Genomic DNA, 288,358 nt, shown 5'->3' with positions numbered 1-288,358 from the left:
TACAGAAGGTCCTGAAGTCAGGCCCCCTCGCACAGCGTGAGCGTGTCAGCAGAGCAGGTGCCAGGGAGCTGAGCTGCGTGCGAGGTGTTCCAGCACGTGGGGATGCCCTGCCATCTGCTCTTTCAAAGAAGTAGCCAAGGAATAGTGTCTCTTCCTATAAGTGTAGGCACTTGGGCAGCATCCGAGAAGGCGGAGGGCTGCATCACTTTTACCTTGTCGGCAGACATTTGATGACAACTTCCAGTGGCTGGAAGCTGGTGAATTCGGCATCAAAGAAACGAGTGGTTTCCTTTTTGTGAGAACAGGTTGAAGTACTTGAGCAGAGGATGTGTGGAGTATATGAACAGAAAGAATTAAAGAGATGTCACGACCCAAGCATGCACGGGATCGTTCTGAACGATGGCGGTGGTCGCTTCTGGCCTTAGCATCTACAGGCCTGTCAGCCTGACCTCGGTGCCGGGGAAGATTATGGAGAGGTTCATCTTGAGCGAACTCCACAGGCAAGTACAGGTCAACCAGGGGATCAGGCCCAGCCAGCATGGGTTCACAAAAGGCAGGTCCTGCTTGACCAACCTGATCTCCTTCTATGACCTGGTGACCCGCCTGGTAGATGATGGAAAGGCTGTGGATGTCATCTACCTCGACTTTAGCAAAGCTTTTGACACCGTCTCGCATAATATCCTCCTCGGGAAGCTGGCAGCTCACGGCTTAGACAGGCATACTCTTCGCTGGGTAAAGAACTGGTTGGGTGGCCGAGCCCAGAGAGTAGTGATAAATGGTGTTAAGTCCAGTTGGCGGCCGGTCACGAGCGGTGTTCCCCAGGGCTCTGTTTTAGGGCCAGTCTTGTTCAATATCTTTATCAATGATCTGGATGAGGGGATTGAGTGCACCCTCAGTAAGTTTGCAGACGACACCAAATTGGGTGGGAGTGTCGATCTGCTCGAGGGTAGGATGGCCCTGCAGAGGGACCTGGACAGACTGGATCGATGGGCCGTGGCCAACTGTATGAGGTTCAACAAGGCCACAAGTGCCGGGTCCTGCACTTCGGTCACAACAACCCCATGCAACGCTACAGGCTTGGGGAAGAGTGGCTGGAAAGCTGCCTGGCCGAAAAGGACCTGGGGGTGTTAGTAGATAGCCGGCTGAACATGAGCCAGCAGTGTGCCCAGGTGGCCAAGAAGGCCAACAGCATCCTGGCTTGTATCAGGAATGGTGTGGCCAGCAGGAGCAGGGAGGTGATTGTCCCCCTGTACTCGGCGCTGGTGAGGCCGCACCTGGAATACTGTGTCCCGTTTTGGGCCCCTCACTACAAGAAAGACATTGAGGTGCTGGAGCGTGTTCAGAGGCGGGCAACGAAGCTGGTGAAGGGTCTGGAGAACAAGTCTTACGAGGAGCGGCTGAGGGAACTGGGGTTGTTTAGCCTGGAAAAGAGGAGGCTGAGGGGAGACCTTATCGCTCTCTACAACTACCTGAAAGGAGGTTGTAGTGAGGTGGGTGTTGGTCTCTTCTCCCAAGTAGCTAGCGATAGGACAAGAGGAAATGGGCTTAAGCTGCGCCAGGGGAGGTTTAGACTGGAAATTAGGAAAAATTTCTTTACGGAAAGGGTGGTCAGGCATTGGAACAGGCTGCCCAGAGAGGTGGTGGAGTCCCCATCCCTGGAGGCGTTTAAAAAACGGGTAGATGTGGCACTTCGGGATATGGTTTAGTCTGGTCTACCCTTGATTAGTCTAGAGTGGGCTTGGTAGTGTAGGTTAATGGTTGGACTGGATGATCTTAAAGGTCTTTTCCAACCTAGATGATTCTATGATTCTATGATCTGCTCAGCTCGGGTCCCCTCGTGCTGCCCTCCCGTACTGACCTGTGGGTGCCACGGAGAGCGGCTCTGCTTTCACGCTGGCTGCTCAAAATACTTACACCTCTGTGTTAGCCATTACAATCTAACCTTATTATCAGGATTCAATCCCAATATAACCTAAAGGACTCATGAAAGATTTTTTTTTTTCCCTGCCAAACTGACATTCAGCTAGAGCTAGTCAACGTGGAGTGATCGGGGATTGCCTTCCCTTTGCAGAATCTGAAATGATCTTGTTGATAATATATTGCAGAGAAAAATTTCCTTCAAATCAGACCAGCCTTTGGTTTTTTCTCCTTCAGCAGCATGGGGCGTGATCTTCGGGACATGTCCCACTTCGCCGCCGTTTGTAAAGTTTTGTTTTCTCTTGCTTTTTGCCTGTAGCACAAAGCTATGTCTCCTGAGGAATGAATTGCTTTAGTCTAACTAAAGGATTTGTCCTTAATCTACGTGAAAAATACTGATCTGTGCTACGAACAGTATCGCTTCAGATTTTAATTTTTGTGAAGATGGCGGGGGGTTGGATAGTTTGGGGTAAGTATTCTCCCTTACCTTCTGGGAGAGCTGTGAGTGTAAATGCTTTAGATGGAAAAGAACGATGCTGCAGTCACATCCGTATTTTGATGGTGTGAGGAACCTAACGCATAAGGAGTTACGTGAATAAAAGGTTAAATGTACTATTGGATGTAGTGGTAGTCGTCAACATAATGTAGGCCCTTGCTTCTCTGAAAATGGTCTTTCCTAGGCGTCAAAGAAGATGGGGTATTTTAGAATATATCACATTAAACATGTACAAAGTGGCATATTCTAGTATGTGAGCCTCTGGATTTGCTCCCCAAAATTACTTCTATGTGTCATGGATTTACAAAATCAGTAGAACTTTTTGACTTGAAATTCAGAAGAGTAGCTGGCTGGCATCCCCTTATGGGACTTGCTATGTCTGAGAAAAGTTTCTTATTAAACTTAAATAACCCCGAGACAGGATGCCAACCAGCTACTCTTCTAATTATAGAACCAATTGAAATGTTCTATTGATTTTGGGTTTTGGTGTTTATATAAATGTACAGAGGGACTTTTCTCGGGTTGGTGATTATAAGGCATCACTGTTTTTTAACATCTGTCACTGCTTTTCAACATTAACCCTATTTTCCTTTGTTACTATTTTGGGGAGACAGAAGTGATTATTTTCCTATTGAAATGAGAACTGTAAAGAATGGGGAAAATGTTCTACATGAAGAATAAGATTGCCAAGCAAGAGACATGTATGGTAGGTCAAGTCTCTTCCCTGCCGTTGAAATGAATATTCCCATTTATTTGCTCTTTTTAACTCTTGATGGAAGGTTCATGCGCAAAACCGCTCTCATTCTCTGAACATAAAGGAATCACTGGCTTAGTAGGCATCAGCAATTGTAGGAGGTAAAACTTAGTTGTTAACATGATAGACTTCTATACAGTTGGTGTAAACATACTTGCTACCGTGAGGGTTACAATAGAGGAAAAAATTGGTAGTGGAATAGATTTTCCTTTTCAAATTACCTCTGTTTATGAATGTTTATTGTTAGCAAGTGCTAGCAAATTGGAAAAACTTGGGAATCGGCTCGATTTCTACTTAATTAACTTGGTTGTTTAGTACAGGGAGCTGAAAGGAGTAAGCCTGTAATTTGAGTAGAAGTGGAAAAAGGAAATGTAAGAATAATTTATTTACAACTGTATCAGACACGTTATGCTGGTTGAGTTTTGGTGCGAGAAGATCAGGAATGGTGATAGTACCAGCGCTGGCTTGTCGAGGGTGATGATGGGATCACGTACCGCTTCTCCGCATCCGGGGGCACGTGCTCCGAGCGCGAGGCTCTTTCGTGAAAGGTGTGCAGTGACGTAGACCTCGACATTGCTACTACCTCCTTCCTGCTTGTCTTTGAACTTGATGCCCTCACTGTGTAGTAGCTGTACTCTGACCTCACCTGCTGGGGGGGGCCCTGCAGGCGCTGCCGTATCCCGTTTGCGAATCGCGCTGGCGTTACCTCTGAGATAAATACCACGATTGAAAGTTCGGCTCTGCTGAGCTCCGCTTACCGAGCACGTCGCTTGCTTAGACACACAGCTTGGGTTTTTCTTGTGGTGTTTTTTTTTCTTATAATTTGAATTTGCCGGTAACTCACAGTGTTTTAGTTAACCAGACTCTTACCTGGGTTAGTGTTTTAATTGCCATACATTTTTCTAGGTGTTTATATTAATAAAAGTTAGAGGATTTGTAAAAAATAATAATAAAATATGCAGAAAGCTGAGTCTTATTTTATTAAAGATATGATTGTGAAGAAAAACTGAATTAATTATATGAGATTCCCCATACATATTTAGCTCTCCACATCTTTGGAAAATATTCTTATTTTCCAATGGGCAACTCCAAAACTTGCTGGAGGGTGGAGTGGGGACTATGAAAGAAATAATGCTTTTTATTGAATTTTTAATTTCCCAAATTTGCAATGAAATGTTTTACCTCATCTGCACGGCATCTCCCACAGCTGTGAATGGGGGATGATACAAGACAGGATCAGCCTAGGTGCCAACACTGAGTAAATACTGAAAGATTATTCCTTCATTTGTATGCTGTTGTCTTCACAGATTTTTACTAGAAGACTGCTTTTGCTTTCTGTTAACAGCTAAGCACAGAAGAATAGTTTTCCCAAAGTAATGTTAAAAACAGCAGTGATGGTAAAATGCAGAAGTCGGAAGAGACAGGGACAAGGAGAAGAGCCAAGACTGAATTCAGTCAGGTATTTTTTTTAAAAAAAAAAAAAAAAGCCTAATTTTAAAGATTTCTGTTGTCCTAGAAACTGCTTTGGACTTTTTGCCCTTCCCCCAAAATTTTGACAGACTCATTTTTGGCCGAGTCACTTCTCAGAAGATGCAGAGACTGCATGCTGTATTTCAGTGATTTTCATCCTTCAAATAATCTGTTAAAGCAAGAGGTTGAAAAACACTATTTAAGAATGGGGCCAACGTTACAGCTGTTTTGTTGTAAGTAAAAAAAAAAAAGATCATGCAGCATTATGCCATTGGTAGTCATAGTAATACGCTCAGCTGCTACAGTGATAAGCGTGATATTATGGATAGGCAGTTAAATGTTTCACAGAAGAGCCCATTCTGTGCGGACGGAGTATTGTATATGAGGGGAGTCCACGTTTTTAACTGGTTCTGCTGGGCTGAGAAGGATGTTTTATTTATTGGTCCATTGATCGTCGTTTCTTCGCTGTCTCAAGGGAGCGCACAATCTCAATAAGAACAACTGACAGTAGTTTGCAGTTAACTGCTGAATTATGGTTCCTTCAGGATTGGGAGCACTATAATAAATGTGTCGCCAGATAAATATCTTAAATGTTTTCCATTCCAAAAAGGAAACAGAGAATACAATTATAAAATTGTATAACTCTTGGTTCTAAGCTTATAGGTAAGTGATGGAATATGTAGTTAAAGCAAGAACATGTTGTCTCAAATTTTTAAGGAATATGAGGTCCTATCGCTTCCATCAGCGATTATACTTCTGTGAAAGTTAAGCCTCTTAAAATCGCTAATTTAACAATATTGCCAGTGATGCAAACTATGTGTTCGTGTCTCCAAGTTGATATTAATTATTATTTCATATCAGTATTGCAGTAGCTTCTGGAGGCCTCCAGCATGGCTTGGTGACCCTGTGCGGTAGAAGTTGCACAAACCATTTGAGATACAGTAGTAATTACAATGCCTAAGTGATCTTTTGTACTTTCACACCTTCATCATCTCAGGGTAAGGTATGCAGTGAAACTTTCCTCTCTCCACTCTCGCTGGATCATTTTGAAAGGATCTTGCAGATTTCTTCTGAAAAAGCTACTGAGTTTTACCCTAGGAGAGGTTGGAAGTGGTGGAGGTTTTAGCAAGAAGCTCATTACATGACAAGGAGTTGAATGTGAGTTTCTGACAAGGGTTTCAAAAACTTAAAATGTTCTAAATTTAAAAAGCAATGAAGAAAATACAAAATATAAAATAAAGCTAGCTGCATTTTTATTGAATATACATAAAAGTAAGAATTGGGAAAGTGGTATGTGTAACATTTACTTGTTTTCAACTCTTAAAATGTTTTAGATATTAATGGCTAATGAGCAAGTTCTGCACTGTTAGTTCCCTAAGTCCTTTATACACCTGTCTTATTGGTTATTTTTATTCTACGAACTCCAGCAATGTACTGTTGAGACTATTGAAATACTAGAATACACACTGGAGAGTTCCTTCCAGAGAAACGTGTTGTAAAATATTATTTCCATTGTAGTTTCCTAACTGGTATATTTAACTGCAGTTTTTTAGGAAGATACATATATAGGTAACGTTCTTTAATTTGGTAGAAGTACTTTTAGTATCTATGAAGTCTACTATAGTTTGCTTTGGGTTTGAATTGTCTGGATTATAAGGAAGCTGAGCATTATTCACAGTGTGTGAAGTCATTACTGTTCCTACATATTTTTATGCAGACGCAATTCTTCTTCCGCTGCAGAAACGTTATATAGTTTTTGACTCTTTACTTTTGTTTAGTTGGAAATCAATAGCTCGTCCCCCAACTTCTCCTTCTGAGGACGGCCACTGAAGCTTGCTGTCCAAGTCTTCATATTGTTCAAATCTTAGGAGTGTTTAAAAACCAGGACTCAAAACAAGATAGACCTCTGGCTATATCCTTCCGTCCAAACAGCGTATGTGTACATTTGTGTTCCTGTCTTTTCATGGTAGGACAGTGCTGTGATGTGAATGATCAGTATCTTCCACTCTAATTTCTTTATTTTAAGTGAGCAGGGAGAGTGAATCTTCTTGAACACAAATGGATTTCATAATACCCGTTATTATATTGCATCTGCTTAAGAATACCTGTCAAGCAATACTTCAAAAAAAAAGGAACACAGATAAAATCCACACAGGAAAATAAGCCTGATTTTGAAAGAAAACAAAATAAAAATGCTCAGAAATAAAATACTATAGCCCACAAAGCAATAATTTCAAAAATGTGTATCCTATTTAATTTCCATTTATTTACTCCCAAAACATTTATTTGACCCTCTAAGAGAACAATAGATCTACTTTTTCAGCATTCTGGATATTTCGTCTTCTCGCTGCTTTACAGAGGCGGTTCCTTTTTCTCAGCAACTGGCAAAAGAGCTTTTGGCAGACACCGGCATCTGCAGGAGCTGGAAGCCGGCATTCATCTTAGGCTTTTATGGCTTTTAGTCTAACTCCTTCATCTTTTTTTCATTCTACTTTTACTCTTAAGAGCTTCTGATTATTAAGGACTGTTGTTTACTGAGCTAACATGCACGATGCCTTGGGTTTCCAGGATTCAAAATACCATGTTTTCTGAAACTTGGAATCAAACTCGTGATTTCATTTTAGCTTTCAACTCCCATTCGCGTTTCTCATCAAAAACCTCCCAAGCGTCACCTTGGAGCCTGGATACAGTAATGACGAACCGTTTCATGGTAGAGTTTTGGGTGAGCTAACGCGCTGTCGAAACTCTTTGGTGCTGCAGTGCATCTTCTTTTCTTCTGGCTGTCATCCTTCTCCAGGCCTGAAGGAAATGCACGTGGTCAGAACGGCTGTCCTGCTTTCCCTACAGCACTGCTGGCCGAGACGCCTTGTTTGCACAGGGATCTTTTTTCAGCTGACATCCACCATCTGGTTTCCGCTGTCATCCTGCCCTTTTTGAAAATTCTAGTAAATACAACGTATGGGTCTAGATAGCGCTTTGAATAAAAGACAGACCTCAGAGGACATCCACGGTTAGTTCCAGATCGCCGCGCCTATGCTTTGGTGCTACTGCCTGATTTGAAAGGACAAGCCTCTTACTAGGACTTTTCTTCTCTTTTACTCGCAGCATAGCTTATACCGTTGCTTTGGTGAGGCACATCACATTTTTCCGTGCTGTTTCAGAGAACGCTCCGCATCTTCACGCTGCCGATGCTGGGCATCACTTCTCGTTGCACCTGGTCTCCTCATGAGTCAAGAAGACAGGACTGCTCAAGTTCGTCCTGGATCTTGGAGATTTCATTTTGAAACTGGGGAAGGACAGTTCAGAGGGCTCTCTGAGGGCTCTCGTGGTCCTTCTAGACGAAGGTGGAATTCTGCATCTTGTTGATGCAGCGCTATCTATCCCAACAATGGAAATTATATGTGTTTTATAAAGGGGAAAAAAATAATTCAGATTTTGTCTTTTGGATTGGGGCCAAGCATTCAGAACATGTCTAGCAGCACTGTATTTTAATAAGAATGGGTGCGCATGCGTTTCTTCATCTGGAATATTGACTTGTTGGAGATGGTATTTTGGAAGAGATCCAGAAATCATATTCTGGCAATTGAGTCTGTTGCTGGAGATAGATTTGTCCCAGAATGCGGTTGTAAATATTGTATTAGCTACTACCCAATTCAGGACTTTTCTACCCCAATTCCTACTGTGTCTTTCTGTGAGGCAGGTTTAACAGAAGCCGGGGGAGAATATTTACCTGTTGGGTTTTTTTTCCTGTTGAAGTCTGGCTGCTCATCGCCTCTTCGACTCCCAAACTTCTCAAGTCTGGTTTGAAATAAGGACACATTTTCTTCCTCCTAGTCGGAATCCATCAAGATTTGTTTTCCCCAGTAGCAATTAATTAATTGTCTAGTTAATCTGGAGAAAGGGAAGTGTTGAATGCGCTCTAGACCTCTCGGGTTAGATCTCCAGAAGCAGTGCTTGACAGGGGATAGAAGTGAGAGCAGTGCTTGACAAAAACCTAGCAACAGTTTTACAAGCTTGAGATTTACTTCACGCCAGATACTCTTCCATGTGGTCATTTACCTGAGTGGAATGGAAAATAGGATCATAAATGAATTAGAGATTAGGTGCGCTTGAAAATACCAAAATAGGTTTTGTATTCACGAGAGCTCTATATATAGAATAGTTGCCTCATGGCTGAATTAAAAATCTATCCATGTGCTGCTTAACACATTGAATGTGATTTCTGCTAGCGAGGGAAGCCTTTCTTAGCTACCGAGGAAAAAGCTTGTATATCTGTCTTTCCCCTACTGCAGGAGTAAAGAGTTTCCGAAAAAATATTGCCTGAAATGAACTCACACTTAGAAAGTCCAGTATATCAGACTGTTCCTGCAGGTCCGGCTAAGCTGATGGTAGCCTGCTTTTCTCGGCATGACAGTAAGATTTAGCGGGGAAGGGCATTTGCAAGTGGGAGGAATAGCCATCGGGAGATGTTCGGGTATCACCTGCTCCATCTTAAACCAGATTACAACTAGAGAGACTAACGTTAAGTGGGTCTTGAAGTGCAGTGACAGAGTTTTGCTTCAGTGAGCAATTTTTCAACCCACATGTATTTAAGAGGCCCTATGTATTTTTAAGTACAGTAGGCATCCATCTTGTGTCGTTTGAGTGGTACAGCTGATTCTTCTGTTAAAACCATACAGGAATGACTTTGTAACGGTATTTCTTAAATCTGTCGTTTGGTCTTTGGGACTTTTCCTAAAATTTAAATCCTTTGAGTGTCAATTCTGGATACTGACTTAAACAAAACAAAACAAAATCGAAAATTTCCTTTTTTTGTGAGCAAACAGGCACCTGATAGTTAATAACGTGTATCGCTGTGGGCTCTGTAACGTACTGATCCATTACAAGCCTGGCATGAGAGCTTGAAACTATTATAAGTGGGTGTGTTTTCTTTTCTCTGGTGAAACAAAAAGAATTTGCTTTTAGCCACAAAGATTGTAAAGACTTTTTTCTAAAAATGCAGTTTAAAATATTTCAGAGATTAGTAAAAAAAGGAAGATGCGCAGTTATATTTTAGTTTAGGTTCTCTGGGATTTGTGTAATTGAATTTGAGTAGCCAGAGTTTACGCTTGTGTGTTAAAAATAAATAGTAAACATGTGCGTTGAATTTAATTTTATGTTGTGCCGCTCATTTTTACGAACTGTGTTTTACTCTTGGCTTATTTATAAAAATAGCAAAATACTAAAAGGGAAAAAAAGTGCACACGCATGAAAAATCTTTTTAACGTGTCATCTTGAGTAGGTCAAGTTCGCCTTGATCTGCAAGCACGTGCTTGAGAGAATCTTTCTTGGTTCTGTTGTGTTCCATTTTGGAGGTATCGCCAGCGGTGGCTTCTCTCCAGAGTTAGGTAACCGGCAGTAGGACAGATACGCTGGCAGAAAACAAACTTACTTGCCGTAGCTGTGGTTTTCATTCATCTCTACCAACAGGTTTGCTGTTACTAGCTTCACCTTAGTTTTTGAATAATTTCTGAGCAACTTGTCTGATTAGCAGCTTTTCGTTGACTTTTATTGGGAAGGTGTCTATAATTTGGAAGTCTTTATTTCTGAGCTGGGTAGCCCAGGAGGGGATGGGTGCCAGTCTCTTGGGCATACATGAGGCATTTGCCAGGCCTGGGGGTGTCAAAATACAGAGCATTTGCTATTCCCACCTAATCTGAAATGTTAAACACAAAACCGTAAGTGGAGATCCGACGGGACGTACGTTTTCAGTGCATGGTTGGGGTTTTGTTCCTCAAGTGCTAATGTGGGTTTTTGTTCCAAACTGCTGCCTAGAGAAACGGACGTGTCGTGAAACTGCTTTTATTGGTTTGTTGACGTATTTCTCATCACGGCAGAATAGGATATCCTCTGCTTTATGATTACAGTTTGTTCTTACTTTATCTTTTGTTAATTTATTATTTAATTTCTGTACTGAGATGTGATAATGGTACCTGGGAGAGAGGGTGTGATCTTTCTTCTCATGAATTCAATGCAGTGCCTCGTGTACTGTGTTAATTTTGTACCTTTTTGAGTTGTCATAACGTTACAGCACTTGAAAAATGGTATTTTATGTTACAAATGATGTAAAGATTTGATCCTGTTCTTACCAGTCAGCAGCACAGTTGCAGATCCCTTTTCAAATAGTATTTGTTTAGGAAAATGATAATTGATACCTTCTGATAATCGATACCTTCTGATCTCTGTCACGTGAGCTATATTTGCAGGGCAGTTGAGAATGGAAAACGATTTTATTGCATCAAGACCATAGTTAAATACATTTATAATTACACAGTTTTATATACATGCAGTATATAATTTTAATACATATTTTTCATGTTTGTTCTCCAACGAATCGCAATGAATAAAGCAAAAGGATGTAGTTCAAGGCAATTCCACTTGCTTTAATTCTCCTAGTCTCCTCTCATATGTTTTTTGGTATGACCACTGTCGATTCAAGACTCTGCCTTAAGTGAAAGGCAATGAATGATGTGTTTTATACTTCAGGTTTGGTAAAGGGGTATAAAGATAGCCAAATAAACTTTATTATTCTCTTACTCTTTCCCTGTAACCCCCTCACAGTAAATCTACCCAGTCGGTCTTTCTTTTCCTGCCAAGTGAAAGATACAACTAGACCACACCAATTTACTTCTTTTTTTTTTTTCTTTTAATAAATTGTTGGGGTTTTTTGTCTGTTAACCTACCTTGACCGTAATGTATTTTGCTCATTAGATTTTATCACAGGCATCATCATGACATGTAATCGTCATCATTGTGGTTGTTCTTCAGGAGTCCAAAATAATGCTTTGAATAATAATTCTCCAAAACCCCATTAGTGGAGTAGAGCTGGAAATAGAAGAGCATAAGGTTCACATCTATATTTAGATCATGTACTCAGACTCTTTCACACAACATCATTCACGTCCCCCATTGATCCTTCGTCCTAGTAGTTAATTTCATACTGGTCCATGACTAACTACATTAGGTTATGGTTGCTTTTAGGTTTATGCTAATCAAAATATGTAATGAATGAAATCCTTTTCTATCCCCACTCAAAGAAATTTAAGGGAAATAACACGTGTCTAGTTAAATAATTTCTGATGAGATGTGGCACAGCACGTAGTGTCTGAAGTAGCTGATGGCAGTCATTCATATTTAAAAAGTACTCATGTCTGGATGCTCAAAACATTTTCTTTCCTGTGCGTGGGTATCAAACGTTACTCTTTTGGATTAACCTCGTTACTTTATAACGTCGATGATTGTCTCCCAACAGGCAGTATTCTATTAATATTTTTGTTCTTTTGCATTGCAGGGGGTTCAGGACCGTCATCATCAATAGCCATAGCTGGCACCAGCCAACCTGCCATCACAAAGACAACATCTGTGCTTCAAGATGGTGTTATAGTCACTACTGCAGCTGGAAACCCACTTCAGAGCCAGCTGCCCATTGGGAGCGATTTCCCTTTTGCTGGCCACGAACACTCGCTTCATTTTCCGCAGAACAGCTCTTCAAACAACAATCTTCCACATTCTTTGAATCAAAACCTCCTCAATTCTCTACCTATCTCTTTGCCAGTGAATCAGCAACATCTCCTAAACCAGAATCTATTAAATATACTACAGCCTTCAGCAGGAGAAGGCAAGTCTGAGGTCAACCTCAACCCTTTAGGTTTTCTCAACCCGAATGTAAATGCTGCTTTAGCTTTTCTCTCCAATGACATGGACGGGCAGGTATTACAACCTGTTCATTTTCAGCTTCTAGCAACCCTCCTTCAGAACCAAGCCCAAGCAGCTGCCATGCTTCCCCTACCATCTTTCAATCTGACCATCTCAGATTTGTTGCAACAGCAAAATAACCCTTTACCCTCAGTTACACAGATGACAGCCCCACCTGACCATTTGCCAAGCAATCAGTCAGAAAGCAGCAGGGTGGAGACCCTTTTAACCAACCCCCTGGGCAACCCTATACCAAGCTTTTCAGGCACTGACACTACTTCTAACCCCCTGCTCCTCCCAGCTGTCTCTGGGGCCTCAGCATTAATGGCCTTGAATCCCCAGCTGGTGGGAGGTGTCCTGAACTCTGCATCGGGCAACACCGCTAATCATCCAGAGGTTTCCATAGCCACCTCCTCCCAAGCAACCACTACCACAACCACTACATCATCAGCAGTGGCAGCACTGTCTGTCTCAACCCTGGGTGGTGGGACAGCAGTGGTGTCAATGGCAGAAACATTGCTGAACATATCTAATAATGCTGGGAATACATCTGGTCCAGCTAAACTCAACAATAACTCTGTGGTGCCACAGCTACTTAACCCTCTACTGGGGACAGGTCTGCTTGGTAAGTTCAATTTCTTCACAGATATAAAAGGAAAAAAAAAAAAAAAGGAAGAGGGTTGGGGAGGGGGAATTTTGGATTCTAGTTTCTATTTTTTAAAGACTCCACTTTATCATACTTTCTTTTTGTAAGGCTTTTGTATGTTACAGCTTGTTTATTTCTATTGAGAAAACCATAACTGTTATTGTAAGAAATTTAAAATACATTCTCATTTAATTCAGTAACATTTAATACTGGTTTTGGAAATTATTTTATATTCCATTCGTAATTCTGATGCCACCTATGCCCACTATATACACCTTAAAATTCTGTAAGCAATTGGACTTGTTTCATTTTTCAAGTAGTAAAAGCACAGGTGCATCTCTGGGATGCAGTGTTTCATTTCAAGTGCATGTGGCATCACAGGGTTAGTACGAGTAGCTGTGCGGTAGATGAAAAATGGCCAAGTGCATTTTTCCAAATGAATCAAAAGTGCCAAAACCGTAAGCACACTCCCCGTAAAGTAACCCATAAAGCACTCGAAGGAAGTCCTTGCACAAGTTCAAAGAGGAAGGTTGCCCTTCAAGCCCTTTCTTGTGTATTTATATTTTCTCATTTCTCTGTTTTTATTACTTTAGCTAGTAGTTTAGAAATCCAGGATATCTCTCTTGACAAACACCTACATCCCAAAACAAGTCATTAAAAAGACCATAAATACGAGTTTTTTCTCCTCCGTCTTTTGATGATTTTTACCAAGAATATGTAACGTAGTTAGTACTCCTCTGTTGTTTAGACTATGTAATCTAATAAGTAGACTAGGAGGAGGAATTAAATAGTGCCAAAGAGCTGATAAGTATTTTAACTTAATACCTCATACTTACCTACTAAATGGCTATCGTGAACTCAACCCTCCTTTACATTTTCCATGTAAAACACAACTAACCAATGATTCTGCAAATGGCAATTTCAAGAAAAACGCGAGCTTTTAATTAAAAAACAACAAAAAAAGCTAGGAAATTGATACATTTTTAAGCTTTACTACTTCATAAAGTCAGGTTTAACAGAGTATTTTTCTAGAACTATAATTTGTATGTAAAGTGATATATTCATGTAATACAAAACGTTAATACAGTTGTTTCTCTAGCATGTAGAAAAAAATTGTTTAGAGTGTTGGCTGACATGTCTGTGAGCCAAAAGCCTTTGCTCATTTGCAGTTAGCTCACATTATTTTGTCCTAGTTAATGAAAAACTAGGTTTTGGGGGGTTTTTAAATTATTTTCTCGTTCTCTCTCTTCCCACCCCCCTTCTCCTCCTCCTCCCCCTCAGCACCCCAGTACTGTTTGAAGCAGTCACTCTTTGGAAACTAAGAGTAAGATTCCAAGACACCAAATATCACAGAAGCTCGTTCTACCATACTTGGCTGTGTACCGTTCCAAAGGCATGACAGGCATGTCAGAAACCTTTAGAACGAGTCCAGATAGATGTGACATGCAAAAGAAGCAATACTGAAGAAATCAAGGAATAAAGAGTAGGAGACACATGCCTTGAGGACCATTCCATAGAAGTTTGAAGGGGAAAAGTGTTGTTTTACAGAGGCATTTGCATAGCAGTCAGTTAAAATTTGAGTCGAGGAAATTCCTCCTGACCGTTGAAAACTATACTGACTTATGTTTCCCTGTGTTTGAATTACAGGTGACATGTCATCTATAAACACTACTTTGAATAACCATCAGCTGAGTCATCTCCAGTCGCTATTAAACAACAATCAGATGTTTCCTTCAAATCAGCAGCAACAGCACCTTCTCCAGGGGTATCAGAACATGCAGGGCTTTCAAGGCCAGCCCCCAATTCCAGGCCCAGCTAACAACCCAAACCCCATGGCATGTCTGTTCCAAAATTTCCAGGTAGAAAGCAAAATGAAATCAATATTCAAACAAATGTGCAACTCTCAGTAGGTAAAATTATATCCTCCATAGTTTGATTCTTTTGCTGAGTGACTAAGACAATATAATATATACAATTGCTTGCCTCTTTCAGGAGTTTGGATTTTGCAAATCAGTAACATTTGTTACTGAAATTTTATACCTTCTTCCTTAGAAACTGGGTGTAGTTTCTTTGGAAAGAGTTACACTGCATGCATTGAAAAAAACATGCTATGTATGTTCTGACTATTACCAGACATTTTTAGCAAAACTATTTTCCATTCCGCAGAAGGGATCAAAAATTCCCATTTAGACCACTCTTAACAGTTCAGTGGTGAGAAATAAATATTGATACCACTTTACAGTAATTAGAAATATAAATGATTATAGGTGACCATGTGTACCAGTCCTCTTATATTCCCACTGAAACTGAATGGAAGAGCTAGCTGTGGTGTGGATTGTATAGACTGAAGAAAACAGGCGTTAGAATGAATATACAGTGACAACCTGTGCAAAAATGATACCTCCCTCCTATGCACCTAAAGAGACAGTTCTTCATAATGCAAGTTGAACTGTCAAACTAACATGTTGACAGGAAGCGTGGCAACCAAAATAGGTAATAAAGCCAGAGTTAAAATACGTATTTATTATTATTCAGTATTACTGTGGTTGCTGCAGAACTCAAGATGTCAAGACGGAAGCATGCAGATAGTGCCAGAAAGTGTTTTTACCCTTTAAGGAGGAAAAAGAAGACGTGTCATTTTCCTAGTGGAGATGTTTCACTGCTATTGCAAAATCACAGTCCTTTGACTGCCTCTTACCTCCCTTTGGTTTTGTACGAATCTTGGTAGCTTTATCTCAGTATTTTTTACTTCAGATTCTCAGTTATGTAAATAGTAATGGTAAGTATTTAAAGGAGCTTTTGGAAATATTTACCCTTGTTTTTTACAGTTTTTTTGTTATAGCGCTATTATTGACATCATCTTCAGTGCCTGTGTATGTGACAAGAAATATAAAAAGCACAGTTACTTTAATCTGAAGGTTACAGTTTACTGTGGCAGTGCCTGACATTACAGCTGCAATGCAAAGGGATGCGAGCATGGTTTACAAGGGACTGAAGTAAAAAGAGATCCCACGAGAGAAGCACATAACCGAAAGGAAAAAACAGAAATGTTGGCCAATTCCAAAAGGGCAGTGGTGGCCTACATTCCAGAAATGAATGAGGAGCTTACAAGTTGCCCAGAAGAACAGTTGGTAGGGAGGAATAAAGCAAAATTAGGGTCTGGGAAGGAACAAAAGAGAGCAGTTGAGAACAGAAATATTGAACTTGGTGGAGTTGTTTAGGACTTGAGAGAAAAAAGGAGGGTGCTGTACTTCAATCAGAAGAGGAAATCCCTGAAAAGACTCTGAAAGAGATGATAATGTGATCTCAGCAGTGCATGGTAGGTTGTATCATTTCATGCAAGGCATCTCTTTTGATCCATGAGGCAAAGTCTAAGAGTCAGTGGTTTTGTCTTCCTCTGAATTACACTTCTTTTGTTTTCTGTCTGGCTTGTTCAGCTTTAAACTTCATAACTGATGAATAACCAAACTAAAATTTACTGTAACGAACAGTCACCCTGGCCACCATCCTGATTTTTTTATTAAGATGAAACTAAGTTTGTCTGTTGAAATGGAACTTTAGGCAGAATAGCAATTTCCATCTTTTTCTCTACTTTTTCCAGGTGAGAATGCAGGAAGATGCTGCTGTCCTAAACAAAAGAATGATCACTCAAATGGGAATGGCACCAGTTCCTGAGAGCTCCAACACTATGCTTCCTCCTTTCCAAGAAACATCTTGTGATTTGCAGCAAAGAACTGAACCATCTCTTGGACAACAGGCAAAGGATAACCTCAATGTCGCTGCTCAGGGTGATACATCAGTGGACGCTATCTACAAAGCAGTTGTAGATGCTGCAAGCAAAGGAATGCAAGTAGTAATCACCACTGCCGTTAGCAGTACAACACAAATGAGTCCCATTCCAGCTTTGAGTGCCATGAGTGCCTTCACAGCCTCAATTGGTGACCCATTAAATCTTTCTAGTGCTGTCAGTGCAGTAATCCATGGAAGAAACGTTGCCGTTTCTGATCATGAAGGTAGGATAAGGAACACTAGAGGAACACGAATCCTGAAGAATTCAGAGCATGGTAAAAATTCAAGTGAAGGGGATGGGTGTGAGTATTACAAATCAACAAGTTGTAACACACCCAAAAAACAGTGGGAAGGGGAGCAAAGTCCTGTGAGTGAGATAAATAGATGGAAATGTGATGAGTTTCTAGACCACTCTACCCATATCCATAGTAGTCCTTGTCACGAAAGGCCCAATAACATCTCCACACTGCCATTATTACAAGGCGAGCAGCATCAGATACTGTTATCACAGCGAAACTGTCAAAGTGATAAAATGTTGGAGGAGAATTTCAGGTATAACAATTACAAAAGAACTATGATGAGTTTTAAGGAAAGACTGGAGAACACTGTGGAACGATGTGCACACATAAACGGAAACAGGCCTCAGCAGAACAGAGGATTTGGGGAGTTGCTGAACACTTCTAAACAAGACCTGATTCTGGAAGAGCAATCTCCAAGTTCCTCAAATAGCTTGGAAAGTTCGTTAGTTAAAGACTATATCCATTACAATGGAGATTTTAATGCCAAAAGCATTAATGGGTGTGTGCCTAGCCCTTCGGATGCTAAAAGCATCAGTAGTGAAGATGACCTAAGGAATCCAGACTCCCCTTCTTCCAATGAGCTGATACATTACAGGCCGAGGACGTTTAATGTTGGCGACTTGGTCTGGGGCCAAATCAAAGGACTGACTTCATGGCCTGGAAAACTAGTAAGAGAAGAAGAAGTTCACAATTCATGTCAACAAAACGCTGAGGAGGGGAAGGTATATTTATATATATATGCACATATCTATCTATCTATATACACGTGTACCTATGCCCATACAAATGTTTATCAGAACTATCGCGGTCCATTCTTTATTTTTCCTTTGTCTCTTATTTTAGTAGTACAAATTGCTTTTTTTCATAACTAGCTGGCAGAACTGAATTGTTCCCATAGTTATCTAATGAGAAACTTCTACCAATGACGTGAAACAGATGATATTTTGGCCTGATTATACTTTACTAATTTGTCCACAAAAGACTTGCTACACAAAAATCGTTGTTAACAAAAAATTGCTTGATGTACATTGTGTATTTAGCTGAACTTCTGGCTGTGTCCAAAGAAACTGATATAGAGATATCTAGAAGTGTTGCAAACTGCAAAAAGGAAAACTGATCTAATCAGATTGAGGAGTCTGTAATAAGTAAAAGCTTGCTGACCGACACATACGCTCTTTAGGAGGAAATGCATGCGCATTTTCACCTTGAAAGGAGGTTTTGGCCATCTTTTAACAGTGAGGAAAGCATTCCAATTTGCTTTTTTATACTAAAATTGTTGGGGTTTTTTTTTGTTGACAAATCATATGCTTTGTGAGGAATGTACAGAAAATACAGTTATCAAGGAGTTAGTGGTTATTTTATTATGATAAATATTTCAAATTCTGGTCTCCACTACTTGTATAATGTTATATTTTTGTAGTTCTTATAAAACATTTCACATCTTCCATATATAAATATTTTTAAGTGCCATTTTATAGAATGCAAATTTTAAAAATATGTAAGCAGCGAGGAAAGATTTAATGAAATAACGTTTTACCTCTGACACAAAGAAATCAAACCACTTAAAAATAATGTCTTTTTTCCCCCCCATATACCTGCCTAGTACATTGCGCGACAAAGAACATAAGAATGGTGGTAGTGGGTCAGACCAAAGTACTCCTTTCCCCCAAATTTGGCCAACGGCAGATATGCAGAGGAGAGAGGGTAGAGGAACATGTTAGGGAGTGCTTCTTCACCAACAGCCTCAGGAACTTCTTGAGCTGCAGCTGGTGTATGTGTAGGGTAAGCACTGCTGGTCTTGGTGCATTTCATGAGCGTAGAGTTACCCGAGGCTGATATGCAAATGTAACTTCCCCAAAGAGTCCAGCAGGTCTTTGAGGCATTGGTGCTATAAATAACTGGCATGGTGTTTGGCCAGAACGGTTTCAACCCTAGTTCGAGAGATCTTTAGTCTCTCTGTTGATCTCCTTAGCCACAAAGGTTTCAAAGAGCTCCCGTCTGAGTACGCTGAACGGAAGTCTTTACTTTATAGAGAAACCAACATGCTTCAGTAACAATATTTGAATGCTTAAGAGCTCATTCCTTATAAAGGTTAGATCCCCGAGTTACGAGTCAGTTTATAAAGTATAGGCAAATGAGACGGACCACAAACAATAGAAGATTAAACCAAACTGGAAAAATTAGGAGGTGTGCAATATCACTGTCCCGTATGAATTACGAATACAGTAATTACACTGCACCTATGTTCCAAGTGTGTATTTATGTATTAACTTCACAAAATTGTGTATCCATAGCTATATGACTGTTTTGATATATTTGAAGAGCTTATTTTTTATAACTTTTGTGAAGAGGTGAATTTTTTTTTTCATTTGCATTCCTTAGCAATTTTCTAAGTTTACTCCGCAGTTTGTGGATACCAGAATGTATAGTTGCTTTCGTGCAAATGCACCTTCTTTAACTTTGTGTCTCTTATGTACATTATATAAGCGTTGTGTAATATTCTATTTGGTGGCACAGATTTTATTGTATACTGAAGCACAAACAACAGGGAAGCAAAGTGTGGAAATGCCTACATTGCTGCTCATGCAGTACTGTCAAGGTACCTGTGGAGGTGGCAAGAGAGACTTTCAAGATCTTCATCAGGAATTCCCACTTAATGGATCACCTCTCACATCAGAAGGCCTTTAATAATAAGAATTTAAAATTTAAAAAAAAAAAAAGTATAGCTAATTTTCTTCAACAAGAAGTACAGATTGAATGACCGTTCCAAAGGTCAGGGGTTGAGGTTGAAAGGTGGGATGCAGGGGAATATGAAAGAGGTGAAAATGTGCATGTGCTGTATCATAGTTCTGTTTCTACTTGAAAATAGGCAGGGACTCCCATGCGCAGTGGCAATCTGTACACGTGTTCAAACACTCCTGTAACATGTTGTACAGCTACATTCTTCAGATGTTTAGGCAGCCTGGTCTGAAGAAAGGAAAAAGAAAACAACCCCACACCAAACAAAAAAAAAAAAAAACAACCTTGAAAACCGAAAAGAAATAACCATGAAAATCAAATGGTCTTCAGAAATTCTGCGCTTCAAAAAATCCTGAAAGGTTACAATTCATGGTGGGAGTCGCTAGCAGCAGTTCTGAAAATTGTACTTTCTGCAGAGCTTTCTTAAAACATCTTTTAAAGTATTTGTATAATCAAATGTTAACCTCCAATATTGTAACATTAGTTTTGCTATGCTGTTGGGATTTCGTGGTACTTTGTATATTCCCTATTCTTTATATCATACATAATTTGATTTTTGTTTCCATTTAAAAGACTTTGGGTATTAAATGTAATAATGCTTCTGTTTGAAGAGCAGCTAGAATGGTGTTTCCCTAACAGGAGAAGGGAGGAATATTGCACCTGTGTTTCCTAACGAACACTTGCTTTTTGGCTGTTGGAAAATTACAGAGGAACCCAAGGGAAGCGCAGCAGCAGCAGCAGAAATTTCTGAAAAGGGAAGAAGCAAGCCTGAAGCTACATGCGTCCTAAAACAGAGGATGTGTGTTTCCTTAAGTAATTAATTTGATTATTATCCAAATCAAATCACCTAAACAGGAACAAGGCTTTGAGAGCAACAATGTGAAAGTAGTAGTTGCCTGTTGTTAGCGCATTTTGTAGTGATGCTAACGGGGCGAGTAGTGTTCTCAGTAGGACTTTCCATCAGTTAAACTAGGTTTTTTAAACCGAGCTTTTCTAGTTCTACAGATAATAATAGGTGTGATTTCTCAGTGTCCTGAAAATCCCATTTGTATGTATTATTTAGTGTTGTAATGGCTTATTGTATATGAAGGCATATGACATTACTAACTCAAATATATCTGTTATAGTTGCTTCCAATACCAAGTTACGGTAGCAATTTGATACTACTTCTTCAAAACAGTGCTAGCAGGTTTTTTACTGTTCTACACAGAACAGTTTTACTGTTTTACTGTTCATCACAAAATTCCAATAATGAAGATATTGATTTCTTTTTGTTACGTAAGTCCCTTGTGACCCAAACATGGTATTAGCTCTTCATAAAAATACTTACCGTTGAACTTTCTTATAGATCTGTTGGTAGAGATGTGCAACCCTTTGCAGAGTTTGTTCCTTATTTACACGTACATGTCATGGGTAGGGACAATGTACAACTCGGCATTCCTGACAACTCTGTCACGTATTAAAGTGTCCAACGTAAAGGATCAAGATGATTATGGTATTGCCCTTTAATTCTGTTCAGTTTGAAAAATACAAGTTTCTTCTTTAGCTGTTTTTCAGACATTCTGTCAAATGAAGGCTCGAGCTATGGTGTATTGCAGACAGGTAGCATTGCCTCCGATAATACCGTTTGAACGTAGGAGATGGAACGTACAGGCTTCCGAAGCCGGTTTGCCCGCTCTGTGAGCGTTCTGTGCCTTTTCGTCTCACGCTCACCCTTAGAAAAGCTCCGCAAGTTTTAAATAGAGAGTATTTCTTATGTATGCATTCGTATTTTTCCAAAGTCTGATTAGGAGAGGAATTATTTGAAATATTTGCGGTCTTACATTAAAAGTAAGCACAGTTTTAAGGGAAAAGTGCTACAATCTGTGGCATAATTTAATCTGTTTCATGAAAATAGAAACCTTGCCTCCCCGTGTGCGGATTTCACCAATAATGACTCTCATCTTGTAAGCTCCTGAAACAGCAGTATTCCCCAATTTCATTAGCAGATGTGTAAGTTCAAGACATGTGAAATTTGGTCTAAATGTGTATTGTATTGGGCCTTATTTCTAGAGATTTTGACAGCTTGCTCACTCATTAGCTTCACGTTGTCACGTCTAAAATGCAGTTGCATTGTGAAAATAAATTATTCAGTAATTGAAAGGCTGGGTTTAGAGGGAATTTGCATTTAAATTTATTTTTTGGATTGTATATAGGCATGCTTAATAAATTTGTATGTATAGAATTAATTTTCCTTGTGTCAGAATACAAGCTGTACTTTTTAATGAAACAAATGCTATATAAGGTTCTTGTTCAGTTATGCAAAGATTAAAAAATAAGTCAAGCAAAATGTAGCAATAGTGACAAGGAAAAAGGAATTTATCCATTCATTTTCTTTAAATTGATGCATTTAAATACCTTTTTTTTTGTTTTTACAAGCAGAAGTGACTGAGCCAAATCAAAATAATACACAGAGTTAAGTGGACTAACATTTTGAGAATGCAAATGATAAAATCCTACAGATGATACAATTAATTTTCTTTCACGTTCGTATTGTTTATACTAGTACTAACTGGTACCTACCCAGTGGTGCCAGTGATTATATGCAGGGGTTTATATACACATTGCTTAAAAGATTATAATTCCGGTCGAGTTCAAGAGAACTTAAGTTTCCAGTTAAAGCACTTTAAATACCAGCTCAGCAACCCTGTTGAGCACGTGCTCAAATTCATTCCTGACTCGGCAGATCACGAAAGTATGTGCTTAAGTAAAAAAGACCTTTCTCGGGCCCGATAAATTGGCTGGCTAAAGCGAGCTCTAGTTAAGCCTCGGAGATTCATAATGCGTAAAGCGAGCTTGTCGCCCTGCCCACCCCTTCTCAGGTCTTAAGCCTGTGAACTTAGGCACGTACTGTGGCTCTTCTGAAATAGGAATTCATTTGGCCGTGCCGTTAGCAGCGTTGTTGAACTGGCACATTAAATGCTTTATCCAGAAATTTGAGGTGTTGTGAAAGGCTTTGATGGCATCTGTAAAAATTGTATCGTGTACTAGGCAACTTGGTATTTTAATGCATTCCAGGTGGTCTCAAAGGTGTAAAATACATCTGTAAAATATGAGTGCAGAATATGAGACTTTAACAACGTATTCATGTTAATAACATAAAGACAAACAAGGTTTTCAAAATACTATTTTCCTTCTTAGTTTTGTTCTCTTAAGTGTCGTGGTTTAGGTTTTTTTGTATTTCTCTTGCTAGTGGTGTGGACATCTAGAGAAATTATAATATATGCATATATGTGTGAGGGGGTGTATATAGCCAGACATTGATTTATTCTTTGCTGGGAAGGTTTGTGTCTTATGGATGCAGTGAAAATTAGGCTCCGTAATAATGCATGTCTAGCAGTAAAGTAAAAGCAGTGTTTAATAATTGCAGGTCTGGGTAATGTGGTTTGGTGTTCATACCTTCACTCAGGTGGAGCCAGAGAAGTTGAAGACACTAACAGAAGGTCTAGAAGCTTACAACCGAGCCAGAAAAAGGAACAGAAAGTAAGTAAATGCCCATTTATTTACTTGTGAAATGGAATAATTAAATTCTTTTCCTTCCTAAGACTCTCATTTTGAGGAGCTTAGCAGATCGGCCAAACTGAAGAGTTAATTTTCTGAATTCCTTGTGTTGGTTACGATAATCATTCCAGATCTTTGATATCTGCATTTTTATTGCATCTTCTGATATTTACAGTAGCCTTTGTAAAATGTCAGCCTACTTGTTTGAGCTTTCATGTGTAGGATTTCAAATTTACAGCAAAAAAGTTATTACATCAAAACTATTCTGACCAAACACGCTTTTTAACAAGATCTGCCCTTCTTATCTCTTCCCTCTCCCTCTGGCAGCTGCTGCTGCAGGCAGAGCACAGGTTTATTCAGATAAATTCAGTTTATTTCCCATTGCTGAGAAGCGTTTCAGAATTTGTGAAATCTGGCTATATTTAACCAGACAAGGGGCTCAGTGCAGAGCGTTGTGTCAGACGTGCGAGCTGTTTGGTTTTATCTTGCCTTTTAGCTTTTATTTACAAATATACGAGGTTAGAAAGACTGTGAAGCAGTAAGTATTAGGACACGAAGCATCAGCATAGAGAAAAAGAGAAAAATGGTTGACTTTAGGAGGAAAAAAAAAATCTGGGCAGCTATAAAAGGATAGAAAAGTAGAAATTGTACTATGATTGGATTTGTTCTAGGATGCTGTTGCTTATTTACTGTTGCAGTGAAAATGTATTGCTTTGTGTGAGAATTTAAAGTCAGCTTGCAATACTTTAGCACAATAAACACAGGCTTAAAGGAATTAAATAATTATTTGTCTTCAGCTCCTTTTAAGGTGCAAGCTTTTCTTCTATTTATATGTCACACGGCGCTTAAGAGAAATATTTGTTATGCCAATGAGACAATGTTGGGGGTTGTTTTTTTGCAAGATCATCCTCAAAATATCTTACTGGAGCTTAAGGGTGTGTGGTGAGAACATAGAAGGGCTTTTGGCACCTCCCCAGTTATTTGCTCGTGTCGCTGAAGCGAAGTACGTGACTCAAGGAAGGTGACACCAGCAGCAATTTTAAAGAGGTGTTAAAAGTTGAGATGAACAGTACAATTTAAGAAAAACTCCCATCTTCTGATTTGCATTTGTATATTTAGCAGGCTGCAAGGATTGTCTGCGATTCCACTGAATCCAGTGGCCTTTTTTTGTGGTATGGTTGGTTCTGCCCCATTGCTTGCCCATAAGGAAACAGGAGGTACCAAATCCCCCAGCCAGCCTGGGGCACCTGGTTGCCCCTTTTGTAGGGTTGCTTCACAGCCCTTACAGGTTTTTCTCCATACTTCTACTTGGGCTTATTTCATAGTTCACATCTTTTAGTATTTCTTCATGGACCCTTCCTCTTTTTCCTGTGTACTGCCGTAAATTCATCTGAAAAAGTTATTAATCTCCTTGGGGTCTTCTTTCTAGTATAAGTCTCTGTGTAGTATCTTGTTACACACGGGTCCAGATTTTTGAAAATATTTGAAAATAGCATTAGATACAATTGCTACATGTAGAATACCCCGATTTCTGTTTCCTACCTGTATAAGTACTCAGCACTTAGGCATATCAGGTACCGGCATCAAGTTGGACACTTCAGTAGTAAAGAAGACATGAGTAAAGAAACCTGGAAGAAATTTATATTGAGAGAGCGTGGACTAGCATCGCATAGGTCTGGTGTCTTTAGCAGAGCAGGGTTAGCATCCAGGTCCTCAGAATGACATTCAGATACCTTCACCCCATAAATTATTCTTCATGTCCCTCCAGTTTGTGTCTCAGCCCTAGCATATTGTACAATTTTGGCAACAAATGTCATTTATGGGATGACTGCACAGTAGTCTCCTTCACTGCACAGTCTTGACTCAAACTCCAATAATATATATTAATATTATATATTAAATATAAGATTACTAAAACTGAAGTGAAGATGAAAAATATTTGCAAAGCTAAAAACTGCGTTATAATAGGGAAGTAATAGGATGCAATTCAAGTTGCACCCTAAATCCAGTATTTGTGAATCGTAAATCTTAATCTAGCCTTAAGTATTAGTTTTCAAATGGGAATGTTTTGTGTATTCAGTTTCTTAGGTTTCTAAACAAGACACCAGAAAAAAATGCCGTTGTAGCACATTTGATCAGCGTAGTCCGATGTGTTAGTTCTGTTGCGCAGAGCCTGGCAACTTCACTAGTAGTACGATCTAAAGCATTTTGTGTAGCACTTTACTAGAAAATGGTAAGGAGTTTTGCCTGGGGAGATCTCAGAGGCGTGGTGGGACTCCTAAACTGTTGTATTTATTCTGGGCCTTGCAGGAAAACGCACTCTGGTACAAATCACTGAGCCACCCCAGCCTTTCTCAGTTCCGTCTCATCTCAGCCGTTCCATTCTTTTCCGAGCCATGTCCCTTCTTGCTTCCAGCAGGTCAGGACATAGCAGCTCCCTCACCTATCCGGTTGTAGGCTCTAGAAGATTATCTGCTGGAGGCCCAGTCTTCCCTTGTCAAAGCCTCGTCTGATCCAATCTTTGTTCTTCCCAAGCTTCGTAGTTACCTGTATTCCTCTGTTCACTAGCGTTCTCCTGTCCCACTGCATGCAGAGCATCTTCCGTGGGCCATGCCACGTACCAGTGTCTCCTCCTCCTGTGGTTTCCTGTTCTTCTGTGTGTTTATTTCCAACACCAGGCTTCTCTCCTGTTAGGGATATGCCATTTACCATCCCTGCCATTACCATCTCTACCATCCATACTGTTACTTCAAAATGAAGTTTGAACATGGCTTCTCAGCATTGAACAGTCTCTGACGTTCCTCCTACTGGACATGTGCCGTGTTCGGAGTTGAACAGGACTCCAGTGAGGGAAGAAATAATGCATCTCTTCCACCACCTTTCCAACTGCAGTGTGTCCACTCTGGGAGGGAACTTCAACTCAACACAAGCTCAGGCTTCATTTTGATCGTACAATTTGGCAAAAGTAAGGGCCCTAGTAAGGAGGAGGAGGATTAAAAGAACGCTTCTGACAAAAAGGTTATCCTCCCTTCCCAATTTTCCCTTTCCCAATTTTTTGCAAATTTCTTCACGGAAAGGGTGGTCAAGCATTGGAACAGGCTGCCCAGAGAGGTGGTGGAGTCCCCATCCCTGGAAGTGTTCAAAAAATGGGTAGATGTGGCACTTGGGGACATGGTTTAGTCCAGTCTACCCTTGATTGGCTTAGAGTGGACTTGGTAGTGTAGGTTAATGGTTGGACTGGATGATCTTAAAGGTCTTTTCCAACCTAAACGATTCTATGATTCTATGATTCCTGAGGGAAGGCATTTAAATCCTTCTCCAAAGCTGTTGGCCATGAGAGGTTTTCTAAGGGATGATGTGCTGCTTTTTAATGAGTGATTAATTCTGATATTTACAGGTTGGTTTGGATCACTAGAGACCTGATGCATAAGTTTATCTGATGTCAAATTCTCAGGTTTTTAGCTGCAGTGTTTTGTCTGCAGTAAATGGATATGTTAGTGATGGGTACTTCTGAAACTTTGATTTCCTCAGGGGCAGATCATCATCTTCACAGTAAAATGAATGTAACAACAGCGTCTGAAGACTACAATTCAAATGAGCATTTGTATTTTCAATACTTTCAAGTGGCTGTTTCAACTAATAGCAGTAATTTCATAGATATCGTAATAGCGGGGTGCTGATAGAGCATAATGTTGATTAAATAACTTTACATCACATACAGGTAACTTGACATCTGAAATCTGCTTCTAGATGACATGCAAGTCAGCCGTGTTATCGGTTATTATCTGCGTTATAAATAGAGTCATAAAACCTTTATAGGAAGTTATGTTGCCACTGAATGATATTCTGTTCGTCATTTGTAATATCTAAGGGTGCTTTCACTTGCCCAGGTTGCATAGCTTAAACTTGATTTTGCAAGCAGTCTAGCTCAAGCCATTCAGAAACCCAGGTGGACATGTCAGGTTTTGTATGCGAATATTTATTTCAGTTTATCTTATCATTTCTCCGGTTTATTTAAACTCCATCAGGATACCTAATTTTAAAGTTGCACAAAACTCCTTTACCGCTGTTTTTACTCATTCATTCAAAGCCTTAGTTAAACTTCTGCAACTTCATATGTGGGTGAAGTCCTATTATACTTCACTTTCATACAGTCAGGTCAGTGAAGTTTCTAGCTTTTTGAATTTTTTGTGCAATTCATGCCCTGGTATAGCTCAGATGACCAGTGCAAAATGGTGTTAGGGAATATTGTATTTGAATAATGAATAAGAGACCCTCTGATGTCCTATCTTCCATCTCCCAGCTGTACTGATGGTTATGAAAATCATTTTGCTCAACCAGGGGGATGGAATTACTGTAGAGCATCACTGGTTGGATGGTTCGTCTGTGCTACTTCCTTGGCAATCTTGCCAATGCTTTTAGTTGCTGCAAATCTTTTAAGTCCCAGGGAAGAATGTCCCAGCTGATACGATGATCTTTCTTTATTAAAAGGGAAGATTTTTCTAGGAAGCGTCTCCTTCTGTGAGGGACGGTCCTAGCGACCCGACCATCCTTGCCAGCTTGGGACGAGCTGTTCTCTTACTGTCTCTGCCATTACCTTCCTTCATAATGCTGACAGCTCTCTTCCTCCTCCCTCATTTCTGCATCTCCAAAGCCGGGATGACAGTACTTTCTTACTTCCTGAGGATATTGATGGATGCTCATAACACTGTCTGTCATCTCCAGGATGATTTCTCTCATACCTCGTATTCGGCCATTTCTCTTCATGTTCATTACTCTTCTAAATGTACCTATTCCGTTGAAGTCGTGAACGAACCGGCCTATCTGAATGCAGATATATACCTGCTTTTAAGCACAGACCCTCAACAAGCTGTCGATAAACGATGGTAGCGTGTGCTCAAGTCCTGTTTGCTGCCTTGAAACTCCGAGGTGTGAACACGGAGCCACAGAAGTATGACCTGTCGTGCAGAGCATGGTGTTCAAGTGGGAAACTTCTTTAAAGAAATATAAATAATATAAATATGTAAATATAAATATTATATAAAGAAATCAAAAATGTCACTGTAAAATTAGATGTGTATGGAGCTGCCCAAGGACTTGGGGTAACTTTTGGTTTGCAAGAAGAAAGTCTCCTCCTTACTTCTGCCACAGCCCTCGGTGTGCTGTCATTCCGGGGTAAAACTAGCAACATTTTAGAGGACTAATACGACTTATTTTCCTCTGGCTATTTAAAGGTAGAAGGGATATTTAACTTTGAGCTTTGTGCTTTGGGTAAGAGGAAAACTTTGCAGCTCACGCACTGATTTTTCGAGAAGACGGCAGCGTACGTCTTCAGTCCTTCACAAAAATATTGCTGAAATGTAGCCACATTTACAAAGTAAATGCAGGACGTAACGTGGAGTGGGCAGCAGGCAGAGGCCAGCTGGCACTAGAGGTTTAGTAACACTTGAAGTCTCTGAGAAAGTCCGGAGTAGCTGGAGTACTCCTGCTCCTGATCAAAACCCGTGAGAGTGCAGCCCTAAAAAAAGGTTGCACAAAATGCTATGTTACCGTGAAGTACTTTTGCTTTTTATTCATGGATGTAATTTGTCTTGTGGATATTGTAACTAACCGTACAACTCACTGAAAGTGCCGGCTTTAATTTTTCTTCTGTAATTATAACACAAGCCTTTAATTTGCATAATACTGTGTATAGGTCTGATCTTGCTATTTGTGCTGTAACAACCTGGGAGGCTCTACAGCTAGTAGAATATATCGAGTGAGTTAACGTGTTTATTATTAATTTTTTAAAAGTTTTTTCTTCTGCTACTAAGAATTACTGATGGCATTATTTTTTTTTTTCTTCCTAGAAGTGGAAAGCTAAATAACCATTTAGAAGCTGCTATACACGAGGCCATGAGTGAACTAGACAAAATGTCTGGGAATGTAAGTTCCTTTTCAAGTTAGCAATAATCTTCTCCTTTTTCTATGTGTCTGCATGGGTGTCAATTGAAGACCGGCAGTGTTGGTTTGGGTTGCTTTCTGACACAAATTTTGTTTCTATTTTCTTAAATAATGTGGAATTTTCAGTATTTCTCCTGCATTAAAAAATGTCTGCAAATGTCCGATCATTCTGAAAAATGGGAAAAGACGTAGAATTTTAGTTACGTTGCCAATTATATTATTTTTTACACAAGTAGATTCCTGGGCATACTTTTACTCATCCAGCCTGGTAATATTTGCATCATTCCAGTCCTGCTCGTATTCCACGGGTTTTCTCTGACTAGTGATGCAAGATCAGGCTTGTTTGGTTTTTCAGTTTGAGTAGCAAGATATTGAAACCACATTTAAAAGCATCGTTCTTTTGAATGTAAACTCTTTGAGTAAAGCTTTCCTTACGTGAAATGAGAGATACTGTCATGAAAGGTGAGAGTATTCCTAATATTAAATCTAACAGTGCTCTTTCTAAAATATTTACACTGTTACTATGTAAGCCCGGTATCTTTCTAATACAAAATTTCGTTTATATAATGTACTCATCTTCATATTTAGAACATGTCTGTAATTTCATTGAAACACACTTAGAAATGCAAAAAAAATATATCACAGCACATCTAACCTCTCATATCTTACCATTGGTAGTTATTCAAATGATTAGTTATAAAAACATTTGAATACATTAAAAAGTCTTTTTCCTGCTACTCGACGCTCAGTACAACAGATGCTCGTACACACGAATATTTAGAAGTAGTAAAGCTTCAGGGGGGCTACTGGGGTACGTAAAAGGACAGAACCGCAGACTTAGAGGGGGTTGCAGAACCACCAAGAAATATTAAGTTACTCAGTAGCTTTTAATGGCTGCCATAAGTCATAACAAAACCAAATCTTTTGTTTAACGGTGTGAATTTTACAAAATGAGATGGAGTTTTGATTTTAAACTCCATGTGTTTTCCTGTTGTCTTTGGAAGGAACAGGAAAGCAAGATCTGATTGTAGGTCCGTTACAAATAAATGTGAGATACGTGCTTGGCACACAAATCTCTGCGCGGGTTACGCTACCGCTTGTATGTTCGGACTGGACCGGTCTGCTGGTCCCTTTTTTTTTCATTTATAAATCCAGTAATAGTAAAAACCATGTGCTATATGCATTTTAACTATGATATAAAGTGGCCCAGGGGAAACTGCTGTAACGGGGTTTGCCGATCTTTCGTAATGCAGGCAAGCTGATGTACCAGCCTGCATGTCACTACCTGGTCTTGACTTCTATTTTAATTATCTGGTCACAAAATTTGTGATGGGGGTTTATTTCCGTAAAGATTATGATTCTTAGAAACAATCATAGGGAATCGACGGTTCTCTTCTTAGCGACTTGCATTCTTGTCTGCTGCTACTGTTCAGTTACATTTTACACGAAAAGCATGTGCAAACGAGCTAATCGGCTCAGAGAATTATTTTCACGGGTAAGAGCCAATAAATACGTAGTCAATGTTAGCGGTCTGAAGGAATTCGGGACGGACCCAAGGAGCTAATTTTGCACGTTGCCGAAGGCTTTGCCGCTGTTGCCTGACGGCCGCTGGGAGCTGCAGGCTGCTCCTCCCGGCACCGCAGCTCGCTGCCACCGACAGATGGTGGTGGTATTCCACGCCAGGCGCCGGCGCCTTCCTCCGCGACTTTCCTTCCAATTACGTTGTGTCTTTTCCCGAGCTGTCAGTGATGAAAAACCGTTTCACGCTCAAATTCATCTAGCATTTAGCTCGAAATTGAATATTTCCTTTTAATAATTAGATGAAGACAGAGTTTGCTAAAGATAGCTTGTTCCTTAATAATGCTACCGCAGACCTGAATTTGACTTCTCTTAATTTTCCCTGTTAGCAATATTTTCTCACCACCTGCTTCCTACTTTATTGCTCTTGTCACGCTGATGTATAAAGGTTTGTCTCCGAGAATCTGACATAATTGCAGTTTTGGGTTCAGTTCCCAATTCTGCAGTTTCACAATTACTGTCGCTGGTGCCTTTATCCAAGGTAGCAAAGGGTTGAGATGTGCCAACTGCGGCGTCAACCTTTTTCTCCCCAGCGCCTCAATGTTCTCGAAGTTCCTTTTAATTCGGGCTTCCGTGTAGACATGAAATAGTAAGAACTGTTTCGTAACAGCACCTCAAGCAATCCTGTAGCTGATTTATTGCTGGCTGGTTACTTTGACCGATATTCTTTGCTAACTTCTAAATATACTTATTTTTAGGTCCACCAAATCCCACAGGGAGACAGACAAGTGAAGCCTCCAAAACCCAAGAGGAGGAAGATCTCTAGATAACATTGAATGTCTTTGTTACTGGTCCAGTACTTATCAAAATGAACGTGCACATAAGTCTATATGTAGGTATTGGTATAGGCGTGGTTATATCAATATTTATATGAAGACAGATAGATACCATCACAGGGTGCTATGCGGATTAGTGGTACAATATTTTTGATGATTAGGAGGGATAGCGGTTGCTGGATAAGCCAATCAGAAATCTTGAAAGGTTGCAGTAACAATGTCAGATGATTACTGAAATTTTTTTCTATAATACTAAAATTGTGATTATAAGAAATAGTCCAAATGTTTCTGAGAAATTTTCATTGTGTATATAGATAATACAGAATTTCATGGTGATATCTGAAATGTAAATATTGTACAATATTGTCATGTACAAGCGTACCTAATGCACACTTTATCTTTTATTGTACAAAAAATAGTGTACAAAATTCTTTGGTTTCTATTGAGTACACATACAAGAGACTACCAGTGTAAAGTGATAAATAAAAATACAGCCTAAATGCTTTTATATGATAATGTAAAAGATGCTGTTTTTGTATTTAACAGCAGAGAGAAGGCATGATTATGTAATACCTTAATTATGACATACACTTCACGCCACTGAGTGTTCATTGATACTGTCTGTTTGGAATGAACCTTGCCTGGAAGTACTGTACTCCATTTCAGGTCTCTGTAGGAGAGTGCAACCTTGCAGATTCCTAACGGGATGTGGGATCACAGCTCTAATTAATAATTCAAAGGCTGCAACGATCGGTTGCGTTTTTATTTACTTAACTTTTAAAGTAGAGTGCTGTAGATTTTATTAAAAAGAAAGAAAGTAGATGGACTATTTTAGTCAACCATTTCTGTAGTTAAAGTTTCATAGCCACCTGATGAACTAAACAGTTTCTATCCCCCGTAACGTTGACCCCTCAAAACCCCTAGATTCATTAGCTTAAATTACCTAACGTCATTAACCATCGTGTTTCCTTTTAAGGGGGCAGAGGCCCTGCTTTAATAATGCGATCAGTATTGATTACGGTTTGGTTTCACAGTAGAGTGAAAGGGCACGCTCTGCAGCGTTCGTAAAAGTAATTCCAGTATCCATCTCGCAGTATTAAAACAAAAAATTAAGGGTGGCTTACAAAACTATTAGCAACAGTAATTTTTATCAGTATTATGTAACATATCAGATTTATTTTATTTAAAAAGAATTATTTATACCATTAACAGATTCTTATATATATTAATGTGGCTGAAATGTGCAGGTTAAATCTATTAACCAAATTATTTATGTTATATTAAGTGAGAAATGTGAAGCATATGTAGAAAAAAAATTAATACACTACAGATTTAAAAGTCTAAAGCTATGAGCCATTATAAAATTAACGGACGGAAGTGTAGCACAACATTATTGCCATTTTATTTCATTTTTCTTTTTAACACGGATGGTGGTGATGGTGATGGAAGCAATGACGTCCTCTGTCTTCGAGGCTTCCCGAAATAACTCTCCGTTCACCATTCCCGGTCCCGGGGTGGAGTCCGTAACCCCTACCTCTTCGTCCGGGACCGCCGCTTACCTCAGATTTCCTTCCCCCCCCCGCCCCCAAATTCCCAGATCTCACTCTTTAGCTAAGGACGGGCAGTGATCAGCATCCCGGGAAGCTGGCGGTATCGCCGCTCTCCAGATACCCGGCACTCGGCGCCAGGATCACGAGTCATTGCTCCTCTTCCCGTCCGCCTTGCCCAGGTCCCAAACTCCTCTCTCTGAAGGACCTGACCGAGACCAGCCGTCCCCGAGGACGACGGGACCCGGCGGCGTTCCCAGCCCGGGCTCTGGTGTGCCAGGGCACGCGGCGCTACCTCTGGGCTCGCCCCGGCGCTCGCGTCCGGCAGAACGGCGCCCGTTCCCGGCAGAACGGGGGTGGCAATGGCTGCGCCGGCTGCAGGGGCCTGGAGGCGGGAGCCCTCCCTTCCGCGGGGTAGGTTCATTTGTCTTTTCTGTAACGCCACCGTCCTCCATGCAAGCTCATGTGAAGTGATTGAGTTTATGAATTTTTAAAAAAAAAACAAACAAAAAACACCAACTTTTTTTTTTTTTTTTTTTTGTCTTTGGCGGGGGGCGGGGGGGTGTAGTCCAGCTCACGTTTTTCTGTTCCGAGTTGACGTGTTCGTTGCAAGAGTCAATGTTGTCCATTCGCCACGCCGGCCCGCTTTCCTGCCGTCTGTCCACACCCGCGTGGGTTTTAACTCATGGCTACGTGCGTGCGTGTGTAGGTGTGCGTGCGAGCGCCTGTCTCCATTTAGTTGCTTTCTCCCTTTGCTTTCTGTCCTAGGACCGAGTTTGTATTGCCCGACCCTTCTTTTGGCATTTTAACAAATTAGGTTTGTACTCCCTCACCGATGTATACTTTACATCAGTAGACTTATGTAAAGTATTTTTGTGCACTTGATTACGTCGGTTAATAATGGCATTGATGTGGGTGCTAGGAGTAGTTCGTTTCAGTCCATACCAATTTTTTTTTTTTCTCTTTTAGAGTTTTTATGGTTTCATGTAAGCAGTTAATGTAAATATTGTGAGCATTACAGGTCATGCGGTGTTGTAACATTTTAAAAAAATGTTGCACCTACTTTACAATTAAAAAACTGGTCACTCATACTTGAATTTTGCCCATAGAGCCATTTCTTTCTCTTTGCATTAAAGCATAATATACTTTTTTGATGGAGGCCCAACCCTTCTTTCTACCTTATTATTTTTTGTTTAATAAATCTATATTTTTTCTAATAGAAGACTTAAAAATGAAAATTTAAAAAATACTTTTTGCCTACTTTCTAATTTAAGAGAGAATTCCTATATTTAAAAGGTAAAAAAAAAAAAAAAATTATTACTCCATTGGGGAAAGTGGAACACCACTTTATTTGTCATTAATATGGCACAATCACACGAAACTGAACTGGCTGAGTAAAGCGAGCCCACGACGTCAATCAGTATCTCGGTAGATTAGGGAAGGACGTGATTCTTTGAGGATGTAAAGTGTTACGTAGTCTTGTCTATTTATTTATTTATTTATTATGCTTTCTTTTGCTAAGTGGGTGACAATGTGGTTGAGTCATTCAGATGGCATTCAAATTAAAGGAAATACTCCTCTTTCTATTATGGTGCATTTTGTGACCACCATAAAAAAAAAAAAAGTATTTTCATTTATTTCAATGGATTTTCTTCGTATTTTCACTTCTGACAGAAAACGTTTGGCTGGTATCAGCTGCAAAAATAATATCCATGTAGTTTAAAAAAAAAAAAAATACTCAACGTGTCCCCCTCCCCCCCATCTCTGATGTCCCAGGTCTGTTATCCTCACAGTCTAAGGTTTTAGGGGTTAAAAAGAACTTAAAATTTAAAGGTATTTCCTCAAGCAGCTTTGCAGAAGGTTTCTAAGTAATGTGCTATCCTTTTGGAGTCCCTGAGTTTGATGGTGTAGAGATATTAGAGGGCTCGTGGTGGACTGAATTACCTTAGGACTGCTACCTTTCTTAGCTACAGTTTGTATTTTGCTATGTAGGGTTGTAATGTGAGAATTCCAGAAGAGCAGTAGCATAAAAGTGCTTTTCTATTTTTTAAAAAAACCCATTCTAGTCTTACTAAGAATTAGAGATTTTTTTAATATCAGTTTTGTAATTTTTGATAAAGTTGTCAATATTATGATTAAATCACCGGAAAAAAAAGTTACTGTGATGTTCTCTTCGGGGCAGGGACTATGTCTTGCTATGTGCTTGTAAGATGCCACGATGGGATGCCCAGTCTTAAATGGGGCCACGGGCACCGCTATCGAATTCAATAGCAACCAACAACGTTGAGGTTGATTTAAATGCAGAAAAGCCAAGAGACTTCACAGTTGACGACTGCAAATCCAATTACCTGTCCTTAGTTTGCCTGCTGCGTCCTACGTGAAGGTAATGGCATCGGGTGCGGCGTCTGACGGGTAAGTTGAGGAAGCCAATGGCTGTTGAAGCTTTTGCTCACGCAACCCACGACCATCTCGTCCAAGTCAACGCGGATCCACTCCGTTAACACAGCCCTCGGTCCCCTCCCTCTCTCTGCTGTTTTACCAGTACTAACTGAGCAACTCCACGTTCGTGTTCCAGAATTCCCCCCCAAAATACCATTAACCCAGTGGTTTGAGCGCGTTACCCATTTACAAAATCCCAAACACATGAACAGATCATTTAGTTGAAAATTCACCGCAAGCACTGTTCACGCTGGTGCCAAATCAACTCTTGACAAACGCTTCCGAGATGTCCAAACAAAAAAAAAATCCTACCCAAAAATAAAAAAAATTGTCTACCCTCAGGACAGGAACGCGGGGGCTTCCTGAGGATCCCCGGAGCCCCGGGAGCGCGCAGCCCGCCACGCCAAGCGTTTCCCCCCACTGCTGCCAGCGTCGCCGGCCCTGGTTATCGTGCGCTTGCGCTGTCCGGGACCAGAGGTGACTGCAGCAGCGCGAGCCTGCGCTCACCTATGTCGGCCAATATCGCTCACACGCAGAGGTTACCTCAGAGGCCAAGTGCCGGGTCCTGCACTTGGGTCACAACAACCCCATGCAGCGCTGCAGGCTGGGGGAAGAGTGGCTGGAAAGCTGCCTGGCCGAAAAGGACCTGGGGGTGTTGGTCGACAGCGGCTGAACATGAGCCAGCAGTGTGCCCAGGTGGCCAAGAAGGCCAACAGCATCCTGGCTTGTGTCAGGAACAGTGTGGCCAGCAGGAGCAGGGGGGTGATTGTGCCCCTGTACTCGGCGCTGGTGAGGCCGCACCTGGAATGCTGTGTCCAGTTTTGGGCCCCTCGGCACAAGAAGGACATTGGGGTGCTGGAGCGTGTCCAGGGAAGGGCAGCGGAGCTGGGGCAGGGTGTGGAGCACAGGGCTGGTGGGGAGCGGCTGAGGGAGCTGGGGGTGTTCAGCCTGGAGAAGAGGAGGCTGAGGGGAGACCTTAGTGCTCTCTACAACTGCCTGAAAGGAGGGTGTAGTGAGGGGGATGTTGGTCTCTTCTCCCAAGTAGTTAGCGATAGGACGAGAGGAAATGGGCTCAAGCTGCGCCAGGGGAGGTTTAGGTTGGAAATTAGGAAAAATTTCTTCAATGAAAGGGTGGTCAAGCATTGGACTAGGCTGCCCAGAGAGGTGGGGGAGTCCCCATCCCTGGAAGTGTTCAAAAAACGGGCAGAGGTGGCACTTGGGGACATGGTTTAGCCTAGTCTACCCTTGATTGGTTTAGTGTGGACTTGGTAGTGTAGGTTAATGGTTGGACTGGATGATCTTAAAGGGCCTTTCCAACCTAAACGATTCTATGATTCTATGAGGTGACGTACATTTTGCGTTGCTGTAATAAACGCTGCCCAAGCATACGTACCCCAAAACGTCCCGCCGGCCTCTTGCCGCCCCGCGTTGCGGGCCGCTGTTTGAAGTCGCGTGCAAAATGGAGTAAGCCACTCCGAACTGGAACAGCGATACATTAGAGCTGCTTTGCAGTTGAAAGCTAAGCAGTGGGAAGTCAGGTCTCCGTACATCATTTCTCTCTGCCAGGTTTTACAATTTATTTATTGGCCGTCAAGACTGAAAAGCAAATTTTGTTGTTGTTGCTTTAAAAAAAAAAAAAAAATCTGGGATTCGATTCGAAGTATCCCCCGCGAAAGCAGGTTCTGGAGAGATTTCATCTCTTGCGTTTTTCCCTGCTGCAAGATAAGTGTTTGTAATTGAGTGCCATCCCAACAGAAGATAAGGGGCTAGGATTTAAAATAGGAAAAAAGATTATATACATAGAATAGTTGTGGAAAATCCTATTTTGGAAAAGATCCGGGAAATGGGAAGGGGTTTGAGGTACTTGCCCTGGACGCAGCAGAGCGGAGAAGGCAGAGTGAGCGCATCCCACATATCCCGTGCACAAACCCCAGGAGAGCATTAGCGCAGGTTGCCACGAGCCAGAAGAACCATGCGTGTGCGGCGTCAGCCGGCGTTTTAAAATTCCAGGCTGGAACCGGTACCGGTGAGGGAGCCTGGGTCGGAGCCGCCGCGTGAGCCCGGCTTCGGGCGCTGCCAGCCCGGTTACGGTGCGGGATGGGAGAGCAAAGTCCCTTACGGCCGCGGCCGTGGCCAGGTCCGGCGGTGCAAAACGTTTGCGGGTAAGTCCTCCCGCGGGCGTTTATGATTTCGCTTTGCTAATGACGGTAATTCCTATTGACTGTTATTTAAACCCAGTCATCGTGAGAGGCTGGACGGATAAGGAAAAATAAGCCTTCTCACCCTGCGGAAGTGTCGAGGTACCAAAATCAAAGCTACGGTGCAAAGAAAGAAAAGAATAGTATCCTAAAAACATGGAAGAATAAATGCTTTCAGTTCGGAAAACAAACAACTCCCACCCAGCTGATTCCTGGTTCTGTGATCGTAGGCAGGGGTTGGGGCAGAGTCCGTGCTACGGGGAACCCCCCAGCGCGTGGAACAGCTTTTCAGATGCCCCGGCCAAGGAAACGGGTTTAGAGAAAAGAGGAGTTGTAGCCCTGCTTCAGAAGTTTCCATCTCGTCAAATCGCAATTGTTTTAGGCCTTTTTGAAAGAGAAGCAATTCTTAACTCCTGGTAAAAATACTGCTCGGTTTCAGTCCCAGAAAAATAATTTCTTGCTCCTCTCGCTGACTTTTCTCTAGGAAGAGAAAAGGTCATAAAAATAACAAAAAGTATTGGGGTCTGCCATTATCTGGTCTCAATCAAGGGAGGTGTGCTCTGCTTCTGAGGAAAAAAGTGAAGATTTACCCCTGAAAAATAAGGGAAAACCTATCCTATCCTATCCTATCCTATCCTATCCTATCCTATCCTATCCTATTCTATTTTATTCTATTCTATTCTAGTCTCCTACCCTACCCTATCCTATCCTATCCTACCCTACCCTACCCTACCCTATCCTATCCTATCCTATTCTATTTTATTCTATTCTAGTCTCCTACCCTACCCTACCCTACCCTACCCTACCCTACCCTACCCTACCCTACCCTACCCTATCCTATCCTATCCTATCCTATCCTATCCTATTCTATTCTCCTACCCTATCCTATCCTATCCTATCCTATCCTATCCTATCCTATCCTATCCTATCCTATCCTATTCTATTCTCCTACCCTATCCTATCCTATCCTATCCTATCCTATCCTAATTTCTATTCTATTCTATTCTAATTTCTATTCTATTCTATTCTATTCTATTCTATTCTATTCTATTCTATTCTATTCTATTCTATTCTCCTATCCTACCCTACCCTACCCTACCCTATCCTATCCTATCCTATTGTATCCTATCCTATCCTATCCTATTGTATTCTAGTCTAGTCTAGTCTAGTCTAGTCTCCTACCCTACCCTATCCTATCCTATCCTACCCTATCCTACCCTACCCTATCCTATCCTATTTATTCTGCTCTACTCTTCATTTGTTCAGTTGTGACCAAAAGGAGACTCTGTAGTTCCCCGACTTGGTCTCACACATCTTCAAGAGTTTCATCAACCAAAATAACAAATGAGAACTTGTCATTCTTCCTCCCAGGATCGCTGCAGAAAGACATCCAAAAAGCCAGCCCAGTAGAGCAAAACTATTTTCCTGGCGACAAAGGTGTCACCACAGTATTCAGAAATAGAAATCCCAGTGGTGCGCCAGCTCCGTTGCCCAGTTAATTAACTGTGTGCCAGTGGTCTCAAGCCTGCTCTTCATTTTTCAGCTATTCAAAAATTTATTTTACAAAAAAATGAAGTTAATATAAATGATGACATTTGAGGCTCTTGGCATTTCAGATAAGGTCATGACAGCCTTTCCGTTAATTTGCTTTTTAATTTATGAGGAAAGTTATTGGCCCTTATGACCCAAGTATTGCCAGGAACCGCCAAAATCGGTGACGCAGCAGCAAGGAGCATCACTGACGTCCTCCCCTACTCTGGTTATTAAACATACGATTTTTACATTCCCATCCCACAGTCCTAAGGCTACATTGGCACGCTCTGCAAGAACTTCATTTTGCGTAATAAAGCCTGATCGTATATGTGGTATTTGAAGTGGACGTTGAACTCAAAGCAGTATGAACTACGTAGAATAGAAAAGAGAGTTTTAAATTTAAAATAAAAAAAAAACCAACCCAAAAAGCCCCCCAAACATGTTGAAAGACTTTTTAGATACCCATGCATTGAGTTTGCGGATATTGGTTCGTCAAGTGAAGGCCTCAGAGTACGATGCAGAACTGGGCTCTGTCTCCAGGTGAGGGAAGCAAGCTTGTCCACTGGTGAGGAGAAAGATTAAATTAATGAAAAAAATAAAGTTTTTAGGCCCTTCAGCATGTGCTATAGCAGCAAAATGAATTTGTGTTGTGCTGTGTCGTGGTTCAGCCCCAGGCAGCAGCTCAGCACCACGCAGCCACTCGCTCGCTGCCCCTGCCCCGGTGGGATGGGGGAGAGAATCGGAGGAGTGAGAGTGAGAAACACTCCTGGGCTGAGATAAGAACAGTTTAATCATTGAAATAAAAGAAAGTAAAATAATAATAATAACAATATAATAATAATAGTAATAACAATATCCAAAGCAAGTGATGCCCAATGCAATTGCTCACCACCCGCCGACCGATGCCCAGCCAGTTCCCGAGCAGCGATCGCTGCTCCCCGGCCAACCCCCCCAGTTTCTATACTGCCCATGACGCCGTATGGTATGGAATGGCCCTTGGGGCAGTTGGGGTCAACTCTCCTGGCTGTGCCTCCTCCCAGCTCCTTGTGCCCCTGGCAGAGCAGGGGAAGCTGCAAAGTCCTTGACTGGCAATAGGCAGCACTGAGCAACAACTGAACCATCAGTGTGTTATCAACATTCTTCTCATCCTAAATCCAAACCACAGCACTGTGCCTGCTACTGGGAAGAAAATTAACTCTATCCCAGCCGAAACCAGGACACGCTGTTTGATCCGTTAGTCTGAATGAATCCACCAGGAATCTTCTCCCTGCGAAAACAGCAGGAAAGCGGCTGACGGGCAGAGAGCCCGCGGCCCCACACAAACACCGCTTGCTTCTCTCACAATTGCAGATAAGTGCCAGAAAAAACCTGACACTACCTAAACCTTTGTAATTCATAACTTGGTTATGATGGAATAATTAAAATAGAAAACAAAGTGTTAGAATTAAAATCAGATTTTAGAAATTTTAGGAGATTTATGGAAGTACAGGCATGGTATTTGCCACCCTAAAACCCACGACAGGGCGATAGCTTTTATGGACACTGGGTATTTGGTCCTGCTTTGGCACCACTTTGACAGGTCCCTCTACAGACGCTGAATCCAGGTGGATTTGCAAACACCTCTCCTTTTATCCTCGGGTCGGAGAGCGGTGGGAGATGCAGACGATGGGAAGGCAGAAGGTCTCCATAGCTTGGCGGAAGAGCCCCAAGAGCAACCTCATTTGCATCCGTGCAGAGTCAGGTGCAATGAGTTTGTCTTAAAATGAGACGCATGTAGGCACGGAAACACACGTCCACACTCCACGGGATTCTTGTTAAAATACTTGGGGGCGAATTAGGCTGAAGCCCGGTAACGGTGCGAATTAAATCTGGACAGAGCATTTCTATTACAGGCAAAGAGTTCTTGCCAGGCAATTTTAACATGGGTTTAGAGAAATACATATTCCCATTTTACAAAGTAACAACAAAAATATCTGCATTGATTGGAATTGATCTACTTGACTAACAGCAGAGCTAATATTACTTCGGAATATAAGAAAGGCAGCAAAGCGCAGCAAGCAACAAACTATGAATTATTCAATGCAAATGTCAAGTTTTAGTACTGAACGTGGATGTAAATCTTTTTTTGAAAGGCTAAGCGTTGCCATTAAGCAAGTCCATATGACACTACATCTGTTGGAGTTCTTTTATATTTATATCATTTTATTTTTATGTATGCTGGAGAAAAGTATTGGGAATTTCCACATTAGAATTTTAATAACATCATTTCCCCAGCTTCTGTTGTCTGTTGATTTAATGTTTGATGAAGGGATGATGTTTTTTGGCAGAGGTTAAGCCTGTAACCACCTCATTAACTACCCAAGCTGGAAGTCTTCAAATGAAAATTTGCTTTTGCGGAGATATTGTAGTTTTCCACATATTAAACCCAAGAAGTCAGATAATTTTAACTAGCTGCCATTTTCAGAGCATCACCTCCTGATCCAGTGCTTTTAAGTGATCTCACGCTGGGTATCTTTGAGTCACTCTGTAAGGAATCCTTCCACGTGTGCGGGGAGAAAGCAGTCTGGATCGAAATCTGTTAAATTCCCCCCTCTGCTCAGAAATCACTCACGTCTCCAAATGCTGATTTTGAATTGCGTCGCTCTTGCCCACGTAAGACGTCCAATTTGCCCGCTCTCTTCCGTGTTTCTTTCATTTCGGTGTCGTCCCATTTGTCCCCCGGTAGCTTCATTCAGCCAAAGCCAGTTTAATTTCTTGCGAAGATGGGGAGCGGTGACGTACTCCAGAAGAGCGAGGAGGTACCTGTTACTCTGCAAACGCATGAGAAGCCTGTGCCGGGGGACTCCTATCTACTCCATATCATCAATCTCTGCAAGTATTTCTATAGCTCTCATTAGCCTGCGTGCCTCCAGGATAAGAAGCTGAGAACAATCACCCATTGTCAGTTTATGAAGCAACTTTTTCATCTTCCTTCCCCAAAGACTAAATACTTAATTAAGTAAATTAAAATTAATTATGGAATCTGTACAACAAGATGTTATCACGTCTGTCCCCCAAACCGAGCTCTCTCTCTGCTCTTCCTGCACGTTCGCCCTCCTAATCATAGAATAATAGAATCGCAGAACGGTTTGGGTGGGAAGGGACCTTTCAAGGTCACCCAGCCCAGCCCCTGCAGTGCCAGGGACAGCTTTAACCAGCCCAGGGTGCTCAGAGCCCCGTCCAGCCTGGCCTGGGATGGTGCCAGGGATGGGGCCTCCACCGCCTCTCTGGGCAACCTGGGCCAGTGCCTCACCACCCTCAGTGCAAAAAAATTCTTCCTTATATGCAGTCTGCATCTATCCTAAGACGGGAGGTGCCCAGCGGAGCAGCTCAGGTGCGCGGGTGGCTTTGCTCAGCAGATCCCACCTGGAAGCGGAAGCGTTCCCGCCGCCTGGCCAGGGCCTCAGCCCTGTAAAACCATCTCCGCGCACTTAAGGGCAACTGTGAACCCGTCTGCGTGATGAAAAATAGGCGTTTGTCTTCCAGAGCTGAGGGCGAAAGGCTTTCACTTTTCAAAAGACAATTTCATATTAAGGAACGCCTAAATATACAATGGGCAAAGTCTGTTTCTAACAACCCTCAAAGCATCTCTGCATGTTTTTTAATGATTCCTTGTGCTTCGTTAGCAAGAGGTTTAAACTGAGCCAAATTCCAAAGGACATGAATGTTGCATTTCTATTAATTAGCTTTCGGATGAAGATGTTGCCATTAACTATCTACAGCGATCCTCTTATTAGCTGTCTGATAAGGGTGACTTAAGTATCTAATAAAATAATGGATTAGACAGCAAGAGCGAATGAAGCGTATCACGAGGCCAGTTGAACCTGCAGCAGCGTGAACATAGTTATTTACCGAAGGAAAGGCCAGTGTAATAGGTTTATTGATTTTCATCTTCAAACTTTTAGGAGATGAACATCTTGAAGGTGCCAAGTATGTTTAGAAGAGCAAGCGCAGCCGTTCCACGAGCCGGTCGGCACCCGGAGACGACATCCCAGCCGCGTGCGCAAGTACGAGCTGGGCCAGGCAAGGAGGGTCCGTCCCCACCCTGGGGATGGGGGTGGAGAGCAAACAGCGGGGAGGGAGCGGTGGGGACGGCGGGCGTGCTGAGCCCGGCGAGGAAGGGGCAGCCACCGACGCCGCCGGCAGCGATGCCTCTCCCCAAAATACTGACCCGCGGCGGCAGCAGCGCCCAGCCCAGCAGAGGAGGCTGTCCGGCTGCTGCCCACCGTGTGCTGCCCCGAGCTGCTGCCTGCGCTCCAAGCGTATTTTTTCCGAAAAGGATCGATGAATATTAATTAAAGGAGCTGTAAGCAGAGCCTCGTGATTCAGGCGCTTGGGGGGTGCTTGTGGGGAGAGGTGGCAGGGAGGTGTAAGTACCGACGGCTGCAGCAGGCACACGAGCGTGTGAGGGCGTGGGTTTCACCGCCGGGTCCAGTGGGCTTGGGGCGCACAGCGTGCAGCGCTGACGCTCTGCGGGTACTCGCTATAATGCTGGGCTCGTAGAATCGATAATAAATGGTGTCCCCAAAGCAGCAGGCTCTAGGAGAACAGGCAGCAAAGCCACGTGTCCCACGGTGCGCGCGATCGCACAGGCGGTAACTCCACGTCGCTCCGCGGTAGCAGCGAGTGGTCCAGCAGCCAGGCTGCTTCGCCGCCCGTCTCACTTGCTGAAAAATCATCACCAGGGGAAGAAAAGAGGCTTGTTCTGCTCCTTCCTTCGGCCCCGCGCTGCTCCCGATTACAGGGAGAGTGGGTTTTGTCACGACGTTTCAGACATCAGTATGAATCCCGCCAGCCCAGCTGCTAGGGCATCGTTCAGGTGATCGGAATGGGCAACACTCGGGCTCTCCCCGAAACGTGATCATTAGCGTGTGTTACGGAGCTGTAAGTAATCGTATGGCCTGTAACGATCGAGCCCGCAGAGTTGTCCGTGGGGTTTTTTTAATGATCCTTAAAAGATGGAATGAGATTTCTTCTTGAAAATTTCCATGAGTTAGGGGCCTCCTAAATCAAAGAGGTTTATTTCAGCTTTGTTCTGCAATGAAACCAAAGCCAGGTAAAGATGCCTCCTGATCACAAGTTCGCATTCTCTTCTACTTGTTTGTGGAACCGAAGAATAAGTAAAATGTCTTGAAGTTTACGTTTCTCAGAAAAAGGAAAGTTAGAAAACAAGGTTTCTCTAATGCCTCTGCTGTTAGTGCTGCAGAAAGGTGTCGGGGCCCATTTTTTTTCAGGTAAATAACCATGAATCTAAAGTTTTCTTGTCTGTCACACTCGGGAATAGCTGCTTTTAACAGAAGTTGCACATTATCTTGTTTGCTTGAAATTTGCATGAACTCTTACTTAAAGCCCTGCAGACAATGGCACTTATTCGATTTTTCAGAGAATTTAGAAACATGGGGGGGTGGGGTTGAATATCTGCAGGAGCATTTGAATATTTCTAAGCACAGTCTGGTCTCCAAAGTAAACTCAGCTCTATTTGTCCCCGCTCCCAACCACCATAGCTGGGACTCTTGCCGTAGTTACCTGCTCGTACGTCTGGCTCACGGCTTAATGGATTTGACAATTGGATCGCCATTCCACAAAGGCTGCTGTGTTTGGAAATGTTCTTCTCCCTTCAGTCTCCCTGACCTGCTTTTCCCAAGTGCTGCGCAGCTCCGGCGCCCAGTGCCAGGAGGAGACCTCGCACCTTTTCCGCATCACCAAAGGAAGGTGATTAGGGAGGTGATCGTGCCCCTGTGCTCGGCGCTGGGGAGGCCGCACCTGGAATGCTGTGCCCAGTTTTGGGCCCCTCAGTACAGGAAGGACATTGGGGTGCTGGAGCGTGTCCAGAGAAGGGCAGCGGAGCTGGGGAAGGGTCTGGAGCACAGGGCTGGTGGGGAGCGGCTGAGGGAGCTGGGGGTGTTCAGCCTGGAGAAGAGGAGGCTGAGGGGAGACCTGATCGCTCTCTACAACTCCCTGAAAGGAGGGTGTGGTGAGGTGGGTGTTGGTCTCTTCTCCCACGTAGTTAGCGATAGGACGAGAGGAAATGGGCTTAAGCTGCGCCAGGGGAGGTTTAGGTTGGAAATTAGGAAAAATTTCTTCACGGAAAGGGTAGTCAAGCATTGGACCAGGCTGCCCAGAGAGGTGGGGGAGTCCCCATCCCTGGAAGTGTTCAAAAAACGGGCAGAGGTGGCACTTGGGGACATGGTTTAGTCTGGTCTACCCTTGATTGGTTTAGTGTGGACTTGGTAGTGTAGGTTAATGGTTGGACTGGATGATCTTAAAGGTCTTTTCCAACCTAAACTATTCTATGATTCTATGATTCTATGATCCTATGAAAATCATCTCTTGACCTGCACGCGTGACTTTCTTACTGAGAAATCCATCAAGCAGCACAGCGTGCGTTACTTACTCTCTATTGCTTTGTTTAATGCTAAACCAGAGAACCTAGTTTGAGGCCAAAAACCTATCCTTAAAAACAAACCCCCAGCCCCAAAATAGCGGTGCAAGGGCTCTGCCTGTGGGAAAGCCTAGGCCAGTGCTACTAAGCAGAGCGTGCCATAATCCCTAGCTTAAAAAAAGCTCCACCAGACCGTATTTGACTTTTTCCTCCCATTGCTCTGCTTGGGTCATCATCCCGCAGTAGCAATCACCACCATCTGATTTCCAACCTACGTTTGCTCAAAGTTCGTTTCCATCCATTTGTCCTCATTCCGACACAGCTGTTCTGCTTCTCTCTCTGGATATTGAGTTGCTGGTACCTCTACAGCCAGCCATCGAACCCCTCCTCAGCTTTCGCTCTGTCAGAGCAAGCAAGCCGCACGCCTCTCATCTCTTTCCGTATGACAGTTTCTCCAATCACTTGGTCATTTTGGGAGCCGTTTGTTGCCAGAGCAGGTACTCAGTTATCACTGGTATTTGAGAAGCAGCCTCAGCGGCGCGCTGGAGGATAACACCAGTGCAGAGCTGTTTCTCTCCTACATACCTTTAAAACACCTGAGCCGTACTTGGAGCATTCTCTTGTGTGTGCGCACAACGTGTGCGCACGTTGGAATCAACTAAGGTACATAGCTGATTGTCGCTTGTTGCCAGTTAATGAGATTTTATCTTATCAGCCCAACTTTTTTTCTTTTTTTAGAACTAGATTTGGTATATGGCACTAGATTTCAGACTGAAAAGTATTAATACAAAAAAAATTCACATAAAATGGCTATACAGGAAGGCACGCAATGTAAAGCGTTTGCCATACGGGTTGTGCCATAATGCCCATAATTACAGCAATCACCGGGCTGGCGATTGACTTTGCCTGTGCCATTCGTATTCCCAGTCCTAGCACAGCGGCAGAAACCTGACATCTCCGTGCAGGAACGGGCCCCTCATTGAGCGTGTGAATTTGCCCACAGTAATGACAGAAATGTATTTGTAGGCACGCGTCTTTCAAACAGCAGCTCCGGCTGGGTCTTAACCAAGCTGCACCGTAGGATCCGTTTTGCCCCTGAATAACATGGCACGTGTGCTCCCCTCATTCACGTTTTTCCATCTTTCAAGGGCTTTGACTGTCTTTTTGTTCTGAACAGCATCTTTTGTAGAGCACAGAGCCCTGATCCATAACTAGATCTGCTGCGCACCAAAAGCAATTGGCAATGGTATTTCTCAACCAAAGCCAAATGGACTTGATTTATTTTCTCGGCCATTTGCTTTGTTGTGTGATCTTGTTCAAATAAAAGCACAATCGGAAAACGCGAAGATGCTGATGAGCTGATTTTTGGTATCGCTTATGTTGCTGGAGGTATTGACTCTACCACATCACCGCCTCTTCTCGCTCTGTCATCCCACACTTTGCCAGTAGGAGCTTTTCCGCATGGCTTTCTGTAAAGTAGCAATTTCTCGTTGTGTTTGACTCTTTTCCTAATTGCCCGTTCTGGTTAGTCTGGCACTGAGGAAAACTCGCTCCCTGGTGAGGAGGCTCCCAGCAAAAGGCCAAAGCTAAGCTCATCCCCTTGAAGCAGACATTTGCAAGGAAGAGTGAGATGACCCAGCATCTTCTTCCATTTGTCCTCCTCATTTGCTTGCTAATTCACAGCTAATTCCTCTTTATAGTGGGGACGTCCTAATCATCTTCAGTTACAGGGTTTTATAAACTATAGGAGAAAAGTAGGATGTCCTAAGATGGTAGGACTTACTAAATCCATAGTGGTTTGGTCAATAAAAGAAATAAAAGTACAAAACAATATGGGTTTTTTATCTTCTGGTGTGTAAATGTTGCAATTCTGAATGTAGGGTTAAAAATATTGCCTAAATCCTTCTTTTAATTTCCTGGGGACTTTACATCTGGCAGCAGCTTGCAATACATTGGAGAATATTCTAGAAAAAAATGAAAGTCTGACAAAGCTTCATCTTCTACTAGGATGTGATTTAGCAGAAATATTCTGTAACAGATTGAGTTATGTTTTCTTCTAGCACAGTAATTGCTTTTACGTTTCAAAATATGAACCACTACAAATGATGTTTCTCATGTATCCATAGGTATCTCATATTTATATCCTAATAAGCTTAGAATATTGAAGAAATATGTTGGGTTTCAGGCCTTGCATGACAGCTGTAGCTCTTTCAATCATTATTATTAAAGAATATTTGCACAATTTGCCATCTCTGTCGTTTTACAAACAATTTTTAGCAATTTTGCAAAACAATTTGCCTCCCTTGATCTCTGCGCCCGTCGTAAAGACTCCACGTATTGAGCTCAGCAAATGTCACTTGTTGACTGCGTATTTCTTCTCGGTTCAGCTGTAAATTAGCCTAGGCAGAAGTTTCACAGAAAATTAAAGTCTTTGTTTTAAGAAAGTTAATTGTTGCTGTAGCTCTGATCTCTTCTGCTCTTATTTCAGACCAATATATGTTCACTCGGTTTGTTGGAATCGATGAGTGAGGGTATATATTGGGAAGTGGTGTGGGTTTGAAGTGGGATTTGCTTTGATATTTCTGTGCAAATCCATGTGATAGCTCACTGACTCACATAGCTGAAAATAGGTAGTGATATCAACTGCAGAATTCTTTACAGATTTTTTCTTTTTTTTTTTTTCCTTTTCTTGCTTAGCTAGCTGCTCTTCCCTAAAATCCAGGTCATTATTCAAATCTGCGCTTAGATTAAAACTCCAGATAGCATCACTCTTACTCATTGATGAATCACACTGGAACAAATTTTGGTCCTACTGAAGAAACTATGTGTTGTCTTAGTCATAAGTTTGTTTAGCAAATCACATGTCAGGCTTAAATTAAGCACTTGCTTTAAAGCGGATATTTTTTGAATATATTCTGGAAAGCTTGCATGTAAGATTTATACCGATTTATATAGGTAAGATTTATATTGAAAACTTCTCAAAGCAAAACTAGAGAATGGAAAATTCTGTCCAAGATATAGGCCCGGTCTTTATCCCCAAAATACACCAGTTGAGCTTGTATCATTCGGACGGAAATAAAATGAGTTACAACTATTAAGCGTAAGAATATTGATCTATTCTTTTAGAATGCAGTTTGCTGAAAAACTCGAGCTGCAAGTAAAATGACCTATTCTAGGCTGTTTCACACTAAGGGAATCCAAATCCTTCTCTTTGCTGTTCTTTGCCAGTTACATTAATCTGCACATAAACGCATTACTTAGCGGCACAGCGGGGCTGGGGGCCGTCACGCTGAACCACAGCACAAGAGCGAAGGCACCAGCATGGCGGTGAGGCTGCAAAGCCCGGTGCCGGAGGAAGGAGAGACCAATTCTCAGGCAAGTCTTTCCATACCCAAAAAACGCAAATTACAGGAGCAAAACAGAGAGAGGTAATGTCGTAAAATACAAACGGATGTTGTTAGCAACATACCCAAACGGACTGCTGGACATACCTGAAATTAAAACTTGTTTTGTCAAGTCTGTTTCTAAATTAATTTTAAGTTTTGGCTTTTGGAAGTGTTTGGCAAGTAGCGAAAACCCACCCTGGGTGCGGTGACACCAGCCTGGCTGCCTGCCACCAGCCACACCTGGGGAGAGGAGCGCGCTCGGGATCCCCACAGCCTCTGTCTGCTACTGCTGACAGCAAAGTGACCTTTCCCGAATAATTTTTTTTATATTGCTTGATCCTATCCTTATGCCAATATCAAATTTGCACTGAATCTTTTAAACTATCACCAAATGGCTCTTTCCATTAACAGGGCCGTTCTGCCCAGCCATGAATGAGGATACCAGGAATTTACCTGAAATTATAATTCAAAAACTAAACACAAAATAGGTAACGTAAATAAAATCATTTCCAAAATACTAATCTCGGAACGGAGCACTTGCAAAATTTTATTGAAAGGAAGGGCAGGAACTGAGGTGGTGATGTTGAGATGATAAATCACACTGCAGATGGAAATGGGGTTTGGCTGGATCCATCCATGGCTCCGGCACCTACACGCCTCATGCAGAAACATTAAAGTGGAAATAACTCTGAAAGTGTATCTGCTAACAGACTAAAGGTATGGTTAAAAGGGGGAAAAAAAAAAAAAAAAGTCATAGAATTTAACATATTCAAAGCATACCCTGAATGATGATGTGTCCACGGGAAGAGGACAAAAGCAGAAATGACACTGGCAGATGACAGCTAAACCACAGCATGATCCTTTGGAAAAACTATCACCAAATCTTCTGATGATGTAGCAGGCAACGGCTCCACTCTCATTCTGAGCTGGCGCTGGTTAAACATGACCAAGTCTCTGCTCGCAGTGGAATGAAGACCTGAGGAGCTGTTCATCAGGAAATTAATAACCCCAACGATGTGCCAAGACCTACGGTTCCTTGTTGTGGTTGTCTTGTCATACGGAGGATCTGTTCCCTTTCAGATTGGTAATAGAGCAGAACAAAATGTGTTATTAAAGAGCAGGAAAGAAAAGCAGCGTACATGGAACCATAATTCCCCAATTTAGAATATTTTAATATGGCATAGGTGACATGAGATCATTGTTTTCTTAATGATAATCTTTTGAGTTGGTCATCTAGATATCCGAAGTTAGAGTGAAACTCCTGAGTCTGAAACTCATCATCGCATAAAAACTCCAGAGTAGACAAGTCAACCGGTGCAAATCTCACTGCAGGACCGGGAGAGCCCCATTCTCCCCCGGGGAAAAGGGGGTGTTCAGCGAACCCCCCGAAGGTCAGGAGCCTGGAGAGCTGAGCATGTAATGCTGCTGCTTTTGGCGCTGCTTCAGCCTGGGTTCTTACCGCACATGAACCACAGATCATAGAACCATAGAATCGTTTAGGTTGGAAAAGACCTTTAAGATCATCCAGTCCAACCATTAACCTAACACTGCCAAGTCTACACTAAAACAATTAAGGGCAGAGAGCAATTTCGTGTTTCTTGGCTTGGTGGCTGGATTAGTTTTTAATGAAAGTAAAAACTAAGAATCATTAAGGTTGGAAAGGCCCTCTAAGGTCATCAGCCCAACCATCAACCCAACACCCCCATGCCCACTAAACCATGTCCCCAAGTGCCGCCTCTGCCCGTTTTTTGAACCCCTCCAGGGATGGGGACTCCACCGCTTCTCTGGGCAGCCTGTTCCAATGCTTGACCACCCTTTCCATAAAGAAATTTTTCCTAATATCCAATCTATCCAACCTATCCAATCTACAGATGCCTCTGAAACAGACAGAAAATAAAAAGGAAAAGCTTAAAGCAGTGGTAATGATCATAGCACCCTTAATGGCAATTTCTCTGAGGAGAAGGTACGTTGTTTGCTTCAGCAGTGCTGCACCTATGGCACTCTGTCCTGGTTTTGGCTGGGATAGAGTTAATTTTCTTCCTAGCAGCAGGCACAGTGCTGTGGTTTGGATTTAGTAGGAGAAGAATGCTGATAACACGCTGATGTTTTTAGTTGTTGCTCAGTACTGCTTGTGCCAGTCAAGGACTTTGCAGCTTCCCATGCTCTGCCAGGGGCACAAGGAGCTGGGAGGGGGCACAGCCAGGAGAGTTGACCCCAACTGCCCCAAGGGCCATTCCATACCATCCGGCGTCATGGGCAGTATAGAAACTGGGGGGGTTGGCCGGGGAGCAGCGATCGCTGCTCGGGAACTGGCTGGGCATCGGTCAGCGGGTGGTGAGCAATTGCATTGGGCATCACTTGCTTTGGATATCATCATTATTATTATTATTATTATTATTATTATTATTATTATTATTATTATTATTATTATTATATTGTTACTATTATCATTACTATTTTACTTTATTTCAATGATTAAACTGTTCTTATCTCAGCCCAGGAGTGTTTCTCACTCTCACTCCTCCGATTCTCTCCCCATCCCACCGGGGCAGGGGCAGCGAGCGAGCAGCTGCGTGGTGCTGAGCTGCTGCCTGGGGCTGAGCCACGACACACTCACACGCAACTAGTGTGTAACCAAAGTGTAAGACTGATGTCCTATTTTTGGTCAAACTCAGCTGCACTTTTACTACCCTTTAGAGTAGGTAAGACAGACCTGCGGGTAGGGACAGCGTAGGTTTTCCTCATCAATCATACCGCGGGTATGTGGTTCTCCTGGGTGGGCAGATGGGAGCTCTACAGCCAGCTGCAACTCACACGGAGGACGCCAGTAAAAGTTGAGTTAAACAAAGCACGGGCTGTTGGCACAGCAAGATGCTCCCATGTCTGGGATACTGAGTGGCAAGAATATGTATTTCCATAACGCCGAATTTTCTCAGCCGCACCTGACAGTGTGAAATTGCTGAGTGGTTGAAAGAAAGAGAATTAGCTAAAAATTAGAGGAAGCTTTAGAATCCTTCAGAACAAAACCAATAATTAATCTTTCTTCCTGCTTCAAATTTGTCATATAAAAGAATGATTTTTTTTTTTAAATATTACTTCCTTGTCTGGGTTTTATATATATTTTCTATTTCTATTTCAATAGATATGCTGTTATGCATATCTATTCTAAAGTGATACTGTCTATTAAAAATCTAATGAGGCCTAGGGAAGCCTTTTGTTAAAAATAGGTCACTAGAAAATTCTGTTTAAGCTTAGCTACAATCCATATTATCCATATTTGGGGAATAAAACTAAGATATTACAGAAATATCCCAAAGTTTGATACCAATCTGTATGAAAAGATTTTTCTACTGTATTTTTCACTTTCCCCAAGAAATTCAGGAAACTTAGGGTCTAAATTATTAACAGAATTGATGTTTATATTTGATTTCATATTAATAAATTTTTGCTTTGAGAGCCTCTGAAAAATCAGAGTCATAGAATCATAGAATTGTTTAGGTTGGAAAAGACTTTTAAGATCATCCAGTCCAACCATTAACCTAACACTGCCAAGTCCACACTAAAACAATTAAGGGCAGAGAGCAATTTCGTGTTTCCTGGCTTGGTGGCTGGATTATTTTTTAATGAAAGTAAAAACTAAGAATCATTAAGGTTGGAAAGGACCTCTAAGATCATCATTCCAATCATCAACCCACCACCACCATGCCCACTAAACCAAATGCATCACTACGGTCCTGGACCATCTTTTGCCAATTTGACATTAGTTGTGCCCATGCTAAAAGGAAGAACAAAAAAAAAAGCACCTATGTTGTCACAGACAAAGCCATTTAAAATAGATTTTAAAATCGTAGAAGCTGTTTGACACATCAGGAACCTCAGTTCCCAGTCCCTGGAGATCAGCATGGCTGAGAATTCAACCCTAGTCACTTCTGAAAATAATGTCATTTATTGCTAGGGGATCACAGCTGTGCGATGGTTGGGTTTAATTTTGCAGGGATTGGGGGCTGGAGAAAGACAGAAAGCCTCAACCTTCAATGTAAAGCTGACGTGCATTGTGTCTTCAAAACAAGATGTGTACCACTGGTTTTTTTTCAAGTTTCATGGTTAGGATTTTTTGATAGAAATATTCTTTCTACTCCCATTTGTCAGCAGAAAATACAGGTAGTCTCTGAGAGCCTGAACGGCTAACTTTCCTTCTACGTTGCAACACTTTTTAGGATCACAGACTAATTGGGATTGGAAGCGACTTCTGGAGCGCATTGGCTCTGCCCCCCGCCCAAAGCAGGGCCGCGCTGGAAGTTAGGTGTAGTTGCTCTAAGCTTTGTTCCATGGGGTTTTAAGTATCTCCAGTGGAAAAGATTCCCCAGCTTCTCTGGGACGCTGCATCAGTGTTTAACCAAATTCACCGTGATTTTTTTTTTCCTTATGCTTAATCACTTTCCCTTGTTGCCACCTGTAACTCTTCCCTCCTCCTTTCATGGTGGACCTCCAAGAAGAGCTTGGTTCTGCTCAGCAATCAGATCCCTCCTTCACCTTCCCTCCCCACACGGAGCAAACCCAGCTCTCTCAGATGTTCCTCATACGTTAGGTGGTCCGGCTCCCAACCATCTCGGAAGCCCTCTGGACTTGCTCCTGTACACCAAAATTCTCCAGATGGAGCATCACAGTGCAGAGTACATGGCAAGAATCACTTTAATACTGAGTTTGTACTTAAATACATACACTCAATCTTCCAAATTAACTTCAATTTGTTATTACCAACCTCCACTTTGACTCACGTGATGTCTGCGTGATGATTTTGAACCAGAAATGGGATTTTTCCACGTCTTGTTTTTCTAAAAGAGGCACTGTGGAGGAGTTGGCATGGCTATCGGCAGGTCCATGGAGAAGCTCAGCAGCTATTCCTGGAAGGGCACCAGGTGGCCCAGCATAGCACAAGGATTATGCCTTAAATAGCATTGCAGCTATTTGAGCTCCTGGAAGCTGCATTTCATCCTGCCCCACTGAACCAGTGTCACCAGCAACAGCTCTTTCACCTGGAGCTTAGCTGTGACTTCGCGGACCTTATCGTATTTCAGTGTTCAGCTTTGTGGCTAATAGGAAAAGGGGAGTTACAACAGGCAGTTGGTGTCTAAGGCTTGCAGGTGATGAGTTAATGCCACTGGGCTGACTGGGATGTTCCAGGAAACACATCGCTCCTGCTTCTAAATTAAAATATTTTTCCTGGGATGTAGCTCATGGCTTGGAGTTGAGCCATCTGACCCCTTCAACCATTCAATATTTTCTCTTATAAGATTCATAAATACAAAGTTTCCTGCCACTGTTAACTTCTCCAGGGGAAGAGAGCCACCAGAAAGGCCACCTTAGAGCAAGAAGAAAGGGCTTGTAGAGTTACTGTGAGGCGCTCCGGCAAAGCACAACTTTTCTGACACAACCCAGAACTGTTGGCTCTTGAGATCATGGGGACAATGCAGCGCAGATCAAATAGGTTGACAGACAGATTAATTTCAGTAATTACCACCACACCCTGAGAAAAAATCTTCTCCCCGCACCATGGTGATCCTCAGTATCAACCTGTTGTTTCTGTATTGTTCTTCCCCTTACACAGCGCTCCCTCTCTACTTCTTTTGCTAACATCAATTTAGAATAACCATTTTGTTTCATTTTCCAAATGATTTTTTCCTGATTTTGCCATGTGGTATTATATTTTGCTGGAAAAGGGTTATATTTTGCTGGAAAATGGTAAAACACGACAGGAAAATCTTGATACTGTTCTCATAACCTTAGAAGGCTACACATTGCAATAAGCCTGAAACTTTAAACAAGGAAATTGCTACTGGGCTGAATCCATGCTTTTTTTTTTTTCTGCTTTGACAGTAATATAATTTTTTCTGCTAGAACCACCATATAAAAGTTTTATTGGCTCAGTGTTGCATATAACAAGAAATCTATTACAAAGTGTTTTCTTTTGCTTTACGGGTTGCTGGGGGTCAGTGGTAGACAATACTTTGTGTGCATTTATTATTATTTAAATTTTGAGTACAAGCTGTTCATCAAGTTCCCCGAGTGGGTAACATCTCAGAAGAACGGGTACATGCACTACAAAGAAGTCTGTCTTTATATTTCCTATTGCAGTTACTGTAATAAAACCATAGAATCATAGAACCATAGAATCGTTTGGGTTGGAAAAGACCTTTAAGATCATCCAGTCCAACCATTAACCTACACGACCAAGTCCACCACTAGAGCAATTAAGGGCAAAGAGCAATTTCGTGTTTCCTGGCTTGGTGGCTGGATCATTTTTAATGAAAGTAAAAACTGGGAATCATTAAGTTTGGAAAGGCCCTCTAAGATCATCAGCCCAACCATCAACCCAACACCCCCATGCCCACTAAACCATGTCCCAAAGTGCCACCTCTGCCCATTTTTTGAACCCCTCCAGGGATGGGGACTCCCCCACCTCTCTGGGCAGCCTGTTCCAATGCTTGACCACCCTTTCCGTGAAGAAATTTTTCCTAATTTCCAACCTAAACCTCCCGTAATGCAGCTTGAGGCCATCTCCTCTCATCCTATTGCTTGTTACCCGGGAGAAGAGCCCAACACCCCCCTCACTACCCCCTCCTGCCAGGAGCTGCAGAGCGATCAGGTCTCCCATCAGCCTCCTCTTCTCCAGGCTGAACACCCCCAGCTCCCTCGGCCGCTCCCCACCAGCCCTGTGCTCCAGACCCTAGAATAGAATACTGCCTGATAGTTAAAGCGAGAGGAGAAGGTATCTCTCGCTTCATTATATTTTGCTTTTAAGGAAAACTTAACTCTGTCATTCTTTTTGACCAAAGAACGCGTAGCCCATGTTGCATTATAAGTTCACTGAGAGGAAGAAGCTTGGTAGCCTACAAATGTATTTTGGATAATCCAGACAGGTTGGGATTACATCTCCTTGCAAGATTGGATCTCCTTGGATCATTTTCCTCTAACAGATTAACCTGTGACTTCAGGAAAAGCTCACAAAAATATCTGTGTGTTTAAAACTAAGAAAGAACTGGGCAAAGATACTCATTAACAAACAACCACTGAATGCTTGGGGGGAAATGGGAATGGATTAATTTGGGCTCCTTGAAAACATAACTATTGCACTGGCCCTTTTTTCGGTTGAAGATTTACACTAAAACTCTGATGTAATTTGCTTTTTATATAATGGCAGTATTTTCCACTCCTTTATTTCTCCTTTGTTTCTAAGAATGATTAATTAGTGACACTATTCAAGTACTTGCAGAAATATTACCAAACCCAGTCATTCTTTTGTCTTACAAGATTATTCCTACACCTGGAGTAGCCAGAAGCACTTGGCGTCCTGATTTTTAATTTCATAGCCATTATTCAGGATTTCAGGGTTAGACATTCCCATCACGCATGAGACGTTCCCTGATTTTCCTATGAACAAGCATGGGACGTGCTGCACAAGTCTTACTAGAGCCTTCAGAGCCTCAGTAGCAAGGAGTAAAGCTTGCCAGAAGTTTGTCTTGCATTGGCTCACCGTGCCCCACCGTGGGGTAACCTAGATAGAAAGCGAAACGGTTGCAGCTGGTTTTCTAGTACGGTTTAACAATGCCTGGGCAGGCTCTGCAGAAATTGTCCCACATGGTTCGTTTACCTCTTCCGTTCTCTTCTTGTTTCAAGCTGTTTTCAGCTGCTTCTGCTCCTCTGTGCACCGGCTCTCCGGTAAATCCTGCCTCTTCTCCGATGACCTGTACTTGCTGGATCCAAGCTGGGTGTTTGCAGTGCCCCGAGATGTCTTCAGCCCAGGAGCTGCCCTAGGAGACCCTACCCGGGCAGTTCTGGGCCTCCTTGGTTATTTGATTCACTGGGGAGAAGGCAGTCTTACTGTACCTCTACACAGAGTGAAATTTTTATTTAAAATATTTATGACAAGATTATCTTTTCTCAGGCTTTCCCATTCCTATTAGGCTACATGTCTTCACTGTAGTTCCACAAATATTACCTCGAGCTAGCCATAATTTGCATCTGCAAGCTTCCAAGGCTTACATGTGAAAACTCAAACTTGATGGCATCACCTTCCCCTCACTTTCACCAGTGTCCTGTTACTCTGTCTGCTCTATCCCACGCCCACAATTCAGTTCCCACTTTTAACTCTCTTCTTCCTTTTTTTCTTAGAGAAGTTCAAAGAAATGTTGTGAACAGGTACTGCTCTGTCTGTACTCCAAACCTGAGTCCGGGACACAAGGAGGAGGCTCTACACATCCAGCTTCAAGCTCAGTCTTAGAGGAATATGTGATTAGACTCAGCTGTGTGAAAATATCCTCTCAAGATCAATTCAAAGTGAAACAAAAGGTCTCAGAGGCGTGAATGACATTATTCATAGAGTGAGAGTGCCTGCGGATCTGTAGTATGCACCAAACTTCCCTCTTTTTGATTACTCAGCTTTTTCCCAGCGTCGAGCTGGTGCGTACTCCAAACCGGCCTTATCTCAGCTCTGCACTGCACCCAAAACACGGCGTGCCTGCAGCGTGGCCTTGGTGCATACGGCCCACCCCTTGCCATCACACACCCCGGGCAGCCGACCCAGCCCAGCTCTCGGTGACTGGTGCATGTAGTAACCACGGGCCAGCTGCGGCTCCTCACGCAAGTCCTCCCAGTTCACACCGCCTAAATACACCACACGGAGCTGGCTGCACGGGAAGGGCTGGTTGAATACGCATGAACATCTACAGCTGTGTGCTGGTTTGATGCCAGGTGCCCACCAAAGCCGCTCTATCTCTCCCCTTCTCGACTGGACAGGGGAGAGAAAATATAACGAAAAAGCTCGTGGGTCGGATAAGGACAGGGAGATCACTCAGCAATTACCATCACGGGCAAAACAGACTCGACTTGGGGAAAATCAGTTTAATTTATTGCCAATCAAAACTGAGTAGGGCAATAAGAAATAAAACCAAACCTTAAAACACCTTCCCCCCACCCCTCCCTTCTTCCCGGGCTCAACTTCACTCCCGATTTCTCTCCTTCCTCCCCCCAAGGGGTGCAGGGGGACGGGGAATGGGGGTTGGGGTCAGTTCATCACATGTCATCTCTGCTGCTCCTTCCTCCTCAGGGGAGGGCTCCTCACACTCCTCCCCTGCTCCACGAACTGCCCCAGCGTGGGTCCCTTCCCCGGGGTGCAGCCCCTCAGGAGCCGCCTGCTCCAGCGTGGGTCCCCCATGGGGTGCAGCCCCTCAGGAGCAGCCTGCTCCAGCGTGGGTCCCCCATGGGGTGCAGCCCCTCAGGAGCAGCCTGCTCCAGCGTGGGTCCCCGCGGGGTCCCCAGCCCTGCCACCAACCCTGCTCCAGCCTGGGCTCCTCCCCACGGGGCCACAGCTCCTGCCAGGAGCCTGCTCCAGCGCGGGCTTCCCCCGGGGTCCCAGCCTCCTCCAGGCACATCCCCTGCTCCGGTTGGGCTCCTCCCCAGGTGCAGGGGGGTCTCTGCTCCCCGGGGGCCCCCATGGGTGCAGGGCACAGCTGCCTCGCCATGGGCTGCCCCAGGGGTGCAGGGGAATCTCTGCTCCGTGCCTGGAGCCCCTCCTGCCCTCCTGCACTGACCTGGGGGCCGCAGAGCCCTTCCTCTCACACATTCTCACTCCTCGCTCCACCCACAGTTTGTGTCCCGGTGGGTTTTTTTCCCCCGCTTCTTAAATCTGTTATCCCAGAGGCGCTACCACCATCAGTGATGGGCTTGGCCTTGGCCAGCGGTGGGTCCATCTTGGAGCCGGTTGGCGTTGGCTCCATCGGACATGGGGGAAGCTTCCAGCAGCTTCTCACAGAAGCCACCCCTGCAGTTCCCCCCTTGCCACACAAACCCGGTACAAACTGGTAGCTCACTTGCCTTTTTTAATACAACTAGTTCATCCCCTCTTATCCCTGCCTGCTTCCGCCTCTCCCATCATTTGAGTTCAAATCCCTGAAGTGGGACTTTCCAGGACAGGACCTGGCAGTGGGTACAAGGCATTGAGGTCCACCCCAAATGTAAACACGCTGCTCCTCCTTCCAAAAAGAGTTTGACTGTGAACCAAAAGCACAAGAGTGAAGAAGCTGGATGCGCTAACAGGCAAACTTCTCCCATCTTTTCAGGGAGCAATGCTGAATCATTAGTTACTTCAATAAACATAAATTGCTCAGCTGAGCATAGCTCGCAGCATTGCTCCTGAGGAAGCAGTAGCTGGTATAAATGTGTGACGCTCCTGGAAGCAGGTCTTTGAAAGCGTTTGTGTATTGATCAGGATATGATTGTATAGGTAGCAAGGTATTTCTGAACTGCTCAATGAACTGTGATCAACAGCAATTCGGAAGAGGCAATACTATACCAGATTTGCTATGACTGATATCTGCATAATAAAAGTGTCTCCTTAATACTATTTTCTTAAAAAAAAACAAACCCTTTTGGCAAGGAAGTACAGAAATTTGAAGCTCAAATACATTCTTAAACCTGTATGTTGATTGCCTAACTTACAACAGAAGACAAAAAACTTTTGTTATTATGCATTTATGCGCTGAGAGCGTGCTACAAACAGCATCGCCACTGCACTGTTCATTGCCAATGTAACGCTTTCATTTTCCTTTTGACTTTCCCTGCGACCAAGCTAATCCTTTTGTTTCTTCATGCACAGCAACGGTGTTGAGAGGCTTTTGTTTTAACGAGATTGCTTTCAGTCCCATTCTCCAGAAAAATGGGGGAAGTACAGAACACATGATGATGCTACTCCGATACAAGTGATAACAAACTTCCCTCTGACTGGCATCACTGTCGAATAAAAGTACAAGCTTTCCTCCCAGGGAAAACGCCTCTGGACTACAGGTGACAACAGCGATTTGGGGCAGGGGAATTGCTGCGAGGAGCGAGTCCTGGGTTATTTCTGCACGGCAGCTATCATCGGTGAGAGTGGACGAGCAGGAAATCGTTCTGACAAAGCGGCCTTTTGCAAGCGCCGGTGAAAGGACGTCGTGCACACCCTTTCATTGCCCAAGCCTTGACAGAGAGTGCGAGTGGCTCGCGCTAAGGGGACGCCGACGAGGTCCAGACTGGTGGTAAGCTGCAGGGCGATGCCACGCAGAGGAACGGCGTGGCACAGAAAGAGGTCACCGGAGCAAGAGGAGGAGCAACCGCGGTCTCTACTGCTCTAGAGGTGGGGTGGCTACCTGGTTCTACCCCAGCCGTAGAGAAGCACTGAGGAGATTTTCTTTTTTAAGGGGTTATGGAAGGAGTTAAGAGTTTGAGAAGGAAAAAAAAGATTGAGAGTTGATGGTGTGCACGCTAAAGGACTGGTATACACGCAAATAAAGGAAAACCAACCGTACTAGAGAAGGTAGAGTTTTGCTGGTATAAGCACCTACAGCAGCGGCTTTCTGCCCAGACACCTCGAGAAGCCTCAGACTGTACCCACGCCTGAATTCACAAAATCCAGAGGGTCACCCCAGCAGCCAGGGTCACCTCGGTTCGGCCAGGCACCCCGACATCAGGCTCCCACTCAAGCTATCCCGCCACGATGGAAAAAACAGTGCGCCGCGTGGGCAAAGGTGTCTTTTCCATGGGGAGAGACGCTTCGCCGCCCGCTGCGCCGTGGTTCCTGGTTTCACCGTGTTAAGCCATTAAATACGCCCTTCCCACACCAGCGAGGACTGCCACTCCAGCTCAGACCAAAGCAAATCATGTCAGCCTCAGAACTAGGTGGGCAGGGAAAATGTTGCCATTTTTAAGCAAAACTAAAATCCAGAATTAAGAAAAATTGTTATATCTGGGCCACTAATCCAGGAGACAGCAATTGTCAAGATTTTTTTTTTTTTTTTTAGGTAAGCTTGTGGCTTTTAGGGTATTTTTAAAAAGTTGTGCTTTGTGTATTTCCTGATTTCTTATTTTTACGGTTGCTTGCAAATTTATTTTTAGAAAGCAGACCCACTTCTACCCTTGCGCTAAAATTTAGAATTACGAAGCTCTGAAGAGGAAGGGGAGCATCTCTTACTGCTGGGGCCAAGTTTTTCACAGAGTCCACTTTAGGGAAATTCCTTCACTCTGGCTTCTGAAGCTCTGAATAAAAATTGTAACCGTTTTTAATGCTCCATGGTTCTTATTTTATTGGTACTTTAAGTGGCTGGATGGCATTTATTTTTTTTAACACCAGCTGGGGAGCTCCCAGCTTCTCAAAACACATTGATTTTTTTTTTTTTTTGTAAAAAATTATCTTGAATTTGCCTCCTGAGGTGCGAGACTTTGGGATACATTTGTATACATCTGTAAACTTGGTTTTCATGATTTTCTCTTCTAGATTTTTCTAAATCACAGCTGAATAAATCTCTCTCTTTTTAAGGCCTACTGTTATTTTCCAAAACTTAACGGTATAAATACAATCCTTATTATGTACCAATTTTAACAGTAGTTTTCTAGTTCCAGTCATAACTGTTCTTTTCCTCTTTACTGGTCACTGCATTGTAAAATTACCTTTTTCCTGGTGGTAAAACAAATGAATGCGCAACATTTACACGAGTTGTGTGTCAGCAGTGGAAGCCGCAGCGCTCTCCAGAATGACCAGGAAGGGACTAGCCTGTGCCGCGCCGAGCACCATCTGGTTTTGTTTAGTGCAAAGGGGTTTTTTTGGTTGAGGAGGAAGGAGAGAGAATAGGAAAGAGTATTTGTTTGTCTTAAGAGACATAATAAAAATGGATGCTGAGATTTCCTCATACACAGGAGGGGTTTGGTATTTATGCTATTTGGCATTAACCCTGTCTGCTCACGTGCATATATTGTAGTTAATGACACAGAAGAAGCTATGTTATTATTGAGCTATGTTACTCCGAAGCCCCTGGCCAGTCTGCCAAACCTACACACGAGTAACCAAACCAGCCGCCTTAACATGATCGCACTTCACGCTTTCACTGCGACGTCTGCAAGATCACAGTGTGTGGTGTCGATGATGCTGCGCTGGACCTCCTGTCCAGTCTTGCCTGTCAAATACCGAAAGAACCACCGATTCCCTCCGTGCTGACCATTTTCAACATGAAGTGACGTCAAAGAGGTTCCAAATGCTTTTGGTAGACCTTTTAATGTTTATGTTTTTCAGCAGGTTTCTCTCTCGAGACACGGTGATTTCCGTATTATGAATACATGTATCCTATCTAAGCTATGAATATCCTTATCACTAAATACCCTTTGGTGAAAAAGTATTGCTGATTTAGAACACCACTGTGTTTTCAAATGCATCATTTTTGCTTCGTGTTCTACCCTGACTGTTTTAAAACTCAACCCCAGACTCCCGTGCTTCTGAGCTGCGCTCGTAGAGGCAGCTGATGGTTTTACTCGATGTTCTACACACGCTCAGTGCAAATACCGTGTGAGAGAGATGAATATGGGCAGGTACACACGTCTACATTGATGAAGAACAAATTTCAGCCTACAAAGTGAAACCGAATGCCTTTATAAGCACCTCCCAATGACCTCTCTTAAAAGGAAAGCTTTTGCAACCTCAGTGAGTGGTATCTGTTGGGCAGACGTGCAGGTTTATGGACTATAATTCTAAACCAACTTCATCTGGTGTCATAATTGCCTTGTTGTTAACTTACTGGTTGAATTGTGTCATAGAAGAGCGGAGTCACAGTCAAGAGTAGATTTATCTTTTGGCGAAGAATCCAAGATTTCATACAATAGGAAACAGCTGCACCAGGTTCCTTTAAAGAGCTGATGACCCCTCCCGACGCCCGTGTTAAGCTTCAGACATAAAGCATGCTCTCCCTTCATTTTAAACATATTTCTTGACATGGATATTTTTGGTATAAAACTCTTGAACCAGGAGCTTCCTGCTGCTTCCTAGCTCAAGCATCTTCCATCATTTTACCTTCCTGCGATAATTTTGGGAATCAGCTGTTTTCATAGCTGCCTTTTCATTTCATTTTATATGGTGGCTCTTGCTGTCGGGCTCGAGATTTTAACTTAATTTGCAACTTTCATAATTTGCCTTCAGAGCTTTAAATCTCCCAAGGAGCTATTCCATACTAGATTTCAGGTTTTGGCTGATAGGTTTTGGTGACCTTAGAGAGGAAAACATGCAGGCTGCCAGTCCCCTAAACCCTTTGAATAATTTGAAATAGAAATGGTTTGGAACAGCTGATACATTTAACTCTGAACATTAGCCACTAAGCATGCTTAGTAGCTACTTTGATCAAGCTCTTTTTCCTGACAAAACCCCCTTTGAAATGAATAGGACAGAGGTTCCTTTCACTTCAATAGGAGTTCTCAGACATAGGGAGAAAGGAGGACTTCATAACCTTTAAAAAGACTCCCCTAGTCCATTCATATATGTCCTGGAAAGCTCAGCACTTTCCCTTGTGCTGAAGTTACTAAGCCAGCCTCCTGGCTACTTTTAGGCTCCCTTCTAGTGAAGCTTTGCTTAAACATGAGATCAAAACACTCTGTAATGAGGCGGCCGCTGCTGCTACCGAGGCAGGAATCCTGAATGTACGATGGCTGCATCAGCCACATCGGAAATACTTGTCAGCACAAGATTCGTCAGCATCGCTTTCCTAATCGCACCTCCTAACCCTCGTGCAGTGGGTACCTGGCACCTTGCAGAAGACGAAGGCAATTCTTCTCTACGCTTTGTATCCTCACGATTATTGTTGTGCGTTTACAGCCGAGTCACCAGCACCCCAAAATTCTAGTTATCTTTTAACACCATACAATTAATTAAGGTTTCAAACACCCCACAAGGCTGAACGACACCACACCTTTTCGGAGGCCATTAACCACTTCTGGAATTTCTGTTTCTATACTGACCATGCATTGTTTGGTTTTTTTTTTTTTTACTGCTTCTTGTACATGTGTGAAACCGCACACAAAATAAAGAACTATTACATGCTCATGACATGATACTGCAATAATGTACATCAACATTTCTTGACATAATTGTCCATAAGCGATGCTTCTGCTTGGTGTAAGACTAATGCAGTGAGATGTATATTATTAGCAAAAAAAAAGAAACAAAAAGAAACAGAAAAAAACTGCAAAAAGACCACCAGAAATGACCCAGACGTTAGGCAGCTACAGTGAGAACAAGCATTCCTTGTGTTAAATGTCACTATGGAGAAGCAGAACCAAAAGCAAGGATGTGATAAAGCACCCGAGCCTATGTAACTCTAACATTTCCATTGATATATGTGTTCAAATCAAATTTGGGTATTTCTGGTCTATCCAGTAGGCAACTGTGCATATTCAGTTCCATTACCTTATACAGAAAATATGAAGACAAGTCAGAATTCAACTACGGAACAAATCATTTCATTCGAGACATTGTTTCCTTGATTTGTGCATCAAAAGTAAGTTATTTTATTTATAGGTCAGGTACAGCCTGTAATTTTTTTACAGCTGAAATTCCTCAGCAAACCTGTAATATTTTACAAGATGAAGAGATCAGATTATGTACAGAAAAGATGTATGGTTCTGGCTTAGAGCTAAGCTAATGTAGGTCAAAACTTTAGTTCTACCTGTGTTGGGCTCTGTGCAATGCCTTTTTTGACTACATAAAAACCCTCAGTATCCTACAGGGCATCATTTGAAAAAAAATTGCATTGCTTGTAGAAATAAAATAATGGGATGAGTTTAGGACTAAGAGCCACCTTGAGGGTAAATGTGTTGCATTTTTGTTCTTTTTTTTTTTTTTTTTGGTTTAAGCAGTGAAAAAGAACAGAACATGCACATAAAGGGAAAAGGTTGTTATTATCTGTTGTTCAGTTGTGCTAACTGAAAAAAGTAAAAAAAAATCTTACAGTGGTGTGTAAAATGCCTCTTTCTTGCTACAAGGGAAGCAGAAAGAGGAAAAGTCCTTCCTGTCTTTTAACTGCTTGAGGAAGTACTTCAGGAGGAACTGCCTGTTCCATGCAGCTAACCTAACCTTTTCAAACACACGTTATCTGTACAGCAGGGCCGTAAGAGAATCTGTGTAACGCCATTTGTACGGAAAATGCATGAAACATGAGCTGAAAACAAATTTTATTTACTGAGCCTGGAATTCATGCCCCTCATACGCTGTTTGTCAACAACTGTAGGGGAAGCGCACGCTTGGGTTCAATTTTAAATGCCTGTGCTAAGGTGTGAAGGGGGGGTCCCGGCAGTTGAGGTTGAATTCGGTCCAGCATTTACTTTAGGCACACATTTAAGTAGCTGATAAACAAGACAACCTTCGGGCAGTTGCCTGGTGGGAGAAGGTTCACAGAAGTCATCTCCTCCTTTCACAAAATCAGTCATCAAAATGCAAACCTAACTCCTGAGCTGCTGAGAGTGCCAGTAACTACCCTTGCTACCCGCTTTGTCCAGCCGAAACAGCACGACTATCTTTATTTCAACTTCTAGTTTCTCCTAGTTGTTGGGACTAGCTTCTTCTAGAGAGCTGCGAGGATGCACAAGATGCAGCATCTCCAGCTCAGGAAGAGCCCGTGGCTTAATTTGCCTCATGGTCTCTGTATCGGTGCCATGCAGCACGACCGAGACGTGAAAGCTCACGCAGAAGTGCGTTGCAATTACTCTTTGGAAAACGGCAACCCTCTGCTGCTACCGATCAATTGTGAATCAGTTTGGGGGTATCAAAATGATTTTGGGCGTTGAAAGTTTGGCCACTTCGAAACCGCTGCTGAAGTATACATTCTAAGCTAGAAACTATATGACTTTTAAAAGTTGTGTGTTAATTCTAATCCAAGTCAAGGATTGCCTGTCCTTACGAATAAAAATATTTTAAGGGAATTATAAATAAGGGCAATCTATCACAGTTTTGTTCTCTGTTCCTTTTGTCATAACTTTTGAAGCTTCTATTGTTCATACGACTATTACTGAACATTCACCTGGTGCTTTCACAGGAGTAGCTAATATAGTTTCCAGAACTCTTTCCCAAGCTAACTTGGGTCCATGGCTCATGAATGTAACGTTACCGCTGCTTCTTTTTCCCTCTTCTGTATTATCACACTTGTTTCATCTTCCTTATCGCTGTCTCTCTCTAGCTGACACAATTCTTTATTTTTTGTTTTGTAAATCACGTGCTTATCATGAACAGTAGTTGTATTTGCTATATAAAACCATATAAATAACAAATGCAGCAGGTAACTAAAACTGAACAGCAATTCAGGGGCTCAACCTATTTAGTCAAAGCTTTTTTTTTTTTTTTTTAATCAAAAACCAGAATATTATAGTTGGCACTGTGGTCCAAATGGTAACACGGTCAAGTTTTGTCTGCCTAACAGTTCCAGTTTATTCCAGAGACAGAAGATTGCACTGAGACCTCCTGTAAGAGCTCTAAGGTGGAGGTGAGAAAAAGCAGCTGGCCTGATCTCAGGGTGTCAAAATAGTGACGGGGTATGTGAAGCACTAAAGGTCCTTGATGAAGGGCTTTGCAGACTCAAGTCAATACGTTGAACCGATGTGGGAAGCGCTGGTAGAGGGCTGTGGCTTTGCCCACTTGGAGAATTTGGGATTATTCTTTCCAAGTCGAATGCCTTGTTCCTGTTTGGCATTGCATCCTTTGAAAGCAGGGTGAACCAAACAGGAGTGAGGCACTGCTACAGTGGAAGAGCATCAACGAGCACACACCATGCAGCTACCCCCAGGTAACTCCAGAGCTAGGGACAGGTCTTTAACACGCGCTTCTGGGCGTGAGAAGCACTTTGTTTTGTGGTACGCAGAACTTCAGCCCCTCTTCGAGGCTCCGTCCATGCAGAGAGCAACACAGGACATGACTCTTGAGGGAAAAAGAAAAATTAGGCAGGTTTGAGTTTCTTTCATAGAAACATAGAATGGTTTGGGTGGGCAGGGCCCTTCAGAGCCCACCCAGCCCAGCCCCTGCAGTGCCAGGGACAGCTTTAACCAGCCCAGGGTGCTCAGAGCCCCGTCCAGCCTGGCCTGGGATGGTGCCAGGGATGGGGCCTCCACCGCCTCTCTGGGCAACCTGGGCCAGTGCCTCACCACCCTCACTGTAAAACATTTCTTCCTTATAGCCAGTCTGAATCTATTCTTCTGTAGTTTAAACCCATCACCCCTTGCCCTGTCCCAACAGGCCTTGCTAACAGCTTGCCCCCCCCTTCCTGCAGCCCCTCTCAGCACTGCCAGGCCGCACTCAGGCCTCCCCGCAGCCCCCTCCTCTCCAGGCTGAGCACCCCCAGCCCCCCCAGCCTGGCCCCGCAGCAGAGGGGCTCCGGCCCTCGGGGCATTTCTGTGGCCTCCTCTGGCCCCGCTCCAGCAGCTCCGTGTCCTGTGCTGAGGCCCAGAGCTGGGCGCAGGGCTGCAGGGGGGTCTGCCCAGAGCGGAGCAGAGGGGCAGAATCCCCTCCCTCGCCCCGCTGCCCACGCTGCTGGGGATGCAGCCCAGGATGGGGTTGGCTTTCTGGGCTGCCAGCGCACATTGCCGGCTCATGTCCAGCTTTTCACCCCCAGCACCCCCAAGTCCTCCGCAGGGCTGCTCTCCATCTCTCCATCCCCCAGCCTGCATCGCTGTCGGGGGTTTCCGAAGTGTTGGTTTGTGACAGTAACTGCCGCTAAGTCTCCTGACGGCTGTGTTTATTGCTAAAACGTTTTCACCCCGAAACAGCTGGCGACGAGAGCCACCGGCCCGCGCCGAGGAGAGGAGCCCGGGGCCGGAGAGAAGGAGCCGGCGCTTCCCGCCCCGCCGCCGCCAGACGGGCCTCCCGCCGCCGCCACGGGCTGCCTGCCCCTCGCTGTCACCGGCTCGGGGCCGGCCGGCAGCGGCGGGACGCGGCCCTGGCAGCCAGCGCCCGCCCCGGCGACGCTTTTCTCCAGTCACACGTTCCCTCCCGGTGCTCTCCCCAGCGTAGCGGGGCCGGGCGGGGGGGAGAGAGCGGCGGGGAGACGCCGGGTCCCCCCCTTCCATGGTCCGGTCCGGTCCCGTCCCGCCTCAGCGGCCGCCCCTCACGGCCGCCTCCCGCCGCCCCCCTCCGCCTCCCGCCCTCGGCTGCGCGCGCACCGCGCTCCCCTCGCCTCCTCCCTCCCGGCCACCCCCCCCACCCCCCCCCGAGCTCTCGCGTTGGCTGTCGGGATCGCTGGCCGCTTTGGTTAATGTCCGCCATGTTTGCCATGGCGCAGGGAGCGGATCGAGCGAGCCCGGCGCGGATCTAGGGCTGCGGGGCGTGCGCTGTGAGCTACGGGCGGCCCCGCGGAGAGCTGTTCCGGGGCGGCGGGACCCTCCATGGTGGTGCGGGCCGGGTGCGGGAGCGGCTGGGAGGCGGCGGCGAGGCCGCACTGAAGGCCCCCCCCCCCGCCCGCCCGGCCCCGGGGTGTTATTGTGAGGGGGAGACAATGAGCAAACTCTCCTTCCGAGCCCGGGCGCTAGACGCCGCCAAACCGCTGCCCATCTACCGCGGCAAGGACATGCCCGACCTCAACGACTGCGTCTCTATCAACCGGGCTGTGCCGCAGATGCCCACGGGGATGGAGAAAGAGGAGGAATCGGTAAGGGAGCCGCGCAGGGGGGGCACCATTGTTTATCAGACACCCCCCTCCCCTCACGGGAAATAGGCCATCGGCATTCGCCAAGCGCACTACGCACGCTCCCCACCGCAGCGCTGCACGCTTCTTACGGGGCCCTGCGCAAAGAGCGCAGCGTAAACTGCTGTCCGACGCCGTAAGCGGGCCCTGCTCCGCCATCTTCTTTGCGTCCCGACTCGCGAGTGTTTTGATTAGTGCTTGGGGGGGGGGGGGGGGGGGGGGGGGGGGAAGGCCTTTACGCTAGCGTAAGAAGGAGGAAGGCGCAAGATGCATCTCTGAATGAGCGGGCGGGCGCAGTCGGCGTAGCGTGCCTTGGCTGCCGCCGCTTCCCCCGGTGCTCGGCAGCGGAGCGGGGCGGCCCGCGGCGCCCGCCCGCCGTAGCGGGCCTTGCGCTGGCCCTGCGGACGGGGCAGCGGAGGGAGCGGGACGCTGCCGTCCTACGGATTGTCCAGCTGCCCGCTGGCAGGGTCGGGGGCAGCGGGGCAGTTTGGGTTCGTTCCCCGCTGCAGGTGCTGCGGGGGGAGCGCTCGGGAGTTGTGGCGAGCGCGCGTCCTGCTCGCACTTTGTCGGGAGAGATGCGCCGCGCCGTGCACATCAGGTGTCGGATGCATCGGCTGGACGCGTTGCATTAAGCGTTAGGCTTTTAAGCGTTTAGGTGACTCCTAACTAAACCGGCGAGTGTTAAATAAAAATACACGTGATGCTTGTTCTTCTGGTAATGTCACAGTGCAGGGGAAAAAAAGCTTTTGCCCCCTTAAGTAAAGATAAGTTTCTGTTTTGTTTTGTTTTTTTTTATTTTTTTGACGAGCAGTAGGACAGCACCTCTTCACAAATGTTTGCCCGCAGTTCTGGTGTCGCTTGAATGCGCTGGCTGGTCTTACCGATCCTTAAAAACCAACTCTTGCGCTCCTTAAGAGTTGTATAAGGCTTAGCTATAGGCTGTCGCCTGCTGCGTCTGTACTTGGATGTACAGCCGATAGTAAATGCACCCTCAAGAATTTCTTCAATGAATCTGTGTCTCCGCCTCAGCCAAACCCCTATGCGTGTGGATTGGCTTTTCAGAGGTTACAGCTGTCAAAGGAGGCTCCATGCCTTTCCGATTGGTTTTCTCACTTGACTGTTGATATTAAAAGGAATTCTCTCTTTTACTGTTGCGGGTTGTTTTGTTGTTTTCTTTGTTTTCTGTTTCCCCCATTATTTTCCAAGGTGTAATACACTGTAATCAAAACTTCCAGTACTTCCCAAAGAGTAAATTTCTGCTAGAAGCTGGGAGCGTATTTAAAAGCAACAACAGTGTGGTACTAACGAAGCAATCCTGGAGAGTAATTTGGTTTTGTCAGTCTTTAAGGTCTACTTGCAAGTGCAGTGCTGTGTTTGCATCTAATGTTTATAAAATACGGTTGATTTTTCAAAATGATGGTGTTATTTTGGTAAATCGTGTTTTAAATAAACTTGTTAATGGAAAATTGCTGTAAGAGTTCCAGCAAGCAAGCTGCTTGTGGGCTGCTTAATGATTGTGAAGAAGATTAGGTTTATACTTCAGTAAAACTGCTTTAGTGTTGTACTAAAACGTTGCTTTTCTGTAAGAGTGAGGCTTAGTTTCTCCACACTGAAATGTGGCTATATTTGATATATTATGTAATATTAAAATGAAATGGTCATTGAAGCAATATATAAGCGTAGTGCTAGACACATCAGCCAGACAAGATTATAAACGGCACTGTTAATGGGTTGTTTAGATTATTGCTGTGTAGTGACAGTTTCATTCATGGAGTGGATGAAAAGTCACTGGACTTCTCCTAGTGTTCCACAAATAATTCTTTTAATGTAAATTTTTGTGGTAGTGGTATGTAAAGCCCTTCTAGGAAAGGCTGTTGTAGATGACAGTAGTTAAATAGTTGAGAAATATTTAAACAGCTTTTATTCATAGCAAGCGTTGCTCTGGTCGATTTGATGTATTTTTGAAAGGGACTTTTGCGGGGGGAGAGAGAGATCCACATGTTCCCTTCTGACATCTCGAGTGCTCGAGTGCCTCAGGGCTCTTTTTCAATCCCAACTTTGGCCAGGGGTGCATCTCGTGAAAGGTGTTTCAGCCGTCGGGGTAGCTGATGGTTTATGTTTGCTGTACGAAGCCACAAAGCTGATGTTACTCTGGCCTCGGTACGCTGCTTTCCCTGCTGTGCCACCCTGTGTGAAGCCTTGGTGAAATCAGAAAGGTCCTGTAGTGCCATGGGGTCAAATACCATCTTCCAGGTGTGACTTTTGCTGGAAATAACTACATAGTTACAGATGTGCGAGATTTAAAATGGTTAAGATAGGCTTGTGTGTCTGACCTGTTCTTTACAACCTAGTCTTGCTACGGCAGGCATCTGATTTGCTTTGTTCATGATTAATGTTTTGTATACACAAAACCACAGATTTTGGTCCATTTGTTTTTACTGTGGGTTTTTTTGTTTGTTTGTTTTTTAAGCTACTCTTATTCTTAGGACTATAGAAAGGTTTAAAGCCTAGAGGGGCTTAAGGATTGTCACTCATTTCTGCAACTATTACTAAAGTTATTTGGACTGTGTATTAAAATGTCATACAGTCGCTGTAGTCCCAGACTGGGCAACAGTACACGCTACAAAAAATTATACTGCCCCATTTGTCAGTCTGAGCATCTTTATTTGACTTTTCTTTTGATTTGATCTTGATGAATATTCTGGAACTATTTCTATTTAAGTATCTTAAAGATTTATATCCCCTTGCAGCATTTTACAAATCAGCAGCTCATTTCTCTCACTTGGAGATTCCAGCTGTGAAAGAATTAGGCTTCTGGTCTGTAGCATGTTTGTGTTAGCAAGTGTTTATAATTTGCCCTAAATTAAACCTGAGGAAGAAAATTGTGTGGGTTTGTTTTTTGTTTTGGTTTGGTTTTTTAACTCGTGAGAGAGAGATTACTGTTAAGCAAAAGCAGGAAGATGTCCTTTTGTGAGCTTCAGAAACTGAGCAGGGACATTTCGTATTGTTTTTTTCTGATGAGTAAGAGTTGTATTTCATAATGCTAATGAATTGTTTTGGCCAGAAGGGGGAAAAGTTGCAGAATAGATAAGCCCTGGTTTTGTTTCTTGCCGCATAACTAGGTGCTATTTATTTGAATACGTATTACTGGAGATTGCCGAGTTGCATGTTGTGGGGGAAAAATCATGCTTAATAATGAGACAAATTCAGGCTGAAGGCTTTCAGAAGTAAATTTACTTGAGTTGTTAGGAAGCTAAAAGCATGGCGGTAATTGATGATACCTAGATTGCCCGGTCAAAGCTACCTGAGCATTCATCTCAAAATTCTTGTTTGAACATACATTCGTGTGCAGCTAAGTTTGACATCGCATGACAAGGCTAAGGTTGTAGAGGGAAAAGCGCATGAATAGCGAATTAAGGATATGGTCTAACGTTATTAAAATGCTGACAAGAGTACAAATGAGAAGTGACTTTCACTTTCAGTCCTTGAGTGATCACCTCAGGATGATCTTTCACTGATCATTAAATACAATGTTCAATTTTAAGTATTTTGGCAGGCTGGAAGTAGTTAACTTGGAGAAATTTTTTCTTGCTTTCTGTTCTGTTCCTACTCTCTATCCCTTAGTTCATTCAGTTTCTGTTGTAGTGCTGGAAACCTGAAGTGTTCAGCATCTGGCTTTCAAGGCATCCTGGAGCTAGTGATGCTTCTGAAGCAGCATAGTAGTTCTCCTGTTAAAGCAGGAAGCACTAACTTTGCCCAAGTCATAGTTTTTTGTTTGGCTATTTTTGCTGATACGATGTAACATACTGAATATGTTTGCTGATACAGTGAACTGGAAGAGTTCAATCGGGAGGACTCTAAAAATACATGCATACACGTAGAGATATCATTAATTTTGTTGCAGAAATTGCTTTTTTCTAAAAAAAAAAAAAAGGTTTATTATGACCCAGTCCTACATTGACATTTTCTTGCACATATTCTTATGCCTAAACCTTTTTTTTGTTGTTTTTTTCTGTTTATGAGACCAAATATTAATTGTCACTTAATCTTTCCTTGGAGGGGCCTCATCCTGCATGTGTGAGCATAAGCACATTGGGATGGGATGGGGACTTCAGGGGTGCTCTGCTTTTGCCCCTTCTGTCTCTTGTTGAAATGGCACACATCTTGCAGATTATGCGCTTTTTTTTTCATTGCATTAACCAATAGTGTCATTTTTTAATAAGGAGAGTAATGGAGTTGTTCACACATTACAGCTGATTGTCAGCATAAAGGCAAGTAGTCTTGTTTGATACATAGTCTATGTGCTGGAATAGTGTTGAGTGCCTCCATACTACCGGATTGCTTTCTGCGAAATCGGAGTTTGGAGTTCAGTGCTCAAGTCTCCCCCTTCCACTCCAGACACACTACCACACCTTTATTGGGAGGCATAAGTCTTTTAAAGCTGATTTTGTTTACGGAAATGTTACGGATAGCTGTTTTCAGAGCATGAAGAGATCTTTTTTTTTTTCTTTTAATCCCGATTTAGCAATAATTATTTATACTAAATTATAATTGTTAACCAATAGGTGCCTTAATACAATTAGCTTGAATTTTATGATGACAATGGTATTTTTAGAGAGAGATGGAGTTCTGTTGTTAGTTGTGCTGTCGACATCAGTGACTTCTAGGAAGGTGCTTCAGTAAATGCAGTCAAGTATTACGGACTCGCACAGAAAGTGTGAGGTTGGAAGGGACCCTGGAGGTCACCTTGGCCAACCCCCCTGCTCAGGCAGGGCCACCTGGAACCTGTTGCCCAGGACCATGTCCAGATGGCTTTTGAATATCTCCAAGGTGGGTGGTTTCAAATATGTGAGGACTTACTTAAGCTGTTGATTAGAAGTACCTACCTGGTACTGTCTGATGTGCTTGTGTTTAGGTTTAAAAACATAAATGTACATAAATGACTCCCCATGTTGACAGAACCTATTTACCTTGAGATCTATATGTCAGATGTGCATTCATAACCTGTGGTTGAACCCTCAAAGTTGCTTACAAATGAAGGGCTTTGTCGAACAAAGAAAAAGCCAGGTCACCAGAGGATAACTTTAGTTCAAACCATGCAAATATTCTGTTTAAAAAAAAAAAACAAAAACAAAAAAAACCCAAAACCCCAACCCAAACCTCAAAAAGACTTCATGAAAGTTTAAGAATGAACCTCAAAAGACTGTACTTCCATGCAGAACTAAGTGAAATTAAGACAGTAGGCTTTCCTTAGAAAAGAAATGGGGTTTGTTTGAGTAGAATCAACTGGCTTATGTGCTGGGGAAATGTAATTCCCAGTAGAAGTTCATTTCTCAGTTTGAGTTCAGCACCTTTATTTATTTACTTACTCTGGGTATGTTTGGAGACTGCTGGGACTGCTGAAGCATGTTTGGTAGTAGGTAGCATAATGCTGTGTTGTGATCTTTATTCATGGAATTTTAAACTTCAGTTCTGTTTATGAACCTGCCTTCAGGTCCTGTGTTTTCCCTCTCCCTTTGAGACCCAATGCATCACGCGGTGATGTCCCTCACAAGTGCATATTTCAGCACCATTTCCCAGTCATTATTTCAGTTTTCAGCTGGGATCCTCTATCCTTCTTGTGCTTTCACCTGCAAAGCATTTTTGTGGCTAACAGAAACTTCCTTTCAGTCCACCGCTGGTACTTTTTAACATCCTGTTCGATAATGGTATACCAGACTTAATGCTAAGTAGGTTGGATTGTGTTAGCTTGAGGCTGCGGTGGGGATGAAAATAAGCTGTTGAAGAATGTGGACCCCATCTAAACTTAGAGTAGCTAAGCGTAGTTAAGTGGTGAACTGTTAAATTGAGTAGCCTTTGTTTTCATTTGTTCTGGCTGTATTTATGTGCCCGAAGTTAAACGATACAAAGATTTGCTCTTAAGTCTCAGACTTGCAATCAGTTTATTAGGGCTTATCACATTAACACCTGTCAGCTAACCTGTAACAACTGCTTGTGAGCATAGGCTTAGCCTGTGACAAATGTCAAGTAATTTATCTTGGAGTGTGCTTTTTAAGATACGGCTGAGCCAGGCAAACTGTGGTCTGCAGCTAGCAGGGATGGCCTGTCTGCTTTTTGCAGTACTGAGGCCTGTCTGACTCGATAATGGGAGGTGAAAGCTCACCGTGGAAAAGTTGAGCATCCTGTAGTTTAGGAGAAGTGGTAGGAGCCTGTGGGGATAGAAGACTTGGGAATGGAGCAGCAGGAGACTTCTGGGCTTTTGGTGTCATCCTGAGGTTAGATGGGTTCAGCCATATCTTAAAACCACACTCTTCATTTAGATAAAGTTGCGTTTTTGCTGCAGGCTAGAGTCGTATGCATGGGGTCAGTTAACACCGTCCATGAAACCTGTCCTAACTTGTTTGGGTGCCTGAGTCCATAGACGAGAACAATGGTATCTGCAGGGACAATCGAGAGTCACACCTCAGTTCATTATGCGGGAACTTTCCCTTATAGGTAGGTTTCCTCAGGATGAGGTGTAATTCCGTGATGAAAGCTTAGGAGAACGTTTTGAAATCTGCCTCTCTGCTTTGTCGCTCAGCTCTGGAATGTCCCAAATGTAGGTAGCAATTTTTCCTTTTCCTTCAATTTAAGAAAACCTTAGAAAGAAATACCTCAGGCAGCTTGAATTGTGGGATTTCTGTGTTGGTTAAGATCAGTTGAGATGTCTGGTTTGAATGATTTAGATCAACAGACATTAAATCTGCTTATATTAGTCTTGGGTTTTAATTATTTTTCATAAGAAAGATAATTTTGATTGGTGCTAGACATTCAGAAGGTTAATTGTAATTTATTTTGCCAACAAAGCTAATAAACTGTGTCTTGTTTATACTTATTTGAACAGTTATGTGCCTTAGCATATTTATTGTTCTAACTGTTCAACTTCTAAAAATATAAATAACACATTTAATATTTACATAAACAAAATTACAGTTAAATCTTAGGTGTTGCTAAAGCCATTGGTGGTGAAGATTAATTGTAGAACTGAAATTTTTGTAACAAGTAGAGAAGAACAGAACCAGAACTGAATTACTGTGTATGAAAAGGAGTAAGAAGTAGAGAAAATAAGTTTAGGAAACTAAAAGTAATACCAATAGAGACTGTCATAATGTCACACTTAATGTTGACTACTACTGAGTCAAAAACATTAAGTATTTTGGGATATACTATTCTAAAGTTTTTAATCCATTTTGCAAATTCCTGCTTGTTGATATGTGATAATCACAGTGTAGTGTGACTGAAAGGTGTTGCATTAAAATACTGTCCCTGTCCGTAGCAGAACTGCTCTAAATATAGGGGAGCAGAAGTTTGCAGAAAAAAACGCCCGAGTTCTTATTTTTCCTAATTGACTTTGGTGCAATTCTAATTGGGACTAAAATGTTCACACCAATAAAATGTCTAATCCTTTAAGGCAAAAGGAGAGATTACCACACCTGCTTCTCATTGTGTTTTTTTTTTTAAAAACCCTTATTTCTTCAAAACAAGCCAATGAGGAAATGGCTGGAGTAAGAATATTGGACTTTATTAGATACAAATATGCCTTTGGTCTGTTGGTATTAAAATGCACACTTCAGAGTGGAAAGAGCAGGTGAGCTGGCACCAGAGTTGTATCCTCTCACATAAGTTACTTGGCAAAGAAAAAAGTCATTCCCCACTGGTAAATGTGTGAGGACAGACGGTCTTTGTCTAATAGACTTATTTCTCGTGTCTCTGAAGTTTGGTGTGCTCCACACCTCACCAGTATTCCGTGAGTACTTCAGTAGAATTTTTCTCTGTAAGGTATTTTCTCATGTTTATGTCACCTTAAATTGTGAGAAGTTAGGGCTTACGCAGCTTGCCTTGTGAGCCTGTTCTCCAGTTTGTTAGGTGTCACTTTTCGTCAGTTCTCCATATCAATAAACTACTGTTTCCTCCATTGTATCTCATCACGTTCCCTGTGACACACAAAGTAGTTCATGCACATACTGGTTCTTAGCCAGCATATTTACAAATGTTTCCTACCCCCTTTTCCCTAGTTGCTTTCTGTTGGTTGCATTTTAATTTGTAATTTGGTTTTCTTGGCTTTCTGCCATTTTTATGGCTGCAACTCACACTTTTTATCTGTTTGACCAGTTTGAGTTGCTTCAAAGGAGAAATAGTTTTTGTTATGCATCTTGGTAATGTCTGATTCCCCTGTGCTAAACTTGGATATAAACAAAATACTGGATGTCATGCAATGGTATCCAGTGACTAGATAAGTAAGATAGAGACACACTGTTCTTGAAGTTAAAAAGTAATAATAATAATAATATGTTTCTTGAGTTAAAGGTGTTTGAGTTAAAATGGAATTTTGTAGTTAATAATTTTAATTCCTACAAATTACTGTGTGTGCACCTGTGTGTTAATTTTTTTTTTAAACATTTTTCTAAGTTGTCCTAACTTTAGAACAATCTCTGGTATCTCTTTTTTTTTTTTTTTTTTTTTTTTTTTTTTTTTTTTTTTTTTATAATATGATGGATTTCTGTTTTGTTTGTCAGGTCTTCAGCACTCCAGGTTTCATCACTTTGGTGAGGATGTTTGTTTTAAAAACTCCGTGAAGTACAAATTCCCTGGTATTGGTGTGCGTACCTCAGTTAAATAAAAATCCATAACGAGAACTTTGGATCTTACTCCTGGAAAGAAAATGTGACACGTGAGTCAGAAGGTTAAATGCATAGCGCAGTAAGAGAGGGAGAGGTACTGTAAGCAACTTGTTCTTGAATGTAAAAGTGATACCTGAAACATTCCAGGAAATTGCATTGCTGGTGAAGATTAAATTAGCGGGCTCATTTGGTACCCAAACTCTTGGTAACTTCACTTCAATGCTAAGGCAGTAAGGGCTGCTTTGATCACAGGAACTTATTTTTAGTGCACGCCTTTCATTTGAGCAGCCATACATGCTCACACCTCTTGATCTTTGACTGTTGTAACCAGCCTTTAGGCTTCTGATAGGCACCAACAAAATGAGACCCCACTTAACCTGTGTGACACCAGCGAGAACTGATGCTTTGAAAGACCAGATCTTTAGTATTAAGATAACACAGCTTCTTGGCTAACAAATGTCAAGAGCACGTAGCCTCAGACGTCTTAGCCACACGAGGCTCTTGAGTAGCTTCAAGCGAGGTGCTGGGACCAGAAGCAGCGTGTGTTGTTACGAAGCTGTTGGGTAATGCGGGTTTCTAATTGTGGGATGAAGTGAGGCAGCAGCCACCACCGCACTGCCTTTCCCAGGTCCTTGTGGCCTCCCAGCAGGGAGACAGATCCCGTGGGGAGGTGTTACCAGCTCCTGTTGGAGAATTTCCAGTCTTCCCTCCTAGTGACTCTTCCCGCTCTCCCCTGCGAGGAGCACAGTTTTGTGGCTTGTGGTCCCGTGAAGATTTTGATGCGTGGAGCCAGGAATTAAATTGAGTTCAGATTCTGTGTATACCATCACATTTAATAAAGAGGAAAACTAGTTGTTGTGGAATCTCAGCCTTTTAAAATACATTGTGGGGTTAATTACATGAAAAATAAGAGAGGATATTTATATAGAATCCTAGAATTGTTTAGGTTGGAAAAGACCTTTAAGGTCATCCAGTCCAACCATTAACCTACACTGCCAAGTCCACTCTAAGCCAATCAAGGGTAGACTAGACTAAACCATGTCCCCAAGTGCCACCTCTGCCCGTTTTTTGAACACTTCCAGGGATGGGGACTCCACCATCTCTCTGGGCAGCCTGTCCCAATGCTTGACCACCCTTTCCATAAAGAAATTTTTCCTAATATCCAACCTAACCCTCCCCTGGCGCAGCTTGAGCCCATTTCCTCTCGTCCTACCGCTAACTACATGGGAGAAGAGCCCGACACCCCCCTCACTACACCCTCCTGTCAGGTAGTTGTAGAGAGCGATCAGGTCTCCCCTCAGCCTCCTCTTCTCCAGGCTGAACAATCCCAGGTGTATACCTGTATATGTGTAGGTGTATACCTTTCCATCACCATTTGACTTGAGACAATCAAGTTATGCTAATTGAAGCAAACTGTAAATAAAAAGGAGTTCCTTGGATGCAATTTGTTAACAATCTGTTCTGTGTAAGGTTGTATTTGTTACGTGGTGAATGATACAAATGTATCACAAAGAGCTAAATGAAGACTGCCTTCTATGTCTTTTGACATAGATGTTGCACTACATGTAACAATTTTCTCTTAAGGTCACGCCAAGGCGCCTCTGGGGAGGCAGGGGAAAGGTCCTGCTTTTCAGGAAATGTACATTTCTCATAAAGTACCACATTCAGCCTTTCCAAAAGGAATTTTTAATAATTCAATTTAATTGTTATAACGATAGCTCTGTTTTTAATAACTCATTTATATTCAACTTTTGGCAGACTGGAAACTTGTATAATTAAATGTAGCTTTAAAACATAGTACTCTAGTTGTTTTTTTTTTTTTTTTTGACATTTCATAAACAGTGGCAGTTTTGTGTCAATGATATGTTCATAAATAGTGAACAATCATTTATAGGGATGCTCATGTTCTCATACATTACTGCTGTCCCACTCAATAGGGTAATACTTGGGATGTCTCACCATCGTTTCACGTCCATTATTACACAGCACGATTGAAACTGCATTGCTTGCTTTTCCTGCATTAAACTTATTTAGAGATTTTGATTTTGGTTTGGGTTTTTTTGTTTGGGTTTTTTTGTTTTTGTTTTGTTTTGTTTTTTTGTGCTGCAAGGTTACGTAAAGAAACACAAAAATGATTGTGATATTCTCTGGTCATCTCACTTCCTCTGTACCTCCATTAGTGTCTCATGGGCTAATTTCCACTCTTACTGCCTGTCTTGCCTCTAGTCACTTTATAGCGCGTAAATTGGCTTTAGTCAGACTGCCAGAGAAGAAATTAAGGATTCTTTTGACCTTTTTTTGGTCCAAATTGGATTTTCTTCATTTAGATGCACAGCTCCTATGTAGACATGTCTACCTAGACACCAAGTCCTCCAAGGATGTTTGGCTCAGTGAGGTGTTTTTGGGCAGTCTGTTGTATTGTTTCAGCCTAAGTTGGCATTCTTGAGATAACATTCAGGTGATTTGTCTATAATCAGATGATCTGAATGTGAAGTATTCACCGTAACAGAATGGCTTGTCTTTTGGTTTTGAGATAGCACTAGCGTAGCCTTGTGAAATTACAGTTGTTGAAGAACTGGAAAAGGGAAGAAAGTGACAGAAAAGTGGGGTGGTTTGGTTTTTTTTTTCCTATTGACATACTCACTCACTTCCAAAGTAATGGAATGACTTTAGAATAGATATAATAAAGATCTTGCCCATTCCAGGGACTTCTGTGAATTTTTAGGATGGAGTAGTAAAATTTAATTCACTGTGCTGCTGCCTCCTCTGTTGAGTTGTATGTAACAGCACCCTACCATTAGTATGGGTTTTTTGGCCTGTAGCCATAATTTGGCAGCATGGAAGGCAAGTGTGTGACAGTGGTTCTTGTGATTATTTAAGGAAAAAGAAAAAAGGGCGGGGAGTTTCATATTAGAAAAACATAATATGGCCAAAAGTGAAACTGAGAAGTGGTTCCATGCACCCTTTCCTCTTGTAAGAAGGTAACACCATACCTTCTCCTGTTTCTTGTAGGTTTTCTTGAGCTTCCTTCCACTGAGAGTCAGAAACCCCTTAGGGAAACTGAGAGGAGTTTCAGTCTTATAAAGCAGCTTTGCTTTGGGTGCATTGGTTTGAACTCAATATGTAAATTTTTGTTGTTTGCCCAGCTCTCTGCGTTACATCATAACTAACACAACCTTGTAAGGGGACGCCAGGTAGCAAGAGGAAACAGATCCGATTACTGAATGGACTAATTCTCCACTGGATCAGTAGAAAACAATATATGATGAACTTTGCTGATTCACTAAAATGTTTGCTTTTCAAAATAAATTGGAAATGAATCAGTGAGTTTCTCCTAAGATAGTCGTTGCTGTCTCAAGGGTGAAAATTGCTGTGGGGAACAGACAGGTTTCCTCTGCTCTATATGTGACTCCTTATTCCGGTTAACTGTTTGCCATTCCAGGGCAGAGGGAGAGGAAAGAAAGAACAGCTCTGTAGGTATCTTCCCCCTGCCCCTCTCTTAAGCCTTTCAGCTGCTTAGATCCACTTTCAGTTATGATAACATTAGAGCAAGAAGTCTCAGATAATTGGTCATCATTGTGTTTATACTAAGTTGACATGTCCAGGAATCTCTTTTCTTTTTTAAAAAACCACAAAAAAAAAAAACCAAACCCAAAACCAAACCAAAACCAACTTTGCCAGTAAGCTACTCACGGCTCAAGAAGAGGTTCGTCCTGTTGGTGTTGTGGAGACAAATGAATCCTTCTGGATAGAAAATACCAAGCTCTTCCTGCACTGAGGAGGGTAAATATTCATTGGCCATGTCTTTTTCTGGCAGTTAAGGATTGAAAGGGTTAACCGCAGAAGAAAACAAAAGATGGTGCTTGAGTTGACACTTCTGTCTTAAATCTTTATAAAACCCCAGAAATCTTTAGAAAAAAATGTGAGGGGTGTGCAAAGAGGGAGTGGACAAGGCTGTGGCTTTAGAAGAGGGGAGAGACTTTCGATCAAAGTAGCTTTTGAGCTTCATGACACTTCCCCCCCCAGCCCCCCCCCCCCTAAGTTTTGTCAACAGGTATTACGAGCTGTGGCTGAGATTGCAAGATGAATCTGCACATTTCAGATTAAAATCCTATACCTTTTTCCTGAATCTCGATATTAAATATAAAAATGTCAGTTAATTTGTATTTCCTAATTTGAATATGATGTGAAACAACTGGGATCTCTAGGCTTTAGTAAGTTTTCCTTGGCTTCTTTGCTTTAATTCTGTTCTTGATTGCAGGTAGATTGGAAGGCTGACTTGGGGTTGGCCTAGAAATAGCTTATTTTTGGTGGGTAAAGCTGTTAATAAATTCACTTTTCCATCATACTTACAGTGGAGTGCTATGGAGTTAAAGCCACCTATTGTGTTAAGAGAGTTGATTTTGACAGCTAAGCTGTGGTATGTTATGTTTTGTTTTCCTTAAGTCTCAGTAACATCTGTCAAGATATTTCTTTCATTAAAGTCTACAGTGTTGCAGATATCTAATGTAAATTGTGTGACCTGAAGCTCTGCCATGAAAGGACTGGCAAAGAGGAAATTCTTTTCTTAAATAGTGTCACAGTAAACTGTAATATGTTTCATTACTCTCTACCTCACAGGGTAAATGTAAATATTAGTAAGTGAATAAAAGTGGTGAAATAACCTTTTAAAGAGTTGTAGCATCGCTTGTATGGTATTGTTTTAAGGAATGAAGAAGGGAACAGATACATTTAGTCCTAAAGGTTTGTCTTCTAGGTTGTCTGTATCCAATACGGAATTGCTCAGTGCAGTTTCATAATTAAGACAGATTGGCTTTTCAGTGTGAAGATGGTATTCAACCATAGGCATCTGCAACGGTGCTCATCCAAAAAACTAGCACATTTATTTAAAGTATGATAAATTCTATTGTAGAGAGAGTACTATGGGGGATGGCAAGAGGGAACTTAAAGGATAAGGAAGAAAACAAACTGGTCTGTAGGATTCAAGTGCTCTGTTGTGCAGCAGCAGAATAAAGGGGAGTAAGTACATTGGTAAATATAGTTCTAATGGGTAAAAATAATGTTCAGTATTGATCACTGTTTCCCTTAAAGCGTAACAGAAATAATCTTTAGGAGACTATTACCTGTTGACTTACTAGTATTGTTGAACTTTATTTCCTAGTGAGGAAACTCCCAGAGAGAAAGTTCAGAAAGAACAGGAAACCTGTGGTATTTCAGGGGTGAAAGGACATAGCAGCGAAGGTGCCGTGCTCTGATTCGGACTTTTAGCCTGGTTCTGAACATGAGAAACCAAAGCTAAGTGGTTTTAGGTACCAGTGTCATAGAATTTTTTTGGTTTTCCCCTCCGAGGAAAAATTAAAGCAAGGATTGCAGTGTCTCAGTATGGGTTCAGAGGTGTGATTTCAAGTCTTGTTCTGAACTAAAGCTGATACTTAGCTTCTCTGTCAACCCTGTTGTGAACAGCTGTCAAGTGACTTGGGTTGGAGCTTCGAAGGTGGGGGTGCGAGGCTGCTAGGTGCAGCGTTCTCTTCTGTGCCGCTCGACGCGGAATGAGTGGATTCATGCTGGCAGGACAGGCTGTCTGCTCCAAGGAAAACATACTGGATTATATCAAGCTGGTGACTTGAGTAATTTGCTGTAAACTCTTGTCAGTGTGGTGATTGTACAGTGAAGGTAGCTGCATGGCTGAAGTGCATCTAGAGAGATGAATCTTTCACGTGGAGAACAATTTGGTTTTAACACGTAAATATGCTAAAGCAGCAGTATTACATATACTAAACATTTAGATACTTCCAGTTCTGTTATGCTGTTAGTTGAAGAAATAGGACTATTTAAGCTGTATTTGTTTGAAATTTTTTAGTCATACTAGTGGGAAAGGTTTGGATGTGCTTTTTAAGGAATTAGTGGGTAATAACTCTCTCGCGGGTACTCCTTTTTATTCCCATGGCAGCGTGTTCTGTTTGCTATCATCACTGTCTCCTGTAATGTTCAGTTATTTTGTATGAGATCTTTTTACCTCTCCTACTTCAGAAAGAAGTACAAGTTAAAATACAGTGTATGGCTTTCAAAACTATTAGAAAAGGTGAAAAATAGACAAAAAGGTGTATTGGTGTGCCAGTTACTAAATCTACCTTTAAAAATGCTTTTTCAGGTATAATAAAGCCATTTAATTAGACCAAATTTCATGTAAAAGTCTTCAGAGTTTGTTTAAACAGAACTGTTTCAGGAGTTAAAGTTTTTATTTTCCTTAGCTTCATGTTCAGCAAAAAGATTTTTTTTTTTTTTTCCCTAATTTTAAGTTGCATCGCTTATCTGCCTCTTGAAGCTCTGCTGTTTGGTGAGTGACAGTAATACTGTTAAGACTTTTCTGTTTGAAAGCTGTGTTATGCTTGAAGGCTTTTTATAGAAAAATGAGTACTAACATCTATTGTCGGATTTTTCTTGGGAACTCTGTACACTTACTAGCAGTGTTACAAAAACTGAGAATCTGAATTACTCATCTGCACTGTTTAATGGGCTATGGAGCCAAAAGTTGTTTTGAATTTTGCTTGCTGTGTGTCCTCCTTCGCTGCTTTTTCTGAGAGTTAAACCTTATTTACCCATTCATTTCTTAGGCCACTGTGGACTAGTGTGGCTTCTCTGTGAGTTGCTTAATCCCGTTTTAGAAGAGTGTCTGGGTTTGTTTTATTTTGAGGGTGTGGTGGGGAACTATAAGTTGGTCAGCTTCAGTGGGTTGGCTGCGTACAGGATGCATCCTCAGCAAATGTGTTGACGCTCCTGCATTAGGAGGAGGGGTTGGCTTGCCAACGGTGGGGCATCCCTCTGGGTGCTGAGAAACTTGAGGACTGGCCCAGCTGAAACGTTGTGAAGTTGAGTTAGAAGCGCACAACTTTGGTACCTGGGGCAGAATGACAACGCCGTGCATCGGTACGGGCAGGGAACTGCCTGCCTGAGGGGCAGCACTGATGGGAAGGACGGACCAGGCGCCGGGCCGCCGGTGTGTGCCCTCTGTGTGGCTAAGGCATGCTGTAGACTGGGCTACGTCAGGAGGAGTGTGGCTAGCAGATGGGGAAGTGATGGTGCTCCTCCACTTCTCGGTGATGAGGCTGCTCTTGGAATGCTCTTTCCTGTTACTCTGCTTTCCCCAGATTTCTCAAAGGTGTTGAGAAACTGGAAGATACTCTGTCAGTGGGGTGCCAGAGTGGCTAAGAGCTTAGACCGTAGCTACTCTGAGGAGAGGGTGAGGGAACTGCGCTGGTTACCTCTGGCAAAAGGGGGTTAGTACATCACTGAAACAAGTTACTTAGAGGGGCTGTGGAAACTGGAGGTTTTCAGGACTTGAAAAAGTCATGGCTGACCTATCTGGTGTTGGAGATAATCATCTTCCAAGTGGGAGTTGGACAGATAACCTCCACAAGTCCTTCGTAACAGCATTTCTGTGGTGCTCCTGTGTACCGTGGTGTTAACTGTTAAGAGACAACTCTAGGGACATCAGTTGAAAGCAACACAGTAATGAAACAAATTTTATTTTAGTCGAATTACCTACTCAGCACTGTGAAGCTCTCCAAGACACATTTTAATGGTGGAGTGACAGATTTACTCAGTATGTAGTAACTCAAGCAGATCACACCAGATATTTGATTGCATGCTTGTCTTAATTCTAATAGCATTCACTTGGGAGCCTGATAGTTAGATTTAATGTTGCTTCATCTGCTACAGGAGATTCCCTAAGCTGCTCTTCCAGTCACTGATCTGTTATATTCTAATTTTGCAGAAATTGCATTATTTGCGTTTCTGCAAGATCTTAATATTTAAGAGGCTGTAATTTATTAAATATCACTTACATATTTTTAAAGATCTGCTTTCATTTGCTACCCCTTTTTTTTAAATAATGTTCTGTAGAATTAAAGAGGAAGAAATCCTGTTCTTGAGAGAATTTACGAAGTGTGTAGCACAGAATCTGCGTGCAAGACTGCCAAGCCTGCCAGACTGCATTGCAATCCAGTTATCGAGACGCCGGCTGGCTCTCCTGTTTGTGGTGGTGATGCCTGGCCTCTTGGGAGGCTGGGTAGTTGCTGGTGTTAATCGTGGGGAGGAGTACCCCAGAAAACGAAAGGAGGAGTTAGAGTAGCAAAGTCTTGTCCTTTTTTTTTTTTCCTTCTTTTTTCACCTCTATTCAGAACAAATACTCTTTCCAGCAGTCAGGTGTGTGGGAGTGGCTAGAGGATAACCTGAAGCCCCTGGAATAGGCAAGGTAAGGTTGCATAGGTCTATGACAGAGCTGAGCTTCAATTTCAAGTTGATATTCTGCTGTGTCATCTTTGCTGCCCTCAAATTTTGGAAGCTGGAGACAAGAACTCTATGGTGAGAGAGTTCTTGTATGGGAGAACAGTGTAAGGAGGACGAAACATTCGGGCTCCTGGTTTTGCGAGAGACTAGTAGCTAATCTGCTAGGAGACTGCAGTTTGCTTGGTTTATGTTCGACTTACATGGATGGAGAACTCATGACTTAACTTTCTCGAGTAAATGGCTGTGGTAATTTAAGATCTCGTCCTGGTGAAGACTGCCCCTCTTCCTCTTTACTGGACACACATAAGGCAGCGTGTGCCAACTTAGCCATTTGGAGTCTTAGCACTGGAGATTTTTGTAATGGTTTAAATGAGTAGACTGCACTGGAGGGGCTGAAGCGTACCCATACACTGTACAGCTGCCAGCCTCTGGCTCAAGGAGGGAGATGGCGAGAGGGGTAGTGTTCAAAATGGTCCCGTCAGATGACAGCCTGCCAGGCAGGCTCCTCTTGTCGCTGGTCAGTCCCTGTCGGGTGTTCCGCAGACTGCACGGACAGGGTACGTAGGCATAGCGTGAATGAGAATACGGCAGTTGTACTGGTTGTCTTTGCCAATGTCTAACATGAGTACTCATGAAAAATCTTTAAGAGAAAAGTTACAGGTTAGTGCTAACTTGCAGCAGTAGGTGGGTTTCACTGAGTTAACTAATAAAATTGTGTGAAAAAAATCTTTGTAAGCTAATACATTTATTGTGGTCTTTATTTCACTTGAAATGGTTCTGTAGAAATTGTGACTCCTGTCCTGTAAGAATAAAATGAAGTGATACCTGTTTAGGGAGTCCATGCTTTTCAAGTGTTACTCTGCGAGGACTGCTCTTCCTGTTGCTCTTAACTAGCCGAACTTCTAAAGCAAGCAAGCTGGTGAGAATTGCTGGGTAGACAGGAAAGATGAAATTAGCTACTCTTTTGATTTCAATCTGTTGCTTATAATACTTTAAAGGACTTACTATGCATCTGTTAACTGATCTTGCATAAATTTTCTCAATGATGGGTTTTGCTGGGTTTGGCTTGTACCAGCCCTAATTTTCTGCTAAGGTTATTTTGTGTGGTTTGGATGTTTGACTTTTTCCCAGTCTGGTAGAAGGTGTGTGCTACTGTCTGAACAAAGGGTTCTTTTCATCTGTTTGTAGTCCTGCCTTATGTTCACTGGAGCTCTAAGATTCCTGTCAGTTAGGAACCCCATGGTATACTAAATGATAGAGCCAGGAGAAGGTGTGTTCTCCAACCTGGAAGCAAGCATCCTGCTGTCCTCTAAAATAGAGCAAAGCCTCAGCTTTTTTTATCTGGGTCTCCTGTAGAACAGGACAACAGTAGGAGAAGAGGATGACTGTCTTTGTATGCACTTCTATATACTGATACCTAAATAAACTCTTAAATTTTCCTCTTGCAGGAACATCATTTGCAACGGGCTATCTCAGCACAACAAGTTTTCAGAGAAAAGAAAGAGAGCATGGTTATCCCAGTCCCTGAAGCGGAGAGCAATGTCAACTATTACAATCGTTTGTATAAAGGAGAGTTTAAGCAACCAAAGCAGTTCATTCACATTCAACGTAAGTTAACAAATGTTGATTTTGTCGTTATGCGCCCCCCCCCCCCCTTATTTAAATTGAGTAATCTTCAAACAGTCTTGACAAAGTTGCTACAATATGCAGAAAGTGGGAGGACTCGAAAATCCAAGGAGGATTGATGTATGTAAATTCCAGTATCTCTTCTCAAGTTCCAGAAGAATTTAAGGTTGAAGGTGAACATGAGATTTTTCCTGCTGTATTTGTTTATCGGCTCTGTGTCAATACTGTATCTCCATGTACGGTAGTTGGCAAGCCTTATTCTGTCTGTAGGTCATCCACTACTGTTGATCAAGCCATTCTTCATGATATTTATTACTTTTGTTTTCTCCTCCCCCAAATTCTGAGAAGGAATAACTGAATTAGCCTAGGTGCCTCCTAGTTAGGCTTATACTAATGCAGGGAGTGGAAGAGGGGTTGTCTTGCTCGCTGGATGAGTCTGGAATGCCTGTTAACTCAAAAGTTGTATATAAATGGAGATCAATAAAATAGAAGAGTTTTCCTAATGAAATCGGCCTTCGTTCTGCTGATCGTAATAGAGTTCTTGAAGGTTCAGTTTCAACTGTGCTAGCAGTGGAGTTCAAGCTATTCGCTGTAGCATGGATGTGTTCTGGGCTATGGGTAACAGTTATTTTTCTCTGGGTTTTGCTAAAACTGTAGAGATTTCCCTTTCTGTAGGGAAGTGAGCTTATTTTATAGATAAAAGGAAATATTCTTTTGCATGAGTTGAGCTTCCTGTGTCTTAAAAGATCTAATTAATCTGAACCTGTAGTTCATTATAGTGGTCTCTGGATTAATTTTAAGACTCGTTTGGTTGACATTCTGTTGACAAGTGTTTATAGTTCTCTTGTTCTTTGGCGTACAAACCATGTTTGTCCTTTGCAGCATGTGGCTGTAGGAGGTTGTTTTGTGACTTGGACTTCTCCCAGGATTTATCTTTGTAGCAAAACCTTAGGTTCTATTGTTGCAGTGGCTTATCAGCCCTTAGGGTGAAGCACAAATTCAGCCCTGGGTCTCCGCAGAGAAAACCCTTCTCGTCACAGCTTCATGTTTTTCGTTGTTAGTTGTATTGGACTATGCTAAAGCACCTTGGACAGGAACGTGGTCCTCAGTTGTTAGTTTTGGGGTTTGTGCAGACAGTATTGATTTTATTGAACTTCATCTTGTCAGGCAGAGTGTGTTGATAATCTGTTCCTCACACACTTTTCTTTCAGCTGCCTCAACAAGACGTTGTTGATCTGCGTGTAGATTTGGGCAGAGAAAGCCTTTTATGTTTGTGTGTCATCTGGTTATAAACATGACTTCAGTTGAAGTTAGGCAAAGATACTTAGGCCCAAACCCAGCTGTATATTGAAGATCCTTGCATCATTTCTCACCAACATGGTGAAGTCTCCTATTTTTTCCATGTATTTACAAAATGAGAGATTTTTTGGAAATAACATGCTCAAGATTCTCTATGATATAGTAGAGATCATACTGGTAATGTGAGAAATGAGCTAAAGGAAATTGATTTTCTCTCTTAATAGAAAAAACAAACCTGCCAGCAAGGCAGATTGACTTAACTGAAACGAAGCTGCTGAATGAGGAATGTATTTTATTCTTTTCTTTTCTTGGACATTGCCAGAAACACTGTAAATATTGTTAATAAACATGTCTAAAAGTGTTAAATATATTATGCCAAAATGTTCTTTGTCTTGTTGAGACTCACAGTCTTTCTGGACAGAATTACAGAAGGTATTTGAGCTGAAGATAAACATCAGATACTGCTCCAAGATAATTTTTCCCACATATTCTGGTTGGAGTAGGTGTGATACAAAGCAGCTTTATGCTACATAAACTGCTTGAAAATTCTGTTTTAATGCTAAAAGCACAAAGAGCAGCAATACTTACTTTGGCCAGGGAAGTATGTAAACTGATAGAAGCCAAGAGGCCATGTACTGTAACCCGTACTTACTGGTGGTTATTACTAGAAAATTATGAGTAAATGTAAATAATTTTGCAGTTTGTCTGGTAGCCCAGGTTTTTAATATTTTTAACTTTACTAGTGTAATTCTTTTATTTAGACCAGTGGTTCCAAGCAGAGAAATGTTAATTTCTTTGTGAGTTACGGAATTAATGAATAAACTTGGATTCCAGGCATTACTGGACTTAGGTAGCACCAATGCAGGTGACTTTGAACTGAATATAAACAGAAGCCTTGAACTGTTCTAATTATTCCCGGATGCTTAATAATTTTCCAAGAATGTTTGTAGTTTCAGTAACGTGGAGATGCATTGTAAGTTATTAATATGTAGCAAAGAGAATAAGTTAGTGCACTTGTACCTATGCTAGAATTAAGCTAAGTGGGTGTAAGAAAAATAGTATCCCTAACAGAAGCAATAAGAATGGAACAAAAAATATATTGTTTATATATGTATTGTATCATATATTGTAAATGTAATATGTATGTATTTTACCTATGTGTATGTAAAGGGTAATGCTACCAACCTAATGCCTTATTGTAAGTAACACAGCCAGATTGTTCAAATAATCTTCATTAAGTCGTGTGGCATGAACTCTAGTCACTCTTTAAATTTAAAAAAAAAAAAAAAAAGTGTGTGCATTTCACGTAATTGAGAGTTGCCCATTTTTTATTCATTGTGTGTTCCACATTTTTGGAGGATGCTGTAGCAGGATCTGTGCAGGCTGTGGGCTTGCAGCCTGCATGTGTAAAATGGGTATTTGCATGATACCTCTCCTACTGAGGTATTTCGGTGCAGGTGGGGAGTGCTGGAAGCTCTGTTGCAGTCGGTGCTGCAGACTTGCCACTGAGGAGGTGTTCTGCTGCTTTGTTACTGCTTTGAATATAATTACAGTGGCGTGGTTCTGAATCATTTGCTCTTGGTCAGCGCAGATGTATCTGCTGCCATTGGGATCAACGCTGCCCGCTCCTTTCTTGCTGCCGGCACGTTTCTGGTGGCAGTTGTGTTCACGGGTGAGCTAACTGCGGGAAGTGATCTGATGGAAAGCTCACCTTTCATTTTTTTGGTTAGGTTAACCTCCATATTTTTCAGTTTTCTGTCTTGGCTCATTGCACGATTGCTGGTGTTGGCACAAGCAAGGTGGCAGGAACGTGGCTTGCTGGGGAGGGAAGCTGGTGGAACCGCTTGTTTCAGTGGTAACTCACGCCTATGTCAGCTTAAAATGACTGTGGAACCACAGCCTTAATTTAGTTAGCTAAATGAAATCAGTTAATTTAGTTAAGCTAATCCCAATTTAATGTAATGTAACTTAAAAACAAATTGCATTTCTGTAAGTTAGTATAAACTCAGCTCCTAGGGGAGCTCAAGTAAACAAAAGCAAATCCCTCTGACAGGTACTGCCATCCGGAGTGGTTAAAGTGGCAGAGGATGTAAACGAGGGTGTTGGCTTTGCAAGAGCAATTAGCAAGCCAACAAGGTCTGAGCATTCATAGGAGGTAAACTTTACTGGTAGGATCACCAGGGCCCTGTCCAGCATGCACTGTAGAAACATGCAATGTGGAAAAATGCAGAAGTTTTGGAGTAGGATAACTAGATTCATCAGTCAATCACAGGAATCTCCCAGGAACCACCAGGAGGAAGGGAGGTAGATGATCCATTTTTGACTATGTGAACTAGCAGATTGGTCGTTCTTAAAACGTTAACTAGTAGCAGGTCATCTGAAGTACAGAGCTTTCTGTGGCTGAGTCTAGTTCTTTACTAATTCTTGCAGGCGTGAATGAACAGTTGCATCTGTTGCTACAGCAGGGGCAGAAACAGAGCGTGGTGATGGATAGTTAGATTGCACAGCACATAAACCACCTGTGTCTTGTGATGGCTTTTGAAGCCAGCAAGCTGCCATACTAGAGGCCAGCGCCAGGATGAAAAATGGCTTTTTCTGGAGCCAGTACAGTTCACTCGGTGCTTGGGAAAAGAAGAGAGCTGGTGATTAAGGATGTCACTGGAAGTATGTTTCAGAGAGCAGTGATGGACAGGCTTCAGGGAAGGAGGATGCTTCCATGAGTGTCCCAGAGCTGTGGCGAGCCAGGCTGGGGTTGATTAACTCCTTACGACTACACGCAGCAGTTAAAGGAGGAGTGATCGCTTTGCGTTTTCTGAGACTTGTAGACTTCCTCAGGCTGCTGAGACTTTGTGGCCTTCCTGTCTGCATTGAAACAGGAGGTGGAATGCCAGCGTTGCTTCCATTGCTTCAGTGTCGTTAACCTGAGGCTTCTGTGTAAACCCCCTTTCTCTGAAAGTGAACTGTATTGATAGCTGCAGGTCATGACAAATGGTCTGAGAAGCATTGCCAGCAAAAGAAAAGCATTGCTAGAAGGTATGAAAAGCAGGCTGTGTGACAAGGGCTACTACTGTTCTCACAGTACCAATGTCTTTTTGTATAAGAAAATGAGACTGGATTTATTTGATATAACTCGTTCCTGGCAAATACATGTTGGATACCTTTTAATTTGTCATTTTGATTATTTGTCAAAATATTTTTGTAGAGTTGAAATTCAGGCTGTAGTTTTGGGTTGTTTTGGTTTGGTTTTTTTTTAAGGATTACAGGTTTTTTTCCACTCTCCAGTTTTTCAGCACTTCATTTGTTATTCATGAAGTCTCCAAATGACTGCGAAGAGAGCTGATGTTCTATCAGCAAATAATTTAGTTCTATGTATGAAGCTAGGTGGACTTGACATGTTACTTAGCCAGTGGTTCACAGGGGCAGATGAACCAATCTAACAGCCAGAAGGGGAGGTTCCACTTTTTTTTTTTCCCCTGGGTCTTCTAAGTTGCTTGTCAATGGAATGGTTGGGCTTTTTCTTCTCTTCTTACTTAGTGTCTCCTGCTAGTTGCATCTCACTTGAGCTTGCCTGATTTTTGTTGAGGAAGGTGCATAGTTCAAGAGCTTTCGGTGACTCTTCTCATTGTGGGAACGAGGGCCAGCTTATTGGCCCTGCTTACATCGTACGGGTAAACAGCATCACGTCTTCTGGCGTAGGGATCCTCCTGCTCACTGATACTCTGCTGTAGAAAAATTGACTTGAAACGTTTGCTGGGCATTCCTGAATTACCTAATGACAGGTAATAGGTTGACCTTTCTGGTGCAAGACCAACATATGTTTGAGGACAAAGAAGCAGTGCCTTTTCTGGAGTTTAATGGATTTCTGTACCTTCTCACATAATCCGTGAGAATGTGGTTAAACACCTGTTTTTTGGAGTAGACACACCTGCTTTATTGTTAGGAGAGCTCTTCCAAAATGATGGGGATATCTGGTCTAGAGTATGTTGGCCACCTCCCTTGAGCAGAGTTGTTTGAATGTGATTTCACGGTGTATGTTAGGACTGTAGTAGTTTTGTAGGCTCTGGGGGTGGTCTTGGGGTGGGGCAAACTTTTGCAATTTCTTCTCTGGATAAAATGGCAGTTTATGCTTAAGAGGTCGTCGAACTACAGATTAGTAGTGGAGGGGAAGTGCAATATCGGGCATCGTTCTGCAGGAGCAGAAGTATGAACTGCCAAGGCTGGGAGACCTCTGAAGTGTTTTGAAACTCCAGTAACAGGTGGGGTCAGACATACTTGGTCCACGTTTGAACAGTGGTCAGTGCTGCATGAGAGAAGCTTTGGAGTGGAGTTAAGGAGCGTGAGGGTTCCAGCTCGGGTGGGACAATTCACCCCGTTTCGGTGTATGGCTTGATGTGATGCGCTCTTGCTACCAACACTGCAGTGCTCCCAGGCGGCTCTGCTGGGACCATGCAGGAGAAGTTGGAGCAAAGCTTGCAGGAGCCGAAGGGGATATGTGGCAGATTGGTTTCATCGAGTCCAGCGCTGATACTGGCCAGCTGGTTGATGGATATTTGGCTAGTCGCTGGCCGGTCAGCTCTTTGAACAGGATCATGTGGCACTCACCCCGGCCTCTCTCTTCTCTCAAGTGCGTAGTCTTGCCTGGTGATGTTTTTAATGCAGTTGTACAGAACTATGAAATTAAAAGAAAAAAAAAAATCTGGATCAGGTTTTATCTCAAAACTTTTGATTGCTACAGAGTGCCACTGGAGAAGCAGCATGCAATGTTGTAAGCTGAAATTTAAATAATATACAGTTGTTAATTGTTAGAGGGGGTGCTGTGGGTCACGTGCCCAATGACAGTGTCCGGTGACAAGTGCCATGCAACTTGTGTTGAATTATTATTATTATTAATAATTCCACTTAGTAACGGGCTGTAACTATTAATTTCTTCTTCAAATAAATTTTTATAGTGTGTTTACAGCGTGTGTATGTTAGGCCAGAGAAGCCTTCTGACCAAATGGTGTTGTCAGAGTTAGTACGGCCAAGTGCCATCTCTTTGGAGAGGTAGCAGTTTGCAGCTGAAAATGATAAGGGACTGCTTATTAGCACTTCTCAGCTGTATCTGCCTGAGCTTCCATGCATAGCCAAATAGATTAAATGCTGGCAGTGGTTTAGCTAATTTATTGCATTGGAGTACAGAAAGAAGGTCTTGGGCTAGTCTGAGATATGGAAAGAATATGCTGCTTACCACCTGTTCATTGACTGGTCAGACCATAGGAGAGAAAATACTGTAATTTGCTTTAAAGGTATATTTTTTTTTTTTTTAGCATTTTTGTTTTGCTCCTGGTCTTTTCTTGTCTTGCCAGGTTTTTGTTTTAAGGTCCTCTCAAAGCACACTGGGAAGCCCAGTAGCAGAGGTTTTCTTTAGGTTAGCGCTCAGATTAGTTAAGAGCATAAAGATAAGATAGTGCTATTTGTCTAATAAGAACAGAATATATTTCTACATGCCTTCACTGCTGTTAATTCAAGCAACAAGTTAGTGTATTATTTGGAGTGTTGGAGTTAGTGTTTCACCTCTTCAAGGTTTTATTAGGTACAATTGACGTTATATCTTAAGAATTCTTGCTGTTGTATGCAATTTGCTCATAGTTGTCATAAAATTTAGTTTTTGCTGTGTTATCTGAATGTTAACTTCCTTCTGCTTTCAGAAGGAGCAGAAACTTTGTCTAAGTATGGAAAATGAATACCGCAGCCTGTAATAAAGACATGAGCTTTCCTGTAAAATCGGGAACTTACTATTTGGAGAGTATGGAGGAATGTTCAGGTTCTACATCTAGAGTTGAGTTGGTTTTGGAGAAGAAGTAACAATTCCAACAGGATTGGTCTAGCATTTTTGCAGTTTGTTGCATAGTTATAGGAAGGCAAAAAAGAAAGGAGAAAGTATAGTCTAAGTATTTTAAGACTCTAGGCTTGTTGAACTAATTAAAAATGGGCAACTGAAATTATATTAGAACTTCAGTGTAAGTGCTTTTTCTCCAAGTCTGGGATTTGATCAAAAAGTATCGTAAGAGTCTTATGCTATTCTGGAGGAGCTGTATTATAACAGCATTGAGAAGCATTTTTGCTCTTGGTTTGCAAAGATACATTAAAGTTTCTGTACCTCTGTGGTAATTTTTTAAACTAAAGCTTTTTTCCTGTCACCCTTTCAAGCCACTTAAAATGAAACTTCTTTGATTCCCCTCAGATTGAAAGTCAGAGACAAGCAACTTTGAACTATTGTCTTGCTGCTGTTATATGGGGAAACTTTTTAACATAAAGAAAAAGTGTTATGGCAGAGATGTACTAATCTGAAATTTTATCAGTCATTTTTGATTTCTTGCTGTCAGATGCATGCTTCTGTATTTCCCTAGTAAGTTATTTACCAAGCGTTTCAGGGTTTTTTGTGCATGTATGTTTTTGTTTCAGCCTTTAATCTGGACAATGAACAGCCAGATTATGATATGGACTCTGAGGATGAAACCTTACTGAACAGACTAAATCGGAAGATGGAAATCAAGCCGCTGCAGTTTGAAATAATGGTTGACAGACTCGAAAAAGCCAGTTCTAGTCAGGTATTGTACCGTGTTAAGAAATCACTGAGGTTTTTTAATTTCTGAGTTTTCTGGTGGGTGGGGTGGTTCTCTGTGGGTTTTTTGTTTGTTTTATTTCCTACTAACAGAGTAAGTGTGTTTGTGTGAGTCTGCAGTTATATGGAAATAGCATTGCTGTCTCTTATTATTGATCTGGGTAACGTAGAAAACACATGTGGGTGGGAGCTTTTGAGGGCTGCTTGGGGGGAGTTGTTTTTAAATTTTAATTCCTGACCACAGTGTGTTAGAGAGGACAATTTATGACATCTTGTTTTACCTGTACCAGGATGGAGGAAGCTTGTGGTGATCGGTAGGCATATAGATTCAGCTATAAATTTAACTGAGAATCTGAATTCTTTGTTTCACTTGGTACTAGTGGACATTGACTTCAGCTGACGTTTGAAGGTTAGAAACTTAGAAGCATAGACAGTGAAGCAAAGCATTTATTAAGATTGAGCCCTTGTAGTAGAAACTGCACAGATGCAAGAAAGTTATACTCCAGCTCAGACTTGGAGGCTGGTTTCCTTGTTTTAGAAGCAAGCACGTGCTATGTATTATTTAGTCACTTATTTTATCCGAAGGGTACCAGTATCTGAATAGTTGGTTCCTGAGGTGTTCCAGGAGGCCAGTGTCTGGAGAAGGGTCTTAAAGCCAAAAATGTTACTCAAAAATTACATCTGAAGGATCCATTTCTGAAAGGCAAGTTTGAAATAGGGAGAGTTATTTCTCAGTGGGATAGATGTTTTGCGGGAGTGAAAAATCCATTGCAGGGTCCTTAGTTCTGCCTCAGTTATTTAACCTGATTTAGTTCAATGCTATGTGTTAAGAGGCAAAAATGTTGTATTCTCTACACCTTAAAGCAGCTTGAACAAGGATGAGGTAAAGATTTCTTTCTATACTAAGATGATGGGATGTGAAGAAAAAAAATTGCAGAGTACATTGGATGATACTTTTTGAACATGTGGTACTCGGATCTCTTAGAGCTTTGATGTAGCTACCCCTGTTTTGGCTTTCAGTTAAAGCGGTTCTGGTTATCACTTTTCAAGATGAATTTGCATCCTTCGTATGCTGGTTTCATCTTTCATTGCTTGAGTAATGAAGTTAAGAACTGAAAGATGTTTTCCTAAAATAAAATATTGTAAGAATATGGGTTTTTCTCTGTAGGCAGCTGCCCCTTTCTCTTTCCCTTAAATGTAAATAACACTGAAGCATGACGGAGGTGAAAAGTATTTTGAACCAGAAAGTGGTTATTTCAGGAAGTCCATGACAGAAAAGATCTTGTGTGTACATGAAGCACTGTAATTGATTCTTACAACATAGGCTCCCTCTTGGAGGTAAGGTGTAAGGAGAAATCCCTCTTTGTAGATGAAATTTCTATGGGGCTTCCTGTGTAGTATTTCTGTTTAACTTCAGGGGCTGTGATGTGTGTGTGCATGCGTTCAAGGTTCTTGTCCTGCTTTCGGGTTACAGAAAATTTTCAGCTGATGTTGAGTAGCTCTGCCCTGAGCTCTGTGTTAGGAATGGTAAGATAAAAACAACTCTTGCAGGTTAGTGGAGCCTGAGAAACAAAGAAGTTTGGCTGCCTGGCAGATTCCTTCCCCAGATGGGGTTATAATGCTCTCGAATCCCACTTGGGACTACTATGCAATTCACTTAGAGTTTACATGACTTACCTCTGAAATATAAAAGGATGCTGGTGGGAATGCCTTCCTCGCCAAGGAGAGGGTTCCAGACATTCCTCCTAGGCATTTTGATAACCTGATTTAAGCAAGTAATACAAAGACTCTGCATCCATGTAACTGGTGGTACTTCCAAAAACAACCAAGCAGAGTCAAAATTTAACTCTTCTGACTGTACTCAAGGCAGAGTAGATTTTTTTTGTTCTTTCTCCTTTTTTTTTTTTTTTTAAGAAATATGTTAACGGAATAAAGGGAGCAAAGGACAAACAAGCCTAACGTTATTTTTAAGCAATATACACAACTGAAACATCATCCCATCACTGTGAGTTAGCTACACACACAATCATGAACTTTTACATATAGATAGGGTATACTGGTGAGTGTGTGTGTTTGATTAACCAGTCCATTCTAGGTAGAACAGATGCAAAATTATTGTTTTAATGCTTCAAAAGGTCATAAGCACAGAGGGATTAGTGACCTTTTTATTTTTTCCTTTTCCTTTCTTTCTTCTGAAAACAGTTCAGTGTTTTTCTAATTCTACTGTAGGTTGCAAGGGTTTTGTTCTGTTCTGGCTGGAATTAACACTTAAAAATAGTAGTGGTTACACTTAGGATATCCTTATTTTTCTGAAACGTATTGTTTCTTTTTCTGCTTATCCTAACATAGGGACAAGATTTAACATAGTTTGACACGTTGCAAAACTGCAAATTTAAGTTGTTCAGTTGATATTTTTCAAATTATGGGGAAGATGAAGTGCTGTCCGATTTCTTTTTTAAGTAATACTAGAGATACGATTTTCTTTAATGAATGGGTTTAAGGTGATACAAGCATGTTAAATTAACGTGCTAGTTAGTCAATGATGGTTTTCACATTAGAGTCTGAATTTCATATAAGAAGAAAAAAAAAACAGTTGTCATTTAATTACCTGTGTTTAACTACCTCCTACTGAAATAACTTACCTAAGAAGTGAATGTCTTTGTCTCTGGGCTTTAATAAACAGGGACAGTGATCCTCTCCTATCACAAAGTAAGCATTTTGGGGGAAAAATTAACTAATTTACTTCAGAATATATTCTGTCTACAGTAAAATATCTTCTAGGGAAATCAACATTAAACTGCAAACAATCATACGTTAGGAATGGCTAACCAATAAGAAACTGCTTTTTTTTTAGGGGGGGGGGAAAAATAGTCAAAAGTGATTCCCAAATCTTGATCTGCAGACTGTAGCAAGTTGTTTATATCCTGTGCTTGTAATTGTTTCAAACAGTGTTTTCAGATTCCTTGAAAAATTGATGAAGTTGTAGACTATTGCATGGAAGTGTCTGAGGGATGATGATGCTGGGTCAGAAGAGTTGGGAACTATATATTTAACTTGGGATTTAACCGGTGCCTTAAATACTTCAATCTAGATCAGTGTTTGTTCCTCCCTTTACTCTCTTGTGCTAGAAAAGAATCCAGTTTATTTAGAAAGTGTACAAGAGATGTGAATGTGCCGTGACTTTCTCCCTGCACTGCAACTCCACCTCCATCTCAATTGCACCTTTTGAATTTTCTCTTTTAGCTTGTAACACTTCAGGAAGCTAAATTGCTGCTAAATGAGGATGACTACCTTATTAAGGCTGTATATGACTACTGGGTAAGAAAGCGTAAGAATTGCAGAGGGCCATCTCTCATCCCCCAAATCAAACAAGAAAAGAGGGATGGCTCCACCAACAACGACCCTTACGTTGCCTTCCGGAGGAGAACTGAGAAGATGCAGACAAGAAAGGTAACTTGGCAAACTTCACTGTTTTAAATTCATCATTTTAAATCCCGCAGTGATAGGAATCCATTTTGATTCCTACCCAGCATCTTGCAGGATGTGTCCTGTGGTATCCACAGTTACTTGATCTGATTGTCTCTATTAATAGTTGCAATATTGGATGACCTGGTTGAATCTCAGACCTGCTGTATAGGGTAGTCAGTGTGTAATCCATCAGTTCTCCATAGGCAATTTTCAGTCTGTCTTTTTTTTTTTTTTTCTCTTTTAAGAAAGCTGAAACTCAAAGGGCAACTTATAGATATTGGCACATAAACAAGCAGCTGTGGGACTTGCTAGGTTGCAAACTTCCCCTTCCATGAAAAAGGGGAAAACAATCTTCCATTTGCCATGGAGTAAATAGTTCAGGTTTTGCATTTGTAGCATGAATTGATTTGAACTAGGAAATCTGTAATCACTTGGCACTTTCATCAACTTTGTACACATACGTACGCAACCTTATTGTGTGCAGAATCAAGGTGGAAAAAGTGTTTTAGGAACCAAGTCTTGAGTTCCTTGTTCTGACAAACTTCTACTGGGTTGATATGGAATCTGAGCGGAGAAAACATGGGGGGAAATGGCTGAAAAGTTCTTTTTCAGCTTAATCTTAGTTGGGTTTTGTTTGCTTTTTGTGGCTTTGTCTGCCAACTAGGTTACGCTTTAGGAAAAGTTTCTGCTGAGTGTACTCGTGATTCTCACTTGCAGCAGCATTATGTAATTTTTTTTGCTATTTATGCCTCACAGGTTTTGCTTTTGACTTAAGATTTGTTTAATCTTTCAATAGAATCGAAAGAATGATGAAGCATCTTATGAGAAGATGTTAAAATTAAGAAGAGAGTTTAGCAGAGCCATAACAATTTTGGAGATGATTAAGAGAAGAGAGAAAACAAAACGCGAGCTATTGCATTTAACATTAGAAGTTGTCGAGAAAAGGTAAAATTGCAGATTATCTCTGTAAGAAGTCATTTATAACACCAAGGTTTTAATTTTCATCATTGTTTGAAAATGCCTCCTGTAATTTATTTCTGTATGGGTGCTAGTCTTCTGCACGCGTGCATGGCTGAAGGCTTCTATAGCACCGTAAACTTCAGAAGCTGAAGTAGAAGGGTTTTGTGCAGACTGTTTGCCTGTTTTGTCTTTCAAACATTTCCCAGTGGAACTGCGGTATTACATTTTTAATTGTGGGTTTTTTTTAAGGTACCATTTGGGTGATTATGGAGGTGAAATCCTCAATGAGGTGAAGCTTAATAGACCTGAAAAAGAGATGAGCACAACTCCATCCACTCTTCATAATGGAAATCATCACAAAGTTCAAGAATGTAAAGTTAAGGTAAGCTTTCTTCTGCTGCGAGTCTTCATCATTCTTTTGGATATACCCTGCAGGCGTCTGCATTGGAAAACTGCCTTCGAGTATGGCAGCCTCCTACTCAGGAGACCGGGAGACTGCTAGGCTTGCTTCCAGTTTAATGTTTGCTGTCTTTCCCACCTAAGTTTTAAAACAATTGGCTAGCATTGCTGTTTGTTTCTTTAAACAGCTGCATTGTAGTAGTCTTCATTTTTCTTCTCGGTTCCGTCTCTTCCATTGTAAGGTGGTGTTCACATCAAAGTGTCAAATGGACATCAGGACCTCCAGGAGATGGCAAAGTATAGTGACTTATTTTTCCTTCTCCCTTCAAAGGGAGACTGGAGCAGTGAATTTTTCTGCTAGGGTTGTCCATGAGTACTGACTGGCCCGCAGTGCAAAGATAGTCCTGAAAATACAGGATTTTGCTGAATTACAGCTAGAATGGTAAAGGATTCTAGAAACTATTCCGAACTGTTTAAGTGATCTTTGATTAGTAACATTTCCAGGCACAAGAATGCAACTGTTGCATCTTTTTCCAGCTGTCAACAAGATAGAAGCAACTCATGTTTTAAAAAACACTTACTGGAATTTGTAGTAGTTTGTTATTACTGAGGCCTGTACACTTCTTGGTAATGCTGAGTAGGCATTTTGATATCTGCCACTGCTTGGCCCTCGGTATTAGGCAAGTCGCAAACATAGGGAGGTGGAAGAAAGAGTGGCTAAATTTAGGAGCCTTCAGTTTCTGCACAGGGATGGAAGGCTGCTCGGAGAGAATGAGTGCAGAAGGATGCAAGACTTGAGTTGCTGTGTGTCACGCGCTAGTTACTTTGTCTTTCTAAAACTAGCAAAGTTGTGGAATGCTGTACTTAACACTACTTTGACAAAGGTCTGTCTTTACATTTTTTTTAATCTGTACAGAAACCCAGTAGATCTAGTTTTATTTTTATAATTGACCTTGTTAGTAACATCTGGAGAAGTAGTAATATAAGAATAATCCATAGCTACAAATGCTAAACTTTAATGGTTTTATTTTTCTCTTGTCTCATGAAGAAACATATTCCACTCAGGAAAAAAAATAAGAAAATTACGTCAAAGGAAACTCTGTATCTTCTGTCACCATTCAGATCCCGTACTGAATCGGATCGTAATGTTTTGTATACTTATGATCTTCCTACCAGGACAGTCTTTACATCTGTGCAGGAAAGAATTAAAATACTTTTTTCCAGAGGATCCTAGTTAACCATGACTATGACTGTAGCTGTTGGTTGTGGAGATGTATGGTTCCAGTAGAATTAAATGGAAGATAGTAGTATAGTCATAAGCAGGTTACGCTACAAGCAGCAGTACTGACAAATGTATCCATCATCTTGGGGTAATGCCTTTAAAATGACTACTTAAGAATAAGGTTTGGGGTTTTTTTTGCAGTTAATACAGCCATTAATTGCAAAATTAACTGCTTCTCATCTTAGCATAATTGTATTATTACAAATGGTTGCTCTGCTTGTCTTGTTTCTATTTCTTCATAGCATATTTCCTTTAATTGTTACTTAAGCCATAAGTATCTTTTGTCCTTCTTGGGAGCTATCTTTGCTTTAAAACATAAATACTAGACGGTCATGTTTTTAAAATGAACAAAACCCCCAAACAAACTAAAACCAAACCACAAGTTTCCACTGCAAGCCATTTTAATGTCATCATTATAGTTAAGCTCACTGAACTGAGTACAGTATAGAAAAAGGGTAAGACCTGATATTCCGCTGTTAATGTGACAGGGAAAAAAATGCACCCAACTTTGAATTAAGACGTGTTTTTGAGGAAATAACCTGAAATACTAGTTGTTATAAAATGCTTGGACGTAAGGCGGGAGAGTTGAAGGCCTTGTGAAATTTGTATTTAGCACCCACGACACCTAGCGGTCGCTGAATTTAATACAAATCCATTGCCTTGGTTCTCGCGCAGGAATTTTGTTACGCTTTCTCTCTCCCATCTCCGGTCATGAAGCTGAGCTCCATTACTGGAGTTAGTTTCAGTCAGGCATTTCTTGATAAGTGGTAATTTGGGGTAAATTTAAACACTTCTTCAAAACTGCGCTGGCTTTTACTTGTAATTGAGAATTTTGCAAGCCAAGTAATCTTCCTTTTAAATTAAAAGCTTTGAAGTTTAATAGCATTTGTGTTCAAGTGAACAGTTTAATATTGATGGAGTTGCTTACTACAGAGGGTTTATGTTGGCAAAATCTTAACTAGCAAAACCAAGTAACATAATGTCTCTTCAAAAATATAAACTGAGAAACATGAAACAAATTAGATTGTTTCTTTTGAACGTATCTGAGCAGTTCAGAAAACTGAAAGTGCTTGCTGTAGAAAACTGAGATTTCAGAAAATCTGAACAGCTTTCAGTCTGTTTATTGATAAATATCTGTAAAGACTATCAGAGGTAAAGTTCTGGGTTTTTTAATGTTTTAAATAAATTTTGCATTATGTGTCTGAAATAGTCTGCAGATGCTGCATGTTGGGAAGCCTTGGAAGATAAGCAGTCATGTCTTTAAGGCATGAGAAGAGGAAAGGTTAATTATTTTTTTAAACCTTTTGTTTGTTTTTCACAAACAGCATCCTCATCATTCATCTCTAAAGGAGGAGGTGTCAGATGTTGTACGTCAAAAGAAGAAGTATCTAAAGAAACCTAAACTAGAGTGCGTAGTAACTCCTCAACAGCCCTCTGCTGAGCCCTTGCCTGTTATCAACAAGAGTGATATTAAACAGTACGACTTCCACAGTTCAGATGAAGATGAGTTCCCGCAGGTAATACTCTGTTACAAAATCTCAGTGTACAGAAGGTAGACATTTCAGTTGCCTGTAATTTGGCCAGTCGAGCTTGAAATGGAGAATAACTCTGTTGGACAGTGGAGATTTATATAAGATACTTGCATAAACTATGAGTTTTTCTTCTTCGAAACTATGCTTCAGAGAAGCTTGAATTTAATATATAAATGCGGAAGTTCATATTATATAAATATAAACTTGTCTAAGTCAATAAAATTATATTTTATAAATGCGGCAGTTGGAAGAATGACTTTGCTTTCTGGTCTAGGTACCCTCACCAGTATCAGAAGCAGAAGAAGAAAATGATCCTGATGGACCTTGTGCTTTCAGGAGAAGAGCAGGATGCCAGTATTACGCTGTAAGACTATCTGCTGTTGGGTTTAGTGTGGTGGGTTTTGTTACGTTGTGTGGGTTTTTGTTTGTTTGTTTTGTGTTGTTTTAAATATAGATTGGCATAGTGCTAATGTAGTAGTTCTTCCGTTCCCACTTTCACCACCAAAGCTTTGATGATTTGGTGAATCCAAAGACAATCATTTTCAGCCTTCACAAGAATTACTCTTTGTACTGTTCCTCTGTGATTACCTGAAGGTAATATAATGTTTGCCTGCAGACCAGTTCAGCCGCTGTTAAGAAGGGAGATTTTTTTTTTTTTGTCCCCCTCAGTTTTCTTAGCATGTCCTTTCTTCCCAGCTCTTAGAGCTTGTTAGAGTTAGATACTAGTTGTCCCAGTTCTGAGACCTGCTGAGAGATATTCCTGGGGCATCGAGTAGCATCTGCTACTGAAGCAGAGGGGTTTCATCTGTTGAGGATTTTTTCATACAGTTAAGTCAAAATTTTCTTTTGAAATCAGTGCAAAATGTAGATATATTGAAAAACTTAAGGTTGCAATTGCAAGAATGTGCAGAGGACAGAGGCTGATGATAGATGTCCTGTCATTGTCTCAGACCACTGACAGTGAAATTTTTTTACCAACCATACGCTTATAGATGGGGAGCTTTAGGCTGCAGAGGAGCAAGAAAGGCAACACACCGCTATAATGGGTCTGGTTTTAATTTGCTTGCTTCCCGTGGGAAGAATGAAGTTACACGACAAAATAAAGGCTACACAATTAAAACCACTTAGAGAAGTCATTTAGTCGCTAGGTAGGCTGTTTCAGAAGCCCAGACATCCCACAGAATACTCAAATTATAGCATGGGCATCTCCCACAAGTTGCGCTGAAAGTTCTTTGCACAGGTCAGACGTGCGCTGGCACCTGCTCCTGCGCTTGCCTTGCAGTGTCCTGCTGCGTGCTAGTCGTTTCCAGAGTACCACAGACAACTCGATCTTTCCAGGAATTATGCCATTATTTTTAACTACTCTTCTCCTTTTAGAGATTTGTTAGTGGGTGACTTAAGAAATACTTGTCTCTCTGCCACCCGTTTTTTGTGTGGCCTCTTAACTTACTTATTCTTTTGGGTCGGGTGAGGTTTTTTTACATCTAGTCACCTTCTCTGCCTGACTCCAGAGGGTTAGTTGAAGCTTCTCTCTTGCTTAGAATTTATCCTACTTTTTTTTTCTTTTCCCCTTGGCCTGTGAGTTAACTCCTTTGCCAAAAGAAGTTGAAACGACTGAAAACTTGCATTTTCATTCTTTTCTGTTACTTTTCTGTTGCTGTTTAGAAGCAAGTTATTTGACAGCCTTCATGTTAGCCTTTTAAGTTTGGGTTTTTTTTTTAACTACTGAAGCCATTTGAGCTTTGGTTAACTCTTAACATAAATTGCTTCAATCTACAGCACTACTCTTGCTGTAGGTTTAACCTAATCCCAAAAATTGATTATTTTAATGGATATTTATTAACCTGTCATATAAGACATTGCAGACAGCACACAGCATTTCTGCTTGTAAAGATTATACAGTTTTGAGTTCATAATAATAACAAAGATATTCATGGAGTGATAAAAATGCCCCAAGGTAAGCCGATACAGAAAATACACTGTTGGGATCCAGTACTTGAGTGCTGTGTTGAATGCTGGCCATTCAGATCAGTGTCCGTGACCTTTGTTTCGCAGTATGTGTTTCATGAGTAAAACTAAACTGCAAATTTAGGATCCCCTTTTGAAATGACCTACACACTTAGGTTGCAAGCTAGCTGAGTTGGGAATTGTCACTTTGCTTTGCACAGCTGGTGATTCAGCGGGATCTTTGATAAATGAACAGGCCGCCTTGGCATTTCCTTTGTCACAATAAGTACTAAGTATTCTTCTGTAGCATGATGGGTGTTGGTCTCTTCTCCCAAGTAGCTAGCGATAGGACAAGAGGAAATGGGCTTAAGCTGCGCCAGGGGAGGTTTAGACTGGAAATTAGGAAAAATTTCTTTACGGAAAGGGTGGTCAGGCATTGGAACAGGCTGCCCAGAGAGGTGGTGGAGTCACCATCCCTGGAGGCGTTTAAAAAACGGGTAGATGTGGCACTTCGGGATATGGTTTAGTCTGGTCTACCCTTGATTAGTCTAGAGTGGGCTTGGTAGTGTAGGTTAATGGTTGGACTGGATGATCTTAAAGGTCTTTTCCAACCTAGATGATTCTATGATTCTATGATACTTAGCACTGGAGTTGTGCATATGGTTTTGGGGTATTTATATCCATTATTTTTCATAAACTCATTTTTACAGACAAAAGCTTTTATGATACTGACCCTTACTAGCGGGATTAGACAAATTCGTGAGAAGGATAGATAGGCCCTCAGCTGATTACAAAGCAAAGTCAAGGGTGCAGCCTTGCCTGCAGGAAATCCTTTGGCTTCTAAGAGCCTGAAGCTCAGAGGCTGTAACAAGAAAAGAATTGCTCCCTGAATTTTATAGCTTGTGATGAATCACCAGGAGAGGCATTATCAGACAGGAGGTACTGGGCCAGGTGGACCTGTGTCTGAGTAGGACAGTTTTGTGTGTTTCTGGGCAGAATGAAGTAATTCTGGCTTGTTCTGTATTTTGGGTGTGGCATCTAATTTTATGACTAATCAAGGAAAAGAGGTTTTTCTGCTTCATGAATTCATGTAATTTTTTTTTTTTTTTAAATCTTCTAAGTCCTTTTATGATCCGAGCATATTAATCAACTGATAATTCTATGGGCATTTTCAGCATCTTCTGTACCGTAGCCTGTGCATGATAATCACTTAGTAGTAACCTAATCAAAGTATAGACTCTAAATGAGTGCAAAATTGCCTTTGCTTTTTTCTTTACAGCCTCGTTTGGACCAAACTAATTCTTCATATGAAAACCCAGAATTGGCAGAATTGGACAAACTGAGGTTCAGGCATTGCCTTACAACCCTTACAATTCCAAGAAGGTGTATAGGATTTGCAAGACGACGAATTGGCAGGGGTGGAAGGTACAGTTGCGTTATTTTTACTCTTCATTCCCCTCCAAAGGATAAAAGTATTAGGGAGAGATAGTTAAACTAATGTCTTTTTTTCATCCTCTTTAATCAGGGTTATAATGGACCGAATATCCACAGAACATGATCCTGTCTTGAGACAGATAGACCCGGAAATGCTGAACAGTTTTTCAAGCTCTTCCCAGACTTTAGACTTTTCTTCTAATTTTTCACGGACCAATGCTTCCAATAAACGTTGTGAAAACAGACTGTCCCTTTCTGAAATACTAAGCAATATCAGATCATGTCGACTGCAGTGTTTTCAGCCAAGGCTACTAAATCTACAGGACAGTGATAGCGAAGAATGTACCTCATGGAAACCAGGGCAGACTGTGAATAATAAAAGAGTTTCTGCAGCGTCTGTAGCTTTATTGAACACCAGCAAGAATGGCATATCAGGTAGGCAAGGATTTGAATTCTTCTGGAACTTAAAATATTGAATTCTGGTGGTTTTACTTGTGACTGGACTGATAACTTCTTCAGCAGTGACATGTACCTAAATCGGAGAGACAAGCTAATTATTTTGTATTTCTTAGAATATACAGAAATTTTCCACAAACAGTCCTCTTCCTCCTGCTGTTATTTCAGTTTCAGTGGAATCTTGATAACGTGCTGGACTTAAACAGGCATTATCCAAAGGGGGGATTCTGCTCGCATTTGAGAATTGCCTAGGTGTGATTGAGTCTTAAAAACTTCAATTGGCCTGAAGTTTAAGGAGAGAAGAATGCTCCTTATAAATGCAAAAGAAAAGCAGTTGGTTTCTTGGAGGGGGGGTGTCTTTTTTTGGTGTTGGAGTTTTTCTTTTTAAGGCTTGCCAAAACACCTCAAAACCAGTAGTAAGTTAGTAAGCATGCTGAGCAAGCACGAAAAAGTCTGAAAACGGCGCTTTCTGTTAATGTTTGTCAGAGTAAAAATTTTGACGCTGGAAGCGTCCAGTGATGCACCTTCTTTGTCGATTTTTCAGAAAATCATTAGGCATTGATTAAGTGTGATAGGCCTTTTCCCTTAAATGTCGTGGCTAACTCTCATAGCCAGTGCAGCCATCTCTTACCGTTCAGCTTGATGACCTGATAGCTCCAGACGAGCAAGACAGCCATTCCAATAGAAACAGTTTTACTTTTTTTTTTTAAGTTTCTTGTAGTATTTTCACAAGAATATAAAATATATGCAACAGTTCTGATCTTTGTAGACCCTTTGTTAGCGATTTGGGTATGGAAGCACTAAAGTTGGCATAAAAGCCACCAAAAGAAAAAATTGCTTTAAGCTTACATTAGCAGTCTTTACATCACTTGCTTCATGTACTAGGATTTGTAATTGCTTAAGTTTTAGCATTGTCACTCCTTTATAATTGTAAAAGGATGTATGATTCTTTAAAAAGCTGAACAACTGGAGGTATGCCAAAAGAGATCTGCTACCAAGCATCAACAAGTGTCTGAGTATTTTCCTACTCTGTTGTGCATATCCAGAATTAGGTATTGTAAAACAGCGTAATTAGATAATATAATAGGCTGATTCTGAGTTCCATAATTAACTTTATGTGGATGTGGAATGGTCTGCGTCTTTTAAAAGTCAGTTGCAGGATTGGGTGTTTAATCTTCAATAACATACCTTTAGAATTGAGGTGTAGAAATTAGATTTCTTGAAAACAAAAGCAGTTTTCTCTATGTTATGGCTTTAAATGACTGAGCGTTAGCTTATTAACTAACAGTGTAGTGCTGACATAAGCACAGAATATTTACTTTCATAACTTTCCAGTATGGTCATTGCAACTTTTATATTGTTCTCTCTTTCTCATGAAAAGATTTGCACAAGAATATTTTTCTGCTCTATGAAGAGAACAGACATGATGTGCTATGGTTGTATTTTGTATAATTTTTTTTTTCTGTAAGGAACTTGAAGGGCTGGAGGAGAGTTGCACCTGTAGCAGAAAGGGGCAGTTTTGCATGATGGGATTCTTGATGAGCATCAAGAGATGTCTTTCTGTTTTCTGCATTTGCTTTAAGAAGGAATACTAGTTGTCAGAATTTATTTTTTCTGTAGAATTTTTTGTGATAATATATTAAATATCGATCGATTATTTAAGGATTAGCTAGATGTAAAACTTTGAGGCTTTGAATTCTGCTCTTGAGGAGACTTTCCCCCCCTGAGGGTGGTCTACCTAAAAAAACCTAGGAGAATATTTTGGGATGGAAGCTGATATACCTGATTTTAATAGTATATGAAGAAATGAGTGAAGGAAAAAGGTTGAAGAGATTAGTGAAATCTTCATACCTGGCTTTAGTATAAATGAAGATGGCAGCAGTGGAAGGGAATTCCAGTAGCTAGAGGAAAGATGGCACATAGTAAGTAAACAAAAATGAGAACAGTGTTTAAGCAGTATGTTCAGGGAACGGGGGGGCCTGTGTTTTGGTAGGGAATTGTGTATACACAAGAAAAAGATGTCAGCCCTTCCTGATGCAGGTATTACCACCACCAAGAATAAAAATTCCAAATTGTTGGTGCTACGTGGCAAATTAATGACAGACCTGATACACGCATGTGGACTAGCACTCATGTACTTCAGGATTTGTACTGTTGGGGGAAGAGAACTAAAGGAAAGGGTGGAGAAATATGCCTTTTAATGATGGGAGAGACTATAGAGAAATATCTAAAAAAAATGTATAAACCCAAATCTGATGGATCTAAGCAGCTTTGTAGAGGAATAGTAATTAACTTATGTTATGTAATCTTAGAAAGCACCTGAGGAATACATTTAGATTAGAACAGAGATAACTCAGTAGTTGAAGTACATGATGCAGGGAAATTTATGGTTATGGAAGACCTCTTTCTTTCCAGATTTAAATTACAAAACAGACCCGGTAATTCTGCTGAAGGATCAGATGCAATAGACAACAGAACTTGCAACAAATAACTGAGCCAGCAAGAGGCACTGCTGTTAGTTTGGTGGTTTTTGTTTGGGTTTTTTTTTTCTCCTTAATGCACAGTGAGTAAATTTTAGAAGGGCTGGTTCTGCATTAAATGAGCACATGTGCAATCAGTGCATTCATTAAAGTAATTCTGTTTGGGAGGTGATTGTTGAAATCAGTTGATTTTATAGCACACTTAACCTGTAAGCATAAAGCTACCTCTAGAGGGAACAATGACAGTAGTTAAACTGATTGGTTTTGGTTTTTTCTTTTAGTTTAGAGAAGACTTGGAGTTGCTTGCTTTGGTTTTCGGTGCAGAAGAGTATTTAAAGTTATCTCTGCATTATATTTTTCACTTGAATTAAAGCAACTCTTACTCTGATATTTCCTCAAATGCTAGGCATTGTACAAACAGAAGGAAAGACTTATTTAAAAAATGTGTGACTTAGTCTTTTCTTGAAAGTGCCTAATCAGTGCATGAATAAAGAAATGCTGTTTCAAGCTGAATTATTTTCTTGCTCATAAGAATTGCAAATGGGGAAAAGTGAATTTGAGGAACTCAAAGAGACAATGTGACTGAAACAATGTGATCCTTTTGATCAGTTGTGTAAGCCTTTTGTAGTCTTACACACTACATTTGGAAAAGTAAGCTGGTCTCTTTGCCAGAGACACTACCAGAAGAATTCTCTGTTAATCTAAAATGAGATCAGCTGATGAGCTGGGGATACAACTGACCAGCAGGAGAGGTGATGGAGGAAGGAACCTACCAGGAATTTGTAGATGGTACTACTTACGACAGCTAAGTAATACTTAACCTGCTTGCTGAATTCCTAGAGTGCAACTCAGCTCATTTTTGGGACCGAAGAAAGAAGTAGGCTTTAGGCAAAGTCTTCAGCAATTTGCAGTACAGTCAGCGAGTTGCATTTGGCTTCCAGTCCGCTTCGGCTGCCAGTTCCAGTGACCCGCTCAGATAGTTACCCGTTTAGTTACCACGTCCCTAGGGACAAAAGACAACTGCGGATGGTGGCATTCTCAGTTGAAGAACTTTGCTTATGGAACAAGCTTTTACCTTTTAGAGGTTTGGGGGTTTTTTTGCCAGAATTAAATGCCACGTAGAAGTAATTAGATTAATGAAATACCACTTTTGGGGCAGCCTGAAAGATGATCTTTGATTAAAGCCTTCAAGTCCTAAAAGAAGTGGCATAATAATCCAAACCAAAGCTGTCGAGGAGGGGAGCCTGGAAGACTTAATTTCTCATTGACTTTTTACCCCGTTCTGTTGTAGTATTTTGATACAATCAGGCTATGGTAAAATAGAAAATACTGATATTCAGCAGTGGAAGGTAAAATTCTGGTAAATAGAACCTTTTATAGGAAGTAGAGAACACTTGTGCTTAACTATGGCCTTAAAGGCTACCTTAGGATGTCGTAGGAGGGTTGCTATTTTTTTCTCTAGGACCCTTCGATTGTTTGATTTGGCAGAAGCAAAAAGATATTAAATGTGCTAATGAACATCTGCTGTTTTATAACAAGGCTAACAGCTGAGTTCAGTCTGACCACTGAATAAATATCTGGTGATAGGTAGTGAACTGAGTGGAATTTAAATGTGTAAAGGAAGAGTAAGCGATTTTTACATTACTACGGTGATCTTCCCTGTACCTTGTAATGGAGTGTTTCAGGACTTTGTGGTCTGTGTCAAACTGAGGAGGAAGGGAGATTGAAAACAGAATTGATATGTAGGCTAAATTAGATGATCCTCTGAATTAGAGACTGCTTTTTGTATTACATCTTTACAGTCTATAGAAGAATGCAACTTTGAGTTTAGATGAATACCCCTGTACTGCAGACAAATAATAGCTAATGACGGCTAAGTGCAATTTGGGTATTCCTTTGTGCTGTACAAGCTTGTTCCAAAACATGTTTTTTATAAATTGAAAGACATGTTCTGGAATTTGTTACCTCAGAACTTAAAAGTAGAAATACATATATATGTGACGTTACGTAATGCTGTTCTTGGCTCTGTTGCCTTTAGTAATGCAACACGTTTTGGGAGTGTGTTGTGAGGGAACTTAACAGGTTTAGCTGACTGAACTTTGAGTTTAGTGCTTGTAGTATAGGTAAGAATCTTCAAGAGGAACAAAGAACAGGTAATGTGAAATAAATTTGATTTTAGAATATGTTGGAAATCATAATAAAATCCCTAGAATCTAGTCACTGGATTTTTAAGTGCCCTCCTAACGTGGTTGAAGCCTGTTTTAATAATGTGGCAGTAGAGAAGAAGTTTCAGTACTAATTTTTAAATAGTCACACTCTTAATTTTGGTATTTATTCCGAATGGAATTTCAGGACAACTGCGAGTGTTGCAACTAGTAAATTTGAGTCAGGCCCTGAAAGCTAGATCACTTCATATTTTCACGTTAGCTCAGTGTCTCTTGATAAGATGATATTGCTGCAGAATGCAGGTGTTTGAGATGCATGACAGCATGTCTTTGAAAAATATAGTTCAGAATAAACTGCTGAAATGTAGCTAATGGGAATCTTAAAGAGAATTCTCTTTTTACTTCCTGCTAGGAGAACTTAGTTCTCAGGTTGGCATCAACTGCACAAAACTCATGTTGTAACATGAAATGCTTGACGGTGTTTTGAGTTTATCAAGTGTGTAGTTCTTTGGGGGGAGATTACTGAGAACAGCTTTTCTGACTTCACCATTCCCTTCGCTTGTTGAGAGTATGATACTACTGGGGTTGCATTAACCTAGTTCTCATAAATAAACAAACATATGTCACTCTTAAACTCTTACTCCATTTGTGTAAAAAAAAAAAAAAAATTAATTGGCAGAGAAAATCCTGTTCAGATGAAACTTAAGCATTTCCTTCAGGGGGAAAAAAAGTGTCAGGTGGGAAGGTCAGACTGGATTTGCTAAATAAACAGTGCTTTATGGTATTTGCAAACATTTACTAAGTTTTAGGCCTGGAGATCAGCTTTGTCACTGTTTATTAGTTTCTAGTCCTTTCAAGTGAGAATTGGTGTAGAACTGTATACAGACTATTTAAGTACATGGATTCTGGTTGTGCTGTCGAATGCCAGGCGTGCGCTTCCTTTACAGAGGCCATTCTGGTGTGGGAGAAAAGGACAATAGTAAGGGACTGTAGGAAGGGAAGTTGTACAGGAATAAACTGACTGTTTACTGGGAGAGAAGATGCCCACCTCAGCCCAGCGTACATCTTCCTTAGCTGTGCTTTTTAGGACATGCTTGTTTTCTGAAAACCAGGAAAAGAATTTCTTTAAGCTTTTGCTTAAAGCTACTGGAGAGAAAACCACCAAAGATAGGAACTGCTTAAAAGCAATGAAAGCGATGAATGCTTTTGTTATCAGTGGATTCAATGCTAAAAGAACACAACAAACAAATCTAGTTTGACCTTTCCTTTACGTAAGAATATATGAAGGTCTTTGCAAGCATCTAACACAATGTATGTTGTCTTCAACGACTCGTTATCCAGCAGGGATGCACTCTCGCGTTTCAGATGTATTTGTTTTGTGCAGGCCCGTTTAACACTTGCTTCACTTTCTTTTCTGCAGTAACAGGGGGTATCACGGAAGAACAATTTCAGACACACCAACAGCAGTTAGTTCAAATGCAGAGGCAACAACTTGCTCAGCTTCAGCAGAAACAGCAATCTCAGCATTCCTCACAGCAGACACATCCGAAAGCACAGGTAACGCACCTTAAATGTTGTCATATGCCAATATCTTCCTTTTTGCTTACTGTGTTTTTTCATCTCTCCTAAGCTAAATATAACGCCTCAGTAAATAAGTTAAATTTTAGAATGAATGTAGAATGAGTTTTGGTCAAGATGCTTTTCCAGTTTGCTGTATAGTGCCTGGAAAGCAACTTGTGCTGTAGGTAGTACAAACACACCTTGCTTTCATTTTTCTACTTGGAATGAGATCATATTTTAAGTTTCAACATCAAAACCTGTTGGGTTTTTTTTAACATTATATATCATGGCTGCATTTTAAAAGTTGAGTAAGAGGCTTCATATTCTAATGTGTTAGCTGCATCCACAGAGTCAGTCAGTGTACAGTTAGCCAGTGCTCTGTCAAGGCATACTATTTTCACTGGTCTTATCCTCCTTTGTATAAGTGCTCCAAAAAGACTTCTTTATGAAAACTACTCTATGAGGTGATGTATTCTGTTATGAACAGGTGTTCAGTGAGTACTAAAAATTGGTAGCTTCTGAGAGGAAAAAGGTAATTTTGCAGATGTAACTTATTCCTTCCCCATCCCCAGTGTTACTACTTCAGTCTTCTAAGAGAATCACATTTTTCCTCTGTAATGCCTTGCAAGGGAAGAATATAAGGGTTTTTTTTTTTCCTCTCAAGCTTAGTTTTCTGTTAGTTTCTTACCAAGAAAATACAAAAGCTGTTGCTGTTTGTCCCTTCCCCTCAGTGTTTTCTACTTTGATTAATCAGGGATTCTGGGTTGACAGTTACTTACTGTATTTTTTGTAAGTGTAAAGACACGATACCAGAACATTTAAACAAAAGGAATGAATTTGGGATTTTCAAGACGCTGTGAATGTCTATGGAAAGTAATTTTTTTAGTTAATATAAATTGAAATTGCAGGATGATACATTCAGCCATTTCAGGGTATCTTTCCAGTATTTACCAGTCTTTTAGAGAAACTGGACCAATAGATGTCGTGTACTTCCAGAATGCAATGGGCACTTACGCTGTGGTACAAATTTCTCTGTGAGAATGCATGTACCATAAATACTGAAAATTATTTCAACTTGCAGTTGCAGTGTATTTGCTGCCTGGAGACAGAAGAGAGAAGGAAAGTTAAGGCGTAGTAGTTTTTTCTTAAGAGGAAACTTCTCAAACACATAGAACCATAGAATGGTTTGGGTTGGAAGGGACCTTAAAGATCATCGAGTTCCAACCCCGCTGCCGTGGGCAGGGACACCTTCCACTAGAGCAGGTTGCTCCAGGCCCCATCCAGCCTGGCCATGAACACTTCCAGGGATGGGGTACCCACAGCTGCTCCAGGCAACCTGTTCCTGTGCCTCACCACCCTCACAGTGAAGAATTTTTTCCTAATATCTAACCTAAATCTCTGCCCTCTTTCAGTTTAAAGCCATTGCCCCTTGTCCTGTCACTGCACTCCCTGATCAAGAGTCCCTCCCCGTCTTTCCTGTAGGCCGCCTTTAAGTACTGGCAGGCCGCTACAGGGTCTACCTAGAACCTTCTCTTCCCTAGGCTAAACAAGCACACCATGAAAGCGATCCGTCGCGCAAAGAACTGCGTTTGCCATTGACTGGCTGAATTGGGCAGGACTTACTCAGCGCTCACTTGAATGCCAATTTTCAACTTTTCATCAGACTTGTGATACAGAAATATTTAATGTTATGGTGCATTAGATTACATTTAGAAGATGTATTTATGTATTTATTTGCTGGTAATTGTGCATTATAGCAATCTGAACATGGTATTTCATTTTGTACTTGGATAATTATAAAGAAATTTTTTTTTTCGTTCCCACAGGGCTCCAGCACCTCTGACTGTATGTCAAAAACACTCGATTCAGCCAGTGCCCACTTTGCTGCATCCGCAGTGGTTAGCGCACCTGCTCCTAGTCGCAGTGAGGTAACGAAGGAACAAAACACCAGCCACAACAATATTAATGGTGTTGTCCAGCCTTCAGGTGATGATTTCTTAAAACTCGTGGTCTACTGTGAGCTGAGAATGTCAACTGATCTTATTTCTGATTTCTAAAATACTATTTAATAAACAAACAAAAAATCAAACCTATTCATTGTGGTAGTTTAAATATTGTTCTTTAAAGTACTTTTGTGCAATGGCATGCAGGTTAGTAGGATAATAAAACTAGCAAATGCTCTTTTACATTGGAAGAGGAAGCCTCTTCTGTAGGCTTTTATCTTTTAATAATCTGTTATGATGAAAAACGTCAGTGACAGCATTTTAAAATCCGTGTGAATGTGTCATTAAAAAAAAAAAATCAATTGCTTAAAACATGGTTAAGTACTTTGAGAAGGAAATAGGCAAGTTGCTACATTGTTTGGTCATTATCTCACTTGTGTATTCAGACAAAAAACATGCTAATCAACTACTTCTAGTAATTCTTTTGACATTGCTCTAAGTCTCAGGTTTCATTGCGTCTAGAATTCCTCCCAAATTCAGGCAGAAGTGTAGACGCTGGCATTCACTACCTTTCCCCAGCCCTCCTTCTGAACCTCCATTACCAGAAGGTGCTGATGCCATCATGCCGGTGTGGCAGCCATGTTGCTGAGAGACAAACGCTATTTGGCATTTGACTGCCATAACAAATAAAAGGCTTTTAGAGTAATTTGTTGTTTTAATAGCTGATGATGTGATTAGTTTTATAGACCTTCTGCCAGGCTGGGTTAATGATAACATGAAATGAATAGAGGGGGAAAAAACACAACGGAATAAAATCAATATACTGGAACAGTTCCAGGAAAGAGAAAGACATCTATGTGTGATTCTCTAAGATCATATCTGAGAGGGTAATGTTTGGAGGGGTATAAGGTCAGGCACATGGTTGCGTACCGTGTATCGGTGCACGGTACACAGCTTTACAATTGATGAAAACCGTTGCAAATATTGTGCCTATAAAATTAGGCTTCTGTTACTGTTCTAGAGCTGTGAGTGGCAACAATGTAAAATAACTATTTAGGACAGGAAGATTTGTAAATCAGGAAATGTTAGCGAAAAGCAGATCTTCATTTTTTTTTTTTTTCCAGGAAGAAGAATCTAGGGGACAATGTATCTAGTTCCCCTGTGATCAAAATCAGGACAGTGAATAGCTAGGATACCGAGATGCAATGTGAGAACCTCTGGTTTGAATATACCCTGTGAAACCTGGAGTTTCTCACAACTCGGGAGTGCAAACGGAGCACTGCAGTGTAACCTGAAAGTAGTTTTCTACTTGGCCTAGTCTTAGAGCCCTCGTTTTGCTGCCTTGAGGGAGACTGGGCCCCAGAGCCTCTTTATGTTGCCAGCAGAACGAGGTGGGAGGTGAGGAGGTGATTGAAAGCATCGGAGTTTGGCTTCACAGTCGGTCTCCGAGGTTGCCTAGTTGAGGTGTTCCCCATTCAGTTTACTTCTATGAGGAATATTGCCCCTTTTAATTTAAGGTACCTAAAATGAGGTGTGCAAAGCTGGGCAAGGTAAAAATTCTTTGTCATACCATAACTTCTTTCGCTTTATCATGTTCTTGTGAATGAAAAAACACCATGAAATGTTTCTAATGTTAGCTAGAAATGTTTCCAAAATTTTACATTTTGCGAATCTTTAAAAAAACAGATTGTTGCACAATTCCATTGACACCTATACTTAAAGCATTACCCTTGAGGTTAATCTTTGGCTTTGATTCTAAGGAACGGCGTATTTTTAATCAATGACATTTGTTTTATAACAGGAACCTCTCGAACTTTGTACTCCACCAACATGGCTTTATCATCCAGCCCAGGGATTTCAACTGTACAGCTTGTAAGGACAGTGGGCCACACCACCACAAACCACTTAATTCCAGCGTTGTGCACAAGCAGCCCTCAGACGCTTCCCATGAACAATTCTTGCCTGACGAACGCAGTGCACCTCAACAATGTCAGCGTTGTTTCTCCAGTCAATGTGCATATCAATACACGGACTTCAGCACCATCGCCAACAGCCTTAAAACTTGCCACGGTCGCTGCCAGTATGGACAGAGTGCCAAAGGTAACTCCTAGCAGTGCCATCAGCAGTATAGCAAGGTGAGTGCGTAGCGAGCCGGAGCAGCCTTAAGTTACGCTTGCGCTACGTGAACGTCTCCGTAGGCGTGCCCAGCTCTGCGCTGGAGCGCTCCATAGAACTGTTGCCACCTCTAAGAAACTTGTCAGTGTAACTTTGTCCTCACAAACACATCCAGCCGCTGGCATCTTCAGCGCGGCTGTGGCAGACCACCAGAGCTGATTTTGCAGATTAACCCCCAAATAATTTGCACTGATTTTAGGCACCAGTAGTTTTGGTAAACCTCCACTGTGTTTAAAATGGCTTCATTTTAACCATTTTTGTTTGTCCCTTCTCAGGCAGCACTTCCAGGTAGATTCTGTCAAACTCTCCACATGTTCTCTCCGTAACTTTGTGTACCCGTATTGTAAAGATGCAGGCTGGCACATACCCGTTTTATATGTACATACAGATATAGGTGTTATTTATGTGTTAAAATAAACCCAGATATGTGCCAGCCTGCATCTCACGTGTATAGACAGATATTTGTTCTCATTGACCAGCAACACTATTATTTCAGGATACTTAGAAGATGTTTCACAGGAGTAGCAGGAGCTTGCAGTTGGCTAAGTTTTCTGAAAAGGGCAATATTTGGGCTCTGTTTTAAGTCTCTGCTGGATTGTATGATGTTTAAAAAAAAAACACCCACATTTGTTTATGAATTAGAAAAGTAAAAATTGGATATTAGCAAATGTGGCTTATTGATTATTTTCTGACACTTCTGGAGAGGTTAAAAAGAGCTTTCGGAGATGGAAAATTGCATGTATAATTTATTTGCTGCATAGATTGAGGAAAAAAGTATTTTTAAACTAGCAGTCGTGCCTTAAAGCATACTTTTGTATTGTTAATGCATTTAGTTCTTATTTCTCTCAGGTCAGAGGGGTATCTCAAGTCATGTCAGCAAATGCCGTAAAAAGTACCGCCTTAGCTGAATAGGCCTTAAGCTTCTCTACAGAGAATGATAATAAGTTAGAAAAAAAATTAAGATGTCTTGCACTAGTGTGGAATTGGGGTGGGGGTGGAATGCTGTTAGAACGATGCTTTGCTCACTGACAGAATAATTGGCAGTTGATACCGAGCCATCATGGTGTTTCTTGACTTTGCTCCTTCAGGAGACTTTTTAGTACTCTCATCCGTAATTTAGGCTGGTAATTTACAGTTAAATGCAATAATCTTGTAGAAGGGACTGCACTGTTAGTGGAGTGAAAGCAGTTCTCAACTGCCAGTATTTAGGTTTAAATAATCTGTTTCTAGCGCATGGGTGAAGGTTTCTCCCCGATCAAGGCAAGAGCTGTGTAAAAAAAAAAAACACGTAGCACGTGTAAGAAATGCTGAAAACCGCGTAAGGAAATAGTTGGGTTGTACCTGTAACTATCGAATGTTCCTTCTGTTGCAGAGAGAACCATGAACCAGAACGGCTGGGTTTAAATGGCATAGCAGAGACGACAGTAGCCATGGAAGTGACATAACCTCAAACCAGTGTCTCAGCCTGTGCTAATGGTGTCGTCGTTTATATTCCAACTGAATGCAAAATACAGTGCTCTGTGGATCACAGAGAACTAAAATGGACCTAAATGGACTATCATTATATCGTGTATTAAGTCGATATATAATGTAAATTTTGTAAAATTGGGAAAATCACTACCTTGTAAAATAGTTTATTTGTATCATCAATATTATTTCTGTTACTTGAATAGTAGATATTCATCATCATGCTTTTGCACTTGAATTTGCAACTGAATGGATTAAAAAATAATTCTTTAATGGGATCATGAGCATGAAATGGGATCCTGCATCACTTGTTTTAACTATTTATTTTGCCATGTTTACATTTTGTATCTTGTACAAATAAATCCAACTTTGTGTCTAAAAAAAAAAAGTTAAAGATTCATAGCTAGGAAACAAAATTCTTGTAATTTTTTTCTAAAGGAAATGTAAAGTTTTCACTTGGTTCATTTTGTTTCACAATTTGACTAGATGGACTTTTTGGTAAATACTTTAGTGGCATTTCACTGTCAAATATGAAGTTCAAGGCAAAATAGTATTTTCTATTACTGTGCAGGGGAAAGGGATGGATCGATACATGCAAATTTAATGTAGTAACTCACTTTTCCATATATTTTGAATGTATATTTCTATTTATAATACCAGTTTATAAAAAATAATTACACAGGAAAAAAAAAAAGGACTAGGAAAATTATGCATCTAGCACATATAAAATTGTGCAGATATGAGAAAATTTTCAACTGATTACATTTTATCTGAAGACTGCATATTTTAACCGGCTTTAAAACTGTAACACACCACATAAAGGATATTTTACCAGGTATGTATTGCATTATATATCATTGCAATAATTAATTATTGGATGTCTAGATATCGAGCCATCCCAGGTGGTGGGGGGGAGGGAGGGTTGTGGCAAGATTGTCTTTTCAATTTTGGAGAGTTTTCCTGTGGCTACAAGGCAAGTAACGGGTTGGAAAAAGTCTGACTGTAAGCGTTGGACACCTTCGTAGTGTAGTGTTTTAGTGACTTTTTTTATACGGTTCTTGTAAATTAGATACGTGTAGTGGTGTTTCAGAATGTTTGTTTATGCACTAGTTCAGACAACTTTCCCTGTTACTTGTTCTTGATAAGTGAAAACTGCAGGGAAATAAAAATACATATCAAAACATGGACATGTTGCATATGTGTTTCTTTCACAATGTGCAAGCAACGTAAGGGTCGATTTTGGAGGATATCGGTGGTCTTTTGATGATTTTTGACCACAGCATATGCACTTTTTTCCAAAAGGTTTCAGTTTATGTGATTAGTTCCTGTGCTTACAGTCTACAGTAGGGGAGGGATGCTCCGGTAGTTGGGACCTGGGAATGATCGAGACGAGACGGTTTCTTGTTCTGCTAAAGAAACTTCGGGTATTACTTTGGGCAAACCGTTTTGAGTTTTCTGCTGTTTGGTTCTCCACCTGTAATTTGGATAATGTTTCTGTATTTCTTATAAGTCATAGAATCATTGAGGTTGGAAGGAGCCTCAGGATGTTGAGCCCAGTGTCCCACCCTCCCATGTGTCGTGTTGTTCCCCGTCCCCCCCTGAAAAGTCAAGATATGATTTGCCTATGTGTCATGCAGCCAGTGTATTTTTCCTCTTAGCTTTTTATATAAAGATCTATTTTTAATCCAAGTTGTGTTTAAACATGTTTTGTCTTATGTTCTGTAAGTTAAAAGTTCTGACAGTTAAAAACACTTGCAGAGCTTTAAATACCTGGAGCTTGTCAGAAACTCAGATGTCCAAAGATGTCTAAAATTAACTGGTTTTTTGCTTAACTAGCGCTTTCGTTTTCTGTTCGGTATGAAGTCCACAAGGAGAGATGATAACAGATTATATCTGTTGAGAATAGTCGGAGGAACCTGGGACATTTGGTGTCACCGCCTCGGTCAGGCGAGGTGCGGTGGCAGGATTGGGGGTGTCGGCACGAGGGGGAGGCACCCGCGCAAACGCGTCCTTATCCATCGCTGCTTCCGCATCCTGCCTGCAGCCGAACTGCTGCGTCCTGATAAACTGGTCTTTACGTGTGCGTGGTCTTCTCACATACGGCTAAGGTTTTCTGTAGAACCAGGTTCAGACTACCTATGTAGTCTGAAATATGAATGATTTTTTTTTTTTAAAAACAGAATTGTTGCAAAACAGTCTGAAAGGGGGGAAAAAGAAGTTACTCTCCTTGATATATCAAAATAACGTTGCTTCTCTAACATATCCCCCAAACCCTTTTGAGGTTTAACAAAAACGTGAAGTCATTGCTCCTGCGGATTGGAAGTTGTACTCTTAGGAAGCGCAGCTACCGAGCTCTGCGGTACGGACCCTTCTCGCTGCAAACGTACATCACTTCCGTGGCAAACTGGGCCGAACCCAACTCTCGGATCGCTGTGTGTGTATGCCTCGGTGGAGTCTAATCCTCATCTGATGACTTAGAAACTCCAGCTAAAGGTTTTTTAACTTTTAATAGATTCTGGAAAAATGTGAGGTGGAGAAAAGGATTTCGTAAACTCCAAAGGCTGGATGGGTAAGCGTGCTGTACGCTGAATGAGTTTCATTTAAAGGACTGGCATTGATGCAGCTTTACTGTAAAGTACAACTATAAGAGTCATCTTAGGAATTTCTGGCAATTAATTGTGCGCCTCAAGTGCCAGAGGAGGAGAACAATGAATAACAACTGTAGTCTATAGAAATCTTCATTAAAAAAAAAAAAAGGGAAGGAAGTGTTGTTAGAAAGTCTTCTACTTTCTCCTGACGCTGCTGTACAGCAGGGAATACCAGTGACTGAGGTATTTTTGTGCGCTGTCTTAAAAGTGTGTGTGGAGGATACGACCTTTTTTTTAATTCCCTTATTTGATCATCATGCGTATCTGCAATACGATTTGAATAGTGATTTCTGGTTTATTATGTGTTAGGGAATGTTGTTCAGGTAAGACTTGAATGCAGTTTATCTACAGGAATTTATATTGGACTTAAGTGGAATGTGCGGAGTTTTCCCTTAAATGTCAGATACTAGAAAATTACTCTTTTTCTGATAAGGTTTATCTAATTTATAGATTGACTGGAGATTTGGTATGTGTTTAATTGTGGGCATCTTGTTTCTAATTCTGCTGTAGGGCTTCTCCTCCCCTTTCCAAACATCATCCAAACAATACGCTGCTCTGCACAGAGCCACCCCTTTCCTGTAATCCTCTGGAGTTTTGCTGTGGTTTTCCCCCTGCTCCAAACAAGAGGACAGTTACTGCAGCCCTTTGCTGCTTCCCTTAGGCTCTGACTTGGAGATTCCTTTTCCTTCCCTGATAGTCCATTTTCTTCTACTACCTCCAACTCCTTTGTAGGGAATGACAGAAATGTTTCCTATTTCCTTATAACTGATTCTTTTGAAGCGGAATCCTCAGACAGTGCAGCCTTCCAGGAGGTGACCGATTTATCCCGGAGAGGATAAATGGCCGTTGTGCTCGCAGCCAGTCGGCCTTCCTCTCCGTTTCCAGTACTGTTCAGGAACAACTGCTCAGACCTTGAGAACAGAGTGTCCCGGGAGAAATTCACATCTTCAAACAGGAAAGCTCTGAAGGCTGCAGCAAACTAAACACTCGATACAGGGCTGTCGTCTCCACAGGCTTCCTGGATTTGACTGCAGAGAAACGGTTTCAAATCTCACTTCCCTATTTCTTCTGCTTTTAGGTTTTGCAATATTCCGACTTATTCTTAGAAGACTGGAGAATAACCTTCATAAATTGAAGCATGTCTTCACAGTACTGCTGTTTGGGAAAGAAGAAAACGGGAAAGATACCTCTGTAGCGGGAAGAGGAAATGTTTCCTGTGTAGCAGCAGACACAGGCAATATACATTGGGTTAGCTATTAAGATCCAAGTGTTTACGTTTGACCAAAGGCACATGGTGGGTAATTGTTTTTCTTCTGATCTCACCAGCTAATTACGTGGAAAACATTAGATACGGACGATTGCTGTCTGTGAGCCAAAGCAACCCTGGCTCAGTTTAATCTCCCAGGAAAGCCGTCCAGAACGTTCAACGCGGAGACAGCGGCGTGGTGGCACAGGGGGGGAGCCACTGCTCCCTAAAGCAGGGAATGCTTGGAAGGGCATTTCTCGGGAAAAGAGCAGGCAGGTTTAGGGCAAGGGCAGTGTTACTTGAAGCCAGGGAATGCTGTGCACTGGGAGACAGTGGGGAGCAGACGCGCAGCGAGGGCCGTTGTGCCTCCCAGCACGTCCTACCGTAACCGCGTTATCTGGAGCTTTTCCTTCTGGGGAGCCTGTTGCTGGTCTTGAGCAGAGGTCACGTTACAGATACCCTGCCACAGATACATTGCTCCAGCCTACACAGAAATGGTATAGATACTCTGCTACGGATCCATCGCTCCAGCCTACATAGAAATAAAGGAGCCTTCTAGCTATTTGCAGAGTGCCTAAATGCGTTTAACGGCAGCACTTCTCTTGTCGGCCAGTGATAATGTGTGAAAATAGCATACATATGAAATCGGAATATATTTGGGTAATTTTCTTCACAAAGCTTTACTTAAATGGCCAGAAGGGGAATGTAAAGATGCGCTTCTGAGAGAATATAATACCGATTTCATTTCTGTTTGGTAAGAAAGTCCACTGGCTAACGCTATGAGTTCAAAGCAGGCTGCAGCTCTTACTCTCTTACGTTATTCTGTCCTATTAAGCACCTAGCTCACCAAGTACTTCACTTGTGCGCCTGGTCCTCCTGCTAGCGAATACAGAGCCTTCTAGAAGGAGTGACTTCGGAACACTGGCAGGTGACTCCTGTTAACTGCCCGAAGGTAGCTGCGTCTTCGCTGACTGCGTGAGGGACAGCCTAGGAATGCCAGCCTCCTGCTTGCAGGAACCCAGCAGCCGTGTCCGAAGCGAGGTGATGCGAGGTTCTCGCTTGTTCCTGAATTGGTTTGATTGCGTGCCGTCCTGCTGCGGTGACGGTCAGTACCCGAAATGACGTTCCCTGATGTGAGAATGTCCATTTCTGAAGTGCCTTTCTGTTATACAGGAGGAAAAGGGAGTTTGGAGTAAAGTTCCCTGTTTTCTCAGTGACTTTGCTTGTTTCTGAGTCACTTAGTGTATCTCAAAGTGCAGAGTACTCTTTTCTGTGCCCGCTTCAGATTTTTTAATGGTGTAATCTCAAAAAAATTAATGAAGAGTGCCCATGCCAGTTACATTTTGCTATGAATTTAACCCCATTTAATCACAGGCTGTATTGTCACCCAGTGACTACAGTTAAAAAAAAAAAAAAATAGTTGGAACATGACTAAAATCTGAAAACTAAAAGAGAATAACTGTGGAGCAACTGAACTGCTTCCTGCACATGGGCTATGTCCACGCCTCGGGGGCTTTGTCCACTCCTTTCCCTGAATATGAGCATCACCTTCCCATTCTTGCTCCGTACGTAGTCGTGTTGAAAGCGTCAGTCCCTCGACCAGCTGAGAAAACTCCGTAGTGCACGGCAGCATCCCTCCCCGGTCTTGGGGCGGGTGGATGTGCAGGCATGGTGGCCCAAAATCTCCTGTGCAGAAAATTTGAGAGGTCTTGAGCTGTAGAGGTGTGCCAGAATAGCCTTTTCCCTGTACCCCAGTTATGCTGCTTTCCCCCCCCGCCCCCAAAGTTAACGATTGGTTCTGTGACTAAGAATGGGAAAATCTGTTTAGTCCAATCTGGCTCCAGTCCATTACACACTGATTTAACTCTAATACAAATGTGATTACACAGGGAGGATAATGTAGAAAGATCAATTAGAGAGTAAGGGGCAAATGAAGGAGGCAGGCAATTAATTAAGGCTATACTATAGCAGATAAAGAGAAAATTTGTAACAGAACACATAGATCAACCTAAATCCTTTTGCCTGATGGGCGTACACAACCACTGCTTTGGAGTTCTGAGAGAGAAAATGAAAAGACTCTGACCGCAGCACCATACGTATCGTAGCAGATTCCGGCAAGATCTTATCTATTCGGGAATGTCTGTAAAAATAAACTTGTAGCGTGCCTGTCAGCTGTGGAACTTGCCTAAGGACAGCAGAAGGAAGTTAATGGGGCAGAAGATGATCAACTGACCAAGGCTAGGCACGAGGAATAGTCACGCTTTCAAAACCTCGGCGGCAGCGGGCAGACAGATCGTTGACGGAGACGCGAGGCCCTGCTCCAGCGAGCTGCGACGCAGCCCCGTATGCCCCGGCTTCACCCGCACCGAGGGGCTGGTGGCAGCGAGCTGCGAGCGACGGCAGCCTGGTGCTCGCTTTCCCACCGCGGCTCTTCGTGCTTCGCCGACTCTTCCCGAATTAATGCTGTTGCGCTGAACCCTGCCCTGGGGATAAAGGGATGCTTAAAATAACAGCATCCCCCATCTTCCTGATGGTGATCTGCCTCGACGAGTCATCCTGGGTTTAAATCAACAGCTGTGTAAGTGACACCAGAAGATGGCATCATCTGCCTGTAATGCTGTTTAACTCTTTCCGGATCTCGTGTATAAAGGTGGGTCTTGGTTTTTGGTTTGTTTTTTTTTTTTCCCCCGATAATGGACATATTCTCCCTCAAATGAAATTCAGTGTAGATGCTTTGTGTTTCAGAGGGGTGTATTTTTTAGTGGGTTCGGGGTTCTTTGGTTGGTTGGGATTTTTCTGATTGCTTTACAGCTTCCTATAGTTAAGGAAGACTTTTTTTTTTCCCCAAGTTACAATCCTTTTATTTGAGTTATTTGTTGAGTAACCCAAATGAAAGGATTGTAACTTGGAAAAATATTATGAGTATTGAATAACCAACTAAACAGTTTTGCTGTTTTATATAAAATGGTAAAAATTGATTTGTTTGTTTTTAGTAAATCCACTTTTTTTTACATGTGGCTTAACACAATATAGGTGACTATGCATAATGTGGATAATTTATATGAAGATTGAGATTTATGTGTGTACTTGACAGATGTATACGTTCAAGGAAGCATATATTGAAGTGCTTTGCAAATCTGAAACAATGGCTGCTCTTAAACTCCCTGCTAGCGTAGCCCAAACATTTTCCGACAGAGTCTCTTTTGACTGGCAGTACTCTATTTCCAAATCTGGCCTTTCCGTGGAAATGTGTGAGAAGGGAACCCGTGTGGCCCCCGATCAGCAAAGGAATCATTCCCTGTCTGATCAAAGGGAATGTTCCTTCTGGGATAATCATCTTGGGTGGCCAGGAGTGTCAGTTCTGCAGATCCTATACATTTTGTTAGCAAATTTTTCCTTTGCCTGGACAATGGACTGGTAGCCCAGCCTCTCCTGAACTGTAAATATGTCCCTTGCCTCTGGTGATGCATGGGTGTACAGATTAGACTGCTCCTGTACCTCAGTTCCGCCTAGCTGCCTTCTCGGCACCCGTCAGCTCATTTTGTTGCCTATTCTTCAGGCTTTGGCTTCCTTATTTATTTTTATTCCTGTTAAACACTGCATGTTCTAGCTCTGTAAACGTTTTCCCTGATGCACTCCTAACAGCATCTTCTGGCGTCTGTGGGACGCTAACTACCTTCGACATTTAAAATTGCATTTTTGTCATGGGGATCCCAACCCTTTTGGTATCTCCCAGATGAAATTCCTTTATCACCCCTTTACCCGTAGACATCTCTCAGCACTGATGACACAAGCGTATCCTCAAATTTCATCTCAATGGCCATTGCTGAGACACCAGGATCAATGGAATCTACATTAAAGCCGCTCTCCCTGCTGCTAAGTTAGGCCCCTGGCCAGTACTGGTGCCTGTTCTTTGTGCTGAACTGTTAAAGACAGCAGAAATTCAACCTTCTTCTCCTCCTCCTGAAGCTCTTTCCCAACTCCAACGCTCATTCCTGGAGCCCAGAAGCAATGAAAGGAAGCAATATTCTTTTGGCTCTGTGGATAGGAAACTGGTTTTTCACTTCTGAAGTGCTCCTTTATTTCTGTGGGACCCCCTCGCTATCGCCATCCACGTTCTGCTGCTGTTCAGAACCTCTCTCACGTGCCCCATTCCTGGTTTTCCTGCAGCCTGAACAGCTTGGCTCTACTGGCAGCTCATCTTCAGAGCAATGGAATCTCCTCATTTTTTCTTACGGTTGTCCCCGTTCACCCCAGTCTTCAAGGAGGGGATTTGTTGTTCCTCTTGGAGATCTCTGACATCCCGGGCTCTTTAGTGAATTGTCCCAGCTGAGGTTGACTCAGCTTGAGAATTTCTTCAGGAAAAATCAGAACTCACTGTCAAACCGTATCTAATCTGCCAGGGTGATTTAAACCGTGGACTTTGTATCTAGCTGGAGAACTTGCCCCACAGTTGCAGCAAAATAAGATGACATCAAAGTTCGCTTTTATATTTTACTTTTGTGGTGCCAACAGCAAGAAAATTCTGCGTTCTGGTGTGCGGTAGCTCAATAAAGCCAAGCAGAGTATAGCTGTAGTGGTGTTTCTGGTAAGTACACAACCTGAAAAAAGCCACAGCTTCAGGAATGAAAGAAATCAATAACGATAATGCTGAAGATTACAGCAGCAGAGTATGACTGGTTTTCTGTATCTTGGTGGTTCATGTTTTAGGTGAAGCAGTTTCCCAATAAACCATAAATCGTACCTTCCATCAGGCATCCAGAACGGCCTGGAGGAAGCTCACAAGCTCAGGGAGGTTCTGATCGCTCCTGAATCTGGCTGGAAACTCACGATCCTCCTGCTTAACTCTGTTTTCTGGTAATAAGTAGTAAAAATAGCGGCTTTGTGACAACATGGTATTGCCTACAATACAGACAATGCAATATTGTTTGTGACAAAATTGCTAAGAAAAGATGGCTTTCCGGTGCATTCTTCCTGACTGCAGATTATACCTACTCTAATAGGAAACAGAGGTTTGCCTATCTTGCTCCAAAATGAGCTCTTGATAATGGAGAAAAATAAGGATTAATTCATCGAAACAGTTGGCTTTTATGACTAAGCCCTTACTTGTCATGACTTACGAATTTGCTATTCAGGGTAGAAGCTTGAAACATAAGAGAAATAAAAGGGCTAGATAATTGGTAATCCACGGGAATAAATCACATTCTATAATAATGTCTTATCGCAGGCTGCACATTGCCAACTCTCCCCGATGTAATTGCTTTTAAGAAAGGCGTGAGAGCCTTTGTAACTAGCCTGCTCTTCTCGCATCCGCATCAGGTAATGAGGACAACCACTGTGCCTAGAAGAAAGGGAAACCTCTGTAGAAATGCCGACGAACTGACCACCGGCATCTTAATTGCGTGACTGAGGCTAATTTAATGAAACCTGTACGCTGTTCTTTGGAGGAAACCGGGTTCAGGAGTTGCTCAAGTCCAGGGCACGTCTGCAACTTTCCAGAAGGCGTCAACGGTTGTTGTGCTCAACTTTAAGCGGTCTGGCTTCTTGCAGTGAGAAAACGATGGAGGAGGAGATGACATGTGGTAGGTTAGGCTATTTCGGACAATTGTAATCTGGTGAAGTGAACTGGCCTTGGCACAGGCTTGGGGGCAGGCAGGTGAATTGAAGGTAATTTTGGCAGGTAGAGAAGAAACGTTGCCATGCTCCTTGTTGGAGGGTGAAGGAGGAGGACTGCAACCCTGAGGTGCAAGGAACAGGCTCCAGACTTTGTCTTTTCCAGATGCTGATTCACTGACTGCATCATGACAAACTTCTTGTAAATTTAAAGTCAGAGCGTCACCCAGAGATACTGTTGTTTCTGCTTTTTCTCACAGAAAATAAGGGTGATGTAATGAAGGGAAGCGCTGGCGTGACATCCCAGGAGGCGTCGAGTATCTTTCAACCTGGTTACAGACCTGGCTTGCGCGGGAGGCGAAGCGCAGGCTTCCCCTCCTCTCTCCTTCCTCCTGTCTTGATTTGTTCCCTGAGTAGAGCAGCTGCGTCTGGAGGCCTAATCCAGAAATGGATTAAAAAAGGGAGGAAATTAAATACCTGCTCCCTGTTTGCGCGTTTTTGGTTGGTTGTGGGGTTTTTTGGTGGTGTGGTGGTGGGTGTTTTTGGTTTTTTTTTTTTCCTTCCCCCCCTTCCTTTCACGTCGAGTATAAGCATAGTCCCTGGCTCAGGACCCCGGTAATTAACCCCCAGTTAATTAGTACAAATTGCCAAGGACGGAGGGCTAACCTGGCCGCTGAGGGGAGAGCCCGCCCTCCCCGCTTCCCTCCCTGGTGGGCGGGGGGGCGCCGCTGAGGGGGGACCGTTGGAGCCGTTAGGAGCGTTGGAGCCGTTGGAGCCGTTAGGAGCGTTGGGGCCGTTGGCGGCCGCCACCTGCGGCGCGGACTACGCCTCCCGGCAGGCCCCGCGCCGCTGCGGAGCCCCGGGGCGCGGAGGGGCGAGGGCTCCGCGCCGCCCGCCGCCCCTCCCCGCGCAGCCGCGGCGGGGCGGGGGCCGAGCCCAGGCCGGCGGCAGCAGCAGGGCGTCTGCGGCACCTGCCCGGCGGAGCCATCGCTCCCTGCCGCCGGCGCCCGCCCCCCTCCCCCGCCGCCATGGCGGATCCCGCCGAGTGCAGCATCAAAGTGATGTGCCGGTTCCGGCCCCTCAACGAGGCGGAGATCCTCCGGGGGGACAAATTCATCCCTAAATTCAAGGGCGAGGAGACGGTGGTCATCGGGGTGAGTCCGCCGCATCGCTTTCCCGCCTCTACCGTGCCGTGACGGGGCGAGCGTCCCTCCCCGGGGGGCGAGCGTCCCTCCCGCGGGCGAGCTTCCCTCCCCAGGGCGAGCATCCCCCGGGGCGAGCGTCCCTCCCCGGGGGGCGAGCTTCCCTCCCCAGGGCGAGCATCCCCCGAGGCGAGCGTCCCTCCCCGCCGCCCTCAGGACCCCCCCCCGCCGCCGGCGGGCCCCGCGCCCATTGTTCCCGCTGCGGCGGAGCGAGGGAGGGGCGGCGGCGGCGGCGGCGCTGCCCGCGGGGGCCGCTGCCCCTCGGCCGGGCTGGCATCCCCCTCGGCGGCGGGCGAGGGGCCCGGGCTGCCCCCGGGGGTCGTGGGCCGGGCCCGGGGAAGGGGTGGGGGAGCGGGGGCGGCCGGCGCTGCCGGCGCTGATGTCATGCCGGTGACTGGGCATGCTCGCCGGCGCTCCGCGGGGGCGGCCGTCCGCGCCTCCGCCGCGCCCCTGCGGCAGCCGCGGGGGAGAAAGTTTCCCCGGTGAGCGGGGGGCTGCGCTGGGACCCCCTTCGCCCAGCCCCGGGCCCCCCCCGCAGCATCCTCCCCCGGCCCCCCGCAGCATCCCCCCGGCCCCCCCCCCGCAGCATCCCCCGGCCCCCCCCCCGCAGCATCCCCCGGCCCCCTCCGCAGCATCCCCCCGGGACCCCCGCAGCATCCCCTGGCCCCCCCCGCAGCATCGCCCCGGCCCCCCCGCAGCATCCCCCCTGGCCCCCTCCGCAGCATCCCCCCGGCCCCCCCCCGCAGCATCCCCCCTGGCCCCCCCCGCAGCATCCCCCCTGGCCCCCCCCGCAGCATCCCCCCCTGGCCCCCCCCGCAGCATCCCCCCCTGGCCCCCCCCGCAGCATCCCCCCCGGCCCCCCCCGCAGCATCCCCCCTGGCCCCCTCCGCAGCATCCCGCCAACCCCCCGCAGCCCTGCCAGAGGAGACAAAAGCCGAGCCGGTTCCCAAATACTGGGCTGTGCTCCCCGGGGTGAACGCTGCCCGGGGTGGGTGGATGCGCCCTGCCTTGTCCCGCCCCGCCGGTGGGTCGCTGCGGAACAGCTGGAGGACTGCATAAGCACCGTTAGTTAAAATGACCCGCTAAAATGAAGTTTTTCTCCTCGCTCAGACAAAAAATTAGTTTAAACGTCAAGTCGCTACCTGCTTGCGGCAGCAACGCGTCCAAACTCTGCGTTTTCCCCACGCTTTGCAAGGGGTAAGCTCTTCACAATAGCAAAGGCTTTAATATGAACAAAGCGTGGCGTGTATCTGGGCCCTCGGTGGTTCGGGATGCGGCTCCTTTGCCGAGTGCTTAACATGGCGCAGCGTCCCTCAGCCTTGCACGGGAAAGTGCCTTTGCTTTGCGCTCTGGGAGCTGGAGCTTTCCGACGCGGGTGCCTCGCTTGGGGCTGCGTTCAGGAGGCTGCTGGTGCTGGCTTTGCCGGGTGTACGTTGGCAGTACTAGGCGTGTTGAGTTATATTTCGGTTTGCCGTCGAACCAGCCCATGTCTTTGGTGCTTTGTTTTGTATATTGGTCTACTGTGGTTAAACCGATAACGTGATCCGTGCTGCGCTATGATGAAGAGATCTTAAAACTAGTTGTTAAGACAAAGAATGAGCAATTACTTGTATGATTTGTCAAGATTCTTGCTAAAACCTGGAGTTTTTTAGAAACTTGTTTCATGAAAGTTGCAAAACAGTTAAAGAAAAGCAAGGAAAAAAAATTAGTCGATTCTGGACATAAATGGCTAACTTGTTTTTCTTAATTTGTTTTTCTTAAATGGTTTCTGTTAATTTGTTTTTCTCAAATGGTTTCTGTGTAGCCAAATTAATTCCCTTTATTTGAAGGTTAAAGTTGTAACACCCACGACTGTCTGTTAACAGTAGAATAATCAAATTGGTTATCAATCTCAGTCAGCAATGGAGGGCTGTCTTTGGTGAACAAATATTTGGAACGAAAGCATGACTGTAGCAGGGTCGTTTGGATGTTTAAGAAACAAACATCAGCCAATTTCCCCCCTCCCCCAGAATAAATAAACCCTCGGGGTATTAAAAGTAGATTAAAATACATCTACTGTAAATCCCTTAACGATGCTATCTTTTTAAGAGAAGTAGAATTTAGAATCCTTTTTTCCCCACCTAAGCGAATGTGCAAGTATATGTTTAGCATCTTTGTCTAGAAAATAGCTGTTGTCTGGGAAAACGGTAGCTATGATGCTTTGAAAAAGGTATTTCTGTCTTGCAGACAGGAGGTAATTCCTTTCGGAAAGGTAAAAAGGAAGACTAACAGCAACTGTCAACTTCCTACTGTGGAAGTTTAAAAAAAATAGAAACAAGAAAAGTGCATGTATTTATTTGTATAAATACATATAAATATGTGGGTTTAGATGTATATTCAATTTGGCAGGATCATTTTTGGGGGGTTATTTGCCATCTTGAAAATCTGGTCAGAAGCTTAGAGTATGCCTTGCCTTTCCCTTCACAGGGCAAAATGCAGGTTTTGGTAGACCTGTATTGGGTGCACATTTTAGTCATCGTAACTAGTGCGATACGTCCTCAAATACACCTTTTTTTTATTTTTTTTCAAAGAGAAGCCATCCGGCTGGGGATCTGTGGGGATATCTGTTGTTTTCTAAGTGTAAGTGAACATGAAAATCTTTCCATATTCTTTGTCGTCTTTATTGGCAGTACTGAGCTTGTTGAGCTTTGGTGTAACTCAATCCACCGTGGATGCCACTGCAGCCTGTTAGTAGAAAGCAGTAGCATTTGTTGTTATTTACTGGTTTAGAGTCACTGCTTAGCTCCAACACATAATGCCTGGCAGGGTGAAGGAATCCTAATTCTGGTGGAAGGCGTGACCAGAGTAGACTTCCTTCTAGAAAAGCAGGATTTTGATCTCCAAAAGCTCTTAGAAACATTACATAAAGCAAAAATAAACCAGAACGAAGCACTTTTTTGTGTGTGTGTGTGTTTTACTACAGCATTTGAAAAACACTGCAATGCAGCTTTTATTTTTGTTCCATAAAATACTGGAAAGAAAGGGGTTCTGTTAAAATTTAAAAAAAACAAGCAAAACCACCAACCCCTGTCCCACAGAGGAATTCTGTCGTCACATAAGAAAAATTAAAACAGAAATGATTTAAAGGAAATGTCTATTGCTTTCTGACTAGTAAGTCTGAATAAATTTACTTCTCCTTCCCCACAAATAATTGCGGGGAAAATGCTTTCTTTCTGAACCTCCCACCATTGCCTCCCATTATACTTCTCTAGCGCCTTGAGCAGATTTTCCGACAAAAATTAAAAGATCACAACTCGATGAGATTTCTTGAAAACAAACAGCAACAAAGGAAGTTTAATAACTTAGGCTTGAGTTTCCCCAGGATATCTTTCACGCCATGAATAAAGCTGTATCTGTGCAATGCTGTGGTTGTGGGGTTCAGAGCTCTTTGTCCAGGAGGTCCTAGGGCAATGTCCTAACTCTGTTCAAACCAGTTAAACCCCTCGAGTTGGGGTTTGACCCAACATCTTGCGTTCTGGCCTCTTTCATCGGTCTTCATGCGCTTCGCACGTGCAACGCAGTGAAGTATGGGAGATAAAGATGCCTTACCTTAAATTTCCCTTTGGTTAAAAGAGAGAAAAACCACTGTATTTTGATTCTACTTTAAAGTTTGAAATGTAAAAGCCTTTTAGACGTATCTCATCTTCAACCATGGCAGGAAAAGGCGACAGCGGTAAATCCATCGCTTTCTTTTGCGGTTAGCTACCCAACAGGCTCAACAGACTGCAGTTTCATTTTATGTTTCTGCTCCTCTGCAACCTCAAGGTGACTCTCTGATTGATTGTGTTGGCTGACATATCTAAAAATGCATTTTTCTAGCTGCCTTGCTTCTCACGGGCTTGTTGGAGAACGTGGAGCTGTTTGCTGTAGTAAGCAACCACAGCAGTCTTCTGGCGTGTGGTTTCTTCATGCTTCCCCCGTTCCTCCGAGTGCTTTTATTCCTGAGCATCTGCAAAGGAGGGATGCAGGGAGGCTCAGCACCTGGTGGGATGCTCTCCCTGAGGATATTTTTCTGGCTTAGGTTTATGGGGGAGAGTGCTTCCAGCCCTTTTCGCCCTCCCCTGTTGTAAACAGTAGAGGAATTGAGTTGCGAAGGAGTATTTTCACCTCCTTTCTGTGTTAGAACTAGAGTGACCGCTTCCCTTTTAGTGCAAGGCTGATCTGAAGCTGATTTTTCAGACAAATATCTCCTGTTTAGAAAGGAGAACGTCTAAAACAAATCTTGCTAGCCAGCTGGGAAACCTGATGTTAATATTACCAGAAAGAGGATAAAAGACTCTTCATTCTGGTTGTCAGCTGCTTTTTGAGCTGCGGCGTGAGGGCATGTGTAAAGCCCGGCTTAGCAGGAGCTGCTGAGCGCTGCAGTTCTCTGCTGCGCGCTCGGTGTCAGGCGGGCAGCGCAGAGCCTTCCTCAGCCCCGCGCTGCCTCGCCGGGGGGCTTCAGCCCGGCTCCCCGCCGGCTCCCGCAGCGAACCGCCCGTGGGAGAACCAGCGGAGAGCTACGGGGTAAACGGGAGGCTCCCCGCAGGGTCGTGCTTCGGCTGGCACGGGGGGAAATTCTGCTATTTCATCCGCGAAACGTTCCACATGATTAACTGTTGTGTCTAAAACCAAAAATATCATCACCTGATACTCTGCTGCCGTGCGGGTGGTCATTGCTGTTTTGCAGTGTCGTAATCCATGAAGTAAAAGAAAACAGAAATTGGTGGCTGATTCCTTTGCAGCGGGTGGGGTGGAATCTGAGCAGGGTTGTGGGGTTTTTTTAATACTTTCTGCTATAAGTACTGGTTGGAATGTTGCCTTGTGGAGAGATTCTCCCATACTTCCATCCCTAGAATATTTGGATCCGTTTTACCTTTTATTTCATGTACGCCAGTAAAGTCAGTAGAGTTTGTACTAATGAAAAGTCACGTTCTTAAGTCCCTCCTGTACAGAGATCGCTGTAGGCTGTTACGCAGTTGTCACTCAGTGGTTAAGATGGACCAACAAAAAAACCCTGGGATAGTAGATAAATGACTAGTTTAAAAAAAAAAATTTAAATCCACCCTGTGCTGCATGGCTTCTTTGATGGGATGTGGTACACTGTGCTTCTAGCAAAAGCCAAATGTCCATCTCTACCTCAAAATGCACAGCAGTTCAGCTTACGGAGGGTGTGTTCATGATGTATCTGTAAATACCTTTTATAAAAAGCTCACACCGGGTTGACGTAGGATGTGAAGTGAGATGGGACTTCTGTCTTGGTGTAAGGTGTGTCAGTGGATACACAGCATGTCATTTTCCTGGCGGAAGGCTTAATCTGGGAACCTAGTGCTTGCTTTGTTTCCCGGCGTCTTTGGTGTGTTTTCCAGTGAAGACGGAGCAAGTTTTGCATGAAAGCTTTCGTGAAGGACTGTCGTGAGATACAAGTAGCTGGCGTAGCTAAGCATGACGTTGGTATGGAACCGATGGTGTCTGAAGACACCAAGAGCTGACATACCTTTGTGGGAGCTGTTTCTTTCAAAAGTGTTGCTAATCCTCCTGCACCCTAAGATTTTCCTGTACCCTGGCATAAGGAAGGAACGTCTCTAACCTGCTGCATTTTCCTGTTTTGTGGATGAGATGAACCACGATGTGCTGTGCTCATTCCCCTGTGGCTCTGGGCTATGTTGCTTTCAGGTCAGCCTATTTCCAGAGCAGCAGCAGCACAAGACTGACAGATCTGGCACTTGCTTTTTTTGGCTGATTTCTCTCAGTAGCTTAAGCCAGTAGGTATCTCGGGAAGAAGCGGGAGCCTGTAGATCATAGCACATTGCTGTTAATTTGGGAAAGAACAAATACAAGATGATTCCACGGGGTCTGGATGGCTTTCCTGTGCCTTGCAGAAGAAATTATTTCATTTACTGAAGAACTGCTGTGGTAGCCATTCAGGGAGCTGCTGGCGTGCTTGATTTTTAAAGAGAGTAGTTGTTTTCCTAAGGCATGCTGCTGTGCTTCACACTTATTTTCAGAAGCTTGTGTAGAAGGTTAAAATCACAGGACAGGCAAGATGACTGGCAGAGTAGTTTTTTTGGTTCTGTTCCTACAGCTTGTTGGCTAAAGAATGAAACTGTTCTGGATCTAATAATCAGGAAATACAATACATTTATTTCTTGACACAGCAGTACTTTGATAAAGCACCGAAGCAAATGTAATGTACAGCATTACTTACTCCCGCATAACGTAAGTCAGTGGAAAAAGTCTGTCTTGATAAGTGCTTGCAAAAAAGTCTCCGGAGCTTCTCCAAACCGCAGACGTTCTCCTTCTCCACCAGCAGCCTTTACATCTGTCCAATCCCATAACCTGGGCTGGGTGGTATGGGATGGGGAGACAGCTTTCCTAAGGAAAGGCTGCGGGTTTGCGTGGCTGTTTGGCACATGTAGAGCTTTGAAACGTCGCCTGGGGCAGAGCGTGGCGTTGTTCAGAGGGTAGCGAGTGGCTGCGTGAGCAACGCCCTCGTGTCTGCCCGAGCCCCGTGGGTAGCGATGCTCTGCGGGGTTCTCCTGGCTGCACCACCGGTGTTGGGATGAGCAGCAGCCGATTCGGCTCCCAGGACTCTGCTGGCACTAAACCAGTTTTCTAAGATGTTCCCGAGACAGAGGTACCATCCTCCCAGTTAAGCTTCGAAGCAAAATCCTCGGCTTGTTAAACACTGCTTGTCGTATTCTTGCTAGCTTTGAGCATAGACAGTCACTTCTGTGGGGATGGTGTGGTTTGGGGCTTTCTCTTTGTTTCTTTTCTGAATCCTCTGCTGTTTCCTCTCCTGGAAGGGGTGTTCTTTCAAGCTTGTCTGTGAGTAGTGAACTGGGGGAAAATCATTCAACACGGATCAATGGGTGCTTCTTGGATGAAGTTGTACTTGTGTGTGCTTTTCTGTTTTCTAAAATTGTAGTGAGAAATAAGGTGTGAAAATAGCTTCTATTTATTGTTGGTGGCGCTAGAAAGATGACTTACTCAAAATACAAAGCTTTTTTTTTGTTTTTTTTTCCACCGGAGCAATTTCCCTTTTGTGTTTCCTCAGGGCATTTAATCTTTTTTCTAATCCCATTTGGATATCTTTCTCTGAAAATCCCTTCATCCTCCATACCTATTCTGTCAAAACCATGGATTCCTACTTAAAGCTTTGAAATTTAAAATATAGGTGATATATTTCAACAGGATAGATTGTCAAACAACTGGAAGCTGTAGTCTCGTGCCACTCTCAATGTTGTCTTTTTTTTTTGTTTTGTTTTCCATCGTGCAGGATGCCTTTGGTTTAGAGCAGCAGGTTTAGACCATTCAGCATCTGTACTGGCGTACCTCGTTCCAGCTTGTTGCAGTCTTCGTTTCCTTCCCCTGAGATGTGGTAGTTAGTCACTGGTGTTTGGATTCATGTCTGCAAATGGCTGTTCAGTCTGCTATAGTCAGATTTATCGGTATTTGGGGAAGTCTGGGAGTACTTTTTTTCCTTGCATCATTGGAGATGATTTCTCCTGAAGCTGCATGCCCTAAACGAAGGCTTAACGTGCAGCGAGGAAGCTGTTAGGGAGTGATGTGTACTTACATCTCCACATATTGTTTCGGTGTTTCAAACTGTGCCAGAAGAATAAAAGCTGTTACAAAAGATAAAATGAAGGATGAGATGCTAGTTACAAGTCTTTGATATTAATATGCGTTTCTCTGCAGTAGTTTTTTGAGGATTGCATCAGGGGCAGGATATGCTTCCGTAAAAACAGATACTTGGGAGGAGAGATTATTTAATTTATTTTTTCTTGACGGTTTTTAACTAGACTGCCAACACCCTTTGTATTACCTTTGTGTCCTTCCTGTTATCCTAAGGTGAGTCATTTTAATGATTTGTTTTCTTCCAAATGTACCGGTTCTGAAATGCCTAATGTGTCTCCAGGCACTAACATGCATTTCTAACTCTGTAAGCAGTGTATCGGAGCAAGCCGCAGAGCTGCAACACCTGCAGATCTCGCAACTGTGTTTTCTTAAAGGTGGGCTTTTCCTTCCGCTGAGGACAGCGTTAAATGAAAGTTAAATACCTTGTGTCATCAGTATTTGTCTGCTCTTTTGTTTGAAGACTTCAGTGTGCATAAATTGAACAACACAGCTCATTGATAATACCATGCGTGTAGGGAAAAGGGGAGTTGCGGACAAGTGTTGAAAAGGGGGCAGTGGCAGAATGAATGAATGGGGTGATCTGTTCTCTGCTAGGAAAAGAAACACACATAATCCAATTTCCACCTATTGGCTTCCATGCCTTGGGACGGTCTGGTTGCTGATGCATTTCTTGTTAAGTTCTGGCTGGTTTAGTTGAATACAAAAGTGCATTTGGAATTTGACATGAATGTTTTCATCAGAAGATCTCTTCTACACAAGGGGATTTATTTGTGGTTTGGTTTTTTTTTTTTTCTTAACCTGGACAGCAGTCCTGTGCACAGGATGTTTTATGTCTGTTTTTGTTGGGTCCCTTTCAGCTTGATGTGTTTTGTCTTAATGTAGCCCAACAAAACCAAACACAATTACCTAGTAACTACTTTCAGACCCTTTACTTTCCCTCTTTTGTTTGCTTTTGTGTTGTTGCAGCCTTTTAAAACTCAGAGGTAATGCCAAGGTAAGACTAATTCTGAAAAGTTATTTACCAAGATACTCAGTTGACTTAAAAAACCCTGTATCTGTGCAGGAATGAGTCTTGGTTCAGGGTCTGCTCTCAGTTCTCTGTATTGCTCAGAACCTCGATGCTGCAGGGTGAGGCAGCAGACCTGTGCTTTGGCAGTGGGCAGAAAAATGAAGGGACGCTGGATCCAGTCATTTGAGACAACAGCCTGGGTGTGCAATGCGGGGTAATCTGTGCTCCAGCTGACGCTGTGGGTGTAGAAGCAGAAAAAGTGATTTAGAGTTGCTCGGTAATTGCTTGACACTTTTGATTTAATGCGGTGTTGCCGGTGTTTGTTTTTCTAGCTCCACTGGAAGGTACACATTGGATAATGGTGCTTGTCTGTGTGATGGCTTTGTGAACTGGGAGAATAACCTTTATTCAGTTTTATTGGATATTGGAGTGTGAAAATATTGCATACTTAAAAAAAAAAATCCAAACCTAACAGAACAGCAAAAAAACCCTTTGCTTCCAAATATCCCAAATGGGATCCTTCAGAATCTTACAGGTGTGGAGTCACAGGCATGGTATTTCTGATGGATTCTTGGTTTTATTCATCTACTGGAAAGGGCCAAGCTGTTTCTGTACATTTATGGCCTCTTTGGTTCTTGACTTTTTATGGAATGCCCTGGAAACGCATGTGATTCTTACCAGATTCCCATTATAACATCAGTGATTGGTTCCATGACAGCTTCAGAAAATGCGTATTTTCAAATTATGAGATCGAGTCTAACTGAAACCAAGAATGTTGGATTTTTTTCCCCATGAGAAATGAGTATTCAGAGATAAGAACTTAAATATTTAATAGTAGTCCTCTTGAGCACTTTTAGCAAAGACATCTAACTTTTTCAGTTTACTCTCTGCTAAAAGAAATCTTGCTCCGCTGCCTAGTTACAGTGATGGATAGGAGATGCTCTTGGTTGGTGTAACAGACTCTCTTCTGGGCTGGGGAGCAGTAGGATTCTTGAAAAACCGTGGTTGTTTTGAAGCTGCTGTTAAACATTTCTGTTGCGTGAGGAGGATGTGATACTGAAAACCACCTTTTCTTATATGTCAAATGGCCCAAAGGCTTGCAATAACTTTTGCTGTACTCCTGAACAAAGTATCGGTGAATTTTCTTAGATACTGTTGCTATGACACAGTCTTTTCTGTTTAATTGTCCTTGTGGCAGCCTGTGAGGTAAAGACAACCTTTTATGTTGGGGGGTGAAAGCTGACTTTTAAAGTCACATTGGGAATCTACAGGGAAGTTGAGTTTCTGATACATAAGCACCATTCTGACTGCTAAACTATTCTCTCACTTAGCGAAGGGTGTGCAGGAGACCGTTATCTGAATTGGGGTAACTGGGTTAGTGAATATTTTTAGCAAAGCTGTTAAGAGAAGTTGGATTTTTCTGCAGTTGTAATCTCTTTTCTTGACTGTACGGTTCTCCTGAATTGCTTCAATCTCTGTATTTAGGCCAACAGTGAGATGTGGATAATGCTGCAACTTCTCACAGAGCTTTGAGATTTTATATTGTCCACTTAGTAATAATCTGTTCCAAAAATCCACTCAAGAAAGTCATCTGGCTTTTTTCTAATACATTGCTCTGTAGTACAAATAGCTGAGCAGCTGTACTTGCAGGCACTAGCGCCTGGCAAGGCAAGCACAGAATGCAGTTGAGGATGTGTATATCTGTGTATGTATCTGTATGTATATTGGACTAGCTCATCGCGCGCCGTGATGCTCCATCAAGAGGTACGAGGGGCTAATTCAGCTGGAGGAGGCACAGCAAATGTATACGGCTTGCCTTGTTCGCTGTGTACTGGGCAGGATTTGCTGATGGCTTGATCAATGCCGCGTGCCCTTTTAAAACGCAGTGACTTTGCTGACCCTGGGAAGCCACGCTACGCCCAGGTTTTACTGCTGATGCTCTCAGTAGCTGTTTCGGTGACACTGCAAACACGGGTGTCTGCACCCATACAGCTCCATCTTCTCCAACGGCAGCAGCCAATTCCTCCTCAACAGCCCAACACTGATTTTTGTCACCATATAAATCATACCAAGTGCCACTACTGAAGATTGACCTGTTAGTCTCAAACTGCTGTCATATCCATCTTCTACTTCTCTCCGCTTTTAGATTACCTTTTATTTTTTTTCCCTCTCCCCTTTTCTATTACCTTATTTTTTCTTCCTCTCCCCTTTTATATTGCATTTTGTTTGGTTTTCTCCTCATAGAGCTTATCTGTTTGCTTTTTTATTTTCTTACCACTTTCTGGGTCAACCATAAATAGCCAGTGGAAAACTCTGCTGCCATTTGATAAACACATTGGCTTGATTATTTTTCACTTTATGGTATCTTTTACAATTTAGCTTCAAAGCAAAGTAGTTCAATGATGCAAACAAATCTTGAAGCAAAGTTAATCTTGCCATACAGAAGCACATGTTTCTTTATACTTGAGAAAAAAGTTTGCTTATATTGGTAATACAGGATTTATTCTGTCCATTGCTTGCTTTATGTGCAGCCCAGATTTTGTGAGTATTATAGAATAACCTTAGCCATAAACTGCAAACAAAACTGTTGCCAGCATAAACAATTTATTTTAATCGTACCATATGTGGCCATTGAGCTGTGAAGCACTGCCTAAGAGTTGCCTTCCCTCTTTCTGTGCGGGAGGAAGGAGGGACTGTTGCTAAGAGCTGAAGGAAGATGGGAGCACCTAAGGCGGTTTCATACCGGGCGTGTTGTGTGAGCCAGTGCCAGAGCTGGGAAAAAGAATGCAAAATGGAAACCCCTGGTTGTCAGTGCCCAGCTCGGGAAACACCTGCCTCGCCTGCAGACCTGCTCCCCTTTGGGGAAAAAAAATGCTGAGATGAGTCACTGCTATCTCCATCCTCTAATCAAGACGTTTGAAGGGCTGCTTATCTGAGATGGCTCCGAATATCTGCGAGTGCAGCAAGCGCAGAGCTGGCTGCCTCATTCGGGCAGCAGCCCTTCGGGCTGTCCGTCCTCCTGGCAGAAGGACGGGAGCTGCCGCGGCGGGAACCAGCTCCTGGTGCTGCCTGCAGCGCTTTTTGAAGGCTGGCTGTGTGCAGAGCCAGTGCTATTGATGTGGTTGTTTTCCCGAAGCAGGCTGAACTATTGCCCTGGTTTTTAAATTTGCTTTTAATTCACTTTTGTCAGAATTGGTCAATAGTGTATCATGTAATATGGACTTATGTTTTTTTTAAAATTAAGTGAACTCTTCCCTTCTTAAGTTTTATGATATGTACATGTGCTGTTTCAGCAATGGCAGTACTATATGAATGTATATTTTTAACTGAGTACATTGCTTTTCTGGCTTGATGCAACTCTTAATCTGTTCACCTTAGTAGAACTTGCACTTGGCCTGTTTTGGATTCAGATTTGTACTGGAACTGAACAAATGTGGATTTGACTTGCAAGTGATCTTAGGCTCATCAGCTCTTCGGTCCCCTGTTTATACAATGGAAATACTCCTTCCTTTTATCTGTTACTGGGCTTGGTGGTTTAAATTTCAGGGTTTTCTGATTTTTTGGTATTACAGTAGCTGTTGGTACACACGTAAGTTTCATTTTGAGAAAGTCATTTGGGACCCGCTCTTTAAAAAACAAGAAGTGTGAAAGCTGAAGCCGCTGCATGTGTCTCATCTTGCTGGTGGATGTGGGAATTCAGAGCAATTATTCTACCCTGGAGAGAGGTACCTTCTGTGTTTAGGCTTTGGAGTCCATTGCTGTGTACCTGTCCTTCTTTTCTAAAGAGCTATTGGTAACTGTATAACTGTATTTCTACCGCATGCAATGGCTGGATGGTGTGAACGCAGTCGTAGGTGTGCAGGGGCCAGCGCTGGAGCCCCGCTCTTCCTCCGACTCAGGAGCAAGCAGCAGGAGCTCCCGCTGAGAGCTGTGCAGGGGCAACGATGGCAGCACTGTCCTGCTGGTACAGCTCTGATCCTGCACTTTTTTTTTTTTTTTTTTTCCCCCCACGATCATTTAAGTGGAGCATTGCAAATAAAGATGCCTTTTTTTCCCCACAATCATTTAAGTGGAGCATTGCTAAAGATGCCTTGCTGCTCTGGATGCGTGCAGTAGGCAGTGCTCGGCCTCTCTAGGTAAGCTGCTGCGGAGGGAAAGGGGGCAGCTCCTTTTTGCTGCCACCGCACGCTTGGTGTGTCTGCAAAGTTACCCCCCCTCTTGAGGGGTTACGGGGAAAAAGGGCTGGGAGGAGAGGAGACTGTGTTCATTTACAGTTGTCTCCAAGGCTAAGCTGGTTTGTGTAACAAGAACTACTTGCTTTTTATATTTGCTTTTTATTATTATTAAAACCTGCCATTTGGAGTGGCATGGGTTTCAGAGACTTTTGAGATATAGGAATTGTAAATTGAATAAACGTCAAGGATGGGGAAGACGAGACACCTCTGTGGCTTCAGGACTAAGGGGTCTGTTTTTTTTTTTATTTGAAATAGTGCCAAAAGATGAGGGTGGCTGGAGGTTGAAGTCTGTCAGCAGAATGGCTTGTGACCTAACAGGAAGAGCAAGTGCTTATGCTGATGTAAATAAAAGGTCTTAATGATTGTTTGCACCTTCCTTATCCTCCTTATCTTCTGCCAGTTGACAGGCCTGTGTCTTGCAGGTTTTGTTTGTTTCTGCAAGACACAAACAGGAATATGAATCGTGATTTACATAGGAGACAGGTACTGTGTTTATATGACTGTCATTTTATAGGTCGTGGTCCTTTTATAGGTTGTGGTCCTTTCTTCATCTCCCTTGCCACAGCGGCTCAAGAAACGGCATGAGGGCTTTCCCTCACGTGTGTAAGCATTTAACGTGATCACTTTTTGTGCCTCCTGAACACTATCAGGGAATGGAGAGTGGCAGGCCAGATTGTACCCTGCTTTGAAGATTTGGGCAATGCAGAAGGAATATGTCAGCATTACTAAATCTGATAATAGAATTACTGTCAGATAAGTCTGGCCAGCATTGCCTGGATAATTTCTGTTTCTGGATAATTTTCAGCAGAAAGTGGGGCTGGTCCGCTGATCTCATTGCTGTGCCATATATGTAAGCTGTAATGCATTTCTAGCTGCAGGGAGGGCACAGGAAGGGGTTATGGGCCAGAAAATCCATTTTTGCACTTAACAAACCAAAAATTACCAAAGAAGGTCCAAGCAGTGCATTTCAAAAAGAAATTCTGCAGCTCTTGGTTCTTACAAAGTTCACGGGAGGGTATTTCGGTGTGTGTGCATGGGTGTGTGTGTTTTAACTAGCTCAATAATACCACTTGTATTCCTATTATTTGTGTAACCATTTGAGCTCTGTTCTGTGTAGTAACACAATCAGAACCCCCCTGCCAGCTGTCCAGGAAAGCACAACTTGTCACCACGAATTTCTCAGTGTGGGGCAAGTTGGCGTAGACGTTCTAGCTACCAAATACAAAGCCATTTGGAACCAGTTCCACTTGAATTTTGAGTGAGATGTAAACAATTCTAAATTTCTTGATGATTGACTTAGTTTATCAGTGGTGGATTAACTTACCAGAAATGCAAAAAACAGATTCTTAAGTGCTCTGTTTTCCTCCTCATAACTGGTGCAAAAATGGAGGAGGCAGTAATTCTGGTTTGTAAGGGGTTGCGATGTTTTTGTGAGGAATTTTTTTTTTTTTTTTTTTTTTTGTCTCTACTTACCTAATTACCTAATGTGATTTTTATGAACTAGAGGTACAAATAAGAATGCCTGTACTGGAATAGGATTGCTGAGTGTTACCAAACCAAGCACTGCAGTGTCATGACCCTGCTCCCACAAATGTAAGGGTTTTACAAATAGCATTGGGGTCTCTGTTTAACAGTTTCCTATTTAAGCTCTCCTAGCCCCCACTACATCAGAGACAGAATCCTTAGTTTCTAAATATTATTATAAACTAGGATTTTTGTATAATTACCTCGCCCCAAATGGTGTAGCTTGAGGAAGACTGGATGATTGGTGCTGTGAGATTTGGATATATCAAGTAAAACTGAGATTTCTGCTTTCTGCCCTCCCCCTCCCCCGCTCCAAATAATGAGATGAGATACATAAGGACATCAGTGCAACAAGCCAAGAAGCAGAAGCTTGTTGGTTGTAAGGTTGTGGATGGGAGGGAGCAGGTTCCTCTTCTGTCGTGGTTTAGCCCCAGGCAGCAGCTCAGCACCACGCAGCCGCTCGCTGCCCCTGCCCCGGTGGGATGGGGGAGAGAATCGGAGGAGTGTGAGTGAGAAACACTCCTGGGCTGAGATAAGAACAGTTTAATCATTGAAATAAAGTAAAATAGTAATGATAATAATAACAATATAATAATGATAATAATAATTACAATGTCCAAAGCAAGTGATGCCCAATGCAATTGCTCACCACCCGCCGACCGATGCCCAGCCAGTTCCCGAGCAGCGATCGCTGCTCCCTAGCCAACCCCCCCCAGTTTCTATACTGCCCATGACGCCGTATGGTATGGAATGGCCCTTGGGGCAGTTGGGGTCAACTGTTCTGGCTGTGCCCCCTCCCAGCTTCTTGTGCCCCTGGCAGAGCATGGGAAGCTGCAAAGTCCTTGCCTGGCATAAGCAGCACTGAGCAACAACTGAACCATCAGCGTGTTATCACCATTCTTCTCATCCTAAATCCAAACCACAGCACTGTGCCTGCTACTAGGAAGAAAATTAACTCTATCCCAGCCAAAACCAGGACATCTTTATACAGAGGGTATGGATGGCAGGAACCGGTGCTCTTGCAGGCTGGAGCTGAAGCTCCAAGTGACCAGGCTTGTGCTTGGCCGGTCCCGGCTGGCTTTGTTCCTCCCAAAGGGGAGCTGCCTCCTCTCTCCTCCAGCCCTGCCCGTCTTAAATTGGGTGAAATGGCAGGGGAGAAGAAACCGGGCAAACTGAGATAAGAATCGGAAGAAAAGGTAAAAGGAATCAATAGACGTGTTACCAGAGTGAAAGGAGGTCAGTGGTTTTACAATGGGAACCAAAGTCCGTGTGAAACGCTGCAGTTCCTGCATGTTCCTTCCTGGAAGATCTAATCTTGCTGTTTGGTCTTATTTAATAAGCTTTTAGATGTGCGTTTCGCGTGTGAAGCATGGACCTCGCAGTAATGGTGTCATGCCAGGCAGCTGTGGCCTGCCCTGGGTGCTGGAGAGTCCGTGCTACCAGAACGGGGAGAAACGGCGGATGCGCAGAAGCTCATCAAAATGGCCGCACTGGTGCATGGGGTCTCTGTTCTGTGAACGCTGTTCTCCGTCCATGTTTGAAGAGGTTTGTTGCCAGGAGCAACTTGTCTGCATTACTCGGTGACAGGGTAATTGCTCTGCCTGCCTCGACATCTGAGCTTCTGTGAAGGCTCTCCCATGCTCAAATTGTAGCTGTTACTGTGGTCGCTGAGATGCAGAGCTGAATATTTCCGATATACGACATGAGTCCAGGCTACAAGCAGTCAAACTACAAAATGGAAGGCAATGCTGGGGCAGCTGTGCATCAAATATCTGTAGATAAAACTAGGCACAGCGCTGCCCTGTGTGCTGCCCTTTCAGTTCTTCTTTTGAGTATCGCTTTTCAATGGAAAAGGTAGAGGGAAGTACAGAAGTAGCCGTGCTGTCATTCTCCTTCCTTAATTCTCTGATGTGTTTTCAATGGGTGCGTTTTTAATTACATTGCAGGAGAGGATGCTGGGGCAGACTAGTGATGGTGTTCCTGTTGTATTGTATGCTTTTAAATTCCTGCTGCAACATCAGGTCAGTAAACATTCAAGCTTCCAGCACTTACTGGCATTTAGTATCTCCGTTTGCGAAGGAGGAAGCAAGTCTACCTTGTTGTTACTGGTCTCCCAGTGAATCAGGAACATACTCAACCAGCAAGGTATCAAGGGTGAGGGTTATTTCCTGATCTCTGGGAGTACCGTTCCTCCATTATATTGTGGACGCTGGTGTCTTCCTCTCTCACCTCTCTCGGACGCTATGAGTCTGGGCTGTTGAACACTTGAGATCTTTCAGTTCTTGAGGGCAGAGGAAAATAATTTACGTGTACCGGTGTGGTGGTTGGTCCTACAGTTTGCTGTCGGTGATAATGGGATGAGAATAATTCAACCCATTTGGGTTGCTCAGTTGGTGGAGCGTGTCCCCAGTGGAGAGCCATGTTCTCACCATGGTGTTCCACCATGCAGACAGCATTTTGGCTCCGCACAGGTCAGCGTGAAGGGAGTCAGAGATGTGCCCGGACTCGCGGCCTACGCTGGCTGTTGGGGTCTGGGCTCGCTGCTGTTGTGACTGCCAGGACGGTTTTGAGACCCTCCAGGAGCTCCTCCCTCAGGATTCAGTCGCACGATAAATCCGTGGCTCTGGATTAATCCCCGGGAGGCTGAACAAGCACATAGCCCAGCTGCAGATGTGACAGTTTCTGCTTGTGAAATGCTTTCTCTGCAGAACAAATACCGCACAATGCAGGCAGTGGGGTGCAAGCATCTCACTTGTTTCTTTTCGCCAATATATATCCAGCCTGACGGGACGCTCCGTGACCAGTGGTGTAGTTTGTTCTCTGATCCCCTTCAATCCTTGGTTTTGCGGAGCATGCTGAAAAGAAAGCTGCTCCACGGACCAGTGATGCCCTCTCATTTCATTTTGACCTCTCCTGACCTGAGGTGGATTTGAATCTACAACTGACAGTGCTCAGTATCCCATTACTAATCTTCTGAGCCACCCAGTTGCCCCATAAATCTGTAAGGGATATGTTTAACAAAGTGGAGATTAACACAACGCTGCCACGGCAGAATTAAGATGTAGTTACGTCTTGAACCGGGGCTGGTTTACGTTGCGCTTCTCTAGGTGGAGCTGAAGGTCAGCATCATACTTGGGACTTTTACTTCCCCAAAACCACTTCATTTCATGTTTTGAAATATCCACCTAGCTTTTTTGCTTTTTTTTTAATATTATAAACGCTGACGAGAAGCAGAGATGCTGCTCTGTGCATAACTTATTCCCACGGCCCCCCACCCATGCGGTGGCCTTGTCTGACTCCTCTTCCATTGCTGCTGTAGGGAGCTGCCTGAGGCTAGGTTTTACTACGTTGTTTTCTGGCTATGAAATTTTTATTTTTGTTAAAAGAAAATCATAATGTTCTTTAAATAACAAAAACCCAGTAGTTTAAAACCAATTTTGAAGCATTGCATTTTTACAAAATAGACAATTAATACATTGTTCTCTTTTCATTCTCAACAGCTACTAAAATCACAAGCCCTTTAGTTAGAGGAGTCTCAGGCTTCTATAATTATGGTACCTTTCTTTCTCTTTTCTTCTACAAAGACTATTTTTCTGTCTCTTCTTTCTAAACAGTTAATTTGCATGGTTTTATATACAAAAGAAATTATCAAATTCTCTTATCCTATCAATGTAAGGGAGTAGGGTAGGTTAGCTGAAATGCTGGAGCCTGGTAAAACCGGAGAAATTTTGGGTAATTTTGAGTCTGGCTTACCTTTAGAGCTCATTGAGTGCTTTCCCCCCGCCCCCAGAAGGAAGGAGACTGTTGAAGGTGGAAGCTATCAAAAGCAGGTTAGACAAGGATCCTGTGTGCTGGCTGTGGCTTGGAATATTATGTAGTAAATAGTCTCGCAAGATTTCTGTTTACTTAAGAACCTCTGATGTCCAGAGGATCTTTATCTGAAATGTGAGCAACAGCATTTTAAAGTTAATTTAATTAAGCTTGTCTGTGCTGTGCTGAAGTAAAATGAATAGATTATGAAGGTAGCTTCAAATAGGCCTGAAAAGGTCTATTAAATTAGTTAGAGCACGTTAAATTAAGCCAGTAGTTATCTGTTACGCATAACACAGTGGCGCAAGCTACCTGAAAGCCAGAGGGATGGTGCTGGGGACGATGTTTCCCCTGGGACCGTTAGAGCAGCCTCTGTCTAATTCCTCGCTCTGATGGGTTTATACCTATGATAAAGCGGAGAGCTCTGCTGACGTATCTACTGAAAACTTAGTTTTGTGAGAAAACATGGAAGAAACAATTTTTTGCGAAAGAAACACAAATGTGGAAAAGTTATCTTAATTTCTTCATGTGGGGTGAAGGACCCAGGAAAGGGGGAATGCTGCACATCTTAAGCTAGTGCTGTACAGAGCACTGGATTAAACCCTTTTTCCCACAATCTTTAACAAGGCTTCGTCTTTTCAGAGATTAAATTTAACTGCAGGAGGATAACACTGCTCTCCAAATACCCGGTTTTGTGCTGTTGCATAAGCAGTTAAGTAATCGAGGCCCAAATCTGCAAGCTGCCGCGTGGCGCGCAGGGCGCCGGCGGGCTGGAAGGATGGTGCTAATCCCGGCGGCATTAGGCTGTGCCGTGGAAGGAGTACCAAAGGATGCGTGGACTGAGCGCTGCTGGTAACGCAGCATCCACACGCGGTGCTTGGTGCTGCCGGGTGTTTGGTCACCGACCAGGCAGTGCCCCCACCGAGGCTGCCGGCACCCGTCTGCCCATGAAGTGATGAGGACGGCGAGGAGCTGTGTCCCAGGCTGTGTCCCAGGGCCTTTCCGCCTCCCCATCCCGTTCCTGAGCCACACAGTGTTGGGAAGTCCTGGAAGAGGAGGAGGAGCGAGTCGGTTGCCCTCAAGTAAGAAGAGGTCCTGTTTTCTGTGGCGCTGGTGGGTGCTCCCGGCTGGGCTGCAGCCTCCAGCAGTGACGGAGCTCCTGGCCCTCGGGTCCATGGGGTGCTGCTTCTCCAGCCCCTCGCCCCGACCTTCCTCCCAGCTGCGAGGAGTCTGTCAGCCTGCAGTTCATCATCTGATGGCCGGGCTGGGGGCTGGGAGATGGTTTGCACGGCTTTTTTTATTTTTGTGACTAGCGTTATGTTGGTAACATCCCATCAGGTGGGCTGAGGAGTCCCAGGTAGAGCTTTGGCAGGGCCTGTGGTGGCTGAATACACTGGGTTCATCTCATCCTCTGGCCAGTGGTGACCAGCTTGCACCAATACAAGTGAATAATAATGGAGCTGTGATTCTGAGTATTGCTGTGTCAGAAGTATAAAAAAATGTTGCTAAAGGGTATTGTTTCATAATTGGCTTTGTATTGGGAGATCTTGATATTTAAAATTCATTCAAGGTTTCTTAAAGAGTATATTTTCCAGGTCATGCATCTAGGTAGAAGAGCTTTAAAATAATTTCTAAGGCTTGGTTTCCTAAATTGCAGATCTATACCAAAATAAAATAATGCTTTCTGAAAACAGGATTTGTTGCAAGGAGTTAAAGGTTCTTTCTGCTGAGAGTGAGAGCTAAAAGTGGATCTCTGGCCGTGAGCCAAATTCCGTCAGCTCCACAGAAATATTCATGAGGTAGATCAATAATTAAGCCTGCTATGCAAAAGTAATGTTGTGTTCAACTCAAATTGCTCTGCAGTGCCTGTTCATACATGACTGCTTGTTTTAATTTATTTTCCAACTGAGTTTTAGGAGTATTACCAAGATTTAAGAATTTCTTTTGGAGAACTTGGTTTGACTATGTAGTGTATTCAGGTCATTCTGAATAAATTTCCTGAATTTTTTTTTTATCCCAAGTGTTCTGAATTCTCATCTGCTGGGTGAATTGCTACTGCCCCAATGTTTTTCAAGGGCAAGCTAAGATGGAAAATGGATAGGATGGCAGTAGCATTTCCTTAGTCAGTACGACTGAAAGGGAAAACGTAATAACTAATTTAACTGTTTTGCTAACATGCATTTATGTTCTCCCTCTGTCTTTAATCCTCATGTTTTCAATGCTCACTAGAGATAGATGGCTTCAGGAGAATGGGGTAGATCCTGTTTATTTCTGGTGCTTTGTCAGCAAGACAGAAACAGCCTTGTAGTTGCAGAATCTCTATAACTTGTGGGGAAAAGGAAGTCTTTCTGTCTAAGTCCTGTCTAATTCCAGGGGAAATTTGCAGGGCCAGCTATTTATCCCGCTTGCGAATGGAGCACGTTTGATGCAGCATTTGGTAAATGTGGCCTCTACGTTTTCAAAGGGAGTAAAGACTTTAATTCCTACTCCTGTAGGCTAGAGGGAAGAATTGCGTTTTATGCCACCTTCTGAGGGAGAAGCTCAGTGCGGTGCGAGGGATGTGCCTCGACTGAAAAATTGCATTGCCTCTGGTAATAGTTTGCTTTCTGCTCTTTGAAAAATTCTGTCTTCCAGGCCTGCAATTATATATCTTTTATTTATAAAACCTCTTCTACAAGAGCACTTATGGTAGTGAAAACTAGCTGGGAAATAATTTCTCATTAATTAAGCTCCTACATATCACATGATTCTATTACCTGTGTACTTGTCGGTTACGTACCGGCAGTGGCATCTTGTATGGTGTGTTAAACCCACTCATAGATCATTCATTCCAACTGCATCAATAAAACTCTTTGACTTGAATAGAGAGCCAGAATAATAATAATGACAGAGTTTCAGCAGAGTCACGGTTTGCCAAACGATTCATCCGATAAACTGAGCCATGTGATTTGGCATTGTTTTGTTTCTGCAGGGACCAAGAGTTTTCCCGAGCTATTGGCTGATGATCGCATGACTGATGCACCCCTTCTACAGGGGTAAAGGGGGTGCCTTTATTTGACCAGGTTCTGGAGCAAAGAACATTGCTGCCTTCTGAGGGGACAGAGGACTGAGATGAATGAGAGGGGCCCCGTGTACACAATCTATCCGTTTCAGCTGAGTGCCCAAACTATCGGCCCTTAGGAAGAGCCAAATCCAGCAGCCCGGCAGAGGTGAGGCTGAGCCCCTTTCCAGACCTCCTCGCCCAGAGGTGCAGCTGGCAGCACGGACACATGCACCTTGTGACCTGTGGTCCCGCTTCAGTTGCTGGTGCTTAGACCCCCGTACACATGCACGCACACAGAATGAGCTCCCTCCCCCAGGAAGAGAGTTAGAAAGAAATTTAGTTAGGAGGTAGGACTGTGCTGATCGGGTGTGGGGCACGGCCAGACAAGCATAGTGACCAGCAGCCTGCTTACATTACATGGCTGGTGCTTTTGTCCCTTCATCCCATGTTTGTTCCTCCCCAAATCACCCACATCCCTCCCTTTCCTTGCCTTTGTCCTCCCCTAATCATCCCCTAACTCTTGTGCAATGCTGCAATGTTCTTCCCCTGCATCCCACTACGTGTGCTGTACCCCTAAGCGGTCTGAAGGGTGATCCTGAGAGCCGTCGTGATGGCTTTCTCACCTGGACCACGGGGCAGATGCTCTCCAGGGACAGCCTTGGCAGGAGCCCGGTCAGGGTGCCTCTTCCTGGAGTCTGCCATTTGGGTTCCCTGCCTGCCTCTGTGCTTCTGAGCATCTTGGGACGTGCGGAGATGAGCATGGATAGACTGATAGATGTTTTTCTCTCTTTTAAAAATGGATGCGTGACATCTTCTTGAGTCTCGTTCAAAACCATGTCCCCTTCGAGGACGTACTGGCATGGTATTTTGCAGGCAAATATGAATGAGCTTCGCCGCCGCCATCAGCAGAGCTTGTATGTTTGGGGTCAGAACTGCGCCGGGCGTATTCACAACTGCTGGTCATCATATAACTTGCTCACAGCTGTTGTCTGCTCAAGCAGAACAAACTTGCATCTGTCCTGGGAGAAATCTGGATGGTGCCTCTAATTCTAGGGGATGGTTTCAGGCTGTAATTCCTCCTCAGACTCAGACGTCTCCTTACAGCCCCCAAAAAGCAAAGAAACCCAGCGTTTTGTATGCTCTCTTCTTCTTTTCTAGTTTAGCAATTATATATCTGAACTACATGCTGGCTGTTGGAATTTCTGTTCTAAGCCGTCTCACCTTGCCCGTGGTTTTTATAAGGCACTTTGGGGATGGACCGTGGACTGTGGATTCTGCCTCCGAACTCAGATGCCTGGAAGTCAGGCGTCTTCTTGCTTAGCATCCTAACCTGCAGATGCACTGCTGAAGTCGACCCTGAACGTCTGTCTGAAGATCACAGGGAATTAATCATGAAATTGCATTAAGGCTCCTAATTCTTAGCATGCAGCTCTAAGCACTGAGGCTTCTCATTTCCTGTCTATATGGAATTTAGGAGAGTTGAGGGGGGGTTTTTTTGTTTCGTTTTCGTTTTTTAAACAGGAAATATATTTGGTTGTCTTTAATTGAAAATGCATTAGCTTCTAGTGATATTACTGCTCTGTGACGTTGCTTGTAAAACGATGGTTTTGATAGCACATGCGTTTATGGTTAAGATCCTTTTTGTGCTTGTGAAATCCTCTTTCGTTTTTTTTTTGGTTTTTTTTTTTTTTTTAAATGCCAAGCCTTGTAAACTCAGTAGGAAACTTTAAACATTAAGCTGATGAAATAATAACTGGCAATACATATGAATAGCATTCTTCATGCTATCGAAGGGCCAGAACAGAATCTATCTTGCTGTCAATACAACTTCAGCAGGAATTGTGTGGGTGGATCGGAGCACTTACCCTAGCCATTATGCAGCAGTGCATAAGTTAATGGAACAGATTGTCAGGGGGACTGTAGGAAGTAATCGCATAGGAAGGAAAACGTGATTTATGTATGAGAGATAATACACTGCATATAATGAGAAAGTTTGAAAAATAATGTATGGAGGAGGTGCACAGATAAAACTTAGCATCAACTCAGGAAATAACACTATTTCTAGCTGCTTATTACTTTTTTGAATAAGCTCTAATAAGGCTGAAATGTTCCTGATTTTGTTATTTAATTCAAGCTGAGTTACATCTGGGGGAAAAAAAAAAAACAGTTGTGTTATTTCTGAAGATGACTATAGGGGAAAAAGTACTGCTTGGGAACGTGCTAAAAATAAGGTGATGTTCATGCTTGCTCACCCTCCCTCTGTTTCGCAGCAAAACCTTTGGATCTGCTGGCGTGTTGCCTTTGTAGGACGGATATGGCTTTTTTTACCTTTGAGGAAAGTCTGTCAAAAATTGAATAACACCCTCCAAAACAAAACCAAAACAAAAGAAACCCCAAACCATAGTTTGCTCCAGAGAAAAATCGTCTATTTAACGGTATCTTCGCAGCTGAATTGCCACAGCTTTCCTTCAGGCTGGGCCTCTTCTTCCTGTCTAAGGCAGTGCGATAGGACGAGAGGAAGTGGCCTCAAGCTGCGTCTGGGGAGGTTTAGATTGGATATTAGGAAAAATTTCTTCACGGAAAGGGTGGTCAAGCATTGGAACAGGCTGCCCAGAGAGGCAGTGGAGTCCCCATCCCTGGAAGTGTTAAAAAAACAGGCAGATGTGGCACTTTGGGACATGGTGTAGTGGGCATGGTGGTGTTGGGTTGATGATTGGACTGATGATCTTAGAGGTCCTTTCCAACCTTAATGATTCCCAGTTTTTCCTTTCATTAAAAACTAATCCAGCCACCAAGCCAGGAAACATGAAATTACTACTCTACCCTTGATTGGTTTAGTGTGGACTTGGTAGTGTAGGTTAATGGTTGGACTGGATGATCTTAAAGGTCTTTTCCAACCTAAACGATTCTACGTTTCTGTGGTCTCCTCCAGTCCCTAAACGATTCTACGTTTCTGTGGTCTCCTCCAGTCCCTATAAGCTGAGGGTGAGCTCTTGCAGGACATGTGCGGAGTAGGGCTGTGGGCTGCTCAGCTGGGATGTGGAAAAAGCAAGGGATGACCCAGTGGGAGAGGTGGTGGAGTCACAGCCTGCCACTGGGAAGCTGGAGCTGGGTGGAGATGGCGGTGAGGAGGACTCCAAGGAGAGCTGGTGGGACAGAAGGGTCAGAAAGCTGAATAGGGTGAGTGGGTGACACGGGAGGTGCCCAGCCTTTCTGCAACATCAGAGACCCAAGCAGGAACTTCTGAACAAAGAAAGAGGGGGGAGGATGAGGAGCCTAAGGAGCAGGGAGTGCAGCTGGTGTCGGTGGGGAGAAGAGGGTTGAGGGGGATTCATAGAATCATGGAATGGTTTGGGTGGGCAGGGCCCTTCAGAGCCCACCCAGCCCAGCCCCTGCAGTGCCAGGGACAGCTTTAACCAGAGCAGGGTGCTCAGAGCCCCGTCCAGCCTGGCCTGGGATGGTGCCAGGGATGGGGCCTCCACTGCCTCTCTGGGCAACCTGGGCCAGTGCCTCACCACCCTCAGCGTAAAAAATAAATCCTGGATTGAGAGGATTTAGGGCAGAGGAGAAGCGGTAGTAGAGCAAAAGTAGTATAAACTCTCAAACAGGATAGACAGAGGGTCTGTGCCCACTCATCATACTCTCCTTTGTGGAAAGGAACATGAGCCTTGACTTGTCTTTGTCTAAGATCAATGTGGAGATGAAGCACAAAAAACCTCCCCAAAAACCCGTAAGTGCTGCTTGGATAATGGAGCGCTCTCATTTTGTGCAGTTGGTGACAGATGCTTTGTGGTCCTTCACATTCATTTATTTTCTTCAGATATCAGTGATGGGTGTTCCAGTCTTTTAGCTTCCCAGAACAAAAATCCCGAGGAAGAAATTTGACCTATGTAGCACGTTTGTGAATTGCTGCTTTACATTTGTAGCTTTTCGGTTTGGCAGCTAAATAGCGGTTGCAGCCAGTGCCTCTTTCAGCTGCGTGCAGCACAATTACAACGGGATTGTTTCTGGGGGCTCTCTGACATTATAGTTGTTGAGAGCTCAGTAGAAGAGCGGGATTGATTGCACCAGAGCAGTGTTTGCCTGGAGTGCTGTGTTTGCCATGGTAGGATGATGTGCTGGCATCGCCCTCTGCTACTCTCTCACATTGCTTAGCTAATAAGCCTCAACTCGGGCATGAAGGAAATAAATGGGATAAGCGGGCAGCTGAGGTGGTGTGTCCGTGTGTTTTTTGGCCTCTTGCATTAGGGTTTATTATCTAGTGCTTGGAATAAGCAAAATGGGAGTAAGTAGGTAAAAAGTCCATTTGAGAAATCGTTCCAGAATAGTTATAGCAGGGCTGGGCATCCCTTCTCATCCTAGGAACGCAGAGCTTTGTCTAGCTGAGAGCCACACAATGTGCACTGTCTGTGGAAAGCTGTGGAGAGGCAGAGTTTGGGGTGGGGGCCAACTGGGTGCTCCCAGCAGTCCCACAGCTCTCCCGGCGCTGGGGCTGCGTTGGTGATGTCGGTCTGGGTCGCCTCTTTGGGCTTGCGTCTTACCAAGTGGGGTGCTTGGATGGTTCAGTGTTCACCCCGTGCCAGCACAAGACCATGAGTTATTTACTAAAGGATTTATAAATTGCCGCCTTATCCTTGAGATCTGAAATTCTGGGATGAAACGTGAAGAATGCACATTGCAGGCAAACATCTCCCTGTCTTATTTTCCCCTGTGGCTGTTAAGTACCCGAGTTTAAGGAGCAGGCAAGTGTAAGCTTATGATCTGCTTGAAATAAAATCAAAGTGTGACAAAAATGTCTAATTGAGCACAGCATTTGAACATCTGGCTGCAAATGGCAGAAATGGCACGTTGACTCAACAGAACAAGGCTCCTACATTGGGTATCCAGCCACCTCGCAGTTAGCTTTGAAGCCCTTGTTATGCTGCTCTCAGAGCAGGTGTCACATCTGCAAAGGGAAATATTACAGGCTTTGATGGACGATAAGAAAGATGTTACACTTCCACTTAGTGTAACTTTAAATAAAGGAATTGTACTTTAAATGCAAACGTCTGTCTTGGTTTTGAGTTGTAAGGAGCTGAGCTGCTGTCTTAAAAATTGATTTGCCTTTTAAGTGTCATGCAAACCTGTTTTTAGGATTGCTACTATGTTTCTCTTGTAACCAATTATACTCGCTACAAAGAGGAATCAAAATTTTCTGGAAGTGTTTGTGCGGGTGGTGCTACACCGTGTATAAACATATGAATACGTGTCAGTCAAGGAGTCACCTGGGAACTAGGGCAGCTCGGTGTCTGTCATGGTGGTTCACAACCTGGAAATGGCCCCAGTCCCATTCAAAATGTCATTTGGAGCTCTTTCCACAGGGCATCTTGTTATTTGTTGGTGTTAAGGATAAAAATCATGACTATTTCTGGATAAAATATAAGCTTAGGGCAACAAAAGAGTCTGACTGGGCTGCCTCTTTTGGGGCTACCCTGTGCATTTGCATGTTTAGCATAGAAATGAAACCAGAGTATTTCTGCTGAAGGAACGTGTGCTTGGACTGTGCTGGGCCACCCCAGCCTCAGTGGAAGGCACCTCTCCGGACCTGCAAACGTCTTGTTCTCTCTGCTCTGGTTGCCGTTTCTCACACCACAGCTTTCAGTAGTTTGCAGTAATGAACAGCAAATCTTTTGCAAATATTTGTATGGCTGTTCCCCCTTAAGTCCTAGGAGAGGGAGAAAATAATCAACTTTCAATTGCTGATATTTCAGCTTATTGTTTCCTGCAACTGGAGCTGCTGACCCAAATGTGAACACACAGAAAACATATGCCGTGTTTTATTTGCCAGCTATAGAAAAGCTGGTTTTGGAGCACACAAGATGTCACATCTGTTTAGTCAACAAAATATTGTCGTCTCCATTGGCGCTGAATGGCTTCCTTTGTCGTAAATGCTGCGTTTCAGGTTGCCTCTTAAACTGGATCTATAAACGGTTTTAAATGTTCTTTATCTTACAGAGTTTCTCTTTTGTTTGCAGCAAGGGAAGCCGTATGTCTTTGATAGAGTGTTACCTCCTAATACAACCCAGGAACAAGTTTATAATGCCTGTGCCAAGCAGATTGTTAAAGGTAGGTGTTGTCTTGTTTATTCCTGCTTGGGGGGAGGGCAAAAGGTGTCTCCCTGTGCCTCAAGCTACTTAAAGACAGGATAATAAATGTTTAGCTGTCTGTATGGGAGTTTAGTAATGAGTAGTTCCAGGCATTTCCTTTCTTAAGGACTTGTCTGTGTATAAAAAACCAAACCAAAACCCAAACCAACCAACCAAAAAAAAAAAGACAAATAGCTGAAGGAATTGCAGTAGTTGTTCCTTACTTTCTCCTTGTGTATGACTTATTCCACACAAATACTTGCTTTTTGTGATAGCTGATAAGCAAGAAAAAGCGTGTTCTTCATGCAGCATGAGACTGTTCAGTACGGGATGAGCATGGAATAGCTGTGTCTTTGAATGGAAGGATGGACCGTTAAAGGAAAACGTAAAGGGCACTGGTTTTGTAGCTGCTTTGCATGCAGATAGCTCGCATTTAAAAATGAAATGAGAACGCAAGTGCCTATCGGATAGCACCCTATTTGTTTAAAACAAAACCTTCATAAGCTGTTGCAATTTCAAGTTTTTAACTTCATAATCAAACTTTTTGGGTACATTTTAATTGCCTGCCATATTTCCCCCACCTCCCAAATCACCCTCAGACCTCCCACTTGGTCCTGATGCTGGATAATCCATCCATGATGGAATTAAAACTCCCGCAACATCTCAGGGGTTACAAGTAGTACCTGGTCTAGTTGTTCTCTGGCCTTGTGTGGTGTCCCTGTGCCCCCCAAGATTTGGTCCTCAGTTCTTGCAGACAGTGGGAATGGTGTCAGAGCTGGTCAGAGTTGTGCTTGCATATCAACGCAAGGCTGCGTGTTGAAGGCTGTGGGATTTATGTGGCATGAGAGGTTTGGGCTTGCTCAGAGGTGCAGGAGCTACCGAAGCAGTGTTGAAGGACTCGGTAGCGTTTCAGGCATGGAGCTGGATCTGCTGCGAGCTTGTGTGTCTGCGGCTGGGGAGAGGTCCCTGGGGTGGGCAGCCCTGCTGCAAACCCTGGGTTCTGTTCTGGAGGAAATTGGTTGGCTCACTTGGACAGCCTCGAGCAAACCAACGCGCGTGTAGTCTAGATGGTCGGGGGTGAGGACCAGAAGCTAAATTATTTGATGTTGGAGAGAGGAAATGAGTCATAAGACTTCAGTTGCCCCTTCTCAGAGGGGAGCCTAATTACAGCAATTCTGACTTCAGATGGTTAAGCCTTTAATAAAAACTGGTGGGACTGGAGCTGTAGAGCTTAGAAATCATTATTTTGGGTTGCTGACACACCACTCAACTTTTGGAAGCTTGGGGAACTGTTTCAGTACTACAGCGTGCACTAACAGAAGCAGCACATCGCTGTTTGTAGACTTGCGGAGGCTATTTATATCCCCTGTGGAGGTTGGTTTCCTCTGAAAATGATGAGAGAAATAAAATCCTGTTTGAGAGCAATTTGGAAGACCTAAATCAGTGACTAAGTCTTCTTCATTAACCAAATAGAAAGGCAAATACTTTCCAAAGTCCTATTTGAAAACAGAGTTCAAACATTCTTTTGCATGTGTGTTAATGTGGACCTTCTAGATACCTTGAAAGGCAAGGTTGGGCGGGGGGGAGAGGGGGTGCAAGAAAGGAAAAGAGAAACAGAAATGGGGAAAAAAGAGAGAGGGAGGGAAAGAGAAAGTGAGAAGGAGAGCAATGGGAAAGGAGGGGGGAGAGAAGGAGAGTGTGAGACTCAGGGAGGGAGGGAGAGCACAGTGTTCTGGGTTTACATTTCCATACGTTTAATTTCCAGTTTAAAGCCTAATAAAGTGCCGAATGTGAAACAGACTGGGCTGTTCCTGATAAACTGGAGCGATGTAATTTACTACATGGAAATATGAGCTGAGTGCGTTACAACTTGGAGCACTATTTAAATCTTTGAGACTTCTTTAGATAGCTTTTCAAGGTTACCATTTGTTATCAGACTTCATTATACTCCCATGACATGGCTGATGGTTTCGTTGTGATTAATGCTATTACAGAAAATGGCAGCTGGCCTAACATCTAAAACAGCAGTTATAATAACTATGTTGACAATAAAATGAGCTAAATGTGGTTTTTTGCACTAAAGAAGAAATGGGATTAGGTTTAAGTAAACAGCTCAATGACCGAGTCAAAGTATTTCACATTCCGTATGTGAGAAACATGAGAAACAAGGAGGTTTTTAGAGGAGGAGAAGCAATCTGTGTGTTACAGCGATTTGCATCGGGGTGGGCGCTGGGATGGTGCTGGTTCAAGGTACTCCCGAGGGCAGAAGCACCAGTAGTGGAAGTGTGGCAGGAATCATCGCTGGTGCATATGACCACAGTTTGGGAACTTGTGTTTGCATTTTTTTAACCAAACTAAGAAATATCACTAAATCCGAAAGGGAACAATAGTGTGTGATTGCCACCACTTTTGCTTTGTTTCCCATTGCTCTCTATTGCCAGAAAACAGCTTTATCTTCTCAATCTACACAGATGGATGTCTGTATCTGGATTTTGCATCCTTCCTACAATTACATTGAGGGGAGAATATATAATGGCCCAAGCTATTGGTGAGCACTGGAGCTGTGAGCACGTTAATGCACATGTGAACATCTGCACATTTGTGTGTCCTGTGAGGAGGAGAAAATTGCTTTAATGATTTTTTGGGTGGTGGGGTTGTTCTCCCTGGGTAGCTTATTGACTTTCTATTCTGGTTACACATACGGGCCTCAAATGCTGAGTCACAGAACTAGAAAGTTTAGAGACAGAAAAGGTAAGTATAGAGCTAAAAATCTGGTCATAGATATGAGGCTGAAAGGACTTCCGTAAAGCCATTTGGTCTTCCTTCTTGCTGCTAAGACTCCCGTACTTGGGAGACTCCCATTTTGGGGTTGTTCAGCCTGGAGAAGAGGAGGCTGAGGGGAGACCTTATCGCTCTCTACAACTCCCTGAAAGGAGGTTGTAGTGAGGGGGGTGTTGGTCTCTTCTCCCAAGTAGTTAGCGATAGGATGAGAGGAAATGGGCTCAAACTGCGCCAGGAGAGGTTTAGATTGGATATTAGGAAAAATTTCTTCATGGAAAGGGTAGTCAAGCATTGGAACAGGCTGCCCAGAGAGGTGGGGGAGTCCCCATCCCTGGAGGGGTTCAAAAAATGGGTAGATGTGGCACTTGGAGACATGGTTTAGTGGGCATGGGTGTGTTGGGTTGATGGTTGGACTGATGATCTTAGAGGGCCTTTCCAATCTTAACGATTCCTAGTTTTTACTTTCATTATAAATAATCCAGCCACCAAGCCAGGAAACATGAAATTACTACTCTACCCTTAATTGGTTTAGTGGTGGACTTAGCAGTGTTAGGTTAATGGTTGGACTGGATGATCTTAAAGGTCTTTTCCAACCTAAACCATTCTAGGATTCTGTGACTCGGTACGTGTCAGTGGCCCATCTGAAAGGTCTGCAGTCCACAGCCACCCTTGTCGCTCCATTGCAGAGCCCTGCTGGGCGCTGTGGTGCTGCTGGCAAGGCTTTCTGGGTCCCTAACTCGAGCGAGTAGCCCCGACACAGGGGCTGCACTTTTAGCCCGTTGCTACTTGTCCTGTCCATCCTCGTCAGGAAGAAGGCCACCTGGCAGCAGTTGAGTGGCTGAGTCGAGTAGCTGCCTTTGGTGGGGAGGGTAAATCAAGCTGAAAATCACTGAAGAGAGAGTTGGACCAGGAATTAAGAAAAGCACTCGGTCTTATTTTGTTTGTCATTTTTACATAATGTAAAAATCCCAACTGATCTTTGTTCGGTCACTTTGTTCAGCTGGTTTTTCCCCCCTCTCCCTTGCTCTTAAGTTTTGTGCAGGCTGTTTCTATCAGCAAGTGTCTTCTCTCTCTCTAGGCAGTTGACAGATGGTATATTAACCATCTTAAGGTGGAAAGCCTTCCCACAAAAATAACCTCGACTTTTTTAATTGCAGGTGATGCAAAGGACTATTTTCTATATAGAATAAGGCATTTTTTTGCTAATTGGGAAGGTAAATTACTTCTTTACGCTTCGTCAAGCAGCGAGGTATCTTAGTATACATTGATGCAAATTCTGAGCAATTTTCTTATATAACAGTTGATTAACTGGATTATTTTCCCTCTAGGCTGTGTACGAGTATAGCTGACATTGTACCTTGCATTCACCTGGAGATAATAAGCTTTTTTTTTTTTTTTTTTTTAATTCAATGTATTTTTTTTAAAATGTTAACCGAGCTTGGCAAAAATTGGAAATAGTAGTGAACTTGTAGATTGTGCTTAACTGTCCTGGGCTGGAATTTTTAAATACCTTTTAAGGTATTTGGATGCTAGGTGATATTTTAGAAACAAAAAGGAGTTGCACATGTTTGCTCAAGGATTTCTGACTTCCTCCTAGGACAACTATTTATATTTTTTGATGCCTAAACATCTTTGAAACTCTGTTTTTTTGTGCACCTTCCAAACACAAATTGGCTTTCATCTAAAGAGAAAAACAAACCTTCTTCCTCTTCCAACTTCTAGCTAGATTTTAGTTTGGAATAAAAAACTCCAGACCTAAATATTTTCTTTCCTTGCCGGCTAACAAAGATGAACCTTCTATACGCAGTAGATATGGAGTACTTACAACTGGATCTAGTCTCAAAAGTTAAAATATGACTGCCTCCCAGTTGTGCTTAGATGTATGTGTGTTTAATAAGAAAAGTGTCAAGTAAGCTTTTTATTTAAAATATTTCAAATACAGTTGCATTAAACATTGCCTTTCCTATAGGCTATTTTGAAATTTGGTATTAATCTGATTAACTTTTTAAAAGGAAATAATATTTTTGTGTTAAAAAACAAGACAGAACTCCTATCTCCTGTGAGCTGCTCTTATGCTGCAGATCCCTGGCTGCACCTCGGTCTCTACATCCGTGTTGCTGCTGGTTCGCCCAAGTTAAACCCATCGGTGCAAGTGGAGTGGAGCTCCTAGCAGAATCCGTTCTAAAGTTTTAATCATCAACAACCTTCAGGCAATTGCTAAGCAGCTAATTTTCTTTTGTTAGTACTTCAGTGTCTTCCAAAGGCATTGCTTAGTATATATTGGGGTTTTATTGGAAAAAATGCTATTAAAATTGCACCCGTGAAGGTTCACGTGAATGGGCTTTGAACGTGGCGCAGCCGGATGGCCAGCAGCGAGGCTTGCCCGCTGTTTTCTCCTGCGTGCAAGCTGCCCTTGTTGTAGCCCTTCCCTTCCGCTCAAGTTCGTGCTGTGTTGAACTGAAAATCAGTGAGATGTTCCCTTCAGAAAAGAATGGTGAGTGAACGTTTTGAAATACCAATAGCATGAAATTTGGCCCAAATACTGAAGCCTGTTGGTGAAATTATGGGTTGAGGCATGAACTCAGGATAGCACTGCATCTATGGCTGGACATCTGGTTTTTAATCTATGCAATTATTATTTATAATTCCTTATTTGAAACTTTCTTTCCTTAAAGCAAGGATAAGCAGTGTCTCTATTTTTATAAACAGATGAGGATGCTAAATTCATACAAAATGTTAATACCAGAATGACAGTAATTATAGTCTCTAACTTTGTCATTCTTCTCGATTTCGAGATTTGAAAAATGTACCCAGCAATATTCTGTTTAGGTCTATACAACCTCTGGCATGTCTGTCCTCTTCAGCTCCCCAAAATAGTTCTGCCACAACTTAAACAGTTACACTCTGTGTTTAATTATAATATATATTTTTAAATGGCTTCATTCCAATTTCATCCTTATTCAGTATTGCTGTATAGGAAATGTGGGTCTGTGTTGTGGTTGTCTCGGAAGAGGTTCTCTTTGCCTTTCCTTTATCAATTTCTTTTCTTTAAAATCATCTTTCTGTGGTTTTTATCTCAATTTTTTTCACAACTTGTTTCTTCTTTATTCTTTTTATATTTTTCTAACATGCCTTACTTAATTCTCCTTCCTAGATGGACCATCTACATATATACATATGGAGATACAAATAAGGAGATTGTGTGTGTGTGTGTGTTTATGTATATATAATAATATTATGTTATATGCAATAATATATAATAGACATGTGTATATTTATATATTTATTATATATTTGTATTTACTATAAATATATGTACATTATATATAGACACGATTTTTTTTTCTCCTGGTAGCCTCTATTTGTATAGATACGGATGGTGGGAAATATAACAAATATTTCGGAAGCAGCGAAGGCCAGCTCTGAAAGCAGGAGCTGCGCTGGGAGGTGGCCGTGGACAGGCAGCTTTCTGCCCTGCCGGGTGGCAGCTGGGCTTCGGTGGCTGCTCCCAGTCCCCTCCGCAGGCTGCCAGGGTCGAGCTTTCCTTTTGCTTTTCTTTTTCGCCCTTGGCTCCCCCCACGGCTTTGCTGCTCTCTCTCTGTACAGTGTTTCTGCTCCGGGGGCCCGTGGCAGAGCTGCGGTACCGAGTACGATGCTGCTGGCCCCCGGCAAGAGGCATGGGGCACGGTGGCCAGCGGAGGGTGGGCGTCCCCAGCCGGCACCCTTCTCGCTGCCCTCGGGGGCTCGGGGGGTCCTTCAGAGGACGCTGATGGGAGCAGCACGGGGCTATCACCACTGGTTTTTAGATTGAAGGCTTCCTTCATTCTTCATTAGCGACTATAATAAGCATTACTCTTTTTTACATGCAGAAATGGGTGGCCCTACTTAAGACTTTAAACTCACTTGCCTGGAGCAAGTCCAACCCAGTAATCCTTTCAACGGCAAAGACGTGGCACTGTGCATAAGACCCAGCTGGTTTACAACCCTCCCCAATTTCTGAAAGCTACTATAGACATTAACCACTGCAAAGTTAAAAATGGATATTTTTATATCTTAATGTGATACAAAATTATTCATTCTGCCTTGAGAGAAGTGTATTTTCAATAAAGCAAATTCCTGTTCATCTGACTTCTTTCTTGCTTGGCTCTTCTGCTTGGCAATTAATGAGGCCCTGAACTGTTGAGGGTGTTGTAGTAGTAGCAATATACAGTATGAGTTTGTTTAATTTTCTCTATGGTGCGTGGTGGTTTAAAACGCAGGCAATAAAGTTTTCTCTTTCCCATGTTACACAGGTATATTGGATAATATCTAGTGTCCAGAGATACTTTTTTTCCCAGGAAAGTGAGAGAGATGTCAATAATTCTGCGATTCTCTAATTTAGATTTTATTACCAATTTTTTCTGGCCTAAAGGTAGCTAGTTATGTCATATTTTTCCCATTCTTTATTGCACAAACTATTTTTGAATTGAGCTTCAATGTTGTAGAAGACTTTTGAAATGCTAATAATCCAGCTTTAAGATGCCAATGTGAGTTTTAATTGTTTTTCTTCTTCTTGCAGATGTTCTGGAAGGCTACAATGGCACGATCTTTGCTTATGGACAGACATCATCAGGAAAAACGCATACTATGGAGGTACAGTGGCAAAATTAAATCAGTTTGGTAGCAGCAGTAGAATTATATGTACCAATTACCTGAGCAAGCCAGCTATCTGGAGCACTCAGCTGTGAGTGACATATGAAAAGAGATCTGGGTATGTTTAGCTTCCACTGCCTTTTAAGCTGTAGTATTTCTTTCAGTGTGGAGTTTTTTTCAAGAGATGTCTACAGATACCTAGCTAAACTAACAAATGGCGAGTGAAAAATATCAAGTATAGTTTCTCCATATTTGTCGTACCTGTTTAGGTATGTATATATTTTAAGGGATTTGAGTGAGATTTGTTAATCCAGAAATGAAAACAGTAATAAGGGTCTGTAGAGTTCCCTTGCATGCAGGATTATGAAAATTCATGCCACGGTTATTTGTTTTCTCATTTGCACTCCCCTTCTGGGAATACCACTCGCATGCTGCAGCACAGATGGATGAATTTGAGAATTGTTGCTTTGGAGGAGAAGAATACCAAATTATAGCAAATTCCAGTGGCTGGAGTCCTGAGTCTGTTCCTATTTCTGCTACATGAAGTGTGACGGTGTCATTTTTTTCCTGTGGGTTTTTTTTTTTTTAACTGTTCAGTTAGAAGACATTTAGGTATTTTAGTCTCTTGCTAAAAAAGTAGGATCATTCAGGCATTTAATCCTCGCATAGGATTGTTCCATCACAACACTGTACGAGCTGGGTGTATATGTCTTGGGGCATTTCAGTTCGGCTGTGAACTTTAAACAGGAGGTCTACAGCAAAGTTTTGCTAAATGAAAGGAAAAAATGAGCGTTCCTTTAAGAGCATCAGATGGTTTTGCTACACGATTAACGCAGGTGACCTACCTGACCTGAAGGTTAAAGGAGAAGGAAAGCAATATTCTCCCGAGCCAGCAGGCCCTGGTGAAATTGCTGTTCGATTGCCACAGTTCCTCCTTTCCTGGAGGATGCAGTAACTGATGCCTCACGTCTAATTAAGTCTGTCCTTGCGAGGATGGGGGAAATCACTAACTCAGCCCTCACAGATGGCACAAGGGCTGAGTAATCCACCAGCTCTGAATGTAATTAAATCAAAATGTCTGCAGGGCTTGAGCTGGTGCTTCCACATGGCATAGGGAAAGATCTCTTAAAGCCAATTTATATTCAGAATTACAAGCTGTGATAAAGAAAATGACTGTAGAAAAATGGCTGTTTTACTTCTTTAATAAAGAAAAAGCTGTCATTTTAAAGTGGAATCAAATCTATATTCAGTTTTAATCCCCCTTTTAACCTAACATCCTCTTGTAAAGTTGCTAAAGTATGTTGTGGAAAAAAAAAAAAGTCTGAAGTTGAAGAAATAGTAAATCCTCTTGGTAAAGCTGTTATGGAGGATTTTCTGTGAAATGTGAAATGCTTCATAGTGTTAGTGTTAAGCTTAAACAGGACACAGTAGTATAGTATAGCCCGGATAGGCTTTCTGACATACGTAGGTCTTTCTCCCGTGCTAGATAAAGCATTTGCCAACCTGTATAGCAGGATATAACCAAAACCTTCTTAAAAAAAGATGTATTTTTGCCCATAAGATTATATTGATGGGCTTTGACCTTGTAATAACATTTTCAATAGTGGGTCCCTATAGATTGTAGTTGTTATGTCAACATCCTGAAATAAACCAGCACTGTCTCAAATGTTACACTTCACTAGCTACTGCCTGCCTGCTATGTTTAAATGTGGAAATTAATGCTTTTATTAAAATGAGAGGCTTTAATGAGCAAAGAACTCTCCATCCTGGTGCTTTGGGGGACGTTACTAACTGCAGTGTCAGCACGGCAGCAGCAGTACATTTCTCCAAACTCTTTCTGAAGTTACAGCTAAATCCATGAGAGCAGGTTTTTTGGGGTTTTTTTTTTGATTCCAGCTTTCCAGTGAATAGCCTACCTTTACCTTTCTCTTCCCTTCCAGTTTATGGTCTTCATAAATTATAGTGGGACCTGCTTCAATCATCTCCTGTTTTAATAACAATCCATTGATAATAAAGTAAAAATATTTTTTTCAATACATCCCAGAGTGCTGGTGTTACAGCATTTTAAAAGATCTTAACTCTTTATTTGCAAAGCAGTGAATGTGATCTTGCTTCACTGAAGTTTCTACTGACTTAAATGGCGAGAAAGCCCAAGCCCAAGAAGTTGTAGATGCAGTGATTGAGTTACATGCACACTTAATCATGTTTTACAGATTGTTTTCTCTTCTGAGTTAGAGAAAGCTATGTAAGGGAAAGCAGAATTATTACAGGGCTTGTTGAGGCTAGGAGGATGTTTAAATACTTTTATAAGTTGTCACTTACCCAGAGCCCAAGCAATTATTAGAGGAAGGGTTTACCTAGTGCCGTGATCCCAAAGCTGATGCACCTCTGTGCAGACAGAAGTCTCTGCAATAAAACTCTGAATTCAAACGTTGGCTGAGCTAACAACCCAGCTCGATCAAAGCTACAATAGAAAAGGGGGCACTAAACAGCTCTAGCATTTCTCGTTCTGTAGCTGCTTTTGCCTTAGGAATCGTGCATCTTGCAGTGCTATATAGGGTAGACATACCTTTGGTTGCATTTGTGCGCGCTGAAGAAATACCAGCAAATCTCTGTTTATTCTAGTTTAGGAAAAACTCCTTTCTGCTTTTTGGGAAAACTCTCTCTGTGCAGTAATACAAGGTAGTCAGTTGGTTTCAGTGAGCTTTTTGAGGACTTCTTCAGGGAGAAGGGATGGATAGTGTGAAAATTGTGTTGCGGTCTCTGCTCAATAACAGCGCTGTGTGGTGGAACCGAGTGCCGTATTAGCAAGGTAAAATGAAGAGTTGGTGTTTGGTTAAAGTGTTTGTGCATATAACTTTTCCCCTTCATCAGGGATTTAGTTTATTTAATCACCCTCTTTTTCATTCTCATGGTCTGAAATAAAATGGTGTGTCATATGACATGAACTTTTTAGTTTTTGAGAAGCTTAATAGGATGTTGGATGTGGTATAGTGTTTAACTGCTTCCACTGCGGAAGATAATATTATTTGTATAACATAAATAAAATATTCACGGTTTAGATACAGCTGGGTGCTGCTTTATAGGGAAGACAATCAGCAATGTAACTGATTTATCTCTATTCCACCCCCCTCCTTTTTTTCCCCAAGATGCGTAATTCAAGGGCAGAAACCTAGTAACTGCTTTAAATACAAGCTTTGAGATAGAGATTGTGTTAGTTCTTCATGTTCAATTTCCTTCATCCTAGGCTGATGCTTGGAAGTTGACTGTCATTTCACCAGCTTTAGCATAAAAGCAGCGATGTCTAAAAAGACTATATTTGAGTATACTAATAAAGGCTGAGAAACTTGGAAAACAGGTCAATGTGACCCATTAGTCATTCACAAGCATGCGTAATACTGAGGAACACATGTACATGTGTATGATTTTCTTCCTATTTTGCTAAAAAAATTTTGCTCTTTAATAATTTTTAGCACTTACAGATCAAATCCGACTTGCCATGATTTGGAACTGTATGGTTGCCCACTATATTAAAAAAAAAAAAAAAATTCCCTACCACTATTTGGAGTAAGATGCTTTGTTGTGCTGATATGGATGGTAATACTTGGAGAAAGATATATTCAAAAGGTATTGTAGAGTTTCTAGATGCTGTGTTCTGATGGAGTCTTACGACTACTGACTTGTTATTGCATATTTAAGCAGTTTCATAAAACATTTGGAAATAACAATACAGTGTAGAAGAGGGTTTTATTTTGAGTTTATATTTCTATTCAGTTTTCAAGTGGCGTTAGCTTTCCTGTATGTGTCTGGCTTTTCCAAAAAGAGCAATGCAACTAAAAGGAGCCATACAGCCAGGGAAATTGTTGTTTTTAGTTAATATTCAGTTCTTGAAAGAATGGAGGAAGGTAGTTGTGCAAATTAGCATGGAGAACAGTAGTGTTTGTAAGGCACAGTTCGCTGGCAGTAGGCCCAGCAAGCTCAAATCAGAATATATTACTCTAATCCCCAAATCCCCGCAACCCAGATTTCCCTTTAGCTTTCTAGCATAGTGGGGAAAGAGAAACAAAATACTTTAATACTTCTTGTTTCTGACATGTTTCCAAATATCTGATTTAACTGGGAGAACCAGGCTGTAATTTGTACATTTGTTTGTGTTTATTCCTCTATCTTTGGTGGGAGAGTGACAGTGTAAATAGCGGCAGGAAAGCACGCTTGGCAAACGGCAGGAGCTGCCAAAACGAATAGGTGCTCGGTCAGGTGAAGAGCGCTAACATGTCGGGTCGTTCTGCCACCTTTTCTGTGCGCTTATATCGAGCAAATCCCCCCAGAGCAGCAGACCCGTTCGTAGGGGCCCACTGGAGGAAGGTGTGCTTGGACCAAGGCTTTCTCCTCTCTTGTGCCTGAGCAAGGCTTTCCGAGTTACCGTTTGCTTTTGTGTCCGCAGGGGAAGCTGCATGACCCTCAGCTCATGGGAATCATTCCAAGAATTGCACATGACATCTTTGATCACATCTATTCCATGGATGAAAACCTGGAGTTTCATATAAAGGTAAATGCGGAATGACGTTTTATGTAATGAGTCGGATGGAAGAAAGTTGAGCTGGATGGGAAATCTGCATTCACACTATAACATTGTGCTGCAGAGTTTTTCCTTTCTCCCTTCTATAACTCAGAAAACCATTAGGTTACTGAGGGTATTTACTAGAAATAATTCAATACAGTAACTGGCCTTTGATGTGAAGTTTTTTGGAGTGTGTTCTCAGCTCAGATTTGCTAGTCCGTTGCTTGCTTTGTCTCTCACCACAGGTGATAGACCAGCCAACATGGTAAGAAAACACTTATTTCACTGCAGCTTCTCCGAAGGCTGTACCTCAGCCCCACTAGTGATGACCATAAATACTATTGGTCTGCATGACCTTTGAGGGAATACTGCCATGTTGTTCCTAGCTCAATGACATAAACAGTCCTCCATGATATGTGGGTTTGAAACGGAGGAAAGATGGCTTTGAGCAATTTACGGAAGGATGTTTAGAAGTAATTTTTAATCTCAAAATCTTACATATGGGTTCCCTAAGATGGTGGACTAAGTCTTGATTTGAACAGCTGATACATTTTCCCTGTCCTTATTGTGATACCAAACATACGATCTCAAATTATTGGAGTGACCTTTAATTCCTGCTGTTCATCCCATCTCCTGGGGAGTGCTCAGCCATGGGGGCATCGGTCCATCTGGCAGAGTTGGGTCAGGGTACAGCTTTCTTCTAAGTGGACATCAGTAAAATTACCCTATGGATTGCAGGAAAAATGGGTGCTCCTCTGTGTGATCCCTCCCCCAAACCGCACAAAATATACCTGGACAGCTTCAGCAGAGGGACGTAGTGAGCATGGGTAGAGTGTGAAAACACTGTCCCCTCTCCTGCTGTGACGAGGTGATGCTCTCTGAGAATGGAGCTCTCCTCCTCTGTCCCTCTTGTGCCTAAAAGCTGGAGATGAATGACTTCTTAGTGCTGCTTGTATTAAAGCCCTTGAAGCATTTCTGGCGGTATATATATATATATTTTTTTTTTTTTCCCCCCAGTAATCAGAGCACCTCTGAACCAGTTACCGATCTGCTGGAAGGACTAGGTCATTTTGTACCGAGAGCCTTCTTAGCAGTGCCTCTGTGAGTGAGCTCATGAAGTACAGACAGAAGCAGCAGACATACAAAGTGCAAATAAACCATCTAAATATTTAAATATACATATTTGAATAATGTTTTAGTTGTAAAATATTGAGCTGCTTAAGAAGAGGCGCCTCTGAATTTTCATTGAAATGGCTTCCGTGGGAGTGACATTGATTTCTTTTCATCATCTGTAAAGCTCTCGTGTGGCTGTTGCTATTCTACATGATAGCACTTGGATACCAACAGATGGGGACCCCCTTGTACAATATGTAGTAAATTCCTGTCCCGGCAGAGGATTATCACTTGATAAATCATCTTCTGCCAGCACTGAATTGTTTCAGTGATTTCCTATCATAGTTAACGTTTATTAATAACTTAACAGAAAAGCTGCCTAAATAGCAATGAATGAGTGATTATACAAGGAGCTGTCATTGAGAGAAATGCATGTTCTGTCATTGGGAGCAAGAATTTAACCAAACTGTCACACTCTTTTAATAACTGAGCCAACATTGAAAATTAATATAGGGTTTTTTTTCTCTCCCTCTTTAATAGAGACCCGTTTAGAACAGGGAGGGGAACTTGGTATCTCCTGTGTGGGTTGGTCCTCAGCAGTGGGTTAATAGGATAATACAAAGCACGTGAGTTAATTCGGGGTGAACCGGGCTGCTGAAATGAGCTGGTCGAGAGGATGGCTTTAGATGGGACACGGGTGAAGTCACTGCACAAAAGCAAAACACATCTGTATTTAATAGCAGTTGTCACATAGGAAGATCAACTCGTCAGTATAAAAAAAATAGATGTAATTTATTTTTCACATGAGAGAAAATGATACTTTACTAGATAGCTAGAGTTTACTGATAACCTAGAATTTAGCCATCAAGTGTTCTAGCTAAATAATCCCTGGACAAAGCTTGTTTCGGGTACGGTTAGGCATCGGCCCCCTAACATGTTTCTGTGTGCTTCTGTGAGTCGAATACCCTTTTATTTAGAGTGGCATTCATTCATTCTCCCTCTCCTTAATCTTTTGGGGATTTTTTGGAGGACAATTGTCTCTCTCTCTGTTACAGAAAAGCCCGTTTTCAGTTTCCTCTTTGGGACTTGATTCAGGACAGAACTTTCACATATGCTTCATTTAAAAGTTTAATTTATATTGCTTAAGCTTGTGTAACTTGTCTGTTAAACCACTGAACACGCTGTGTGCTTTTGTGCTGGTGAATATCAGTGTGCCTCTTACAGTTGTCAAAATTTACTCTCCTCGTGATGCAGCTGTGCTGATATGGTACTAGCTGAATTGATTTGATTCTGTTCAATATTTCTGTGTCAAAGAAAAAAAATGTTGAAGAGAAGATTTGTCCGAAGGTTTATTGTATACTTTCCTGATGAATCATGGATAAATGGAGAAAAATCAATGATATGGAAATCAATCAAAAGATAAATACTTTTCACATAAAAGATGTGATTCAAACTATGTGGGAGGTAGATTTTATTTTTAGTTTGGTGCTTTTTATTTTGACAGATACGGAAATATAGGTACAGAGATTTTTAAACTGCCAAAGTTTAAATCTGTAATATTTATGATTACTTAATTAGGTTTCCTACTTTGAGATATATTTGGACAAAATAAGGGACCTACTTGATGGTAAGTTCTGCGTTTCTTATGTGACTAAGTGGTGTTGGGCTTGGTATAGTGCTTTGAATCAACGCTGAAGGGGAAACAGTTTCTTTGAGAGTCATTTGAATTTAAGCTGTATGACGGGGTTTGTGAAAGGGAATTTTGCAGTTTAAGTCTTCTGATCTCTGACTCTCATGCGCCTACCTCTGCAGTGCTACATAGCTTGATTATAAAGCAGTGAGTACAGAGAATTTTAGAGACTTTAAGGCATGTCTGAGCCTCGCTGGCAATGTATATTCTTAAAGTAAAACTGTGTTCTGTTGAGGTGTTTTTGTTAAATTTAAAATACATTGGTTCAACTTATTCCTTGCTTTGCTTCTGCTAGGTAGAGTTTGTTGGGAGTTACCTGTCTCTTACAGTTTGTGTCTCTGTGTATGCATGCTGTATGTTGGTGAAAGCGTGAAATGTGTGTGTTGCATCAGTCTGAAGATGGGGAAATGTATGCTAATGGTAACACAAACCTAGGAACATGTATTTGAGCTTTTTTGAATTCCAGTGAGGAGTTCTGTTTCTTTTGAAATTTTTGCTGCTTTGGCAAAATCCAACTTGGTCTGTGCTTATTTTATTAATCTAAGCAATAAGCAAAAGCGCTTGTGCCAGAAAGTTAACTTTAAGGAAACAGGTACGAGATTGACAGAACAAGAAACAAGTTTTACGTAACAGAAATATGGGTAGCTAATAAGCAGTGGGAAGCGATACAGTCCTCATTTACAAACACAGTACGTTCACAGTATTTGTCTCTCATGCCTGTAGTTGAGACATTATTACCTGTGGAATATTCCTAATGATCTCCGTGTTTTTTCCTAGTGTCAAAGACAAACCTCGCTGTACATGAAGATAAAAACAGAGTCCCATATGTTAAGGTACAAGGAAAAGTTGATGCTCATCTTTTCATTCTTTCTCACATATGCATTTATTTACACATTTCCATTTGTATCCCAGTGCATTTGCTGAGATGATTCAACTCACGTACAGAGTCTTGAATGTTCAAGTAGTATTGGTCCCTGAATTTAAACAGTTTCCTGAAATATTAACAGGCTTGAATCATGTTTGCTTTATTTTCCTGACTTTAAACATTTATTATTTTTTGTTAGTATGGTGTTCAATTTTAAGTATGCATATTCCCATTTTGTGTCAGACGTGAAAGAGAACACCTTGAAGAATTTTGTTCTTTCATATTTTGTTGCATAGATGCTGTAATCTGGCAATATTTTAGAACAGATTTGTTGGGTTAAGAATTTGGATTATGACTTCCTGGGCCCTCACTAAAATGTAATATACTTGTTATGAACATGCGTGAGCCTTAATAATATATGTATAATGTAGTTCTGTTTATTCTTATCCTGGGGAGGGCAAAAAAAAAACCAACCTGATAAAATAATTCCTTCAGCAATATTGCATTAAGGCAGAGAACAAGGACTATGCATCTTGTCTTCTGGTTTGAGAGAGAAAAACTAAATTGGGTATGTAATCTAGCCCAAATTAGTAACAGGAATATATCCTGTATCATTCCATGTGTTCTAAGTGTAGAACCTCTCTTCTGCTGCATGTTTGTATTTGACCGAGTCTTTAATATTGTGAAAGAAAATCATCTCTCAGGTTATCCTGTGGACCCCTCTTGAAAGTCATAAAAAGGCATGTTTTGGTCCATTGCCTCGCTTAATGATCATCTTGGATGTTGATGGTTCTTCTAAATATTTTCTTCATCAGTGCTAAATATTCTTCCTGATGGCACTTGGAGTACTAGGACACTTCCTAAACTTTTCTATTTTCAATTCGCATATTTCTAGGGTTGTACAGAAAGATTTGTATCTAGTCCTGAAGAAGTTTTGGATGTCATTGATGAAGGGAAAGCTAACCGTCATGTAGCTGTTACGAGTAAGTATTCTGTGGAAGCTTTTCTGCCTACAAACTGTGGGTGGTTGTAGCTTCCTACTGGGGTATTGATTCTTCATGTTCACAAAGTACTTTGAGTTACTTGTGTGAATGATGTAATGATGCACAGATTATAACACTCTAAAATTAATAGAGCTGTACTTTTTTTACCGCTTCACTGCATACAGAAACATTGATTGACTTTCAGCTTTGAGAAGTCCTGAATTTAATATATGGCAGCATACAGTATTGTTATATAAAAAGTCAAAATATGTATTGTTACACGTGGTATAGATATTTTGAAATTATGTATAACTGAAATTATGCACGTACATTCTTCTTTGTGCTACAAGTCAAGAACTCGGAGCAATTCACTGGTCAAATGGCAGGCAAAGACTGCAGAGCAATTCTTAGACTCTGCCTGTTTCTCTCTTGCAAGTTATCCCAGTGAAGCAGTGCCTTGGAATGAGTTCCAGTGATGGCAAAGCAAACAAATCCTCCTGAACTAAAAACCATAATGATAGCTTCAGCCTGTGCCAAATTTGTTGACATTAGTGTTAGGTCAATGGTTGGACTGGATGATCTTAAAGGTCTTTTCCAACCTAAATGATTCTAGGATTCTGTGATTCCATGTTGCATGCAGCCTCCTAGCATTACAGTGATAAGAAGGGCAGGTATCTCTGCCCTTTTCCCCAGTTTATACTGTAAGATGTCTTTGCTCCAAGCAGCGAGCTTGGCAGAACTTCAGCTTGTAACTCAGGTCTTAGTGGTGGGGTGGGTTTTTTGGGGGTGTGTGTGGGGGTTGGGTTTGTTTGGGGTTTTTTGTTGTTGTAATTTTATTTTATTTTCTATTTTTTATGATGGGTAACTTCTTTCTCTTCCATGTCTCTACCTTCTTGCTTTGGTAAATACTGTATTGCTTTAGCTGTCCCATGCCTTTCTCATCATTCTAATAGAAATGCATTCTCTTTTTTCTGAGTAACGTTTCCTCCTGTTGTTTCTGCTATTCTCTTCAACAAAAAATACCCAGATATACCTTTCGCTATGATACGGCCTGTTGCATTTGGTGCACACAGAAAAGTTCTGACAAAAGTTGACAGAGAATGAGTTTTACCTAGACTGAAGTGGTGAGGAGCAAATTTGGAAATGTTATTGAAAAAAACTGAGTTTGGAGATGAAGAAGAAAAAGGGAGTTCAGATGAATATAAACATTGCTTTGAATGGGAATGGGGAAAGGTGGTAGTGGATTTTAAAGTAACAGAGAAAAGAGAGAAGACAGATGAGGAAGTGGTTTACTGGTTCTTAATGTTTTCTTTTTGCTACTTTATGAAACTTCAAGCATGACATGGTTACAATCAAACTTAGAGAAAGTGGAAGCTGAAACTGTAACTACCTGGGGGAAGGAGGATTTTTTAATCACATAAGCAATAAAAATCACTCTGAAATTTTAATTTAAATAGTGTGTTTTTGATGAAGACTTTTGCTAAAATGTTGGGACATCTGCTCACACAATTGCACTGAGACCTGCCCAGCTTCTTTTTATTGCAGTTGTTACTTCTCTGTAAATTCTCTTGCTCAGCTCAAAATTATTGCTCTGTCCAGGATGCTGAACAAACATCCTCATTGTAGTTTTATGTCGAAATAGTGTCTGTTATATCACAGCTGGTTTTTGTGTGAGCTGTCTATACTTGTGAAGAAGCAGAAAAGGACAGAACCTTTATTTCTTACTGTATCTGTGCAATGTTACTTTATTATTCTTATGCTATGATTTGTTTGTTATTTTTTACTATTTCTGGTCAAAGTTTATTGCTCCGGGGAAAAAAAAAAAAAACCACTTTCAAAAAAAGAAAAAAAGAAAAAAAAAAGCTTTTTTCCCAAGGCCGTCATTTATCATGAATCTGGTTAATTTGGTCACGTTGGGAGAAAGTAGGAGCTCATTCTGTAGTCCATGAGCTTTATTTGCAGCTCTTGGCGTAGACACTGCTGTCAGAGCACAGTGGTCTGGGCTTCTCCTGTGAAGGGACTCGTACTTTTGAATTTGCTAGCCATAGGCTAGCTCTGATGAAATACAATTTCTTGACAGGTTTTAAAGTCATTTAAACAAAACCTTTCGAATGTGATTGCAGATATGAATGAACACAGCTCTAGGAGCCACAGTATCTTCCTCATTAATATTAAACAAGAGAATGTGGAAACTGAGAAGAAACTCAGTGGAAAGCTTTACCTGGTAGACTTGGCTGGAAGCGAGAAGGTGATCTTCCCTTTTTTCTAAGATGCTGAATTATCCTAACGGGATCACTGAACCGATCATGTGAATGTGTGTCAGTGCAAACTAAGCTACTTATAGTTACAGAAGTTTTGCAGAAGTCTTATCTCATGTTATCATTAGTATGGCAATTTTTTTTTTTAATGCATTTATAATGCAGTGAATTGAACCAGTTTACTTTTATGGAGCTTCACATTTAGTTATGGGTATTTGAATAAAGTAATACAATTTTTATGTAATTTGTTGTATTAGACTGCTATTTTAATTTGCTTATATTCAGACACATCCTATTTCTAGGTTTTCTGTAATTATTTCACATATTAGATCAAAGAAATAACAGCAGTTAATGCAGTTATACAGGTGAAATCTATTTGAAGCTCCCTGAATGACCATCTTGATTGTAGTGACTATTTCTGCTTTCCAATATAGAAAAATACTGACCAGAAAAGAACTTGTATCTGTTTATCAAAAGAGTAATGGTCTAGAACAGTACTGCAGTGGGAAAAAAGTTGTTCCTCAGTTCTAATTCTAACACTTTCTGTGGTGTTCAAAATGGCTTCACTGTAAATGAAATAAATGAATTTAAAACCCCGTCATTTTGCAACGCTATGGATCCTTTATTCAAGCTGGATCCTTGGTAACTACTGTGCATGTCAAAATAATTAAATAATTACTTGTGATAAAGCAATGTCTCTCATTGTGGGCATAGATTTCTATTTCTTTCTGAAAACAAGAAGTAAAATGCAAGATTTTGTTTGGTAGGCAGCTTTCAGAATGCTCATTGGGACACACTAGTTGATAATCCATCATTACAATGCGGAAGCCATCCGTCAGAGTAATTAATAGTGTTAATTTCGATTGAAAAATCTTAGTGGGGTTCAGAAAATGAGTGCCTAGTCAGGCTCTACTCTCCTCTGAAAACTACAATTCACTTCACAAAAACTACAGTTTGCTATGTTTATATGGACATTGTACAGAAAACCTGAAGTAGGGCTTTCCTTGATAGATTGTCGTCTTAAGAGATAAAATTATGTTTCCTTTTATGTCATGTGGCATGCATTTTTAGAAGAAAGTATGGATACTGTAGTTTCAGTGTAGAGAAAAATATATAGCTTTATCCTGCATTTCTTTGCCCACACCCCCCCAAAAAAAAAAAAAAAAAAAAAAAGAGAGAGAGGAAAAAAGAGCAGACTATAAAGCTGTGTTGCTGTGTAAAGGAGTGCTGGTCCCAGGCCACCCAGCTTCTTGGCTGGGCCACTTTGGGATCCAGTCTGTGGGCCAGCAAGCCTTGCATGAGGGAGATTATGCCTTTTCTGCCCTGATATTCTTGGTCCGTGCAAACGCAATACAAGGCCAAGATACTCCTTTGGTGGCATGTGCTGTGTCACTGAGCATGCCCTGAGAACATACCTGTGGTGGTCCCTATCTGGGTGGACAGTCTGGGCTTGGAAGTGGTCCCCAAGTGTCCTCAGGAGAGCATGGACTTACCAGCTTTTCCCTTAACAAAGAGCGAGCTTGCCCTTACACTGGAAGAAAGGCAGAAGCATTACAGGCTTCCACTAACAGAAAAGTGCGTATAAAATTCTCCTTCATGCTGAGGATAAGCTTGCTTTGTTTTTCTTCCAAGAGCATCTTTAACTGTTGCGCTGTCTGCATTGTAGCTGTGTTTGTACAGACGCTTGCTGATAGCTGAGCCTGACTGTTGCCTGCTCTCTTTGGTAGGTCAGCAAAACTGGAGCGGAGGGCGCTGTTCTTGATGAAGCTAAAAATATCAATAAGTCTTTGTCCGCTTTAGGCAATGTGATATCTGCCTTGGCAGAAGGAACTGTAAGTAATCCTGTTTTGTGTTGTTGAAGAATGGCTTTTCATTTATCTGTTTCTTTGCCATGCACATAAAAAAATAAGCTAACATTTCAATTCAGAAAGAAGAAAATATTAGCTTTCCAACCACAGACCAGGGACACTTTTGCTATTCTACTGAAGATAAGAAACTAATTCTGGGTGATTTCAGTTGAGTGGTTATCCAGTCTTAGCACAATCAAAACAATTACTCTTTAGGATTCTGTGCTTCAAATCCATTAAACCCGTCATTGTCAACTCATGTCCTCTCGTGATAAATAATCCCATCTCATAATAAATGATATCATTATTTAAAAAAATTGTTCTTGTCCCTTACTTGTATTTTGATTAGAAAACCCATGTTCCATACCGAGACAGCAAAATGACCCGAATACTTCAGGATTCCCTGGGTGGGAACTGCAGAACCACCATCGTGATATGCTGTTCTCCTTCTGTGTTCAATGAAGCAGAAACAAAGTCAACCCTGATGTTTGGACAGCGGTGAGTCCTACTCGGCACTGGGCTGGGCGACACTCACTCGGGCTCTTCCACGTGTTCCGAGCCAGCCGTGCCGAGGGGAGCGAGATGAGTAGGCATTTTATAATAGGGAGCTTATGGTTTCTGGAGTTGTTCAGAAATAGTACTGGAGAACTTGAGAAAACTGTCTCTTTATTCCCTCTGGTACCAGAAAAAACGTTAATGTTGGCCAGCAGCTGCACTACTTAGAAGCTCTGGTAATTTTTCATGCAGAAAGTATAAAGCGTTGTAGTAGTTCTTTGAAATTTTATAGGGAAGATAATGGGATTGGGCAGTTTTCTGTTGGCTAACTCAGTGGAAAATGTTCGGTTTTGCTTTATCTGATACTGCTCTTGATGCTTTTAAGATGTGTCTTCTCCTTGAGTGGCATCTCAGGGATTATTGTTAGGGTTGCAAAAAATATTTTTTAACCCTTAAGAAAAATGAAGAATGTGGACCCAGTGTAATATTGACAGCTTCGATAGATTACCATGATAGCTCACAGACATTTTTATATGATTAAAGGATCTTAACAATTTAGGAACAAGTCCTCAGAAACAAGCAAGGATAAAATAAATGTGGAAGTGTTCAGAGAGAAAATTTCTTTTCCATATGTGTTCGTTGCCAATAGTCATATGCAATACATTTGGAAAATTTGCAAACATAAGTTGGGCTCATTACACAATTACTGCTTTTGTTGCAGTTGAGGAGAACTCTGATAGTTTGGAAAATGTCTCACTTTGTTTTGCGTATGTTTATTTGTGTCATAGCAGAAAGAAAAAATACTAGCAAGTTATGAGTGTTTGAAATATCATTTATTTAACAGTTTGTACATGATAATAAATTTGTCTTTGGCTGAAAATGGCTTGTTTTCCACCATGCGTAATTTTTGCATCAAAGCCCACACTGTTAAGGGGCGTTTTATATTGGAAAGTAAAATCCTGTGTGAAAGATCAGTCTGACAATCTTCTATTAATTCATTGCCCCACTTTTATTCTTTAATGTGAGCTTTCTGTAGGTTTTAGTGAGGGAAGATGATCCCTTTGGTGTATTCATAGAAGAGTATGTAAAAGTGCAGGATGGGCGGCGAAGGACAAAGAGATGCGGTTGGGCGCAGTCCCTCGTACGGGACAGCTGCGGATTAGGGCTGCTGCTGCAGGTTAGGGCTGGAGGGCAGTGCTGCCACACTTGGATTAGCTCGTCCCTGTCATCTGCTGCTGGGATTTGTGGAAGGTGGGGAGGGACCCACGTGCTGCAAGGCCAGGTAGCTGCAAAAAGCACCGTTTCCTCTGATCTCCGCTTCCTATAGCGTGTCCTTCCTGTAAGCCTCTCAAATAACAGCATGCGGGAAAAGCTCCCCAAAGGGAACTTCACAGGTCGCTGCAGTAAGTTTTTATGGAAAAGGACGATAAAAGGAGGAGGTGGTCATTAACATATAATTGGCGTAAGGGTTGCTATGCAGTTTTAATTCACTGACGTATGATGAACATGAGTTTAAGTTATTGAAGATAGAAGCTTCTACTGAAATTCCCTGTATTATAATGTCACAGAAATTTTGAGTAAATGCAGATATTAAGATGCAGTAATTAAATAGTGTTAACAACTCTGAAGTATAATGAGTTGCACGGGTTTTGTTGATGGTAAAAGTTTAAATGTTTTGATAGTTCACAGTTTAAACCTCCCCACATACAATTTTCTGACGGCAGGTAATTTCAGACGAGTGAGAGTCTTTCACCTCTGTAGAACAGAAGAGTGGCCCCAAAGTTCCTAATTCATTCTGGATAAGGCTCCAGGGCAGAAAAGCAGCCGAAGGGACATTTCATTTTAAATAGATGAGTAGGTACTGTGTTAGGTTTCAGTCTGCTTGCTGTTATGCTGAACTCGCTGTCTGCAGGTGTGATTTGAAGTAAAAAAAAATGTAATCAGCAAAATATAATAGCTCAGATTAAGGGGATTAAAAGGTAGCGTAGCTTTTTAAAAATGATTTTATTTTTTTAATCTAGATTAAAAGGGGTTTGCGTTTGCTCTGTAATGCCTAACAGTGCTCCAGGATCTCTGGCAAGTCGCGTGCTCGGGTACATAAGGGTGTGTGTGTAGAAGTTCAGTTTCCACATTATTTCAGTTTACGTTTCTCTTGGTTTCATTTCTCTTTCATCGGTAAAACTTGCCTTTGTGTTTGGGGCAAAATAATTTTCAAACCAATTCTGCACATCCTGGCTAGCAGAGCTTGGAGTGATGTGGCACGACCAACACTCCTCTAGGAAGAGGAACGTTTTTAAGACGTTCCTTACTGAGGACTGAAAGAACTGGGAAAAATGGCTAAATACTTTGTGAGAGTGCTTGGTTGGGGTTTATTGTAAGGGTTTTGTTTGTTTGCTTAAAAGCTATAGGACTGGCCTGAAATAAGAAAGGGAATACAAGTAGGAGGACTGGTGATGCCCGAGACCTGCAGAGCAGCGTGCATACTGTACGTACACAGTGTCAGCATTTTGGATAGGAATGTTGCTGTCTAGGGGAAGTGGGTTTTTCACAGGCTCTGTGGTTGTGGTGTTTCATTTTTCTGATGTGACAGTATTAAGGGCCTGAAGAACATTAAAGGGAAGGCATATGAGTCATGGGTGATTGCTGGTTCCTCCATTTTTCCTAGCCAAAAAGAATTATATCGCCATTAAAATAAGTGTCAGGAGTAAAATTCATCTTCACAGGCCCACTTAAACTAATCAACATGTGCATGTTAGTAGTACTAACTCTGTTAGTAGTGAGTCAGAGAGTCAGTTTCTTCTCTTTCTGCTCCATCTTTTCTTGTTTTTTTTATATTATTTTGAATTTTAGTTGCTAGTAAGTACTTCAATCATCATTAGGGTAACACAGTCGATACGCTTTATGGTGTGGCATTTTTTTCCCCCGGTACAGTTAAATGAGTGGAAACTTGAGCCATGCTTTTGGCAGAGACAATATGTAAAAGCTAACCATTAGGCATTATTTTAAAAGTACAGGGTTATTTTTAAATATTTCTAAGGTAATAAAATTGCTGCTTGCTGCATAGTGCAAATCACTGGAGTGCAATTTGGAGCATGAGGCACAGATACAGGAGTGTTTTCTCGCTGACAAAACAAACTTTCAGGACCTTCAGTGAGTGGCCACATTTAAAGGATGTTTTAGCGTCATTAAGAGGAGCTGTGAAGAACATAATTAAGAGCATGTGCTCTCCCCAAAGGAGAGTTAGCTGGAGCATCTGTAGCCCTTTCCTAGGCGGAGTTTCTTGCACTGGCATTTGAGCCTATGCTTTACAAACCGGTAGGAGGTTTGTGTGTTATTCCTTTATTTAGTCTCTGTTTTGTTCAGTAACACTGGAGTCATTTGGAGGGACTCAGTGTCTGTGCAGTGAAGGGCAAAGATCCGAAGCTTTCTTAATTCGTACTGATTTGTTTGGTTTTTCTTTTTAAATGTGGATTTGCTAGAGTAGGTGCTGTGCATTTTTTTCTGCTTGCTTTGCATTCTCTAGTGCAATTGTTTAGGTTCAGTTGGAGCTAAGCAGTTTCACAATAATAAAGTGGTGGTGGTTGTTGTTAGAAAGGTTTAAATTTTGTGATTTTTGCCTAGAGAGGCAGTAACTCGTGAGCCTGCCTACAGTGGCACAGGCGCGAGTTCAGGCTCCCCCCCCGCTGACAGCCTTCCTCAGCCCAGCAATAACCCAGTTACCTGGTGGTGACCAGCGGTTCTCCTCCTTCCACCCCCAAAAATGTATTTGAAAGCACTGTTTGGCTTTCAAGAAAGATGAGCTTCCATGTCTCTGCTTCACTGTGGTGACATCCTTCACGCTGTGATGCTTGAAATACGGCTGAGTGTTGTTGGTGGGGTGTAAGGGATGACTGTTAAGAGATGGGGCGAGCCCATGGTCAGATGGTGTGGGGTACTCTGCCGTGGGTCTCAGGCCAGGAGAAGCTGTGAGGTGACAGCTTACCTAGCAGAGCAGTAATGACAGGACTTTGTTTTGTCCTTAACCCAAGAACAGTTTCCAGCTTCTCTTTCTGGAGGAATCTGAAGAGGCAGATCCATGTCTGCTCCAGGTCACTGGCTGCTGAATTTTGATATGGAAAAATTTCTATTGAGGCTTCCAGGTAGTAATGATACTGAGGGTTTGAGAGAAAAGGGAATTGTGGCATTGCATTTTAGCAAATAAGTTGCAAATGTTTAGTAGTTTCCCTTTGCATTACGGAAAAATTTCTGAATCCTTACTGTTGTACTGAGATAAAAGTTGCAGAACAACTGACACCTGGTTTTGCTGTGCAGAGCTAAGACGATTAAGAACACGGTCTCTGTGAATCTGGAGCTGACTGCGGAGGAGTGGAAGAAAAAGTACGAGAAGGAGAAAGACAAAAACAAGAGTCTAAAGAATGTTATCCAGCATCTGGAGCTGGAACTGAACAGGTGGAGAAATGGTACGTGCCAGAACATGGGAATGGGTACATGTCTTTGTATTTTGAAGTTATGTATGTTAAAATCTTGCCTTAAATCACAAAAGTCGTACTTAGCTCACCATTCAGAGTTGTAGCTCACGCTTCATAATAATAACGGAAAGGTGAAGAAGCAAAAATCAGGGAAACCAGCAGCAGACATTTATGTAAGGTACCATTTAAAATGCCAAAACTAATGTGATATCATACAGGAAGGTATCAGTCATTTTTAATCATGTTATTAATATTAATAAAGAAAAGGTAAAATGTCATTATGTTTGGGTTTTTTTTTTTAAATAACTCTGCTCCTTAGGCATGAGAATCAGTTCTGTTATGCTTTAAGGTAGCTGGATCTTGGGGCTTTTTTATAATTGAGTTTAACATTAGAATAATTGGTCCTTTAGTACAATGATTAGGAGTGTCACCTGATTAGAAGAATCACCATTTGTCTCCTTCTGTGGCTTTTGAGTGAAATTTATGTTGAGAACAGCCAATTTTCTGTTTAGAAACATGGAGAATTGCTGTTCAGGGTAGGTTGTAAGATCAAGTGTAGGATGGTAGAGGCGGAAGAATATTTTTATGCATATGTACAAACTAAATAATTACTTAATCTGGAACGTTGACAAATAATTTTAGCAAACCATCCTTACTTTTAATTTTTTATTCCACATATTAAAAAAAAAAAAAATCCTACCCCAAACTCAAAACCAACAAACAGCCCCCCAACCAAAAGAAACCAACCCTGCGTACCCCTTGCACCCTGAAATCCCAGCAAAGCCCAAACAGTAAAATACTGCCTCTTTGGAGTCATTTTTATTTTCTAAATTGCTTGTCATCCAGGTCCTATGTGTTGAAGTGTCTTGCAGTTCAATAGTATGTAACTCTTGCAAACGTGAAGTATCTAAAGTGAGAACAAACCTGCGATTGATGTAGCCAGGCTGGATCAATGGGGCAAGGCCAACTGTATGAGGTTCAGCAAGGCTCAGTGCCAGGTCCTGCACTTGGGTCACAACAACCCCATGCAACGCTGCAGGCTTGGGGAAGAGTGGCTGGAAAGCTGCCTGGAACACGAGCCAACAGTGTGCCCAGGTGGCCAAGAAGGCCAAGAGCATCCTGGCTTCTATCAGGAATGGTGTGGCCAGCAGGAGCAGGGAGGTGATTGTGCCCCTGTACTCGGTGCTGGTGAGGCCGCACCTCGAATACAGTGTTCAGCTTTGGGCCCCTCAGTACAAGAAAGACATTGGGGTGCTGGAGCGTGTCCAGGGAAGGGCAACAAGGCTGGTGAAGGGTCTGGAGCACAGGGCTGGTGGGGAGCGGCTGAGGGGGCTGGGGGTATTCAGCCTGGAGAAGAGGAGGCTGAGGGGAGACCTCATCGCTCTGCAGCTCCTGACAGGAGGGGGTAGTGAGGGGGGTGTTGGTCTCTTCTCCCAAGGAAAAAGCGATAGGACGAGAGGAAATGGGCTCAAGTTGTGCCAGGGGAGGTTTAGGTTGAATATTAGGAAAAATTTCTTCACGGAAAGGGTAGTCAAGCATTGGAACAGGCTGCCCAGGGAAGTGGTGGAGTCCCCATCCCTGGAGGTATCCGAAAGACGTGTAGGGACATGGTTTAGTGGTGGACTTGGCAGTGCTAGTTTAGCGGTTGGACTTGATGATCTTAAAGGTCTTTTCCAATCTAAACGATTCTATGATTCTGTGGTTAAATTATTAGTCACAACTTGTTTTGCACAGTCAAGTCTGGTTTTGAACATCCTGGGTGAAACCACTACTTAAAAGATAATACCTGACCTTTATGGGTGCAAAAAATTCTTCCTTCATTCAGCTCCCTATGCTGTTTACTTGCCTTTCAGATGAGATCGTTACCTAATGATTGCACTCCGTGTCTTTCTCTGGAGACTTCAGCACAGGGAATATTTCCCTTATCAGCATAACGCAATTGCTATGGAGACGGTCGGTCTACTGTTGGTGTTGAGGAGTGCTGGGGATTTATAACCCGCTCATGTTCTGCGTGTTTCATTCTGTGTTTGCTAAATGTGACGACTTTAATTTCCTTCCCATTCTAGATACCTTTTTTCTAAAAAAAAAAACCTGTATAGATCCTTTCTATATGCCACATAAACGAGCCTTATAACATGCTGTCTCTATTGTCTAAATATACACACCTCCTCTTCCCCACTGTCTGTCCTGCTTTTCTCATTGGTGTTACCCAGCAATACATTCAATGCATTCAAAATACTATTGATTTCTTGTCTGACCTTCTGAAATAGCATCATTTGGAAGGATATTCTGTCAAAGGAGGCTCTTTACAAATGAAAGCGTCGCAGAAATTACATCTTGAATATGAAATACCAGATAGATGCATAAATATTCCATTGGTGTAGCTTATTCTATAAATTTAGAAAGTAATATACAAAATAAAATTGTAGGAGAAAATGGGTGTGCCCAGTTCTCACTGAAGCAGGATTTCAGTGGCCCTGTATCCAAGTGCACAATTTGGTCTGTGTTTTACAGGTAGGAGGTTGTTCTCGTCCAAGCATCTCTATCAAATTTAGGCTCTCCTCCTCCTTTCACCTGTAGTAGTCTGCCATACAAAGCTTCCGAGCTAAGTGCAATACCACAATGAAAAGAAAACCTTAAGATTCGTTTTGGGAGGCTCCTGATGGATTCTCTGCAGCCTGAGCAGTGTTGCCATGTGTGCAAGGTCCCACGGTCTGACCGAGCCCGCTTTTCCTAGTCTGCTCCAGTGAAATGCAACAAGGAAAAATTAATTTACATTTTTCTCATTATTGACATAAAATATCATCAAGCCATTAATAGGCCAAAAAGTATTTTGAGCGTAGTACTTTTATAGAGGTTATGGTGCCTGATTTCAAGTTATTCTTTTTCACTCTTTAAGCTTGAAAAAATTACCTTCTCTGTTAGTTGGTTGTGCTCTTTCATGACCTGTTTTGTTTTGCTTTGAGGCCTGAATTAGCCTGTGTTGTGGTTTTTTGATATATTTCTCCTGTTTCCTTGTTTCCCTGCCACTAAGATAAATAGTGCTTACACTGTTTTGGCAAGCGGAATGGCTAGTAAAGCTTTATGGGACCAAAATATTGTAGCTTTTCATAGAAATGGAAAAAACCTGTTTGTGCAGAAGGGTTGGATGCAACCTTCCTGCACGTTGAGCAACGTGTGCAGCATTCAGCTGCTCGCAGAGTCTGTCACCAGACTCTAATGAGAGTAGATTCAATTTCTGGCATGAGCGCCTTGCCTCTGCCTCTTCACTGAACTGCAGCAGGCTCGTAATTGCAATGCACTGATGTTACCAAAGAAAATAGTCCTTGGAGAAAATTATTTTGAAAGAAAATGTGTAGAGAGAACATCCTATCTGGTATGCATAGGCAACATCTGAAAATTTGTCGATGCTCTTTAATTTTAGATGTGACAAGGCAGAAGGAGAATATCATTTTAAATGCAGCTGCCTCGTTTGTTGTCCTGATGCTCTAGCAGTTCATTATGGGGGAAGGAGAGTTGATAAGGAAGTTGGAAATCTGGAGAGGAAGAGATAGGCTTTAGGCTGAAAGTCGGATTTTTTCCCTCCTTATTTACACTTCCGTTAATCCATGGAGCTAATCCCGTCTGTAGAGGGCTTGAGTGAAAAGGGGAGCCAGGAGTTCAGTGCTTTTAAAGGTAGCCATTCGAACAGTTGCTGCATTTTGCGTGTTTTGTGTTTCTAACCGTGGAGAATGAACGGCCATCCTTCCACACCCAGCTTGGCCCATCGTTTGTATGCGTGGCAGTCGCCTGCCTTGCACAGCTGGATACGGCCCTTCTTTCCTTTGCTGAGTCCCTCTTGGCGACTGTGAAGGACCATCCTAGGATGTCCATGGTTTTGGGCAACCCTCTCTCTTGGATTGTAATGACCATGGATTATGTGCCTGTAGGAGAAGCTGTGCCCGAAGATGAACAGATCAGTGCAAAGGACCAGAAGAACCTGGAGCCCTGTGATAACACCCCGATTATTGACAACATCACACCGGTTGTTGCCAGCATCTCGACAGAGGAGAAACAGAAATATGATGAGGAGATTGCCAGTCTCTACAGACAGCTGGATGATAAGGTGTGAACATTTGGGTTGACTCCATTCTCTGGGTGTAAATGGAATACTAAGCCAAAATGAGTGGGTGTCTCTGTATTTCTTGAGCACCATGAACTGGAAAATGTCCCAAAGTTCAAAACACTAGCACTACATAAAACCAGATCTTGTCCTGTCACATCAGCTATCTGCTTCTGTTCCCTCTGCAGATAGTGTTTGTGGGCATTCTCTGTGAAATCGGAGCCAAGTTTGCCTTTCATTTTAAGGGCTCGATACAGTCTTTTCAGCCCTCCTTTTCTTCAGGGATTTTTGTAAATACTGTACTCCCTCAGCAAACTGTAACATCATCTCAGAGTCACAGGAGAAAGGAAACTAAAAGGGAGACTGTATCTTGAAGATTTTTTATATATTTATTGTATATTAGAATTTTAAGGAAGATACATAACCATCCCTTGGGTCTCTTTTGTTCATGTTCTAGCTGTGCACGCTGCCTGGAGTGCAGGTGGCCTTTTTAAAAAAATTTATTTGCACAGCTTGAAATAACATCATTGGCACTTAAAACTATCGGCAATACATTTACTGAGCACTTGCCATTAATAGCTTTGGCTTGTGTGAAGATGAGAAGTGGCGGGGGGGGGAAAGGCATACTAAAACCATTGACCATTATGGATGAGAACAGCTTAAAAGCAAAAGTTTTCAGGATAGCTTTAATCTTGCATCAAAACTGCATTTTAACTTCCAATTGTAATTAGCAGGAAAATATCAGAAAACCCCCCGGTTTCCTTGTGTGTTAATATTAAAGTTTGGCTGTTTCTGCATACCGAGGGAAGCAGCGGATAGTTGTGTTTAAGCCTTAACTCTGACGTGCGTGAGGTCTTTGCACAGTCCGGTTGCACACAGCAGGACGTTGATGGCATTCAAAATAACAGTTAAGGTCTTTAAGAAATTACAGCTTTTCTGTGATGCAGAATACATTCCTGGTAGCATTCTTTAGCTTTTATGTATTGATTAGAAAAAGAAAAAAAGTTAGTCATTCTTTCACTTTCCCTCATCAAAAGTAGCAAAGCCGATTGAACTATTCTTGAGGGAACTGGCAGCAGGTTTGAGTTTTACCCTAGAAAACATGGGAAGCATAATTTGGTGCATTACTACAGTACTATAGGAAATGAGACGGTATTTGATCCCCAAAACAAAACCAAAATATCGCCATTTATAACTTGTTGCAGCATAGACCATTCTTGTGTTATATCTGGGACTATTTTAATATCAGTAGATGATTCGATGTATTCTACTTGATAGCTGTATTTGCTATCAGAAATCAATATGTTAACATGCTTGTCGGTGAAACACAAAATATCGATTGACTCTGATAGGGTAAAAAGCAACCGTTTATCTTTGGTGAGTTCCTCTAGAGAAGGGTATCCGTCACAAGAACAGAGACAGACTTGCTCAGGGGCTGTGCTTGGTGTGCCCCCTGTGGCGTTTAGGAGGAAGGACTTGTACAGTGGCGTCATCATCATTTCTCTTCTATATTTAAAATCAGTTCCTACCCATGAGGATGCTGTCTTAACAAGGAAGTTGAAATGCCAGTAAAATTGGATGCCTGGCTGTGCATTGCCTGGCAGTATTTTCTTCAAGGGCTGTGATGGAGTAGGAAAATCGAAATTCTGCAGTTGAGGGGTCCAAGTTCTGTGTTGTGGTTTGAGCTTCCTCTTTCATTAATGCAGGTCAGAGCTAGCTGTAAATTGTAGTTGGCTAATAAATCTGTCTCTAATGATCTGTCTTCCGCTGAAATTTGGGGACAGAGAGAGGGAGCGTATGTATTTGTACATCGGTAAAACATCACATAGGTTGGCAAAGTCTCCTGCAAGTTATAAGGTGCAACTCTGACCACATCAGAGTCTTGTTTACCATCAGGGCCACCTCTGCTTACGTATATACTAGAGACAGCTGCATGTATGCATTGCTTTTACTAGGTAGCTCTGTGTATGTATATTTTTCTCTCCTCTCATACCACTCAAACGTGCACAAGGTTTGCTATGGCATTATTCTTCTTTCTTTCCTAGAAAGGGGAAATAAAAGCGACCAAACGAGAACTGTGAAAAGAAACTAAAAATCTCCAACCCTATTTTATTGCAGGATGATGAAATCAATCAGCAGAGCCAGTTGGCTGAAAAACTAAAGCAACAAATGTTGGATCAAGAGGAGGTAAAAACCTAAACAAATAAAAAAAAACCCTTACGTTTTGCTTATGAGACCCTTGTTTAGTAATTCTGTCACAGTTGTTGGCTAGGTATGTTTATATCAACCAGCTAAAATTCAATAGGTAAGAGAAACCTGTGTGACAGCTAGGTTTAAACTTCAAATTTCACAGTATCCTCAGAAGAGCATTAAGCCTTGATAACTCCTTATAATAGCACACCCTCCTGCTGGGAAGTGATGCTGGAGATACCAAGGTAGGAGCGTGGCCAGTATTTTTCACTTCCAATGTGTTTTTCAATATGTCTGTATCCTTTCAGGTATCCAGACGCTATATAGACTGTAGGTAGTCAACAGATTTCCTAGTTTGACAGTATAAAAATTACTCCTGGTAATAAATTACTCGTGTTCATTATTTTGGCATGGGCAATTAGAGGCAGTAGTGAGAGAAATCTGTGAGACTGGAGAAATTGATTATTGGTGCTGCCAAAGATTTGCTTTAAAATCTTGGATTACTGACTTTAAACATTTTATTTCATTGTTTCTGTCCATAAAATGAATGTTTGTTGTTTTTAAAATGGGGAATATGATCACTAAATTTACGGTCAAGTCATTTCCTTACCTGTCATTTGTTTACGAGAGGTAGCATTTTACATGAAGATATAAAATCTGGCAATAACACCAAATTGCCAAGTTCCCCAAATGTTGCTGTGATATTTCTTAGATGATGGTTTTATGCTGGTTTTCAAACTGCAGGAAACTGGAGGAGGACCATTCAGACCAAGAATATAATCCTGGCGTGGGAGTTCACCCGTCATTAGTGTTCCAAAGTGTTGGTCTCTTTGCGTGAAACACTGCCGTGATTCCCTAGGAGCGTGCCTCTCCCAGCTGCCTGAGCCACTTCAGCTGGAGTACAGCATTATGCTGGCCGCTTTTTTTGGGTGTGAAACCTCTCTTGTAATTGAAAAATGATTCTGTCCATGCCTTAATCCTTAATCAAGCCCTCAGAAAGGGTTTCCAAGGTTTGGCTCCTTAGCAGGGAGAGAACAATGTATGAAAACGTCTGCTACTCATCCCTCACGACTTACCTGCCACCTTTGGTGGCAGTTCCTCCCTGAAGGAATTACCGCCTTTATTTTAGTCCATGATTAAGCTCTTCATTCACTTGCCGCAACTTTCTTTTGATTACTCTGTATTACGTGCTACCCATGTCTGTGGCTATACAAATGTAAAAGAATTTTATGCATTCTCAGCAACATTATTTTCTGATGTGTGTTATTTACGCCATCTCACTTCTCCCATCTTTTTGACATCAGTGTTCTCATCTAAAGCTTATTTTTCCCTCATGGTTTTTCTTGTGTCTTATTTTTTCCTCACGGTTTTTCTTGTGTCTTATTTTTTGGGTGATGTGCATTCCTTTCTTTGTCTTAGATATTTGGGAGCAGGCTGTATGCTGGCTTAGTCCCCACCCTCGGTGTGTTTCATACTCAGTATTACCTCTGGAAGAGGAATCAACTTTTCAGTGGTCTCTAATCCTTGCCTTACAGACCACTTTCTCCCCTTTTTTGCACATGTTCTAGTCTAGCTTTGCTCACTTACTGAAGTCTCTGCAGCTGATGTTGGCACCACTTGTTCAGAAGGTTTAGCTGGTTCATCCAAGAAGCTTATCTATCTCTTACCTCTGAAAGCTAATTCGATATTTTTATTTTTTTCTTTTAGGGAATTGAATTAATTTTTCAAGGTTTTGTCTTCCACATAGAAGCTTCACCTGCGCTGTGGGAGCGATCTACCTGTTCTGTCTTAGAGCCTGTGATTAGCTCCGTGATAGATGTGCTGCAGAGCAGCTGCCTCAATCTGCTTCCCCCTAATTAACCAGAGTACTTTTTTCTGCTTGATTAAGCTAGCAGGTTAATTAGAAATCTAAGGCCTGCCACAGATGGCATTGTGCTGATACTGGTATCTTTTGGTACCTTTTCACTGCTGGCTGTTTCTTAGGGTGTGTGTTTTGGGGGGATTCTGAATCTTCCTCCCTTGCATCTCGCGTGCTGTGAACAGATCCACAAAGTGCTGCGGCCATCGTCTCCTTCCCTTTGTTTACAACTGATCGGTATAATGTGTTATTAATAGCTTTTTAAAATCTTGGTATATTTTTCCACATTGTATCAAGAATCTTCTGGGGAGCTGTGTTTATGCTCTAGGTGGTATATAACACTTCCCTTTACTTGAAGTCACAGTAATATTCACGCAGAAATTTTCTTAAGTAAATGTAAATAATAGTTCCATCTGTGTTTAGTAGAAAGATTATTTTAAGCTATTTTGTTGTTTAAATATTTACATGCCATCTGGCTTTGGCAATTCAGTGGGTTTTTCCGTAACGTGAGTGCACTTCTGAGGCTGCAGCATTACCAGCGAGATAAATTTCCCTTACATCTGAATCCTCTCTTCGCCACTTTGGGCACGTGCCAGTGTCTGAAGCTGCCTGGTTGGTTTCCTATTTCCCATTAGCATGCTGAGCCAAAAAAAAGCAGTCTTCTCTGACATTTCTCCTTCTAGGCGGCCCGTTTGGGAGAGATGTTTCTGTTTAGTTTGGGGTCTCACACTCAACTTCTTCAAGGCCTGGGAGCCAGTGGGCAGTGGTGGGACAGGTCAGGAGAAGTCCACCCAGCACGCTTGAGTAGCGCAGGTTTTGTTCTACTGTCCCAGAAAGCTGCAGTACAGTAATATTATACTAATCTGTACACAGGAAGGCTTGGAAATAAGTGAGTTCTGTGCATGAGTGTCCAATCTTTGCTCCTAGGGTGACCTGTGAGCATGAATGCCTTCTTGTATCTCATGCACTAAATTAGATATGTTACTGCTCTATATTTTATGGTTTTATGCTATGTAAGGCCTGATTTTGTTATTCTTCTCAAAAGTACATTACTAGCAATACAAGGTAGGTGGCACCTTTTATTTATTTTCACTTCGTTCTGCAGTACGGTACTGCTGTTGAGTCTGGTTTTGTGCTAAGAAGCCAATAGCTGAATTTTTGAGACTTTAACATCTGAATGAAGATGGAGTGGTGCAAGGGCAAGGGAGAGGACTGTGCAACTGACCTCTTACAATCAGCTCTGTCACCGAAACTTTAGCATCTCTCCTAGTAGCATGCAAGGAGTAAATTTAATAAGTTTTACAAATTGGAAATACTCACTGGTATACGTGAAGTCTGTATTTTCTTCTTTAGTTAGTATTTTGCCTCAGCAAATAGGAGCAGCTAATCTGTCTTCAGCATCATGCTTCAGTTGGAAACTAAGAATAATCATCATAGGTTTGCTTATCAAAATATTCCTCTAGTGCCACAAGATCTTTGAGGCTGCCTCAGAGAGCCCTTTTGCTTGGTTCAGTTCAAAGCTGTGATTCTGTGTTTAAACATTTTACTTTGTGGTATTTTTTTGGTCCTAGCTGCAGCATTGGATTGAGGGCAGAGAATTTATTTGGAGCTATGATGCTGTTTAAAATAAGTTTCTCTGCCTCAGTCTCGTGTCATAATAGGTTGTGATTAAGATTTTTCTTTTCATTGAAGTCCAGAGCCTTTTTTGCTTCCTTCAAATACATTTATGCTGAAACTGATGCTGTTTCTGGTAGAGTAGCAGGATTTCTGCTCTCTTGCTTTCTCTCTCGTACAGAAACACTTGCGTGCTCACGCTTTCTTTCTCTCTTTGTCTGTTCTTGCCCTTTTCAGTGTTGTCTGTGAATGAGTTCTTGGGTGACTTAATGCTTCTGTGATATCTGGTTTCCAGCTTTTGGCCTCCACTAGGAGAGACTATGAGAAGATTCAAGAGGAGCTGACCCGTCTTCAGATTGAGAACGAAGCAGCAAAAGACGAAGTGAAAGAGGTCCTTCAAGCCCTGGAAGAATTAGCTGTCAATTATGACCAGAAATCCCAAGAAGTGGAGGACAAAACAAGAGCCAACGAGCAGCTGGCTGACGAGCTGGCACAGAAGAGTGTAAGAGCAAGCGGTTCATAGTGCTGGTTCCCTCCTTGCCCCCTAACTCTCCGCTCCCCTAAAGATTTCCATAGGGGTTCCCAGATAACTGCTAGCCTATGCCATTTCAGGACTCTTTCAGATACTGCTGCCAAGTCTGTTGTTATGTAGTTTAAAAATGGGAGTAGCAGGGAAGCTGTTAAAAGATCCATATTTGCTGATGCTACCCTCTCTCTTCTATCTTAATTAAATGATAAAATGAAGGCAATTCAGAAACTGCTCTATGGAAGCTGATGGCAGATTGTGGCTCTGTTGCAACCTCTGTATTTTACACACCACGGCAGCAACTGAACTGAATGTGAGAACTGGCCATTCTGTGTTTTGGTTATTTAAAAACTGTATTATGCCAAGAAAGATGTGAAAATCTGCTTTATGCAAATTGCAGCGTTTTATGTTTTTTCTGGACTCTACGCTGTGGAGCAGGAATTTTGTACAGTCAGGAGATCTTAAGGAAGGAATCAGAAAATGTGATGTGTGCTGAGCTTGAGGAAAAAATCTGATCTGAGAAAAATCAAGATTGGCTTACTAGCTTAATACGTCCTTGTTCTTTAATTCATTACACAAAGTGAGGAAGCTGTTGTTAACAGGTCTGTTTTCATGGAAGACTTCGTTATCCACCTCAGTAAAACAGATTACTGTGAAATCCATTTGAGAAAAATTGAGTTTTATATCCTTCTATACCTGTTTCTCTGTGATTAACCTTCTTTGACATGTATTATGCAAATAAGATTCTTAGAGGATTTACTACATTTAATAGATCTAAAGTAGCCTTGTTAGCAAGTGAGTTGTGAAAGTGGATTACGGCAAGGTGGAATTGTACGTGTCAGTACATTGATCCAGGAGGCACGTTCAGGAAGATACAAGACAATACCATGTAACCTAGATACTGGAGAAGAACTGATGCCCAGGCTGCGGAGGGGAGGGTAACTTTTGCTTTTAAACCTTTTCAGAGTGCCCTGACAGCAACCCAGCGGGAGCTGGGCCAGTTGCAGGAGCTCAGTAACCATCAGAAGAAGAGAGCTACAGAAATCTTGAACTTGCTGCTTAAGGACCTGGGAGAGATCGGAGGAATCATTGGTACTAACGATGTTAAAACAGTAAGTTGGCAATCTTTATTGCTTGCCCCCCACACCTCCTGCAACATAAAAATACTTGACGTGGAATATGTGTGATGCAGCAGTCCTTCTCCCAGGATGCTGCCGTTGAAATCCTGGCTGGAGCACAGAGTAAAATACTGAAGAGATCTTTGTCTGGGTCAGAGATGGTCAGTGTCTGTGCACACAATTACCGCTTTTATTCCCGGCTCAGTGTTTGGGGCCAGACTAATGCAGCCCATCTGTGTGTTGATGCATTTATTAATGGGGGGGACAGAGCTCCCCCCAAAACAATACACACGTAGCCCTGCTCCTTCGTTAGCTGGCATGACCCAGTATTCCCAGAATCTGAAGAATCTTTATTGCTGAGATTTGGCTTCTGGGTGGCTACCTTTTTGTTTGAAGCTTGTCCTAAAACTGTTGTGTAGCTGAAGGTGAACAGCTCTTAAAGCCAGAGGTCTGTACTGACGGCTGTCCAGGGCACCTGAATGGAAAGATCTGCATGGAAATTGTGTTTTCTGCATTCTGGTGTTTATTTCTTTTCAACAGTGGCTGCCTTCTTCACAGCCCACGCTTCCGTGTGTGTTTCTGAACACAAGATGCTTTAAAATTACTGATTTCCAGCACTGGCAAATACCACATAAATAATTACATGACAGTAGCACCCGCTTAACTTTTGTGTATTGACTAATGACCTTTATAGAGGAAAAAATTGCAGAGGATCATTCTCCTCTGAAGAAAGAAGGTAAGAAGGGGAGTGAAGGTGATTAAAGCAGCAGAAGCCTTAGTATCTGAACGTGCCTGGAGATGGTGCAAATTTTGGTCAGCTTTGCTTTGAAATTTGCCTTCTGTCTGGCTCTTGGGTTTACAGATACAGTAGAGGAGGTAGCTACTCATTTTGTCACACTTCTCCTGTTGTAGGTGAGCAAAATGCTAAATCTCGGCAAAGATATTTGTAGGGTCATTGCTAAATTTCCGTCTCTGATGGAAACTTTGCATGGCCTGGAAAACCTTCCTGGTGATATTAATGCCATCTTATCTGGCCATTTAAAACCACGTGAAAAAGAGCAATTGCTAAAACTGGATAAGAAATTAATTTTCAAGATGTACGTAAATTCCTTGCAAGGCACTCCATTTTCTTGCTTTTAGTTCACTTCTCAGTTTTTGAGCAATGAACTTCCCTGAACGTTCAAAGCTAAAAGGGAGTATGTGTGGCTGGAGTGCTTTGAGTTGACTCTGAGAGTTGTTGATATCCTGCTAAAGCCCCCCTAGACCAAGAGATGCTCCAGCCCGCTCTTCCTGCAGAGGACACGATCCCTGTTGTCTGATGTGGTTATGCAATTGTCAGGACCGCAAGACCAGACTTTGCTAGATGTTACAGCAACCTCTGGTGGCCATCGTAATAGGAACTGTAAGAGGAAATCTGTGAAAATGGAGGCAGAGGCTGTTTGATACAAATTTTTATAGTAACTAAGATGTCAGCATTTTACAGGACAGCTGTCAGTGTAAATAAGGCCAGATTGAGCAGCTTCTAGAAGAATAATTTCAAATTTGTTGGCAATTAGCATCTTCTCAGAGTGTGTCTAATTTCAGACCAGACTGAGAGTTTTGGAAGCAGTTGCGTTTTTTAGCCTGTTGGGAGAAGATAGAGCGCATGTTACCTTCCCCTTGGCGGTGCTGGGAAAAAGGTGAAAAGCAGATGAAGTTGCTAGCCTTATGCTCGCTCAAGGAGAACCTTCACAGCTCGTCAGTGGGTTACACAAATTAAGTAGTTAAAGAAAAATCATGAAGAGAAAGACATACAAATAAAAGGCACCACATTAAACCAGGGAAGGAAATGATGTATAAATAGAATGATATTAATATTTAGAGACGAGAGCGATTACTTTTCTCTTGCCAGGTGAGATTTGCAGACCCATGTCTGTCTGGCAGCTCCTTATTGAAGAAGCACAACCCTTCAAGAGGAGAATTCTTTAAGGAGTACTTTGAAAATGCTCTTCAGCTTTTAGCCGTTTGAAAGAAGGAAAATTTCCTGTGCTGGTGATATCGGAAGGTTTCTCCAAAATATGCCTTTGCCATGATGGCGGGCTTGATTACTTTAGATGTTGAACCACTAAATTGATGAAGCACACTGTGAGCGCAAGCCTTAATTTCTCACTTTTGTGGCTTTTCAGTGAAGATTGTAAGAAATGGAGTGGTATAACGTGTTTAAAGGTGACCTGAAGGTCTGTGGGTACTCCTTGAGGGCTGCTGTGCTTTCACAGAGGCTTCCTAGCTCTAGACAAGAGTTTCACAGCAGGAAGACTGCTTTATGTTGACTTACCTGTAAGAACCACACCTTCAAGATCGCAATCTTGTGTGTGTTTAGTTAGCAGATGTGAACGGGGTGATTGAGGAGGAGTTCACCATGGCACGGCTTTACATCAGCAAGATGAAGTCTGAGGTGAAGTCTCTGGTGAACCGCAGCAAGCAGTTGGAGAGCGCCCAGATAGACTCCAACAGGAAGATGAACGCCAGCGAGAGGGAGCTTGCAGCTTGCCAGCTCCTCATTTCACAAGTACGTTTGTTCCTTCCTTGTCCCTTTGCAGCAAGGTTTGATGACTTTCTCAGCCTCCTTCCTCATGAAATGTGTGTGCTAGGAGTGAGAAATGAGACTTAAGGGAGCAGAGTGGTGTTTCTCTTGTCTGTTTTGTTGGTTTTTCTCTCTTCTCCCGTTCCTCCCCCTCAATGTTTTTCAGCACATTCTGTGGTGAGATCGTGTCCTGCTGTAGATCTCAAAATGTGTTCTGTGGCATAATACAGAAGATCCTCCTCAGAGTGATTTCTTCAGCATGGATTTGTGTCTTGTGCCTTCACTTTAAAAGCAACCCGAGAAAGGAAGCAGTGATTGTATGGTTCACTAGCAAAACATTTGGAGAGCCCCCCTTACCTGGTCTGTCAGTACGCCACCAAGATATATTAAATAATACATTATGGAAAACATTACTATATGAGATAGAAATCCAGATGGTAGGAGGGCTTCACAGTGGGTAGCAGCTACGAGTAGTGATGCTTGCTGCAGCCTGCTGCAGGAGAGGGAGCTAACTGCTTTGACATGCTCAACTGCTTTGAAGTGGACGTGTGAAGGGAGGAGATGAAATACAATAAACCGTATTTCATTTTTTACCAGTTAGTCTAAGAAAACCTGGAGAAAGGATAGCCTCTTGTCTTGCAGCAGGATGTCTTTATTAAGTTCTACTTAATAAAGCTGTAGCTGGAAGCATGCATCTTAGTATTACAGGGAGGCTGGAGTCCTGAGGCTATTGGCTGTCCAGAAATGTTAAGTAAAAACTATACTTTTCATCCTGTCTTAAAGCAGACCCTGGGCTGGCAGGGCCACTGAAGGAAGCCATCCTGCCAACCTATGCTGCTCCCTTTCCTTGGGAACTGGCATTAGTAAAGCAGATTAAGGCTTGACTCGCAAAGCAGCTGTATGCGTGCTTCTGCTGGCAGGAGAGGAGCAGGAACGCAGAGCTGGGAACAGGGGTCTCGGCAGTGGGTGGTGGGACAGCCTCTTTCAGCCGTGGCGTTGGCTTACGCTGACCCGGTGAAGGAGTGAGCGGAAGGCAGCCCAGCTGCCTCTGTGGGGTTGGTGTTTGTCCACACTGCGGTCACACTGGAATCCCAGAGAGCCTCAGTGCTCTCAGCTTGTCACAAGCATGACCTAACTGTTGCCCTCAGTACCTCTTTACAGACAGGAGGCTGGAGGTTTAGGATTTGAGAGACTTGTCCAAGTACTGTATGTTCATGTGGTGAAGAAACTAAGCAGAAATACTCTTAAGCAGGTGATCACCTTGCCTTGGCATTTTGGAGGTTCTACAACTGGGTGCATATTGAGACCCATCTGTGGGAAGAAACTGGGTGCTGTTATACTCAAAATGTTGTTAATGGGCAAATGCACCTTATCTATAAAGCCACCAAGTTAAAAAGCAGCAAAGCAAAGTGGCAAGGCAGGTCAGGAAGAGCTCAGAGAGAGCCTGACAAGCCTCAGTCCTGAGGCCTTGCAAACTCAGTACAAAGCTGGTGGCCCGTCACTACCAATGGCCATGCCGGGTCACAGGGCTGCACAGTTACAGTGTTAAGCTGATCCATAAAATGGCGCATCACCGCTGCGTACTGTACCAAGAGTCTCCGTTTTGGAGCCGGAACATTTGGAGCCAAGCTGGGTGCTGACTAAATTTCTTGTCAGGTTTAGGAATCTGTTGGAAGACTTACTGCCCAAAGCGTGCAGCTCGGGCATGCCCCTTCCCTTCCTGGAGACCTTGGGGCCAGGAGGGTCTGAACTATTTTAGTTGCTGCTAAGGATTACTCCTCTCTAAGTCTCATCTTTACAGTGGCACCAACCCAGCAGCCTCGGCCCCTCTCTGCCAAGATGAACTTTAAAAACAGTGAACCACAAATGCTTCAGTGGCCTTATTAATAGGATGTCATAATTCCTAGACAGTATCTTAATTTTACCCCCAAATTAGGAGATTTTAATTTGATTTTTGGTATTTTCAGTACATTCTTCGCTATTTTCTATTTAAACATAAGCCCTTCTAGCTCAAAAGGATGTTAGAGAGAAACAAATCATCAGGATGGCTGGTGAAAGTTGATCTGAGCTTCTGCAGGTTGAAGCATCCAGGAAGCCACCTCAGAAGCCCAGTGTTCAACTGGTTTTAGAAAGCTGCTGCTGTTTGTTTAACACCAAGTCATGAGCTTCCCCTGACGTTTTGGAATTACCATCTGCACTGTTAAGTATATGTCTTGGGGTACTAAGTGTGACCTTTAAAAATGCAGTCTGTTTTGGTCCATTAGCTCCTTCTCAGATCTTTTGCTGTATTTTCTCCTAGTCATCAGCTCTGGATGTGGAGAGCTTTCTATTTTTCCTCCTTTATGAGGACAGTACCTGAATTTGTAGGTAACAAGCTGTGGTACTCACATCTCATTGCTATTCCCCATGTCTTTAAAGCATGAAGCAAAGATCAAGTCCCTTACAGACTACATGCAAAATATGGAGCAGAAGAGAAGGCAGCTGGAAGAGTCACAGGACTCTCTCAATGAAGAACTTGCCAAGTTACGTGCTCAAGGTACAACGCTGGGTCTTGTGGTCATCATTTCTTTTACCGACTGTATCTTAGAAAATTCAGTATTGGCTGAAGTATCGTATGTAGAGTAGTCCTACAACGTTTTAGTGTCTGCTTAGTATTTTGCGGTGAAGACATGAAACTGTGATTCAGAATATTTAACACGTTGCACTTCCTTGTAGTACATTACACTTCAGATAAAACCAGAATTACCCCTTTCAGCCTAGTCCTTTCACAAAATACAGAGAACTTTAATTTTTGAAAAGAATCAAAAACTTTATGACAAGCTTTATCTTGTGCTTTTAATGATGTGAGAAATTAAAAATACCCCAAATACTTCAGCTAAACAGCACCAGTCAATCTTGCTAAATCTCTACTCCGTAAAATTCTTGGATATCTCTCTAATTTCAGTTGTCCCTGTGGCAAATGCCCTGCCCCATTCAAAAGGAAGCTGCTTCCCTCACGATCGATAAAACATGTGTCTTTTCTAGCTCCTATGTAGGATCCAGCTGACTTAATTTTGAGAATTGCTGGTTTTTCCCCTTCTGATTTAATGTGGAAAATGCATATCAAAAGCAGTTGTTCTAGCATTGCTAAGCTCCTAGTTTACGTATAATTACAATGTGACCTAGTAGCCTTAACATTATTCTGGATTTCTGCACAAGGGATCTTTTCTCACTTTGGGAGCAGCAGGTGGTGACAAGATTTTTTTTTTTTTTTTTTTTTTTTTTTTAAGCATCTCCTGCATTTTTTTAGAATAGAATTTTTATTCCATCTCCTGATCTTCCTACCCCACTCCTAAGAAATGACCTGGTTCCAGAGGCCACCATTTCCCAGCAGAAAGTGCAAGGGGACAGGGAGGATTGTGATATGTGGGGTTATAAGGAGACAAGGGTAGGTTGGAAAGGTGCTGGGTAGGCTGAAAACAATGTGGACTGTGAGTAAAGGAAAAGGGGGTTTGGGCAGCATGGTCACAGTTTGGATACTGCAAGCCGTGGCTGTTTCTGCCCCTCCAAAGCTGCCTCCCCTGATCCCGCTGCCCCCTGCAAAAAGAGGAACTGTTGATTTTGGTTTGGTTTTTTTTTTTAAATGGCTGGACGTAGCATGTCCTGGAACTGTGCGGTTAATTCTCAACTGTCTCCAACTTTAAACAGAAAAAATGCACGAAGTCAGTTTCAAGGATAAGGAGAAGGAGCATCTCACCCGGCTTCAGGATGCAGAGGAGATGAAGGTAGTGTGGCGGGCGGCAATTGTAGAGGGCATTTCTCAGTGAGCTCGTTTGTTAAGCTGATAATTAGGGTGTAATTTTTTCTTCCTGTACACAGTGTGTGCTTTTAGAACACACTTTTAGCCTCTGTCAGAATTGCCAGCTTCTGTTAGAAAACCTGACCTCATGTAACTGAGTGACCTTTGCAATTTGAAATTAGAGAACTTGCTAGTACTGAGGTGGTTGACCAGATTATGGAAAAAAGCAAGCTGTAGCCTGAATATCTGAGATGAGCGCATTTTCTGAGACCAGTTTGTAAGCTGAGCCAACATCAAAGAGTAGAGAGGTTCAGTGGACTGGTTTTGCTGAATTGGACGTGCCTGGGTTCCTCAAATCACACGAATGGAAGGCTGAAATATAAGAGCCAGTATATTGCGCCCATAGTTGAGAACGGTTTTGTTATATGTGATTGAAAAAAGACACCGATTCACCTCTGTGTTACTCTAATTTTTTGCCAGTGCAACTCTGCTGAAAGTCAATTTACTAAGTAGTGAATCAGGCTACCAGGGTTAATGTAATTTAGGTACTAAAATTTTATTAAAAAAAAGAGTCCGGACCACTTACCCAAATCATTTGGCAAGAATTCTGACTATCTCCTAGAAATAATAATGAAATACAAGCCAGTTTTCTGGTATTTTCTTCTTCCTTTGGAATGAAAAGAAGAAATGCGAGGCAGTAATGCGCGAGTTGTGTTTCTGATGGAGTTGCAAACTGCATAAAAGGAAAAATTAATTTTACAAGGATAGTGATAGAGGTTTGTCAGCTTCAGAACTGTAACCTCCATTATAAAAAAGTTACAGTTATTAAAACAGTTGTACAGTTATTCCTTACAGTTGGAAGAAAAAAGCAAATCCTTTATTAGCCTTCTAAAGGGATGCATTGAGGATTTTTTACTACTCGAGATATATCTAATCCTGGAATTTCAACAAGGCCATGGATGAACAATTTTCAGAGGGGGAGGGCGTTTCGGGTTTTACTTCTGTCACAGGTATAGCTTTGGGGGTGTGTGAATGAACAGGTGAAATACTAGAGGACTGGTAAGAACAGTGTCATTCTCGGCACTTGATGTGCTAAGACCCCGGGTTCACATGGAGTAGTTTTTGCAAGAAAATGAGTAGAAATTGGTGTACGTCTGTGGCTAAAAACTGTCTGAATGAAACGCTTAGTTGAGTAGATGCACAGTTGTGCAGTCGTAGAAAGATCTCCCATGCAGATTCCTGAATTAACCTGATTTGATAAGCTTCACTCAAATCCAGAAAGACGGGTTGATTTAGCTGACCCGTAAGAAGGAAGCTTAGCTGTGTTACTCGACTTCTGGTTCATGTATGGCTCTGGTTTTTGCACGCTGCAGAAGGCACTGGAGCAGCAGATGGAGAGTCACAGGGAAGCCCACCAGAAGCAGCTGTCCAGGCTGAGGGATGAAATTGAAGAGAAGCAGAAAATAATCGATGAAATCAGGGAGTATGTTCACGCGCTCCGTCACTTTCTCTGTTCCTGTCCTGTTCTGTGACACTGTAGGGATGTTTTGGGGTCGGTTTTGTTAGTTTTAACTGATGTCTATATATTGCGGTGTCTTACAGAAAGTAGCGTCCTTACATGCAATGGCCAACCCTCTAATTATTTTGCACAGTGGATTATAGTTCCTAGTTCTTTATTGTGGAGCTTTAACAAGTCCATAAAAATATAGAAAGGAAAAAGAAAGAATAATGTTACGCCTGCAGGTCAGGAGGTAAGAGGAGCTTGGAGGAGAACAGATTTTAAAAGATAAAGGTTTTGAGGGCCTCTTACAGCAACTAGTCCTGCCACAGATTTTCTGAGAGTCTGGGTGGCTTGAATGTGTCCCATTTTCACACCCTTAATATTTCTTCCTGACACAGCAACGTAACTCTGTTAGCCTCTCCAGCACTTGAAAAACACAGTTCTTTGCTCCTGTACTCTTCTTTTTGTCCATGTTCATAAAATCTAGGCAATCCTGATGTAGTGTTCATTCTTTCATCCTATTTATTGTGTGGCCAAAGACTAATAATAGAGAAATGAGGAACATGAGGAAGCAGGACAGAAAGATTGCAAGAACAGTTTGTGTCCTTTAAGTCAAAGGAAGCAAGCCACTGAATTTAATTCTCCAATATTTTTAAATATCGTTCTTCAGATTCTTTATGCTTAATTTCTTTCAGAATTTTTCAGTAGAGTTACAGCTTTAGTTTCTCTGTCTAACCCCATTTTGTTTATGGAGATTTACCCACCCTTGTTTATGGGGTTCAGGAGTGAGCTGTACTGACTTTTTCTTTTGCATTCCAGTATGAATCAGAAGCTGCAACTGGAACAAGAGAAACTGAGTGCTGATTATGATAAATTAAAAATTGAGGACCAGGAAAGAGAAATGAAACTGGAAAATCTCATGTAAGTCAACAGTTTTCTCATCTGGTGACCTTGAATATCGTGTCTTTTAACGTGTCCGCAGGAAATGTCCTAGTGAGAAGCATTTGTGTTGAAATATTCACGCTGAAAATATAATTTCAGTAACAAAGCCAACATGCAGTGCTAATGTATGATTACCAATTACTCCGTATTTTTATATCATAGGGTTTTTAATAGCGGATTTGATACTTGCCAAAAAAGATTTTTTTAGAGCTCTGATTTTATGAAATATCACAGCGAGTGCTAAATCCCTCATTCCTTAATGCATGACAAAAACAAACAAGAAAGAAGGTGCGGGTTTGGGGTGGGTTTTGGGGTTTTTTTTGGTTTTGTTTTTTTTAAGCAATAATCAGACATCTGAGTAAAAGCCTTTCCTGGAAATGAGAGGGAAAAATTTCACGTGTGGACGCAAAAAATGGAGATGGTGGCTCAGCCATTCTGTGTGAGAAAGCTGCATATTTGGGACAGTCAAAAGCGTAATTACAGATGTGAAGAGATGTACAATTTGCTCACATCTGCAGATGTTCTACTCAAACTGAATGTTGATTGATTCTCTTCTGTCTTGTATGACTTCAACATTTTTGATTTTTGTTTACTGTTGTGATCTTTCTAGACTGCTTAATGATAAAAGGGAACAAGCAAGAGAAGATCTTAAGGGGCTGGAGGAAACAGTGGTATGTCTTAATTACACTTTATTCAGCGTTTTTTCCCCCTAGGTCTTCATCACTGATGTGTTACCAAAACACTTGCATCTGTGCCCAAGAAAATGACCAATTTATATCATAATAGGCTAAATCTGTGCATTTTGCCAAATCATGAAATTGAATTTTAAAATTCAAGATTAAATGCTGTTATTATTTCTTCCTGTGAATAAGCTGTCACTGTTAACGTGTACTGGTACTCTGTTTCACTGTCCTTGTTCCTTTACGTCAGCTGGAATAAGCAGGGTCCTGAGCAGCGTAGCTACAGCTAGGTGATACGTACCTGCCTCCAGCTTGAGCAGTGCAACAGCTTACGAAGAAATCTGATATTGTTCATGCAATGTTAAAAATGCAGTCTATGGTGGATGGCTTCAGGCTTGAAGCTGTTGCCGCACAGTTTTGTTGGAGGCTACATTCTTATCTGTAAAATCTGCAAGCCTTCTCAAAGATCTCAGAAGTTGGTCAAAACCACAGCTGTTTTAGGAGCATCATATAGTGATTTTTGGTAATGTTAATATGGTTATTAACTCAAACCCAGGATTTTCTCCTCTGCGTGATGCTTTAAAAATTAAGCTTATAGTGGCCTCAGGATCAGTTGGAGTTCATGACTGAAGCTGAACTATTTGGGTCCTTTCAGCTTTGGCTCCTGATGGCTCCCCAGATGTAAGCCCTGTTAAAATAAATTCATGTGAGGGACAGATTTAAGATTTAACCAACCTTTCTGGTATGAAACTGTACTCGTCAGATACTTAGAGAGCTTGCATGTAGACTTGATTTGCCCTGTACGCCGAATGAGTAAGGCAGCTGGAAATCAGAGTTAGGTGGTATGATGGCATCAGCTTGCAGTAACCCAGATGGTATTTTTAAAATTTTTGAATAAACATCTTTGAATTATCTTACATGAAAATTTTATGCACTTTGTTAGAGTTTTAATAATTACTGCAGCAGGAATGAAAAATCAAGCATAGTGCATTACAGGAAAACACGAGCCATCAAAGGCCAAACGGTGGCTCGTCCCTGCCCAGTGGTATGGGGAGGCATCAGGCTCCGTGGGCACTGCGTGTCGTTTGGATGATTACTTTGAGGAGAAAGGGATGAAGAACAGTTTTCGTGGGCCCACAGCTGCACACGGTGCCTCTTCTGGGTACCACATCACTCATACATAAACAGGCTGTGCTTGTAACGTGTGGTTTCTAGTAGTCCATGAAGGAAGTTTCTCCTTTTTGGTTTCTAGTCGGTTTTGCCTTTTTCTTTGGAGAGAGAAAGAGAAAAAATTCAAGTTCAAAAGCTTGTAGTCATGGTGGAGCTTATTGAGCAATTAATTTAAATTCCAGTATGTGAGTGGATAAGCACAAAACAGAAAAGCTAAGGTTGCTCTTACCAACTTTGGAAAGACAGTTCTCTTCAGTACGGCTTTGGTGCAGTACGGGGTTGGGGTGATCTGCCTATCCACACAGTTTCCTTTCCTGCAAATGGACTAGTGCTTCCGTCCTTCTGCGAGTAGGTGCAGGGTTGCCACTTCTTGTGTCACACCTCCAGTCTGGAGTAAGGTGATTATTTCGCTGAGCCTGAGAAGTTGATGCATATAAAAAAAAAAAAAAGGCTGGGAAAGCCTGGATTTTTGCCAATACTTAAAAAGCACTTAAGATGTCTTAAATGCCTGTGAGTAAGCATTCAGAGCAGGCCAATGCGTTTGCTAGAGAGTGAATCCAGAGCTCTTTCATGTCGCTAGATGTGTGTGGCCAATTTGTGAGACTTCAGCTTTCTGCTGTTGTTTCCCCACGCCCTAAGACAGAGTCAACATATTTTCAGAAGTAGCTTTGGTGTGGTGAACACCTTGGGAGGTGCAAGAGCTCTTCAGTGCGGAACAGTGTGGGCACTGCCTTTCTGTCAGCTGCGTATACCTAGAGGCAGGTACATCTCTATAAGTAAATCATAGAATCATTTAGGTTGGAAAGACCTTTAAGATCATCTAGTCCAACCATTAACCTAACATTACCAAGTCCACCGCTAAACCAATTAAGGGGAGAGTAATAATTAATTTCATGTTTCCTGGCTTGGTGGCATGAAGAAATCACAATAAAGTCGTATTGCCTACTCAAATCTGAAGAGATTTTTTTACCCGAGAGTATCTACTATGTCTTACTGGTTTGTGGTTTGTTTTTTTTTTTTTTTTTTCTTTTTAAATTATTTTGATTCCAGGCAAGAGAACTTCAGACTCTTCACAACCTACGCAAACTGTTTGTGCAAGATCTCACCACCCGCGTTAAAAAAGTAAGACTACACTCTTCTAAACCAAAGTAGTATCTTTTTTGCAGTATTCTTGTGATTTGCTGGAAGCCTTTAGTGCATGTTGTTACAAAATGGGTTATTGTCTTTTTCAATAACAGTGAGTAGTAAGATTAAAACTGTTCTGATGTTTATTAGCTTTTATTTGGTCCTAATTTGTTAAGGACAACTCTTGGTAGTTAAGTGAAATGAACCAATCCAGTTCGGTTCCGTTACAAAATTCTCAAAGATGGTATTAATGGGTACCAGAAATTATTCAATATGACTTGCGCTAGCTTATGCTACACTGAATGCTGCGGTCCTTTCTTTCTATGGGCTTGTGACTAGTCAGCCTTTTCCTGGCAAAATTATTCTTTGGCAGAAATGAATGTATCTTAAACTGTTGAAGAGGAGTCAGAAGCTGCATAAATAGTCGAAGGCTTCGCAATGCTTTTCGGTCCTTAGAGTAGTTTTGGGGAAGAGTTTTTATGCTTTTTTTTTTTTCAGTGGAAAACCCATATTACATAAAAATGTCTCCCAAGAGTGGAAAAAAGAGGGAAAAGGGGTTTTCCCCACTAAAATCTATGGTTTTCCTATTCAGAATCCCCCCATAATTATTCAGTAAGAATAGTTTATTTTTTGTGTAGCGGGTAATGGGGCTTTTAAATATCAAATGAACAGGTAAAATAAATTCTCTTTAATTTGGGGCTCTGGAAGACTTTTCTGCCTTTGGGAAGCTTAAACTCACAAAAGACCTGAGCTTCCTCCTGAGTTTCTGCCTGGCTTTGCTGAATGCTGCAATTCTCTGTGCAGAGCGTTGAACTTGACAGCGACGACGCAGGCGGAAGTGCTGCGCAGAAGCAGAAAATTTCCTTTCTTGAGAACAACCTGGAACAGCTTACAAAGGTTCACAAACAGGTAGGGGCTCTGCTTGCTGCCGGTGCCTAGTGACTGTTAAATCAAAACCTTTTGTGTCTTTTTCATTGATTAATAGTAATTGCCTCTGAAAACTCTGAGAGTTCTCTGAAAACAGCTGTGAGAAAAACTTTACGTGGATCACTGTTCCATAGTATTACAAATTACCTTTTTTAAAAAATTCATACATTTTTAATGTTCAAATATAATATTTGAAGGTAACATGTAGGTACAATCTGAGGAAATGGTACCTATATTCCCAACTACAGTTCTTGGCATTAGGGGTTGGTATGAGAGCTGCTCTTCCCACTACCCATACTTTTTATGAATGTGTTAAATAAGCAATTATTTTTCCTGTGAAAATAGACTCTAGCAGTTTTGGCAAGACTAATCGTCACCATATTGGTGTAATGCATAAAACCCAGAATAAAGTGTTTGTTATTACGTTGTGTGCTGATTGCTGGTTTCTAGATGGATTGTGTATCCCCAGTTTTGACTCCTGGTTTTAAAGCTGCTTAGAGGCACCCTCGGAGGTGACTTAACTGGAGTCAACCAGCAGAGTATGAAAGCAAAGAAATGCAAGGGCTGGTACCTCCCTGGGATGCTGAGGTTGGTCATTTCTGGGCATGTCCATCTCTGTCTCCTCCCTCTTTCATGGAATTCCCGTTTCCTTTGCAATTCTGCTGTTCAGAGAGACAAGGGCTACAGAGAGCCCTTCACCATCGGTATCCACCGCACAAATGCGGGGTGGAGGGGACGTGCGGTGGGCAGGTATATGTCAAGGAAAGAGCCTTACCCTCTGCTTACTGGAAGTGTGTATATGCCAATGGTGTGTGTCTATATCTGGGCAGCACCTCATTAGATAAAACTGGATCATTTCTGCCAATAAGTATGCTTCCACTCTCTTACAGATGTCAGTATTTCTGATCTGTGTGCCGCTGCTCAGGTGCGGAGCACAAAACAGTAAAGATGCTTTTGATTTCATTTGTGAATAGTGACATAACATTCTCCAGTGCAGTATTCTGAGTCTGTTGTTAGTGAGACACAGTGCTTGCCGAGATTTGCTTTATTTATTCCCGTGGAAGTGCCAAAAAAGCAAACAGTGCCGGACCGTGACAAGTGTCCGCTAAGGTTCAGTATTTTGAGATTCCCAGTGAACAGATGGTTTAAAGACCTAGTTTCTAAATGTGGAAATTGGGACATGTTAGGAGCGTTTTTCCTTTTACTGTTTTGCCTTTTTTGCACTCGTTCACACATCTCCTGGGTTTTCAGATACGGATTTTTATAGCTCTCGTTAGCGTATATTTACTCAAAACCAACTAGGAGTCCATGTCTCACAAGAAACTCAGAGAGAAAAATGACATTGGACTTGACCTGAATGTGATATCATCCTGCTCTCATTTCATATCATAACTATTTCGTAGAACAAGCGTTCAACACTTGCAGAGAAAGCACGTTGTGACAATTTTTTTTTAGCTTTGTTTGTGTTTTTCTTCTGGCACTAAGCCTGGACTAGCAGGTGTAAAACATTTTGATTGTCAAACAACGTGTGAATGTTAGTACGTGCTGTTGCTTTACTGTATTATTAATGGGGTAGTTAAACCACTTTCTTCCCTTCACTCCAGAAAAGGGAGAATCATTCCTTTGGAACAATTTTCTGTTGACTTCTAGTAGTGGTATAATCTGTTCAGTAGAAATTGTACTGGATTTTCTAAAAGTTTGCATCACCTTTTTATTCATGAAAATATCAATTCTCTATCTTGGCTATTGTTGCATGTGAAGTTAGATGCTATTCTGATAATTGATAGACCTTGCTCAGGTTCATATTTTACTGAGGAAGTGCACAAATTCAGAGTTGCATATAATCACCACATTTATAGCTACAGGCCTTAAGTGATTTCTTAGTGATGTTTGAGGCATTGAAGGTTCCGATTTTCCCATATGCTTGAGTAGGGAACAAGTAGGTAAGCATGCCATAACCAGTGGGGATGATGAATTTTTGATGATAGCCAGTGTTGTCTATAAGCCATATTTAAGCACTGCCATTTTGAAATAATGAGGTGATCAAGTATTTGTGAAATGCCGGACGTTTCTGCGTTCTGAAGAAATGCAGTTTCTGCAACACTTGCTCTTAAAGTCTAGAAAAGTGGATATCGTAGTGGCAGGGTTTGTCTGGGAGCCCTTGCCCTCCAGGATCAGGTCTGTGAAGTTTTGTTGAATGGAATAAACTCACTTGTTCTTGGATCTTTCTGGAAAATGTAAATTAATACCATACCTCAGCTAGACAAATGAACTGCATGATTAAAAATAAATCTCTCTTTGATGTAAGCTTTTTACAGCTATTTCTGGAAGAAACCTGTTTCTTTCATTCATGGTATACGAGGTGTGCGGAGGAATCGGTGATATTTTGTCTCTCCTTGCAAGAGGACCTTTCCCATAGTTTCTCATTTTTGAAACTTCTTTTCTTGCAGTTGGTACGTGATAATGCAGATCTTCGTTGTGAGCTTCCTAAGCTGGAAAAACGACTTAGAGCTACGGCAGAGAGAGTTAAGGCCCTGGAGAGCGCACTGAAGGAGGCCAAGGAGAACGCCATGCGAGACCGCAAACGGTACCAGCAGGAGGTGGATCGCATTAAGGAGGCTGTGAGAGCCAAAAACATGGCACGGAGAGCACACTCTGCTCAAATTGGTAAGGACATGGAGCTAAAGGGTTAGTGGTTGCTCACATACTTCATGGTTGGTCTGTTTGCTCATGCTTAAATGGAGAGAGCTTTGAAAGCAGCAGTCCGGGGCAAACCGCAGGGTCTGCTTCTCCTCTGCTGCACAGGAATCTTCAAAGACTTCACTTTTTAATAGAATCTGCCCCACCTAAAGTTTAAAGTGCCTCTGCTATTTAACTCGGTAAATAAATGGCATAATGGGTCTTGTGTGCCCTTCTAGTGACCCGAAAACTTGTCTCTTTAAATTAGTATCTCACTTTCTTCCTTCTCCCCCACATACTCTCCTTCTGCTTTCATTCTTTCCTTGCCTTTCTGGACCTTGACCCTTCTTCTCTTTTTCCCTGATTACTCATCCTGCGGATTTAATTTGGACCGTGTAGAGTCAAAGATCTTCCTACATAATCCAGATGCTTGATATAGCTCTGTGGCGCAATCTGAATGCGTGCATACTATCAAATGGCATTTAAGATGGGGCAGCGTTTGAAATTATTTGTTGGAATTGCTAAAGTAGAAGGATAATGTTTTGGATGGTGATGCTGATACTGGTGCATTAAAACCTGAGACAGAATTAGGCAGCACGCAATATTCCCCGCTGTATGCTACCTCTTGTAGAAAGCCATTGACAGCTTTGTCTCCGCATCTTCTGGGATGATACAAATGGTCAAATTGGATGTAGAAGGTACATCACTGACCACCAAGCGGGTCCTGACTTCCCTCTGTTGTACAGACAGTCCGTAATCTTTGCCGAGATGGGGGGTGTGCATGGGATGGGTAAATGGCTCTGTCACAAGCAGAAAATGGATGTATTTGTTGTTGGCCGAGGTAAGGGAACGTTGTGTTCCGCAGAGCTAGATTACAGGCTACTCTGCCAAGCACGGCTCCTTGTTTGGCAACAGGGGGGTTTGTAGTAGAGGAGAAGGTGAGGTAGAAAACCTTGTGTGAAAGCTAAATGTCTCGTTTGGTTTCCTATTTTCACTCTGCAGCCAAGCCCATCCGCCCTGGTCATTACCCAGCGTCTTCTCCGACGGCTGTCCATGCCATCCGAGGGGGAGGGATGTCAAACTCCAGCTACTATCACAACACCAAATAGACGAGAAGTAAGACCAAAGTAACTTACTCATCTGCTCTTTCGCTGGTCGCCCAGTTTCCTTATATTTCAGTCTTGCTTTTAGAAGACCCACAGTATTTTTTTTCTAGTTTTAGTAGGAGTTGTTTGCTGGTAATTTAAATGTGAAAATTAGTAATTTAAGTGAGGAGTGCCTTGTTAGAATGCTTTGCAAGCTGCTGATGAGTCTTTTAATGACTTACCGCTTAAAACTTTTTTAATAAACTAAAATGCTCTGGTAAATCTGTACTGAAATTCACACATAGAGGTGTGAAATTCATGTAGTAAAAATAGAGTTCCAGAGGTTCTTTCTCCCACTATAATTTGCTGCTTTCTGTAGCGTGAATACGTTTCAGTGTTGTGATATTCCAGCCTGGGACAGAGGTAGAGCAGCCGTAAGTGGCAGCTGCACAAAGCTCTCCAAATTTGAGTGTCACAATTCGGCAAACTTTACTTTTGTTGCTTTTGCTTCGCACTCTCATTCATCCCTCTGCAGAAAAAAATGTAAATGTTTTCCTTTAATTGCAAGGGCTTGAGGGTTTCTCCTAAGCAAAAATCTCATCCTGGAAAGATGAGCAGCATATTCCCATGAGACTGGTACATAGGTACCCTCCCCTCCCAATTGTTTCTTTAAATGCTCATTATTTCTGAGACATTTTACATCTGCTGTTATTTTAGATGATAACTTTATGTTACAGGCTTATTAAGAGTTGGATGGTAGTGAGTGGCTGTGAAAAGCAGCCAGTGGACTGCTAAGTTGTCCCTCCAAGTTTGGCTTTTTTCCTTCCTTGAGGATTAATTGTGTCTTATGACTCTCTTCTGATAGTATGTGGTTTCCTTTAGGCACTCGGCATTCTTGGGTGTTTTTTTCTTTTTCTTTTTTTTCTGGAGAATGTTTCATGTCATGCATGCATGCAAACCATCCATCACGTCGCACTCAAGCTGTTATTGTGTTGTGCAGCTTGTTTCTATTCATTGTGTTTTCCATGAGCCCTGTAGCTGCAAGCAACATATTTTTGCTGTGGATGAATTAGGGCAAGTCTTTGCTGAGTGTTTTTGTGCATTATTCCATTCTGAACTGAAATTGGCTTTTCTGTCTCACGAGCGAGATAGCCTCTGTCTACCTACTTCATTGCATTCCCACCTCTTTGAAAGAGCAAAGGGAAAAGAGTGTGGTGCAGAGGCACGTAAAATATTTCCAAACATATATCATAACAGCTGCTCCGTGGGGAGAAAAGCTGCTACCTGCCTAAAGTGGGTGGGCCTTTAATATGCCATCTCCTATGAAGTTAAGTGTCAGACCCAAACAGGCCTCACATTAGGTATAGGCATGTGTCAAGTGAACAACTGCAGATTAAATAAAAGTTAATATAAGTTATTAACAAAATAAATACACTTGAAACTAGATGGGTGTATAACAAGATAGGACTTTGGAAGTCAACAAAAAGCAATCAGAAGGCATAGAATACCTCTCAAATGTTTTAGATGCCGAGTTTTAGATTTGAGGGTGGTGGAGGATGAGCAGATTCAGGCCACACTTGGAACATGTGGCAGAGGAGCTCATGGACCATAGGGGTGGAGAAAAAGAAGATGGAAGATCTTAGAAGAAACGGGCTAAACTTAATGGATTTATGGCTTCTGAAAAAATTAGAAAAAAAAATTCTGACAACCAAATGGAAGCCCTACAGGTTGGATTGAAGCCATTTAAAAAGTATGTGTGTTTTTTTCTTAATTGACAGTAATGCTCCATTATGGCTTTTATGGGTCTGGTTTCCTTATTGCTCGAGATTGAGTCTAACTCCTGGCTGTATTATCTATTACATATTATATGTAAGGCAACAATTGAAATGTTGTGGGAGTTGGACTCAATGATCCTTATGGGTCCCTTCCAACTCAAGATATTCTATGATTCTACTCTATGATTACTACCTCAGAGAAGCATATTTTAGGCTTTATAATTGGTTTTTAAACTCAGTCAAGTTCTACATTGTTTCGCACGCATCTAGAAAGATGTCTTGAAGATGTAGTAAACTAAGGCCGGACAGTGATTAAAGAAGGTCAGTTATCAGATTTTGGGAGTATCAGAGTAATCTGAATTCTGAGCCTGTTGGATGAAAGCCCAGGGGACTGAGTAAGAGTGTTAGTAGTAAAGGTACTACTTGTGCAGGGAAGATTTTATACGGATTACTTCCATAATATCATTGAGACATTTCTACACTCTGTAGAACTACACCATGCTTTTGAATGGCGCAGTTCCACACAGCTAGAATTCAAACAGAACTTTCTTTTATATTCATTTAACAGCAGTGAAATAAAGGTGGGGTTTCTATATAAATGTTTGCTGTCAAGTAACATACCCTATCTGTGGAATGAAAATTTTCTACCGGGATGAGGGGCGATTCATCTTACGTTCATTCATCATTCACAGTAACGATAATAGACACTTATTGCTGTTAGACTGGTCAGTGATTATGATTTATTAACCCAGCAGGCTACCCCTCAGTAACAGCCAGCATTGCTTTTGCCATTTTTATGAAGTTCATTGGTAAAATTTCTTCTGCAGAGCTGGGCAAGCCGATGAGGCTAATCAGGACAAAGTTCAGACTTCGCCCAGTTTAGGCCACATTGCCTAGGTGCAACGTGCGTGATGCAAGGAGATGATTTCTACCCCAAAAAGCAATAACTGTAGCAGATGGGAGAGAAAGAAATCTGGACATTAATAAAATGTGGTCCTGAAATTGCAAATTACCGGTAGCTGGCTTAAAGAGGAGACTCAGGAGGCCAAGGAGCATCTGCAGACCTCTGTGAGAGAATTCCTCACTCTGTCTACATCGCAGACATTTTTGAAAATACAAGCGCAATGAATTTGTTACCTGGGGCATACCTCAAACCTAGATTTTGGAAATGATCAGAAAGGGAACTCATGTTGGTGCAGCTAACAGTGATTGCTGCAGTAGAAGTCCTGCTGGGGTTGCAGTGTATTTCTGTAAGAAGGTGGCACTGGAATTGCTACAACCATGTAGCTAAATTTATGTCAGGGTTTCATGGAGATGGCCTTGGGGATTTCTAAATGCTTATTTCTGTAGCATAGTTTTGAGTCAGTTCTTACAGTTTAACCTTTTCTGTTTTAATAGAAATGATTGAAAATGTATTCTTCAATGTAATTCTTACAAAGTTTTTTCATTTTGTGGAGAGAAGTATTTTGACAAAACCTTAAAGAACAATACTCCCCATGTGTGAATAGGTGCAAATCACGTCATGTGGATGGTTGGTTGTGTATTAGTTTCTCTGCTGGTCAACTACAGTGCTTCGTTGTCTATTGTCATATTTAAAGCTCGCTATGGGAATACTTTCTAAATATAACTAAACACAGTGCAGGTTTCGAAAAAGGTTAATATTAAAGTTTTTTCAAATAATATCAGGAATTAAAAAAGCAAAAACTATGGTAAGTATTTTGCTTTAGATAGGAACAAAAAACCCAAACCAAAACCCAAATTGTTTTGACTCTTTCTCATGCTGCCCCACAAAGTTTAGGCCAAAAACTGCACAAAATTATCAAAGTCACTATACAGCCTGGTTTCATATGTTTTTTTCTAAATCGTTAAAGAAAACCTATAATAATAAGTTTTAGAAATTGGGAACAAGCAGAAAGGCAGAGTCTGAACAAGCTTGGATGTCCCTTGCAGCGTGCTAGTCAGTAACTGCCAGATTGAAGTGAATAATGGGAAAGATGCACTAAGTGCTAGAAATCTATGTGAATTGTTTTTCATGCTTAAAATCTGCGGCCACATCAACGTTAGTACAAATGAGCTCATTTTGAAGTTCTGTCTTTAAATTCATGAAACGGACCTGCTCAGAACCCCCCTACACCCCATCTGGAGGACACAGGCCCTGTTACTCAAGTTGCTCATGGAGAGGTGAGCCACGGTGGTGCTGCACTTCTACAGCTCGTGATTTAATAAGGACTTTCTCCAGATGGAGCAGAGATCATCTTTGGGTCCGCTTTAATTACGTCTTGGACCTGATGTGGCCCCGCACGCAGAACAGAGGGTCACTAGCAGAGCTCGGGGACAGCTAAGGTTGGGGCTCGGGGAAAGCGCGGATGATAATACTAAACGCTTGAGAGGCTTCCTTGGAGAGCACTTCAGGTGCCGGATGCAAACTCCCAGGTTTGCTGTCACCATTTTTGCAATGCCTTTCTCAACGACGGAGCTGCAGGCTGGAGGATGCTCTCCCAGTTTCGATAGACCTGTGAGCAAGCCGGCACGCCGGGGATATCCAGGCACTGCCCGGAAACCTTGGACAAGACAGAGCAGTGGCAGATGTGTTGATGATGTGTGTGCTTTCGTATTTCAAATCTGAAGCAAGCTGGTTATCTGCCTCTCCTGCCCTTCTGCTATTTGCCCAAACTTGTCTGATACCTCATTTCGAAAGAGAAGGAAAGGACTGACATGAAGATATCTAGAAGATACCTGACATGAAGATATGCTAACGACTGCAGTAATGCTGCAGCATGGCCTACTGACGTTATTAACGCAACTCGTACTGGGATCTGTATTTGTGAAATACGCTCTCGTCTATACGTCCCTTATCCTAAAGTCTCTGGTATGTTCCCAGCACCTCCCCATCCTTAAGCAAGATGAATAACTGTATTTAATCTAGCCAATAAGATGCATAAATTAATAACCATCCTGGGTTTTCCTTTAAGGTGTTAATAAGGATGACAATTAGGAGCTAACTACAATTCCCACGGTTAATTTAGGGTAAATTTAAAACCACAGATGCATCGATATTTATTTATTTTTATAACTTGATCTTGATTTTAAAAGACAAGGGTTTTTTAAATAACCATACAAGAAAATGCTCAGCTGAGGAAAACACATCTCTCTTTGTAAGGCTGATTTTGTATTAGCTAATTTAAAAATGTGCGAGGCACATTCAGTTACTTCTGTGGTGCTTTCTGTATGGCTAATGAGAAACGTGGAGGGAAAAAAATTCAAACCGAAGAGTTTTTAAGTCTGTATTTCAAATGTTTTATAATCAACTTTAAATCACCTTTGGACTTGGTAATGTGCCTTGAACTGTGCTTCTCGATGGAATGACTATTAAATTAGTCATAATAATATGCACATATGTTATATAAAATTATATAGTATATTTTTATAATGTATTACCAGGGTATTATTTAAAATATTTTTATATATTTCTGTAAACACATACTTTTTTTTTCTATGTGTGTGTGTATACATATATTAGGAAAGCACCTCTTCGTCAGGAGACATATAAAACAGAAGGATTGTGTGGGATTTGTATTTCTTCAGCCTTTCATTTTATAATAAGTTTTCAAACTCAACTGCAGTTCCTTTCTGTACTTGTTGTATAAGATATGCACACCTCTGCTCTTCAGCATAGCCAGGTGCTGACCAGTGGAGAGAAAAATCCCATTAAAAGAACAGAGAGATAAAAGGAGAAAAAAAGTTAGACCTGTAGATAGTGTTTAAGGATGTATTTAGGCAAGACATAACGCTGTGCTACAGGTAGCAAAGAATTAATTTCATCAAGAGAATTGTTTCATTATGACTGTGCCAGCTTGTGGCCTGGAAAGATAGATCTGACAAAATTCCTCGCCAAGATATAGTAACTGAAACCCTAATTTCACAAATGGTTAGAATTGTGCTTTACGTGACTCTCGTTCCGTGGCTGTTACGGTGGCTCTTTGGTTGCTGTGCGTCGCGATTCTGTGAAGGGTATCAAATCGGTTGATTTGCCAGGTTGCATACGCGCTTTCTAATCTCGGACATCCACTAATTATCATTACCTTTCTTGCTCTCTTTTGACAGGTCAATTCCACTTAGCATGTTAAGGACTGTCATTAAGTCACTAGTTTCTTTTTTTCCCTCTCTTCAACCTGATCCACATCCTACTCCTCCTGCGCTTCCTACAGCCTGCAATGCACTGGTCCCAGGTATTTTGAGCTTCGTAGGATCTCCACGTGTACAGAAGTGTTCAGCTCAACTCTTCTACAGACACTTGTACAATGTATTTAACATAACCGTCTAAGTAACGCTAGGAAGTCTGCCGCTCCGAATCTCTCACTGACTGCGTTTGACCCCTTGGCGCTGGTTAGGTTGGGGCTTCTACACTCAGATTGATGCTTTTTCGAAGTCCTCTGTTGCGTCAGTAAATCCCGACTTCTGGCATCAAAAAATTCAATGACCAAGTGCCATCAAAGGCAGGTGATTGTGCTCTGTCATGACTGATTTACTGTATAATATACATATTATTTTATATTTTTAGGGGATGAAAATGTGCTGCTATATGGTTTAATTTTACTGCTTACATTTTCAGAAGTAAATTTCCCCAAAGAACCATTTGTAATATCCTGATAAAATCTTTGGACTGTATAAAATAACCTTTATTGCAGTACCTGGTAAAGATCAAACGGGATGCAGAGAAATCTGTTAGTATAGATCTAGGTTTTGAAGTTTGGTAGTTACATGAATATATCTGTGTGACTTATCTTAAAAGTAAGATCTGATCTGCTTGTAGTTCTCCCTACGGTGGTGGGTTTTCCTGGAGTGTGATGGCTAGCCATGTGTTTGTAAGCGTTGTTCTCTATGAAATTTTGAAGACTTTCAGAATGCTGCGGAAATCTTGTCTTGGAAAAGCCGGCAAGCATCCCCCCTTTCCCCTTCCCGCATGCCTTCGGCAAGCCCCGATCTGTTCACGCCGGAATTCAGATACCGGAGTGAATGAACAGTTCCCTACCAGAACAGACGCTACCTTAAAGAAACAAAGAAAAAAAAAATTCCCCCAAAACCCCAGCCCCTACCTTAAAATTCTACAGAGAGAGTCCGAAAGGAGGCGAGAGTTGTATACTCGAGCTGTCCTTTGCAGCCCGAAGTTGGGAATACGTTTGTTAGGAGGTGAAGAGCATATTGCGAGGGGGAAAGAATGTCTTTAGAAATCACAGCATGCAAGTCGTCCCACGGATGGTACGCTTGTGCGCGCGGAGCTAAGGATGAGACCGCTTGCCTTTCTTGGATCTCTCTCCGTGCCAGACAGAAAGTTTCCATCTTCTCAGCAAGGGGGCACTGGAATCGTTCTGGGAAGGTTCCGCTGGCAGGCAGAAGCTCCTGCTCCTCCTCCCTGCCCACCGCTCCTGTGCCACACACACCTCCTCCTTGTCCAGAAGTGCGTAGCGTGCAACCTTACGCCTAACGACGCGTGGATTCTAGGAAGGGTATGGCCGAGCATAGCCCTCTAGTCTTGTTTTGCAGACGTTTGCTCTAATTTGAGATTTCTTTTTTTTTTTTTAATTTCTGAACGTGTTTGTTAGTAGACATAGAATTATTTAGTTAACGTAGAGCATTTTGAACGACTGTGAATTGACTTCAGATTTTTTTTTTCCTACTGAAATTATTGAGGTTATTGCAAAGTAAGTTGGACTTAATTTAACTGTTTTGTGTTTGTTTTTTTTTTAATGTTGCACTATTTTGGGGAGCGTTTTGCTAAAAATATTTAATGAAGTTGCAAATTTGCATGTATTTAATTTATTTTGTATTTTCCAAAGTTTTATATTTTTTTTTCTTCCTTTAATGTGCATGTGCACTGCCAGAAAAATGAACTGTGAACTTGCCATATGCAATCTTTAATAAAATTACTAATTCAGAACCACTCTGTGCTATCTTATCAGCTGTTCAGAGCTGACATTTCTACTATGAACTAATGTTCCTCTTGTTTTGGTTCTAACGCAGTTGTCTTGGAAAAGATACCAAATTTAATCACTGTCAAAGATTTTGTATTGGAGTAAAACTTCTGTTCTGTCTCTCAAATTCAAAGTTGGCTATGGAAATATACTGTAGATGCAGCGTTAGCTTAAAAAACTGGATTAAGTTCCTCACACCATCGCCATTAGTTATGTATGGCAGTTTAGACAGCTTTCTTCAGCTTGAGTAATAAGTTAGCTTTGACATCTCTTAATTGTGCTAGTGCTGATCAGCCAGTCAGTTCACCTAGCTGAAATAATGCAAGTTTCTCCAAGTTAACTTTTACATCAAGACTGTAGGAGGACTTTCTATAACTGAAATGCTGAAAAGATGCCTTAGGCTAAAATCGTCAAAAAGAAGTACAGAAGATACTGACTTGATTGGAAATTATTAATTCTGTCAATTGAACGCACTCTGCTTATGTATAGATTCTTGGTTTGTAAGCCTATTTTAATTAGGCAACTTAAGTTTGTATTGTGTATTGTATATTCAACTTTTGTACCATTTTTAAGTCTTACACATTTTATATCTAGAAATGAAAACCACACATCTGCTCTGCAGAGATCAAAACCTGTCTCCGCTACTTGACGCTATCTTACTTTCTTTGCTTTCTGAATGTTGTGTTGTATTTATTCTAGGCTAATTTTAAAAGTTGTGATTTGTATAGCGCAAATTAAATTTCACATCTAAAATGTCATGCATGGGACAACTTTTGGTGGAAATACTGTTCACAAATGGAGAACGTACTTCAGATGGAACTAAAGTGCATATTGTTCTTTTTGCTAGTAATTAAAAAGTATTTCCTGCTCACTTGAGCTTCTCTTAATATGTTCAAAGATCTTGTGTTTGTCCTTGAGTTCACGTTTCATTGACTTGTTTTCTCAAAAGCAAGGAAAGTTTTAAACCTGGAAAGATCTTGGCTGATGCATTTTTAAGTTTGTATTTAACTCAACAAGGGTGAAAGCGGATTATCCTGAATATATTGAAATCTAAAAAGTAAGTCACAAAAAAAAACCCCTTTAATTTCTGCCTACAGAACCTTATGAGTAACTTTTAAATTTTGTTTTATAAAGCCTAATGGACTAAGAGGCACATTTGCCTGAAATTTTGATGAATAAGGCTTGGAAATAAGCAAAATAAAGACTTTTAAGCTGAACGTTGTGTCATTTGAATAAATGGGCATTTAAACCGAATGGTCACACAGGTCCAAAAGGAAAAGGAGGCCTACTCAAATTTTGCTTATTGGAGAAGAAAGACTTTGTGTAAATGTGAATGAAGTACATCTCAATTGGAAATGGAAGGAATCAAAAAATAAATGGGCAGGATAATCTTAATCTACCCTTGCTTTGATTTTCGTCTTCGCTGCACCTGTATGAACTGCGAAGTGCACTGGAGAACATCCGCTGTGCAGGATGGAACACCGCTCCACCAGTTCCTCTCTCGCTCTCACAGTCTTGTCCATTGAAACACTTTTTGTTGTGGGAGAACCACGGGGGTTGAGGCATTCTGTAGAATTATACATGTCTAGTTTGTAAAGTGTGTAACGTGTACTGCAGATGTGTATTCTCTGGGCTCTATGTATCTTTACAGTAGTGTTCAATTTAGGAAAAAATAAATTGTGGACACGTTTTGCTGGTAACAAGGGGAAATTTTTTTGCCATTGCATCAAACGATGCTGAAATGTATTAAACTCTTGATAGCAGACCTGAACCCTCCTTCCCCCAGCCCGTGGAGATAAGTCTTTTATCTTCGTTCTAAAATTCTATCAGAGATGGATGGATACACTGGCAGACTGCATGATGTATCATTCGAAAACCGTTACAGTGGAAAATAAAATTGAGCTAAACTTTGCGGTGTGCATGTTGTGTGACACGTTACGTACAGCAGCTCGGTTACAGGGCCGCTCTGCCCGTGCCATGCAGGAGTGACCCGTTCCATGGAACCACGCTTGGGAGCGTGCTGGAGTCCGCGTCTCAGGACACTGGGTTTTAGCTTTTCCTCTAAACACGTAGAAGGTAATTGGAAGGCTTGGATGACTCGCTGGGAAATGAACAGAGGATGTTTGGGGTTTTTTTTTAGTTAATAAATAATTGCATCTTCTCTACTACCTCTCCATAGAAATCTTCCTTCTTCCTGTTCTTTTTCAGTAGCCTGGAGAATGACGGGGAGACTCTTACCCTCTGCATGCATTTCCATTTTTATAGGAATGTTACGCACACTTTATATACAGCGTAATGGAGTAAAATTTCCTGCGTCCTTGCCACCTCTCTTAAGTCTTACTCGGGAGGTTTATAAACAGCTTATTTTCAGTAATTATTGCTCTGAGCATTTCTCAATTACATTGTTACTTTTCTACTCAGCAAAGCAAGTTGATGGCCCTCCAGAATTTCGGTAGAAACGGATTGCTCTGTTTTTCCTGCCGAGTAGTTTTCCGGTGAGGATTATGTGGTTTTCCATCACTGCTTACGTAAGCTCACGCTGCTTTCACTTGGGGCCTGCTAGGAACCCAGGAGCACTGGAAGCGCTTGGAGCCAGGCTCCATCAGCGTCCTCGCTGGTGACGGGCGGCCGATGGTGACCGATGGTCAGCGTGGCGAGTACAGGTCTCCAAGAGCTAGGCAAATGCCACCGAGCAGCGAAGCGTTTAGACGCGCTGACTACATGGATGTGCTTAATGTAATCACGCTGATTAACCCAGTGGGTTTAGGAGGGCAGACCGCTGTCCTAGCAGGCTTAGAAATGAGTCTGTTAAAACCGGGAGTCAATCATTTCTAAATCAGAACGCACTCCTGCATGCGGAATGAAGAGCTTTGGCTCCGTCGGGGACGAAGAGGCTTTCCAGTGTAGATGGTTTATATTAGGGAGAGCAGCCGGGGAGTCCTAAGCATTCCCCACTCGCCCTGCAGACGAAGGCAAATGCCTTTCGGTGCCACGCCACAGAGCTTTTTCCATGACTCAAAAAGATGCACCCTTTAAGATCGCTTAGATAAGGCTTGTGCCTGGAGGATGAACTCAATTATAAAGCAGGCTGTTTGCAAGTGTATCCCTACGATTTCATGTTCAGAATGTTGGATTGCATCAGTTAATTAACTCTATCAAAAGAGCGCAAATTGTTGTGTCCCTTTCCAAGATTCAGCTTACAGAAGAGCAATGAAAAGTAAAGGATAGGGGTTTGTATCCCTAGAAAAATCCTTGCTGCGTATCTATCGCAACTGATGAAGATACTCCACAGCTAAAACTTACATACTTGGTCTTCCAGCAGAGCTGAACTCAATGGAGACTATTTATTCAAGAGTTTTGGCTTCGGATACCCGACGGGCATGCTTTATCAGCCCACGTTTCACGTGCTTCTGATACCCAAGTCGGGCGGGTGCCAGTGGCGTTTGGCCATCCCGATGCCGAAGAGGCATCTGCCAATCCCAGCGGGCACGGGCGGTTTCGGGAGCTACCGGACATCGAGCCCATTCCTCAGGGTAGCGTTGGCCGCGCATCTTGCTCCCGCAGGCTCCTGGACTGCCAGACCTCCTTCGCGGTGGCTCGCAAGCGGCGCTCGCTGATGTACAGCCCCCTCAGCGCGGACGCCCGATGTCCTGAGCGCTGCCGAGGCGATTGGCGGCGGGGGAGGCCGAGAGACCGAGCCCCTCGGCTGGCCGTACGGCCGGTTTGGAAACGCCAACCTCGCAACCGAGCGCTCGCTGCTACAGCGGCGTCGCCGCCTGCTTTGCGCCGCGGCCCGACGGGCGAGGAGGGCTCGCCGGGGCCCGCCGGGCCCCTCAGGCGGCGGGGCCAGCGCCGCCCTCCCCCCCCCGGAGCCGCCGGGGAAGCCCGGCCGGGGCTCGGCGGCACCGCCCGGGGGGGGCGGGCGCGGGGGGGGGTCCGAGCCGCTCCCTCCCCGCCCCGGCCCCACCTCCGCCGGGCAGCCGGCACCGCCCGCCTCCCGCCGAGCCAGCGGCGCTGCTACCGCTGTCCCGGGCCGGCCGCCGCCTCCTCCTGCCCGCGGGGACCGGCGCGGAGGGTGAGTGTCCCCGCCGAGCGGCGGGAGCCGAGGGGGGGAAGGGGCCCGCGGGGCGCGGCGCCGCCTCCCCCCCTCCCCCCCCCCCGTCCCCTCAGGGCGTCGTGCCCGCCGCGGGGCGGGAAGGGCGGGAACGCTGGCCGGGCCCCGGCGCCGCGGTGGCCGGGCCCTTGCTGCCGGTCCTGCCCGGCCGAGGGGTGCCGAGCCCGGCGTCCCCCAGCCCCGCTGGCCGCTGCAGCGGGAGGTGGCACCGAAATCAGTCCCATGGCTGGGGGAGGCTGAGCAGTGCTGGGACCAAAATCAGTCCCATGGCTGGGGGAGGCTGAGCAGCGCTGGGACCGAATCAGTCCCATGGCTGGGGGAGGCTGAGCAGCGCTGGCCCCAAATCAGTCCCATGGCTGGGGGAGGCTGAGCAGCGCTGGGACCGAATCAGTCCCATGGCTGGGGGAGGCTGAGCAGTGCTGGGACCAAATCAGTCCCATGGCTGGGGGAGGCTGAGCAGTGCTGGGACCAAATCAGTCCCATGGCTGGGGGAGGCTGAGCAGCGCTGGCACCGAATCAGTCCCATGGCTGGGGGAGGCTGAGCAGCGCTGGCACCGAATCAGTCCCATGGCTAGAGGTGGCCGAGCAGCGCTGGCACCAAATCAGTCCCATGGCTGGGGGAGGCTGAGCAGTGCTGGGACCAAAATCAGTCCCATGGCTGAGGGTGGCTGAGCAGCGCTGGCCCCGGAGGGGCAGAGCAGGCGCGGGGGGTGAGCAGCGGCGGCTGTTCAGCATCAGGTGCTCCAGAGCCAACACACAAACCCACGCTTTATAGGCGCGTTGTAAAATTGCGGTTATTACGACAGGGCTCTTGATTATGTAGCTGTAAAACAGAAAAATCGCTCTTCGTTTTTCACAGGTGTGTCGGCAAACTGTTGGCTCTTTTTTTTTTTTTTAAAAACCTAAGGCTTCAGCGTAGAAAGCAACAAAACGTTAAAATTGTACGTGATGAAGCGAAGGCAAGTAGCAGCCGCCCGCCGCGGAGGCGCGTAAGCAGGCGCTGGGCTCACGCCGGCGGGCTGCGAAAGCGCTGCCCTTTGCGTGGCATTCCTCCTGGGAACGGACGCCGGCTGCTCGGACGTGGTTCCTATAGGCGAACGCGTATTCCTGTGCTGAGTTAGGCTGTGAACTCCTTGGAACACGAACCAGCGGCGTTCGTGTGGTATCGAGGGCGCCGAGGGCTTGGTTCTGTGCGAGGCCTATGGGTGCTCCGGTAATACGGTTAATAAAAACAGTCCCGGGGTTGATGAGTGTACGCGGTTCGCGTAGAGAGAACTGGTTTGCAAGACTCGGCTGGTTGATTCCTAAGGGCAATCTCAGGAAAACAGGTTCATATGATTTCCCGTCTGTCAAGAGGGTAATGCGGGTAGAGCCTGGAACCGCAGATGCAGAGATCAGAGCAATTGCGGAGAGCCATGCGCTGCAGCCGCTTTCATAAATGCAGGACTGGTAATCCCAGATACCCAGATAATGAGTCAAGTTTCCCTCCCTCAGTAAACACATTTTTGTTTAAAATAATAAGATATTAAATGCTGAGATCGCTGTTTCTCAGGTCGGTCTTGAACCTCTAAGGTTAAAGTTTTCCAGCTTCCTCCGTAACTGCGAACCTGCTGACTGCGGCACCCCATTCTGCCTCTCCTCAGACAAGTTTTTAAGAAAAGGGCCAAAAGCGAAAGGTTTACGATGACAAAGAATAAAGTCCTCCCTCGCGTCTGGGAACGCGTACGCCAGCGCGGCGAAAGAGAACTCGAAGCTGAAAGAGTACGTCCTGGTTTCGGTGCGTCTGCCCCGCATCGCCAGCGCCGGTCGGTCCCCGGCTGAGTGTGGCCGGGCCGCGCACCAGCAGCGCAGTCCTGCAGGTGAATTCCAGAGGTAATTGTAGATGGATGTTTTATGGCATGGGTGAAGGGAGTTGTCCTGTTTGTTACAGCGGGCACGGCGCGGTGATTCATCAATCTTTGCACGGCAGTACTTTTGCTCTTCTAGTCAATCCACTATTAACTTCGCTACCGGTGTTGCTGAGACTCTTTCCCTCTTCTCGTCACGCGTCACTCGTTTTAAGTCCATTGGCATTTCCCAGCGTGGTAATCGCGGCGTTCTGTTCACAGCCAGTCGCGTCCTCTCAATGCCATCCCTCCCAGAGCGGATAATCTTAGGGCCTTTTGCCTTAGCCTGGGTTTGTCAGAGCCATATCTCCATCCGGAGCCGCTTGACATCTGGCATTCTGGCTGTGTGATGTTAGGTGTCAGGAGCCCGGTAAATCCTGTAATCAGCTTATATAGGATGGATCCCCTGTGTTGATCCTCAGAACGCTTCTGATGAATTCCATCCTCTGGCTGGCACCCGGTGCTGGATGCTTTAGCTGGCAGAAAGAAAAGAGGGAGAGCGTAGCCAAGGTGAGGGTGGATATGGTCTCTTTGCCGGCGAAGCGTGCGGTTGGCAAGCGCAAGGTGCTGCGGGGGAAGGAAGCTGTGTTACGAGAACGGGCGCCTTTTCCTGCACCCTTGGGAACTCTGGAGAGGAGACACCTGTACCTTGCTCACTTACCGGTCGTTGATTCGTGCCACGCAGCCAATTTATCACCATCTCTTCCTGCCTTGTTTTCCATTTGCCCGAGCTTCAGCTGTGGGAGAAGAGGTAGGGAACGCTTCACTTCTATACTGTTTGTACAAGCTGTGTCAATTATGTAGGAGAGCCCCGTCTGAAATCGGGAGTCGCAAACTTAGGTTACAAAACCAAGAAGTCGCCGAGGCTGTTGCGCGTGCTGTAGTACCGTGCATCGTACCCACCCCCGCCGGACGCTTCCAGTGCAGGCAGCAGGTAAGGAACTCGGCAGCAGAGGTGAGAGAAAGAGAATGACAACACCTTGCGTGGTAAGGGTGCTTAATGTCTCTCTAGAAGAGCAAGGTAGTTGAAGGGGGAAGAATTTTCCAGGGCTGTCTGTCATTTCTCAGTCCAAATGGGCCCTAAGCTACACCAAAAAAAACCCCAACCAACCTACCTCCCCTCTACCTTACTAGTTTGAGGCGTTCTTTAGAAAAGTCCTCCATCTTAAAACAAATTTTGCTGCATAAATTCTGATACTTTAGAAAATTCTGCCTCTTTTGGTTTTTTAAACTCTGAACTCCTCAATATTTTCTTTGCTTTCTGCATATGCAGTAGCTGGATTTTGTGGATTCAAAGGAAAGGAATGCTTCGGTTATTCATGTGTGTGACTCAAAGGGCTCCTGGATGAGGTGCGTGTCTAACAGTTCAGAAGTGGTGAAAAGGTGCGTACGGTAGTGCCATGCCAGTAAACTTCAGAAAGGCTTTCAGATTGCAGCTTTCCTTCAGGATCAAGTTGTGTTGGATGATGCATGTGTTGCTGGCAGTTATTTTGCCATTAATTGCTGTGAGAATCTTTTAGTCTAAGTAAGAGGCTTCATCTTCTAGACTTCGCATGTGCTTTCAGCAGACGTCTGAGTACCGGCCTGGTTATTCCGAGTGCCAGATGCTGAAATGAAATTTGTTGTTTTTCTCGCTCAGAACCTAGTGCCCGTGAGAAGCCGGAACACAAGGCACGAGCTACGATCCATTTTCACATTGAAACGGCACCGCTCTAGCTCTGCCAACAAAACTAGACTGGGATTTCTCGCCTGAAGCTTGGGGCTTTTTGATGTACCTGGTTTGAACTACAGGCTTTGGCGAGGAACCAAAGCAGGGTAAAATGGCGTTCATTTGGTGGTTTTTGTCTAGATTTTGCTTTGAAGTTTAAACAAATCTAAACTGTTGTGTGAAACCTGCTTGAAATAAACTAACCAACCCCATCGTTACTATCACTTTACAGATCTGGAAATGGGCAGTAAAGGATTAGAACGTGGGTCTTTGTTAAAAGAACTAGGCTTTAGCCGTATTCTGACTTGCTGGATGGTTCTAGACAAGTCATTTGTCTTCTTTCTACCTATTTCTTGTCTCGTTAGTGGGAATAATGATGACTTTTCTACTTCCATGAATTGCTGTGAAAATTGATCAGTAGGTAAAGAATTCTGGGTGCAAACAGCACTGCAGTGATAGCATTATTAAGGGTGCCAGCTTCATCCCAAGAAATTCAAGCGTATTGAGCTTCCCCATGTTTCGGTCTAACCATGTACTGTAGTACACATGGAAGGTGGAATTCTCTCCTATTAAAGATGGTGATAAGTCAAGTGGGGGTGGTGGGAAAGTCCGGGATGAAGGTTTCTGCTTGAAAGTTTCTGTAAACCCTATAGCATGCCTAGAAAAGGTTATTTTCAGTAGGTAGCCCAGCTTTAAATTAAATTATCAGAGCATTTAAATTCTGAACTCTGTTTCCTTTTCTGTTTTTTTTCTCACAGTCCATAAAATGGTTTGATAACAAATCCCATCTCTCAAAAGAATGGTGAGAAAAAATAAAGCACTGTACTGTAGCAGCGCTGTTCATTAATCAGCGAGTTACGTAAAGTCACTGTGCTGTGGACTGGGACCTCGCCAGCAGTCGCAAAAGTTAGTTTGAAGTTTATACATGTGAGACATTCACTGCTGGTTGAAGCCCTTTCTGCCCTCAGTGCTCTTGCTAGAGAATTGCGGACTCTCGGATCGAATGGCCGGGCTGCATTTTGTAAACGTTCCCCACGCCCTTGCAATCTAAATGTGCTGGGGTTAGCCAAGACCTGTTATTGAAGTGTTTAAGCTAACCCAACTCGTTTGAACCGTAATGACTTACAGATCTATCGGCTCATCATCTCCAAGGTGACCATCTGAGATGGGGAAAGGAGGAGATGCTGCTCCCGCCGGCACAGCTGGCCGGGGCCAGGGGCTGTTTCCACTGGCAGCTCTCAAGCCAGAGGAAGGTCCGCTCCGTCCTGCAGAATGTATCTGCTGGCTAGCTTCATGGAAAGAAGTCTTCATCCTTCATTTTTTAAAATAGGAGTACATGCTGATGAGCAAAATGGGAGGAGATGCTTGCAATAAGTAGGTGAAAAATCAGATGTATAAACAGATTGAACTTATCGCTTATTCAAAATTTGGAAAGATAGCTGTTTTCACACTCTTAATTTGTTTTGCTCGTAAATTAGCGTGTCTGTGAGATCCGTTTTCTTTCCTACGTCAGTCAAGCTGGCCTTGTTGTGTCTCTATAAAGAAATGCGTCTGCCTTCCCTACAGCCTAAGAAGATTACACTGGTATTTCCAAATGATAGAGAAGCTGAGACTGAAATCCTTAGGCGTATCTTGGGTTATATCGATTGAAAACTAACACCAGTTGTAGGAGCGATACTTGATTTGTATCTATATATTTGCCCTGGGTTTAAATGCAAGATATTGTAATTTCTGTCTGTTACTTAAATGGGAACTTAACACACAAAAACCCCTCTGTAGAAAACTCACCATCTTTAGTGGTCTGTAGGTCCTTGGTATAATAGCAATCCCTTCTAAAATCGCTCCGTGAAATCTGGCGACGTAGATTATCTCTTATTTGTATCTGAAATACAATGTAGTGTTCAAGCTCTGGACTGCGGAGCGCATTTCAGAGTTGGAAAGAACAGGTTGCCATGCTAGACTAGCTCTTAATCTTAGAGCTGTAAAGCTGCCTCTGGCAGTGATGAATAACTAACGCTTCGGGGAAGACTAATATCCTCTATTATGCACCTACCCAATTGGGCAATGTCAAAACCAGAAAGATGGGTGTAAGATTATCTTTCTGACCCCTGCAGATCATGCCCTGAAGTGTGGTGATTACCCTTCTCGGAGTCTAAACACGCATAAGTGCAGATGGTAGTAGTTACAGTCATCTAATCCTTTTTTTGAAAAATGCTGCCCCAGCTTTGTCTTGATGTGAATAAACCTGTTGTGGCAAATTGCACTAATTCAGAGCTCAACTTAATACGCAGAAATGGAGCTAAAAGCTTATGAAATAGAGGGTAATACAGGCATACGTACCTTGTATCACTGAGCTAGCTAATGCGGTAAGCATTACGTGTATCCTCTCGGCGCTTAAAACCTTGTTTGAAGGTACTGGTTTTGCCTTAGACTTAAAACTTCATTTAAGGCCGGATACGAAGAGTTTTGGTGCCTACAGGACTCATTAGATGTGAGCTTAAGTGTTGATGTTCCTTCTTTCGACTGGTAGCTAAGAAGAATCCATTTTGGCTGTAGTTTCTTACGGATGCATTTTCCTTAGCTCATAGCTTCGTGGCTGCAGAGCATCAGGTGGGTGCTCAGGTCCCGGCACCGTTCTCCGGCTGGGGTCATCGTTTTTCCTTGAAATCCACTGTCTCCATTTGTTGTGCCCGGCTCAAGTAATGTCGCATCTTCCTTAGACTCATCATTACAGTTGTTCCTGTAGTTTCCAGCACTTTGTGGTTGCAAGACTGCGTAGGATAAGCCTCTAATTGGCGTTTGATCCAAGAGTGGCAGGACAGAGAGCATCACCAGATGCTTGATCTCAGCTATCCAGGGTAATGTGGCTGCTCCAAGATTTGAGTCTGCTCACAGGGCAGGTCCTGTATCCATCCTTTAAAACTAAGCCTACAAGTCAAACATTTTAAAAAGATTACAGTGGTTCTTCCCTCTTTGCTACTGTTAGAGAACAGACTGGTTTCCAGACGCCGGCACGCTGGGATTATAGAGTAAATGGTGAATTTTATTTTACGTGCTGTACCTGAAGACGTGACCCTTGCTTAGTCTCTTTTTGGTACGTGTCAATTTAGCATTCCACTCATGGGGTGTAATGGTATCTCGCATGCCTTACATGGTTTATAGAATCAAATTAGAGGATGTTCATATAAACATATGCAAATTATTTTCAAGTATATATTAAAAAAAAAAAGCCACAGCATGTATTCTACAGAAGCCAAGAAAGCAGTTTGTCCAAACAAGCTAGAGGTGAGAGATACTGGCACAGATAGCTGTTCCTCTGGGATATCAGTTATTAAAACACCATGTGGTTGTAAGGGCTGGGGAATCTCCCTGTGCAAAGCCTGTTCTGGATGCTAATTTCGGCCTTGGGCTGCATTCTGTTCCTCTTAATTATTTTATTTTTTTAAGATGATTACAACACCGCCTGATACCAATCTAGTCTGATAAAATTCAGAATTCACAGCACAGAAGGGAAAGATTATTGCAGTTTACGATTTCAGGAAAGAGCCTTCCTGAGATTGGCGGTCGTGGTTTTTTGGACAGTCCTTTCTCCCTTGGGAACTTCTACCAAGGATGCTTGGCATTCTCCCCTGCTCCATGGCACCATTTCCCGTGTCTGCCTCTCATCTTACTGAAAACTTGCTTCTGTTGTTTTTTTCTGACAGGCGATGCCCCATATTTAGGCCAGTACTTGCTAATAGCTGTTTGAACGAGAGGAGCTGTTAGGACGAGAGGAAATGGGCTCAACCTGTGCCAGGGGAGGTTTAGGTTGGAAATTAGGAAAAATTTCTTTACGGAAAGGGTGGTCAAGCATTGGAACAGGCTGCCCAGAGAGGTGGTGGAGTCCCCATCCCTGGAAGTGTTCAAAAAACGGGCAGAGGTGGCACTTGGGGACATGGTTTAGTCTGGTCTACCCTTGATTGCTTTAGAGTAGACTTGGTAGTGTAGGTTAATGGTTGGACTGGATGATCTTCAAGGTCTTAAAGGTCTTTTCCAACCTAAACGATTCTATGATTCTATGATTCTATGAATAGTGATCTTCTAATAGCACCTCACTGAAGCAACAGTAACGACTACTCGACACTGGGCAGCTACATTCTGATAATATCATTTGTTTAACGAATGACTGTTGGATTTAATCTAGTCCGAGGGGCTTTTTTTTTGCTTTTTAATGAAGAATTTTCTCTGATCAGATGCCACAAAATAAATACTCTGTGCTTTAATAATTATATTTGGTTATTTTGGTTTAAAAAAATAAATCCGAGGGATTTATTGCTTTGATGATTTGTGTTTTAGTAATAATACGCACAAACTAAGTATAATGTTACATATTGAGGGACATACTGTAGTTTCGTGGGGGTTTTTTGTGTTCAAAAAACGGGTAGACGTGGCACTTTGGGACATGGTTTAGTCTAGTCTACCCTTGATTGCTTTAGAGTGGACTTGGTAGTGTAGGTTAATGGTTGGACTGGATGATCTTAAAGGTCTTTTCCAACCTAAACGATTCTAGGATTCGATGATTCGCAGGAGTTATTGTTAAATGGAACAGGATTTGAAAATTATCACTCATTCATAGATCAAAACCAAAAAGGATAATGAAGTGTTAGGCTTTAAAAGAGTATCACTGTTAGGTTCAGGAGGACTCTTTATACATTTCAGATCTGACTATTTGGCTTCATCTGCATTTAGAGGAAAAAGGCAGAAATGCAGCACTGGCTGCTATCCTTGGGACACAGCTGACCAAAGGATTGAGGGGCAGTAAATTATGTCAGTATATAGAAAGAAAAAAAAAAAAAAAAGCAGTCCTGTTTAGAGGAAATGCTGATTACAAGGTTTCACTACTTCTTCCCTTTCAGCCTACCCACATCCAGTAATGCTACAGTTTCTGTACTTTCTCGGTACTAACCCTTTCGGCAGTCTGAGTAGTCTGACCAGGCTTTGCTACCAACATCCCTATGCCAGGGAGATTTGTGGGAGAGAGGGTGTGTACGCATACCTAAAGGTCTTTTGTGGTTCCCACCTGCCTCTGCTCTGTTGATTCAGTACACTTCTTTTGCAAGCGGGTTTGTTGAAATGATCCAAGTTCAGAATAATCCTATTCAGAAACAGAATTCCCATCTTTCCTTTCCCTCCCTGTAATGAATCTCAACATTTGGAGAGATTACCAGGTTTATGAGACTACGGCTAGAAAGAATTTACACTGCTGCAAATTACGTCTAGTGTGGAAAAACTTAAAATAGGTGTTTAAAATATTAATGAGGTACAGAAGAGCTGTAGATTTACAGCTAATCTGCACAGACTTGAAAATATCTCTATTTCTGTGAAGAAACAAAATGAAGTTCATAATTACAGTATAATTAGACAAGAAGAAAGATGTGTCAAGTGAGGTAGGTTTTCTACCTCACTCATTATAGGAAATGAGAGGTTCGGTGTGCAGAACAGATGCATACCTTTGCTGACAGAATTGTGTCGTTTGAACTGTACACTGTAATACAGGTCCTATAAGATACTTGTAAGTATAAGTAATAAGTTTTTGTTTGAACCAGCCTGCTAACTTAACTAAAATCTGCATGGCTTTTTTTTTCTTTTTCTTTTAGAAGCAGAGATTAAGGGCTATCATTGCCTCCCCTGAGTGCCTCCAGGCACCGTGAATTCTGTGCTGAATCAAATTGGGATTCAGGGCACCTGGTGTTCAGGCTCACAACAGTTGTCTATTTTTCCTCCCTCAATACTGTGAATAACCAGCTTTTTGAAAGTATTGGGTATTAGGGCTTTCAGCTAATAACACTTCCTGAGACTACTATACTACCTTAATCTCTGGCTATGTAGTGTATGTACTCAGTACCGCATCATCCTGATAAGGACTTGTCATTGTAGGGTATCCAACATGAAACGTGATGGAGTGGAATACTTTTCATAAGCAGAATATCTCTTTATATAGAGATCTTTCATTTCTGTTATCCCAGCTATCTTCCTGATGTCCAAGTTAATGAGTTATGATCATGTTATATGGTCCTTTTTGTTTTGTCACGGCTTGGGCAATAGCTTACTTGATTATAAGAAAGTGCAAGTACTTCCTTCTGAGGAACGAAGCAGATTGTATTTTCAAAAGAATGAAGATATCAGTTTGTATTATTTATGGATTTGTCTTGCAGAGAATCAAAATACAACCGGTTTGTGTTAGCATCGCCGCTGCCATCTTGAATGGTGCCATTAGGCTTGAACTGCAAACTTCTGGAGCTCAAAACATGAGCTTGAGTAAGGGATGCCTGCTCGGAGTCGCCAGCAAATTCACCTTACGTGATTTGCACGCTTGTAGCTCATGGGTGCCACAGGGCAGTAGCGTCAATGATCGTGGTGCTTGCCAGGCTGGGATTCGCAAGGGGTGTATATCTGGGCATCTATCAAGAAGGAAAAATTACACATTGGTCCATATTCTAGGCTGATGCGGCTTGAATTTATCGTTATTTTGTGCTTCCCCACGTAGTAATTTTGATTAGAGTTGCACATCTTGGCTAGGGCGTGGAAGAGTGCGACTACTGGAGATAGATGATCGTTGCTGGTGCGTTTGTGGTTCCTTTGTATTTCTCGTCAGTCTGTTTGTGTGCATCTCACCACGACGTGTCCTTCCTTGGTGATACCCGCCAGCGGTAATCATTCCTGGTTGTGACTGTAGGATTGATTGTTTTGTATAAACACGCTTTCTTTATATGTACGATTTATACATTCTTTCTAGCAGGATTGAGAATCTCAGTTCACTTAGAGCAATACCGCAGCTATTGTGAATGTCCCGAGAGAATGCCGAAGGAGACTTTACTCCCTTTCCTGACCAACGTTGACTTTAGCAACGCCCTAGCGATTTGACAAATAGATGGCTGTCTGACGGGAAAGAATTGTTTGCTGCAGTTCAAAGACAGATTTCAGAGGCAGAGAAAAATATTTCACTAAGAATTAACAGGAGAGGAAGAAAAAGCCTTTGCTGACATACTTCATTGCCACAGGATTTATTTTTCCCTGTTAAAAATTAGTGAGCCCACCAGTCTGGTAGGGCAAGCTTTAAAAAAAGGATAGTTATTAGCTGTGGATTTTTGGTAGAGGGAGGTTTCTTACCTTTTGTTATTTATGCCAAAAGATACACAGTGTAACAGAAGTCACATCAAATATTTTAATGCATCACATTTTTTGTTGTGTTGCGTAAGATACGCAACGGCCAGAATTTGTCTTTTTCTGCGTCAGAATTTTTTTTTCTCATCGACTGAGCACTGGCATGGGTTGCCCTGGGAGGTTGCGGAGTCTCCCTCCTTAGAAATATTCACAAACTGTCCGGACACGGTCCTGGGCAACTGGCTCTGGGTGCCCTGCTTGGGCAGGGCAGCTGGACAAGAGGACCCCTGCCAACCTCAACCATTCTGTGACTTGGTGATCCGGTTGTCGTTTCTGAACCGGTTTTGGAAGGATTTGTATATACGCTGACACTGCTCCAGGAGCTTGCTGGTGGGGCTTTGTGCTGGGTCTGGCTGGGATTGAGTTAATTTTCTTCATAGCAGACCATACGGTGCTTTGGTTTATATTTGGGGCTAAACCATTTTCGGTAACGCACCCATGTTTTTGGCTATTGCTTTGGGAGTTGTCAGTGTAGTTTGACCACCGTAGCGAAGTAATCACGTGGTAAACTATTTTAAGAAAAACATGGAATTGCAGAAGAAATCTTTGCTTGTATACCTAGTTGCCAAAAGGAAGGGAATTGAGATCTGCTCTGAACTGTCGGAATGCGCTCTTAACTGGTTAAATCCATGTTTACAACCCTGCCTGTTAACCACCACTAGATAAGATCATGGACTGTCTTATTGTGAGTGCTAACATGTAATGGATTGATGATACAATTCACATTTAAATTCCTTTTCTTTGTGCTTTATTTTTCTATTGTCTTCGGCTTTGAGAGGAGCTTTCTGTGCTGTGGGGAATGTTACTGGTTTTATTACGTGGCTGTTTCTCAGAATAAGCCATGGTAGCTGGAAAGGTAACGATTTGCCTTCCGCAATACTACACTGCGCTGCTTGCCCGCAGTGCTTCCATAGAAGAGGCTTCAGTGCTTAAGACTGCTCTGATAATGTGCTAAATCACATGTCTGGACATATGCAAGATGTGAAACTTGAAACTTGGCAGTGTATACGCTTTTAAGTCAACACAGCTAAAAGCAGCCACAGTGCATCCCTTTAACTGTTGTTCCTGTTTCTTAGTTATCATGGAAAAGCAAAGAGACTTTATTTCAAGTACTGCCTTAATCTGGGCCTCGTCCCAGCTATTAGCGGAAGTCTTCTTCAATTTTCACTAAAGTTTATCAGGTAAAAGTGATATTTGAGCTGGAGCATTTGGGGTATGCCACCAGGACCATCATGTTTTAGTGCTAGTTATGTTGCCAGAGACATCACAGTATCTATATGTGTGTGTGCGCGTGTCTATATATTAAAAAACTATATACAATCTGTATAGAAATATAGTATAAAATCTGTTAAGAAATGCGTTAATAGCATTCAGTCAAATTAGCTAGGCAGATGGGTGGGTTGTCCTCCACCAGACTGTAGCCCGCTACAGAATCACTCTGCAGAAAAAATCTGAAAAATAATAATCTTTGCAGCTAAGTTTCTTTTGTGGAGTGTTATTCTTATGTATTTCCATTTGAAACTGGGCATTTAAATAAAGGAATTTGTTACGAGCACGTGGAGCATTTGATTATTCCCCAAAACAATGGCAGTAATAGGAATTGTGTGGATTGTGGCAAGTATCTTTCATTTTCATCTGTCTCCTTGGTTGTAGCTTTTTTGATCTCGTACTTTGTCATGCCGGATACTTTGATTAGGACTGTGTATAAGATTTACATTTCTTTGGTCAGCCTCAGCACTGCTGCTCCTTGGCCTGAAGTGAGCAACATACGCTGCGTGGCGTGCCTCATGGCTCCGTAGCTGCCGCTAGCAGCCTTATTGATTAATTTTAACGTCAGCGCTGTGGTTGGCGTAGGATGCAGGCATGGGTGAAAGACGAGCTTTCTGCATAGGAGGGAGCATTTTGCATATAGCGATCATGGAACAGCTCCCGGTCCAACTGTTTCTACGCTGGCTAGAAATAAAGGACCGTGTGATGGGTATAATGGTATGATTGTCTTTATTTTTGAAGATGTCAGCCGGACTCTGACCCATTGGAAACGAGAGGCTTACACCCGCAGAGAATTTACATGCTTAGAGCTACTGCTTTGCTAGAAGGAGGATGTTTAGCTCTTCTGGCACTTAGGTGTTAATATGAGATAAAGCAATCCAATCTTTATTTCAGATTACTTAAAAAATGGCCATCAGTGAGCCTGGATTTTCTAGAATAACCCTTTCCTTGGTGGCTTCTATCTCCACATCTTATCCGTGTTAGGTTTTGTTTCTCTCCGTAATGGACTTTGTGCCGAAGTGCGCGTGCTGCAGAAAACCTTTGTGGCACTACGTGGGATTGGGCGTCCTGCCGTGAGGATTACTGATGGGAGATGCCTGGCTAATTCCCAGTGCGCGCTGTTCCCACCGACAACCTGGAAATGGGTGTGGCTGAGGTGAGCAGCAGCAACAAAGGTATGAAGCCGAGATTGCCTTCTGGAATGGCAGCTCATCAAAGGGCTAGGAAAATCTATAAAATGAGCAATAAAATTACTCTGAAAGTTTCAGGTTTGCTCATTTTACTACTGCAGGAAAATGCTTGTAACGTGTACACACGTAAACCACATTGGTTTATATTGTGAATATAGTACATATTCTTTGAAGAAGCAGATAAGGGGAAATCCCGTCAGAACTCTTGTAACAACTCTGCTCCCATAAACGGGTTATTTTCTTCTGGGAGAAAAACTGTGTTTATTCAGGATTCTTTAACTGAATTGTTTCCTTTCTGTATAAAGGATGCGGTAGTTCATCAACTTCTAAGTCTGCTTGGAAGAGGGCTAATTGTTAATCACTATCACCAGTCCTCAGAAGTGTGCGAGCTATGCTGAAATGCATTTTCCCTGCAGCAGCAGCAGCAAGCGGTGCATGTTTTCGCCAGTCTGCCATAATAAGACGTCGATTATACAGCTTTGACATGTGGCTAAATCCACGAAAACTCCGGTATGTGTTTCAAAAATAGCCCTTAAAACGGTATTGAAATCAAGGAACTGCCGCGTGGAACCATAACATCAGTGTAACGGTGGTGATGTTCTATATGTCTTAGTAATGTAAGGGAATTCACGGCAGCTGCCAAGGGCCCACATTCTACCTGTGGGAAGATGCCTGCAGGCATGCAGAAGAGGGAGGCTAGGGAAATACAGGTTTTTTAAACCCTGACTCTCTTGGAAATACGACGCTTTATTCTGGTTTACCAGGGGCGTTTATCTCCACTGAAAATTCAGATGTTTTATGTGCCAAAGTCATCGGATGAAAGAGTAGATAACTGAGACAAAGACTGGAATGCAGATCTGCTCCCCGCGTGTGTGCGTAGTCTTTCTGTCTGCAGGATGGACCTTTGATGTTCCCTGCAAGGTGTATCGGTTTCAAGAAGAGAGATCAAGAGCTTCCTGCTATAAAGGAACAGATCGGCTCTTGATAGAACACTTTCTTGGAGAATCGGCAGTCGGAATCCCAGCGAGAATTAACCCGGATCGCCCACATCGGAGGCAAGCGTGTCGCTTGACTCCTGCGGAATGGAGCTCCTGAGTGGGGCAAAGCAGCCCTACCTCCAATTACGTGACTCCCCACCAGCCTCCCTCCCCACCGGTGAAGGAATCTGCTCGGAGTGCCATCTGGATCAAACCCCTCCGATGAAGCCCTCGAGAAGGGCTTGTGAATACAAGTGTGAGACGAAGCTGCAAGATAGGGTGGTAAACTGCTCAGGCCTGCCAAGACTGGGTGTGCCTGAAAGCAAAATTTCGCGTGATTAGAGAATGGAAAACTTTGAGGTGCCTGGGGAATCCTGGTAGCAGCTGAGAGGGTGGATGTGAAGATTGTAGTTTTTCATTTGTGTGTCTACTGTGATTTTCTTTTTGTTTGTTTTCTGAAACAAATTCCCTGTGTGGATTTAAACCAAGGCGCTTGAAGAAGTTGCTGCTTGAGCTCTGCAAGAAAAATACCCCATCAGTCCATCTCATCCAGATCAGCTCAAGTCTCTGAAATCCAAGTGCAGAAATAATTTCTGATGGTGGATTTATGTAGATGAACGCTGTACAGTTCACGGCTTATACCAGGTCTAGCACAGGAATGGCTTGACTAGAGTTTGGTTTAGGTTTTTTCCACTTCTGTGTCGGTGAAGACTTAAAATTGAAGGATTAGCGGGTTGTGCTTGGATGCATTTTCACCTCCAGAGTATTGACAAATCACCCCAATGTCTCTCTCTGCTGGGCAGATTGACCTGTCAGTGCCGTGACCAGTGGTTTAGAAAGCTGCCATTTTTGTATTTTATTTTAGTAGGAAAGCCCGAGGCTGTGAATATGCATCGTGCAATGCAATACCCAATAGTATACCAGACACAGGGGAAGTTCATTGTGCCTGTAGCTATAATAGTATGTTAAATACCAGGGTTATTAATCTTTCATCACCTTAGAAACTTGTAGTCCATGTATTAATGTGTTTTCGTATGAGATTTAATTGCTCAGACATGTAACAACTCAAAACTTAAGATCCTGTTTCCCACTGTGACTTCAGTCTTGAGAAATCGGTTCTACTTAAAAGCAGCCAGTTGTTGTTTTGATTGTATTACATTTTCAGTGGCATATGGAGGTTCATCTGCGTTCGCTCGGAAGGTTCATTTTTAAGGACAGGTATTAGGTGGCAGACAGCAGATACAGATTGTAGTTAGGCAACCCCAAAAGCCTCCTGGTCCCCATATCTGTGTGTCTCGTGATAGGGGTGTTAATATATAGCTATTATGTAAATATATATAAAAATAATATATATAAAGACTATCAGAGTCTCCTTCTTGAAATGGACAGTCTGTCGGGTTTCTGGGCTGTTTCTCCGTAGTGGTAGGTGGTAGATGCTGCCCATGGAGTTTTCTGCCTTTCTTTGGTAATACAGTGAACATTGTTCTATAAGAAGAAATTAGTCTTTTCTGTAAAAATCAGTGTCATTCGTAGAGCATTTCGACATTGCACCATGCAGTGGTATTAGTGAGCTGATGGAGACATGCACTAGTGTAGGTCCCAGAGGCAATATATATATATATATATATATATATATATGTATGTGCAACAGCGCAGCTATTCAGCTTCCTCGTCTGGAGTCAGCTCCCTGGGCGCTAACCTGGGAAGCTCTGGGTTGAGGCGCAGGGTAGCGGCATGCTTTCGGCCCACGTAACTTTCCCTTGAACTCATTCAGAAGATATTTGGGACGTAAAATACGTGCAAATCATTTCTCTACAGGGATATCTCTGCTATAGCTCTACCAGGTCTGGAATCGCGCTGTGAACCGAATCTAGCTTCTCTTTGTCTTGCTCTGATTAAGCCAAGCATCTCATTTGACGCATAAATCTGTTAAAGTCAACGCGAAAGCCTGTGGCAGAGAGCTTTGCTGGTCTGGGGTCTGAGCGAGGTTGACTGAAGAACATACCGGAAATTTACACTTTAGATGAAAATTATGGTTTTTGTTAATCTGTGTTTGCTTGTATGACATACATCAGCAGCAGCCCTGAAGGAAAAAAGTTTTATAGGTGAGTGGAGCCCAAGCCTCAAAGTAGAGCAATGATTTTCCAAAAGTAAATAGCAGCCAGGAGTGATGCTGGGAAGGGAATTCCAGAGTTACGGCTTCCTGCACTTGACTTGAATCCTGTCAGCACCATATTCTCCATCTCAAAGAAATTACCACAATAAAACACCTTAATGTTTTTCTTAACCTAATAAAGAAAGGTATTTCTTACAATAAACTATGATTAGACCTGTGGAAGAAATAATAGTCTCTAAATTAGCTTCAGATGAAGGCCAAGTGTACCTTTTATTACATGGTTTTGGCTTTCACATTGCGTAAGCTGAAAGTAGCAATGCTTATTTTTAAGGGGTAAAAGAAATTTAAAAGGTAAGGAAATTTTTTTAAAAGGTTTTGACATTCAGTCTGTCATCGTGGTCTTCTCAAGAATGCATGCAATGTTTAAAAAAAAAAAAAAAGCAAAAGGAGAGGGTTTTGTTGAATGACATTGATCTTCTTTGGAGTTCTTGTTTGGTTTTCTGCTCATTAAGCTCCTGACATGGAAACAGACTTGAAGAGGCTGAGAACTATGACATTAGATGCAGCTTTTAGGTATGTCAGCAGGTCTAGTAATAGAATATATACTGAACTTGATTTTTATTTTTAACAGCAAGAACCAGTATTTGAAAGTAACGCTTCTCTTTGGTGCTTCTCATCACACTGAAGTGCAACACCCAGTATACCTTCAGCAGATTTATAAAATAGATTACTTGCAAGGTTTCGTCTTAATTTTTGAAAATTAGTTTCAGTTCTTCTAGCCTATACCAACAGCATTTTTGTGGCTCAGCGCATATTGTTAAAAAGCGCACAGGACACGAATGTATGGAAGAATGGAATAGAAATTTGTGCTTGAGAAACAAACTGGCTGATGTAAGCCTAAGCTTTCATGTTGAGTGACAAAAATTATAAACCTCCGTACAGCGGGGAGAGAGAAGGTGCAATAGAAGAAACAGTATGGGAGACGTAAATCATGTATTTTTTATATTTTCTCACTTAAAAAAAGTATAAGGGAGCAACTGTATAGTTCAAATAAATTCAAATGCTGTTTATAATACAAATTCATTGCCAGAATCACTACTGGATAATATGAAGAAGGGGAATCTTCATTTATTTTTATCTCCTCGAGTGTCAGAAACAACGCCAGGCCTCATGCCACCGGTACGACAGGGCGGCTGAGGTAGGCTGGGACAGCGGCACAGACCAGCGGCTTCTCTGCGGTGGGTGTTGGAGCTTTCTGTGAAGGATTTGGCAGAGGCTGTTGCCTCTCAGCCAAATGGCCTGCTAATAGCTATAGCTATTTGTTTAGATGGTGCCTATGGTGGCAAAAACGTTTTGCATATGTATAAACGGCATAGTGGGAGGGATTTGAGGTTTTTTTTTCTTTATTTGATGTTATGCTCAACTTGCTCAGAAATATTTAGAATACCTGGCTCTTGCATGACCTTTTTTTTTTAAAAAAAATTATTTTTAATATATATATTTTATATTTTAATAATATAATATAAAATTTAAAAATTTAAAAATTTAAAAAAAAATACAGTTTTCTGCTACATATTTATACCCATTGTGGAAGAAGCCTCAGTACCTTTTTGTATCATATCATTTGCCCATCGTATCTTGGTTTCTGTAGCTGAGTGCTTGGTAGCCAGTATTCTGCCTGCTGCTGAGCTGCTGCCCTGATGAGAGCTGCCAGTCGTTACCACGTTCCCTGTGACCTTACAGGGCAACGGTGCAAGTATTTTGCATGGTTGTTGGGATATGATTTGTGAATCCTGTCAGTATTCCATGCCTTAATTTGTATTACGGACATGGAAGTGAACTGGGGCAATTAAAGTATTTTAAATATGTGCCTGTTTTGTTTTTTTTTTCTTGTGGGGTAAAAACCCCCAAGCAACCAAAGCAGCAAGCTTTTTGTTCTGAAAAGCTAGCAAATCTTTCCCACAAATTAAATTCTGTTAGATTTTTAGTTTGTTTTACAACAAAAAAACCCCAGACAACGTGTTTGTAGTGAAACTCATTTTAGTGCAAACCAGGGACTAGGAGGTTTCACTGGAGCTTGCCAAGGGTGAATGGGCCTCAGCAAGTGTCTGGATGGAGACTGTGAAATTAGAAGAGACATCTGAGAATAAGTGCTGAAGCCTTCTTTCTAAATTAACTTACACTGAGTGCAAGACTTCAGAACCTATTTGAAGTAGAATCGTGGCCTTTCCCGGCAGAAGCTAAGGGTAACTGCGCATACTGCGCTGTACCAGAAGTCAAATCAAATTCATGTCTCTGGTACGCAATTCTTGTTTAGCTCCGTGTGAAGTGTATCAAGGGGCTTGCTAAAGCCATGATGAAGCAGGCAGCATCAGTCTGAATTGTTTAAATCCACGCTCAGCCCTTCAGCGTGTTTGCTCTGCATTTTCTTTCACCCTGTTCAGATTTCTGCTGATCTGTGAAGCTGAAAACATGTGGCGTGGATGTTCTGTAATGGAGAGAGTTAGGAGCACCTCTGAGTGTAGTGAGGGAATTAACATTTTGAGCTACTACAGGCGAGTTTTGAAACCACGGGTAAAGAAACGGCACACTTCATACGCTGTAAGATAGGCAGCAAAAGGGGGACTGTCATCGCCGTGGCCTTGTGGCAAGGAATGCGACCACATCCTGGCTTGTACTGGCAAGAGCGTGTTGAATGTAAGTCATCGCCGTGGCCTTGCGGCAAGGAATGCGACCGCATCCCGGCTTGTATTGGCAAGAGCGTGTTGAATGTAAGTCATCGCCGTGGCCTTGCGGCAAGGAATGCGACCGCATCCCGGCTTGTATTGGCAAGAGCGTGTTGAATGTAAGTCATCGCCGTGGCCTTGCGGCAAGGAATGCGACCGCATCCCGGCTTGTATTGGCAAGAGCGTGTTGAATGTAAGTCATCGCCGTGGCCTTGCGGCAAGGAATGCGACCGCATCCCGGCTTGTATTGGCAAGAGGGTGTTGAATGTAAGTCATCGCCGTGGCCTTGCGGCAAGGAATGCGACCGCATCCCGGCTTGTATTGGCAAGAGCGTGTTGAATGTAAGTCATCGCCGTGGCCTTGTGGCAAGGAATGCGACCGCATCCCGGCTTGTATTGGCAAGAGCGTGTTGAATGTAAGTCATCGCCGTGGCCTTGTGGCAAGGAATGCGACCGCATCCCGGCTTGTATTGGCAAGAGCGTGTTGAATGTAAGTCATCGCCGTGGCCTTGTGGCAAGGAATGCGACCGCATCCTGGCTTGTATTGGCAAGAGCGTGTTGAATGTAAGTCATCGCCGTGGCCTTGCGGCAAGGAATGCGACCGCATCCCGGCTTGTATTGGCAAGAGGGTGTTGAATGTAAGTCATCGCCGTGGCCTTGTGGCAAGGAATGCGACTGCATCCTGGCTTGTATTGGCAAGAGCGTGTTGAATGTAAGTCATCGCCGTGGCCTTGCGGCAAGGAATGCAACCGCATCCTCCTGGGCCCTATCAGCAAGAGCGCAGCCTTGCTCGAAGGAAGCTGTTCTCCCCCCCTGCTCAGCCACTGCAAGACGGCGTGTGGAGCCGCGTTACCAGCTTTGCACGCCCAGTGCAAGCCTGACGCTGCCGAAGTGCCGCGAGGCTGGCAGAGGTGTCCGAGGGGGACGGGAAGCTGGCGCACAGGAGAGGCTGAGGCGCCTGGGTTTGTTCAGCCAGGAGCAGAGAAGCCCGCAGGGATGTTACACCATCTCTTCCCCCAGCTGGAATCACCAAATTATTAACGTTTACACAGAGAGTGAAACTCTGGAGAAGGATTTGGTGATCGAGGAAATACATCCCAGGGACTGACAGAAGAAGGGAGGAGGAGGTGATGCTAGCTGGGTCTGGCAGGCTGTGCAGCAGGTTGTCCACGTCCAAGGGTGTGATCACGAAGTAGGGCAGGGGAGAATCCTTTTGCAAGGAATCTGTCTGCAGAGTTGAGCAGCTGATGCACCCCGTCGTTTCTTAAAACATATGTGCGTCAGTGGGTTCTTCTCCCTTCTGGGAAATTACACGTAACTTGCACTTTTCCTGATTCATCAGTGCTGCAGAGCACTCCGCATCCATAATCACTCTCCTGCGTTGCAAATAATCTTTTTCAATTTATGAAGTGCGCGTTTTATTTAATGAATTATTCATACAAGCAAAGCAAAACAAGGAATTTATTCACTATTTCCCATCTGCAGGCAGGTATTCAGCCATCTCCAGGAAAGCAGGGCTCCATCACACATAATGGTGACCTGGGAAGACAGACGCCGTCACTCCGAACATCCCTCCCTTCCTCCTTCTTCCCCCAGCTCTATATGCTGAGCATGATGCCGTATGGTATGGGATACCTGAAAGGAGGTTGTAGTGAGGTGGGTGTTGGTCTCTTCTCCCAAGGAGTTAGCAAAAGGATGAGAGGAAATGGCCTCAAGCTGCGCCAGGGGAGGTTTAGGTTGGATATTAGGAAAAATTCCTTCATGGAAAGAGTGGTCAAGCATTGGAACAGGCTGCCCAGAGAGGTGGGGGAGTCACCATCCCTGGAGAGGTTCAAAAAACGGGCAGAGGTGGCACTTTGGGACATGGTGTAGTGGGCATGGGGGTGTTGGGTTGATGGTTGGACTGACAGGTCCTTTCCAACCTTGATGATTCCTAGTTTTTACTTTCATTAAAAACTAATCCAGCCACCAAGCCAGGTAACATGCAATTACTACTCTCCCCTTAATTTGTTTAGTGGTGGACTTGGCAGTGTTAGGTTACTGGTTGGACTGGATGATCTTAAAGGTCTTTTCCAACCTAAATGATTCTGTGATTCTATGATTCTATATCCCTTGGGTCAGTTGGGGTCAGCTGTCCTGGCTGTGTCCCTTCCCAACTTCTTGTGCCCCCCCAGCCTGCTTGCTGGTGGGGTGAGGAGCAGAAAAGGCCTGGACTGTGTGTCAGCACTGCTCAGCTACAGCTAAAACATCCGTGTGTCGTCAACACTGTTTTGGTCGTAAATCCAAACCACGGCACCGTATGAGCTACTATGAAAAGAAATTAACTCTCCTAGCCAAAACCGGTACAACCCTACTTGCATCTGGTGATGTTTTCTTTTAGGTTTCTGTTAATCCCCACATATTTTACATAGTTCCTGCTTTCATCACTTAACAAACCAAGCAAACATTTATTCCTTTTGCTAGGTAACTAAGTGCAGTGCCACTTTTGGAAAAAGGCCTTTTTTTTTTTTTTTTTTTTTTCCCTTTTCTTTCTTCTCCTTCAGTTGTCTACTTCAAAATGTGGTTCCAGATTACAAAAACAAAGCAGTCTTTCCCCAGGGATTAGTTGTTCTTCAAAGACTTTTCAGATTCTTTAATCTGTAGTTTCTACTTTCTTGAAGTGTCAGGAATTGATGTAAACCATGTGCTTGTTTATTGTCTTGCTATTCATTTTACTAGTCATAGAGAAACTGAGAAGTTGTTTATTTTAATGTGTAGGGGTTTTCTCCAAGCCTAAGCAATTGTTTGCCTTAAGTGAGCGTTAGATGTCCTGTTCTACTTCACATAAAACAAGTATGAGGTCTCTTTCATTGCACAAAAGGAAACAATTGTTCTTGAACTCTCATTATATTCTCCTTGTTTCTAAATAAAAAAAAAAAAAGCAGCACTTGTTTAAAATAATAACCAATTAAAAAGCGTGCTTCAAATGAAATGGGATTTGTGTTACTGGGAAAAGAGGGTCCTTATGCTTGATGTGTTTTAAGTGCAGAGTGTGTGACCTACAGGTGTTGAATATACAGTAATTCTACTTGGCTTTACTCCATTAAATTAGCCACCTGCCTTTCTTCAGCTTGCTGGGAAAATTGCAAATGCATTGGTTTGTGTCTCCTTGGCAGTCAGGAGTTTAGCAGACATTGATTCTTAGCGGACTTCCAGACAGAGTCTCATTGTTTATCATTAAACTCCGCCAAGAACTTATCAGATGCTGTGTAATGAGCCCCCTTCGTTTAGAGACGCTTCCGTGCTGAAAAGAAGCTGCTAACAATTATTGACCTTCATTTCGTAGTAGTCTTTTTAAATGAGAAAAGCTTATTCTATTTTAACTTTTTTTTTTTAATGGCTTCATATCGGAGGACACTTGTTAAACGGGATTTTTCAGTCAGGGGCATTTTAAGCATTTGTATGCGGTGGGTATTGATTTGTCACCATTAGTATTGCATTTCTCAGGTGTGGTGTGGTTCAGGGCCGTGTTGCCTCTGGAAATGCCGGTGTGCTTTATCTACATCAATGTGCCAGCTCCCTAGGTATGAACTTGGTAAGGAAACTGATTTAGTAGGGAAAAAAAACAAGGAAAAAATCCCCAAACATGACCAAAATGACACGTGAAGATGTGCGTTCTGTGCCCTTTTGTGATGTGAATTAAAGGCTTGTTAAAAACAAAAAAATCAGTTGAAAACAGCCTGCTGAAGCTTGGGAAAGGCTTCCATCTTTTTGCAATACAAACACTACCGTAAAGCGCTCCTCAGGCTACGGTATTAGTCTTTGGTTGCAATACTCTTTCAAATGGCAATTTCTGACGCTTCTGCCTGACTGCCCAGGGTATTCTGATTTTAGAAATGAGATATTTCATCAACTTTAAAATGTTCCTCTCACTGACACTATTGCAAGTGATTTCTAAGACCGCGAGTGAGTTAGGCGTCTCTTCTTTCCACTTGGCCTCGCTGGTGTGGTAGAACATACTGGATATATTCAGTGTGTGTTTGAAGTGTAATATTTCCTTTTTCTCAATTATAAAACGCAGCAGAAGGGGCTATGAAGTTCCAATTTCTTAACAGTCTTTAAAAGCCCATCTTAAAAGTTATTAATGAACAGTATCCTATAGGAAGCATCATATTAGAAGTCCTAGAAGATGCTGTATTTTGCTTTACAAGTGTTCTTGATTAAAAGGAGATAGGAGGGGATTACAGAAGATACAGTGCAACCGAGCAAACTTTCTATCCATTTAGAAAAATATTTGAGCTACTCCTTCCTTTCAGGGAAACTGATTGATGACCACTGAGCACAGAAAATTAATCTGTAATGATAAAAAGCTTCATTGGTCACATCACCTGTCTTCAGTCCCTCTTAATAAAACAGTACTGCCACGGGAGGCAGCAAGGGGAGATTCATGTGTTGAGAGCCAGGCTCCAGTGGATAATTTAAATTCAAATATACTTGCTGCGTATTTCACCGCTAACTATCTCTTTGATCGGCACATCCTTTACTGAATCCTGCCACAGCTTCATCAGTACTGGTCCGTCCCCCTCTGTCACTTGGATTAGCTGTTCGGATGGCACGGTGGCTACACCTACGTCCCCAGAACGGACCTGTACCGACCGAAAACGCTCTCCATATCCACCGTGTGTTTCCTCTGTCCTAACAGCTGCCTACCTACAAGAGAGCTGAAGAGCAGCTGCTGTGGTAAGAGGGCCAGAAGTGGAAAGACTAATTTTTGCATTTGGATAGCCCAATGCAGGAGATTCTGGTAGGGCTCAGCCATACGCAAGTGCATCGTTCTTCAGAACAGACTGTCTTGGCTTCTGTTCTGACTTGTTCTCTCCAGCTGTGCTTGCACGGTCGCTCAACCTTTGGCTTCCTCACCGTTTGTGTCCTCCTTAGTCTTACAAGTTGTTGATGACTTAGATCATCTCCCTTATATCAAGGGAGATTCACCTTCATTTAGTTCATAATTGTGCCTAAGAATATTTCTATTGTTTCTTCTACTTTCTTTGGAGTCCGTATTTATGGAAAAGTGCTGACATCCTCAAAAAGGAATCTCAACTGTATTTCTGTGCCCAGCTGCTACTCTGGTCCACGGAAAACAGTTTCAGTTTTGTTGTTTGCTTGCTTGTTTCCCACTTCAAATTTTTTGCAATACACTAGGCTTGTCACATTCTTGGATATTTGAAATTCTTTAAGCTAATTGTGAAAATCCTCTTCATAATTGTATCTCTGCTGAAAGTTACCTTTCTACTTTAAATCACCTTTTGACGGTGACTTAGGGCCTTCTCTCCTCTATTGTAAGAATACTTCTTCCACTCTCTTTTTTGAGTAACATGGAAAAATGAAACTTAAAATATTGTTTTTAATGCAAGAATAAGAAAAGGAGTGATCAGAATGATGTTATCTTACCTTCTGTATATGCATTTAGGTAGATTTATTCAGTTTTCTAGAATTTCTTTTTCTGAAGTTAAATTCTGGCCCTGTAGAGGTTGATGGGAAATTTTGCTATTCCTTTCAATGATCAGGAATTAAATTATTTTAAACCCCTTTAACGCCCTGCATATTTTTTTTTGTTCTTACTGTAGAGCAAGAATAAGATTTTTTTAAAAAAAATTGTTTCCCCCAGCTTCTCTCTTCCACAGTTTGCTGGGGTTTAGTTCTTATGATTTTCTGCTCACCTTTTAGTTCTAAAATGGAAAGAAAACAATATATCATTAAAGGATTTTAAAAAAAAAAATTAAAAAAAATAAAGCTGCAGGTAGGAGACAGGAGGACAAAGTGGGCAAAATACAGCAATTTGGCTGTGCTAATTAGGAGACACAATCTTCAGCCACAATAAGGTGATCTAATTATTACCTTTTTTGTAACTTACGTGTAAATTCTCCTGTATTTATATATTTTTCTTTCAAATGGTGCATGAGTACTCAAGAGTACTCAGGGTGACGTAGTTCGTAACAGGCATTGGAGCATGAATGAGCAAGTGCTGCCTCAAGTCAAAGTAAGACCAGTTCAAAACAGTTTGTGGTGCAAGAGGAAACATTTTGAGTGGTATTTCCCCTTACAGAGACAGAGAGAGAAGCAGACTTGGAGCAGGAGCCTACTTACTCTGTCCATGTTCCCTTTAATGCACACATCCCCAGAGCGCCAAGTCAAATGTCATTAATTGCTTTGAACAGTCATTACTCTCTTCTATGAGGACGTGATTTCATTTTCGAATGGCCTCCGTAGGCAAGTCACGTTTTAAATAAAAAGGTCACTCTAGATATCCTCTCTCTATAAAAATAGTGAGAAGACTGTTCCCTGGGTTCAATAGCTGACTAAACAAAATAGAAAGGAACAGAGCAGACTATTTAGATGTTGACAGATATTAATACAGCAGAACAAAGGAGGCAGACACCATTGGAGATTATAATCTAGTCTTCAAGTTAGGAATTTAGAACAGGAATTGTATTTTGCTTCTTTACAGCAGGTTTATTACAAATTTATGGCCCACCCAGCAGCTGGCAATTAGTCACTAAGCCTTGCTGCGATTCCACGGCAGCCGAAGCCCAGTTTAACTATTGACTTCTGTGGTGCGGTCTTCTTTCCTCCATTTTACGCCTTGTGTTCCCATCTTTTGGTCTTCAGGTCTGCAACCCGCTGGACCTGGGCCAAGCCGTTGCAGCACGCTTAACGCGGCGGAAAGCTCCTCTGCCAAAAAAGGTCCCTGGGTGCGCTGAATGTGGGGTAAGGTGGGTGCCGGGCCAACGCCAAGGAGGGCATGAAGCTCCTTTGGTTCCCCTGTGTTGTTCAGTCAGCTACTTAACCCATGACTGATTATTTATTTATTCCTTTATTACACTAGGGCTTCTCTACGCAATCCCTTCCGATGAAAATGGAAGGGAACCGATAGCCCAGCGCTCACATAAGTTGAGCTGTGCAGCCGGCAAACCTTTGGATGGCTTGTATTTGGGTGTATTTAATTGTGCATGAAGACTGGAATGCATCATCACACATACAACTTGTGAGTGTACAACCGACAATTAGTCTTCTGACTAATCCCACGAGAAATCCATTAAAGCAGCGTGGTGCTAGGTTAAGCATTAAAATACTCGCCGTGCAGGATTCAGCGAGCTGGTGGTGGTTGGGAGGTGGGTTGTGAATGTCGGCCTCCCTTAATTGCTCAGTCCTTGCAATGGACGGGTCCCTCGAGTTACCTTCTGAGTCGCCGCTTCTTCTCTCGGGGTTTTGTGTCCTTTCACGTTGGTTACTTTGCCAAATTTCGGGACATGGTTTAGTCTAGTCTGCCCTTGATTGGCTTAGAGTAGACTTGGCAGTGTAGGTTAATGGTTGGACTGGATGATCTTAAAGGTCTTTCCCAACCTAAACGATTCTAGGATTCGATGATTCTATTCTATCTTTGAGTTACTCAATTGTTACTAAACTGGCGGTCTCATTTCTCCACCGTGCCCTTTGCTCGTTTCTGCTTTTTTGTTTGGCTAAATAGCCTGCGTACTTCCTTGCATACGGACTCATGACAACAACCATGCCCAACAGCAACGTCTACAGTATAATCAGGTCAAAATCACAAGCCTGCACCTCACAAAACTGTTTGTTTGGGCCTCATCACAGAGCCTTCCATAAATCTGCAGCCGTCAGCCCGTAGGCTTTTGTGCAGTGCAATTCGCAGTCGTCTGCGTCTCGTATTTATATCACCTAGGCGTTTAAATATGGGCATACCTGCGGAGCGTTTATTGATCTATTACCAAAGCACGTGAGGAATGCAAAGCAGCTAGCCGGGAAGCAGCTCAGAGCTGCAGTGAAAGAAGGGAGTTTATTTTAAGACAGACTGCTTGGGGGGGCGAAGTGCACAGGTAGCTTTCGGAGGGCGTGAAACAGTAACCGCGTTGTCTGTTCCTGCTCGTTCCTGTTGCCGTGTTTGCATAGGCCTTGATACAGCTGCAAAGTGAACCGAGCCAGGAAGAGGAACGCGGCTGGAAAGGTTTATTTTAACCTGGAGCAGTTCCTGCGTTTGGCTCATGGCTGTGGCCGCACCATCGGAGGTGGGGATGAGCAGTTGGGGACTGGCGGGTGGCTGCTGCTCAAACTAGTGGAAGAGTGAACGCGGCCGAAGGTCTAACCCGCAGGCTCCGGAGGCGGTATCGCCTTGCTGCTGGCTGCCGGCGTCTTCCGAAGTGTGGCTGCCTCTCCCCGCTTCCCTCCCCGGCCTCCCCGCTGCGCCCCGGCCCTGGCACGCGGCGCACCTCAGCACGCGGCGCTCCGGGGTGCTGGAGTGGCTGTGTTACGGCCTCAGTCCGGCAACTGCGGGTACTGCCAAATAATTCTCAACGCAGGCACTTTTTAGGCAAAAATTCATGGTGCTAATCTTTAGGAATCTGTGTGCAATTTGGTTCTTACATTTCCTGTGTGAAAGGGTTTTTTTTTTCTTCCCCCCCCACCCCTGCTCTGTACAAATGGTGTTAAGAACGTGGTGTAAGAACAGAGAATAATTTTTTTGAATTTTTTTTTTCTTTCTATTTTCTTCTGGGTTTATATTTTGTTTTGTTAGATTGTGCAAAACTAGAACCATTTGGTACTTAAGCCACATGGATTAAAAAAAAAAAACAAACCACAAACCAAACCCAAAACAGAAAAGTGTGAACACGTTTGCAGGCTGTTTATTTAGAAGTAGAGGATATCTAAGATATTTTTATACTGGAGACAGGGGAAAAAAGAAAAACAAACTGTCAGCAGCAAAATGGGAGAAAATGTCACAGTTGTACAAGAGACACAGCACAGAGCGTTAGTGTCTTAGCAGCTGTGACAGTTGTCGTGATAGCTAAAGCCTTGAAACTTCTGTTCAGCACTTCTACACGCAAAACGCCACGCTGAGGTGGAGAACTCTGCCAACAGTCATAGTTCCGTAAGTAAAGGGATTACGAGACATAAGCATTTGGATGCTGATTTTTACATTGCCTGTCAAGCCTGAATAAGCAGAGACTGATGAGGTACAGCAGTTTTTATACTTTATAGCCAAGATTAAGCTTAGGGTGACTTTTAGAATGGAAGGTATGCAGGCTATGTTTCTAAAAAGAAATTTCTAAGAAACCCTCACAACATCTGGTATTCCACAGCAGCTGCTAAGCAGAAATCTCTAGCTGTTGAAACCGGTGGGTTGTTGGACGAATTAGATCCATATTGTCTCAATAAAGTGCGAATGCTGTTTCTATGTCTCGTACCATTTTGATGGTATAGTGAATTTAAAAAAAAAAAAAAGAAAAGATTTTGACCTTAAAATATGTCACGCATGTATTCTGTCAGCCCGGAGCACAAGTTCAGCCCAGGTGAGGGCTGTATAGTGTCTGCTGGCCTTTCCGGAGACGTGTTCCCACCGTACAGCGCAGTCGTTTCTGGTCTAGGACCAAATAATTATCACTCTGCAGTGGCTTCGTAGAGCGAGTGCAGGCTCACTGGTTGTGGGGGAACGCTGCGGTGCTCACGGCGCCGTGTCGGCACTGCCGGTTCAGCCCTGCCAGCCCCGGCGCCGCGGTGGAGCTCCCTCCTTGGCGTTCGTGCGCTGGAAGCAGTGAGAGGAGCAAGGGGGCCTCATCCTACCAGGACTATGAAAAATTCAAACGGTGCCACCCCTCGTTACCTAACGTACCTCCTCCGTCTTTCTGCTCTCAGTGGGGTTGCCTGTCGTATTCGCTGTCTCTACAGAACTTATCAAGATAACACTGAAAAAAGATTACGTGAAAATTAATGCCATTTTTCCGTTTGCATGTGTTAATGCTCTGCAAATAATAAACTATTTAGAAACCTTGAGAGCTGCTTACAGCCTTTGTAGGTGCCATGGCGTTCTTGGCATTTTCGCTATCCCTTATCGCCTAAGTAGATGTGTTGGTTGATGCTGGTAGCGTGCCTCGATAGTGACAGGTGTTGAAAGGAAGATGAAGAAACAGAGTAAATAAGTTTCCAAGGCTTGTGATCTTTTTCTCATCCAGCTTGTGAGTTAGGGAGAACTCCATTTGCCACACTTTATATTTGTGATTCAGAGGTGTCCAGACGCTTCCCAGAAGGTTACCGTGTCTTCACTCAAGTAGCAGTTGCTCTCAATTCAAGAAAAAACTCCTAATAAAGCTTTTCTGTGGGTTCGTTTACAGCTATATCACAGTCAGTGGTAGGCTTTGTACTGTATTAGTGTAATTTATAACAATTCTCGATGTCGAAGTAGCAGTTCAGATTTCAAGGACTAGTTCCATAATTTTTTTTAGTAAATACAGCTTTGTGCAGCACCTTTGGTTCTTCCCTTGTTTGGTACGGAGTGCTGCAGTCACCTTTGCTTGCTATTTGTTAAGTGTTAGATTTATTACTATTTTCTCTTTCTGCTGGGACATCAGTGGTTACATTTGAATATAAGGGATGCATTTTAAAGTAGTTGACGTAGGGAGTTATAAAAATGGATTTCTTTGCAGCTTACACAAAGATAGAGAGAGGAAATAGGTGAACACAGAAAGGCTCCTGTATTTGCAGGGAAGTCCAGGAGAGCTTTCTGTTTAGCAAGTGGAGTGAGCTCTCGGAGCATTCACGGCACTGCTCCGGTTGGAAGAAGTTTCTCAGACTCCCATGATTCCTAGTCTCTGGAGCATCATCTCATGTCCTCTTTCTCTTCCATCCCTGACTGCGGCTCCTTCCTCTCACCCATTTGTTACAGGAGTGGTTACAACACTTGAACCTGAAATAGTAATGTCTGATGTGAGGGAGAGCAAGAGGAATATTGGGGAAGAGATGAATGACACCAAAAAGCACAGGCAGCTTGATGTCAGAGTCAAGTAAGAAAGGGAAGAAAGCTTTTGGGCACTGGGAGAGCACAGCCACAAAATGCTTTATGGGTCATTCTCCTTCGCCAGGATTGCCAGCCGTGGAGGCCGTATGTCGGTACGGACCCCAGCCCTCCAACTTGGAGCAAAGTAAGAAATAATTCTACCAGTTTGTTGAAGGAGCACTTACTGAGGAGTATTCCCTTCTCCTCTTCACGTGTATTACCACTTCAGAGCCACTCACAAGAGAATCATTCCAAGTGTTTTCTGTTCAAGGCAGCTTTCTGAGCCCTGGAGGTATTCAAGATACAAAGCAGGAGAACTTTCGCGTGGATGGGATTCTTAAGCTATATTTATAATTAAGTTAGGATTATTTTTTCACTCCACCCCTGTTTTCCCCACCCTACACTTTCAAGCCTTTGAGGAGAGGCCAGCTGTCTGGCGTGCCTGTCATAGTTATCCTATTTCTGGAGTGCTTCCAGTGTCAGAGATTTCTGGCAGGTTATAGCATTTTATCGAATAGGCACCATGAGATGATCACACCAGCAGAATTGCTGCATCCCTCCTCTTCTTCGTGTCACCAGAATAAAGCAGAGAGACAAACTCACATAGTTTCCAAACGGGAAGATGCAACCAAAATTTGCTAGGATGACCTTCTCCCTGAGATGTGCCTGTGTGACTATGGATATATTGTTTGAATGGGCATGAAAGCGTACAGTAAGCATCTGGGCTTTCTCTTGATGCTGTCCTACGGCTGTCGAATGCCCTCGGTGTGCTACAGCTGAGGCAAGCTAGCGGAGATCCCACTTATTTTTTAAGGTTGTTTATTCAGAGCAGCCATGAGATCGGAGAAAGAGATTGATAGTAGCTTTGGCCCAGTTCTATACCAGTGCTAATCTCTGGCTAGCTGTAAATCCCAGCCCTAACTGGATTGAAGTGCGTATTAGTTTATAAATATGGGTCCCTGTGATCATCAGCTGGACGATTTTGCTTCTATTCCCTAGGAAGCCCCCATGGGACTTAATTCTTCTGCAGTTAAACTGTGGGCAAAATAATTCTTTTTCCTTTTATGCAATGTGTGTCGGCGCTGGTTGATTAAATCCTGGCTATTTCTGTTCTTTAAGGAATAGAAGTAATTACACTAAATTGTATATTAGATTTTGAAATAGTGTGATGTTTGTTTAAGGTTTGACTGGGGGTTGCAACAAACTTGCTTCCTTCGAGATTATTAAGCATAAAATTGAATTCCTATCTATAAGAACAGAGCATTTATGGCTGTCCGCAAATACCTCCCAGTCTGTCGTGGATTCGTGTAAGATTAAATATGTTTATGGTATGCAGTTATTCTTTTTATGATGAAAAAATGAAAAGTCTAGTGACTTGCCTTAGGTGCCAGATGTTTGTAGTGGAGCGGGAAATTGGGCCCACATCTTCCAAGTCTCAGGCAAGTAATAATATGGTCATTTTTCCTTGCTTGGTATGCTACTAAAAGCTCACTTAATTGATTTTTTTGAGAGTACTTAAATCTTATTATGAATAACTTTTAAAACTAGTGGTAATTCCTCATGATCTTTTGTCTTTGGAATCAATTCTGGAGAGGATTGTACAACAGTTAATTAATTTCCTTGTCTCTAGTTATTGATTGTTCAGGTTGCTTTGAGTAAGCTGTTCTTGGTTCAGCTTAACTGGCCCTTTACATGCTTTATCTCTTGTCTTTGACTGGCTGACTCTTACACACAAAGTAATTTTTTTTTTTCTCCAAATGGATAGTAACGTGGTTTCATTCTTAAGGGCTTAAGCTATAAAACCCTCATGCATAAGCTGGGTGAGTTAACTTTTGACCCCATTTTGGCTAACGGTAGCAACCATCAGCAGATGGAGAACTTTATCTTTCCACGGCACTTTATGGTGTTTACACAGTGTCAGATAAGAGCTGGAGGAATTCTGCCCCCTGTTAGAGCATCACTTCGCCGTGTTCCATGCAAAATTGTTTTGTAGGAATAAAAATATACTTAGCTTGTTGCATGAGGGAAAGTATGCATTGGGTTCTTTTCTCCCAGATTCACACTTGTGGAAAACTAGAATCTTTTATATTCTCTTCTTGGCTAACGAGTTTCTTTTTTACCTAAAAATACTTCCACCATGCTTTTACGGTAGTTATTTGTTGTTGTGATGCAATTGGCTGGCTGTGTTTTGAGTTCTTTGGAATAGGCTAATGAGTATTTAAACTGGATTTTTCTTTTGAGGACTATGTTCTAGATCTGAGAGATGAGCGAAAGACCCCGAATAGGCTTCATCCTGTAGGATTTATCTCCAGCGTTGATAGGGAGAACTGAAGGATGGATGTGGAGCTGGTGCTTTGCTTGCTATGGGTTCATCGTTGCTGTGGTTTTGTGTTTGAATTTTGCGAATTGCTATTTTTCTTCTGCGGAAGACGTGGTAGAAGCAGGCGTCAATGGGCAATGCGAACGTGTGGCCGCTTCCCTGTAGCTGTGATGAGAACAGCGGCAACCAGATGTCCTTTACAGGAGAATTCAGAGATCTGCCTGGAGTGGGAACCTCGCTCAGTTCTGTGCCCAGGCCTCTGGGCTGAGGTCTGCACGCGTGTGCATGGGTAGGTCTGTTGCAAGCGTTTTCCTAACTCTATCCTTCAAATCATCCGACTGTATTTCAGACCTGCAATCCACTCTTCAAGGCTGTAATAAATAGTTCAAATTAAAGGTCAGGCGCAGACACGCGTATTTCTGCTGGTGGAATTACAGGGTGAAGCCAGTGGGGTGATGCACCGCTAGACTGAAAGCTGTGAAACATCAAAGAGGTAATTCACACTGGTGTGGCAAGTGCGGGAAGTGACATATAGATAATAATCGCAAATTAGCATAGTGCTCTTAGGCATTTGAGTTGAAGCCTCTTCTTGCACCCTTCTGTACATCAGCAGATCTGACCAGATCCGCAGTCCTCCCTGCAACTGGGAGGATTTGGGGGTCATTCATCATTTAAATGTCTTCCGAAAGATTTGTTGTTGTTGTTGTTGTGTTTAACTTTTAATCTTGTTTTGCATTAAAAACCTTGTCATGTTGTATCTTCTTGATATGTTGGCGGAAGGAGGTTTGGGGGGAAAATAAAAGCAAAACACGGCGCTGGAGAAATCTGGCTGCAGTTACCACCAAAGCTTAACGCCAAGTTCTTGTTCTCTCTGGCTTGCAGGAATTCAACGGCAGAGGAAAGAGATCTCTCCTGTTCTGTTCTGCGTTACCCTGCTGCAGACTGGGGAAGCACTTGGCCTCTGCCGGGCAACTGCGTGCGCCGGCGTGCTGGTAGCGTTACTGACTGCGTGTTGGTGCTGCTCAGTCACCTCAAAAACGCTTGGGGAATCAAACCCGTGGAACTTTAACAAAAAAGGCTAGACTTAAGCACGCTTACGGTTAGTATGTATTGACTGAAGGAATATGTGTGGCCGATGTCAGAAGTAGATAGCATAATAATTATCCAAATGAGTGCCCTGCTTGTTTCTTTAATTAGATGACCAGTGCTTAAGCAACCCAGGATTTTGGGAGAGGAGGGAGGGAGGGAGACAGGGGAGGAGGAAAGCAGTGTCTCTTCTTGCAGTGTGCTCTATCTTGGTCTACATTGCAAGAACTTAGCTTTTAGTCTTTCTCTCTTCTGCTAACCCGTGTGGTCTTTTCTAGAATGTTTTCTTTACCTCTCTCAGCACCTTTCCAGTCAATGGTTTATCTTAGCTACTGATTTATTTTGTTAAACAAACACGAGTACCTTTCATAGACTCTAATCAGTTGCTATGGTCAAACGATCTATTTAATTTTTGTTAAGCTCACATAGCTGAGTTGCAGATTTACACCTGTAGTACGGGCAAATACCATGTAGCGTTGTATATTCAGTTACCTTTTGATACTTACGGTGATACATGCAGCTATATGTGCGGCATAACTATTTTAAAGGATGAAATTCCATTCCATCAGAGACAGAGGTGGTGACCAGATGCATGTTATGATTGTTTCTGTTCATTAGGCAATGACGGCTGTGGTTGGACTGGATGATCTTAAAGGTCTTTTCCTACCTAAACGATTCTATGATTCTGTGATTTTCCTTTTGCTCTACGCTGTGTTCCCTTCTGCTGCTGCATCCACTTCTTCGCAGATATTGCAGTGTTTCTCTGGCAATGCATAAAGTTACTTCTCGAAACACTGAGAAGGTTTTGCTGACGCAGCATCCCATTATAGCAGTAATACAAATGATTAAAGCACCACCTGAGAACTGTTCAGGAATGATGTCTCTTTTTTCCTTTTCTCTGCTGCTGGTTTTCAATCACTGAAGCCCATTCACGGTAGATAAGCGAGAGCACAGAATTGCAGCAAGAAAGCTCTCTTATTTCAAAAGACTGTTGAACTTCTTTTTTCCTGCAATAAAGTTTATTGCTTCCTATATATTTGCCTGGTATTATGGAAGGGATAGCTTTCCACTTATGGGGTAATTTAGTTCTGTAGAATTCTTCAGCTTACGCTTAAAGCTCTAAAATTTGCTGATTCCGCTCACTTTCTAGATTCTCCGCCAATTAACTTGTCCTGGCCCTTCCATCCGTATTTTTATTTAATTGTAAGGTTTATTGACGCAGCCCATCCTGCATTTCTATGGCCTGTTTTCCCTCCCTCTGTCACCACACGCTGAAGGCTTTTTGCTAACCTCTAGTTTTCAGTGCAGAGGTGGGTTGACCCTGGCTGGATACCAGGTGCCCACCAAAACTGCTCTGTCACTCCCCCCAGCTGGACAGGGGAGAGAAAATGTAACAAAAGGCTCGTGGGGCGAGGTAAGGACAGGGAGAGATCATTCGCTAATTACTGTCACAGGCAAAACTGTGGGGACTTGGGGAAAATCAGTTTAATTTATTGCCAATCAAAACTGAGTAGGGTAATGAGGAATAAAACCAAATCTTAAAACCCCTTCCCCCCACCCCTCCCTTCTTCCCGGGCTCAACTTCACTCCCGATTTCTCTCCCTCCTCCCCCCAAGGGGTGCAGGGGGACGGGGAATGGGGGTTGGGGTCAGTTCATCACATGTCATCTCTGCCGCTCCTTCCTCCTCAGGGGAGGGCTCCTCACACTCCTCCCCTGCTCCAGAGTGGGGTCCTTCCCACGGCAGACAGTCCTCCATGAACTTCTCCAATGTGGGTCCTTCCCATGGGCTGCAGCTCTTCATGCACTGCTCCAGCGTGGGTCCCCCATGGGGTGCAGCCCCTCAGGAGCAGCCTGCTCCAGCGTGGGTCCCCGCGGGGTCCCCAGCCCTGCCACCAACCCTGCTCCAGCCTGGGCTCCTCCCCACGGGGCCACAGCTCCTGCCAGGAGCCTGCTCCAGCGCGGGCTTCCCCCGGGGTCCCAGCCTCCTCCAGGCACATCCCCTGCTCCGGTTGGGCTCCTCCCTGGGTGCAGGGGGGTCTCTGCTCCCCGGGGGCCCCCATGGGTGCAGGGCACAGCTGCCTTGCCATGGGCTGCCCCAGGGGTGCAGGGGAATCTCTGCTCCGTGCCTGGAGCCCCTCCTGCCCTCCTGCACTGACCTGGGGGCTGCAGAGCCCTTCCTCTCACACATTCTCACTCCTCGCTCCACCCACAGTTTGTGTCCCAGTGGGTTTTTTTCCCCCGCTTCTTAAATCTGTTATCCCAGAGGCGCTACCACCATCGCTGATGGGCTTGGCCTTGGCCAGCGTTGGGTCCATCTTGGAGCCGGTTGGCGTTGGCTCCGTCGGACATAGAATCATAGAATCATTTAGGTTGGAAAAGACCTTTAAGATCATCCAGTCCAACCATTAACCTACACTACCAAGTCCACACTAAACCAATCAAGGGTAGACCAGACTAAACCATGTCCCAAAGTGCCACCTCTGCCCGTTTTTTGAACACTTCCAGGGATGGTGACTCCCCCACCTCTCTGGGCAGCCTGTTCCAATGCTTGACCACCCTTTCTGTAAAGAAATTTTTCCTAATTTCCAAGCTAAACCTCCCCTGGCGCAGCTTGAGCCCATTTCCTCTCGACATGGAAAAGAAGCTTCCAGCAGCTTCTCACAAAAGCCACCCCTGCAGCCCCCCTGCTCCCAAAACCTTGCCACGCAAACCCAGTACAAGTCTGAAAGGATGTTCTTTTTGAATCTTTCCATCTTTGGGGGATTTAATACTGTAGCTGAGACATAAAATTTTGCTCCAGGCTGACACTTGGAATTGAAGATCTGAGTTGGAAAAATGTTTCATTTATGTTCTTATTTTATTTATACACAGCTGTAAATCCTTGAAGTAGATAATTTTCTGTTTGTGTCAACTTCTGCATAATCTGTGCATCACATTAGAAGTATCAGAATGAACATAATAAGCTATGAGTTACCCTCTGAAACTCTGTATTCATCTGTTGATGTTCACAGAGTACGTTTGGAGGAATTGCTTGATGTGCAAGTAGGATTTCTTGTCAACTGACAATTTGTGAAAGTCATTTAACCTCTAAAAAGGTCTGTTTCCAACCTACGGATAATTGGTGTATTGTGTGACCTATGCTGTGAAAATTAATATAGTTAACAAAAGGAAATTTAGTATACTAATAGCAGTAATGAAAATTTAATTTTTCCGTCAGTTTAGGTATGAAGTCTGATTAGGTTGGCGTATAGGGCTTACGTATATGTGTGTATCTCCCCCCACCCGTAATATGTACCCACGCTTTGTTTAGTGATTGCTTTTCCCTTGATTTCAGAATATATACTATGAACCAAAAAAATGTGCAGAGGACAATAAAGATCAACAAAGATCTTCAGCTTCTATGAGAAAGGTTTACATTTTTCAGCTTAGAGAAAGAAACGACTGAATCAGGGATGTGGCAGACAACAATTCAGTCATGGCAAGCGTGGGGAAAGGAAGTCGAGAATCATAGAATCATAGAATCCTAGAATCATTTAGGTTGGAAAAGACCTTTCAGGTCATCCAGTCCAACCATTAACCTACACTACCAAGTCTACTCTAAGCCAATCAAGGGTAGACTAGACTAAACCATGTCCCCAAGTGCCACATCTGCCCGTTTTTTGAACACTATGGTCGGTCATTCGTGGTTTGTCACAGTGCAAGTCTAGATGCCGTAAAATGAAACAGGCAGCTGCTTTAAAACAAAGAGAAGGAAGTACTTTTTCAAAAGGTACGTGTTTGTACTTCGCAGTTTGTTGCCACAGGATGTTGTGATTACCAAAACTCTAGATGAGTTCAAAAACTGACAGTAATAACCCATGGACGGTTCAATTAACCGAGCCATGGACGGGCAGTCAAACGCCAAGGTATGTACGCTGTCTCTACCCCAGGAAGTCCCTCAATTGCAGATTCAGGAAGGAGAGTGAATATATATGGGAGGAATTATCCCCGTAAGCTGAGATGTTCGCGTATCCTTTCCTGAAACGACTCGTTGCTGGGCAGTTTTGGAGAAAAGAGAGCTTCGTAACTCCTGCTTTGCAACACAGTTCAGAGCCATCTCCCAAACAAACAACATTTCCTTCTTTACAGAGAAGCCTGACAGAAAAAAAAAAATTTAAAACGTATTATCTAGCAGGAGAAGAATCAAATGAGAAATCTCCCGCTCTCAGGGAGTGTATCAAAAGACATGTTGAAATATTTATGTATTGTCAGTCCAAAGAGACAGTAATTAAATCAACTGAAATCCTACAAATCCTCCAAAATGAAATGGCCTAACGTCTGTGTTTCCTTCTTTTTACTTCTTCTTTTTGCCCTTTCCATAGGATGTTTGCAAGTGCAGAGGGAAATGTGTATGGCCTGGTGAAAGAATGTAGACCTGAAGAGACTAATAATAAATAACGATATGCAATAGTTTTTGTTAGGAGAGACTGCAGTGTTTTTCTTACTAGTGTTTATTTTCTTATTAGTGTTTGCTGGTGTTTGGGTTTTTTTTTTTCCATTACTAGTGTGTGCGGTTTCTTCCTTAATAGAGTTTGAGGTTTTTTTCCATTACTAGTGTTTGAAGTCTTTTTTCCATTACTAGTGTTTGAGGGTTTTTTCCATTACTAGTGATTTTTTTTTTCCTTGTGTCTTTCTTTCCAATTTATCCTGGCGCTAATTTGATAATGACCTCTCTGCCTAAAATACACCCAAGGTTATACAAAGGATTTCTGCAAGGCTCTGAGTAACATGGTGCCTTTGATTGTGAAGAGTTAGAATGTAAGCTCCCATACACAAAAGGAATAAGATTTCTTCTTTCCCCCAGTGAATTGCTTTCTGTTTAGAGGGGAATAGCAGTAAGGCAAGTTTTCATCTGTGTTCATTTATACAGTTAGCTTACTCCGATGGCATCTGATAGTTCTTGGAACTGGCCTATAGTGTATGAAAAGCACAATAAAGAGAAACGGCTACAGTAAACTATTTATTCACCCTTTATGTTGAGTTGTGCACCTGTCTTGAAATGCAGTGTGCAAATATTGCATGGTTTGCACATGGTATTTTATATGTTTGTTGTGGTTTAACCCCAGCTGGCAGCTAAGCCCCACCCAGCCGCTCGCCCACTCCCCTCGTTGGGAAGGGGGAGAGAATCGGAAGGGTAAAAGTGAGAAAACTCGTGGGTTGGGATAAGGACAGTTTAATAGTGTCCTGGTTTCGGCTGGGATAGAGTTAATTTTCTTCCCAGTAGCAGGCACAGTGCTGTGGTTTGGATTTAGGATGAGAATAATGTTGGTAACACGCTGATGGTTCAGTTGCTGCTCAGTGCTGCTCATGCCAGGCAAGGACTTTGCAGCTTCCCCTGCTCTGCCAGGGGCACAAGAAGCTGGGAGGGGGCACAGCCAGAAGAGCTGACCCCAACTGCCCCAAGGGCCATTCCATACCATACGGCGTCATGGGCAGTATAGAAACTGGGGGGGTTGGCCGGGGAGCAGCGATCGCTGCTGGGAACTGGCTGGGCATCGGTCGGCGGGTGGGGAGCAATTGCATTGGGCATCACTTGCTTTGGATATTGTTATTATCATTATTATATTGTTATTATTATCATTACTATTTTACTTTATTTCAATGATTAAACTGTTCTTATCTCAGCCCAGGAGTGTTTCTCACTCTCACTCCTCCGATTCTCTCCCCATCCCACCGGGGCAGGGGCAGCGAGCGGCTGCGTGGTGCTGAGCTGCTGCCCAGGGCTGAGCCACGACAAATCGGGAAAGCAAAAGCTGCGCGCACAAGTGAAGCAAAGCAAGGCATTCATTCCCCGCTTCCCATGGGCGGGCAGGCGTTCAGCCATCCCCAGGGAAGCCGGGCTCCATCACGGTGACGCGGGCAGACGAACGCCGTCCCTCCCAGCGTCCCCCCCTTCCCCCCCCTGCCCCCAGCTCTATGTGCTGAGCGTGGCGTCGTATGGTGTGGGACAGCCCTTGGGTCAGCTGGGGTCGGCTGTCCCGGCCGCGTCCCCTCCCGGCTTCTTGTGTCAGCGCTGCTCAGCAGTAACGAAAATGTCCCTCTGTGATCAGCACTGGTTCCCACAAATCCAAAACACAGCCCCATGCTAGCTGCTACGACGAAAATTGACTCTACCCCAGCCAAAAGCAGCAGTGTTCCAGCTGGTAAACTTCATCAATAGTCAAAATTAGCCTGCTGCAAATTGGATGCAGCATTGGGTGTCTGCTGCTCTCTGAAAGGGAGAGTTATCAGGCTATGTGGAAATGCATGGCAGGATCTGAAATTAAAAAAAAAAAAAAAGGCACATAGAGCATTTGGCTCTTGAGTTTGAGCTTACTCCACTCATACCAGTTCATAAACCTCTGTAGAAGTTCTGCTGCAAAACAACTGATGATATTTCAGATGCAGAAATTGGCATTCACTTCTAAAATACAATACCTGCTTTTAAGTTTTTACTCAGGGTTGCCTCACCTGAGGGAGGGATTTATTGTTTTCAGTAGGAAAAAGTAGGATTTTTTTTTCCCCCTACTTGTAGTGCTTTTCTGTTTAGTCTTACTCCTGATTTGTGAACAGGAAATGAAGGAAACAGAAAATTTGCCAACTTTAATTTGTCAGATTAAATCCTGCACGTTGCAGGCAATATGTATAGTAAATAAATCTCCCCACCCAGAGGCATTCTTATTGTTACTTGTTACCCACTGCCAGTTTATTTAAGAACGCGTCATTGTCTTTGGGCAGATAAGTGCAGAGGTAGAGCGTGCACTTTGTCTCTTTCTGTTGCTCTTCTGATTGAATGAAAACTACCTTTTGCTTCAGATTATAAAGCACTTCCCATGTTTTGTTTTATTATTCCATGACTTGGCCGAAAGTAGTGAGGCGTGAGGCTTTCTCAGGTACTCGGCTTTGAGAATACGAGCCAGTCTCTGCTCAGCAGGAATACCCAGAAGCTAAAGGTGGTTTCTTCTCAGAGAGGACTTCGGAGACGTGAAGGTGGGAAGGAGATATTTGAAGGGTGAATAGCCTACTGTCCTTGGAGAGTATCAGGAAGAGCTGGGATGGTACTGAATAGAAGCAGTTCTGTCACTTTAATCATAAAACTCTTATGTAACCCCTCTAGCAAGTGAGAAAATTTCACTGCCTTGATAGCATCACACTGAAGAGATAAGGAAAAAAAAAGAAACAGCTGAGAAATGGGAATTGTGTGACAGGGGAAGGGAACATTTGTTCTAGACAAAACCGAGATGCTTGGTTGCTTTCTTTGGAAGAAAGACCGTGAGTCACACCCACACTCAGGAGTATCTTTTGCAGGGTGAAGAGATGAGGAGAAGAGGTACCCCGTCCCTTTGGGGTTGGTGTCAGGATTGGATTGGATTTTTTTGTGCAATAGACTTTTACCCATTTCCTTCCAATGTTCAGTATGCTATTAAGCTGAGGATGGGACCATTCCGAATGGTTAAGATTTGTCAGGTAACCAGTAATTATTGAATTACTGCAGCAGTGCCAGGGAGGTGAGTGGGAGCTCCAGCTGCAAGCAGCGCAGGGAGCAGCTTGACGCTGTTCCAACGCAAATGGCTGGCGCTGGAAATGGTCAGCTGCCTGTCTTCTGCGCCGTTTCAATTCAGGCTTTTTTAAAAAAAAGGATAGTGACACTTTAGTGAAAAATATTACGAAAAAATGCTATGAAATGCTATATGTTTGTCCTGGACAACGATGAAAAGACCAGAAATGATGGATGTTTGTTTTTTCCCGAATCCCGGGAATGTTCCCTTAGCTACTATAATATTCAAGACTCAGCCTCTAGCAAACGAAACAAGTAACTGCAAGATGATGGCAGTGTGATTTCCTTTCAGCTGCTATACATAGTGATGTGATTCCAGTTCTAGAGCATGGATATTTATGGTGAAGAGGAATGAGAGACACTGTACAAAATTAATTATTTTCAAATCATTTTAATTAAATAGTATTACATTTAATTATTAACACTTAAGACCAAGTTGTGTCTATAGACATGGAAGCTACGTGCTTCTGCTCCAGAAATTTGAGCCTTAGAGGAAGAAACCAGTGCAGCGTTTGGGTTTTGCAGTTGAAGACAGGACATATACGTCAACACAGCTTTTGTGAACCTGTGAAAGGGAGCTTTTCATGTGTGCGTTGTCCCTCCCCTTGAAATGGGGGCAAATCACTTTTCTCTCACAATGCAACAGAAGGCTGGCTGAGGCTGTTCAGGTAACGAATTGTGCCAAATACGGCTTGTGGGTAATAGTTCTCAGCTAGTAAAAACTGAGAGTTGCTTTTTGCTGTTTTCAACCGTCTGGATTAGAGTGTTAATGGAAGTAAAATGCCATCTTACGCTAGGTCAGAGCGGATGGGTCAGCAATGTATTAAGCCTAGTTCATTTAAAGCATTTCAAAACAAACAAATGACTCTTAAGCCTTTTTGTGTTTGTAGCTGTAAGGGATTGAAGCAGGCTTTGTTAGTACACTCTAGAAAAATAAAGCCTTTTTCTCCTTACCCCCTTTCATCTCTTGCTTTTGCAGAGTCCCTGTACCTCTGGACGTATCTCCCAAGTAAATCTTTCCTTAAGAAGACAATGCTGTAAAATATACGTGTAGATATATTCTGTCATGTCTATTGAGATTTACCCAAAAGATATTATCAAAAGCACTCTCATCAGTTCCAGCTTCTCAGCTCACCCTTTGGTGGCCAATAATAGGAGTGAAAAGTTCAGCTAGAAGGGGTTGTAGAAACCAGGGTACTGCAAACAGAGAACCTTGGCTTGGAAATGGGATTTTCATCATCTCTTCTCCATTAGTGGTTGTATCGCAAGTAGAAAAATCTTCATCTGTAATTTAGGAAGCCGCATTTGGAGTACCCATTGCTTCAGAGTGTAGTCGTCTGAGATTTCAAAGAGAAAACCGGGGAAAAATGCACAATTTGAGTTCATCTATTGAGAACTACATCTGCAAGACTATTTGCTCGAGATGTTATGTCAGCTCATGTAGGGCAAGGCAGAATAATGGGAATTATTCAAATACGTGATCAGTTTTCAGTGACTGAAAGTATGTGCCTTAGAAATGTGGAAGAGTAATGTGGGAGAGGGGGAATTTTGTGCACAAAACATTTTTCAGAAGTGTAATCAGTGACACTGTGATTAATTTTCTGCCCAAAACTAGCTACGTTACACTGTTAGCAGTGTTATATGTGATGTATGACACCGAGCTGCAGCGCAGCTCTGTAGGCAACACAATTTCAAGGCAGGTAGTTTTTCGGTCAATTGGATAGTTACTTCTGTAGTAGATGCTGTATTGACTTGACGGTAATCAGAATTTCACTCTTTCCCTGCTGCCTCCAGCACATTTGCAATGCAAATCAGCCCTTTTAATAAACATAAACATCATGTAGGCCACGAAAATATAACCTGCAAAAGATTTCTGCTTTTCAAGTTACATTTTCAGTAAGGAGTTTAATTCAGATACAGGTGTTTCTTAGAAAAGGGACTTAACGAGCTCTTGAAATGAGTTCAGGTGCTTATGAACAAAAGCTTCTTCCCAGTGAGTTCAATATGAAGACAGCCTGTTGGTCCTTCACAACTGATTTTTAAACTTAACGCATTAAATAGCAGGAGTTTGTTGTTGCAGTTCCCTGGACGTGGTACAGCCGAAGTGGAAACTGCTGGTATCTATCCAGGAGGATTTGCAGTCATTCCTGGTGCATTCAAGGAGACGACATTGTTTATGATTTCAAGGATTGCGTAGTAACAAAAAGCTGATATAAACGTGAGGCAAAGATAGTATCAGACAAGTACCGGCGCTATAAATTTCACACGTTAAACCCTGCCAATATAAACCAGCGGTTGACTCTGTGTGTGGGTTTTTTTCAATTACAGTGCAGATTAGTTTGTGCTACTGTCTTAAATTGGCATAAACTGCTGGTGGAAGAGTATTGCTGACCATTTTCTTATTACCGGGAAAGTGAAGGCAAACCAGTCCCTCTAGTGTTGTGTTATTATAGAAAACATAGTACCTGTGGTTTAAATGAAGCAAGGATATTTTTCCATGAGAGCTTGGACCCTGACACTTGGTACAGTAAAACTAGGCAAAGTTACTTTACCTTTTCTTCACATTCTTTTGGTTCAAAATCTGACTTTGTATTGGCACATATGTGATACTGAACCCTGACAGCGGGAACAATTTTTTTGCGCTTTATTCTTTCCAAACAGAAGGCTGATGCCACTGAATTCACTCCAGACAGCAGCGTCGGGTAAAAAAGCACGCTTTTCAGGTTTATGAACTCCGCTGGTGCCTAGCTTAAATCTTAGTTTTAAAATACAACTGAATGTGAAGCTTCTGCAAAATGTCCTTTGTGATGCAGAAACTGTCATACCTTCTAATTTGTCTGGTCCCACAGGGCCATTCAAGGTTCAGACAGATTTGGGTGAATTTAAGATTTGAAGTAGGACTGCATGCAAACACTCTTTTCTCCTAGCAAATCTTTTCTGTGCAAATCTTGATTTGACAGTTTAATTTGAAAGGGAATGTAGTATTTATTTCACAAGTGGACATTATGTAGGTTCTAATTTCTGTTGTCTAGAATGTCTTATGTTTAATTGTCTACAAGGGTGCATGTAACTTTATGGCATATGTAACTGTGTGTATTGGGCATAGTTTGTGTGGAAAATAGGATTTCGCTGGGAAAACCAGGCATTAAAGCCAAGGCTGAATTTAACTGGCTGAAGACCTGCACTTTCCATTTAATAATAATTAGTGGATGTTATATAAAAATACACATTTATCTCTTGATTTGCTAGGAGCAATGTTGTTGTCGCACCGCTCTCATGTCCTAAAATAGCCCTTGAAGAACTTCATTCTTGTGCAACGTGCAGTAGTATTACCTTGTGGTCTCGCTGAACACGAGTAACTTCAGCTTGGCAAGAATAAAGAAGTTTTTTAAGTATTGACTGTGCTGTGGAGCTAAACTTGTAGAAGGATACTGAAAATGAGAGTTTTGTCTTCTACTTTCAGCTGGTTGGGTGTTCACTGGGGCCTCTGGCTAGCGTAAACTGGGGTCCCAGTAGCTTGTGCAGAGAGAGGTAGGTCTGCTGAACTTCTATCCCACCATTTGTAGTGAGGGCTAACTAGTTAATAATGGTCTGATCCACTGACGTATTTAACAAAATATTCTGTAAAATTAATATCGTTAAGCTGATCTTTACAGAACTGCTTTAACGAGCTCAAGGAAAGAAAAAGTGCTGCTTACTCCTATAATCTCTTTTCTCCAGAGTAACATTAAGTTCCTATTTCCAGTCGTGCACAGGTGGGGGAGAAAGGTTTAAAGCAGTTGCATATGTGATATATAGAAGCTGTTACAAGCTGAAATGTAAAACTTTTGGTCATCCATATCTTTGACGAAGTGCAGTTCTTTGAGCAAATTATATACTTGCAGAAGGGAATAGGAAATTTATCTCTCATTAATGGATTTTTAGATAGAATAATTTATTTTCCAAAGATGACCAGGATTCTGAATTTCAAAATAAATGTCAGTGCTCAAGACTAGTTTTAGCTGAGCAGTTTTGGCTATCAAATGAATGAGATACAACATCATGTAATGCAATTTTCATTCTGTGGATTTTCTCTTTTGTATGAGCTTAAAAACAAATACATGCTTTACCCTTGCAAGGACTTCACTTCAATGGTACTGCTCAGATCTTTCACACTAATCACACCTTAACTTTTTTAAAATCTTTGCAGTTGTATGTATTGTGTAGTCAGACACCTCCATGTCTCGCAATCGGTTTGCATCACAACTTCCATGCCAGCATTATACCCCAAGCTAAATGATGTTGTCATTACCAGATCTCCATGTGGTTTACTTTTCTAAGATCTTAGATAAAGAACTCTATCATTTCTTGTAATTAAGACCAAATTTAATTCCAGGCACGGTTAAGTGTGCTGTGGGTGAAGATAAAGAAATGTGTTGTGTTTAAAAATAATGTTGATAACTTAAACTTTCTTCTGTCAGTGTTACTAGTTGCAGATGTCTGTCAGGGTAATGTAAAATCTGTTTTCCTGTGTTATTCTGTACTAAGGATAACATGCTGTAAGGAAAAAAATCAGAAAATGGAAACTTCAGCTCAGTAGAAGTATAGGTAGAGGTAGAACTTGTACAACAAATAGTTCTAATTTGTAGATCTGTAATAGTATTGGGGTTTTTTTTAATCCTTCAAAATATTTCATTTTTTCCCCCTTTTTATTTTAAATGCACTCCGCCTGTTCCCCAAGGAAAATGAAGGTTTTCTCATATTCATTCCATCCATGTGTTCACTCTCTGAGTTTTGAAGTGGGGTAAATGGTGGCTTACAGATCAAATTAAATGGTCTCCAGAGGAAAACATGAGAATGGCAGTATTTGTCTGAGAAATGGGGAAGTCAGGGAGCTATTTTTGTCCTTTTAGACAAGTTGAAGTGTCGGTTTTGGCCTTCCTGATTTGTTGTAGGGAACACCTGATGATGTCAGGTGTTGGTTTTAACTTTTTCAGCCCTTAACATACATACCTTTCTGCCTATGTATTTCTAACTCTTATGTCCTGAAGTGGTATTTAACAAGCTTAACATAAGCATTTGCAATTATCTAATAGCACTTGAAAATTGCTTACTAAATGACAGGAGGAAGTTTCATTTGCATTCCATATCTGATGTTAAATCTGCTAATCCTCCACAGAGTCTGCCAGGAAAAACAATGTAGGCAGACTCGAATTTTATTAAAATCAGAAATCGAGCACACTGCTTCCTACTCTTCTGTTACACACTGCAAGATAAACTTTAAAACCTTCTGGAATTTATGAATTATTTCAGCCATCGTATTCCTCATTGTTTTCTTGAAAGGGGCTTTAGGTACAAGTTCTTTACAGAGCATATATTAACAGCCCTTCCCTCTTGGGTCTTCTTCCCCAACCCCAGGAAAGCTACGTCTCCACGTTTGCTCCTGTTTATGTAAGTTAATCTTCTGTATTGTGACAGTTTTTTCCTTCATTAATGAGAGTTCCTAATTGGGCATAATGAAACGTTTACTCATGCTTCTAGATAATATTATATGAAAGCACAGCAGCGATAAGAGACTCTGAAGAAAATAAGCGTTTTAAAGATTTTGGATAAGATATGAAAGCCGTTTTCTTGCCAATATTTTCCTGTTTTATTTGAGATAGTCTTAGTTACACAGCTGCGCCAGGAGTCAGTCTCAAACGACATCCATTATTTATTGGCCTGGTTAGCAAACAAGGACACCTTTGACTACAGCAGATTGTGAGGTCGGTTTGCTGTGCTTTCCACCAGCTGAAGACTAGCTTTTTTGTATTTATATTCTCTACAATTTTCCATTTGGTGTGAGCTTCTCTGGGGAAAGCAATAGGAACTTGGGGGAGGAGAGCAGGAGGGAGCTCGAATTTGTAGAAAGCTGGCATAAGTGTAATTGTGCCTTTTATTTGCTACCCAGGTGCATCAGATCGAGTTACAGTCTCCCCATAAAGGCAAATTTTCCTCAACTTAGTAGAAACTGCAGAAAATATATGTTAAGGAGATAAATTTTGCAACTGTTAGGCATTGAAATGATTCAATACCCGATCTTCCTGCAGAGTAAAATTCAAAGAATTAAATGCTCTTGGGCTGCCCAGAATACACTGAAATTTGCTACTTGATTAAAACTGGCTCGCCAATTTAAAAGTAACTTGCTTGTGATATTCAAAGGGCAAAAATAGAGCTATTTTGCAAGGGCTCCGTGAAGAAGGATGTTGGCACTTGAGGTGCAAAAAAGATTCTTCTCGTACTCTTACCGAAAACGCTCGTGCAACCTGTGGGCATTAAGGGCCTGACGCTGCCCTCTTGGAGTCAGTGAAACCTGGATCCCTGATTGTCCAGGGACACAAGAGCAAGGAATTAGGGTCAGGAACCTGAAAATTAGTACCTACTTGTACTTGAGGTACTGTCTTTTTAACTCCACACATTGGTATCAGTTTCTGTACTTTTTTTAAATGGTTATTTTATTAAAATTAAATATGTAGCAGTTCCGATTTTGAGCTAGTCCTTATTCTGCATGTGAAGACACTTTACGGTGTCCTAGCAAAGGATACAGAGATTGAGACGGTACCAAAAAATTGCTGTCTCTCCCTGCCGGGGCTTGTGGACCAGCTTCTCCTGGCACAGGTAGCCGTAGCTTCAGAACGGGCTTGTTTTAGTGCGGCGTTGCTGGCCGTGCCATCCCCTGGCCTCCGTCTTCCTCCGGGTGGAAGGGCTGAGCAGGGGGAGGTAGGGAAACGTGTCTCGGCGCAGTAAACTTCCACCTTGCTGCTAAAAGTAGCTTTAATCTCTTTCTGCAGAGCAGTGCGACAAGCGGGGTGAATGTAAGAATGAGGGGCTGTACGCAGCCAGACCAAACAGCTCGTCGTTCCGTGTTTGGACGCCCGTAATAGGTGGCGGGAGATACCTATGGGAAAGAATAGGAAAGGACAACCTGGAAATCGAGCGACAGGAGGGATGCGACTTCTGCCCCAGAAAAAGGGGACGTTACTGAAGAGCTGGCTAATTCAACTGTGCATCGTCGCGTTTCACATGCTGTGCTTTGGGGGTACTTTTGGTTTTAAATCACCGTGTAAGAATTCTCCTGTGTGTGGGAAACGAAGATCTCTTAAGGCAGCCTGTGTGCAACTTTGTTAATTTTTTCTCAGATTGGCTATTTTCGTGCCAAGTATAATTTTATAGAAATTATGCTAATGTATTTTGTTGCCAGTACCTATGGCGTTTTGTGAGTACATTGACTTTAACTCTTCAACTCATTCAGAATAATGGTTATTATATTAATGGAGGGGTTTGGTGCACTATGGTGCTTCCTTCTCTTGGTTAGATTGTTGAAACTTGATCCAAAGTACCTTAAAGCAGAGTGGGATGGGGTAATACGGGGAATTATGGTCTGTGAAGAAAAGAAGACATTTGTCAGCTGGAATAGAAATTGTCACCTCTTGACACTGGGATAAAAGGTTATTTTGTGAGCAAAAATTGATTTGAAAAATCTTAGATACAGATGGCAATGGATGGAGTTTTTAAGCACTAACTTCAAGTGAACTGTGTAAAACAAAAGGAACTTGAGGGAGAGATGTTGTCTCCAGCATAAACTGGTAGAGCTAAGAATGCTGGAGGAAGGAGAAATTAAGTTGGATAGTGCATTGGATCATTCATGAGCTGTAGCAGCAGCACTGTCTCCTCTTTTCCCTTTCTCCTATCCTGGATAATGCCACATTCTGCTGATCTGTCTTGGAAAATATTCAAGGGTCATGGAGGAGACTTTGGAGGCAACAGCTCAGTGGGAGAACATGTTGTGGGTTGACTTGTCAACAGGAAGGCATCCAGTCATGACGCACGGGTTTGTCTCTCAACAAATTAAACAACCCCCTGCTAAAACTAAGCGTACATTTGGAATGTGCACCTCACGTGTGTGCTGGCGAGACAAGTCAAGTGGGTTCTGAACAGCGCGTCTTCAATGCTGCAGAATAGCACTGTGCAAATACTGCGTGCTTAATTGGCGAGCACTGCAACTACGTTTTAGATTTATTTTGGATTTTGCGGTGGTGTTAGGGATTTGACCAACAGTTTTGTGTTTCTGTTTCAGTAAGGAATGAACTGTGGGGGACCTGTTTACTTCATAGTTTGCTAATAACCTCTAATCTGGACGCCGATGATTGCCTTCACTCTTTCAGGTTACCTTGCGGCTGATTAGTGCTTCAGTTTTCACCATAGCATGTGTTGAAAGTTTGGATATCTCTAGAGTATGAAATATATATTACTCTGGTATAGTCTGGTCCCGCCCAGGTCATTGCCTGAATAATGTTTTTCCCTTGGAAGAGAAGTAAACTCATCCTCATGGAAGGACTGAGTAGTCTCCTTGCTTCACTTTTTGTCTTTCATTTGTCTTTTATGACATTGGGGTATCACAGGGAGGAGGGAATCTGTATATATATCTGCAATAGGACAGCACTCAATAAGGCAGAGCCATACTGTGTAGTTCAGGTGCTTCTTTGGATATTTTGTTATAAAAACCTCCACACTTCTAGGTTTCTGTCTTCATTTTCAGTATAAATAAGGACATACAGTGTTTAAGCTAATGAGTTCCTTCAGGACAGCATTATGATAATCAGTTGCTGTTTGTTTTCCACAGATTCTCCTTCTTAATCCTTCTTTAGATCCTGGGCTGTAGTCAGAACAAATCTGGAGCATCCACAGCAAGTAGTCTTGGAGGTGCACTGCAGGTAGAGGTGTGCTGTGGCTTTCTCAGTATCTACTTAAATATAGTCATAAAGCCATGATTTAAAAATCAAATCTTTAGTAGGATGGCTCAACTCCCAATGCATGAAGTTGAACTTCGTGTTGATTGGGTGATTTAAAAATCAGATCTTTAGTAGGATGGCTAAACTCCCAATGCATGAAGTTGAACTTCGTGTTGATTGGGTTGTTGGCAAAACCATCTTTCAAATAATTGTGTCTGTGTCAGTTGGAAAAAAAAAAAAAAAAACAAACCAGGAGAAAGGAGGAAATCCTTTGATTTCTCTGCCATGGTCTTGAGTAGCATTTTCAGCTCAGTGCTTGGATTCCTTCAGAGCTTCCTGCGCAGGTGTAGCGTACATCTACATAGGCCTGTGCAGGGGTGTGCGGAGAGATTTCTGAATGAATGCGCTTGGCAGCTGAAAGCAACGTCTCTGGTTTGGCGGGAGCCTCCACTCAAGCTTGTTTCTCCTGCTGGGAATTTGCATGGGTGGAGTGCCATTTAATCTGATTCTACTTTTTAATACCTGAACTCGGTTGCCAGTATCACTGCAATTTGCCATACATACCTATGTGTATGTATGCATGCGTGTACATCTAAACACCAAGCTGACCAAAACGTTCATTGATTAGTTCTTCTTCTCTATAAAGCCATACCAAAGTACCGAGGGGGCCCGAAATAAATGTGCAAAGCACACCCAAAATGCCTATCTCATCTCTCCGAATGTTCTACTTCGCAATTCTCCAAAACTTGTGTAACATCACCAGGCATCTTCCTTAGCGTTTCCTTGGTACGCACTTTAAAAAGAAAGAAATCTAATTTACACTCATGATCTTTAATGCTGTGCCACTGAGAGGTGCACTTACAATTCAGATGGCGTAGCTTATCTGACGTCAAAAGACGTACATTGATCTCTGTCAGATAAGGAATTGCTCTTGCGTTCTAGGCTGTTGGAGTTCAAAATGACATTTGTCTGCGTTTTGCTTTCTTTAATGGTATTGTAATCCTGACTGTTTCAAGTAGGATATAAAGGAGCTCAGTTTCGGTGTTGGTTTTCAGGAATGCTTACGAGGAATCTGTAAGGTTGACAGTGCTTAGAGGGACAAATAGCTTAAAGAAATAATATTAACTTTTTTAAGTTTGTGGAAATTTCAGTGCTCTGTGCAGGATCCTGGCCAGCAGAAGGCAGTAACTGCTCAGCTTTGCGTTGTTCAGCATTGCGTGCTCGCTTGCATTAGCCATCTTCACAGTCTAGAGCTACGGACTGAATTTTCAAGGTTTCAGAAGGAGTTAATAGGAAATTTGTTGTTCTACGTGCTCAGTTCTTTATGATTCCCCCTAAATAATGTATTCCCTTTCTTTCCTAGGCCCAAGAGTTTTGCTTTTCATGTACAATAATACTCAGCATGTTGTTATTCTATCACATGCTGGCCGGAGCCTTTCTTCCATTCCTCATCTTTTCAGGAAATTGGGTTTCAGCTGAGAACATCAACTTTTACAATGTGAGACCTCCACTAGACCGTAAGTAGACAGTTATGCTTTTTTTGTGTATGCAATTGTAGCTTAACATTTTAGTTAATTGCCATGTTCTTTCAATCCTTTGGTTTTTAGGTGTTTGTCAAAGATGAAGGATAAAAAGTTTAAAATAAAAAAACTTTTGCTTTTCAACACACAGCAGTTTAGTTTATTTCTAAGATTTCATAAGTTGACTGAATGAAAACAAACAATTGTGTGCATTGCTAAATTATAGAGTGCACGAGGGCAATAGTTTTCACATTTTAAGTGCTTTTATTATATTTTTCTGTCCCTGAAATGTCTTCCTACAGAGCAAATTATGCAGTGTGTTTCTCATAAATAATACAGAACAGATGTGTTTGCCTTTTAGCTTGTTGGGGTTTTTGTAAGGGAAAGAATAGGTGTGCTGTATGCAATTAATTCAAACTGAAGGTAATTAAAAACTTGGTGAGACCTGTGAAGCCAGTTGTCACTAATAGCATCTTTTTTTTTTGCCTCTTATCTAGCATTGGAATTCTATTCCTTCATTTAAAGGGGGAAAGATTTTCATGATATGTATCATTAAAACAGTCAAGACAGCTAGATATAATAGGAATATATGTGCATCTAGGGAACTGTGCATCTTAAAATAATTTATATAGTTATATAATAAGATTTTAAAATAGTCCTCTTGATCCCTTTGTCAAAGGGTTCAGACTTCTTCAGAGTTGGAGATCAAGTTCTGAAGCTGTGTTGAAGATCTATTTTTTTCATCAAAGGAATCAAAAGCCATTTGAATGTAGACTGTGTTTGTGTACCTGTACAAACATACATGCAGATGTACTATCATGTGCATATGTATAAGATGTTCTCTCTTTCCTGTTTTCCCACCACTACCTAAATGGTATTTTGGATTGTGAGAGAATGAAAGCAGGAGGAGGTATTTTAAAGTTCAGGCATAGCAAAACCAGTTAAAAATGTAAAAGCTTTCTACAAAACTTGTTTCATAGGTTTTATTTGTGTCGCAGTGATGTATGATTGAAAATATGTAAATGTATGTAATAAGTTTTTGTAAGTATATGTGTGTACAAGCACTTACAGTATTATTTTGAATATTTTTTTCTTAATATTTGCAAACTTACTGTATTTTAATATTTTTAAAGCCACTCCATTCCCAAACAGTTTTAAGTGCTTTACCTGTGATAATGCAGTGGACAATTACAACTGTAACAGATGGGCTGAAGATAGATGGTGTCCTGAAAGTAAGTGCGCCTGTACTAAGGAGATTCTTGATGATAGTTAAATTTCTTTCTCCCTGACTCGGCCGTCTTGTAGAAGTCTAACTGAATAGGATTAACATGCCAACACAGTGGTGCCCTCAGTTGTGTTATTAGTAACGCTGGGTCATACAGTTTCTGCTGAGGTGAATATTTTGACCATTTCAGAGTGCAAAGCAACAGTGTAAAATTATTTATATCTATGTATACGTATAAAACATTTTATGTAATATGTAACAATACATTATTAATATGGTGATTAATGCGTTATTAATATATCAATAATATATGAATTACCTCTGTGTGTGTGTATATATATACATAGCCATGTGCTTCCTAGGAATTAAGTTCAAAGGTGTTGTTTAAAAAAACTTAAGAATTGCCTTTGTAGCCTTATCCCCTTCCTTTTGGATGCCATCCCAAGACATAATGGTCTCTCTAGGCTATAGGCTTGGTTGTGAGCAGCAAGACCTGAATGACTGGGGATCATACTTGTGTGAGAGAATGATAGATACGTAGAAAAGAATGGAAATATGTTTCCTCATTTTTCTTCGCAGTGACATTCACAGTAACAGTGGGAAAGGGGAAGACGTGAACAAGAGGAATGAGGAAACGTGTCTGAAACAAAGAAAGCAAGAATGTGCTGCAAAAAAGAGTAGAGAATGGAAGATAAATGTGTAGATTATAGTGCTAATAAGTAGTTTAAATGATAGCAGCCTTTCTGGAGGTTTGAAGGGTCAGTTAAGCTTAAGATTTCATCACTAATTAATTCTTGCTGAATGGTGTCTGGATCAAGTTGAAAAATGGCTTTATACAGACAAAATAAGTCATTTTTATGGGAATAGTTTGCTGAATTGTGTGAAGTTTTTAAACCCTGTAAAAGAACGCATACTTTATGCAAATAAACATTTTAAAATTTATTTTGTAGGTACTCAGTACTGTTTGACAGTTCATCTCTTCACAGACCATGGGAAGAGTACATCAGTCACCAAAAAATGTGCTACTGGAGAAGAATGCCATTTTGTAGGCTGCCACCATCACAGAGAGAGTGGCCACACAGTAAGCACTACTCTTTGTATAAGAGCAGCAGTTTGGTTTTGAGGTTTGCATTTCAGTACTTGTTTTTCCTGCTGAGCTGGAGAGGATGTGCCAAGGTACGCTCTCCAGTATTTAACAATAGAAGCCAAATTTCTGCACCAGAAGCATGACTGCCCCCTTCCTCCCACTTTCCTATTTGTGCTGCCGTGTGGCAGGATGCAATAACAACTTCGAAAGAAACACCTGAGCGTTTTGGGGCATTGCTCGCGTGTGCGTGGGCCTTGGTTTCTGAGTTCTGAGTAGGGTGCCCAGGTGGGCAACGCAACCTGCAGCTGTGCCACTGTCAGCCCTTGGGCAAGCCCGACTGGGCACTCCAGTCACGTCTTTGCATGACATCGCTTGGGTGACACCGCACAGTACGCGAAGCAGGACTGTGTTTGTCCACGAAGGCCACGCTCTTGAGCATGATACAGCTGAGTGTTTGTTCCATGACAAAAAACTAGAACTGCTGCCTTCTCTCATCCCTGGGATGCTAGGTAAAAAGTTTATTCTTAATAATCAGGTGTATCCCAACGTATTACTCACTGCAGTAAGGTATTATCCCCTAATTCCTTAACAGTTGAGAAAGTTAGTTATGTTATTTTTAACATGAAACTTGTCAGACACCAAAGACGAAGCAGACAACATATGTGTTAAATATAAAAGAGTCTGTATGTTTTCTGAATCGACTTCCATTGATTTCAATAGGTTTTGGTGCACTGAGGGCATGAAATAACTATGCAGCCTGCCTTCTGCTGCATTTTATCTTATAAGAGTTCTTGTGACTTTGCATTAGATAAAAATTGGCATTCTCTTGGCTTTTCCAGTACGGAGTGTCAAGTAAGGAAAATTATTTCCAGATTCCCTCCTGAAAGTCAGCTGTGACAGTGGCTCTGTGGCACTAGAAAACGGCAAAAAGAAAGTCTGAAGTTCAGCATGCAAAGCTACGCTGAATACAAAAGCTTGAGGGAAAAAATGAATGGGAACAGAGTTTTTACAGTCAGAATTCTTTGGCTTAAAAAGGTGAAACTTGAAACATTCAAATACATTTTTTTGGTCGTGTAAGAAGGGGAAAGTGATGGAAAGTTTTCTCTGTTCTCTGCAATGTGAGGGAACTTGTCGGTGCAGCTAAGGTGGCTGCATTACATCACATCGCAGTTTCTAAGCCCAGTGACAGCACTAGGTGGTGAGTTACCCTAGGAAGGCCGTGGTGCAGAATTTGGAAGAGAAGTTGTAGCGTATATGCTCCATCTGCTTGGGTCAGGCTGCCAGGTGGAAGCCATTAGACTGTTTAGCTGTAACCTTTGCAACCAGTTGAAAGAACGTATATCTCTCAAAAGCCACTGCTGAATTATCCTATGTCCAGTGATCTCCACTTTCTCCACAGAAATGTGTTTCTTGCTGTGAAGGCATGATTTGCAATGTAGAAATACCAACCAACCACACAAATGCAATATTTGCCGTATTGCATGCCCGGAGAACGTCGGATGGCAGCAGGCGGACAGTCAACGTTGCAGTGCTTGTATCAGTCATGATGATCGCGTTGTCGTGATGCAGCACCCTCCCGTTCCATCTGCTTGGGAGGGTCCGCCTTCCTGTGGGCCATAAGAAACTGTAAGAAGACTGTTTCAGCATGCGCAAGGACAAATCACTGATACTCCTTAATTACAGAAAATGTAAGGGGACAAGTGGCAAGACAAACGTACATCATGAAGTCCTTGGATATTTAGTGAAGATACTTCATATGGCCTGCAGTATTTAAAAAAAACCAAAACACAACGACCCACTGGTTGACTAGGCAGTGGGGTGAACTCAAGTTATTATAATTCACTATTTTATGATGAAAATGCGTGTATGCTTGGCATGTTTTTTGAGCAGACAAAAGTGTCTGTAGACAATCAGTTTCCCAGGTGAGATAAAAAGGAACTCCCGATGGATGATGTGCCAACAGGTATCCCAATAGAAACTGGTTTTAAACTGTTTTTCATTGTGCATAAATAACACGGAGTTTCTTGTCTCGATCAACAGGTGTATTTAAGCTTATCTGTAGTTACGGTTTTCATAGAGAACATGTATGGTTTTCATAGAGAACTTATATGAGAGAATTTTTTTTCTGTTTTGATCAGAGCTATCATTTCTACTGGAAATAATACAAAATAATACTTTCTATCTTTCTTTTCTGTAAAACGTTGTCTCACACTCGGATTTTAAAACAGCGTGAAATTCTGTAGAATGTCTGCCTAAAACTGATGAACTGTTTGAGCACCTAAGTCAAAATTCCTTTCCCCTCCCCTGAAAGGGATTATTTTCTTGCAATAGAGTCTCACCTCAGCTGAATCTTTGTCTTTGTGATAGTGTTCAAAGTGGTGGTAACACCATGGCTTTGAAATTGCAGCTGCGGTCAAGCAGCTACATTACCATAAAAATTGTAAGTGGGCACTTGGTATAAACAAGGAGAGAAGTCTACTGTGTTCCCTCTGGATTTGCAGAAGTTTCTCCCAGAAATACTACTGTCCTTGATGGATCTTCAACTTACAAGTCAGCACTGTTGGATATCCCAGACCTCTGGACATCGTTGTTATGTAGCTTTCCACCCCCGTTTGAAAAGTTGGGGCCGAGATTCTGTTTTTCATTACAATATTGAGCAGTTCAATGTGGTTTATTTGTATAGTTTGACTATTTGACTCCTTATCATTTAGATGACTGTTCATCAATTAGATGAACATCAATTAGATGTTCATCAATCAGATGAACAGTTGCAAATTTGACAACTAATAGCGGGTAGATTACAGTTAGACCTGCTAAAACCTTCTTCGTTTTCCTTTGTAGACCTTGTGATGCAGACCAGCATAAATAAGTTGCTTGTGTGAACTCTCACACCTTCTAGCGCAGAACGGTGCTTTCCAGGGCCCCATAGATCGAGCTGTTCTAGACTGGCGTGAACAGAGTCTGCAGTAGGTCAGGCGTCCGGTGTCTGCCTTGGTTACTTCATTAACGCGTATGTTCTTTGCACTGCAAACGTCCTGATCGTAGACGCCAGCAGGTGCTGATGTTAAATGACTTCTCAGTACGGTTTTGTGTGATCGGAAATCCTAACAAATTTCAGCTGCTCCTTTTGCCCAATTGTGTTTCTTCCAGCTCGCCGCTATTTTCATAAACTTTCTCGGACAACCTGAGATACTGCAGCACAGCTAAGGATTTGACCTAGCAAGGTTGAAGACTTGCATTTCACTTTTTTCTTTTCCTAACCTATTTTATTCATTTATTCATATACTCATATGATTACAAATAAGATAGATTGTTCTGATCTTTTTTGAGTGGCTTTTTCTCATTGTAAATGAGATGGTTAAAATTACGATTAACAGTTGAAATATTTTTCAGAAAGGACAGATCATCAACACTTACTCTTAAAACGAGATTCAAAACTGGTCTCTGAAAAATTCAAGTAACTCTAAATTGGGATTTTTTAGAACGTAAATATAGTCTTAATTATTTGCTATTTTACATCACTAAATGTATTTAGACTAGCAGTTGAAAAACAGATTTTGAAATGGTTTGGGGTTTGTTTACATTCTAAAATTGTCTACACAATATTTTTAGAATATACAAATACGTCTAAAAGTCCGTCTGTGATTTGTTGACCGGCAATTGCATAGTTACAGAAATTGGATGGAAACGCTTTTTCCTTGCCAATGCAATATAGTTCTTGCTGTCTAAGTGAAGATTGTCCAATCTGGGTTCTGATGACCATCGCTGTGCCGTCCAACAGGCCAAGATGCTGAGGATGTTTTGAGGAAATTTTTCCTTGGTTCGGTGACCATCGCTAGGTAACACATCTATAGTATTAATCTTGGTGTCAGACACGGTAACAAGCACATTCCATGTTTTTCATCATTAAACATCATCTTTTTGCTACATGATCTACTTGAACGTTTTTCTTGTGGGATAATCATTCCAGGTTTGCTCTCTGCTCAACAGGGAATTCCTTAGTAAAGTGAAAGCAAGTTGTCTTCCATGTTTCAGGTCATGGTATTTTTCTTCCCACAGTTGAGCTTCTGGGCATAATTATTGCAGTTTTAACAAGGCCTTAAAGTGCCCTATAGCCTTATGTGAGTTTACTGTAAATAATTTACAATAACCTAAGTGCTGACATTTATTTACGCTGCAGATGCCATTCCAGAGCGTTTGGGAGCGCCAGGGAGACCCTGGAGAGCTGCCCAGAGGGAGGGCTCAGGTGCAGAGGAAACGGGCTGCAGGTTCTCTGCAACTGCCAAAAGACCTTTTGGGAGGGGAGGTCTCTCTGTGTTTGTTTTTCTTGGTTGAACTCATTTTTTTTTCCTGTTTGCTACACTGAAAAGTTAAGAAATTTTAAATACTTTTACTTAACGCATTTGGTTTGGAATAAAAAAAAAAAAAATTGAAGAATTCCACTGGAGTGCCAAAATAGTATGCTTGATTTTAATTGTCATCTTTTTAAAATGAACAATAAAGACAGCAACCTGGGTATAGGAAAGGATTTGGTGTTGCCAAATAGAATTCCAGTAGTGGAGGATATTAAGGATGAGTTCTAGTCATCTTGATACATCAATACCTTTGTTATTGCAAAGTTAGGACTATTGTTTCTAGAAAAATGAATATGCAAAAGCCGTTACTGCAATGTTAATGCTGCACAAATTGGCACTTGGCTGAAGAAATACGGAATTTAAGAGTGAATATCAATTTTACCCTTTGCTGCTTTTCATGTATGTAAAAACCTGTATGCTGCTGCATACGTTTCATTCTAGGCCAATGTTAAAAGCCAACTTTGTAGGAAAAGCAATGTGTGCTGATTATGAGAGGAAAAAGTGGTAAAATTCACCAGAGTGCATGTTTTTGGCATGACTAATGGTTGACTGCGTAGGTGATCTTAATGTTAATTTATGGTAGAATGTTTATTTTTTATTAAATAGACTCAAGTATCAGCTATATTTTCTCTTCAGATATCTGTCTTCAGATATCACTGAGGAACTTCCAAGAGTATTGTTTGATTTGAGAAAAATAATCCTCGGGCGCTCCATTACGTGTGTATTCCCTGCATCTCCATTTCGGTTCGCAGATGTTGTATCTGAAGCGTGTGTGACTCGTTAATGCCTAAATTAGCCACGCAACTTTGGAAATGGCGTTTCTGTACATGCACATCCATAACGTTATATGCAGAAGTGTGTTTGCTAATACTTCTGTGTACATCCAGCTTCCAAAAAATAACGTGTTAAATACTGTATTGTCGCTCAGTAGTGGGGCAGGTGTTTATATCCAGAGACAGCAGGCGCTGGGTAAAATCAGTGGGTGCCAAACTCAAGGGCAAAATGATCCCTTTATGTTGCCCTTAGAACCTGAAAAGAATCCATGAGTAATGGCGAGTAAATCAATTTGTGCAGTTGAAGAAAGATAAATGTCATTTTATCATATGTGTGTGTGATGATGAATTTTTTTACATTGCACTGGACAGTCTGTAGAAGATTTATTTTTAAAAGCTTCTTCTCTATTCAGCGTTGGTTTGTATGACGCTTTCTTACTGCTGTGTTACTGGTTTAAATCTTCTCCAGAAATGGCACTTTTAATTAAAAATGCTAAAATATTTCCTGGTGGAAAACGTTTGTGGTGAAAAAGGTAAAAATCCTTTTGATTCTTTAGAGAACGAGACCGGCTGTTGGCACCGGGGAACTCGAGGGCAGGTTCTGCGGCTCTTTCTCGTCCGACGAACGCTGGAAATCCGCGGAGCGGCAGGCTGGGAGGTGTCCGAGCGCAGCGAGGTGGGAGGGGTGCGCAGCCCACCAAAGGCACGGGGGCAGCAAGCCCAGACAGGAGAGCACCTGAGCCCTGGGCCGGGCTGGAACGGATCGGCATTTTGACTTTCCCAGTTGCTCTAATTGTTTCCAGGGACATCAGATTTTTCATGGGATGGAGATTCCCTTTTTACCCGTGCAGCGTAAATCAGGAGCCTTTTAGTGATGTGAGAGCGCTCTGCCACTTCGGAAAATGGAAATAGTGAGCAACCGTTCGTCTCTACTTGAGCTAGCTAGGAGACGCGCCTTCCCATCGGTGTCCAGTGCAGATCCTGGCCCGAACAAGCCTGCTGCAAATCAGCCGGGGTGCCTTTAATTCCACTTGCTTTCATTCCGGAGTCACCCTTCTTTCCTGGCATTACAGTACAAGGTGTAGCAATGTAAACATAGCTTTACATTACATATGCAGCTCCACAGATCACAAGTACAAAAAAAAAAAAAGATCACAAGTACATCTAAGTCCTGTTAAGTGCCATTATGGATAATATATGTATATATGATAATATCTGTGTATCCGGGGGAGACTGCTTGTTCAACTCCTGCTACAGCTAAGGAAACGCTGGCAAAATCTTAGTTTAAGTGAAATTCTCTCGTGGCTTTCAGTATGGTTTACAGTATCGTCTGCTTTGACTTTTTACGAGCAGTGGCTTCAAAAATCTTCACTGATGCCAATCCTCCCTTCTTGGAGGACAATTTATCCTGATAGAGACACGCTGCGCCCAGAGGCGCTTAAAAGGCACGAAGAAAACTAATTTCTTTTGCATTTCTGAAAATGCAATTGCTGTAACCATTATTAAAGTAATTTTAAGCATCGTTTTGTAGCATTTAAGTGGAAATAAACTTTTACTATTACAATTAGTCAGAAAAGTTTCAAAGCAAGAAAGGTGTTTCTACACTGGCCTCTTAACCTACCAGAAAAATTGAAGTCCAGGTACAGGTTAAAATTCTGAATTATGGAAATGAGCAGCACACAGTCCACTCATTTGAGCAGGACAAAATGCCAATTTCAGATTTTCATAGCATATAACATCAAAAGAAGATTAAGATTAAAAAAAAAAAAATCCAAAAATCTTTTGGAGCACAAAACCAGTTCTGTAGAAAATCTTTGTTTGTTGAATATCGCTTGACTGGGAGAAGCCCTGTAAGAAGTGCGTGATTTTTACAGGGCTTGCTAGTTGCAAGTGTTTCAAATTAAGAATAGAATAGAATAGAATAGAATAGAATAGAATAGAATAGAATAGAATAGAATAGAATAGAATAGAATCGTTTAGGTTGGAAAAGACCTTTAAGATCATCCAGTCCAACCATTAACCTACACTACCAAGTCCACACTAAACCAATCAAGGGTAGACTAGACTAAACCATGTCCCCAGGTGCCACCTCTGCCCGTTTTTTGAACACTTCCAGGGATGGTGACTCCCCCACCTCTCTGGGCAGCCTGTCCCAATGCTTGACCACCCTTTCCATGAAGAAATTTTTCCTAATTTCCAAGCTAACCCTCCCCTGGCGCAGCTTAAGCCCATTTCCTCTCGTCCTATCGCTAACTAAGAAAACGAGGCCCTCAGCCCTATCCTCAGGGAGCAGAGTAACGCTTCCCTCGTGTAACACCGTTCCCGGGTTCTAGCTCGTGCATTTGGGCAGGATGATCTGGAGCAGGAGCCGTTTATTGAGAGCTTGAGCATCTTTCTGGTCTTCGTGTCTCCTCCGTTTTCAGCGAAGGAAGCAACTCATCAGCCGCGGAGCTCGGAGGAAGAGGTAAAATGATAGAATCATGGAATCATGGAATGGTTTGGGTGGGCAGGGCCCTTCAGAGCCCACCCAGCCCAGCCCCTGCAGTGCCAGGGACAGCTTTAACCAGCCCAGGGTGCTCAGAGCCCCGTCCAGCCTGGCCTGGGATGGTGCCAGGGATGGGGCCTCCACCGCCTCTCTGGGCAACCTGGGCCAGCGCCTCACCACCCTCACTGTAAAACATTTCTTCCTTATAGCCAGTCTAAATCTATTCTTCTTCAGTTTAAACCCATCACTCCTTGTCCTGTCCCAACAGGCCTTGCTAAAAAGATTCTCCCCATCTTTCCTGTAGGGAAGTATTGGAAGGTCGCAATAAGACCTTTAAGTACTGGAAGGGCGCAACAAGACCTTCCATAAGGTAGGGGTGTTGCTGCTGACTGTAGATTTTGGGTTTGCAGTGGTACAGATCAGTGCAACCTGGGTGGAGAAACTGTGTCCGATTCAACAGCTTGTCCAAAAGGCAGGCGAACGGCCAAAGGTCAGGACGATTGAACCTCCTGTAGGGGTAAGGCAGGCAGCAGGTAACTAATTAGCCCGTGTTATCTCTGCAGAAAGCACGCCTGGTGTTTTGTACGAGCTTCTAATGTTATCTGCTCCGCTCTTGCCTTCAAGAAATCACGGAGACGCAGGGAAGCAGCTGTAAGTTTGGGGGAGAGGGTTGGGGAGCATAGAAGAATGGATGTACTTAGCAGTCGTAATTCATTCTTCTAGATCGCTTAAATTTCATGGTGATTTGGTAAGGGCATTTTTAACGTTGCTGTCAGTGCTGCGTTAAGAAGCTGCTGTTAACGGAGGGAAAAGTGTAGATGTTTGATGTTTGAATAGATTTATACAAGGAGAGAGGTAACGTTGTTATATAGGGGTTTAAAGGTCACACTGCACAGTTCATTTGTGTTAATTTGTCCCAGTCTTAGCATTTCATGTTAGGGTTTTTTTTTTAATCTCTGCCCTCTGAACCGTGCCACTGTGACCAGGGTGACACGGTGCTGTTCTGGAATGGGAATGCTGTGGCAAAATGAACTAGTAAGTAGAAAATGCGTGAGTGGAGGTGGGACAAACAGAATATTAAATAAGGTGAAAAACAAGCGAACGACAAGTTGGAATGCAATGTTGTTCACCGAATTAATACAAAACGTGTCCCATGTCATTTGAAGAAAGTACGTATGTTTTAGGTCTTGCAAATTGTCGTAGTGTTTCCTCATGGTTTTAGTTTCACAGATTCCGTTGCCTATTCCCCCTACTCTGAAAAAGAAAAAATAATCTCTTGCACGGGGCTACATCCCACAAGCTTGTTGCAGAGAGCACTTCCTTACTGCTCTTAGGCTTTCCCATGCCTGTTTTTGGCTAGGATTCAAAGAATTTGCTAACAATAGAGGCCCACAACGCGCCCACGTTAAACGAAGGAGGAAAACGGTTGATCCCAAACTGCTCCATTTTAATTTGTGACCAATCCACAAAGGAATATAAAATCTGGAAGTCTGTCATGAACAGAAGGAAGAATAAGCGTGAACTCCAAGTTGTGGTCGTAGCTAAGGATTTTCAAATCAATTGATCGAATTCGTCAGTGTGGCTTGGTTATCAGCTGGCTGCAATGCTCCAAGTTTAAATATACTCTTTATAGCAAAGTACTTCTTGGTGTTTCTCTTAAACGTTGCATTCTTTAGAATTTTTTTTTTTTTTTTTTTTTTTTTTGCTTTTGGGGGAATAATCAGAAACAAACCCTGCCACTTGTGTTCATTATTGTGAACTACAGGGAGAAAATGGTTTTTCACAGTGCCACTGACTGCATGCCAGCAACTGTGAGTAGACACGAGGAAAAAAATTCTTCCCAGTGAGATCAGCTAAGCCCTGGAACAGGGGGCCAGAAAGGTTTTTCAGAACTAAACTGGTTAAAGTCCTAAGCAACCTAATGTAGCTCTAAGTTAGCCATGCCTACAGCAGAAGGGTTGGGCCAGGGACCTTCAGAGGTTCCTTCCAGCCTTAATTCTTTAACAGATTCTGAGGTTGCACCAGAAACTACATTGCATCTGATTTTTCTTTCTGTCCATCTTTCTATTTGGTTAACGTTAAAACGTACATTAATGCAGCATTCATCACAGAGAGGTGCTCGGAGTATTTTTACTGAATTTTACCTCTGGAGACTGCAGGAATGGATTCTCCTCACTTTAGAGTGAGGGATTCGGACAAAGACTTGCTGGAGATTCATGTTGGGGGCTGGTTTAACTAGAGGCACTCCGAGTGAACTAAATGATGACTTGGAGACTTTTGTGGCTGACTTTGCTCCGCCCTCCTATCCTGAAGGTGTATATTAGAAATGGTAACCTGTCTCCTGGGCTGTAGCCAGAGTCCCAAGCAGCAGGCTGCCCTTCTGCTTATTTGCGGTTTTGACTTACAGTGCAGTTGTCGGATATTCTTCTGGTATTTTGCAAACACTTGGCTTTTCTTTATGCCTAGTTAACATTGATGCATATAAAGTCGTTTGTGCGCATCTAAATGGTTATCACACACTACAGCTACTTTATTTTCTTAAGGGGCAGAATAGATATTTATGTATGTATAGTGATACTTTAATTTTTTTTTCCTTGCTGAATGCAGATGGGGTACAGATCACTGGGAAATCAATCATGAAAAATGTTTTTAGGTTTGCTTTGTTATTTCCAGCCCAATATGCAGTTCCTTCTTCTCTGTTTAATCCTGGAAAAAAGAAAATACTCCCAAAGAACCATACGATACATAAATGGTTTCACGAGATGTGATTGGAAAAACCTTGTTTTTCCTGACCTGGGAACATCTTAAATACTGTGAATGAATGCCTTGTTCCAGTGAAGTTGGGAATTTTACCCTAGTAGGACTGAGGCTTTAACCAGTGTATGTATGGTCATTGCTCACATGCAGGTGTTGCTGTGCAATTAGGTGATTTATTTTATTGCTTTGATTAAATAAGAGAAATATATATATATTGGCCTGCAAAAAATTATGCTGGAGCTTAGTCATGGTGATGTGCTCCTTAGGAAGGGCTTTTAAATTCACCCAATGACTTTCAGTAAGATTGGCTGCAGATGATATACGTGCTCATTTAATTGTTGCAGCTGAAAAGGTTTGTTTGAAAGTTGGCCTGTGAACTGATAGCCAAAGTGGCAAAACAAAGGCTTTTTTAAAAAAATAAAAGCCTAATTGTCGTCACTGTTGAAATGCTGCATGGATCTGACTAGATGTAGTTTTAAGAAATAACAAGAATTAGACACACGGTTTACTTTAATGTTAATAAGATTAATGGTGCAGGAAATCCTTAGAAGTTTAGAAACTGGCTTGATTTCAGGAAAGAAAATGAAGTAATCTGAAAGCAGAAAATTCGAGAAAATATGACCAAACCCGCATTATTCTTGGAGGTAAATGTGAAGTTCTTTCTCAACACCTCCGGCTTGCAGCGATCATCTCGAGGGCTGTGATTCTTGCCTGAAAAAAGGCCAAATCTCTTATTGCCAGGTCTTTATTGCCATTTCAGATTCCCTTGTTTGGACTCTGTCGTTGTTGCGATGCCACGGAGGTCTTTCTCTGATGTGTATTCTCCGGGTGTGTTCTGGGGTCCTTTCGGAAGATAAACTTTCAGTTGAATGAACATTTTAATTCCCGTGGAGCGTGTGGGGATGTGTGCTCATCAGCTCTCACGTTTCCCAAACTTGTCAGCCCTCTCCCCCCGCGCTCCTTTTGGGATGTCCTTTATAGGCTGTGCAAAGCGCTCCCTCCTGCCCTTTTCCTTTCAGAATGGCGTGTGCGGAGGAAAATACAAAAAAAACCCCGGTGCTTTGGGTTTTTCTTTTTGTTGGTGGTTGCTTGGTTTCAACCTTATTTTATGGTAATATCATCTGTGAAAAGCAGTGGATGCCTCAACCTGCCTAAGCCATTTTAGGGAGATAGAATATCAAAATGTAAACAGCCTGGTCCATTGAAAGACATGAAAAAGCCTGGAAAAAATCTCTGTTGAAAGGGAATAGATGATACAAGTATTTTGGGTCTGCAAGTGTTTTCGTTAGGGCTCCATCTGCAGCTGGGGGTCATCACGCGGAACAGCTGAGGTTACAACATGGAGTGGGTAAATTCGTTTATTGGAAACTCAGGAGCCCTTGAGTAAGGAGTTGAAAGACTGGGAACTTGCAATCCTCTTCTGAAGATTATAGTGAGATTGGAGATAAAAAGTCATATGGAAAAAGTAAAGAAGCCAAACAAAGAGCAATTAAAAATGCTTTCTTTTTTGGGTTTTTTTGTTGTTGCTGTTTTCTGTTATTCTTTATTCCATAAGGGTACATGTGTCACGGTTACGGGCTGGCCTGGCATTTTAAACCACCGCTGTGTCTGTCCCTTTTTAACTAAATGAGGTCGCAGGTGTTGTGTCGGAGAACGCGCGGTGTGTCCTGCATTCTGCTGGACCTCAGTGACACAAACCAGTCCGATGTACTCATTACTTAGGGCGTACTTTTTGTCAGGGCTCATCTCCTTTTGAAAATTAATGCTGATGCAGGTAGGCTGTCAGGCTGCAGCACAGCAGCTCTACCCAGATAATCTTGTGGTGATCTTGTTTACTGTAGTCCTTTTACTCGATACAGGTAAATTATCCGGGAGTCATGCAGTGTGTCCCCACCTGACCTTAATCAGCAATGACTAATGATGAACTCCTGTGTAGGCAAGTGTCGGGGCTCAGCCCCAGGCAGCAGCTCAGCACCACGCAGCCGCTCGCTGCCCCTGCCCCGGTGGGATGGGGAGAGAATCGGAGGAGTGAGAGTGAGAAACACTCCTGGGCTGAGATAAGAGCGGTTTAATAATTGAAATAAACTAAAATAGTAATGATAATAATAACAATATAATAATGATAATAATAATACTATCCAAAGCAAGTGATGCCCAATGCAATTGCTCCCCACCCGCCGACCGATGCCCAGCCAGTTCCCAGCAGCGATCGCTGCTCCCCGGCCAACCCCCCCCAGTTTCTATACTGCCCATGACGCCGTATGGTATGGAATGGCCCTTGGGGCAGTTGGGGTCAGCTCTCCTGGCTGTGCCCCCTCCCAGCTTCTTGTGCCCCTGGCAGAGCAGGGGAAGCTGCAAAGTCCTTGCCTGGCATAAGCAGCACTGAGCAACAACTGAACCATCAGCGTGTTATCAGCATTCTTCTCATCCTAAATCCAAACCACAGCACTGTGCCTGCTACTGGGAGGAAAATTAACTCTATCCCAGCCAAAACCAGGACAGCAAGGTTGTGGCCTCCCTGGAAATGATTCC

At 42.4% G+C, this 288,358-nt stretch overlaps 4 protein-coding genes across 13 annotated transcripts in view; all 4 read left to right on the top strand.

The window, feature by feature from the left end:
- Nucleotides 1-32,064, top strand: part of MBD5 (methyl-CpG binding domain protein 5) — a 148,192-nt gene extending 116,128 nt beyond the window's left edge. For 6 of the 7 annotated variants that reach the window (XM_075710642.1, XM_075710647.1, XM_075710646.1 and 3 more), the window contains 6 exons: nucleotides 11,968-12,996; nucleotides 14,665-14,876; nucleotides 16,619-17,827; nucleotides 23,254-23,366; nucleotides 29,234-29,309; nucleotides 31,604-32,064. In XM_075710642.1, coding sequence (XP_075566757.1) covers nucleotides 11,968-12,996; nucleotides 14,665-14,876; nucleotides 16,619-17,827; nucleotides 23,254-23,366; nucleotides 29,234-29,309; nucleotides 31,604-31,675 — 2,711 coding nt within the window. In that variant the 3' untranslated portion in view covers nucleotides 31,676-32,064. The remainder of the gene's footprint in view (nucleotides 1-11,967; nucleotides 12,997-14,664; nucleotides 14,877-16,618; nucleotides 17,828-23,253; nucleotides 23,367-29,233; nucleotides 29,310-31,603) is intronic. The other variant, XM_075710648.1, reaches the window with a different exon arrangement.
- Nucleotides 32,065-68,530: 36,466 nt separating this feature from the next.
- EPC2 (enhancer of polycomb 2) lies at nucleotides 68,531-119,191 on the top strand. Its single transcript, XM_075710323.1, has 14 exons — nucleotides 68,531-68,683; nucleotides 87,117-87,276; nucleotides 95,038-95,183; nucleotides 98,441-98,647; nucleotides 99,462-99,610; nucleotides 99,875-100,007; nucleotides 102,632-102,823; nucleotides 103,113-103,202; nucleotides 106,065-106,210; nucleotides 106,311-106,654; nucleotides 112,741-112,877; nucleotides 114,707-114,866; nucleotides 116,625-116,958; nucleotides 118,371-119,191. The coding sequence occupies exons 1-14, from the start codon at nucleotides 68,531-68,533 to the stop codon at nucleotides 118,441-118,443; spliced, it is 2,424 nt and encodes an 807-aa protein (XP_075566438.1). The 3' UTR covers nucleotides 118,444-119,191.
- A 9,809-nt stretch (nucleotides 119,192-129,000) lies between these two features.
- KIF5C (kinesin family member 5C) lies at nucleotides 129,001-210,155 on the top strand. Of its 4 annotated transcripts, none has more exons than XM_075711597.1 (25): nucleotides 129,001-129,126; nucleotides 156,469-156,559; nucleotides 163,919-163,992; nucleotides 168,437-168,541; nucleotides 171,245-171,293; nucleotides 172,134-172,189; nucleotides 173,117-173,204; nucleotides 175,328-175,452; nucleotides 177,190-177,294; nucleotides 177,659-177,807; nucleotides 182,116-182,264; nucleotides 186,203-186,378; nucleotides 188,494-188,562; nucleotides 192,333-192,539; nucleotides 193,529-193,675; nucleotides 196,041-196,229; nucleotides 198,663-198,780; nucleotides 199,932-200,008; nucleotides 201,396-201,505; nucleotides 202,343-202,444; nucleotides 203,076-203,136; nucleotides 205,366-205,437; nucleotides 206,245-206,349; nucleotides 208,818-209,034; nucleotides 210,049-210,155. In XM_075711597.1, the coding sequence occupies exons 1-25, from the start codon at nucleotides 129,001-129,003 to the stop codon at nucleotides 210,153-210,155; spliced, it is 2,874 nt and encodes a 957-aa protein (XP_075567712.1). The 4 variants fall into 4 exon arrangements, with proteins under 4 accessions (XP_075567712.1, XP_075567714.1, XP_075567713.1 ...); XM_075711599.1 differs by having other exon boundaries at nucleotides 193,529-193,679; nucleotides 196,048-196,229; XM_075711598.1 differs by having other exon boundaries at nucleotides 193,529-193,679; nucleotides 196,045-196,229.
- A 62,871-nt stretch (nucleotides 210,156-273,026) lies between these two features.
- LYPD6B (LY6/PLAUR domain containing 6B) lies at nucleotides 273,027-277,020 on the top strand. Its single transcript, XM_009484915.1, has 4 exons — nucleotides 273,027-273,141; nucleotides 274,278-274,376; nucleotides 275,320-275,450; nucleotides 276,856-277,020. Exons 1-4 carry the CDS (start codon nucleotides 273,027-273,029, stop codon nucleotides 277,018-277,020), a joined length of 510 nt encoding a protein of 169 aa, XP_009483190.1.
- Nucleotides 277,021-288,358: the final 11,338 nt, after the last annotated feature.

The sequence above is a fragment of the Pelecanus crispus genome, chromosome 5 (genome assembly GCF_030463565.1).
Source record: "Pelecanus crispus isolate bPelCri1 chromosome 5, bPelCri1.pri, whole genome shotgun sequence".
Lineage (NCBI taxonomy): Eukaryota > Metazoa > Chordata > Aves > Pelecaniformes > Pelecanidae > Pelecanus > Pelecanus crispus.
The sequence above is the reverse complement of the archived record's forward strand: the minus strand, read 5'-3'. Positions and strand labels throughout refer to the sequence as shown.

What these genes read in the sequence shown, in the direction of transcription:
- KIF5C (XM_075711597.1), top strand. Translation starts at nt 129,001, where the DNA reads ATGGCGGATCCCGCCGAGTGCAGCATCAAAGTGATGTGCCGGTTCCGG. An exon ending in CTGCCTTGGCAGAAGGAACT is followed by an intron (nt 177,295 to 177,658) that starts GTAAGTAATCCT and finishes TATTTTGATTAG; the next exon opens with AAAACCCATGTTCCATACCG. An exon ending in AAATGTTGGATCAAGAGGAG is followed by an intron (nt 188,563 to 192,332) that starts GTAAAAACCTAA and finishes TCTGGTTTCCAG; the next exon opens with CTTTTGGCCTCCACTAGGAG.
- LYPD6B (XM_009484915.1), top strand. Translation starts at nt 273,027, where the DNA reads ATGTTGTTATTCTATCACATGCTGGCCGGAGCCTTTCTTCCATTCCTC. An exon ending in TGTGAGACCTCCACTAGACC is followed by an intron (nt 273,142 to 274,277) that starts GTAAGTAGACAG and finishes ATATTTTTAAAG; the next exon opens with CCACTCCATTCCCAAACAGT. An exon ending in ACAGAGAGAGTGGCCACACA is followed by an intron (nt 275,451 to 276,855) that starts GTAAGCACTACT and finishes CTTTCTCCACAG; the next exon opens with AAATGTGTTTCTTGCTGTGA.
- EPC2 (XM_075710323.1), top strand. Translation starts at nt 68,531, where the DNA reads ATGAGCAAACTCTCCTTCCGAGCCCGGGCGCTAGACGCCGCCAAACCG. An exon ending in TGGTGTTGTCCAGCCTTCAG is followed by an intron (nt 114,867 to 116,624) that starts GTGATGATTTCT and finishes GTTTTATAACAG; the next exon opens with GAACCTCTCGAACTTTGTAC. An exon ending in GCCATCAGCAGTATAGCAAG is followed by an intron (nt 116,959 to 118,370) that starts GTGAGTGCGTAG and finishes CTTCTGTTGCAG; the next exon opens with AGAGAACCATGAACCAGAAC.